General features: G+C 40.3%; 1 protein-coding gene and 1 long non-coding RNA gene across 3 annotated transcripts; one reads left to right on the top strand and one right to left on the bottom strand.

Moving 5' to 3' along the window:
- Positions 1 to 46,030: 46,030 nt before the first annotated feature.
- NOL4 (nucleolar protein 4) lies at positions 46,031 to 265,341 on the bottom strand. 2 transcript variants are annotated; one of them, XM_067553820.1, is made up of 11 exons: positions 265,075 to 265,341; positions 222,678 to 222,827; positions 208,287 to 208,398; positions 207,662 to 207,774; positions 200,641 to 200,773; positions 131,074 to 131,357; positions 101,762 to 101,941; positions 100,875 to 101,066; positions 87,639 to 87,752; positions 61,007 to 61,187; positions 46,031 to 47,978 (listed from the first exon to the last, which is right to left on the bottom strand). In XM_067553820.1, the coding sequence occupies exons 1-11, from the start codon at positions 265,339 to 265,341 to the stop codon at positions 47,785 to 47,787; spliced, it is 1,920 nt and encodes a 639-aa protein (XP_067409921.1). In that variant the 3' UTR covers positions 46,031 to 47,784. The 2 variants fall into 2 exon arrangements, with proteins under 2 accessions (XP_067409921.1, XP_067409920.1); XM_067553819.1 differs by lacking the exons at positions 200,641 to 200,773; positions 207,662 to 207,774; positions 208,287 to 208,398; positions 222,678 to 222,827; positions 265,075 to 265,341 and adding an exon at positions 197,203 to 197,289.
- Positions 244,963 to 249,255, top strand: LOC137156778 (uncharacterized). Its single transcript, XR_010920882.1, has 3 exons — positions 244,963 to 245,011; positions 247,011 to 247,123; positions 248,856 to 249,255. It is a non-coding gene; the product is annotated as an uncharacterized lncRNA (long non-coding RNA).
- Positions 265,342 to 269,707: the final 4,366 nt, after the last annotated feature.

Below are 269,707 nucleotides of genomic sequence, written 5' to 3'. Positions count from 1 at the left end.
GACGCCTGCTGAAAGAAATGCACCCGCCCCGGGCCCGAGTTCGGGGTGAAGATATTGACTAGATTCAATGCTAGCCCCTCCATACGGACCGGAGATGTAGCAGGTGGCCCAGCACAACCTCAGCAACCCCCAGAACCTCAGGCTGTAGGTCGGGGGAGAACAGGGTGGCCCCTCCACCTGCATGGGCAGAGAGATGACTAAAAAACATCCTGTCCCCCAACTCCCGCCACCAGCTGGCCCCGGTGGCTGGATCCATATGGGTCTCCTGCAGGAACACCACAGAGTACCCTCCTTCCAGAAGGAAGGAGAGCACCTGCGGAGACCCATCCTACAGCCCCGGGCATTTAACACAGCAAAGATGGTTGGGCCATAATGAGGGCTGGGGAGGATCTTCATTGGCAGGAGTGCCGGCAGCTCCTGTCGGGCCCCACAGCAATCCATGACCAACCCCAAAGGTCATCAGGGAGTCACAGAAGCCACGGGCCCGCTGGTAGACTATGGCAGCCTGCCTCCCAGTTCTTTTGCCCTCCCTTAGTATAGCCCACATGGTCCAGAGAAGGAGGTGGAAGTCCCCCCAGTGCTTCAGGGCAAGCTGCACCCTGTCCCTGGCCCCTTGGGAGTCCGCCAGGAAAACGTGCAGCTCGCCCTGCAGCGCAAGAAGGTGCGGGGTCAAAGAATCCTGGCCATCGTCTGGCCAGGTCTCTGGGGTGGCCCCTCAGCCAGCCGAGATGGGGAGACAGGGCCGACGTTGTGTGCGTTGCGCTGCCTGGCTCGGCCCCCAGCATGAGGTATGGTGGAAGAGGGAAAACAGCAGCCTCGGATGGAAGGGGGAACATGACTACTGCCTCCCAGGAGTTGTCAGATGGAAGGGGGAATGACTCAATCCTGGGGGGGGTGGCAGCATTACGAGGGGTGGACAGAGAAGGGACGGGGGTGGTATCAAGGATGGGATTGGGGTCAGGGGCATTGGCAGGGACAGAGGCAGGGCTGGGATCAGTGGCCCGGTGGCCGAGCCACCGGTGTGCGGCTCCACTTGACCCGGCACGGGGATCAGGAGCATGGGTTCAGGGGGAGATCCCTCACTAATGCTAGGCCCAGGCACCATGGTGGACTCGGCGCCCGTAGCCACAATGGCAGGCAGGGTGTGACTCGGGCCAGGGCCTTCGGAAGGAGGGGGCAGCGGTCCTGCCGCAGATGTGGGCCCAAGGTCCAGCTGCTCGGCGCCAGCTATCACCTTCGCAGCCTCGGCAGCTGCAGGTGGAGTGCTATTGTCAGCCGGGCAGATGGAAGGGTCTGGGATGACCTGGAGGCGAGGGCAGGAACAGTGGTCTGGGGGAGAAAGGAAGAGGAGGAGGCGATGCGAGGAGGTCGCCGCCTAGATCAAGGCCCGCTGGCAGGGGGTCATCCTCCCCCTGGGTGACTGGGGTCAGACCCAGGTACTCGATATCCTCGAAGATGGCAGCAACCACCTCAGCGCCGATGGGGGAGCAGATGACAAAGGGGCAGGGGCAGCTTCCTCTGAGGCCTCCCTAGGGAGGGAATATAGAAGGGCCTCCAGGAGCGGGGCTGTGCTGACCCTCTTCACTGCTGCGACTTCCTCCTTGACCGGCACCACCCGCTGGACCTCGTCAGGGGGCGCAGCAGAGAGCTCACTGGTGGCAACCCTCCACAGAGATTTTAACGGGGCTTCCTCCCTGTCCAAGGTGGCGGGGAGGTCTTGTTCCTTTTTTCACTTACCGCTTCCCCTTGACGAGCACCCAGCCCTCCAAGGTGTTAGCAAGGGCGATGGCGTTGAGAGGGTAGGGGGGGCGTGACAAGGCGACAGGAAACCTCCCCATGGGGTGAACCCTCTCCCAGGCCCGGAGCCAACCCAGCCACCCTCTCCTCTGTGGGCCCTGCCCTAGGACATGCGGGGGCAGCAATGGGGCCTGGCCGCTTGTCTGAGCATTATGCAGGGGCTGCCCCTGTGTCCTGAGCGGAGAAGGAGACAGGCACAGGAGGAGTAGGAGGGTTGGCTATGGGGGCTGGGCGGTCAGGGTCACCAAGTTGCAGGGTCAGCATCTGTTGGGACCTCAGTGGGGCCTAGGCACTCCTCTGTGCTGGGCCACGGGGCAGTCCCTCCAGATGAGCAGGGGCACAACAAAAAATGGGGGATTACGGGGGCTCACAGGTACTGAAAAAGGCTTGGGTGCATTGAGGAAGTAGGTCAGGGTGGGGTATGGCAAGCAGCTAAAGGTGGGGGGCAATGGGTCTGGCTCATGCCAAAGGCAGGATAGGGAAGAACAGAGGACTCCCAGGCACTGGGGTGGGACAGGTAGAGCAACAAATGCTGAGGATCTGGGGTGGGGCAGGGGAACCAGACAAACCCTAAAGGAACCCCAGGGAAAAATAGGAGTGGGGAGACAAAGTGGGCAGCAAGGGGCAGGTGGGGCAGGCTACGAGGGGAAAGGGGGGGGTAAACTTCCTCAGAGAGGCTGGGGGATGAAGCGGGGGGGGGGCCTCCAGCCACACGTTACAGGGGAAGGGAGGGTATGTCCAAGAGGGGTGGGAAAGAAAGCACATTTGCCCATGTGCACTTGGGTGGTGGTAAAAAAAAGTCCTTGCTGCTGCAACAGTCCCAGATGGTGCAGGAGGCAAGCGGCTGAGCTGAGGGGTGAGGAGGTGATGCAGGTGGCAGAGGGTGGCTGGGATTGGTGGAGGGGGCAACAGTGATGGTGGGGTGGGGAGTAGATGTATCGGGAGGGAGGGCTCCACGCTGATCACCCCCTCTCCCCACAGCAACAACAGGATCTGCCCCCACCACCCCAAGAGCAGAAATGGCACAGTTACTCAGTCCAGCAATGAACAAACCCACTCCACAGTGTCCTGGAATGGTCTGAAGAGCTCCCTCAGCAGCGGTGGTCTTCCTCCTCCTCACAGACAGCAGCAGCAGGCTCCAGGTTGGTGGCAGCAGCAGAGACCAGTCAGCCAGGCCAGGCCCCACACAGGTGGTAGCAACAGTGGTGGGGCCACTTGTTCCCTTGTGGGAGGCAGGCCAGCAGAGCCCCCCCCCAATAGCGGCAGTGGCAGCAAGAGGTGCAGGGGGGCTGGCTCCTACAAGAGAGTGCTAGCCCAAGGGCTGATATATCAGCTCCAGGAGCAGCAAGTCCTTTTCCCTGGTAGGAGTTGTGAGAGTGAGGTGAGCTACGGAGAGTGTGTGAGCAGGCAAGATGCTGTCAGAAACCAGAGGGTTTAGGAGACGGAGCAGAATACTGGCAGGAGAGAACCCTGCAGGTACAAAGACTGCAGGAGGGAAAACCCTGCCCTCAATGGGCAAAGGACCTTTCCCAGGCCTGCAGACCTGAGGGAAACCCCCCTGCCAAAAGGGGACGATAGAACTGGACATCTGGTTTGGCACTACCATGCCCAGTGGGGCTGTCAGAGGTCAAGAGTCTCCCTTGGCAAGGAGGCCAGGAACGGCCTCTGTCTGAGCAGGGTACAGACATTAAGTCAAGGGGCATAGGGAAGTAACCCAGGGAAGCTAGTAGCTTTCCTGAAGCCACAGCATGAGGCTGCTACTTGTAGGTTCCCTGGGTTGGGGCCTGGAGTCAAGGGTGGGACCAGGTTCCCCTTACTGGCCATTCACTGGAGGGGCAAGAGCCCCAGCGAAAAGGCAAGGACCTGTGAGAACCAGAGACATGACTGGGACCCAGCAGGGAGCGGCCATCTTAGAAAGGTTGTATTATCCTCCCCCACCACTAGAGGGTGGAAGAACACTGAAGGGTGAAGCAGTTCCTTGACCTACTGCTAGAAGGAAGTGCTGGACCCACCGTGTTAGAGGACGAGCTTTGTCACACATGCTATTTTTCTTTTACAGGTGAGGAAACAGAGCAATGAGGTGGTGATTTTCTGAAACTCACACAGTAAGTGAGTAGCAGAACTGGGAATAAAATGTAGGAGTTCTTGTAATATTTTGACACCATGTAATATTTTTGATTGTGTGCATGCTTATGATGCTTATAATTTTCAGACTGGAAATAAAATGTAAATTTTTAATAGTAGTGAAAATTAACTATTAGAACATTTGCCAAGGATCATGGCTGATTATCCATTGCTGCCAATTTTTAAATCAAAGAATTATTTTGGGGGAAGATCACAATGTTATCTTCTGGCCTTGGAATATATGAACCTGTAAACAGCAGTTCTGCACCTAAGACATTATTCATTTAGCGAGACTAAGATAGTGAACCCTTTTACTGGTGATATGTTCAGCTTTTAAAAACATGAACTACACCACAACTAACAATCAGCATTTCACAACGATCTAACTTCTTTCAGTTAAACAGAACTTATTAGGCTATCTGTAATATTGCCACTTGGCAAATACCAGTAATGCTGCAGTTATTATTCCCTCTCCTCTGCTCTACCAACTAGACCACATTTCCTCCCATGAGGAAATGAGTTTAATGAAAGGATGCTAAAAAATTAATCGAGTGCATATTCATAGATGAACTTCAACTCTCTGTCTTGTTTTAAAGTTCTATCACAACTAATCCTCCCTGAAGGGTTTCTTATTTTTCTAATTTTCTATTCTGCTTCTCAATAGTGAAATAGTCCCTTTACTTACTGGAATTGAAGCTACAGCCTCCTCCAGTTGGAGGAAGAACAAGATATGGAAAATGTATTCTCACTCCATCATATGGAGCCGAATTAAAATATGTTACTGAGGGAGACCATTTGAATAATTAGGGGAAAGGTAATGCTGCCATAGTGAATGTTTGTTTGTTTGTTTGTTTATATGTTTAACCACTTGAATGAAGGATTCTGTAGGGAAGATTTGTAATGTATTTCAGTGCAGAGAGACTTGCAGTGTTGCAAATTGGCTTGTACGTATGTTGCTGGAAGAGAAACTTATTTTGTTCATTAAGTGGATTCATGCGAAGTTGTCTAAGTGGGAGATTTCTTAGTTTGCTATTTTTCCGGCTCTCTTTGTCTCTTTCCCTGTTTCATTTTAAAGATGCATCCTGCTGGCAGGGATTATGTTGTAGGTCGAGGGCTTTTACTAGAACTGGGACTATATTTGCTCAAGCACAACACCATTAGCCACAGAAGTATTGTAGTACACTGCTATACTAAATTGACTGTAAATGTCTTTAGTTCTAATTGATAACAGCACATGCAGGGCATCAGATTATTATATTATTATTTAGTGAGAATAGTGTTAAGGTAATTCTGGTAATGGAATACAGGGTGCTGAATTATTGGGGTGTGTTAACATTCCCCATAAAAGTATAAAGCTTATGAGGGCCTGGGCAAAACTACTTCAGAGGATCTGATTCATGCATAGTATTAAAGGTGGTAAATGAGTAGGTAAGAATATCCTTTTGTCTGGAGAGAGAAAACACTTCACAGATCAGGGGAAGTCCTGGCTGAACTGTACCTTTGTGTTGTGGAGCATGATAAGAACAAGAAAGTCTGTGCTGTAGGGAAAGATGGCGTTTTGAACAAGGAAGGTGGAGGAAGCTAAGGCCAGAACTTAAGGGCTAGAATGCTGGAAGCAGGCAGGATTGGGGTAAAGTGCTGGAATACTGGTGTTACAGTTCTGTAAAGCCTTGGTGTAATGTGTGTGTCACTTTTGTGTCAGGTCTAAAGGGTCTGCGTATATATTATGAATAGAATTGTCCAAGCAGTAATAGTCACACACTCTATCGGCCAGATCCACAGCCCCTTGATGTCAATGGAAAGACTTCAGTGGGCTTGGGCTCAGGCTCCTGCGTCACCAATTTGTCTCCCAATGAGGAACCTGCCATCTCTAAAGTACTAAAATCTACATAGCCGGACAGATGGGATGACATGATTATTATGAACTTAGTCAATATGAAGCATCATTCCCAGTGGTTTGGGAATCTCAACTATACAATCAATCTGTCAAATACATTTTATATTATATCTTGTTTTGGGGACCAAAATACTTCCAGAATACTGTTGATCACGATCTAACAGCTTAGCCTAGGTTGGCATGCTTAGAATTTGCCAGATTGAAACAACTGATATGTGTATGTTATGAAGCTCTCCTGATCAGCCAAATGCTAAATGGAATGGTGGTGTCTTTCTTATCAAAGGAGCCAAATACTGAATAAAAATAGAATTGTAAAGCTAATATAAAATATATTCACCCACAGAAAAGTCTGGGAGTTTCAAATAGTGGTTTAATTTCCAACTTTAAATAAAGATCAGATACTGATCTTTCAGGGGAGTCAGTTTTATGCGTCAACTTACCAAATCATTAATGAATAATTTAAAATTCATATTAGATTTAGAGAAGTGGAACTGTTATTAGCTAGGAAGAAAATTAAGAAAAAAATAGTAACTAGTAAATCATGAGACACTGCTAGATTTTATTTCTGCACTTTCAGTGCAGCAATTCTCGACTGATGGGTTGGTTTCCTTTAATCAGAACGGAGAAATAGATGGATCAGTTATGGCTAGAGAAATGTTGGGTCATTCTTTAGTCCTCCGGTGACAGCTTCCTTCTTTTTTTCCCCTCCATCTCTTAAGAAGTCAGTTGCAATAGGTGCTACTCTGTTATATTTTTTGTTTCTAATCATTAGGATTCTTTGTTGTTGTTTTTTTTTGGCGGGGGGTCTTTAAAAACACTAGATGCTAAGGTCTAAATGGTTAAGAAGTGTGGAGTACACGGATCCCACTGCAACTGCCTACCTGTCGACCAGTCTGCAGTTTTCGTACATCATGGCTTTTCACATCATTAATGAGAGAGCTGTAAATCAAGTTCTGGCCCCAAACGGTTCACCCATCCACAGTATTGGAAGACTGTCAGGTATGGAGCTGGGGAAGCAAGTGGACTGTAGGATGGCTTTTTCTCAATTCCAAACACTACTTCACACTCTTCAGTGTGGATTTAGCCCCAATGTTTCTGTTCTTAGACATTTTGAATGCTGCCATTACTATAGTGTGAGTATGTAAACGTAAGTCCTGTTTCTTGAAATCTGTAGCAGGAAACCAACCAAGTGAGCAATTGGGGAGGATTCTTGTCAAAAGCTCTGCAGTGAAACACAGAGAGAGGCAGAGTAGCTTTAGAGATAATACTATTTTTCCTTATTCTGATTAAGTTAGCCATTCAGTGTTAGAAGAATGTGATTCTTTCTCTGATTCTCTGTCACCTGACTCATGATATCTACATGTCAAATCAGCTTTGGTGACCCCTGCTGGAAAGCATTTAATTTTTATCCTAGATTTCTTTGCAGAAACTAAAGTTGTGGTGTTTTGGGCGTTTTTTTGTCTCTCTCCCTTTATCCATAACAGAATTGTTAGAAGGAAGGAAAGAAGGAAAAAGGTCCAAAATCTTTTATGTCCAGACAGGCATTGAACCACAATGCAGGTTACTATGAAACAAAATTCCTCATTTTCTGAGCCACCTGCTGAATATAGTGAGGGAAGAAATCAATCCAATGGCCAGAACAAGCATCTCCTTAAAGACTGCCATTAAGTGGAGTCCAGGAAGGCTAGCTCTAAACTGCTTGCTGTTAGCCAAGAGGATAGACTAACTGGAGTCAGACTTCCAGGATGAAAAAAGCATCTGGCTATTGAGTCTCGAAACAGAGGTATCAGAATCTCAGATGGGATATAGATCCCTGATTCTCTCAGCAGATCTCAGAATGAGTGGCAGGATGGCATTCACCATTTTGGAAATGGTTCAGGTGGACCATAGAGCCCAGTTCATGAAGGGAAAAATTTTTTAGCAGTCTGAGATGTAAGAGATTTCTGCCAGAACTTTCTACTGTGCAGAAGAATAATTTTGCTATGGTCAAAGGCAGTATGGCCTCTACTATCTCAGCCAATTTTATTCCAGGAAAGATTCCCAGAGCTTCATCTACAGCACAGACAGACGCCTCCCCTTAATGGGCCAGTTTCCCAGGAGACAGATGCCTCCATCTGTGAAGGCAGTCTGAGAAAGCTGTTCATCCAAGTAAAGAGGAAGCTAAAATTGTTGGAGTGAAAAGAACATTTCTGCAACCATGTTAGTAATCAAATATAATCTACTCATGTATCAAATCTAATTTCAATAGGTAAAGGGGTAGACTGTATTTTTGACTCTCTCAGGAAGCTTTTCTGTTCTGTATTTGATTTCTTCACTCTTGTATCCTCTGCCTTGGCCACTCAGTACGTGTCATTTGTGTGTAGTAATGCATGTGTTGGTTGGTTAGTTGGAGAGTGTTCAGAAGTCATCTGTATTGGAAGGATAGGATCATTCAGGGACTCCTTTTCCAATACATTTTGATAACCCAATTCACTAGTATCATATTATGTATCATACTACAGGTTCCCCCATTTATTCCACAAACCTTGGCCTCTCTATGTAGCCATTCCCCACCCCTCTGGGCTTGCTGTAGCACTGCTCTCTGGTCTACCATTAGAGCTAAGTCCCTATGGGGAGCTCTGGATACACCAGTTCCTTAGTGTTACTACCTCAGCTGTCCTGTGTTTGCATGTGACTGGGAGAAACTGAACTGTGATTAGAATTGAAAGGGTGTGTGTTGTGGAGGCAAGGAATCTCAATGTATATTGGGGTACTATGTTGGTCCAATGGTGAGGACAATAGCCTAGAATTTGGGAGATGTTGGTTCATGTCCCTGCTCCACCACAGACTTTTACTGTATAACCTTGGATGAATCACTTAGTCTCTCCATGCCTCAGGTCCCCATGTGTAAAATGAGGATAGCAGCACTTTGCTTTCTAACAAGGGTACTGTTTAGATAAATACGTTAAAGATTATTGGATACTCAAATGCTATGGAAGGGGAGGGGTCTAAACAAATACCTAAGACAGATGTTGTTTGAGTGGTAAGGTACTTTAATCATAGTTGATGTGGATGTGAATGTTGGCTTCATTTGAGATTTCCTGGATTGTTAGTGACACTGTTGCAAGGGAATACAGCTGAGCAACCATAACCGTAAATTGAATGTGTTTTGTGGGGGATATACACACAGAATGACAGGCAATCCTATCTTTAACTTGAGAAAAGAAATATTACACCACACTGCAAGCAGCACTAAAATCCAATTTCAAAAAGCAGTCATATAAATGTTTATAAAACATAATGTATGTGATTCTTTGTTTTTTAGTCGGTTTCCCAGTCAGTGAGAATGTCAGGAGATATGGGAGTGTTTGTTTCTCTAGAGCAGTGAGGAGCATTGCATGCCACTACAGGAAAGGATATGACTATTGTTTTGCAGCCGTCAATGGCATTTGTAGCCTGTAGTAAATATGGACAGTAAATTACACCTTACATTCTATTGACTAATTCCATCTAATATACCAGCTTTGTACAACAGTATGTCCCCTGGGCTATTCTGCATGGTAATAATAGCATGTGCTCTATCTTGTACATATTAATTTTAAATTATATTTACATAATGTGTGAATGTAAATCAATTGGAGCTTGACATTCCTATTTCAGAGTAGGAATAGCTAGTCAATATGAGCTCCTATTATTGACTGGGCTATTTGCGTGTCTGATATGCAAACTGTACAGCCAATGAATATCAATATACAAGAGCCTTCTCAAACATCTTACAGTCAAAAGTATGAAGAATTCACTCAATGTAAAAGCCAGCCTTTCATGTTGAAAGGCAGCTGCCAATGTTTTGGTGTAATAAATTCCTCTGTCAGGTAAAGTATATTAAAAAATGCAAAATACTCAGTGTTCAAGGGAAGACAGAATGTATGATTTACAGTACACTTCTGAACTGCAGTGTCTCATAGCCCAGCATTCCTTTGTTTTGAACACATGCATGTTATGTGGAGGGAATTTGTGAGAGAACATCACTGGGGTCGGAACCCAGAATACAAGCTTAATTTACTAGGAAAAGAATTGGATAATATGCCCAAGAATTGGATAATATGTCATCATTCTAAGTCATGCTTAGAGTTCACTTTAGTTACAGTGTGCACAAAAGAACAGGCCAAATCTGTTACTGATAGATAAATATTAAGACTCTTACTATGGGCTCAATTGTTGACACTGTCACAAACCCTGAGTAAGATGCAGTGTATAGCTGCACTGCCCCCCGGAGCAGACCAGAAACCAGATTGTGACTTTGAGGATCAGTCTGGTTCCTTGTTCCATCTCAATTTCTAGGCAAAGAAATATGTGCCAGTCCTATACTGGTGCTGATGCCTTCCCCTGTCCTTTTAATATTTTCACTCAAAGGATTCGTTTGAAAACCAAATGATTTGCTAAAGCTACCCTCCCTGTAAAAAATGGAGTTCCTAGGATTTGATTTATTTTCCATCTTATGACTCCTCATGCTGCGTCTATCAGCCTTATGTTGCCACTCATTACTTTTTAACCCAAACTTACATTTTACATTCTTTGACATGGATATCACAGTCACAAAGGCAGATTTCTTCCCGATGGTACTAGAAGATGAATGACTGTGGGATTTTGTGTTCGTGTACACATTAATATGCATGCTGGGAAAAGCCCTGTGGACAGAGAAGTGCAATATTGCCTACGTAGGAACCAAATACTCCTGTTTCTTTCCAAGAGAAGAGGAGAGCCTGTGACTGAGGGATATGTCTGGGGAGCACAGAAGCAGGGAACACCAGTGCTCCAGAAATCCTGTCTCCCTCACCCTAATCCTGCATAAACGACCCAGGAATGGGAAGAGGACAGCCAGCCAGATGGTAGATCTCCACCAGATTCTTCCCCACACCCAATGTCAGAAGCTAAGCTATGACAGTGAATATGGGAGGTTTCCAGGGGCAAATGCAATTGTAGCTGGTCCAGAAGCCACAAGGAGCTAGGATAAGGGCACAGGGAGCAGCATGGTGGCAAGGGGGCTTCTGTGGGGATCCCTTTTGTCTCTGGAACCCCTGAGAGCTGCACAGTTAGAGGGCGGTATCACCCATTGGTTGATCACCCACACCCACCCTAACAGCATAATTATCAGGTAGTGACAAGTTTAAAATTTGGAATATATTTCTGAGCTTTTCCCAAATGCACTCCCTATTGACAACAAATTGATCTGTGGTACAGGTACTATGCCAGCATGCCACCAGGAACAAAACACAACTTTGAAGAAACTGTGTGGCTCTGACTTGTCTCAAGCTGGCCTCAAGCTTTGCATGATTATTTGAAGTGCAAAGGAGTGGAATACTAGGCCTTGCATTTTTATGTGCTCTATCACAAAATAGACTGCAAGCTTAATTTAAAAATAGACCACAAAGCTGCAGATGAATGCCTTACACCGTCAGCAATAATGCTAATATGGTTCCATGTTGCCTGGTGTGGCCATTTATCTTTCTGAAGCACTAGAAGATTAAGGAACAAGCATTTTTATTTTTAATTTGTGTGCTATAGCCAGCATAAATACCGACGCATTTTGGATCCTCCTGTACCTACTGAGTTTAGCTGCTATGCAGAATTGCAGCCTCTTTATATTCTTGCAGACAGAAATCTAGAATACAGATGAAAATAATGCAGGTATTCCAGAAAGAAAATCAATATCTCTAAAGGAGAGAATAACATGGTAAATAAATACAACATCAGAGTCCCAACTTTTTTTATAGTTCAAAATATAATTTAAGTTTTAATTGCTCTTTTGTGCTGGTCCATTTGATCACATTATTTTGCTTGGCTCTGTGTGTGAGTCACTGGGCCAAGCTCTGTAAAATTTTGGTGGAAACATATTACATAAATAAGTAGATTAAACATTATAATTGGCAGGAATCTTGTACCTTATTATCCAGCCTAGGAAAATATTGGAGAAAAAGTTTATTCTGTGGCTTTTTTTGAAAGTAAAACAGGATTTCATGGAGGAGGGGTTTAGTAGTTGCTGGTGTTTCCAAAGTTAGTGGGTTTTTTTATGTACAGTGATATTCCAATTGAGTGATTGATTACTAAGGCTTGGTCTACTTAAAATTTAGGTTTACATAGCTGTCAGTCAGGGATTTGAAAAATCCACACCTCTAGTACCACAGCTAACCCACCTTAACGCCCCATGTACACAAAGTTAGGTCAATGGAAAAATGCTTCTGTCAATCTAGCTAGCATCGCTTGGGGAGGTGGAGTTCCTACAGCAATGGAAAACTTCCTTCCATCTGTGTAGGTCATGTTCACACTACAGGTTGTGCTGGCGTAGCTACAGCGCTATAGTCGCCATAGCACAGACATGGACTAAGTCCATCCCAAGTGCATTCCCCATATTTTCCACAGCCTAGTTTAATTTGGTCTGAGTGATAACAGGGTTTCTCTGATAGGGACCAATCCTGCAAGGTGCTAGCAACTCTTGCAAAATACCTAGTAACATCTGCTGCCATTAACTTCAGTAGACGTTGATGGTACTCAGTAGCTTTCAGGAGGTTCTCATTAACAGGCCCATTGGATCGTATTAGTCTGGAATATTTTCTCTTTGTTAGGTATTTCCCTTCTCCTGCGCACATTCAGGAAGCATTTGATTAAAATGGCATATTAACTTTTCAGCCCCATCTATGTCAGGGAATGGAAGCTGAATTGAAGTTGCCAGCAACATTTTGTAGCCCCTGTGTTGTCTTTCAGTGGCCTCCACTTCCAATTAACAGTTTTGTGACATGTAAATCATATTAGATGTACCATGTTTAAAAGAATCCATCCGTTCACCAATCTTTACATTTATGTAGTACTGTGCCTCCCAGCTGCTCAGCATGCCAAGAGAAGTGCAGAAATCTGGCAATGATTTGGACGAATGTAATCCACGTCTCACTGCAAATCCAAGAACATTTCCAGCAGTTAACACAGTGCAGTAATTAGGAAATGCAAGATAAGTAATTTAGTGTGATTGTAGCATTTTTGGAGCAGGGATCATCTTTTGGGGGGAGGTGTGTGTGTGCGTGCGTGCGTGCGTGCACGCGCGCACAGAACCTAGCACAATGGGGGGCCTAGCTTTTAGGCACCATACCAAAAAAAAATTATTATAAAGGATGTGGTATTTGGATTATTTTAAAATATTGTATCATTGATAATGATCCTCTGCTGTGTTTTATTGTTTAGAAATGCTACATATACTTCAGTTGCAGATGCTATCTATCCATATATACACACACAGCATGAGAATGCATAATTGCAATAATAAAATGAATATATAAATGACTTACATGAGAGTTTTGGCTGTGCAAGGAATGCAGGATTTAGCCCCAAGTATTTCTCTATTTACAGTATATTGCACCAGTCACTGTAAGATGGCACCAAATACAGGAATTTTAAACTTGAGTATTCTTTCCCAGCCATGAGGGGTAGGGGAAGATATATTCATGGTGAGGGTTGGAGTGTTTTGTGTGTCATCAACTCTGACACAGACTGACAAATCTTGCCTTGTTCCCTAAGAGTGGATAGTTATTTTCATTTTTCTCTCCTGATGCAGAATTCCACAGCTGAGCATCCTTCGTTGAGAATTCCTTGACCCAGCTCTGGGTGTCAACAACTGTATTATACCTGGTGATCACAGCATTTTAGAGTGAAGTGAAGATTGAGGTGGTCTTTCAAAGTAACTGGATATTAGTCTATTCAGGACTTAAAAGATGAGGACCAAGACCTTGAACTGAAGTCATTGTGGAATGGGGAACCAGTGTTCCATGTTGGAACAAGGTTCCTCTGTCCAGAGAAGGTATGCAACCCACTAGTCAATCTGTGTTATGTGGACCCCTCCGTACCCAAGCTACTTAGCAAGGGAGTGAATTACAGCCCCCAGCTACAGAACCAGTATTTTAGCTCAAACTGTAGAGACTCATGCTTTTAGATCCTATTGCCCTGTTTCCAAAGATGACATGAGCCCTTTTGTCCACAGTGTTGCACTGGGAGTTCATGTTCAGTTGATTATCCACCATTCTCCTAAGTTTTTTTTTTGTTTTGTTTTTTTCCAGAATCACTGTTTCCCAGGATAAGAATCCGCATCCTGTAAGTATGGCCTGCATTCTTTTCTTCCTTGCTGTTGGACTCTATTTGGCCATATTGAAATATACATTGCTTGCTTGTGCCCAGTTTACAAAGTGATCCAGATTGCTTTCAATCTGGTAACCTGTTCATTATTTACCCCTCCCTCAGTCTTCCTGTCACCTGTAAACTTTAAGTCATTTCATGTTTTCTTCCAGGTCATTGATAAAAATGGCAAATAGTGTAGGGCCAAGAACCAATCCCTGTGGGACTCCTTTAAAAACATACCCACTCCATGAGGATTTCCAATTACATTTTGAGCCATGTCAGTTAGCTTATTCCTATAAGCATTTAATGTGTGCTACATTAGTTTTGTATCAGTCTAGTTTCTTAATCAAAATGTCATGCAATGCCAAGTCAAATGCCTTACAGAAATCTAAGTATGTTATACGAACACTATTTTCTTTATCAAGCAGATGTGTAATTTCATCAAAAAATGTTATCAAGTTAGTTTGACAAGATATATTTTCCATAATCTCATATTGATTTGCATTAATTATATTACCTTCCTTTAATTCTTTATTAATGAAGCCCTGAATCAATCAAACTATTATTTTGCCTGGGATCGATGTCAGACTGACAGACCTATAATTACTTGGGTGACAATTGCTGGCAATTAAGCCTATTGCATCTCACAAAGTCTCCTGAAGGCTCTGTGTAATTGTGCTTTGGTGAAGGGGAGATTCTACCCACCATGACCCTCTGAGATCTGTCTCAGAGAAATGAGCAGTCCACTTGATTCCTGCTAGGCACTACAGATAGGCTAGGAGTACCTGGGAAATATCATGTTCGAGGAGCCAGAAAGGTCCATTAAATACACTGTGAATCTCCTACCACTGTCCATGGCTATAAGGAGACCATTCACTAATGCAAATGGATTCAAAACTGGACTGTAGCTAGCAAGATAATTAGCATCCATCAAATGTTGAGAATCATAAAATAATGCAAAATATGTTTTCAAATATTTTAAAAAGAATGAATGACAATTCTTAAAACTGCAGCGAGGGTCCATTTCCATAGGTCAGAGAAACTCAGTACTGAAGAACTCTTCTTGTTTCTACTATAGTGATAATTTGGTTATATGCTGAGATCATTTATCCACCTTTTCTGTTACTAGATTTCCCTCGCTCTCCCTCAAGGGGTTTACAGTCTCTCACTGATCTCTTGCTCCTTTTAGTCTGTAAAGTTGTAAAATATTTTATTGTCTATCTTGACATCTCTTGCAATTATCTTTTTATTTTTCTTATCCTATTTTCCTATTTCCTATCCTAATTTAACAGGCCTTTTAAATTTCTCTTACCATCATATTTTCTTCCCCCATCTGAACTGTTGATCTAATCTGTATTCCTATAATTTTTCTTCTAGAGCAGCTTCTAATTTACAGCCATAATTCTGTTTCCTCTGCTTTGAATGTTGTCAACCTCTACTTTTCCCCAGTCTTTCTTTGACCTATAAAACTACCTATCTTCCCAATCTGTCTCTTTTAAATAGCCTGTAATCCCTCAGTGTTAACTTCCTGCATCATGTTTCACAGATATAGCTTAGTCAACATTTTCTGCAGATATTTGCATATAAACAGTTCAGGACTCCCCTTGCAGAGTACTTTTGTTTATTTCCTATGCTAGGGGCCTCTTTTTTTTATATATATATTATACAGAAGGTCAGTTTATCATAATAGTTCCTTCTGGCCTTAAAATCCATGAATCTGTATTTCTTCTTCTACTTTTCCCTCTCCCTGTCTTTCTCCACAATCACTGATTTACTATTCACCCCGCTCATCTTTACTCTTCAACAGTACATTGGGTTCTCTCTCATTCAGATGAAGGCCCTCCTGCTTGTGAGTCCCATCTGTTGTGAAGTATGCCTCAATGTTCCAGTAAGCAAACCTCTTCCAGAAGCTACTCTCCATTTCTGTTCTGTCTCATTTTATTCAATGGGTGTTGTGTGGTGAATATTTTTGAGAAATCTCATCTCTAATTCCTTCCAATAAGACCTCAATTTTCCCTCTGCTTATATCATCAATATCAACATTAATGACCACCACTAATTTCACCACTACCCCACATAAAGTCTGTTCATCCATGCTGTGCTCCAGTTGGCCAAATTCATCTTTGGTATAAAGCAGATGCAACTCCGATAGGCTTAAAAAAACAAACCGTCTCCCACTCAAACAACAACTCTTCTCCCATTCTTAAACTTTAGAATTTGAAAGTGTACGTTAAAGATCCCCATGTCCATCCTAGAAGACAGATTCAGGACTAAATTCTGCCATCAACTTGACAGGTACTTGGAAACTACAATGATACAGGCCATAGAAGGACCGAGATAATAGACTATCCAGCCCTTTCACTGCTCTACTTTTCTTTGTTTCATCTGTCTTCATTTATCTTCCTTTTTTACTCTATTTTCCCTCTCCATGCTCATATGCTAGGAGAAACAAATGTCTGCAGTGTGTTAGGTCAGCACTATGCGGGAGGAGCAGCTTTACTTCATATTCCATTTTTGGCCAGAAACTGGATGGTCATAAGTGTCCTGCATGATGTCTGCTACATGTCCCTCTGTAATGGTTGGTCCTTGTAACAGGATAAGAAACTAGTAGTGTTACCAGCTAATGTCATCATTCTTTAGCTCAAATTCTTTTAGTCCTGGAGGTTTGTTTCATTCTGTATTGATGATCCATGTTGCAGGGGGAAGAAGGGCGGGGCGGCACCATTGTACTTGCATAACTGATGAACTTCCATTGTTCCTGCTTTTACAAGTCATTCTGGGGATCTAAAAATATAATGAAAATTTGTCCTAGAGGGCACTTAAAATAAGCAGTCATATGAGACAAAAAGGAGAAAGAGGGACAGTTACAGTCTATCCCATACCCAATAGTTTGCAGAGCACTGTTCTTATTTGGCCAACAGTAGCACTCCGAGTTAAAAATCCATCATGACATCTCTATACAGTGACATACACTAACCTTGGAGTACTGTTCCATGTTGTAAGAAATTCTCTGTGTTGCTTTGACTATGGGGCCAGCCACTAGAAGGCAATGTGATCACACAAACTAAGCCAAAGTATCGCACAAGGCTCCTACTGAAGTAATTAACCTGAAACCGACACTTCTCTCTCAGTAGAACCACTTCTGTCACCTGTATGTGTGATGGGGAGGGTACCATTAAAAACTCAATGTTTGTGTTTCTGCAGTGATTCCAGTTTTGTGATATTTCCAAGTCTAAGTATAGAAAAATACTGTGACTATTGCAGATAAACTGGGCATTTCAGTGCTGAGTTTTTAACAGTGTCTAGTGTGTTTCATTTAAATACTGTTCAGTATTATGTTTGCAAACTGACTAGCTTAGGGCAATTTACTGAAAAATAGTTAACTGCAAATAATAATTCTCAAGAAATGTTACTTGTTTCTCAGAAGTGCAGTTCTGAGAAAAAATAGTTGGTTCTGGAGAGTTGCTTCCTAGAATCATTAGTAATAAATAAATAACTTTCCCCATCAGGAACTTAATGCAGCCTGAGACCCAGTTCAGACTTTTCTATTGGACCAAAATAATATAAACAGGTTAAAAAACGCTGTTTTTGACCCAAAGCAGAATTTGGATCAGTTACTATCAAAGTTAATACATCCATGCAGCTTGGATTTTTGAGTTAGAAAATATGCACTATGCTCCTGTGGCACTCTTTTTTCATAATCTTGCATATATAGTCAAGAGTCCTACCAGATGGTCCTGTTGAAATTGTTGTATGAAGGCTATTTCTAAGTATTTTCTTCCTTTTAAGTTTCAATAAAACATCTAAATAGGGGAAAGTGGAGGAAATCTTGCTCCATAGATCAAAAGAATGCAGCCCAATTACCATGATTCTCTCTTATGAAGAAACTGAGTGTGTTGCCTGAGTGTAGGTTGTATGTGGTTAGTCTTGATATTTGTCAACTGCTTTTCTGACCGGCACTTGGAATTCCTCTCTGTTTGCCTTACCAAAAGTTCTTCGCGCGCAATTTGTCTTTTGTCTCACGTGTGCATAATGAGGATCTTTGCATTCATTTTCCTCGTTGTTTGTGGTTCCTGTGCAATCCCAATAGGCACCTGTCACTGGCTAAAATCTGAAATACATGCTGCTGTGTAGCTCAGAATGTTTCATTTCAGAGTGAAGAGGGGGGAGGGAGGAATCTCCCTTCAGCTGTTAAATAAGCTTTCCTTGGCTCTCTACAGCTCCATTCCTAGTAATCGTATTGGTTCCATTTATCCAAACACTTTTGTTTGTTCTAAAAACTCATTCACCAAGCACTGAGATTTCATTTAACTGGCCCTGATTGCAAGTGGAATTATAAAAGAGTCTCGTCATAGCTTTTGAGACCACTCCTTCTTTAGTATAAATCAGCATCTGTAGCTCCATTGACTTCAGGGCCAGTTTACACCAACTGATGGTCTGGTCCTTCTCCCCCTTTGTCCTTGGAGAATAAAGACTCTACCATGCGCCAAACCGATGGCTGTTCAGAAACACCTTGTAGCCATTCTTTGTTCTACCAGGCTCTACAAAGGCTTAAGCAATTGGATAGTGTATCAGTCATTTTTTCTCACTACCATTCTGCCTTTATGGCTGGGAATTTGTGTGTGTTGAAGAAGAATTGGCCATAAAACAGAAATCTAACTAGCAAGATTTTTCATGTTTCTTGCCTGAATAGCATACACGCAGGACAAAGGTAGGGCAAATCATAGCAGAGGAAGGACAAATCACTCCTGATAGACTCCTACTAATCCCCAAGGCCATTCTGTATGAGGGCAGGTGAGCAGAGTTACCTGAGTATCTCCTGATTGGTCGAGAGTGAGGTCAGGGTTTTGTTCAAGCAGGTGCAGAACCTGTTGTTTATTTAACAAGGCTGGCAGCTGTTGCTGCTGCTTCAGAGCAATTAAAGAATGTGTTATTCAGTAGGAGGTTGCCAGGTGCTGGCTGTCCTATATGCTATGACAAGTGGGGCAAAATTTCATGTAAACACCTGCCAGCATCCCAGGCAAACCTATACTAACGGGTTATTATGTACCTGCCATTAAACCATTTGTGGGTTTAGCTGACAGCACAGTGTGCACACTAGCTATCACAGTAAGGATTTGAAAAGATAAGAGATGCAAGTGCTTTCTTACTTTTGACAGATGCCAGACCAGGATGCTTTGAAACCTAATGATAGTTTCAGATGTAACCCTTTTATACAATGAGAACTAGCTTCTTGGCTGTTGTAAACTGGCGTGACTTCATTAACAGTGGTGAAGCTCCACTGATTTATATCCACTGATGATCTAGCCCTGACTGTGCACTGCAACTAGAGCCCAAGGATCAGCCCTGGTCTCCATTTTTGTGGGAGGATGTTTGTGCTCAAAATTGCTTGTAGTCCTCAATACTAACAGACATCTCACTGATTTGCAGATGCAAATATTTGTCACTATTTAACTGAAATGTAGGCACAGGTAAGTATTTGTGGGCACAAGTTCATGACTGGAAAAATAGAGGTCTTTGTTGCAATTGTGGCCTTTCACATACCTAAAGATATGAGATGAGGGTGATGCTAAGCTGATCCACATCAAAGCCTGAACCGCTTTTTATATAGTATATGAAGGGCTTGTATACCTGATTCTTGACAGTGAGGTGATTAGCATTCTGAACTGTATTCTTCATTACAAAAACAAGTGCTACTCAGAACTTGGGGGAAGGGGGAGAGAAGAGGAGGAATTTAAGCAGCTATCATTTACATAACTAAGATTTATTTTTTATCAAAAGTGCTAAAGTTAAACCAACAAAATCTGCTCCTCCTTGTGCAATGGTGTGATTCCACACACAAGGCACAGTTGCCTGGTTCCCAGCTACATGTACAGGAGTGTGTTTTGTATGTGCTAGCCAGCTTACATGGCTGTTTGTGTATTTTGGGGGCTACAATTGAACTGCATAGATTTGGCAAAAAAAAAATTATATGAAAATTACTTGTTTTGCAGCAAAAATATCCCAGAACTGCTATGTATATACACCATGAACATTTTAGCCATATTTCTTGATGGGAAATGAAAAACGTGGGGAAGGGAAGTGATTTTTTTGGGGGGGGGGGGGGGCTCCATTTTCTGTGACCAATGTAAGGTTTGCAATGAATTCAGAACCAGCAATTATGTGTACACACTTTTCTTTCTTGCTTCTTTAGTGAATGTAAATGACTTATACAATGCAAGGCATTTTTCACAAGAGGGATATATCTCATCTTGATTTTTTTCCCCCCCTTTCCAGAAACATAATTCAGCCATTTGACTCAATTTTCTCAAATCACAGCTAGTTTTATTAAGATCATTGAGTTCATGTGCCCTTCACCACTCTGGTGGAGGACCTTCATTAATATGCACCATTTGAGATTAAGGTAGCATTTAAAGGACTATCAGAGTAATGCAGAAGTTATTACACTTCAGAGGAATCACTCTACCACTTGCCCATGAAGTCCAGATTTCTGCTGTGACCTGCATTGCTTTTACTGAAACTGCTTTTAAAAGTGTTAATTTCTTTTCCATCAAGAAAAGTGTTATGATACAAATGTACCTTTTTATAGATGACCTCCTGTAGTTCCTGAGCATGTCGGGGGAGGGGGGAAGAGCCAAGGGGAGAAGTTTTCACATGAAGATAGGGATGGCATGTGAATTTGAAATGGAACAAAACAAAAAAAAAAAAGACTCGAATGTTAAAATTCATTTACTCAGTAGTAATGGAATTATTTCCCTCTCAAACTTAGAGTATAACTGCATTATCATAGTTATTCCTGTGTGGAACCTGTGAGTAAATGCTGACTCCTTTAATGGTATTGGCTGTACATTGCAATTTGAAAATAAAGCCCAAAATGGTATTTTGAACATACATTCTTTTGGCAAAATTATGTTCCAATAACAAGCAAACAATAAAAGAAAGAAGCAAGTATGTATCAGAAAAAAACGATTGAAGTAGGTAATTAATCAAAAAGGAGAATGAAAAGGGTCAGTTAGGAAAGACTATAGTGGGATAAAAAAGCCAATCAGAGGAGGTCTAAATGGAGGACATAACAGGTAGACTCCGTATTGCCACGAGGAGAAAGGGAGGTCTGGGCAACAGTGAATAGAGCAAAAGATTCAGTATAAATCCCCTGAGGGCCAAAACTGCACCCACTAAAGTCAATGGGAAAATTGCTGTAGGTTTCAACAGGTGCAAGATTAGCCCATAAACCGTCTACACAGCAGCAGCACTGCTGTACTAATTTACGGCAGTCCTAGATAAAGGTGATCCCTTTGATCTATTTTCTGATTGCTACTATATAAGGACCAAGTTCGTGGGAAACCACTTACCTGTACAAATAGGGATGCACTCCGTGTGAGCTCCATTGTGCTTTTAGTTCTCAGCTAACAACGTTTTCTTTAACTTCATTCTGTTTCTGTTACTAGCATGGTTCACAGGATGCTTTCTTGTGAGTGTGCTGCCAGCTGGCTTGAAGCCAAGCCTAACTATTGCAACCCATCTGGGGCAATGAGTCGGTGAAGGGGCAGCTGAAGTCTGTCACCTTGAATGCTTTGGCACATGACTGGGAATCTGGATGACAGAGAGCGGCATCACATGGAGTGGCAAATATTGCTGAGAAAAGGTTGGGAGGTCTGTGATCCAACATAACGTGGCCTGAGACAAATACTAGGTCTGGCTCAGGGTAGGAAATATGTTAATTCTATGACGAGTTGGACCAAATGCTCAGAACTAACCCTTTCATGCACCCCAAGGTACTACTGTTTTAGCTTGGAGCTATCTAACAGTACAGTGGTGAGGAGAACACGGAGCAGTGAGGATCCAGGCTGGGAGATGATGAGACAGGGCTGGGTTCTCAGAACCTAGTTGCAGTGACCTGAGATTTAGTGACTGCAACAGAGATGGCATTTGGCAGGAGGATGAAAATGAGAGCTCTTCAATATCTATGTAGGGCGTGGGTCTGTCCCTCTGGGTCAGTTGCAGAGGGAGGCCACCACTGACTACCCTGCTCCGGCAGGTATTGTCCTCTGGTGGGGCTGGAACACAGTTCAAGGCCCCCGGCAGGGCCAGGACCCAGTTCAGGGAAGGGAGAAGCAGGACGCAGGCCCACCCAACTCCACTGTGTCTCAGCCCAGGTCCCTAGCCATGGGTGTGCCTCGGAAACAGCAGAGTCCCAACTGCAACACGCTGACTCACTTTCCAGTCCCACAGTCCCTGGACCGGGTTCCCCACCCCTGGGCTACTTCCTGCCCCCTTTCCCTCAGGTACCTGGTGGGCCACGGCCCAGTCGGCCTCGTCAGGGTAGTCACCCAGGGTAGGCTGCAGAGCTCCTCAATATAAGTGGGGGGGGCGGTAGGTCGGGCATCTTGTCGGGGAAGTCAGCGTAGGGCAGTTCCTCCAGGCCCAGGCCCGTGAGGGGCCCCTCATCATCTTCTGCATCCAGCAACTCCTCCAGATCCTGGCCCATCTGGATCACCAGGTCCTCCGGGGTTACTTCTGGCCCCCAGGCCGCCAGCCACTCACTCACTGGTGCCCGATCCCAGGCCTTGGTTCGCTCACCCAGGTACCAGCTGCAGGTAGCTTTGGAGAGCAGGAAGAGACATCCTTCCCTTCTGGAAGCTTGCCACGGAGTGAGCTCCTGGGCCTTCCTTTTATATGTCCTGTCCCGCCCCCGCTCTTCATCCTCCTCCCGCCCCACTTCTGGGCAGGCTGGCGGACAGGCAGTCTCTGGCTCCACCCCAACAGGCTCGGTCTCTTCCTCCCTGTCAGTTTCAGAGGGAGGCCACACCCACTCACTACAACCACCTGTGCAGCTGATGATCATTAAATGGGGTGATTTTGCAGGCTTGGGAAAGAGTGTTCTTGTGAATGCTGCCATTAGTGTCACTAAAAAGGTAGACCTAGCCTCAGACAAGGGCAGACGTATCCACTGACCAACAGGAGCTGAAGTTTTCGATGAGCAGGCTCTGGCAGCAAGATAGAGAAAGTGCCAGGGGCAAGAGGGGAGCAAGATCCAGAAGGCTGAGCAGAAGACAGGGATAAGAAAGGAGCCAGGGAAGGGGTAGAGGCAGATGCAGATAATGGCCTAAGGGAGGAGAAAACAGATAAATGGAGGGAGAGTAGACAAAGTACAGGAAGAGAGTGAGGACCAAGGTGGAAGAAAAGGAAGTGAAAAATCCCTAATGAGCTGTAGGAAGATAAAGTGAACCAAGGAGAAGAAGACATAAGAGAGAAGCTAGGGTTGCTACTCTTCCTCCCAGACCCTACTCTATTGGGATACCATCTTCACTTGAAAATCTGAGGGGCTGCATGGAGAAACAAATTATCCTTGGCATGGAATTGCTTTCCCTTTCCTCAACACAGATTTATTTGTTTTGTGTAAAGCATCAGCATGCAATTCATTCATTTTTATAAAGAGGGAGCTAATCTGCATACATATTTGCATAACTTTACATATTTGCACACTGGACCCAGCCACCATCTCCCCCTACAATGCAAAATTCTAGATACAGTCAGAAGCCAGTAGATGAGTGCTATTCAGCCATGGGTTCCATGAGCTTCAGCTGTTTTTTTTATCGTTAGCATATTAGAAAATAGTTGAAAGGCCTAGCTAGAGAGAACAGTAGTGGCTGAAGGCCAGAATAACTGAGGGGCTACATGCAGCAATCTGCTCCCCTTTTCCCCTGCAGGTTGTCTATGTTTTCAAAGTGAAAACTGGACTGTTGTGCTGAGGGTTTCCCAGGGAAATGACAGGGTGATGGTGGTGGGGGGGATAATAGGTATTAGTAAGGAAGAAAAAGTGTTGCTCTCTTCCTGTACCCTTTTCAGAATGGAAAATTAGAACTCTTTATTATAAAGGGGGTGGGGGGACCAGTATTAATCCTGGACATTCCTTCATTGTTCTCACCGAGGACCAACTTCTTCTTTTCTGATCTAGGTACCACTCTGCCCTTGCTCACCCTACCCCTACACACTATCAAATCACTATAACCTCCTTACCAATGGACTCATTTTCCCATGCACTCCTACCCTGCCTGTCCTCCTCTCAGCTCAGAACCTAGAAGACCAGGGTTTTTGAGGAAGAAGAAATTAATTCCCTTTTCACATAATACAGGTCAGAGAAAAATGCTATAAAAGTTGCTTTGCCATGTTGTTCACTTTAGAAAGTGTGGCACTCAAATTCAATTAAATGAACTGTACATTCTGATAATTAAATCCTCTTTTCTTCAAGTTACATCAATTAGCATATAACAGAGTTGAAGAGAAAAAGCATTTGTTAGGATTTTGCCTTCAGCAGCAGGCAATGCAATATGTTAAGCCATCAAATCTTGCGTGTACTGCCGATCTTTTTTTTTTGCAGAGCACTCAGAAGAAATGCAACAGAGCCCATGATTAAACCTCTAGCAAAGAAAAGCAAGCCAGAACTTTAAGGCACAGGGACAGTGCTTCGGCTGTACATTCTATCCTGATAAAGAGATCCATAGCACTGTGACCAAAATCCCATTAAATGGAGTAGTTTCTATTTAAATCTTCCCATGACCTTTTCTGATATTACCTTACAAGAGAGGCGCATAACTGTCAGGCTTAAAGACTACTCCTCCTCTTTTCTTCCGTGAGCGGTTCTGCAGATTCAGACTGTCATTTCAGTTCAGATACTCAGGCTGAGTGCTAAACTTTTAGGCTGAACAAGGCTATGCTTCGGACTGTGGCTGAAACTCGAGCTAGTGTATCTTACCTGGAGAGAAAATATATGCTTAATTCTAGGGTAAGAAAAATTAGGCCTTTCAACTCCAGGAGAAGGCAGAGACAAAAAGAGAGCCAAGGTCTGTGCTCCAGAGGCTGGGAGAATGCAGGCATCATATAAGGGGTAGCTTGTTGAGAGGGAAACTGTCAGCTTCAATGGATGACCTACAGAAATACTCATATAGTCAGGTACATAGCCTGGCCTCAGCTGGAGGAAAGGCTTCTGGCACCATTGACCTGGCCTAAACCGAGGGACCAGAAATGATTCAAAGGAAAGGCTAGTGGTTGCTGATGTTACAATCATGTCCCCTTCAGGCATTTGAGGCATGCTGTAGTTTCTGAAGTGCACAACATTAGCTTCTTGTATGTTAAGCAATCGTATAGTCTATAGAGTAAACTGTAGTGGTTGCTAATAAAGTCACTCTTCATCCACCATTTGGAAATAGCTGTATTAGAGATACCCCATTCTAAATGCGAGGCAGATTGCAGCATCTCAGACATCACCATGTGGTAACTGTTGCTAAATGCTGATTGTTAATTGCAAATGCTGTGTCCCCACAAGGCCTCAGGGTCCTTCAAAAGGTTCAGGATTTGATTTGGAGAAACATGCAAACGGTCAAATGCCTTATTGTCCCTTTTTAAGCCTTGTCTCCCAAACCTGCACAATTACTGACACAATAACATTCCTATTTTTAAGTATTCCTTCTTAATTCATCTTAACTTCACCTACTAGTTGCTACTTTGTCTTCTAGAAGAGTTAAAACAATATTCCTTATAGGCAGGCAAAAATTCTCACTTGTTTTTTTCAATTCGTATGATGTAGAGTAGGTGTGATGGTAGACAATTTTAGCACCCTTTTCATATTTACTTGGACTGTGAAGTATATGGAAAAGTAAATTATCTTTGGTGCTTTCTTTGTAGAAATTATTTATTTATATCAATATCCATATATATAGTATCAGTAGCTCAGCTGTGTTTATTGTATTAATTGGGAATATTTTGCAGTTTCCTATATTGTCCTGATTTTTAGATGTCTTGTACTGAAAATTGTACCACCAATTTTGTCATATGCTCACAGGATCTTATATACAACTGGTAATGGTAGCATATGAAGCATATCACCTCTCTGTTCTTGTTTCAGTCCAAGTCAATAATGCCTGAACAATGTTACCGTCTCTGGTAGACATCCAGTGGTTGGTCTAAAATTATTTGATTGTCTCAGCCCAATTCCCCATGGACAGTGTCCACATCACAAAAACTACAAGTAGGATTGGCATCCTTATTGGCACTTACAACAGAGACACCAAGGATGGAGTAGTTATAGAAAATGAAATGCTCCCTGACTCCCAGAGGTGGTGTATCCAGGTCAGGGTTCAGCCACATTGACTGGAAAGTGCAGAGAAGCTTGTACTGCTGACCTGTTCTGACTAAATCACACTCCAGAGTTGTCCACTGGGCACTTACCCAAGAAGTAAATTCAGTAAAGAAAAAAAAAAATACATTGAATGGAGGTGTAAGAGGGTATGTGGGCCATACCGCATTTCTTCCATGACCACAGACTGCTCTGAGACCTTTTGGCTTGCAAACACCAGTATAGTTTTAGAGGTTTAATCCCTCCACCAACAAAAAGCAGTGCCTCCACACCTTTACACACTGTCTCTCAACTTTCTAACTCCTTCTCCAAAAGGGGGAAGTAAGGGGTGTTGACTCAAAGGACCCTCTTTTTTCAGGCTCTCAGACTTCTATTTCTCTCCTTCTCTTTCCTCCCTGTGCCCTTCTATGCAGCTTCCCTGTTAAGGGGGAATAGCCCCAATCTGGCCTGGTAATCAGGTATACCTCTGATCCGTTTAGACCTTCTCCAGGGGAACCAAATACATACTAATAGCGACCACAGTGCTGGTTCAGGTGCTAGCCCTCAGCACTCTGTCACAGGGAGGAAAACCTTTGAAATGTGATCTTTTTCAGGTATCTGGGCCCGTAGTTGGTTTCAAGGGTTTCCAATAACTTTCCTTGCCCCTGTTACTATTAAATCAAATCTCTTTGTTTAAATATGGCCTTGCTTCCTGTCTGCAGTGAAGTTGTTATGCTGGATTTAAGACACAATACTAATTACTACACCAAACATACCCAACTGGTGCCAGAAACACAAAGTTGTGACTAACAAAAAGCAGCAAGAGATGCTAGGTGTAAAGGGGGAGGAGGGGAAGCCACCTTATTCAAACAAGAGTAGCTGGGTAACACTGAAAAAACCACTGCCAGAGTAAGATTCTATAAGAATCTCTTCCAAGTTTGCTCCATTATAAGAGTTCCTCTCAATGTACAATATTGCTATGCTATAAAGCACACGGAGAACCAAATGCTTAGTTGTAACAAACAAAAACATCTCCTGCTGGGGCTTAATACTGTAACTTTTATTAGCAGCAAGTGACTGCAGTTTAGCCTTTTTCTAGATGATTACATTCTTAAGCCGATTGACTGTATTGACTAAAGGCAGCTGTGGAGCCACCCTTCCCTCGTACACACACAATGGCACGTGAAGAAAAGAAATGCTGGATTTGGTATGTGCAGGATAAGCTTAAGATTTTGATTGCCTGAGTGGAGGTGAGAAATTGGTTGCTGCCTCTCAGGAGCTTGGGATCTGTAAGGGCACAATTTCTACATACTTGCAAAACAAAGTGAGGCTGTCATGTGTTTGAGATTTGCTCTTCTGGTATCGTTCCCCAGACCACTGCTCTCAGCTGTGTAGGGGAGGCATGTACCACCTTACACATGGTGATGCACCATGTATCAGAGAACATAAGCACATAAGAATGGCCATATTGGGTCAGACCAATGGTGCATCTAGCCCAGTATCCTGTCTTCCAACAGTGGCCAATGCCAGGTGCTTCAGAGAGAATGAACAGAACAGGTAATTATCAAGTGATCTATCCCATTGCCCATTCCCAGCTTCTGGCAAACAGCAATCCCTGCCCATCTGGCTAATAGCCATTGATGGACCTATAATATAATTCTTTTTGAACCCCATTATACTTTTCTTTCACAACATCCTCTGGCAAGTAATTTCACAGGTTAACTGTTTCTTTGTGTGAAAAAATACTTCCTTTTGTTTGTTTCAACCTGCTGTATATTAATTTCATTTGGTGACCCCTAAGTCTTGTGTTATGAGAAGCAGTAAATAACACTTCCTTATTTACTTGCTCTACACCAGTCATGATTTTATAGATCTCTATTATATCCCCCCCTTAGTCATCTATTTTCCAAGCTGAAAAGTCCCAATCTTATTAATCTGTCCTCATATGGATGGTTTTCCATACCCCTAATCATTTTTCTGTGATGATGATGGTGATTACTTGCAAATGAGTAAGACTGTCTTCCAGGGATCTCAGTAATGGGTCCGCAGGTGGCTCCATAGTCAAATCCTAGACCCACATGTCTTGTCACAATAAGGACAGGTGTTTCCAGGAAGGATAGGTACAGTGTTGCTGCGTTCAATATTCTGATGTTCTTTCCACCTGTTCCTCTTTTCCTCTTCTACCTGTCGACAAGCTGTTTCAAAGTGTTGAGATCCCTATGACAAAACCTTCCTCCATTTTGGACAGTCCTGAGCGAGGGTCTCCCAAGTATTAATGTCAATGTTGTACCTCTTCATGTTTGCCTTTGAGGTGTCTTTGAAGCACTTTCTTTCCCTCCACGACTTCACTGACCTTCTTTCAGCTGTGAGAAAAGGATTCTCTTAGGGAGGAAGGAGTCAGGCATGTGAACAACATGACCTATCCAGCGAAGTTGGCTTTAGTTAATCATGGCCTCAATGCTAGTAGAATTTGTTTCAGCCAAGACGCTGATGTTTGTACATCTATCTCCGAGTAACCTGAAGGATCTTGTGAAGGCACCGTTGATGGTACTTTTCCAAGTTCTTGAGATGTCTTCTGTATGTGGTCCAGGTTTCCGAGCTGTACAGCAGAGTTGGGATAACAATGGCACAGTAGACCAGGAGCTTCACTTCAGCAAGGATGGCATGATTTAAGAAGACTCTCTTACTCAGATGTCCAAAGGCTGCACTCACATATTTCAAGTGGTTTTGTATTTCCACGTCAATGTTTTCCTTTGATGAAAGATAGCTTCCAAGATAGGCGAAATGATCCACATTCTCAAGTATTTGTCCATTGATTTGAATGGAAGGAGGGTTATTTCTCCATTTGGAGCAGGTTGATAAAGAACTTGCATTTTCCTGATGTTTAAAGTTAAGCCAAATCTCTCGTAGGCTTCTGAAAATGCCTTGAGAATGTTTGGAGATCCATTTCAGATTGAGCAACAATTGCATTGTCATCCACATACTGGAGCTCCATTAGGGATGTTATTGTAGACTTCATTTTGGACTTGAGTCTGTTGAGGTTAAAGAGTTTTCCGTCCATCCTATACATAATTTCAATTCCAGGAGGGCGCTTTCTGTCAACGAGGTGCATTATGGTGGAGATGAAGATGGAAAACAGTGTTGGAGCACTGACACAGTCTTGCTTCACTCCAGTTTTCACCTCAAATGGTTCTGTTTAGTTTCCATTGCTAACAACCATTGCTGACATGTTGTCGTAGAGAAGACTCAGAACACTGATGAACTTGTTTCAGCCAAGACGCTGATGTTTGTACATCTATCTCCGAGTAACCTGAAGGATCTTGTGAAGGCACCGTTGATGGTACTTTGTTTGGGCAGCCAATTCTGGACAGGATTTTCCATAGGGCTTCACGGTGATGATCCCCAGAGAGGTGCCCTTTTCTGTACCTTTTCCAATTCCAATATATCTTTTTTGAGATGCAAGCGACCAGATATGCACGCAGTATTCAAGATGTGGGTGTACCATGGATTTATAAAGAGGTAATGTAATATTTTCTGTCTTATGTAATGTAAAGAGGTAATGTAATAATTCCTGACATTCCGTTAGTTTTTTTTTTTGTTTTTTTTTTGAATGGTGTTGCACATTGGCTGGATGTTTTCAGAGAATTATCCACAATGACTCCAAGATCTCTTTCTTGAGTGCTGACAGCTAATTTAGACCCCATCATTTTATATGTGTAGTTGGGATTATTTTCCAGTGTGCATTACTTTGCATTTATCAACACTGAATTTCATCTGCCAGTTTGTTGCCCAGTCACCCATTTTGTAAGATCACTTTAACTCTTTGCAGTCTACTTTGGAGTTAACAATCTTGAGTAGTTTTGTATCATCTGCAAATTTTGCCAACTCACTGTTTACCCCTTTTTCCAGATAATTTATGAATATGTTGAACAGTACTGGTCCCACTACAGACTCCTGGGGGACACTACTGTGTCCCATTGATATCCTCCTTCCACGAAGTTTCTGTGATACCAATTATATCAATATCCTCATTTAATACAAGGCGCTCTAGTTCACCCATCTTAGTATTTAGACTTTTAGCATTTGTATACAAGCACTTTAAAAATTATCACTTTTTAGCAGTCTGCCATTATGTGATGTAATTGAATGGGACACTTGTTCATTTAACTGTTTCTCATCAGATCCTACTCACATTTTATCTTCTTCCATCCTCTCCTCCTTACTAGAATATACAGAATCTCCATTAATAGATCCTCCACTAATGGATGTCTCTGTCTGAACCACGTGCTCCTCTGTATCTGTTGGCTTTCCCCTAACCCTTAGTTTAAAAACTGCTCTACAACCTTTTTAATTTTATGTGCCAGCAAGCTGGTTCCATTTTGGTTTAGGTAGAGCCCATCCTTCCTGTATAGGCTCCCCCTTTCCCAAAAGGTTTCCCAGTTCCTAGTAAATCTAAACCCCTCCTGCCTACACCATTGCCTCATCCACGCATTGAGACCCTGCAGTTCTGCCTGTCTAACTGGCCCTGCGCATGGAACTGGAAGAATTTCAGAGAATGCCACCACGGAGTTCCTGGATTTCAGTCTCTTACCTAGCAGCCTAAATTTGGCCTTCAGGACCTCTCTCCTACCCTCACTTATGTCATTGGTACCTACATGTACCACAACCACCAGGTCCTCCCCAGCACTACACATAAGTCTGTCTAAATGTCTAGAGCGATCTGCAACCTTTGCACCCGGCAGGCAAGTCATCATGCGGTTCTCCCAGTCATCACAAACCCAGCTATCTATATTTTTAATGATCGAGTTCCCCATTACTGTCTTTTCCTAATAACTGCAGTTCCCTCCCCCAGAGAGGTATCCTCCGTACGATAGGATAGCATGACATCATCTGGAAGGAGGTTCCCAACTATGGGATTGTTTCCCTCTGCTCCAGTTTGATGTTCTCCTTCCCTGAGACTCCTCCTCTACAGTTCGGAAGCTGTCATACCAGGGATGGGACCATTCTACTGTGGCCCAAAAAGTCTCATCTATGTATCTCTCGGTCTCCCTTAGCTTCTCCAGTTCAGCCACCTTGGTCTCCAAAGCCCATATTCCATCTCTGAGGGCCAAGAGCTTCTTGCACCAAATGCACTCATATGCCATCAGCCCACAGGGCAGATAATCATATGTGCCATATTCAGTGCAATACACTGGACAGACCCCACTTTGTTGCTGGACTTCTGCCTGCATTCTCTTTTTAATCCTGCAGCACTTTCCTTTATTGTTTGGTTTACTGTCTTTAGTTTAAAGAATGTTAATGAAGTGTATCTAGGCCCCTCTCCTGCTGCCCCTGTAAACTCCCTCGCAAAACTCCCCTGTTCACTAGCTCCTCTGGTCACTTAGGAGCAGGCTTTTTAAACCTCTGGTTTTCCCTGAATAGCCGGTCCCCTGGTTAAGGGTTGAGGGTGCTAAAGAGCAGGGATCACAAGGTCATCAGCCTCCTGAAAGAAAAAGACAAAGGTTGGTGAATCAAATATAAACAGCTTGTAACATTTCTAAAGTGTCTAATACCGCGTAGAAACACACATGTAAAACTGACTAGATTTTCACAAGTGAATTAGTTACCTCTTCTGCAGCTGCTGCCATTCAGATCTTTTTCCCCCTTTATCAAAGCAAACACTTTGTTCTGTATTCAGTAGCCATCAGCAAGTGCCCTGGCACTTCTTCAGTAGCCATCTTGTCTGCTTCAATGTGAGGGTGCCGCATTAATGTATAGGACAAGGCTCTTCATATGAAATTGAAACAGTTCATGGATGAATTTATTAAGCCTGTGAATAATCTTTGAGCACCTAATCTGGAATAAATAGCACTGCTACAGTATATGGTGTCTAGATAAATTGCACTTTTCTATTCCACACACAAGGAATATTTGGTTGAGGAAATTACCTGTTAAAAAGACACCAATCCCTGTAGAATGAGCAGACTTTTAAGTAACCTGACTTGCATCTGAACGTGTACACACATGAGCCCAGAAGGAAGGTCTCCAGTAGAAGGGATTGTGTCAGGCAGATTACAGCTAAGACTGTACTATTTACATTTGGTTTGAAGAACAATGTGCCTCAGATATCTCCTTTACCTTATCTGCTATCATCTTAATGGAGAAAGCAGTCTCCTTCAACAAGGATTTAAAAGGGGGAGTTTTCTGTTCAGCATCTGTTGGTTGGCTGTAGCACAAGGTAAATAAGCATGGGTTGTGTTAATTAAAAATCTCTGATGGAGGGGGGGTCTAGTGAGTAAGTATTCTGCAGCTTTTATATCTCAGGTGGAGAGCAATTTGATTCTGGAAAAGTGTGCACCAAAGCAAGTTCTCCAATGATGAGACCCATCTTAGTCTGTGATCTTACACTCGCAGCAAGAAGCAAGTGAGGAATGATGGGACAATTGTTATACAAGCACAATAATTCCCATAGCTTTAAGCAGAGATGGGTCCAATCTACAAAAATTCAGAGAGAAATTTCTACATTTCCCTCCTTGACAAAGGTGTGGGGACATTTGGATGTAACTACTGGTTTAGGTCATCTCTAGTTCACACTAAAGCATCTGGCAAGCACAAGACCTGTTCACAGTAAACTGAGAAATTCCACAGTGCATGGCATATGATACATACAAACCAAACAATGCTTCCGAGCTGTGATCACAGCTTTTAAGTGATAGTTCCATGAGGAAATTAAAATTATTTTGTCATTTCAAACTGCCGTTTGTAAACATGGCTTACACAAAGAGGTATAGTTGCTGTTAGAGAAATGTCCAACCTCCTATTACTGCCTCTGAACTTGTAATAAGAGATGGTTCCTTTGTCAGGCTTTAATATAAGCAAAATTCAAACTCTGGATGTTGGCACCCTCTCTAATTTAAGAAATGAAGCAGGAAAAAATACCAAGTGAAATTATGACATAAGATGGTTTATGCAATTGCAGCTGTTTGGAAAGAATTGCCTAGCCCTCCTCTCAGTAATCTGCTGGAGAAGAATGGTTGATTTGGCTTTGTATAATGTAGAAATGGATTTATGCAAGTTGTAAGGACCCAGCCATGACGACAGTGGGTGCCTTACAGTATTACAGCACTTTAGTAAGATAAGAGGTCAAAACCTAGAATAAAGCTTGAGCAGACATAGATAATAGCTCACTGATAACGTCAGCCCCCAGATTATGGTTTGTCACCAATGTATAACAGATATCTATCCAATAATGAAATAAGGAGATACACCAGCTAAGCAGGTGACTTTCAACTTGATTGCAGTCTTATGATTGTGGGTCAGAGTAGAATCAAATGGACACATTTGAAACATTCTGAGGCTGGTAAGGGTTGGTACTGAGGTGCCTGAATTTAGAAGGGGCAAGAGATTAGAAACACTCCCCACAAAATTTCATAGAACTCTCTAAAGCATGGTTCCCAACCTGTGGCCTGCGAGCCACTTTTGGCCTATGGGGTCTTTCAAAGTGGCCCACGGCTCCCCTCTCACTGACTGCGGAAGGGAGCTGCTGCCTAAGTACCCAGGTGGAGCGCATTGCCAGTGCAGGCTCCTTGCTGCTGCCAAGGGGACGGGAGCTCAGCACTCCCCTCTCCTTGGCTGTAGCAGGGAGCACAGCAAAGCGCTTCTCCTGGGTCCCTAGGCGCTGGGTCCCTGCGTGAGCCAGAGGAAGGGAGCCACTGCCTAGAGACCCAGGTGGAGCTCATGGTTTCCTTGCTGCAGCCAGGGGGATGGGAGATCCTCCTCGCTGAACTCCTTCCCTCTGGCTTCAGTGGGGGGGGAAGGCGGTTGCTGGTGGAGACCGGTGGTCCTTCCGGGTTGTAAAAATTGTATTTGTGGCCCTCAAACCAAAATGGTTGGGAATCACTGCTCTAAAATGCATGTGAAATGGTGTGTCTGTAAAATTGAACACATACAAAATAAATGGTGCAGTGCTGTTGTACAATGTGGCCATCTCAAATGGAGGCCAATAAAGCTTTCCTACCACACAGTCATGTTTTCTCTATATGTGTGTGTGTAGTTCTGCACCAAGGAAGAACAGAAGAGAGATAAAGGGAATGGGTTAATACAGGTAAAATAGTTGTAAGAGACCAATTCTGCCACCCCCATCGAGTGGTTTCTTAATTATTTTCTTACACTGTTTATTTTTAAATTAACTTTAAACACATCATCCTTCACAGAATAAGCCTCTAAACCCCTTACTCAATCACAAAAGAAGGTTGTGGAAAACAATAGTTTTAGAGGTCAAATTTCTATCATTTTCTTTTTTCCTCTTTTCAGGTTGGAACTGTATCTTTCTCCTCCTGTTAAAAGAAAAAAAAGTGCAAATGTAGTTTGCAGGAAGGGAAAAAAAACAACCAAATTAATAAAATGTTTCTTGATCAAGACTGAAGGGTGTATCCTCATTTAAAAACATATCTATTGTTGATTGTCTCTGCCAGTAGGTGTCATGATACAGCAACCTGTGAAACTGTTCAGTAGTCTCAAGGGTTAAATTAAGACTAATAATTACCAAGCGCTCCCTAAATTATTAGCTGGTGCCGATTAAAATAGTGGTTTATTTTGTTAAGCGCCCCAGCAAGGGATTCTATTGTCTGGCTGATGCTGTGTTACAAATAAAAACAGCTGTCACTACTGAACAATTTTCTTTTTAATGCCTGTGTAATACAGTTATTTCCTCTTGCTCTAGGCATCCTACCTGTCATGGAACAATAATAATAAGGGGGTGAGTTTAAAAAAAAAAAAAGAGAGAGGCAACATCCTAAATCCTTTGTATTAAATTCTTCTATTTAACAAGAGGTTAGAAAGGAAATACACTGGGCTGGATTCACAAAAGGACTGTGGTGACTGACACGTTAGGTGCCTAACTCCCAGAATCAGGCCCTGCTGGGACTCACAAAACAAGCACTTGATGGCCCCAATCCCAATAGGTGCCTAAAATCAGTTGGCACCTAAATGTTTGCAGTAAACATTCCATTTCCATAGTGTCTGCTTCTGCGCATGCCCACGGTAGCCCTACGCTAGGCGTCTAGGTGCTAAGCCCCAGAACAATGCACAAGCTGGAAGAATGTTCCTAACTCACCTGTGAGTTCCGATCTGGTAAGTGTGCTCCCAGCTCACCTACCCCTATAGATGAGTTGACACACAAGGGCTTGGCGGCGGAAGGGGGTAAAGGAGGCAGGTTACTCACCTGGGGTGAGGGAGACCCCCCACTTCAATGATTCTTTTATTATTTGGCAACAGCTTCAATATTGGTCAGAGAGAGCAAGGAAGTATGAGAATAACACCATAGCCTGATGGTTAGCGCACTCACCTGGGAGTTGGGAGACCTAGGATCCCGCCCATTGCTCTGATGTCTTTTAAAATTATTTTGCCACAGTGGGACAGCTTTAACAGGAGAAACTGAGGGCCCCTCACCTCAGAATATCCCAGTGGTTGGGACACTCACCTGAGAGGTGGCAGATCACAGTTCAAATCCCTTTTTGTCCTCAAGTGGAGGGGAGGACTTGAATGAGGGATCTCCAACATCCCATGTGGGTTCCTTAACCAATGAGCTAAAAATTACGAGGGAGTTTCTGCTTCCCCCTCCCCTTAGTGGCTGCTTTCAAAAATGGTGCAGGCCTTCCCACCAAGAGAGGTTTTGCAGCGGAGAATTCCAGGCAGAGAGAGATGCCCTTCTGCAATCTGGACTTATGTGCCTATCTCAAAGAGGAGGGCAGGGCCTCTCTCTCATGCATGCACGCAGGGCTTGACACCTCCCATTGGCTGCCTTGTGAAGAGCTGCCCAGCATGCTGGCTTTTGTGAATCCCATTCTCAAGCACCACTCTCCCCCCTCTCATTATAAAGGGAGAGCAGGCACCTAACTCAGGCTTTGTGAAGTCCAGTGATTTTTCTACATGCCTAAAAGTTAGTTGTGATGACACTGAGAAACTTCATTCATTTGACTGAAAGCAGTGAGGTTGTAGGTGTAACTCAGAACATTGTGGCTATCTACACAGCTGCATGTCATGTTTCTCCCTGCCTCCCAGAAAGGATGGGGAAGATGATAAAGTTACATGGATGCAAGCGTTCGGAGAATTTCACAGTTTGCTGCCTGCGTTCAAGAATGAAACAGATGAACGAAGTGTGGGGACATTTTATAGACTCGTACACCCCTGCAGTTAGAGAGATGAATTACTATCAGTTTCAAAATAACACTGGGCACTTAGTCGTCACATTGTCAATGTATGGCACACACACACTGCAAAATGCCGAGCATCTTCAGCTGTCACTAAAATCACTGGGCACTGAGGTTGTTAGCATTGTACAGGATCAGGCCTCCAGTTATTCGGATGCGTACAGCCCTAAAACTCACATGTATATACACATATTAAAATTACTATTAGACCACTTGGAACAAACTAAAGTTGCTTTTAAAGTAGGTCAAATTGTTTCCCTCCTGATTTTAACACTGCCTCTTTAACATGCATCCTGTCCAAGAAATGTTACTATGCCAGGAGCATTGCAAGGCCCCGGAGGACCTTGGTGTAAGAATAGATGGAATTCCAAAATCTGACTTTTGCTTACTTTTCCCATCAGAGATCAGCTCATATCCCTCTTATTCATAAATGCACAGAGACAATCTGCAGACAATGTCCATACATTTTTGCAGGCTAGTTACACACAGGGGGCATTCTAATTACACAATGATACAAAATGCTCACCGGCAGTGACGTAATGCTAACTTTTATAGAGCAGGAGTCCTGTGGAAATCGCAAGTTGATAATTCTGTCACACAAGAGATTGTCTCCAAAATCTATCTTGTGTGTGACGTCATCATAAAAGCAAGCATCCATAGTCAAAACTTATTCACATTTTACCAGTAAATTTTATTTAATTTAAAATCTTTGCAATGGCAATTATGAGACTTTGAACATTAGTAATGAGTACATCTATTGTATCAACATAAAACCCAGCTAACTCAGCTTTTACATGCCAACCTAAGTTGCAAAGCATATTCAAAGCACACATGAATCTGGTCAAAAAGCCCAAAGTCTTGAGTCACCATTGTGTTACTCCAGTTTCAAGTTGATACAACTGTACTGAAACTAAATGAATGGTGTTACATTGCTGTGAAAGGGGAGTAGTGCAATAAGGAATCAAGCCCCAACTCTTTATACCTGAATCCATAATTTTGCCCATAGAAAACTTGCAATTTGAGCACAAACAGCATTTGTTTTGAATACACCTATCCCGTGGCCGTGCACCAAATGCAAACACGTGTTGTCACAAATACACCATTCTTGAAACTGTGGTCTCTGGGGCACAGAAACCAAAACCAAACTGTCATGCAATTAAAACAAAAACAAACAAACAAAAAGCCCCCTTCTAAAACAATTACATCCTTGGTACTTTTCAAGCTCATGATACCTAGTCCATTTTTCATTACTATCTAAGTCAGGAATTCATGGTATAGCTGCTTCCATATCATAGAAATGTTACCTGACTTAGATAAAACGCCAGCCCTCACCAACAGTTGTAATATCTTCTACCTGTACGATACACACACTATTTTTATAGGGCTTGATCCTATCCCACATAGGGCAAGATACACTGGTAACCCTCCCCCAGGCTCCTCAACTGCACAGAGCTGGGCACCCAACTCCACATCCATCCCTCACAACCCTGCCTCAGCTGCCTCATCCTTCACCCCCTGAGGCCAGGACTCCCTACAACCCTTCCCCCTGGAGCTGGTCAGCTCAACCCCATTGGGACCCAGGCATGCCCTGCACTTCACACCCCCTGCTTATCTCAGCCCACTGCCCCTGCCTAGCCTCCAGTAACCCACACATCCCCGGTCCACCACATGCACATTTCTGGATGAACTCCTTGCTGATAAAGCGGTGGCCATAGTGCAAGTCCAGGGGGATGGTGGTGGCTGGGTACGACAGAGCTGAGTAGGGTGACCAGATGCCCTGCTTTTATAAAAACAGTCCCCATATTCAAGGATTTTTCTTACCTATTATCCCCAGGGAGCAGCTGGGGAAGGGGGTGGAGTGCTTCCTTGGCAGCCTGGCTCGTGGCTGCTTCCTGCTCCCTGGAGCTCTGATTGCCTAGGTAGATGGTGTAAATATAATGGTGCCTAAGGTAGAGTGGGCTCTGCTGGTTGGGCCCCCACAAGCTTATGGACCCTGCCGCAATTGCACTATTTGCATCATTGTAGCAACGCTCCTGTACAACACCATTTCTTTATCGTGCCTAGCACGCAAATATTGCAGTTGGGAAAAGAAACTTACATGAAATGATCTGTTACTCTTCAGTGAGAGAAGCAACATCAGAGCAAAACATTGTATTGGCGATGTGTAAATCTTCCATTATCTGACCTGGCTTCATAGTCTCTGGATAGTTCTTGCTTTAAGGTTGGCGTATAGTTTAAGTCCACGCCCAGCATTATTAATGCATTCAGAACAAGCATTTTGTAGCTGTTACTGTGACACCCAAATGCAATTGCATTTATGGCAGAATCTCTGGACTCTCAGGCGTCAAAGGGTTAATATGACAAAAGAAATTAAGTCCTATTAAATAAAACCGACCCCCCCAGGATTAATGTAAGCAGAATAATTTAAGAAAATATTTGACTTTGTTAAATAATCCTAGACGATTCTTGTGCTGAAAGTGTGATGCTAAAAACAAGCACGCTTCATATAAAACTAAAGAACAAACACATCCAAAAGGCTCAACAGATCAAGCAACAGAGTGAAAACAAAAGACCATAGGGTTAATAAGACACAGCACATGTAATATTAATTGTTAGAAGCCTCCTCGGGGATGTCTATGCTTCAGCTGGGAATGAGTCTCAAAGACCAGTAGGCAGACATAGTAGAAGAGCTTACACTAGCATGCTAAACATAGTGTGGCTGTTTTGGCATCAGCAAAGACTCGGGCTAGGCACCTGATCTTGGAACAAAGGGGTAGAATGAGTTCAAGCTTGGATGGCTAGTCTGAGCCTCCATCAGTGCCAGAACAGCCACACAGCTATTTTTAGCATGCTAGCACTATGTGCCTACCCAGGGTGAGTGTGTACTTCATCCTTCCACCCCCTGTAGCGTTCTCTGCACAAATGACTGTTATTGTGGCTTTGTGTAGACAGAATGAATTCAGCCTTGTCTTTCTTTGCTTGTGGGGCAGAGGAGGTGATGACACAGGAGCCAAGGTTTGGAACTTTTTGCTTAAACAATATTCTTTGTTTCCATTTCTTTTTCCAGTGTGGAAAGAGAGACGAGTTATTCTCTCCCTAAGCCCTGGATTGCTCAGATTCTGAGGGCCTCATTTTCAAAGCTGCGGTGCACACACAGCTCTGACTGAAGTTGGCAGGAGCTGAAGTTTCTCAAGACCACTGCAAACCAGGCCCTTAGTTTATAGTCCCAATGGTGCTGTAGGATTTACAATATTTTTACTTCACTCTAAAGCCTCCCGGATTGCAGGGCAATCTTTGTAATCAGAGATTAGTTCCATGTCTGTGACAAGAAGTCGGCATCGTGTGCATATTTAATTGTCACAAGCGGTGCTCACTTCAACTTGGTGTACTCTATGTATGTTTTACCCTTTCTTATTCCTTACACCTCTGTCTCCTACCCTTTGACTAGAATCTCCAAGTGACCACGTAACTCCAAACAGCATGTTTATCCTGGATCTTTGCCTCCAAATACAGATGCTTTTACATCTTGAACTAAAGGAGAATCTGCATTACTTGGCAGCAGTAGTAAGGCTTTTATCTTTAGAGTCCAACCAACCCCCTTGAAAGCAAAATACAGTAAGTACTTATCAGCTCGGTACGACTGCCAGGGGAACCAGTCTTGCAGTTTGAAAAAAGCACAATAAAATATGCATGATCTTCAGGGATATAAACAAAACAATTCTTTAATTTTTACAAACGTCTATACAATTCTGATTCTGCCCCTTCACAGGAGGCTCTGGAAACTTTCCTTGCTAGAATAGAAATATCCCCCCTCTATGCGGTACAATGACAAAGCTTGAGTGTTCCATTAACAGCAACGGAGCTTCCAGACACCCTGAAATCCAGGAAATTGGGTAAGGCTGCTGACTCAGCCAGCTTCTCTGTTGATCTTTGTAAACATTTCTCTGAACCTCTTGCAGGAAAACTGTTTACCCTGTTCAATGAGTCTCTGGAGAAGGATCTTTTCTCCTATACTTTGAGGGGGGCTTGATTTCAGTGATTCCCAAACCAGTCAGGAGTTCACGTGCTAATCTCCCTAATTAATAGCGATGTGGAAAATATTGGTCAAACTTTTGGCAGCTAAGCTGGAGAAAGAGGGGATCTAGCAAAGGCAGCAATGGCTTGTATAACATAAGACAGTTAGTAGATACAATAGTGGCGTAGCTTAATAAGCCCAACCCTCCAGGTACTTCTAGGTTGGGACACAAAATGTGCAGCAGCAGTCAAAAAAAGCTAACAGAATGTTAGGAACCATTAGGAAAGGGAGAGATAAAAAGACAGAAAATATCATAATACCACTATATAATGGCTATTAGCCAAGTTGGTCGGCGATGCAACCCCATGCTCTGGGTGTCCCTAGCCTCTGATTCCCAGAAGCTGGGAGTGGATAACAGGGGATGGATCACTGGATTGCCTGTTCTGTTCATTCCCTCTGAAGCACCTGGCATTAAACACTGTTGGAAGCCAGGATATTGGGCTAGATGGGCCATTGGTCTCACTCAGTATGACCAATCTTATGATGCAGAAAAGGCCTTTGATCAAGTGAACTGGGAATAGATTCTATTTTCCCTCCAGAGATTTGGTTTGGGGCCTGTTTTTAGAACATGGGCTCAACTTGTATATAAGGTCCCCACATTTCATATCTTAACCATTGGTATAATTTCAGTCTCACTGAGCTTTCTCAAAAGCTCTAGACAGGACTGATCATGTTCCTGCTCCTATTTGATATGGGCCAAGAACCCATGGCAATCGCCAAAGGCTCTCACCCAAATATTTGCGATACTGGATTGGCCCATTGGAGTACCATTTGATGATGGTGCTGATGATGCTGTTTTGTTTCTAATAAATCCCAAAACCACAATCCTTGACATAGCATTACTCCAAGATTTTGGCTCACTTTCAGGCTACAGAATTATTTGGGAAAATCTCTCAACTGTCTTGTAGCAGGGCTTTCTCCCAGTGGAACTTTCATTGGTAGCGAAACAAGGTGGGCGAGATAATATCTTTTATAGGACCAGTGTCTGTTGGTGAGAGAGACAAGTTTTCAAGCTTATACAGACCTGAAGAAGAGCTCACCCACCTTGTCTCTCTGAAATATCCTGGGCCTAACATGGCTACAACAACACTGCATACAATATAGGTAGTCAGAGACAATTAAATACCAAGAAATCCTGGAAAACTTATAAGAATAAAGTTAGCACCCACCTTTCTAGATCTAACAGAAGACTCCAGTTCCTGGCAAGAGCTTTCTCTGAGCCTCTGTGGGAAAATGAACACAGTGAAGATGAACTTCTCACCTAGATTTTTGTACATTTTGAGTAGATTACCAGTCACCATCTCACCACCCTATTTTAAAGGATTTAGTAGGATTATCAACACCTTCATATGGGGCCCAGGGCAATGCCCCACACTATCTTGGTGGATGCTTCAGCTCCCCATTGATAGAGGGCAGGAGAGCCAGGAGTCTGACACCAGCTCTATCACGTCCCAGGATTCTCAGGTTTCAAAACATAAGCACCTTGTGGGTGGATATTGGAAGAGTATTAAACCAATCCCCCTGTTAGGGTTCTTGGGATTCTCATTCCACAGAGAAAAAGAGGATGCCTTCCATTTCTACCCGAGTTTACACGCTTCCCTTCCCTGTCTTGCCTCTGTTTTCCTCCCATTCATTGTAAAGTATTGATGTATTTGATTTTAGGGTTTAAAATTAAGACTGTAAAAAAATGTGTTTTGCATATATATGTTCAGGCTATGCTGTACGTTATAGATGCTGACTGTGACTTGATAATTTTAATTTGTGTGATTTTTGTATCGTGATGTTCCTACTGAGAAGTAAAAATGAATAAAAAAACGTAATAAAAAACCCACACACAAACCAAACCTCTACGCTGATTGTACTTACCGTATTGCAATTGAGCCATGAACTCAGACCCTTGTAGTTTGCACAATGCAGGTAGCAGAGCCAGCAAATGAACTAAAGTAAAGCTGCCTGCTGGCTAAGCCAGTAGGAGCTTTTCTCAGCTGGAAGCTGCTCTTCCATACTTCAAATCCTACCATTCCTTTTATGGAAGAGGAGAGGAAATAAGTAGGTCAGGATCATAGTTCTACATTTCTCAGATTTTGTGATGAAAAGTAAATAAATAAAGTTGATGGATCAGAAATCTCACCTTCGCTTTTCTCCTTCTACATTTTGAATCTGTTTTCCCCTAAAACAAATGCTTCAGTGCTCTTGCTTCTAATGGTAAAGAAATGCTAGCATCTGAGATCTCACGAGCAACCCTACAATAATAAACCAGCAGGCATGTGGGATGGAGGGAAAAAAAATAAGTTTTAAGCTTCCATGGAGATGTTGTACAGAACTTCAAGTAAAAATAATTTTTCAAACCCTGGAAGCACTTTGACAGCATCCTTTTAATTAACCTCTTTAATCCATATCCTGCTGCATCTGTGGTTGTCTGGAGTCTCAGAAAAAGAGATTTAAGTGACACACCTATAAGCAGTTGATATATTGTAACCTTTCCTCAATTTTCTTTTCAGTCATCATTTTAATAAGATAGATAAATAGGGTATCAAAACAAAGATGTAATTACGAGATGAATTACATACATTCATAATTATTAGGAGTCTTTTCAAGTTTGTTTCCAGACATTCATTACTGGGAAAAGAGATTAAAAATGCTGACATAAAGATTTCTCTCCACACTGAAGGAAATTAACTAAATTACGCACTACAAGCTAAACCTTTTACTCACAGACTAGGGGACCAATTCTCCATTCTTTCCAGGCTCTTTTGGCTGCTCCAGTGGGGTTAAAGGCCATTCAAGAAAATTCTTGGGCAGCAGAGAGCTCAAAATCACCTCTTCATCGTCCTCCCCCAATATTTATTCCTGCCCTAAGGAAACCCGCTCAATAAATCCCGCTGCATCAATCGTTGCGGAGCCCACAGTGCTAGACATACCCTCAGAGGAGCAATTGCTCCTTCTTTTCAATGGAGCTCTGACACTGAAACCTAACAACAATGTTTTGCTTAAACAGTCATCAACAATTTCACTGATCCTTATAGCAAAACCATATGGCTTCTCTGGGACTGTGGTGGTGGTTTGGATTGTGGGAACACCCTAAGGACAGCTCGACCAGCATTTTCCCCCATTTTGTGGGCTGAAAGGCAATTTTCCTTTTATAAGTGTGAGCAAGTAGATCCTAGTCTACCAGTTCTCATTCAGAAAGTTCTACAAACATGGTGGGCAGGCAGCTACAGTTTCAGCCTTTGAACCGCTGGCAAAGAGTCTAAACACAATAGACACATTTTCTTACCTGCTAAGTGATTTTCTCTGGATTATCAGGTGCTCACAAACAAAGCCCATGAAGCATTAAAAGCCAAAGCTTAGACTTGCAGAACCCACCCAGAAGAATCTCCAGGATATCTGGAAAGGGGGTCTTCTTAGCCTAGATCTGGTGGGACCCCCTCCAGGTAGAGCAGTCAGCCCACATTCTTTATTTACCTGGAACCAAGTGGATGGTGTAAGAGCATGGTGGAGTCTGGTGGAAATACCTGGATTTTGGGGAGGACGCTCAGAGAGATGGCTGGAGGATGGGGTTTTGATGAAAGGGATCAGATCTATCAGGGAGCAGGCTGGATCTTCTCTCAGAGCTGCAGAAGATCAACAAACCAGACTCTTCTCAGCAGGCTGGAGTAATTCAGATTATCTGGCACCCATTGCTCTGTGCTTTTACAACCTTTCAGATCTGTGGGAAGAGTGCAAATGTGTTTGACAAATTCCTTTGTCCTGAGGACTGGGAAGGCATGCTGAGCACAGGGCTTCAGGTCAGGGTACCTACTGCAATATCTGAACATGGGGTGGTGAGACTGGGATTCAAAAAGGTCCAGGGAAATAAGGAAACAAAATTCTGAATGACTTTCCTGTGAAGTGGCCAATAACCCAGGTGAAGAGAGATCTACTAGCCTGGAGGTTCGGTTTCCTCAGGAAGTGCAAGGCTTTCAGGGACAAGATGTGTCTTAGAGTGTTACTGAGTCAAGGGAACCAGATTCTAGCAAGATATTTGTATACGTATTATTCACATGCAGAAGTGGATAGTGAATTATGATTTGGTTAGAACTCCCTGATGGTGGTTTCTAGTTTCAGGATTCTTTTCTGAAAGAGGAAAGCTAAACTTGTAGGTGAGTCTACGACTGTTCCAAGATGCATAAGTTATTGTAAAAGAATAGGTGAGCTTTTCTCTAGGCTCACTTCAAGGTGCAGGGGCTGAAGCTGCTGTAGGAGAATGAGAGACCACCCAGAGTGAATCCTGCTCGGACTTAGCCCAGATGAGCTAGTTTCCAGGTAAGGAATTATTAAAATGTCCGCTTTTCAGAAGGCCACTGCTATTGCTGGTATGATTGTAGCAAAAATTCAGGGGGAACAATTCTGAGTTTAGGACATATGGGAGACAAGTTGTCCCTTAAAAGACATGGGTGTAAGTCTGGAGACATTTGAAAAGACATGAGCTCTAAGTAATTGAAGGGTTTGATTCCAATATGTAATGAGTCTGAAAAAGGTCCCTAGGGATTCCTGAGGAGGGAGTCCAGAGAAGGGGATCTGAGGTGGAGGGACTAGTTTGATGAACATCTATTGGGGAGGTGGGGGAGGGGTGCGGGGAAAGAGGCCTACGTCCTTCAAATGGGAGCGTGCAGGAAGGCCTTGAAGGCTCCATTGATCCACACAAAACCCCCAGATTTTCTGCTTCTCCCTCAATAAAATAAAATAAATGGCTGGGGAAGGGGGTTATGAAGTAAATCCCTTACCTCTTCTTCCTCTCAGCTACCCCTGGCATCCAGTTGAGATCCAGCTATAGTATAGTTAGCCCCATTTCATTTCATTCCAGCCGGCAGGCAGCTGGGTGGACAAATTGCTCAGTTGCTGCTTAGCTGAACATTTGAAGCACACCAGCCCTGCAAGAGAAGACTAGGGAAACCGTGCAGTCCTGGCACCATTACCACCTCCTTCTACCTGGAGGGTGAAAGCCTGCTTTAGCTGTGCTCTCTTCCATGGCTCTTGTGGTTGAGAACTAAAGATGTTACCTCAGCAAAAGTCACTTGCTATCTCCCTCACTTCAAAGCAGGAAGATGCAGAGGAGTTTGGAGATACTGTCTGAAAATGTAGAAGGCTAGCATCAAATATCTTGTTCCTGATTGGCCCTTCAATGCCTGACTGACACCAGAGGAGAGGAGCAACACATTATCTCCACTGAGAAGCAGAGCCACAGAACATCTTTTAAGACAGTGTCGAGAGCACAGTGTTAATTACTCTAGGAGGAAATACATCTATTAAATGATGGGCAGCAATTAACAAGAACTTGCTACAATATTCACATAGTCAACGGCAAGTGCTTTTAAAGGACACTTGATAGATTTTTTAGGAATAAATTTTACTAGCTAGATTGTGTTGCCCCAAGCCAGGTTTAAATTGTGAAGCATTAGTGACTTGGACCTCATGATTTATGCACCACCTGTTACTGCTCTGACTGAAGAAATTCTTCATTAGAAGAAAGCTCTAGCTAGATCACTCAAATGGCTTTACTCAATATTTTTGAGAAATGAACTGTGGTGGCTGCAACAGTTGGATTGGAAGTCCCCTTTTTCTGTTTAAAGAGGACAATGTTGATAACTGATTAGACGCTGTGTTTGTTTAAATGTTATAATGTTTCACAATCGTGTATTTAAACACAGAAATCTGTTTATTTACCCAAACAAAACAGAGGAAATAATTCCAGCCCTCAGTTTTTGAATTTTCATTTAAATTTGTGAACATTAGTTCACAACTTAGATAGATGTTTGTGTATCTATGTACCTCCAAAATACTCATATTTCATAGGCTTTTTCACATTAATATTCACCAACAGTATCACAAAAGTTCTTCTTTTTTTCTTTTTCTTTTTCTTTACATAACTGTAAGCAACAGTAATTCTAGAAACACTAGAGGGAAAAAAGCATAGCAATGTCCACAGTTACAAGAAAAAGTGCACATTACTGGGTCACAATCACAGTCATTACTTGAAAAACTATATGTAACAAGTAGATATAAAATATCACTGATGCCTTAAACTCATCGTCAAAAACTGAATTACATAAAATTTTGTACATGAAATAAGGCAAATTCAGGAATGCACAAGGAACTTGTTATTCAACGAAAGCTAAACAGAACAAATAGTACAGTAAGCATGAACTAAAGTACTTGTCTCTATATATTCAAAAATAAGCTTGCCTTAGTGCACAAAAAAACACCATTAATGTGTATTCAACTTCTTAAAATAAGAAATAGAGGGTGGGAGAAGTCGGGGAGAGGAGAGAAGAATTTAATTAAATTTGCAGCTGCATCCATTTATCGTTTTTGTGCTGTTTTCAGCTAGGTGTGGGCATTACACAAATCAGACCAGAAATGTCAATGACCTTTTTTCTGTACGTATTTTGCTTAAATGTATAAATAAATAAATAAATAAACACAAGAGTGCAAATTTTCAGATTGTCACTTGCAACCGCTTAACATTCAGTCATGTACATCCAATCGCTACTAAAGGGACTTGTACAAGACAGCAGCAGCGATCATGGAGTTAAACGAGATAGCTGTAAGAAACCAATTTTTTTAAATGATATGTCTTTTTTTTTTTTTTAAACAAAAAACCTCATCTCTATTAATTGCTAATAAAGCTGCAATATATTACAGGATGGAGGTGAGAATGGCATGAATGTAAGGAAATGCATGCTTCCTTTCGAAATGATTCCAGAGATGATAATTCACAGTATACAAGGGAAGGGTTATCCAGCATCAAGAGTTACTTCTTGTAGAAAGAATATGAAGTTGGGGAAAAGGGCAGGGTGAGGGGTTCTGGAGAAGAAGACGGGGACTTACAATATCTCCTCAAAACATTTTTAGGACCAGTGAAAAAGTTTACCAAAGTAAAAATGAAAAATTTTGAATGAAAACAAAAGATTTTTTCTGTTTTGTTTTTATAAAAATTACATTTTTTAAAATACAAGATCCTTTCAATTGCAATTGCGTCCTGTGGCAACAGGACTTTTGGCAACGTTTTGCCATATACTGCAGCTTTAAGTCCAACGAGTCAGTAGCACATTCCACTAATATTGCACTTGGATCTTGAATCAATTTTTACCACCACAGCATCTTCTCTTTCCTCCACTTGTTAGAATGAGTTAACAATCTCTAGCCACTTTTTTGATATTTATGCTGATACACTAAAACAAAAAGCAATAGGCTGGACACATTAAAGTACCTCAGAACTATCAGAGGTCAAAGTTCACTTGAAGCACCTTAACACATCACTTTATGGATCAAGAACAGTGTGGCATTATGGTAATTAACTCTCCTAAAGAGACTGTGCAGTAACTGAAGCGTCTGCTCTGGGAAATCAAAATGTCATTAGTGGAAATTCCAAGATAAGACCAGGCCAGCATGAAGGTCATGTGACTCAGTTCTGCTGCAAAATAAGGTTTTCCAGTTCATCTGCAGAACGCAATAAAAATGCAGCTGATTCTCGATACCCTGCAACAAGTTGCCGGACTGCATTTATTTCAGTTGGACTCAGCTGGGGTCTAGAGCTTGTACTACTGGAGGATCCGGAGCTGGTTGCTAACTGCCTCTTCATACTGAGATCTGTTGGACCTGGAAACAACAAATGGAAAGAACGGAAGTATTAAGTTTTCCTGCCAGAAAAGTTTCACGATGATAGATTTGTAGACACAATTTAAGAGCAACAGCAAACTGCTCACAGCTGTATGTCAGTAAATGGTGAAGACTAGTAGATTTTTGTAGCTAGGACATGCTGCGGTTCATTTTTATATGCAACAGGTTTCATTCACTCTTTGGCTTCTGCTAACATAACTGAGGGTAAAGGCTCACTGGTGTGGAAAATCTGCCTCCATGAGCATTTCAGCAGTTTAAGCCACTCACAACCCCTGTCTATTGGGGAGTTCTAGAGCTGGGGGTCAAGGAAGAAAGGGGCATGGCCAATGTACTTAGGAATGCATGTCCTGGCCACCTTCAGTAAATTATACTATTACTCACCCATCCCCCAGTTGTGGTTCTCCCTTGGGCACATTAGCCTTCATGATCATAGGTTTGTATAAATTGTCTTCTTGCATTAAGCTAGTGAATCAAGCCATGGGCTACAGAGACTCACATCTGTTAATGCAGCAGTTGTCAAGAGGCCAGAATGTGAACTCCTTGCTCCCACTGATGAGCAGTTACTCTCAAAGTCTCCCTGACTTTCTAAAACCACACAGGTAAGCAGCTGCTCATGTTTGCAATCTGGCCCTAATATTGGGGTCTATGCAATTGTGAAATAAACACAATTCTGTGGGATTTGTATATTAGAAGTATTTATTTATTAGAAGTATATTCTAAAAGTCTGTATGTTTATATACACAGAATCTGCAACAGTCGCCCATTGCACAGGCAGCTTATACCAATAACTTTTCAGTGTATTTAATTAGTGATCATTTTATCAAGAAAGTATTGTCAAGACTGTTTAATGCCTGCATGCAGAAGTACAGTTCTCTAGCAGCCGTACTGTATATCCTAGCAATCCACTAGTTTTCATGAAACCCAGAGTTGGGTGAAATGCCATTGAAAAACTGTTGTATCATGACATCTCTATTTCTATTACTCACGTAAAATTTGATCAGATGATTTACCTTTTTCCTCTATAATGGACTTGTGATGCGGCAAGCCAGTAAAAGCCTGTTTCTTTTTGTCATGGAAGGATGCAAGTAAGTAGGCAAACCCTAGTCTATTGTTTGCAAGTCTGGTAATATATTGTTCATTTCTTTTGCTGTTGGTGCAAATTTACATTTTTTGCAAGCCAGTGGACTAACCTAGCATGGTCCTCATCTTTAAAACCCTCCACTCTCACTTTACCTGAGAGACAGCTTCACACTAAGCAATCAAGATCTCCCATAAGAGCTATGTTCTAAGAGAAAAAGGAAGCGTCAATCTCAAGAGTAAATCTTGTATGTGCAGGGGGCTGAGCTTTCTCAGCAACTGGCCCACATATGGAACTTGCTTCCAGAAGAGATTGGGATAAACACGAAACTCCAGAATGAAACACAAAACCAACTTATTTCCAGCCTTCCCTCTGTAATGCCAACAGAATCACAGTTTAAGGATGGGGATGTGGGGAACCAGCAACTCCCTACTCAATGGAGGAATGGAAGGGCGGGCGAGAGAAACTTTCTTGATTAAAACAATAATATATTTGCAAGGCCCTGGTGATGGTAAGCAGTAGATAAAGAGATGTTAGGAGAAGCACTAAGGCTAAAAGCGATACCAATTTATATCAGCTGAAGAACTGACCCCAAATGTTACTTAATTCTATTTCCTTCTTGACAACCCTGAGATAAAGCTAAGACTAGATAATGCTGATAATGCCATATTCCTGCAGTCACTGAAGCCAATGGCAACCTCAGGGAGCTCAGGCAGAGTCAGGAACAGAAAAGGAAAGTGGCCACCAGAACCTGTACAATTAAACATTCTCACATTGAGATCTGGCATTGGTAGCACAGATAAAGAGAGTCTTGCCCTCCATTCACATTGGGTTTTACATTGGTACAACTGCTTTATTTTAATGGACTTACTCCAGTATTCATGGGATAAATGAGAGAAGTAGGCCAGTGAATCTACCGAACTGTCATCATACACTATAGGACAGGGTCCCCAAACTTTCAGCTGTGAAGACCACACCATTCAGTCTTGCTCTTATGGTGGGCCAGAGCAGCTGGACCCATGTCACGTGGGAGAGGGGCGGGGGAAGGGGCGGGGCTTGGAGGGGGGAGCAGCTGCTCTAGTCAGGGCGCCACTGGGCCCACATGGGAGAGGGGTGGGGCCGGGAGGGAGAGTGGGCCGCACAAAATGTGTCAGCAGGCCAGATGCGGCCCATGGGCCGTAGTTTGGGGACCCCTGTTATAGAGCAATGATGAAGTTCAAAAGGAAAACTAAGGAAAAAAATCTCACTACAGCATACTGAACAAGAGAATACAAATCATAATGTCAGCTAAGCCATTAAATGTAAGAAGCCATTAAAGACTTCTATATTTATTGTGTCTATACTGAAAAAAATCAATCATTGAAATATTGAGGGCACCATGCTCCAGATGAACCTATTTTAATTTTTATGTTCTTCCCTGGACTCTCATTCACATCATAGCCAAAAACACACAGAAAACAAAGTTTCTGTAGCAGAACAAATCTTTTTCTGAAATGAGAATGAATGGTTTTCCTCCTCAGGAATCCAGATTTTTAAATGGTTGAATAGAATATTAAATTCATTTCATTAGTAAGTACAAAATTTTGTAATGTGCTCCTTACACTTCTGGGCTTTTCCTTACAATATTTCAGCACATGCAGCTCTCTCTCAACATCTCTCTCTCAGAGGAAAGCTAGAAGTAGGCCCAATGCTCAATTGGCATAAATTGGTGCAGCTCCATCAAATCAATAGATCGCGGAAAGTGATTATTCCCCTCTATTTGGCATTGGTGAGGCCGCATTTGGAGTATTGTGTCCAGTTTTGGGCCCCCCACTTCAAAAAGGATGTGGCGAAGTTGGAGAGAGTCCAGCGGAGGGCAACAAAAATGATTAGGTGTATGAGGAGAGGCTGAGGGAACTAGGCTTGTTTAGCCTGCAGAAGAGAAGAATGAGGGGGGATTTCATAGCAGCTTTTAACTACCTGAAAGGGGGTTCCAGGGAGGATGGAGCTAGGTTGTTCTCAGTGGTGGCAGACGACAGAACAAGGAGCAACGGTCTCAAGTTGCAGAGGGGGAGGTCTAGGTTGGACAATAGGAAAAAGTTTTTCACTAGGAGGGTGGTGAAGCACTGGAATGGGTTACCTAGGGAGGTGGTGGAATCTCCATCTTTAGAGGTTTTTAAGCTGCGGCTTGACAAAACCCTCACTGGGATTATTTAACTGAGGTTAGTCCTACTTTGAGCAGGGGGTTGGACTAGATGAGCTCCTGAGGTCCCTTCCAACTCTATGATTCTATGATTTACAGAAGCTAAGGATCTTGCCCAGTATTTTTAAATGTGCTGATTAACTCCCACGGGAGATTTAATTCCACTGAATATATTTTTCCAAAACCTTAAAGGAATCCGGTAGGAAAATTCTATGCCAACTACAACTCAAAAGCTAATTAAAATAAATCCACAAACTGCATATGCAAAGGATCATTAAAACTCCGTCAGAATTCACTTGAGTCTGACAAATTAACATGGTAAATTGAATGCTGGTACAGTGGATTACTAAAGATGTGGGAGCTCACTCCATACCCACATCTATACCCAATCGTCTGTTTGCAGCACCTCCGTCAATTGGCACTGCAGATCTCTCTGAGCCCTTTTGATGATCTTGGACACAAGTGGGACAGTTACCCCACCTGTTAAGAGAGGAAAAGATGCCAAGGGAAACAGCAGGATGAGCTGCAGGCTTTCAATCCCACATGCAGAGAGGAGATTGAGCAAGAACTGGTGATCCAGGTTACATCCCAGGAATTGTTTGAAAAATAAAGATGAAATCTGGAAGAGTTTTAATGCCCAAAAGAAATCAGACACACTCCTCTCTTTTCTTTTGCCTTTATTTTAAAATTTCCCACCCCTTCCCTGATGGTTGAATCGTCTCTTCTTAAAAGGCAGTGCTGAGCCCTTGTCTCACTGAATACATACCCTGTGTCACTGGAAACTATAAGCACCAGGCACATAATGTTTTCTAGTCATGGAAAACTTTATGCACCCAATCAGGATGGAGCCACATTGTGCTATGCTCTGTATAATCACATACAAAGACTTGGCTCTACCCTGAAAAATGTACAATCTAAGACGGAAGTGACATGGGAAGGATAGAAGGAGAAGGAGATACAATCAAACATACACTGTCACGTGTTTTTCTTTTTGGATGACTATAGCTCAGTTAAGTGCCAGCCTGTCCCATTTGTCCTCAGCGTGTCATGGCAGAGGTGGCAGTGTTAAAGGAGAGAGTAATGGCCTTACAGATCAGTGCAGGGAGCATATTCCATGCGTAAGGGGCAGCACGGAAGAAGGCACAGAGCCATTTGATGTGAGCAAACAAGGCTGTCATTGGTGGCAGACAAGAGTGGGCATAAGGCAGTGTTCTTCATTGTAAGGCCCGGGAGCCAGTGGTGGCTCCAATCAACCCCAAGTGTGGCTCCCTGACTAATTCTTTATATTCCAATTGATTTTATTTTTTAACATTAGAATATGTACTGAGCCCATCAAAGTCCACCTTCTTTACACGTCACATTGACCACATGGTATGATGTGTGCCTGTAAGTACATGTAAGTATATCCGTTGTATAATAACCATAATATTACCATAGCAACCAACGTAGAATTCGAAGTGTTCATTTGTGTCGTATATTATTTTTTGGCCCCAGTGAGTTACTGGAAAGAATGGCTAGATTATTAATTCCGTTGAAGAGAAAATTGGAAAGTGAAACAGAAGAAAAAGCAGATAAGAACATAACTGTGGATATTAATGAAACAAACAAACAAAAGTTTTAGTTACACAAGTCGTTCTGTAACATTACATCATTAAGGCGTAGCAAGCAATGTGTTAATTTAGTAGTTGATGTGGCTCTCTCACATTGAAGGTTTTTTGCCAAAGTGGCCCCCACTTGAAAAATAGTGAAGATCACTGGCATAAGGCAATGTGATAGGAGATAAGAATGGACAAGTCAGGACGGGCAGATATGTGAGGGCCCCTTGAAGATGAGGAAAAGAAGCATGACCTTGACGTGACAAAACAGGGGGAGCTGGTGAAGGAATTCAACATAGGGGAAGATGAGATTGGAGTGTCAGGCAACCAAGATAGCCTTAGCAGATGCGTTGTGTGTGGACTCAGAGGAAAGCTGGTAAAAAGTCATTAAACACTGAACCCATTGCACCGCTCAAGTGCAAAGCGTGATTCCCCCAACTCAGACAAAGCCACACAGATTTCTATCAGGACAGTGAAAGAGTTGAGTTATTTCTGTGCCAGATTACAACTTTCTGTCCCCAGCCATTTTGAAAATAAGTTGCAAGAATTTCTTTTATAAAAGGGAGAAGTATTTTTCTTTCACTCTCCTTGTACTCAGAAGCAGCTGAACCCTTCTTTTTCTAACTTTCCAAAGGGATTCATTGTGCCTTTCAGAGCAGCCTACCACTTACGGCAATACAGTGCCACACTGGCCCGGGGCAGCCACAAGAAAAGTGCTCGCAGCTACACCCTTTTGTGGGGTGCAGCATACTCTCCTCTCCCACCCACGCTGTGGGACAGCGAGGAGTGAGAAAACAGTCCATGCATTCCCTTGAATACAGGGACTGCAGCTGTGCCTAATCCTTACACAGGTTATGAAACGGGGCTCATGCACGTTGCCTCCATAGCACACCTGGGTAAGGGCCAGGCACAACTTTACTTATAAGAATTTACCCTGTGCCAGAAACCAGCCCTAGGCAATTTCATCCTGAAAGATTCAAGTTTTAGAACATTCTGAATGACTGAAAATAAAAAGGTTAGAATGGGATCGTGTACACAGCCTCATCTATAGTTGTCACTAGCACATCCTGGATAATAAATATAGAGCAGTGATGCTTCCATTTGTGCAAAATCACTGTGCACTTCACCAGCACCCCAATTTTAAAAGAAATGAAATGGGCATGACACACGGTGGCAACGTTGTGTTACCCACATGCAGTAGTACATGATAGGAACATCGTAACTCATTTGTAACTTCATCAGTCATACTTGTTTCTTCATGAAACAAGGCATAAATGTACCACACACTTCACTGTCCGTATTTTTCTGACCATCCATATGCAATATCAAATACGCAAAGAGAGCAACCTGAAACTCAATTAATAAGAATTACCGACACAGATTTATACAAACAGTTGACAAATTATATAAACATAATACATTATACACACACACATAAACACACACCCCCACACACACATATATAGAGCTAGGATTTAGGCACCTAAAGTGGCAGTTGGCACCTGAGTTCTTTTGTGAATCTAGTCCTTGGTGTACTCCAGTACTAAGCAGCCCCTATAGCCACTGGGCTATAAAATAGGCTCATCTGAGGCTCCCTCAATTTGTCATGTTGAAGCTGTTCCAGTGCAGATAAAGAAATAAAAAATGCATTGGGGCAACGAGACTGGATCTTGGGTCTCCCAGTTTCCCCTTGAGGGCTCTAACCACCCAGCTACAGAATCATTCTCATGTTTACTCTTTCTGGCCTACTGTTACTGCACTGTGGATAAAGAATGACAGAATCACAGCTCTGCACCCAGCTTCTCAGGAGCTTCAGAGTTGCCATGCAGGCTTTGCTTCCCCGAAAAGAACCTGGCCACTTCTTGATTCAGGACCTTTCCCCTTGCCTGGCCGGGAAGAAGGGTGCGGGGAACAGACTGATGGGAATTGTAGTCCCTTCTCTAACAAAATCTATCAATTATTTTTATGCACACACGAGTAGGTATTTTAAAAGAATTGAAAATAACTCGTTAATACACTTCCTTAATGGACCTTTATCTCCTGAAGCTACCAGTAAAACTGGGCAACATAGAGAGTGTTTCTTATACTATTTGCTCCTTCCCTTATGTGGGAATTAATTTCTTAATAACCTTAATTTTCCTATTTACTGGGCACTCAGCAGCAAATGTACCTCCTTACATAAAAAAGGAAATCATAATCTGAATATTTGGCAATATGCCTTTAAGTGTAAATTTCTCCTCAAATATATAGTGCCTGCAGATTTGATATATCTTGGCCCATCACAGAATGTCCATGACAATGAAAAGCTCTTAATATGCAAGGTGACCAGGTTGCACAGTAACTTTGGTCTGTGGCAGAGTGAAAACAAAGAGTAAGTATGTTCTGGACACTTGAAAACTGATATTTTTAATTTATTTTTTTATTGCTTAGTACTCGCTTTTATAAATCAAGACGGCTCCCTATCATTTTCACTATAGCACAGTTTCTTAAACAGTGGATTGAACAAATTGCTCAGACAGATCTTCTGCCTTATATTATTTCTGAAGTCCACAGTAGATTGATGGACTTACATTTTAACTTTACATTTAGGGAGTCATTCCAATTACATTTACCTCATTTCTTTTGCAAAGCTTAATGGTTCTTCTTGAACTAAATCATTCAAAACATACAAACCCTAGGAATCCTCTCTTCATGCACTTAACTATCATTTATCAGATTAGGTGCTGAGTAAATCTGACATTAAATACACTGCTGGACAAATTACTTTACTATAAACTGCAAGGTCTAAAAGTGAGATTTTTTTTGCCTCATACACTACTCATTGGGAAGGTCAATTATTTAAAATTCCAGGGTCAGATGTATCATATGGCTGTTTATTCTACCAGTGGTAATACAAACACTGATAGCTCCTGAGTAGCAACACCATATGTGAGCTGTTTTAGCAATAATCTCTTCAGAATTGCTCGCTACCAGTGGGTAACAACCAAATAATACTGTAATAAATTTATCACAGATCCTCAAATTGATTGTTGTTATTGTAGAAAATAATTATAACAGCAATACATTAAAAAAAGACTTATGTGTTTAAACATGTATTAAGATGTCAAATTACTTTGCCCTGTGACAATTAACCAAAATTTTTCATCAATCAAGATGCAAAAGGCAATGGTACTTAGCTATAACAAAAGGCACACTTCCCAGAGGTAGGGTGACTGCCCATACTTTGAAATCTATTATGCATATTCTTTTTACTGTGTAATTTTTATTCAGATATTTTTCTCTGAGTGCCACTGCGAGTGGCTAACATGCAGTCAGACTGTTTCACATCCCACTCCAATCAAATTAGACTTTGAAAGTTGTTTTCTATTTATTTTTTCCAAACGAGCATTATTTATTATTATCAGAAGTACAATTTATTATTTTATTTTGCATCTACAATGTTTCTCCTCTTCCTCTCTTCCAAAAGACAGCAGTTGTGTGTGAAGCTATAACTCCGTGCTTGGACATCTCAGGCTAGAGTAACAGAGACTAATGAATCAGACTAACTCTTTTTTCCTCTATTCCTCTTCTATTATTTCAGTTGCATGAGAAACAAAAAACTCAGCTACTGGAAACACAGCTTTGTAGCTTGTGGACAGAAATGTTAGAACAGAAAGATGTCTGTAACTATTCACCGTCATGCATTTTCAAATGACGAGCACAAGATACTTGCTTGGGGATGATGATTGAGGTCCACCAGTGTCTGCCTCTGTCATCACCGGGAATCATCATGTGAAATATACTTATCTCATCCTAATAGATGATCCCCTGCAAAATGTACTTTCTGATATACCCTGTCAGAGAAATTTCTTCCTGATTGCCAATGTGGGGGCTAGTTTAATTTTGGGAATCACCATAGGTAAGCATGCTGGGGTCAACACGATTTAGAAAAGAAAAATTTTATAGGAAACTGGTTCCATCGCTCTCAGTAACAGGAAGGAAGGATGATCTTAAGACTGAATCCTGTCAATAATATATATCTAATAATAATAATTTGCTACAGAGCTGGCCTAGTCACTTAACTTCTCTGAACTTTATTTTTCTCTTTTGTAAAATAGAGCGAATAATACTTGTCCGAGCTCCTGCCCCTGTCCTACCACCCTGCACCTCTTCCCTATCCCCTCACACCTCATAATCCTTACCTCATGCATCTAAGTCAGACTGCTTCCTCCTTCCCCTCCTCACTGTCTGGATGCCAGCAGGGAGAGCACTGAAAGCACAGGAAAGACAGTCTTCCTGCGCTCAGTTCTTGGGCCTGGCAACACAACAGACTCCACCAGCCGGGAGAAGCAAATATATGCAAAGCCCTGCTCAGCACTAGCAGCCTTACTCTGGAGAAAGCTCAGTCAAACTGGGTGGATGGCACTTGCAGAGTCCAATCGGCATATGAGAGATTTGAGGGGAAGGAGCCTGCTCAGTGTAGACAAAATCAATGGAAAATTTAGCTGCCAAACGCTAACAAGTCTCTCCCAAGGATGTGTGAACTGAAATTTTTCAGAGGCTAATAACATGGCCAAATCGGAGTGAATTTTCATGAGGATTGCAAGAGGCACTTGGCCAGATTTCAAGCCCCTGCTCCAAAGCATGGAGAGCTTCTCAGTGAAACAGCTTGAGAGTTTTTTTTAAGTTTTTTTTTTAAACAATGAATAAACATTGTTTTTTTTTTTTAAACAATGAATTTTTCCCCTGACCTTCTTCTCAGCAATGGCTGACCTGTTTTAATTGAAAATTTCCCCAAAAATTCAGGCCTTGCCCATTCTTGTCTTTCATGCTGAGCAGTTTCATGGCTCACCCCATACATTTGTATAAGGAGCTAATTACAATTCTATCATTAGACATGTGGAAGGACAAGCTTAGGAGGCAAGCACTGCACATCAGGGTATAGAGGGGTCCCTAATGAGCTGTGGGGCATGAATAATTGGGCCAAAGGATGCCTAAGATTTGAAGAATGGGATCAGAGAAGTGAAGGAAATTTACAGGGCAGGAGGCAACCAAATTAAATGAGTTACATCATATAAAATACACATGTCGATTTGACTATTAGATAAGAGAGCTAATTGGAGGCAGTAATTATATTACTGTAGGGAAATGTCCAGAAATAGATATTCAAGCCATGAGTTTTTAATCCAGCTTTTGCAAAAGGCTCTATTTTGTAGCAGATACAGATGACAGTATGTGTCTATACACACCCAGACTAAAGTGTGGGCTGGTGTTTACGCTGTCAGAAAATTTGTAAATAGGCAAGAATGTTTGATGGAGATTATTGCATTCAGAAGAAAATGCTTTCTTAAAATGAAGATTTCTTTAGTAAAGAAAACAATTAACAAGCAAAAATTCCACCCAGACAGAGGGCACTCTCTGACCCTTCCCAGTTGCCTCCTGTATACATTAAGGTGAGCATTGCAGCTTCCTGCAGGAAAGAGTCATTGGAGCAGAGGAACAATTGCCCACAACTACTCTTTGGGCTATCTTGTCAAGAGAAGAATAGCACCACTCCAGAGCAGCCCCATACATACCATTAGTAGCAACCAACAAGCCAACAAAATCTCATAGTCAAGTTGTATCAAAGGCTGGTGACAGATGTAAACGAATCAGTATAGCACTCCATCTTCTTCCATTGCCAGGAGGAGACCATCTAATAAAGCAGTTGGTGCAGTTTTTACACCACATAAATGCCTATAATCAGACTGATTGCAGTGAAGGAAATCTAAGGAATTAAGGAAGTGCCAGCGTTGCCTTGCCAGGACTGCACAATTACCTTTCCTAAAGGTTTGAAGAGGAGCTCTGTATGGCTTGAAAGCTTGTCTCTCTCACCAACAGAAATTGATCCAATAACAAATATGATCCCACCCACCTTGTCTCTCTAATTTCCTAAAAGTGGCAGATGGGACTCAGGCCAATAGTTAGCCAGATTGTCAGCATCAAGAGTTGATTTCTGAACTATGGTGGAACATTTTTATTGATAAGAGGAATTCAGAAAAGGAGCTGGATTAAGCAACTTTTCTCACCAGCTGATTCATGCTACGGCTCGTGAGATAAGTAATATACTGAGAACAAATTCTAATTATTTTCAGCAGAAGGGGTGGGCACACTGGTTCAGTCTTCTGATTACATAACGGTCTAGGCCCATTTGCTAGTCATCCAGGGCAGAGGGGCAAATGGGTGACCAGATTCTAGTGCAAGATACACAGTGGTAGTGGGGCCATGTATGGTGATGACTCAGTGGGCAGATGTTAAGACTCCACGTGGGACTGCAGAACCCTCCCCCCAGGTAACACAGGAATACACCACAATGAGGCTGCAGTGCCCCGGTAATTTACTAATGATTGGTTTCTTAGGTCTATTAATTGCACAGAGTCAGGAAAGCTCCAACCACTGTTTCTCCTACGTGGCCCATCATGGTATCTAATTGTGGCATATCATTCAGCACTCAAAAATGAAGGATACAAAGAAATTAAAAAGAAAGGGTAGTTTGCAATCACAATTGCTAGCCAACGGAACAAATTTTAGGATATTGACAATAGTATCTAATTTATTAATTGCATACTGAAATGAAATCAAATACTTCTGACAAATCTATGAAAATTCAATGAAATACGGAAACGACAAGAATGTATTCTATTATAAACAGTGTGAAGAAAAAGATCCTGGTTAAAAAAACTGTTGTAGTTAACTGTTGTAAGATATGGATAACTGTTCAGAGGCCCAATTCTGCTCCTATTTAAGTAAATGACAAAACACCCACTGACTTCAGTGGAAGCTGGATCAGTCCTTATGTGCTCACAATTTAAATATATAATGTGCAAGTGAACAGCATTTTCTCAAGAAACCTGGTTTCCAGGGGATTCTTATTCTTATGAAAATATTTTCTCAGAGTCATTTTCAGCATCTTAAACACATCTTTTGTACATATGGAAACAATTACAACTGTAATTTTTCCAGCTTTGAGTTAAAAGAGTTTTGACAGCTAAAATACTGTCCTTTTAAAGCCTTTCAAAAACCTCAATTTAAGTCACTCTCCAACTTTAGAGACAGAGAAATATTTGCTTTTTGGTCTCTCTTCTGGCCCCAGGCACATCACATTCAGGCTCAACCCTGCTGTAGCCCTGATAACAGTGGTAACAGTTTGAAAACGGTCAAGAACACTAATTAGCATAGAGAAAATTGAGGACAAGAATGAATAGTTAATTTCTTGCAAAACTAGGCTTACTGATTTACCCTATGCACCACTTTCCACAACAAGGCTCACCCAGGACAAAAGAACAGTAATCCCAGCCCTCTGAGACATTCTTTAAACCCTCCTCATGGATACCAGAGACCCATGCCCATTCAATGTAATGATTTTTGAATGCCAGATAAGAGCATACTCCTGTTATCACAAGGGGCAATTCATTTCCTGTAGTCTATATCCATATGAAATCAATATTTTTTTAGTATTCCAAACAAATGATACAATTCCTGTTCATTTGTTTGTCATTGTTGTTTGCTACTGTAATGAGCAAGAAACTGTGGCGAAACAAAAAGGCCTCACTCATTTTTTTTCAGAGGGTCACGTCACCTCATGGTGACACAAAATTACCTACATTATTTTCAGCTCCAGATAAATAAGAACTCAACATGTCTATTTAACCCTTGTCATGTCAGATCATCAGCCTGGAGTAAATCAGTGCAGACAGTGAAACTTTGCTAGAAGTTCGTGAAGCTATGCAGACTGAGGAACTGGTCCAAATTCATTTAATTCTGAAAGGTGAAATATAGTATTTTCAATCTCTGATTAGAAAAATGCAAGATAATAGCCACATTTTGTGCTCTGCTTAGAATTAGATGCAACAATAGACCAGATCCTCAGGAAGCTGTGCCTATTTACACCAGTGGAGGATCTGACCCACTATCTGTATTCAGCTTTGTTGCTTCATCTGACACTATTGTGAATACCCCCCATTTCAGCCACCAGGGGACTACACACAGTAGAAAACAGTATGCCCAGCAGTTAGCAAGATTGGGCCCCCAGTCACGTAACTGATACAAGCCTATACACACGGTACCCTTTAGATTAGTTTTCAGTGTTGTGGGAGGGAAATGCACCCACGAACACACTGGTAAGGAAACTCACCACTGCTAGAAGCATCGCTGAGATTTAGCAGCCCACTTCCTAACCCTCTGTAGCTATGGTAACTGTAGGTCCCATTTCCATTGATGTACAACACCTCCTGTGTGCTGGAAACAGCTGATGTTGAGTAAGTGACCTGGGCTGGCTCTTGTTTATATTGTTTGTCAGCTGGAGCAGCTTCATCCTGCAAAAAAAAGGTTTCATTATAAGGTATCAAATCATTGTTACATTTCACCTTGAATCAGAGGGGCTATTTTACTGTTATTTAAAGCTCCCCAACTGTTACTTTCACAACAGCATAACAAACAAGAAACAAGCACATACATATTTTCAACAGGCAGTTTATCAACTGAAAAGAAATCCTGAGAATTACCATGCACACAGATTTCCTACAACCACTACTATTATTTATTCATTTGCATTTTGCAAGCAAACCACAATGTGCTGAGCACTGTCCAAACACACAGGAAAACACAGTCCCTGCCTGGATGAGCTTACCATTTCCTGAAAAACTCAATTTTAATCAAAATAAAATGAAAGGAACTGAAAGCAAATGAGTACTCTCTCTGGCACTTAAAGTAACTCTCTTGGTGCAGAGAATCAGTTTTTTCTTGTTATGACGAACCAGTATAAAATGCATTGGCATGTTCTCTAGATGGATCAGCATCAAGGATGCTAGCAAATAGCAGGGAAAGAGAGAATGAAATGATGTTTTCCATGTCTGTGGAATGCTGTGGCATTCTGACACATGGGACCAACTACTGACCATACACAAAAAGGCCATATGGAATGGGCAGCCTCTGCAAAAACCGGCATTCAGACTGATGTGGTCTGCTCACAAACACACCTATTTCTTGCAGGGTAGGCTATCATTTTCAGTTCAATGTGGGGTGCTGCTGCTGCTGCTGCTGCTCTCATCAGGTGATGATTAAAGTATGCTCTGGATGGTAACATGTGAGTTGGCCAGCTTATGTAGACGGCACCTCTTCTCTGCAAGACTCTACACCTTGTGCATGTCCCTTCACAGAAGCAGTGCAGGGCTTCTTCATCATTCTAGTGTGCTATGCCAGAATCCCATCTGGGTCCTCTCAATGCGTGCACTGCAGATTGTGCACCTTATGATCCATTCATACGACCTGTCTACTTCTGAGGGTACATCTACACTGCAGCTGGAAGTGAGCAATCTGGCCTCGGTAGATAGGTTTGCATTAGCAGGGCTCGTGCTAGCAAGCTAAAATAGCTGTGGGTTGTTGCAACACTGGTGGAGGCTTGAGCTCAGGTGGTTAGCCTGAACCTTTGCCAGTGCTGCAACACCCACGCAGCTACTTTTAGCATGCTAGGGCAAGCCTGGACACTTCCACTCTTATTCGTGTTGAGTAACACCTTACTCCTTGCGTAGCCTGACAGATTTCTGTTCTATATTTTGGGAAAAACCAGATGATGCAGTCTCTTTATAAGGTGATAACACCTTTTTCATTCCACTGGGTATCGCTGGAGGATGTTAAATAAAAGCTACTAACGTCAGACACTTTTAAATCAGCAGGTCCAAATAATTTGCATCCAAGAGTTTTCAAATATAGAAAATTTCAAAGAGTTTCATGTAGCTTAAAAAAGAGAAGGCTTAGAGGTGATTTGATTTCAATCTATAAGTGCCTCCATGGGGAACAAATATTTAATAATGGGCTCTTCAATCTAACAGAGAAAGGGATAGCATGATCCAATGGCCGGAAGCTGAAGCTAGACAAATTCAAACTGGAAATAAGGCCTAACTTTTTAATGATGAGAGTAATTAATCATTGGAACAACCAATTTTCCATCACTGACCATTTTTAAATCAAGATTGACTGCTTTTCTAAAAGCTATGCTCTAGGAATTATTTTGGGGAAGTACTACGGCCTGACCTATACAGGAGAACAGAAGAGATGATCACAGTGGACCCTTCTGGCCTTAGAATCTCTGAATTGGAGTGATCTGTAGTGTAAAGTTTTATTCGGTGGGAGTAAGTGTTCCTGAATTTGGCCCTCTGACAATATACATCTACAGTACACTTTTAGCAAATTCTGTTGAGATTTTCACAAAAAAAGTAGCTCTATTTCATTGTGCAGAAGATGGGATTTGGGGAAAATATTGAATAGGTAGCACTCGTTTCTTATTTTACAGTTGGATTGTAAACTATTTGAGAAAAGGATTATGGTTTCATTATATGTGTACACAATGCCCATCACAATGGGGTCCTCATCCCTGTGTCACTCTACGCACTATTGCAGTTCTAATAAATGAATAAAAACACTACTGATACTAATTGTCTGAAATAGAGTCAGTGAAGTATATTTCAATTACTCTAAAAACAATGGACACATGGAATACCAAATCTGTCACAAAACCATGTCAGGTCTCTCTACAAGCCTTTTCAGAGTTGTTAACTTGGATGAATTGTCATCTGATAGCATAAACTTCCCTATGTGCAATCCTTTATTCATCATCTGCTGTTTACCTCCTCTGTTATGGTTGCTAAATAAGTTGAATTTACTATGAATTTTTAAAAATGTTTTATTGACAATGCTCATTTTTTAAAAATATCATGTATTATCTACCAGCAAAATGTATTCATGGGATCTTTAAATCATTATGACGGTGACCTAATTGGCCTTTTTCTATTTCCAGTTAAGAGAAATCTAATATGCCTTTTCCTTTTACAGTAAGACAAAACACTCTTGCAACAGAACACAAACCTTTCTGAGGTGGAAACTTGTGTTTGTTTATTTTGCATGAGTTTCAAGAGTTAGCACAACCCATATTATTCAAGAGAAAAAACCTGTATTATTGAGAGAAGTTTTTAAAATATGTTGCAGCAGAATACAGAGCAGTCAGATAATTAATATAATTATTTAATAACTATTAATTAATAACCAAAATGTGCATTAATTTATATTGAGGCAAAGATTTGCATTGTTAAGATACTTGGCTATACTGAAGTCCACTATATGTTCCCTTCAATAACATACAAGAATCCAAATAAAGGGTAAAAACAGCAAGGTATTTTTGCCAAGAGTTTAATGTAATTTGCTTTTTATTTTCAAAGGTCATGATGTCTGTTATAAAACAGAATGCATTTTTCCTGTGAGAAAATATTCAGTAAGCTATACAGTAAAGTTTTAGCTTGGCCAGAAAGCTTAAAATATCATCCATTCCCTAAAATTCCAAAAGCTGCTGCTTCATTTTCTGATTTTACATGAAGACTTTTTCCAAAAGTAGGTAATATTTCCATTCACAGACTCACTCAGGGCCTGATACTGTTCCCAGCAAGGTTGATGGAAAGACTTCCATTGATTTAAAAGGGATCTGGATCTGGCTCTGAATCCTTTTTCACAGGGCTCTCTAGAGTTTCAAAAAGTATCCATTTCCTCCTCCTTCATCCTTGCAATTGGACTTTGGATAAAGATCCTCTCTCTGTCCACCTAGGTATTTATACCATGCTCTACAACAGATTTATTCTTTTCTTCAAGTATCTTTGCTTTTTAAGTGTAAAAAATGAAAAACTATAGTCCCATAACTCTGAAATTTTTGATGTTCTGAACTGAGTGACTAATATTTTCTTGGTAGGTACAAACAGAATAACTGGCCATCTTTGCTTGAGATTTTGCAGCACAGGCCTGTACTGAATGAAGCCTATAACCCACACTGTGGAATTGTTTAGATTATTCATTGTGGAATATTCAGTATTATGAACAAGACATTGAATGGAAAAACTCTATTAATGTGTCTGAAAACAAAAGAAGGCTATTTTCCAAGAACCTACAAGTACTCACTACTAAATCCAAGTGACTAGTCTGTTTCCTAACAATACTGGGAACATAACTGAAAGGAGGAATGGTCAGATTATCACTTGCATTTGCCACTTATTGAAATTCTGTAACCCTAAGTGATTAGTTAATTAATGCACCAGTCTTTGGATGTTTATGCAAACATATGGTGGTTACAACTTCCTTTTACATGGGCATTTTCAAAAACAGAGGAATAGAACTGTATGCAATTTTCCTATAAGACAAAAGGATATTTTGGTATTTATTTGACCAAAAAAAAAAATTAAAATAAAAAATGCCAGAACAGATTAAAACTAACAATTAATACAAAAAAGATACTAAAAGGGCTCATGTTTCTGTCTGCTATGACATCTAAAACCAAACTTTTTATGTTTTTGGAAACAGTAGGAAGTTTTCTCTTTTTGAATTTGGATCTGTTGAACACACTATGAAGGGAAACAAGAAAATTGAATTAAGCCTGTAAAACGACAAATTTCATTCCGTAATGAAGCCACTTCAATAGCCATTGCTGCATGAGTGAAATGTGCGGTTATAGGATATTACCAGCTCCTTTTAATTTAAAAAAAAAAATCGATTTCAAAATTATGGATTGACAGAACTGGAAACTGTTTTATCCACAGAACAAGTATAGCATGAGCCAAAGTACAGCATGAACACTGACTTGGATTTACTGCTATAAAAATTGGCATTGTTCCCTTAATTTTTGAGTGTGCTCCAATCTTTATATGCATTCCATACTTGGCTTCTTCACTGAGACTGCCAACAAGAGTGTCAACTATTGCCAACTGTGGTTGTGTTTTTCATGATGTGCCCAGAAATCATGATGGACCCATTAAAATGCTGACATGGGTCACACTTTACATTAAGGACACATTTATAAATAGTTTAGAAAAGGTTAATAAAGGGTTAATAGATGTTTTAATCAATGGATAGTCAATTGTTTATTAGAGAGTCCAACAGATCAATAGGTTGCATACAACCATCTACGACGCACTACTCGTATTTGTAACATGCTTTTAAAACCTATCAAACATTAATTAACCCTTTCTAAACTATTTATAAAGGTACCTGTAATATCAAGTATGATCCACTTATGGCTAGACACCTGTTCCCATAGCATTTGACTAAGGTCAGCATCATTTTGAAAATAAATGAGATCACATCCTTCTAAAAGTGTTTCTCTTTCCATTTGGTAAAGCAGGTACTTAGGAGCTGAGGACATTGTCCAAGTGCTGTTCGAACACACAGGTTAGATCAGAGAAGAGCATAAATACCTTTCTGGCACAATTCATGCTAGAAATAAAGTGACAAAATAGGAGCCTAAGCTTGCTAAGATCATTACCATGGCATTTATTACAAAAAATACATTTTATTTATTAGCCTAAGTGTGCAACGGAAAAAGAAATTTTTCTTAAGACAGCAGTCATAGTTATATTTTCTAACCACAGAAGTGATTTAGTAACTATTAAAGAGTAGTACATTATTTGAAAAATGTGTATGTTTTCTGTAAAATGAATATTAAACAAAAACTGCACTTTAAATCCCAGGCAGCTGAAGAATAGTTTAAAAGAAAAACAACATATACAGCAATATGGGCCAAACATCATCTCCGCCAACCACTTGAGAGTACATAAGGGCTGAGGCACAGCAGAATGGGTGTGGTTCTGCTGTATGAGGTTCGTGGGGAGATAGGCTGCAGAGAAACTCTGCAATTTGTATGTCACAGGCAAGGTATGTCAACACTACAGCTGGGAGTGTGTTTCCCAGGGCAAATTTGGGTAGACAGACATTTGCGGGCTCTGCTTGAGCTAGTGCACAAAAAATAGCAGCGTACCCAGGAGTAGCACAGGTGGCAGGTTAAGTTAGCTGCCTGACTACATACCGAGGGGGTCCAGGTGGGTTTGTACTGCTATCTTTAGTCCACAAGCTCAAGCAGAGCAAATGTGAGTCTGTCTACCTAAGCTGAGAGGCACATTCCCTGCTGCAGTGTAGATGTACCGACAGAGCATTGTTCCACTGCAGCTTGTTCCACAGGCCAGAGAAGAGACAATATGCAGATTTCTCCTTGTTGCTACACTGGTACCTCCTTCTGCTCCATAACTGCTAACAACAACAACAACAGGAAATTATTGAATTCTTAAAACAAAATCCTTAACAATCCTACCCCAAAACTGAGTTTGACCCCAAAAAGAGAGAAGAGACAGAGACTCTATAAAGTCTTATAGGGACTTCATTGCTGCTATTGATTTTATATGAAAGGTGTTCAGATACGGCAGTGATAGGCAGCAGTATAAAACCCTCAAATGGACAGACAGCCAGATTGCATTGCGGCTGACCAAAAAATTTTCATGGGGGCACACTAGAGGTGTGGCTGCTACTACAGTTCATCTGTTGTAACTGTGGTTATACAATGCATGTCCCATGGCCTGCCACCATGTTTTAGGAGATTTTCTCCTTCCTTCCCCTGTGTAGCTCTCCTGCACAAGAGCCATATAGCCCCACATTGTGCAGTGGATCAGCACAGGACCGATATTCCTTAAGGGATTCAATTAATACACACCGTTTAGTCCGGGTGTTTGTAATCATCCTTTATATCCCCTTACACATTTATTCTCTCTCCACTCACCCAAAACATGATGCTGACTTGTGAAAAGTTAGTAAATTTTTCAATCAAAATCTACAAATGCTAATACAAAAGGAAAATGAAGATGGCAAAATGTGTTTAATTTGCTGCTTTTATACAATGAATGGCCTAGTGGGCTAATAAATGTATAATTTCTAGACTTCCAGCTTTTTAAGGACCATGAGGTCAAAGTGAATTTTTTTTCCAGACAATTGGAAAAGGGGAAAAAAACAAATATAATTTCTGTCTCAGATTGCTTGATGCTTTCTATTTGAATATGTTAAATCTTTATATGTGGATAGCTTGTTCTTTTCAATAAACACTTCTTTTAAAACATCACTTTGAGATTACAAGTATCTAAATGAAGATTAGTGTTCAAACAGAGAAACAAGCTGCAGATCTTACATTTGCATATGGTCTCATTTTTTCTTTCAGCTGAAGAAAACAAATTGTTCAAACCAAAAAAAGTACACAAGCTTTCATGTGTATTAACTTTTTTTTTTACCTCAACTGACGGTAATTAGACTTGAGAAGTGTAGAGATAACATTTCTTTCCATACATCATTTATTATTTTTCCCATTTGCAAAGTATTGATTTATTTCCCTGAATTTTGAATAAAAGTAAAATAAAAATAAATCACATTATTTAGTTAATAATCTTCACAACTCTCCTGTTAGATAGGTATGCAACCTTAATTCAGCTCCCTTGAATATGCATCATAATACAGTCTAATTACATGATCACATACTATTTTTCCAAATGACCCCTGCCTCATTCAGCCCACAGAATGAGCGGTGTCCAGTCAATATTCAATATTTTGTTTCTCCTCATTGTTCAGTGTTTGGCTGTTTGTCTTATTTATTGCACACTATTCAAAGCCTGCTCTGAAGATAGAATTATTAATTTTCTCAGTGGTTTTTCTATGGAGCTCTATGGACTACAGTATCTGAATACTACACAAATATTAATGAATTTATTTTCACAACTTTCCTGTGAGATGAGAGGCTATCATCTCCATTTTACAGTTGGGGAACTGAGGCACAGAGAGATTAAGGTCAAAAGTATCTAATAAATTTGGGTGCCCAGCTTGAAATATTTAGGACTTGATTTTTCAGAATACTTAGCATTACAGGGCACTTTATATGTTCAAGGCAGAGCTCCCATGGACTTCATTTGCAGCTGTGTGCGCTCAGCTTTTTATTCTTTTTTCAAACCCCAGGATTTCAAGTCAGACAGCAGGAAAATAAGGAACACACAATTAGTGACCACCTGCGAAAGGTTTGGATTAGGTGATTAGTCCAGCATCACATTGGAACTCAATGGCAAAAGGAAGGGGTAGAATTCAGTTTTCCAGGGCAGCATCCAACTGTCTTAACAATGAAACCATCTTTTCTCTTCCTGCAATCCTCTGCCTCACTCATTACACACCTTTCACTTATGCACACCCCATCCGTGGCCCCACAAAGTTGTGAGACCTCCTTGTCAACCTTCACTCCAGGAGGAGGAAGTTGGATGGGGGGTGCTCTGTGATTCTGGGGCCTACTTCCAATCCTCAGTGAAGTCACACCTCTGAGCAGACTTACTCGGGGCAGTATCCATTGAGGAGCAGTGGGCACTGTCACGGGTCCTCTGCTTCATGTCCCTTTCCAGTTTCTTGATTTTCACTGTATGTCCTTCACTGCTTTCTCTGTTTTTTCATTTGTTTTCCCCAGTATTCATTTGTGGTCTAGGTTTACTGGCCCCTCCCCCTCAGTTAAGGAGGAGGACCTTTAGCTATAGGCAGGCTTAGGCCCACTGTTTCCCACCAATATGTTCCAACTTCTGCAACAAATGAGTCAGAGGATAGTTCCCACTCCTCCTTCCCCAAGCTCCTTGTCCTAGTCTCTGACCAGCCAGTCCCAATTCTTCCTCAGCATCCTGGCTTCTCATCATATGTTTACCCTACCCCATCACCTCCTTTTCCTGCTACCCCATTGGTGTTCAGTCCCAGTCTCCTCCCAACCCCAACTCCTAGTTCCAGTTTCTCTCTCCCTCCCACTGCCAACTTTCAGTCTCAATCTCTCCCCCCACAGGCTACTTGTCCCAATCTACTCCCCACCCTTCATGGCTACTGCTTTTGTTCCCTCTGCATTAGAATCAGTCAGCTTCTTCCTCCATCCTGCCTAGGTCTAGCAAGGGTGGTGGTGGTGGTGTCACCGAGAGCATAGGAGAGACTGACTCTCTTCCCTCAGTTCAGGTGCCTAGACCTTGATGCAGCATGGCATGGCCCACAGAGGCCCAGAACTGCAATTGTAGATGAAGCATTGCTCAGCCCCCAGCTGCATCATGCCCTGTGCAGATGGATTTTTTGAGAAATTTAGCTTCTAAAATATAAGTCTTTACTGAGCGCATCTACTGTCATTTTTTAAAATTTACAACTTGGCCAAATTTGGGTGGATTTTTATGGGGACAGCAAAAATCTCATCCCTGACACACAAGCCATCTGCTGCCAAATCTGAAGCATGGAAGTGCTAGGGTTTTTCAAAGAAAAGGTCACCAGAATTTTTTCATATGGGCAAAACAGTATATTTTTCCTTAGCCTGATTCTTGAAAACAGTTGAATCATTTGGGGTGAAATTAAAAAACAGGCATGAAAACATTCAGCCCAAAATTATTAAAGTTTGGCAAATTTATAAGCAACTGAAAACAAAGGGACACATCGGGCAACTTCAATAAAAGGCATTGCTAACAGCCCTGTCAATAGTATATATTGTCCTAACACAGTGCTGTGCTTTTCATTAAGTTTATTGCATTAGATTAATTCTCTGGGGTTTGACCCAGGTTTGAATTTTATGAACAATAAAACTGGAAGCCCAGACAGCAGAATAGTACTTTGGCATATCATAAGGGACAAAATTTTTCTTTAATTTTAATTTGAATGAAGCTGTTGACTCAGTGTGATCAGCAGTAATGGAAATTTTATTTCTGAAGAGGATAGATGTGATTTTGTTTGGATCTAGTTTTTGTTCCTATTTCATTAAACCCTATTAACAATGTTTTTTCTGGGATCACTATCCACTGAACAAGACAAAGATGCATTTACCCCCCCGGCAGGCCTGAACCAAATGAATAGAGGCATACAATGCATACACAGAGTGCAGTTCAGCATAGGCCTTGTGTGGACTCTCTGCCTGGGCTACATTTAATCAGTAAAAGTGTTAATTTTTTGTATTTCTTTAAGGTGAAATTTTTTTAAGGCTGGGGGCCAGATCCTCATCTGGTTTAAGTTAGCATTAGTTCCACTGAAGTCAAAATTTAGTAATTCCAGCTGAGGATCTGTGCCAGAGTGCATAGAGCACTACATACTCAGAAAGGTCCATTTGTATGGCCTATTTTCAGTACTACACAATGTTTCATGCCTCTATAGGAAGGTCTCACAAAAATTTCCATTCCCTGTGTTCAGGGGTTAATAACTCCACCACAAAGTTTACTTCTGGTTGAAACTTGTTGTACAGAATTTCCATCTGGAAGCTGAACCTTTGGCATCTTCACAGTCTATCTAGTAAATCTGATCTTTTAAAACTCTCAGAAAGGAGGCTACTAACTCTGCGCAGTAACTCTGGTTCTTCGAGATGTGTGTCCCTATGGGTGATCTACTCTTGGTGCATGTGCACCCCATGTGTGCTCGATAGGAGATTTTCATTAGTGGCATCTGCTCAGCCTGTGCATGAGTGGTTGGCATCCTCAGGTTCTGCACCGAGGCAATATCAGGCTGGGTTGGTGAACTGCCCCCTCAGATCCTTCTGCACCGCTGAGTCTCAGAAGAAAGTCCGAAGCAGAGGAGGAGGACGGAGAGTGGAGCACCAAAGGGACAGACATCTGGAAGAACCACAGTTATTGCACAGGGAGAGTAACCCTTCTTTTTTGAGTAACCTCTTCTTCTCCTAACAGTATCCCCAGTAGGAGAAGTGGATTCTGTGGGTCTCTGGACTCCAGAGAACTATATAGGGCAGGATCCTGAGTCATTTGTGATCTGCTGAACTTCCATTTGTTTGCAGGAGTATAGATGCCTATGAAGCATAATGTGGCCTTGGAATCTTTAATTATATGTAATGACTCATCAGTATTCTTTGCAAACACCTTCTGTCCATCAAATGGGATTTCCCAGCACCCTATTTAGTCTTAGAGCCATGGCATTTTCTCACGTCCCTTGTACCGAAGGAGCCTTTCCTGTCTATGGTATTGAGCCTTGACGAAGACCTCTCATTGGCCATAGATCTGGCTGGAGATCTTTTTGAGGGGGAATCCCATGCGCCATTATGAGGAGTTGAAATTTGACTTCACAGTTCTTCCGAGACATAGATTTCAGGGTTAGGAGACAGAAGTTGCACTTTTGCAGAAAATGTGATTGGCTCAGGCAGCAAACACACATCGAATATTCATCACTGACTGGAATGGCCTATTTACATGACAGGCAGCATTTGAACCCTGGTGAACTAAGCTTGTCCCTCACAGGGAGATTTTCCCTGTGCAAGTCTCTATAGCCAGGAAAGTTTTTTTTAAACAAATACTAAACTAGCTAACTAACAAACAATAAGCTCCAAAACTACCATGGGAGGCAAGAAGCAGACACCTAGCTCTGTCTCGGGCCAAAGCAGTGGTTCTCCCCATCTTTGGCTAGGTCATGAGGATGCTTTACAATTTTCATTCCACTTAAAGCCCCATGAGACATCTAACATTCTCTGGGCAGGTCTGGTGATCAGGGCTGATTCTTACTTAGAAGAGACGGGCCATTGTTCAGAAATGCAAAGGCTCCGTTCCTTAAAGGCTGGTTGTGCTACAAACCCAGTCTACATAGTCCCTGCCAGAGAGTGAGATGCTAAGGCTTAGAACAGAGTACTATCACAAGCCAACAGAAGGACTCTGTTTTTTCCCCAGCAATTGATGAGTTAAGTATAAAACAATCAACTTGAATTGTTTCTCAAAACTCAAACCAGGCATTTTTGTTGTTTGGAATTGTTTTGATAACTTTATCCCCATTGTTTTTCTCACTTTTACATGCCTTGGTCAGGATGGAAACACCAAAGTAGCAGAACAAAAGCTGTAATTGTAGTATATCTAGACTGAACATAAGTGGGGCATAAGAGAAATCTCATTAGAAAGCCTTATTCTTGTAAGATAGGCAGCCCCATTTTGCAGACCGGAGATTTGGATAGTCTACTCAGGACAAACATTCAAACTTTCAGGTTCCTGTTTGAACCAAACGGAACCTTTAAATTTGACCATCACTATAAGGAAAGCACATAAACTTAGCTTTGACTGTTCTGGCATGATCATTACATTATACAGAGAAATACAGATATCTTTGCAAATACTACAGTATCTGATGTATCTCAAAAAGTCTGTATGTTTAGTTTTGGTGCCTCTCTGAAGTTCAGTATTTGAAACTCTTTGGACTATTTATATTTTAGGGATAAAAATAGCAAATATAATTTTACATGAGGAGTCTTTATGATACAGCCCGGAGAACAAAGATCAGAATACTTTGCACCACAGTTTCAGTTTAGAAGAGCAGCAGATTCCTTCTTCATTAAGGCTATAAATACTAAAATGAACTGCCAGCATCACTATGGTCCCCATCCACCATCAAACTAGAGATGTCAACATTTGACAAGAAATGAAAGCAAGGATTGCCATGGAAAACAAGATCAAAATAAAAGTTGCCATTGTGTAGGAGAGGGGGAAATGGATCTCATTCTTTTGCATTTCTAACAGAACTCAGTCCATAGACTGAAATGGTTAAGTTAACATTAAATAAAAGGTGAACGTTGCCACATCACAGTGTTTCAGTCTAGTTCTTTGGTCACTGCTACTTCACCTGCACAATGGAAAATCTTTTCAGAAGAGGCACTGGGTTATCAAATCAAACAGATCAGAGCAGCAAGTGTTGATGAAATTCAGCAAAGGGATCATCTTTCATGCCAGCATCAGTTTTAACTAGTTCATTTTCCACTCTGATCGCTGGAGAGTAACAAACTTTTTCGACTTTTGGCATTTTAGTTTCGGAAATCAACCCCAGAGGTCATCAGCGTGTGGACAACTCCAGGAGTAAGTTACTGGAGAAGGGGAAATTTGCTTGTTTTAAAGAGCAGAGCCTCCAGCTCTTCAAACAAAAAATGACAAATCTTTATCAGTATCTATAGTGTCTGGGAGAACTCTGCCATTGTTTAGTGAGGGTCTAGAAAGCAGATTAGTGTAGTTGCTTTGCCCATGGCTTGATCTTTTTCCACCGATGGAAAAAAAGAGACATTTTAAATTGAAAGACTTTTGTATGGTTGATGCTTGAGCCAGGTAAAATGGGGGCAGGTGCTTTGCTAGTTAATCCACTTAATGCTGCCAGTCCCTGCTACTGTGTTTTAGTATTGAGCTGAGATGACCAGCCTTGCCAAATTGTTTTTGGGGTTTTGTGTTATGCAAAGAAGGGAGACTATGTGCAAGGACATGACCGAGGTCGGTGTGTTCCTTAAAACATTGAGCATATGGTTGAAATGGCTAACTTAACTAACTAATGATTTCAGCACCGATGTCTTTGGCAGAAATTGCAAATGGGTATCAGCAGGGCACATTGAGTAGAATGAAGAACAATGCCTCCCTGATGTTATTTTAAATGATGTGTCCAAAGACCACTATTTTCTGATTAAGAATCTCTTCAGCCAAGCCATAGGTAGAATTCCATCTGGTTTGCATATTTGGAATGAACCACTGACTCAGAGGTCTTTGAATTTGGCTAAGGTCTCATAGGGTTTTTTGTGGAGTGATTAAAATAGGCACAGCCCTTTAGTATGGTACCTATTTTGGCCATTGCTTCAATATTCACTGTGAAGAAACTCATGCATTCAAACTAAGTCAGCAGCTGAAGGGCTGCAGTGCTGGGAGGAGAGCAATCTCCACAGCTATGTCTCTGTGCACAGGTGGGCAGAAGGGGACAGGCAGCAAGTGGCACCGTGGCTCCACCCCCAGTGCACTAATTAGTATAGCTGGTGTGTTAGGGAGGTATGCTGCTCTGGGTATAGGCCTGGTGCAGGAGACTTCCTCTGAAGAGCAGTGAGGAGACAGGGAGGCAGCCTGTGACTGAGTCACAATCACTTTCTTCGGGAGCTCCAGATGCAGTGCAACAATGAACGGGGCCTTGCTCAGGGCTCTCACTAAAGCCAGGATTTAGTCCTTGGTGTGGTAGGAGGGTCCTTCCAGGATCTTCATATATTTTCACCATTTTAACTTCACATTGTGACCAACGTTCCTTGTGCAAAGGAAGGCTAGATGCATTTTTCTCCAGAGACAAGCACTTATTTCTTCAGCTTGCCAGAGGCGAGCAGCTGGAGAGGATGTGAAATGCTCTTTTCCCTGTGCTACCTCCACAGAGCTCAAAGTCCAAGGTGGATTGGGAGCAAAGGAATATGGGAGCAGGTTTATGATGTTAGCAGTAGACCACCAGACTAGCCCTAATAGCAGAGCCATTAAATGATACCTATCATAAAAATGAGTCACTGGATAAACAATTCTAGCTTCCAGGACAACTCTTATTAGAATAAAAGTAAATGAAAATCGGAGAGAATAAACAAATTCAAGGCAAAATGTTTATGGAGAAAGAATAAGAGTTCTGCTAAGGAGAGAATTGTGTGGTTTGGTGTATTCTCCAAGGGCCTTTGGAAGCCAATGTCACCTGCAACAGTCAACTGCTTGCAGAACAAGGATGATGATCATTTTTGCTACTTTCCAATTTATGGGCAGTGCAACTAGATGAGTCTTTAAAGATCTGACCTTTCTTCAAAACAAAAACAAACTGAAACCCATGGAAACTATATGTCATGTTTTCCCAACCCGTGAACAGTTTTGCCTTCAGGTGGTGGGTTAGATGAATCAATGTACCACTGATACTGATGCATGATGACAATGACATAGTATTTATTGATAAACTGTGATGATGCAAAGCAGAAGGAATTCCTCATTTCCTAGTCCATTGTTCTCATTCAGCACGAGTTTTGCCATGCAGCACTTAGTTCTTTGAGCATTTGAAGGACACAAAGTGAAATACTGATGTTTGATTAAAATGAAGATGTCTCATCCTAGCAACCCTGGTTAGAAGATTAACCTCTTTAATTTAACAGATCTACGTTTTGCAGTAAACATGATGGGCTAGATTTTCAGCTGCGGTAAATCAGCATAGCTCGATTGAAGTCAATGGTATTATGTTAGTAGCAGTGCCAAAAAAGAGAAATTTTAAAAGTGTGAATCAGATTATTAGGGATTTTTTGGGGAAGTGTGTGGGAGTGGTGCTTGTGCCAGTTTGGCAGATTTTATAGTTGCAATATTATCAGGGTCACCACAGTTAAACCTCTTACTGCAGGTCTCCTTCACTGAGAGAATTGCAACCAATATCACTCCCACCACTGATAGCACTTTTTCTTGACACCAGACAGCTTGTGCTACACCTACTAGATCTGGGGCTTGGAGAAATAACTATACAAAAGACGTGTTGAAAAACTGTGGGATAACATTACATGTTGTAACAAGTCGAGCCTTTTCCTGTTCTATTGTGCCTGCTGCTTTCTTCTAACCGGATGCTATTTCTAACCTTTGTGTTACATATGTTGGAACATGTAGATTACACTATTAAAGTCAGATTTTGAATGAAATTCTTCTTTATTTAGAACCAGAAGATGACAACTTTGACATGAAGAGTGAGACCGATGCTTGTTGAATTTTGTTTCAACAAAATAAAAATATTTATATGTTAGAGAGTTCTTTCTTTAGAAGAAAAATAAGGAGTTTGAGTATTGAAAAGTTTATATAAATTGTCTCCCTCCTGGGTGAATTCTGGTACCAAGTGATTGATAGATTCTTTACAAACCTGCTTCTCCTGAACAGAAGAAAATAAAAAGTGGGATGCATTTGATCCTACTGCCTCTCTTCAAACAGAGGGTCAAGTATTTATTGTATGGATTTACACGTTATAAAGACTAAACAAAAAAATAGGGATGCTTTGCGACTTGCATAGTGTGCGCATATACTGTTTTCATTTAGCAATTTGAAATTATTCTGCTATAAAGTTAAACAGAACAAAATTCTCTGCAGAGCGAGAAGAGCTTTTGATAGCTAATGTTTAAAAATTATTTGTATGAATATAGTGAATCATAGATACTCAAGTGTTTTGCCTTTTATTTCATTATGGTTGTTGATATGTAGTTACTGTATTTCAAGTCTGCCTTGCTAAATTTGAACTGTAAATTTGTGAAAAACTAAAATTCGTTACATGCATTTGATGTGTGCTGTCTGCTTTCATATACTGCCTCTGGTGACTTTTATAGTTCAAAGAAAAAAAATCTTACAAGCAAATGCATACATTCTGGACACTTTTTTTAAAAACACATTTACTGGAAGAGGGAAATACAGCCCTAAGAGAAGGCAAATTTCTCCTATTATGAATTTCAACTTAACCTGCTACTGTGGAGCATGTGAGCCAAGCCCCAAATCATTAACTTAGATAAAGTAGGATCTCTACTTTTTAAAATGAGAGTCAGTAGATGAACAGGAGGATATGACACTATCATTCCCTTATGGAGAGTCAGTGAATCTTCAAGCTAGAATACATAAACAGGAATAACAAAGAAGCAACCTTTTACCAGCCTTAGGAAGGGGCAGTTTCTGATTTGTTTAATTAAAGGAGTCAGTAAATAAGAAGGTTAATAAGAAATATCACAAACAACAAGCACTGACTTTGTGCACTGCATTAAAGATCAGTACCCCAACTTTCCAGAAGGATTCTTCTGGCTTGTTGTCTGGGCTGCCTGGCTGCCTTGCCCCACACTTGGCCTCTAGCAGCTGGTGCTGCTCGCGGGCAGGGTATTTGGTTCTTGCGCCCACAGAATATTACATTTGTATTATTTTTACTTTGAAAGATATTTTAGTTTGGGGATTCTGGCCAATGTTTGGAATACAAATATCTCCCCTGCTGCTATACAAGTAACTTGGTGATGCTGGGCTTGTCTACATGGAGTGTTGCACAGATCTCACTAAACATGTGACTTTTAAGAGATCTAGTTAAACACCATGTGGATATTTATTTTGATTTATGAGTGCTTTATTTCATTTTCACTTAAGTTGGTTAGGGACAGGTTCCAGCTAAACTGAAATATACTATGTCCACGCAGGGAGTTTTGTACTGGGGGCTTAACTAAACCAATTTAAGTAAACTGGTGCAAGTTTGTGTGCAGACAAGGCTTTACTCTCAAAAACATAATTTCCCCTCTGTGCTACAGGCAGCAGGACTCCCATTGCAATACTTAGGCCCTACTTAATTTGTGATATTGTGAATCTGGGTAGCAGAGACCCCTGCGTCCATGCTTCCTTCTTAACTGGCAGGTGGGGAAAGAAGAATCCATGATCCTTACGCAGGTTTCAGGTGAAAAGATTAATGCTGCTGCTTGCTCACACTACCCCGGCCTCCAAAGAAGGGTAGAGAAGAACAGCTAGGGCTGAACACATATAAATATTGCCTATGCCACTTTCACCTGCCCATTCAGCCCTCGTCCTTCTGCTCCAAAGGCTTCAGATAAGTTTTAACCCACTTCAAATATTTTATTACTCCTCTGGACCTTCAGTGCCTGCACTGAAACCACCAACTTCTATTTCAGCCATATGGGCTCAGATTCTGCTGCGTATGGATCCTTCTGGAGAACCCTAGACAGAAATGACCACATAGAAAAAATGAATCCATAATCATTCTAATCTACTAAAAGCCATGTTTAAATAAAAAATTAGGTGTTCACCCTTAGTGCTCACCGTGTGTCCAAGACATGAAATAGTTTGCAACTGCACAACTGGTGCATTATTTTTGTCAAATATATGTATCAAATTTAATACAATTTGGGCTGAGGAATATTTTTGTCTGCAATATCCAGCATTCCATTCTAACTCATGTATTAATAACAGAGAGCCCAATCCTGCACCAGTGAAATCACTAGGAGTTTTGCCTTTAACTTGAAAGACCACAGGATTTAAATTACGATGCTGACTGCTTTTATTCCTCCGCTTGATAATATGGCCATTGCATTGTGGCTAGGAAGCTAAATTTCTCAATTATTGCACATAATTTGATCTCTCGACAATAATCTCTAACCAGCAAAATTGTGCCTGTATAACATTTTGTGCCTCAGTGGAAGATATATCATTTGGAAGAACAAAAGGAAATTGTACTCCAACTCAGAAGTGAAATAATCATTGAGTGGCGATATGGAAGGAGAGGAAAAAGGCCTAACCCCAAAAGAAACCTGTGTGCATGTGTGTATCTATTTATGCCAGCATGCCAAATTATTCTCAGAGATGCTTTTTTAATCTATGCTCAAAACTATCCGACTGGTCTGCCTGAAATTAGATACCTGAATCCCTATTCAGACATCGAAATACTTATTTGCATTAATATCAGGTATTCTGATTCTTTCAGAGGTGCTAAGCATTCTGCCGTTTCTATTGAGATGCACAGACTAAAGTTTGAAAACTCTGGCCTATTATGTATCTGTTAGCATTCCGGCTTTCAATGCTTTTAATTCCCTCAAATAGAAAATATTTTTCTAATTGCTCTTTTATATTCTAAAAGACTCAACAAACCTCCCCTTCTCAAAAATGCAAAACATTTTGAGCCTGATTCTGCCAGGTTCTTATGCAGACGTTCAGCAGAGTGATGGCTGAAGTGTCTTTTCTCTCTCCTGTTCCACACTGGCCTGCTGAGGGAGTGGAGGAAAAGCTGCACCCTAAAAAAGGCTGTTGTAGCACTTATGTTCCCCTTGTGTAAGCAGTGTCTGGACGGGCTCTTCCCGGCCGAGCTGGCTGAGGGGAGTGGGAACAGGCTTCAGGGCCAGACTGTATTTGCATGAGCACACCCATCCAGCTTAGGTGTTCAGCATGATGGGACTGCTTTGCCCAAATGATTCCTTTGGCTGGTGCTGGGTTACAAATCACTTTAGCGTTAAATGTAGGGGTAATGAAATGTTGTTCCCCTTATTGTGTGAGCAAAGGGCAGCAGACTTGCACTTAGCCTGTTCTGATTGAAGGGTCACTCTCATCTAAACTGAACTGGCCAAGCAAGAGGCTTGGATGCCAGAGCCTGTGACCGTTGATAGGGGATGGGTACAGATGTTCCTGCCTGGAAGTGTGGGTTCTACCAAAGAGCCCCAGGCATAGTTTAACCTATCCTTCTCACTGTTCAAAACAGAGCTAATTAAGATTCCATTAGGAGCATTTTGTTTTGTTAAGTGCTTGCTAGAGCTGAAATCATGTACTGTGGGACAGCGCTCCTATGTGGCTTCACCCACTGAGAGCTGAAATCATTAAGAGCTGACACTCAGAGAGCTGGGTGGAACCTCAAGAGACCGACCTGCAGAGGTCATAGGGGAGAAGCAGCTGATAGCAGAAGGTGAGGCGAGCAGTGGAGTGGCTGGTGAGTGACTGGTGGTGCTGCCTTCGGAGCAATGACTGGCAGAGTGGGCAGCAGAGTGGTGGGCAGTAGCAGGGAGTGAGTAAGGTGCCTTCTTTCTCCCTGCCTTCCAGCCAGGGTGGGAAGTGAACTCCGCAGCTGCACGTCTAGTCTGAGTCTGCCCTGACTAAGGACAACACCTATGAGTGGGGTGCTGTGAAGGGAAGGGCAAATTAAAGGAACTTCTTGTTGCTGGACTTAAGAATGTGAGGCAAAAGGAAACTGCCCAACCAGGCTGGGTGGGAGGGGGGGGTGAGGCCACCGCTCATCTGAGCCAGTGCCAGGCTGCTGGAGTGGTGGGTAAGTGCGGGGGGCAGGCGGGCCGGGCCGGGCCGCCCTTCACAATAGGTGGGGGGTGGGGGCACAGGAGGTTCTGAGAGGTGCCCCTCAGTGCCACCACCCCCGCGTGTCATGAAGGGCTGGCCCAGCTCCCCTCCCCAGGCTGGGGAGGTGAAGCCGCCCCCGTCTGAGCTGGTGCCAAGCTGCAGTGGGAGAGGCGGGCACCAGGTAAGTGCAGGGAGTGGGGGGTATCAGAGCCAAGCCTGCATTTGCGCCCCTCCACCTCGCAGGTAGAGACCCCCCCCTCCCCAGGCCAGTTGAGGGGCAGCACCAGGACCACTCCTGCCCTATGAGGGGGGGAGGCGCAAATGTAGGCTTGGCCCCCAGGTGCTGGAGACCCTCCATATGCCACTGTATTTGAAGAGTGTTCCCCCAGCATCAATCCCCTTGTTACCTCGGAGTCTCCTAGAGAGAACGGCATCACAAATTGGCTGGAGGTAGATCATTAACATAACCTTGCAAACCTGAATTTCTTTAAAAGTGAACATTTAGGAATTAGACAAATGGAATGAAACACTATAGCAGTGGCTTCAACTAAGTGGCAGTATGTGTGCACTTTTAGTAACATTCAGCTGTATTGCATTAGTGCAGAACTTTTATCCACTCTGCAGCATGCATTCGTATCAAGCTGATCTATTCAGGCTGCTGCTATGACAACTATCCAGAGGCAAATGTCAGGTCAGCTCCCAGCATATGTGTCTAGGCCATAATTGCTTTATCAGAAACCTAATAGTCATCCACTTCTACTTCTCTAGCAGCTAGAAGAAATACTTGTAAAATTACCAAATGATGCAAAATTCTTTACCCCTCCACCCTTCTCTATAGCATTTGAATCTGTAGGTTTGCTTCTATTTTGCCAAAAATTGGAATGGAGGCAGGGGAAAGGTTGTTTTTTAAAATCTCCACATCTTTGCCAATTTACCTTTCATTTATGTTACTGTGTACAGTGTAGACCTGGGATCTTCAAACATTTACCTCCTCTGGGTGCGGGATATTATATTTTAGAGCCCCAGGACATTACTAGTGGGTAATCTGTGTGGCTACAAATCACATTATGGAAAGTCATAGGTTTCTTTCTGATAGAAAGGTGGTTTCCTTTTTAAAAAATGTGTGTAATATTCTGCTTTACTGTACTATACTTCTGCTATACTATACAAGTACTATAACTTGTCATACTCAAGAGTCAATGAAAAGGATAAATAATTAACAGATATTTTTTTTTAATTTAATCTGATGATTTCCACGGGGTTCAAAAATGTAACGTGAAAGTCCATCCTAATGTTGTGACTAAATCAGAACAAGATTTAACACTTAGATAAATAGATCCTTCTCTAGACACTTGGTAGTTGAAGAAATAATGAAACTGGAGACAGATAAGAGATTAAACATTGAGCTGTCTTTAAGCTATCTCAAGTTTATGATCCCATATAAAGAATTAAAGAAAATCTGAATATAACTGGTTTCTTCACTGGAAGAGAAATTGTCTTCCATGCACATATGGAGACATACACGTATTCTGACAGCTTCATCGTACTACCTCACATTTGCCTTTTAGGCAATAATAAATAATAGTTGAATTCAATCAAACTAAACTAATTTGGACTTCTGGCTTTTGCATGACAAGTATTATTCTGATGTTTCTGTGCAGGGAATATATGATGACATCCGCTGTGGCTGGCTAGGAAGCTGGCTGATTTTTATTACTCAGAACTGGTCTCTGGAATCAAAAGGAAGCTGTATCCTTTATATTAATTTTTTTTAAAAGAGGAAATCTATAGAAGCCTACTTTTTAATTTGTACATTCTGTACAATATTCACAGCTCAGCACTCTCTGAAGAGTCTGTTAATTTAAAAATCATAGCTCTTTAGTTATAATGAAACTAAATTGACTAAATTATTTCTCATGAAATAATGAATGCTTGCTCTTCTAATATTGGGTTGAAAATTAAAAAGTTGTGAATATACAGTAGGCTAAATCCTTGGACGTGGCCAAGAAGCACACAGTGTAGTTGGGAAAGAATGGGGTGCGAAGGTGGATTTAAAACACCTTTGTAAAACACCTGAGCCTGGGCTGGCTATGTGCTGGACCTCTCTCAAACATCTGAGGTTATCCTGTCTTCACACACTTTCCCCTGGCCATAGAGTGGGAAACTGAGTACAAGACATTGTGCTGGTTCTACACCCATACAGGATCTCCCTTGTGCTAAGGTGATCCTTCCCATGGCAGGGTACATTGACTTGAAGGTCACTTTGCATGAGCGGCACACAGCAGCCTGAATCTAGGGGAGAATCTGGTCTACTATCTTCAGAGATATGTATGACTATTATTCACGCATATATTGTGTGTGTAATGGGACAGATCCTTAGCTGGTATAAACCAGTGTAGCTCCACCGCGGTCAGTGGGGCTTCGTCAATTTACACCAGCTGAAGATCTTGCCAAATATGTATATTTGTATAGAAAGTGACTCATACAGATACAAACATTACAAGCTGGACTAGAAATCACACACTGAATGAACTGTTTTAATCTGCTGGCAGCTACCAGAAACCTGGTTATGCCTCTCTGCTATGGATGGAGGGGAAAGCCCTCTCCACTTTGGCTGGAGGGGATCTTGCTGGCAGCTGCCAGAAATCTGGTTAGCCCTCTCTGGGTAGTTACCAGAGATCTGGTTAGGGGATCTTGTGGCCAATCCCTAGGTCTCTTTTCTCACTGGGAACCATATGCCAAATTTGCTCATGGGCCACCTTTATGGGTTTGGTATGGTAAAGACCACACCATACCTCTATTATGAGCCCAATCCTTGAAGTGCTAAAATGATGAAAAGTCAGAAATTGCTAAGATTTAAGATCACACAGCAGCGCTACGAGGGGCGCGGCTGAACTCCAACACAGCTGCATTCCACACCAGGCACCTTTCCTCAAAAACCCCTTAGGGGATTCCGGTGGTGCACTCAAAAGCTGATGCTGCCATAGTCATCACAACTTCGTTGCAGAATGCCTATGTGGTAACTGAGGAGACCATTTGTTCCATGGTTTATTACGCGTATATCCATTCCGCATCAGTCTAATCAACCTAGTCATAACTAAGTTCCTAATATGAAAAATACAATAAGAGAAGCCACAGCCACGTATCTATTCACCACATGCAATGTATGTACACCAATGTGTTTTTATTCTGTCTGTGCTAAGTTTCATTCAAAACTGCCAATTTCACAGCAGGCTGGACCTATGACTCAGTGTAACTACTTTGCATTGCTTCTCACCACAGGTTCAATATGGCCCTTTAGACAGTTTAATACTGACTCAGGGAAGATCACCCCATTGGTAAGCATGATCCTTTGGTGCCATAGAGGATCTCACGATGCCATATTCCCTCCCTGCTGCAAAAGACGAAGGTAAAAAGGGCCACACTAACTTTCAGCTGTAGTTTTGGCCCCTTATGGCCATTTGAAGTCAACATAAATTAGAGAAGCCCTCAGAACACAGGCTGGAAGCAACTCCATCCAGATTCCAGGCCAGTAGTCTAATCCTGAATGGAGATGAGGCAGGATCAGGGTAGTGTAAAGGCGAGATCTGTACCACTTTTGCAACCACCTCCTGACCTGGGCACTGGGCAGATCAGCTAGGCCTCATCTTCTTGTCCAAAATCATTTCTTCTTGGATCAGTTATTAGCATATGTTGGGACAAATCCATGTAATTACAAAATATAAACACTAACTGCTGGGCGACTAACACAATGATAATACTCTGAAGTCAGATAATATTCCTCTTATATGTAAATCCTCAGCACTTGGCCTCATGTTTCAGGCCAACCACCTGAACTCGACCTCAGGATAATTTAGATACATTCAAGCTAAAAAGAGCAGTTGGGTAACATCTAACACAGTCAGACAGCTAAGCATTATAGCCTAAGCTACCATGACCTAGTAAACATGTTTTTATTACTTGCAGGGGACAAAAAAACTCCACCATTGACAATGCTTTAGTATTATGCATTCAAACATTATGGAAAGATGCTGGTCTCACCATAGTTAGGATTGAAGCTAGTTTCCCATTACGAGCCTGATTTTAATAACTCACATATTTTGAAAATAGATTACTTCACTGAGGCCAGTTTTTCCAACCTTATTTTACAAAATTGGATTTTTGCATGGAGGGGATTAGAGCCTCGATTTAGCAATTCACGTAGGTAGTCCCAATGGTTTCTCCCATGTTTCATGTTAAGCACAGGCTTGAGCCCTCTTCTGGATCAGGGCCACATTTATCATTGTATTTGTCAGAAATACAGCAAGGAAGTTGCTCATAAATGCAGTGTTTGTCACTGTCACACATAAGAAGTACACAAAGAGAGCTTGCATCTTTACGGTGCCTTTTAGATCCTATTGGGGATTTTTTTCTTCCTAGTGGATAAAACATTACATGTGGATAATATAATAAAGCACTTAACCTCAAATGCTATATCTTTTGTATTTATTGCCTTCTCTTTTAATATCTGGGATTGAAAGCATTTAGTACAGTCAACAATTCTGTTTGTCTTTAACAAAAATTAAATAACTAAAAACCATTTGGGCATTAGATCGTTTTGTTGACGTACATAAGTGTTGGGCTGATTTTTCATCAAAACTGCTAAAATTAACACCGTTTAGCAACTCATTTTTTAAACACTTGTTTTGGAAGGTAAAATATTTTAAAACTTCAAACTCCTATTTGAGATCTGTATAGAACAGGGGTGGCCAAACCGTGGCTCGGGAGCCGCATGTGGTTCTTTTACAGTTAAAGTGCGGCTCACGGAGCCCTCTGTGCCCTCCCGTCCCCATTCTCCACCTACCGGGCTGTGGTGGGGAGCTCAGAACTTCTGCCCTGAGGCAGGGTGGTGAGACTAGAGGTTTCTGCTTAGCAGGGAGAGGAATTTTTGGGGGGTCAGTATGTTTGGCCACTCCTGGTATATAACATACTCACAACGCCCTGTTAAGGGACAAGTGCCTGAATGAACAGCAGTGTCAGAGAGAAGACACCACCACACACATTCACTATAGGAGCCAGGCACAATGCTCAGGGAGTGCAAGGACTGTGTAATTCTAGCATCAACAATGGTAGACTCCCTGAAGTATCTAGGGAGAGGCCAGGAAGGGTACCACCACCCTCCACATCTGCTAATGGGAAATGAATGCTGCAAAACTTCAAAGGGTGTATCAACAACCGCACAACGCTTTCACTCAGAGGCAATATACCCACCTCGGCGCCTCAAGCTTTTCAGCATCGATGCATACAAGCTTTCTGCATAGCTGGATTTACATATTGTAACTATAGCTAGGATTTTCTTAAGAGCCTAAATCAGTTAAGTACCAAACTCCCATAGGTTTACAATGGGATACACACACACACACACACACATGCTATTTACAGGCCATATTCTAAAAAGCTGGCAACCAGGCATGCACATTACACCTTGCTTCCCAGGACGGACTGATTCCTTTGCAAGATCAGTGATAGTAACTTCATAGGATTTTGTACAAGTGGAGGGCAGTTTTAATTCAAGGCCCCTAAGGCTTGAGACGCTAAGGGAGCTGTTGAATGAACATGCTCACCAGACACTCTTGGCTTTCTACCTTCCAGCCAGAACTACTCAATTTCTGTGCTGCCCGGTGCTAGGGTCCACCTGGTATAACTGATGATATAGTTGTTTTTCACCACCGCAACCTCCCTTCTCCCTCCTCCCCCCATAGGTTTCACTTCTGGGATCTCTGCCAGAGCCTATACTTGTGTAAACAGGCATAAGACTCAACTGAATCTGCCCACGTACTTCAAAAACACACAGTGAAACTTTAGAATGGAAAATTATAGTTATGACTTTGCTGTATTACTTACAATTGTCTCCATAATGCCCCAAGCCCTTACTGCCCAAGAAGAATGGGAAAGCTGCAAGGATCAAGAATCCAACATATCGCCTGTGCAGCCAGCTTTGTGACCTTAACATGAACTTTTAATTAAAATGATTAATTGGAAATTTTCACTGCTCCAGATTATCCATTTTAGAAGTAAAAGTTAAAAGAAGTTACTATTAGTGCTTCTAAAACCTGCAGGTGAAAGGAATTATCCAAACCCAGAAAATGCCTTAAGGGTACTTAGCTAGGATACCGCCTACAGTTTTAACAGTGTTTCTATTTCAGTCAATCTTTCACATTCTGGAGAGAAATCCTGAAGGTTCTGTTTTTTCTTCAGTGTCAATCTCTTTGTCCCCAGGATCAGGGCTGACACCATCTTTGTGATCACAGAGGACTGGTCAGGACAACTCTCCTTTTGGAGACTATCAATGCAACCAAAGTGCTGTTAATACAACACTTTCCCTCTTCTCTATGGGCTAAGCATGTTGATTTATAGACATTTATAGACACTTCCAGAATCTCAGCTATCAGCATTCTAAGGATAATCCTAAACATTCACTGTTCCAAGAAAGGCTGTGAAGGAAGGCTACAGAAAGTAGATAAGGGCAAAATGTCCATCCCTTTGGAAAAGAGGATACAAAAAAAAAGTTTATCAGCCATGAGCTGGTCAAGTTTTAATACAGTTGTGGTATCTTTAGGCTTTTACTTTACAATATAATCAGATAAAATAAAATAAACCTTTTTTAAAAATAAAAAGGTCAGACATTCATCATGATCTTGGAGCAGTTAAATAAGCAAAATCTAAGACTGACTGCCACTTTGATTTTAAGAAGTTGGAAAGGAAGCATGAAGTTTCCAGCAAATAAAATGCAAACAGTTAAAACTCTAACATACACTATACTAGATACTGAATAACATAAGAATAAAATAAAATAAGTATTTATATGAATTTTAAGACTGATTTACAAGAGAACTGACAGTACACTAGTTTGGGAAATATCCCAGTAACTTTTCTACCTAAAAACAAATAGGTATTTTCACGCTACATTATATTTATAAATTCACACACGGAGGAAGATTATACAGCTATAAATAAAGTATATTTTATACACATATATTTAACACACTTACTGTACATTATGTGTGTATATATAATTATATATAAAATATACATGCTGTACATAACTATTACACACAGATGTACAATAATCTCATTATCCATGCATTCACACTAGATATACTACTCAACACATTTCTACACACCTACACAATATAGTTACAAGGCATTTTCATGTATTTATTTAAAACAAAATCCATAGACATTTAATTATTTTTTGCTAACAGTAAACATATAAAAGAAGTACCACCCCTTTGTGTGATACCCTGTTTAAATTACCCTCACTCTGTTAATTATAAGTATGGATGTGGTAGACCCCACATAACACAGTACCTGCTGTCTATCCAACCGCATTCTTTTTGCAGCATTTCTGCTTTCACTCTCACAGGCTGAAGCCAGGATACTCTCTGCTACTGCTGAAGTAAGGTGTGAGGGAATAGGTCGTGACTAAGAAAGAGGAAAAAAAAAAATTATTACTAGGATAATAACCAGACCTGCTGTTTCCTTATCGGAGCACACAAAACTGTCACATAGGCAGGAGGGTCCATTCATTGAAATGTAATTTATACCAACAAAAAGGGGAAATGGAAATTGTAAAGATGAAAAATGAAAACTAGTTAGAGGTTAAAGCGGCAGTTGATCCACAGATCCATCAAAAGCACTTTTTTCCCCACAGCTCTATTGTCCATTGTACTTAGTCTGGCTCATTAGGCTGCATTTTGAACAGACAGCAGCATATTCTCTGTGTTCCAGCAGCACCCTGGTTGTCTGATGCTTGCTAAGAAAACCGAAAAGCCTTTTATCCTTTACAGCATATGACAGAGATGAGCAGTGTTTTTAAACTCGTTAAAAAACACACACACAAAAAACCAAATGACAGGGTTGAAACATCACTCAGATGTAACAGATTGCCAGAACATTTCAGAGCAGTCCATATGTAATGTCATGAACATTTACATTTCTTGCTGCAATATGACTGATGTTATTAAAATGATTTTTTTAAAATCTATATGTATTTTGACACTGTAACATATGTCAGGCCTCTATCAATTTAGGTCTAAGTAGCATATAAGCTAAATGTAAATCAAGGGAATCCTAAAGTTTTATTTGCTCTACAATTGACTGTGAATGCAATGTGACTTTCTATATAGCAATCAAATAAGGACAATCACAGACTATTTGCATCCCATTCTCTGTAATTATATGCAAAAATCATTTCACTGAAAAATGAAGCTCATAATGAATATCTCAACCTGTTTTCTTAATTAAAACACATACAAAGATAGATCAGAAATATCAAGAAAATAAGCCAAATGAGGATGCTGCCATACACATTGGTAGGGATACAAGCACATTTTAGAGGGCTAAAACATATTGGACAAGATTCTTGGCTTTCATAAGTTAGCATCACTCCATTTCCTGATGGGTAAATGTCCCACCATTTATTCTCTATAAAATTTCATCAAATTTCAGTCAACAGAATAAATATGTATGTGCTATGACATGTCACCAAGTATCAGAAACATAAACTCAGAACAGTTTCTTTGAATGGGCACACTTGATTTTACATTTTGAATAATATACCAAAATTATGAGCAACGTGTTACCAATACTTCATTTTTAACCAATAAATCACAACACACAATTTCTTTCAGCGTTGGCCAATTGTACTTTAACATGTGTTATCAATTTACTATCTGACATTGTACTATCCCTAATGGGTGGAATATATCCTATCCTTGCAGAAAGATGGAATGAGTGAACATATAGGTCTTTTCCATCTCCAAATATAACAGGCTTCATTCTCCTCACACATTTACCAGTGTAAATCAAGAGTAAAATCCATGGAAATCAATGGTGCTCCTCTGGTGTAAAACAAGTGTAAATAAGAGACAAATTAGGTGTTGTGATCCTATAATAGAACATACATTCTGCCCGGGCAATCCAAAAGTCAAGTTCAAGATCTTTTTTTCAGCATAAATGAGCTCTCATGTATGTATGAAGAAAATCAAATTTGTTTAAGTTGAGACTTGAGTCTCAGGTGCTAAATCCTGGTGTCATGAACTATCAAACATTTTGAATATTACAGCACAAGCAGATGCGTTCATCAGAGTTCTAAAGCAAGGCAGTAAGCTGTATTAGAAAGGGATGTTTTAAACTGATGTAGAGCTTGCACTACTTTACTCTCCTAGGGCTGTTGAGTTATTCAGAGCGCATCACTGCTTCACTTGGCTATGCTACTTTCATGCTGTGTCCCCCTATGCATTAGGTGGCTGGGTCTCACTATTAATACCATTGTTTTATGAACTCCTCAAGGTACGCTGACTAAGGAGTCTGCCAGACAATGTGAAAACAGCCACACAGTGGCAAAGCTGATTTTTAGAGTACCAGAAGCCAGAAGCAAATATCTAGCAAATTCCTCTGAGTCAAATCTTTAGTTAGAGCCCAAACAAAGATACTTTCATGTGGAGTCCCATGGGCAGATACATGGGCCAGAAAATGTCATGTCCAACCAGATATTGAAATGAACCAAATCCTTCCAGATTACATTCCCATAGAGAAAACATAGGTTCACTGAAACATTTATAAAACAATGTTTCGGTCATCATTGAAATCAAGCGGTCAAATGCGCTTCACAGACAGAAAAGGTGATGATAATGTCTACCATCAAAAATACAGAACCTGATATTTAACATCTGGTGAGTCAGAGGAGGCCACTTAATCAGAAAACAGGGTCCTGTGGGAGTAGAAAAGGAACAGCTACTTCTTGCAAGATGTGCTATTAATCTCCTGTCTTTTATCCTGGTCATTATGGCTGACTCTTGGTATACTAGTGTAAAGGATAAACTGGAGGAAATTTATCGGGAGAATTCAGTGCAAGCCTGAATCATGTCAGAAACAAAAATATTATAAAAATAGCACCATTCAGGAGGCTGTTCAGGAGCCTAATTTAGGTTCAGATTCTGCTGATTTTACTCAGTTGAGTAGTATCTTATTTTGGTATTGATTCAATGGCAGAATCAAGCTTTTTGTTACTGGTAGAATGTACCTAGCATTGCTGTTTCATATATAACAACTCTTTCCTGACTCTCTGCCAGGGCTTGGTTCTCTTTACACTTAACTCTGGTGTAAATCAGTCCGGGCTGGATTTAGGGGCAGGTGACCCAGGTGACTGCCTGGGATGCCGGGATTGGGGGGCACCGGGCTTGGGGGCTGTTTTTGTTGTTAGCAACAAAATACAAATGTACAGATCCTACCATGCATAATTTATCATCTTATATTACAGGAATAAGTCATGCATGCAAATCGCGCATCAAAGTCGTGAAATGGGCTATAAATGCAATAAAAAATAAGGTATTCAAAAGTTTAAAAAATGGGGGAGGGAGGATGAAGATGCTCCTCACCTGGTGCGCTATTTGGTCTACGGTCAGCCCTGAAATCAAGAAGAACTCCACTGGAGTTACACAAGTATAAAACAAAGGAAAATCAGGCCTCCAATCCTTTCTACATCAATACAGTGGACTCGAAGGGCTATTTTGATTCCCGTGGTATCAAGATAGACAAATTGTTTTAAAATGACAAAGAAAATAGAAGCTTTAGAACATGGAAGAGAGGTAAGTGGCAATGTCTGTATCATCTTATTTATGTTTTAGTAAATTTAAGGTAAAGAGAGAACATTGATGGATAAAACTTGAGGATGATCTTAAGAGCAGTTGGGTAGACAGACCCTGGAAAACTATCATATACCTCTGTCCCTCATATGACAGCTGTATTGGAATTTGTTCACTTGGAAAATATAACTAGGCATTCACATACGTAAAACAGTAGTATTTTGCACATAAAAAAATTTATTTCATTTACACACCACTGAAGATGACAGCCAACCTGTGCTTAGCATGTAACACAACAGAGGAGGTAAGGAAACTTTGACCAAGGACAAAAAGGACTACCTCCCTATTCTCATGCAAAAGACCATAGGTTTGGGTCTTTGCCATCTACATAGATGAGACCTTGGTTTTTAAGGTCTTCTTCAAATGACTCACATATAGTAAGCTTACTGGAATTCCATTTACCCATCTCAGAGAGATGAATAGCCAAGTCCACCCCTGCAGGATTTGAACCTATGATTCCAGAGAATTCACATCTGATGCTTGTACCACTAAGGAATATTAAACAGAGAAAGTCAACAAAATGATTTCATCTTCTTTCTGTAGGTTATTCAATTGCAGGAAAGTCCCCAAATACATCTTGCTGAAGGAAAGAGAGTAGGGATGACACCTAGAAATGTGTTGTTGATGGAACACTTGTGACCCCTTTCTGTTGGTAGGGTAGCAGGAAAATGCTCCCTACTCCTGACAAATTAAATTGCCATTATGTTGTGTCATTTTCAGGCCACACCCTGGGATAGTCGGAGGTGGCTTCCATACTGCTTCTGTCTAGGCAATTACCTGTATTTAAAGAAATGATGATTCACTATGTGAATACAAAACCATCCTATTTAGCACGACTTTATATAAGGTTTAAAGTGATGGCTATTTTGTCCCAATCAGAAGTAGAGGTTGGCACCAGCATGAAGATGCTCATCTCTATCCATTCATAGTCATGCACCACCTTTCTCCCTTTTGTAGAAAGCTTACAAAATGCTGGAAGCTATATTTGCAGATTTCATTGTACAAAATTAAGTTAGCTGGTGGCATTGCTCTGTAATATGGAAGGTCAAAAAACTATAGGCCTGATTTAAAACAATTTGAAGTCAGTGGAATATCTGCCTGAATATCTGACTGTAGTACGATTTGGATCAGGCATTCAAAGATGGTAAATCAATAATCAATAGCCCAGTTAATTAATGAGGCATACTTTACCAGTGGAGAAGTAGCGCAAAGAGGCTGATTCTTTTAGTAAATTAAAACTTGAATAGCTTGGTCCTGAATCACAAAAAGAAGTTGACTTACCTGTGTATGCTATCTGCTTGCTTAATATAACAGAAATTGTCATATTTCATATCAGGCATATAATATAAATGTATTGTGCAAGTCACCCAAATATGATATAGCCATATTCTCAGTTTAAAGTGATGTACATAAACAGTATCTTCACGGAAAACGTAAGAATTCTTTTCGCCATATAAATACAAACCCCATATATGAAATATAAACAGGCCATCATGTTTTGGGCTTATGCATATTTACTGCTGAAAGTCTGACAAAACTTAGATAATGATTTACTGGAAGACATTTGTTTAAACTGAAAAGGTCCAGATATTCTGTGTGGAGAAGTGTGCAACACAACTGCACGTACTCTACACAGAGAGCTGTAGTCTGTAGGATTATTATTTTGGCACATTTCATGCGGGCTAATATTGACTTAAACACAAATACAGGCCTGAGTTTTCATATAGAAATTTGGTTGAAGCACTCCAAGATGTATGTTTCACGCAGGTCTGAGCCAATTCATAAAAAAGCATAGAGCTAACAGTAAGGAGTGGATGATGCACGAGTGCACACTCCCCACCCTTTGCCCCACACATTCACTTCTAAAAAACTGATCTTTACATCTGCATATTTGTACAGAAATACTCCCCCATATTTTAGGCCAATTAATGTTGAAAACTAGAATCTCCACATACGAGATGACATTTCTTGCAAACACAGACATATGCACACTACTTTCTCCTTTGCTTACAGACGCCAGTACAAATATATGAATGGGAACGAACCTTAAATGCTACCTTAATACAAAAAGCATATGGGCTCAGTTTTTCAAAGGTACGTAGGTGCCTAAAGATGTAGAAAGGTACCTAATGGGATTTTCAAAAAGGCCTAGGTGCTTAACTCCCAATGATTTCCCACTAGGTACTGTCTGCATCTTTAGGTACCTAAATACTTTTGAAAATTTGGTCCATTGTGCACTAATTGTACTTCAGCTCTTGTATTACACATTTTTAAGACTGGTTTAATACTAACACAAATGTTATTTTGTTACAACTTTTTAACCGTAATATACAAAATCCTCCATGTTTATATTAATATTTAGCACTTATACAACACTGTTCCTATAACAACCTTGAAGTGATTTACAAGACAGAATAATAATAATCATCTTCAAATTACAGATTTTTCTACTACAGAACTGGACTATATTTACATTTGGTCTCATCTCACACTTTTTTCAGCCTACACAATACTGTGATGTCAATTAAATAGAAAAATCTCAAACATAAGAGTACCACATAACTTATACTCACCGACATCTTGTTAACGAATTAAGGTTGCAAAGGAATCTTGAGAAATGTGTTGGGATTTTTTCCAAAGCACTCTAATGCACTAAGAAGCATGCAATTCAAATCTAACACAATAGGTTTGTTTGAGCTTTATCTTGTTTACAGATTGAAGTACAGGACTGCACTCTGTTGGATGTACTGATATAATTTTTATTTAGTACACACACTAGCTCCTCGTAAAATATGAAGAATTTGACTGTCATTTTAATGCTTGCAGCACTGTATTTTTCCTTGAGTTTTGACATATTTTACTTATTCTTTCAGTCTACACAGAAGCTATAAATATCCAATTCCAGCATCTATTAGTGAAATAGAAGAAACAACTAGAAAAAGTAAAAACTGAGGAGACTTTTTTGCATGTTTTGTGGAGGTCAGGTTGTTTTCCCACAGTTTTCAGAAGTACGTTTAATTGAAATATCATATATTGCAATTTGATTATGATTGTGAATAAACTACTATGCCATATTCCTGTCTGCACATTATACTTTTGATATGTACTAGAAAAAGGCTCACCATGTGCTCTTTGCTACTCAGAACCCAGTTTGGTACCAATATGCAGCAGTATGTGCTGTCGCTCAGATATGCAGTACTTCCAGAGCAAAAAGAAGCAAAGTCCACCCCACATTTCATAAGGGCCTACAAGGCCTACACTCCCTGCTCCAAGTCAGAGGCTCAAGCTGCAGTAACAAGCACTTTGCAATGTGTGTACAGAAAACCGTGAGGGAAAAAAGGCAATCAAGTGACACGTGTCAGCCAGTCACAAGCTTCCTCTCTTCAGTTGTACATACACAAAGGGCCAAATCCTGCTCCAGTTACTCAAGAGTAGTATCAGTGAGTTCAGTGGGACTACTTGCGTAAGCAAGGTGAGCAGGATTCAGTCACTTCTCAGTGGAAATGACAGCAGGGAGTAAAGTTTGTTGGATGTCAGAGACCACGGACACATGCAATTATATACCTATGAGTATATCTACACTACGAGCTAGGGGTGTGACTCCCAGCTCATGTATGTTGCCCTAGCTTCTTTCTGAACTAGCATATTAAAAACAGTAGTGTAGTCGTGGTAGTGTGAGCAGCAGCACTGGTGGCATTGCCTTGCCATGTAGCCAGAGTACATACAAAAGGGGTTCAGGAGGGTTCGTGCTCAATATGGCTAACCTGTGCCTGCAGTTGCCACTGCCCACACTACCATGCCTTTGCTACTATTGTTAGCACGCTCGCTCAATGAGAGCTAGTGCAAGTATGTGCACATGACCTTGCTCATAGTATAGACATAGCCTGAGTCTTTGTACCACTCACAGCTGTCGTCTTTGGCTACCATCCATTTCTAGGTATAAAAGAAGCTTTGATGACACCACAATTTGGGTGGGCAAGGCCTGGCTATTCTGCCAATTCACCTCTTTGGATCAGTGCTTTGGGCTTCCATATTACCTCCCTACGATCTTATAGTAGGCAGATGTATGAACAATACTGGTAGTTGGCAAGGGTGGGGGAGGGGACCAAAGGGTTTGGCCAAGAGCCATCACCTAGACAGGAACAGATCATTAGTGCAGAGAGTACAACATGCAGGGGATCAGCTCCCCCAACTTGACTAGCCCCTCATCTGGCTAGGATTCACACCACCCTCCCGGTCTGATCCAACTCATTGATTTAAATGGATTGGGCTAGCAGGCAGTAAACAGCTGTGCATCAACACTTTAAAGAGCAGGAAAGAATGAGTTTGCCTGACTTTAATTTCCTCCTTATCTTAAGCAAATGTACTCAACTGGGCCCCCTATGTTATGCTACATACATATGTCCTAGTAGGACAATACAGCTAATAAAATGTTATTTTAGCAAAGAACCTGACATAAAACCAGACCAACTATCTAGGGAAAACTGGAAATATTTATATTTAATGTCATTTTGAGCTTTTCAGTACAGCCCAATGAAACTTTTAATTCCAATCTTTTTTCTGATGAAAAATGGCCTTTTTCAAAACCAAAACCCTGTTGCAAAACGCTTTTGTTTTTTGCTTAAAAAACCCCCCTAGATCTTCATTGAAATTGACAATTTTTGAATTTTGGGTTTCCCTCTCCTTTCTTCCCCCTTTTTGCAACTGAATACAATAGAATAAATGCTGTCTAGGTGTTGGGGTTTTTATTTTTCCATATGTGATTCTAATTCTCAAAACTTCAACTTTTGCAGGGTTACTGAAGAAAAATAAAACTAACTCCATTACTCAGGAGCTTTTCAAAAGTTGGAGAAGTTTTGAAAGGTTAAAGTAGAAAAAGGAAAATAAGAAAATTAAAAAAACAATTCTGATCATATCATCATCAGTTTTATTGCACTGTGGGAAAAAAGAAAAAAGAGAGAGAGAGAAAAGGAGAAAATGTGCAAATTCAAGAATTGAAATATTTTAAATTTTTTTCAAATATACTCAAACTTTTGTTTCAAATCCTGGAAAAAAATTCAAAATGTCAAAATTTTTCCCAAAACTCTTTTTCCATTTTTCAACCAGCTGTATTTAACAGGCTTGTTTGGACTAGTCAGAGTTGCCCTTTTACCACCTTAATCCTCTCATTCTCTGAGACCAGAATTGTGTGCGTTGGAAAAGCAAATGATATAGCATTGGATAAAGGATCGAGTATGGTATCGATCAGGAAGTCTAAAGCCATTCGTAGAAGATTTGTATATAACTGTATTTGTGGTAATTTTCTAAAAGTTTCCCATCTTATTTATCAGGATTAGCTATACATGGCACGTTCTAATCTGACTGAAAATATCTATGACCTCTACAGACACAAAAGCCCTGGCAGGTTGTGAATCCCAGCAACTACAAGAGTAGCTGACCTATTCAGTACTAAGGTCAATACATTGGTGAAAGCTCCTCTCCTTACCTCCAAAACCCTAACTTTGAGGTGACTAATCATTTCAGGTGTCCACCTTGAGACACATTAAAGGGCTTCACTTTCAGAAAATCCTTTGAAAAATCAGGCCCCTTTATAGTGTCTCAGGTTGGGCACCCAAAAATCAAGATGTTCCAAATTACTAGCTACTTTTGAAAATCTTGGACCACATGTAATCTCCACAGCTACAAATCCTCATTTTTCACTCCCTTCAATCCCCTTCCCAATCCTGTCTATGCACACACAGCAGACAAGTGCAACTAAAATGGGAGTATGAAAAAGATGGAAGTGGCAGGGGGAAGGAAGCTGTCCATTGTTTGTTGTTGTGCTGGGATGGGGCGTGCAGGGGCGGTCGCTGTTAAGGTCCTAACTGGCAGAACGTGTTCAGGCATTGCATCTCTCCTTCCTTCCTCGTCCCTGCTGTCAAACCCATTCTTGAGCTCACATGGGGAAAGCCATTTATGATTAGCCTGTACTTGCCAGTTTGTAATAAATAAATAAATAATGTGCCCTTTGATATTATTTATTTGGCCTCAGTCAGGATCAGGGCCTCACTGGACTGGGAGCTGCTTTTTCCTGTATGCATTTCACAAATTCTGCCTCAAAGAGTTTGCAGCCTGAAGCCTTGATCTTGCACTGCAATGGATGTGCGTGGAAAGGTCCATCACCCCACACATCACACTGCAGAACCAGGCCCAAGTTAAGACTGGACACAGCAAGTGAGAGTAATAATAAGTGAAAAGGGGAGAAAGGAGAAGGGTAACAGTAATAAGACCACATGGTTACTTAGGCTATTAGGTGCATAACTTGTTGATTTCAGATCATCTACAAGTTTGTTTCTATTCAACCTAGCCTTTCTCAGGAGCCAGTTTCCCAGATACGTGTAGGCAGAGGTGAATCTTGAGAAAGGATTTGAAGGAGAAGAGTGTAATAGCCATATAGATCAGTTTGGAGAGGCCATTCCACTTATAGAGCACTTCCATCTGAGGCCTTCAAGCAACTTTACATATATTAAAGAACTAAGCCTTACGTGACCCCCATGAAGTAGGTATGTATTATTAGCCCCATTGTACAGACTACAGTCCAGATCTCCCAATTTCCATTCCCACTAAACAACTTGCTTCTTCATTCAACAGTAAGATTAAGAAAACACATTATCTATTTTTACTTTTCCAATGGATTATTATAAACCACAGAGTAGGAGGAGAAACATGATTTTACAATTGATAAGAACTATTTTGACAATGTTCTTTTAATGGGTATGTTTATGTCAGAACAAAAACGGTGGTGCATGTTTAAGAGCTAAATAATCAAAGGGTGAAAGGATTCTGGACACGGAAAGCTCTCTTTCAGCTGAATATTTTTAACAAGAAACTAAGCAAACTGATTTGGGGTCCATGCAATGGTCAGCTGTCACAAGTATAAATAGGGTAGCTGTAAGCAATCCTCTGAAAACATGATATTAATACTGAGAAGAACATTAGCTAGCAACATGAACACTCATGAGACTAAACCTTTCCTAGTGCCTCAGAGCTACAACTGGCCTGTTATGCAGTAAGAGGTGTCGTTTGGATTACAGATGGCAAATAAGTGACAGAAGAAGCCTCAGGAATGCTTTATCTTCTTTGCCACACAGTGTCTTCCACTAATTAAACTTAGTGTTTACATTTTCTCTTAAACAACACAGCACCATGATATAGATAGCTGTGCTATTCCACAAGTATTGCTGAACTGTCATATGTCACACACATGATCAAATATTCTATTTCCTCTTGAAAGTAGGTGCTTTTGCCCTGAACAAAATGAAAGAGAAGTTTTATTAAATACAACTAGGGTAAAAAGGTATCTCCTGTGGAGATCATTATCTGACATCCTATTTAATACAACAACAGTAGCGCTATAGCTCCAGAGGATATCATTATCCTGTTTTGCTGTATTTCAGCATAACACCTGATTCAAATCAGCACCGACGCGTCTTTTTCATGATAGTCCTGTACAAATGTTATCCAGACAAAATGATTCTTTTCCCCGGTGAAATGATAAATACATTAAAAATAATCAGCTAGTCAAATGTCTCTGTCCAATGTAGTATTTTTCAAAACTGCTTTCTGATATGAGTTACAGACAAGCTAATTTAAAAATTAGAATGTTTTTAATAACATCTTTTATATAGGTGCTACCTTTCAGAATGATCCAAAATCAAGCCATGAAGGCCACATGGCACTAATGCTCCAGTGACCAGATCTATTGCCCACAGAAATCAATGGGAATCTTTCCACTTTCTAGTAGCTTTTGGTTTACGCTTCAATTTGAGAGAGTTAAGGAAAGGGAAGTGTTAGCATATTTCCTTCTTCCACCAGGGCTGTCATACTGGCACAGACTGCAATGCCCTGCCCATCCTATTGATGTGTGATTAGCCCATCTTTTCAAAAGCAATTGAAACCACCACAAGATCTGACTAAACTTAACATTTCCAAAATGGGGAAATTTTTGTGCCATAAAAATTGCCTACTTTATAAAATTCTCATTTTTTTAAAAGAGCAGGAATATAAACCTGATCCTGCAAACAGTACACATGATTAATCATTATAATCATGAGTAGTCCACTGAAGTCAGATCAACCTAATTGTTATGGACCAGACTGTAAACCCCGTATTTACACTGGTGAGCAATGACTCACACACGTTACTCCGGTGACATAAAAGGGACTCTACTCATGTGAGTTACTCTCCCTGGCAAGCAGTAAGGGGTTCACAACCTGGCCATATATCAGAACAATAGGGCCATTTACTAGTATTAGCTAGTTGTATAATAAGTACTTTGGTGCTATTGTAACTAAGTAATAATATTCAACACAGTGCTATCTCAAGCTCTCGCTCCTGAGTTATGTTCAGCCAAAGAAAATGGATGTGAAAAGATGCTACTTACTGTATTATAAGAAAATATTTTTTTTTTTTGTCCATCTCCTATCCTGGATGGCTATACAACCTGACACAATGTCATTCTTTAGCACTTATATTTGTACAGCTGTCCTTTATTTTGTCTGTTTCTTTCCGTCTAAATTTCCATTGATTGAAAGTCACATTAACCCAGTATCTCAAATAATAAAACTGTATGGTAAATTAGAATTGTGAAAGTTTACAAAGGAGTAAAGATTCTGCCTCCACATTTTATATCTCATACTATACCGGTCTCGCCCTACAATCAAATGTGGTACTTTGTTTTTAAGCTTGTCAACTAGCATTTTAAAACCATCATATGAACTTCACAAGTACTATATTTAGGCTGCTATGAAAAGAGAGAGAGAGAGAAATAAAATTAAAGTTTTACCCGGTTTCTTAATATATGGATGGGTTTTCAAATGATTTATTTTTTTAAAATGATACACTTAATTGATAAATGATGTTGGTAATGATGAAGTGACTATCTTATCTAAAGGAGAGAGAGAAAGAGAAATAAATCAAATGTAGCATGTTATGATTTCATTTCCTTGGGTCTCTTCTGGGTTGTGAAAACATTAAAGTTCTCTGATGATTCTGAAGTTGACAAACTGATAAGCTGTGAGGAGAGTTATTCCTTACCATTTTTGTGCAATGGAAGAGGCCAAGGGTGTGTCTTGTCTAAAAATACTGCCAGTTTTTATTGCCTAACATAGTATTCATAGTATGTGAATAAATATTGAGGTATAAACCATGGGAAATAAATGACAGAACTGTAAAATCTGCCAGGGATGTTTTAATAATATTGAATGCCATCTGTACACTTGAATGTCAACTTAAAGAATATAGTGAAAGGTCTACTTTCACTGACTGCTAAGTAAATCCAAAAGTACAAACAAATCATCTAAAACGTAAAGCCATTGTCAACGCATTTATCATAAAAACCAGTATTTTGCTAAAGATTTAAAAAAATTCTTTCATCTTTCCAGTCTCTAAGCTTTCGTGGCCTGCCCTTCGCTGCCCATTACTATGGATACTGTAGTGTTCTGATGGATCCTATTTTCTGATTTCAAGGATCTCCCAGAAAACCGGTTAGCAGAAGAATTCCAAAGAAATTGCACATTAATGCAAGACTTCACTAACTTAATAGCTCCTCTAAGGGTGTCGGAAAGGAAAAAAAATAGATAAGTGAGATACTCTTCCCATTGGTTTTTCTCCTCACATCTCGTTTGAGTCCTCACTTTCTATGGATTCATACAGACCTGTGAACTATATCCTCCCAAGGTGTTTTTTAAATCAGTGAACAAAGGGAATAAATTCAGGAAAGATGGAAAGGGGAAGGGGGAAAAACCTCTGACCTGACATTACCAAATAAAAAGACACTAAGATGAAAACAAAATAGTGCCATGGATTTACATATGGGGTTTTGATGGAAACTAGGGCTGGGTTTTAAATCAAAACTCACCATCTCAAAACCACTTCTTTTCATCCGCCTGCAGGACTTGAGGTAAGTACGTATGCGTTTTCTGGCACGCTCTTGATACTCAGGGAATTGTCGCCTGCATGAGTCAATGATAGCCTGGATCTTTTCTTTGGGCTGCTTAGAGATTGGGACCATTCGGTCCAAGTTTTCATCTACAAACAGCCTGACAAACATCTGTTGGCAAGAGGGAGACAGAGGAAAAGGGTTTGGAGGGCTTCTCTCTTTCTCTTCCTAGTCTTGATTACTGATAGGAAGATACTTTTTCTGTGTGCTGAAGAGCTACGTAACGGGAAGCCAGAAATGTTAAGCAAACAACTCTTTAAAAGGTCTTTTTTTTTTTAGGGCTGATAAAAAAGACAAGAAAAGAATAGTCTATAGTGTATAGAAATTGTGAGATAAGCCACAATGGGTTGTGAAAATAAGCAGCACTTAACTTTTGTTATTAATAATAAGTTATGATTCTCCCTGATTTTATTCAACTGCATATTTACTATTCTCCTGGTTTGAACAATTGCTCGTGTTATCATGCATAATTACATACAGTGGGAAAGCAAGAGAAAATAGCTGACCACTGGAATGCTGTTCCGATAAACTAGCTGCAGCCCCCTCTATCCACTAGGTGAACATGCACATAAACACAAAACACAAAACACAGCTTAGTTTTTCTCACTGATAAAGAGGGCACTTTGCCTTAAAGTTCTAAATAAAACACAGTAAATCTGGTGTCTGTTGGTGAGAGTTTAATGTGCTTTAAAAAAGGATCCTTTCGTAAATTAACGTGCCTCTAACATTGTCAAACTTACCCATAAATAACAGCACAAAAGGAAACTAATATAGTTAACCATGGCAGTTAATGTTGTGGGACTTACGTTAAAAGCCTTCAGTCGCTCAGCTTCTACACCATCGGATTCATTCACCTTCTCAGCATCTTCGTGTTCATCATGGTCATCCTCATCCTCATCTCCTCGGTTCAGAGACAGATCTTCAGCGCCTCTGCCTATGCTCTCGTTCTTACCAGAGTCGTAGCTGGAGTAGCTATGAGCAGGGGACTGATAATAGAGAAAAGATTTTAAAAGAAATGCACCAGATGAACAAGTTTACTCCTCCCTCCTCAAAACATTGGTGTTTAAACTAGCACAGATGATGTTTAAATAATTTTTTTCTTTTATATACACAAATTACCTTCTCCAGCCCAACATAAATCCTCACAATCACTGTAACAGAGAACTTTTCCCTCTCATATTGCCTGCTGAATTACATTAAAGCAAGAATCTGAGGAAAAGTCAAGTAAATCCAATCTATAAACGACTGTGCTGTGATAATTAAATTCTGGATGAGATATTTTCACAAAGACTTGTTTTGAACTCCAGTTTCTTCCTGATTACATTAGCAAAGTTTCTTCCACATTACATTAACTTGCTGCAGATTTATACAAAACTCCATGGAATGAAAATGACAAATTTCAAGGTAAGGCTGAATAAAGGGAGAAGAGGTGATGGTCATTCATTGGTAGGAATCATTATCTAGAGCAGTAATAAGTCATTCATAAATATAGAACTAATAATGCCTTAGTGTATCACTTTCTAAAATTCAAGCAGAATTTAAATAATAAAGCTGTTATAGTTCTCACAGAAGCATTAATAATGGTAACACACATGCACATACAAACACACGCTTTCTCCTTGAAGCCTTTCTTTACACATATCAGTATTCAGAATTTCTCCCTGAGCAGAATTAGTGGCTTTTTGGATAAATAACAGAGGACTATTTCATTAAAAAATTATCCACTGACAATGTCAAAAACATGGCAGAAGCAAGTCAGAGTATCTCTATCCCACCAGATTTGAATGAATACAATAGCAGAGCAGGCTTAATGGAGGGAGCTTGCATACTCCCTAAAGTTTTTTTATTTGTTTTATTGATCATCTATAGAGCTCCTGTCATTGATGCAAATGCACTTATAAACTACCTGTAACTGATCCCATTGCAAAATCAATGTTGCTACCTACAGAAATTTTAAGCAAAAATATTGTCATTTCTCAGACTAAAAAAGCCAAAGCCAAAAAACCCAAAACAGAAGTTAAGCTGAATTAAATTCTTGCATTGTGCTCTGAAGTTCAGGAGACTTTGGTAGGCTCTGGCGGAGCCCCAAGGGGAGTGAAATTTCAGAGGCAGGGACCCTCAACTGAGAAAGTTCTATCACCTTCTCAGACACCTTTATCCCAGGAACTGACAGAAAATGCTAAATGATCTTACCTACCATAAGAATATATAAAGTTAGAGGCAGTCTTTCTGACAAGAGATCCCCGTTTAAGGCTTTAAATATTTATTGAAAAGTCTAGCCTTGGGCTGAAAAAGGCCTACATGTATAGCTGGACAATATTTTTCTGTCAAAGCTGGTTTTTGATGGGAAATTGGGTTTTTAGGTACTTTTTTTCTTTGTTTTGCTAAAGAGTATCTTTCATCAGAAAACTAAAACTTTCCAGTTTCTGTCTGAACACCAAAAATTTTCATTTCTCAGGTGAAAAATTTTATTTTTCAACAAAAAGTCAAAATTTTCCATAGAAAAAACCCCATTTTCTGACCAGCTCTACCTGGATGACCAAAGTGAGTTCTACTTTTTGGAGGGCTAATAGCAGCGTCTTTGGCCTGCTGAAGATCATAAAACATACTTGTTAACCTCTGCTGGAACTTCATAATCCAGGCTACAAACGCCTCAAGAGAAGATGCAAAAACTAGCTCTGGATATTTATCCAAGTGCTTCCTTCTGCCAACAAGCAACCCTTCTGTCTTATTGGGATTGAGCTAGACAGTTTGTTTTTATCCAGAACTCTACCCTTGTCAAACACACTTGGGAGAATAATTAGGCTGGAGAAAAGGGACATAGAATTAAGCATCATAAGGACTAGTCTCTCACTTTGTCCTTCTAGCCTCTTGTGGCCAATGCATAGGAAGAGTGATAAGATATAACCTAGCAGGACCCATGCCTTTGGAAAGTAAATGGAATTGCCCAGCACTACACTCTTCGACCTCTCTGCTAAGCAGCAGCAAAACAATTGAAGAGCCACTATCCACTCTGCAAGATCTCAGAAACAGATCAATATTGTATCTCATGGTCAATGATATCTAAAAGCTGCTGATCGTTTAAAAAAACAAAACAAAACCAAAAAAAAACCCCTCAGCATGGACACCTTAACCTTGCTCACTGCTAGAAGGAGCGCCTAACATTGCTGTCAATATGTCTCTGTCTAGTTTGAAGCCACGGATGTTGGTCACAGGATGGAAGCTGGGGAACAGGAGGAAAGTAACTTGATCTGACCTTTTAGTTTGCCCAGTAATTGTAAGTAACTGTATACATGGCAATGAAGAGCAACCATGAACAGAGAGGAACATTACTGTGTGGAAAGACAGGAATAATTTGGCATTTTCTTTCTGCTGGGCAGGGCAGCTCTGCTCCATTCCAGTCTTGAATGCATTGCTTGTCCTATACGGTATTGGGGACAATGACTCTTCATTCACTATTATAAATCAAACAGAGCTTGTTACAGTATGTGGAAAACTTACAATAAAGTAGAAAGATGGCACATCCCTTTGTTCTTCTTTTCCCCTCCATTTTTACTCCTTCTGTTTGTGGTCTTTTTTCCAGATATTTAAGTTTATTTTTGCCCAGGCTATTTTTGTAGAACCTTTAAGCCTCTTCTCTCTGCTTTGATCTCATTAACACCTTTTGTCCTTGCTCCCCCAGTTTTTACCTTTAGTTTTTCTCTTCTTACCACCTTCATTGTTTCCCTCACCTCTCCTTTGTTTTCTCTCTGTTCCCGTCCCGCTCATTTACTGGGTGACTCAGACAATTCAACTAACTAATTTTCTCCTTAAATTCCAAACGTGGAACATCAGGCTTAGTAGCATTTGTTCTCCCATAGTCCTGCACCATGAATCTATTTTGGGAAATCATGTGCTTATTTGTGAGGCCCATCCATTGAGGTTGTCATCCATGAGTTAGTCCTGGTTTAGGGACTACAAGTCCTAGGGAAACAAGATTTCCTCACTCCTATTCTCTTGCTTCTCCTTTTTCCGCATTCTTTTCTGTTCCAAGTCCCTTGCCCACAGTAACTGCTCTAGAACATGTAAGCTCTTCATATCTGTAGCATAATGCTACTGATGAACAGACTTGTTACCAGGTAAATAGTTCAGGCTCTATCAGTAACTCTGAAGGTGAGTTTTTTGGCTTTAGCTGCTCACCTTTGTCCTACCTTGGTGGCTCTAGCAGTCTGTGTGTATCCCAGGAAGGCTGCATTTGAAGTGCCTTCAAACAGTAGGGCTACAGATAGTCTCAACATGAGACCAAGAAGGAAGCTTCAGAGACAGAAGCGTGGTAACTGTAGCCCAGCACTGCAGATACCAGATGCACTGTTCCTGGGCTTCAAGTATCACAACAGTGTGAGAGTGGAGCACCTGTTTTTGCTGGGTACAGAGAGTAACAAAACAGTACAGATGATCCTGTCCTCCTTCCAAGGCCTGTCCTGCACAAGCTGTCCTGCCTGGCACAAGGTTTCCTATTTCAGTCTGGAGAACTAAGCTGCTCCATGTTCAAAAGCCTGCCACACACCACACAGTAAGATAAATGATGAATGTATTCAATGCAAACAGCTACTGGCTGGTTGTGGCAAGTCCAGGATCTGGTCAGTTCCCTCATGTGGAGAATACATTTTATAGGTAGGTGGGCTAAAGCCCCCTGAAGATCCTATTTAGCATCACCACCATGGAGCATAATACTCAAAGCAAGTAGGAGGTAAACTGTTATATTTTCTTCCCCCCAAAAGGAGTATTGGTATTCCTGAATTCATTCTTATTCTTACTGATTCATATGAGTAAGAGGCACATGGTGCAGAGCATCAAAGTATGAAATATAGGTACCTTTCAAATTTTGGTAAAGAAAATTGAAGAGAACAACTTATCTAGGATTCTGAGAAGATCTTTCTAGGTGTGCTTCTTCCTAATTTATCACAGACTTTTCACTATCCTGCACCCACTCCAAATTCAGGCCTACAAAACAACATTAGAAAAGTTTTCTCCTCCTTTTTCCTTCCCACTTCTGTACTGTGGGAGTGCAAAAATACAGCAGGGTAGGAAAATTAAACAACGTTTGGTGGAAGCAGCAAAGGGGAGAACTCCAACTAACCTATCTTCATCCTTTGAGACAAATGTAGGCTTTACTTCTTCCAGTTTGTTTTGCTCAATCATTAGAGTCATCTGCCAGAACAGGTGAGAGGAGACAGTCCTATCACTCCTGCTTTTCTGAGCATGTCAGAGTCTGACAGATCATTTACATCTTGAGAAATATACATTGGAGGACAAAAGACAGCAATGGTAGTATATTGAGACACAGACTCATTCAAAAAGAAAGCCAACTGGTTAATGACATGTACATTATCCATAATTAACTGAACAGTCATTTTACAAATTGGTGCTAGTTGTCAGAAGAGATGCTGGCAATCAATTCTTTCCAAGAAAGCTGTACAATAGCCCTGCCAGAAACCAGCCACGTTTAAACATGGTTGTGACTCCGGTGTGAGATGAGCCAGAGGAATCATCCATTTACCAGATATATTTTTCCCTCTACATCCCTACTAACAACATGAAATCCGTCTAGCACATTACTCATTGTGCCTCTCATGATATGGTCCTGATGCTAATAGAAACTCTCACTGAAGACCACCATTTGCCTGCATCAGGATCAGCCTCTGAATTTTTAACAAACATGGAGTGGTAGGGATTTGGATATAAAAGTGACTCCGATCTTTTGGGCACTCTCAAGAGATATCATCATGATTTTACATACAACATCTTAATCTTAGTGCTGCTGGACCCGTCCACTTCCTTTTGGTAGCCAAGCACATGGGTCTGCCACTTCAGAAGATAAGTTGTGTGAATTTCTTGCCAACCAGAGTTGTAGAAATCACCTCGGAATTTGACATTTGACTGCATTTTTCTCTGTGCTTTCTCCTAGTTATCTAAGCTTTCTTGTCTGAGAATTTTTTTTGTCACAGGGTATTTTTCAGCTCACTTAGAGGAAATTGCACAATTATCGAGAAGCATAGACGTTTTCAAGATAGTCTAGCATTCATATTATATAGAAGTCATTACGGGATAAGTTTATATTGCAATATTGCTTAGGACAAAGAATAAGACCAAAACTATCTTCATTACTGTTATTAGAGATGGGCTTGAGTTGTGGCATCTGGGGACCAGATTCTGTGTTAAACACTAGCCTTTTTGTACTACTCAGTCAGTGCAAAAAGATGGAATCTGGCTGCACCTGGCCAGTGGAGAAATCCTGTAGTGGAGAAGGAACTCCTTGTTGGCATAAAGCCAGCTCCAGACCAGCCACCCCATCTCACCTAATTGTAGGGAAAGAACTGCGGGAAGGATGACGTGGCAGGAGCGGTGTAGGGACAAGTAGCATAAGTCAGAACAGCCTCTGGACTTCTCTATTTAATGCCAGGACTGGGTTAGTGCAGAATTAGGGACCTGCATGCAGCTCTCTGAAGACATCTACACACCCTATACCAATCAGAGCCCTATATCTGAATCTGAACTTTCACAAAGCTTGAAAGAAAGAGTTTTGATCCAGGGCTCAAATTCAGTCTATTATGGAAAGAGGGTTAACTGAAAAGTTCAGATCTGGATCCAGAACAGAATTTGAACATGAGCAAACTTTTGAGGTTGTTTGTACCAGGCCTGTGTAGTTCCTATCCTATATTGCAATTTTGCATTATCTGGTCATTATATGAAGTCCCCTTCATTTTTAACTTCAATGAATGAAGTTTTAAAAAAAACAGAGATTGGAGAATGGCACAAATGTTTCTTGTATGAGAAAGAAACACCCATTTCATGCCCAGACTAGGGGTCTTAATGCACACTCACATCACCTTCATTAACAAGAAGTGATGGGTCTGGCTTATTGTGTTGTTGGTCCACAAGCTAAACAATCTCTATGGAGGAGTTGATATAAGATTGTGAGGGCTTCATCATGATGTTCAGTAAGATACACACATTAAAGCCTTGATACTGTACACTTCTCTGGCTCCTTAATATACTGTACCAATAAGTATGCACACTAAGTGTCAGATCATAACATGAGTTCTGTGACCCGAATTGCAGCATATTTTAAAAAGTATTTCTGTGCTTTGCTTACTCTTGCACATATAGCAACAGATTTTTCTGAGATCCCCTGCACTGCAGCTGAGATTAGAATGCATCTCAGGTACTTGTTAAATTAGGATCTAGACGTAGAAGTTAAGGTTCCCTAAATTTGAGAGTCCTCAACTAGACTGTGATTCTAGACCATAAGTAATTTGAAGAGGATCTAACAAGATTACAGTCTACTTTTGTGGTTAGGAAATTATAAAAATACAAGCAATATTATTTACAACATTAATCAGATAAATCACACATCTCAAAAAATGTTCCCCAGGTAGCAGGTATCTCTCAAACATTTGTGCACCAGTACAAACTTCATTAATGTAGAGAGTCAAGCTTTACCAAATTAGAATTTCTGAAACGGTCACATTTACTTGTCTGTAAAGTAATAGTAGCCATAATACTCTTTACATTATGTTACATGTTCTAATCCTGTTAATCTATCCTAATTTCCATGTAACAAAGAATATTAGGAGTTAAAATTATAGTCTCTGATCCTGCAACTTGTTATATGCAGTCAGAGCCCTTCAAAGGGGCTCTGTACAGACATCGGGAACCATCTGCATACACTACGGGTGTTGGAGGACTGAGCAACAAACTGGCAGATGAAATTCAATATTGATAAATGCAAAGTAATGCACATTGGAAAACATAATCCCAATTATACATATAAAATGATGGGGTCTAAATTAGCTGTTATCGCTCAAGAAAGAGATCTTGGAGTCATTGTGGATATTTCTCTGAAAACATCCACACGGTGTGCAGTGTTGGGAATCATTAAGAAAGGGATAGATAATAAAACAGAAAATATCATATTGCCTCTTTAAAAATCCATGGTACACCCACATCTTGAATCCTGTGTGCAGATCTGGTTGTCCCATCTCAAAAAAGATATATCGGAATTGGACAAGGTACAAAAAAAGGGCAACAAAAACAATTAGGGTTATGGAACAGTTCCGTGTGAAGAGAAATTAATAAGACTGGGACTTTTCAGCTTGGAAAAGCGACAACTAAGAGGGGATATGATAGAGTGGAAAAATAGGATAGGTGTGGAAAAAGTAAATAAGGGAGTGTTATTTACTCCTTCTCATAACACAAGAACTAGGGGTCACCAAATGAAATTAATAGGCAGCAGGTTTAAAATGAACAAAAGGCAGTGTTTCCTCATACAACACATCGTCAACCTGTGGAACTCATTGCCAGAGGATGTTGTGAAGGCCAAGACTATCATAAGATTCAAAAAAGAACTAGATAAGTTCATAGAGGATATGTCCATCAATGGCTATTAGCTAGGATGGTCAGGGACACAAAACCATGCTCTGGAGCATCTCTAGACTGTTTGACAGGTGAACGACAGGTGATGGATCATTTGATGATTACCTGTTACATTCATTCCCTCTGAAGCATCTGGCATTTGCCACTGTCAGAAGACAGGATACAGGGCTAGATGGACCATTGCTCTGACCCAGTATGGCCGTTCTTATGTTCTAATACAAAGTAGCACAGAGCCCTCAAGTTTATAAAATGATTTTGTTTTCCATAATCATTTCTGGGATAGTGACAGTAGCAGCATGCTAACATAAAAATAGAAAAGATTGTTTTTTTCTGGCAAATATGGTTTTAACTGTTGTTCAGAAAGTCTTAGATATCACTTTTTTATTTTTTATGAATAATCCATTTAGCAAAATATCAAGAATCTGAGTTATTCAGGTTTACTATATGGCAAAATTATTCATCAAAGTAAAAAGGTAAACAAAACATGTGACTCAATCTTATCAAATGTGGACTATCTTCTAGAACATCTATGATCTGTAAGATAAATACAACTGACTTCTCTGGGTCCCCTACAGCAATGGTTCTCAACCTTTTTGGGCTCAGGACTCATTTGTAAATGTTTATGGCCTGTCATGACCCAGTAAATAGTCTGGCGGTGGAGGACCTGGGGCGATTTTGGTTGGATCCTGCCCCTGGGAGCAGAGTTGGGTCCTGCCCAGCACTCACCCCATAGTGGTGGCTCCTGTGGCTCCTGTGCTGTGGGGCTGGCTGGGCTTGGCTCTCCACTCCAGGCGTTGCAACCTTTAGGGTTGCAGCACTGCTCAGGTTTGGCCCTGCCCTCCTGACTGGACCAAATTTGTGAGTTGAGTTGTGACCTGGCTCATGGAGTTGTAGTGCCACTCACTCAAATTTGGCCTACCCGGACTTCTGTCATCATAGAATCCTAGGGCTGGAATGAACCTCGAGAGGTCATCTAGTCCAGTCCCCTGCACTTATGGCAGGACTAAGTAATATCAAGACCATCCCTGACAGATGTTTGTCTAACCTGCTCTTCAAAATCTCCAATGATGGAGATTCTACAACCTCCTTAGGCAATTTATTCCAGTGATTAACCACCCTGACAGTTAGGAAGTTTTTCCTAATGTCCAACCTAAACCTCCCTTGCTGCAGTTTAAGCCCATTGCTTCTTGTCCTGTCCTCAGAGGCCAAGAACAATTTTTCTCCCTCCTCCTTGTAACAAACTTTTATGTACTTGAAAGTTATCATGTCCCCTCTCAGTCTTCTCTTCTCCAGGCTAAACAAACCCAGTTCTTTCAGTCTTGCCTCATAGGTCATGTTTTCTAGACCTTTAATCATTTTTGTTGCTCTTCTCTGGACTTTCTCCAATTTGTCCACATCTTTCCTGAAATGTGGTGCCCAGAACTGGACACAATACTCCAGCTGAGGCCTAATCAGCAGGGAGTAGAGCAGAAGAATTTCTACTCGTGTCTTACTTACAACACTCCTGCTAATACATCCCAGAATCATGTTAGCTTTTTTTGCAACAGCATTACACTGTTGACTGATATTTAGCTTGTGATTCACTATGACCCTCAGATCCCTTTCCGCAGTACTCCTTCCTAGGCAGTCATTTCCCATTTTGTACATGTGCAACTGATTGTTCCTTCCTACGTGGAGTACCTTGCATTTGTCCTTATTGAATTTCATCCTACTTACTTCAGACCAATTCTCAGTTTGTCTAGATCATTCTGAATTATAATCCTCTCCTCAAAGCACTTGCAACCTCTCCCAGCTTGGTATCATCCACAAACTTACTAAGTGTACTCTCTATGGAGTCTATGCCATTATCTAAATCATTGATGAAAATATTGAACAGAACTGGATCCAGAACTGATCCCTGAGGAACCCCACTCATTATGCCCTTCCAGCATGACTATGAACCATTGATAACTACTCTCTGGGAACTGTTTTCCAACCAATTTTGCACCCACCTTATAGTAGCTCCATCTAGGTTGTATTTCCCTAGTTTGTTTACGAGAAGGTCAGGCGGGACAGCATCAGAAACCTTACTAAAGTCAAGATATACCACATCTACTGCCTCCCCTCTATCCACAAGGCTTGTTATTCTGTCAAAGAAAGCTATCAGGTTGGTTTGACATGATTTGTTCTTGACAAATCCATGCTGATTGTTACTTATTACCTTATTATCTTCTAGATGTTTGCAAATTAATTGCTTAATTATTTGCTCCATTATCTTCCCGGGTACAGAAGTTAAGCTGACTGGTCTGTAATTCCCTGGGTTGTCCTTATTTTCCTTTTGGTAGATGGGCACTATATTTACCCTTTTCCAGTCTTCTGGAATCTCTCCTGTCTTCCAAGACTATTCAAAGATAATCACTAATGGCTCAGATATCTCCTCAGTCAGCTCCTTGAGTATTTTAGGATGCATTTCTTCAGACCCTGGTGACTTGAAGACATCTAACTTGCCTAAGTAATTTTTAACTTGTTCTTTCCCTATTTTAGCTTCTGATCCTGCTTCATTTTCACTGGCATTCACTATGTTAGATGTCCAATTGCCACCAACCTTCTTTGTGAAAACCGAAACAAAGAAGTCATTTAGCACCCCTGCCATTTCCACATTTTCTGTTATTGTTTTTCCCCCCTTATTGAGTCACAGGCCTACCTTGTCCTTGGTCTTCCTCTTGCTTCTAATGTATTTGTAGAATGTTTTCTTGTTACCCTTTATGTCTCTAGCTAGTTTAATCTCGTTTTGTGCCTTGGCCTTTCTATTTTGTCCCTGCAATACTTGTCTTATTTGTTTATATTCTTCCTTCATAATTTGGCCTAGTTTCCACTTTTTGTAGGACTCTTTTTTGACTTTTATACCACTTAAGATCTCCTGGTTGAGCCAGGATGGTCTCTTGCCATACTTCCTATCTTTCTTACGCAATGGGATAGTTTGCACTTGTGCCCTTAATAATGTCTCTTTGAAAAACTGCCAACTGTCTTCAATTATTTTTCCTTTTAGACTTGCTTCCCATGGGATCTTACCTACCAACTCCCTGAGTTTGCTAAAGTCTGCCTTCTTGAAATCCATTATCTTTATTTTGCTGTTCTCCCTCCTACCATTCCTTAGAATCATGAACTTTATTATTTCATGATCGCTTTCAACCAAGCTGTCTTGCACTTTCAAATTCTTAACCAGTTCCTCCCCGTTTGTCAAAATCAAATCTAGAACAGCTTCTCCCCTAGTAGCTTTCTCCACCTTCTGAAATAAAAAATTGTCTCCAATATATTCCAAGAACTTGTTGGATAGTCTGTGCCCTGCTGTGTTATTTTCCCAACAGATATCTCAGTAGTTGAAGACTCACATCACCACCAAGTCCTGTGCTTTGGATGATTTTGTTAGTTGTTTAAAAAAAAAAAAAAAAAAAATCATCTACCTCTTCTTACTGGTTTGGTGGTCTGTAGTAGACTCCTACCGTGACATCACCCTCATTTTTTATCTCTTTTATCCTTACCCATGATGGCTGGGCCAAATCTGAGTGGTGCTGGGACCCCAGAGGTTGCAGTGTCTGGATCAGGGAGGCGAGCCCACCCAGCCCTGTGGGTCAGAAGCCACAGGAGCTGCCATATGACCCTTTGAAATATTCTGGTGACCCAAGTTTGGGTCCCAAACCACAGACTGAGAAACCCTGCTCGATAGGATTAGCCTTTGCATCCATTTAGTGATTCCCATGCAGAAATATCTAATGTTAAACCCAGACTAATATATAACAGTTCTATTACTGATGACAGAATGAAGAGTAAAGTATTGGCAACAAAGCCCCATCATTTCTGTTATATGCTCTTCAGTAGGTGCAACTCTAACAAAATTCACATGTCCAAGATTTCAAAACACATTTCATACCTAGATATCTCTGGGGTTCTTATGCCATAGGCCTTCTAGGCCCTGGGCCAGGCCCCAGCACTCACCCAGGAATCTTCTCTGCAATGTCAGCTGTTTCAGCACATCAGTCCGGTCGTAAGAGGCTAAGTCCTCTGGCTGAGCCCTGGATAGTCCTTCCCTTTGGGGGTTTGTCAGTAAACATAAATGAAGTAACCACAAATGAAACGTCTCATGGAGGAGAGAGTCCTCTTCTCTCAGAGAGCTTCTGTAAAGCTGTGGGCCTCCAGCTAGGCTCACAGACTAAAGTCCAAGGACAGTCCCATCATAAGTGGATCTACAACACATCTTCCCTTTCTTCAGGAATGGGTTGCCTGGTAGCAATTGGCTGAGGAGTCCTTGCCTTTAGCTAGGCATTGCTCCATAAGCTAAGGACTGGAGATTGCCTGACCTTACTGGTTTGCCCTCAACTGACATTTTAAACTCCTCCCACCAATTCTGAACACACATTCATTAACCCTCTATTGCCCAGTGCAGGGTTTGTATACCCCCATCACACTAAAGTATGCCTCAAATATCATATAAAGTCTCTAGAGGAGATCTAAAGTTTCTGTTTTTACAAAAAGTCATGCAATGAAAAGATCTAGCATGTGCTTTGCTCTACAGGGGGTAAATATCAAAGTATTGTGTGGAAGTTACTCATGCAGAGAAGAATCATGTATTTATTAATCACCTCTATATTGCTTTGAAAATGTACCCCTTATTTTCTTGAAATGTGTTGAGGTCTAAATTTTTGTCATGATGTTATTATGCAGAGCACAATATAGAGTGAGACTGAGAGGTAATCTTTCTATATTTATTTAATATAATTTCACTTTAGGTTTTCTGGCCTTCGATCAAGCTGCAAAGTGATGGTTGTAGAAAATCTGTTGATGGAATGAGAATTCTTTCATTAAAATGGTCTGATAGAACTTTTTTAAAAAAATTTATCCTACTTGCCAGTAGTCACTTTTATTTAATAAATGTATGGTAGGTTAACTGATATAAAGCAATATATCTGTGAAGGACTGTATTTCCATAAACATATTTCCTACCTAGGGCCCAATCTTAGGACATTCTGTGTGATAAATGGAGCATCAAGTAGTTTTTAATTGCAGATAAATTGTTTGTGTGCTTGCTTAATCAGAGTTCCACATGATCCTAGGGTGACCCTAGTGTGTCCCTGAGACTAATAATATCCTGGTTTATATACTGAAACCAGAACTGAGCGAGCAGACTTAAACCATGTGTGTACGCACACACATACTCAGAAATATTTATGAAATAGAGTTACAAATGGAAGAAGTCTGGAACTGTGGGTTTGAGAGAGTCCTACACTCTTTCTCCATCCATTACTGCTCCAGACAGATTCTCCTTACAAACTTTCCCTCAGGAACTGCCCACTTGGTGAAAAGCGAGCTGTTTTTATGCTAAACTTTCAGCTATGTTTTCCCACCATGCCTTGCCACAAGTTGGTCTCCAAAAATTGGCCAGCTATTTAAACTTTACCTTACTGAGGAAAGAGTAACAGAAGCCCATCCTAATCCAGAATAGCTAGAACTTGGGACAACTCCATTCTTATCACCATACTGCATCCCAAAATCACTTCCATCCCTTCAGTGACTGTGCACCTTGACCACATACATAAATTAGAGGCAAGTTTGTCCTCTCTCTTCAGAATTAAGCACCAGTTCTTACTTCTATATCTTAAAAAATGTGTTAATATCTTAAAATGAACACATAATTGCCTTTCTGTATCAAGGAAAAATCACAAAGGATAAATTTAAAAAATAGTCACACATACTATATAAAACTAGTCACTAAAAGCAAAAAATAGCCTAGGAATACTACTACTATTTGATTGGCTAAATGGACAGTGATCTTTACTATTGTAAGCATTAATATTCCAAGATGCAATTTGTAGAGACAAAACTTTGAGGGCATTTTCTGCCTATGACTTTTGTTCTCTGAATTTATGTAGATAAATCAGACAGTAACAACTGATAGTGAATAATACTGAAAAAATGACAGTATGTTCAATAATAGTTGATTCTAAAACATGTAGCATAAATAACTGATCACCATGTGCAAATTGGGTGCAAAAAGAGGCATACAAAATATGCAAAAAGGGCATGGGCTCTGAATTGCATATTTCCGAAATCCACAGCTTACAGAGGAACCATGGAGCCAAACTTTTGTGACCTGCTCATTTCCACTTTGCAGAGCTCACAGTCTACAAATTCTAAAGAGCTGGAACTGTGGAAAGACAGTCTTCACTACACAAAAAGGTGTTTTCTTAGGTCCCCCGGTCTTTAACTCTACCTGTTAACTGATGTGAAAACGACAAACTGCCTCTCTTATCTAGGATGTTAACTGAAGTTACCTAACTAGAGTTAAGAACACATTTTTAAGTAAATGCCCTAAGGTGGATCAATGGTGTGATCCATGCACTTTAGTAATTAGACCCCTTACATGGCTATACCATGTCTTTCACAAATTCCTGCCAGAGGCTAAGCAAACATCAGCCTGGGGTGAGGGAGCTGGGTCAAATCTCAATACAGTTCCCTGGAATCTCTCCTCTTTACAGAATTAATGTGAGCCCCTCTCTTGCTAGATTTTATTAGGGACGGAATTTGGTCCCTTATCTTAATATTGATGGTAGTAAACTCAAAGTTACACTTTCCTGGCATTAATTAAAACCTTGAGTCTTCATATCCATTGCAAGCTCTGAAATCCAATTTGAAGAATCACTTGCCCCCCCCAGTGATTTCCCTTGATTTCCCTAAACATGTGAATTGTTATACATAGGAACATTCCCTTACTTGTTTCTATATTTTAGGGAATAACTCCTGATTCTTCACCATAAAGTTATTACTTGGCCGAGTCCTGATTTCAATGAAATCCATGGCAATTTTTCCCCATGGACTTCATTGGGAGCAAGAGAAGTCCTATTGGCTTTATCTGACATGTATGGAGATTATGATTTAGTAAACTACATCCTTCTCTCATTTTTTATCTTCCTCATTTTCATATATTTTCTCTGTTCTGAGTGGCTGTGCTGTACTAAACTTGTGACACATTCTCACAGCTAAAGCAGTGACCTGAAATGTGTGACCCAAGGGTCATGAAGGGGGAATACAAAAGATGTACTATAGTAAAAATCATTTCCAAACTGATGACTTCTTCCCCACCAAAAAAAGGGATTGTCCAAGGGAGCAATTCACTCCTTTCACCTGAGTTAGATTTGCAGGCTATCTATTCTGGGCTCACCTCTTCCAAAATACCAAGTAAGGGGACAAGGCTGCACTTCACTTGCAAGACTTCTTACTGAAGATTATAGAATCATAGAAGATTAGGGTTGGAAGGGATTTTAGGAGGTCATCTAGTCCAACCCCCTGCTCAAAGCAGGGCCAATCCCAATTAAATCATCCCAGCCTGGGCTTTGTCAAGCCAGACCCTAAAAACCTCTAAGGATGGAGATTCCACCACCTTCCTAGGTAACCCATTCCAGGGCTTCACCATCCTCCTTGTGAAAAACGTTTTCCTAATATCCAACCTAGGCCTCTCCTACTACCACCTGCCACCACTGAGAACAACCTCGTTCCATCCTCTTTGGAACCTCCCTTCAGGTAGTTGAACGCTGCTATCAAATCCCCCCTCACTCTTCTGCAGCCTAAACAAACCTAGTTCCCTTAGCCTCTCCTCATAAGTTTGTGTCCCAGCCCCCTAATCATTTTTGTTGCCCTCTCCTGGGTTCTCTCCAATTTGTCCACATCCTTTCTGTAGTGGGGGGCCCAAAAAGGGACACAATACTCCATATGTGGCCTCAAAAGTGCCAAATAGAGGAGAATAATCACTTCCCTTGATCTTCTGGCAATGCTCGTACTAATGCAGCCCAATATGCCATTAGCCTTCTTGGCAACCAGGGCACACTGCTGACTCATATCCAGCTTCTTGTCCACCGTAAACCCCAGGTTATTTTTGCAGAACTGCTGCTTAGCCAGTCCGTCCCCAATCTGTAGCAGTGCATGGGATTCTTCCATCCTTGTTGAATCTCATCAGTTTTCTTTTGGCCCAATTCTCCAATTTGTCTAGGTCACTCTGTAACCCATCCCTGCCTGCCAGTGTATCTACCACTCTTCCCCAGCTTAGTGTCATCCGCAAACTTGCTGAGGGTGCAATCTCACCCCATCCTCCAGATCATTAATAAAGATGTTGAAAAAACTAGTGCCAGGACCAACCCCTGGGGCACTCTGCTTTATACTGGCTGCCAACGAGACATCGAGTCATTGATCACTACCCACTGAGCCCCAGAGAACATTCAACCCTACATTTCTTTATACACTTTGGTATTCCTGAATTTTCAACCCCAGTGATTTCTATGAATGGTGATGGTGTTGGAGAAGCCAGAGCCTCTGGGGCCTTATAAGTACTGTGCTGCCAGCCCACCTAGTCATGCTTTCTTAAAAGTTCTGAATGAACATTATTCAGTCTTGCTGTGGGTAGGAACCGGGGAGCAATATGTCCATAGCAAGCACAGTGGGTATGAAGGAGTGTCAAACTGGCAGCAAATTATTTGACTGCTTTTGCTCAAGAAAATCCAATCAATGTTTAAAAAGAGAGATGCAGTAAAATTGTCAGTAATAAACTATTATTTATTTATAAACACCTAAAATATTATTTTAAAACAAACTTACAAACATTTAATCATAAAAATGAAAAGCAGAAGCAATGGTTTCTTTCCTCCATCCACGGCTAGCTCTTTGTACTAAACACCTTTCCATGATCGATGGCTCCTTAAATAAAAAACACAATTTTGGAGGACTATAGTGTGTAGGAAGTAGCCCGTTACCAAGCTATTCATCAGAGAGTAGATTGAAGGCCAGCTCTTCAACCTCTGACATCTGAAAAGTAAAAGATGACAGTTCATTAGCTGCAAATAACATTAAGACTAAATACAGTTACCAGGAATAGTAATTATTGTTAAATCTTTCTTAATTTACCATCAAATAATATTCAATCTTCCAAAACCAGGACTCCCACCCCCTGTGTCTTTCTAGCTGGTAGAAGAGCACAAACGTGGTAGCAAAGATAGGGAGATAGCTGCTCTGAACCATCTGATCTGGTTAAACTTTGGCACATGCCCTGCAGAAATCTATCTTCTAAGGGGGAAAAAAACCCAGAAATATAAAAGAATTAGGGGATGAGGACTCTAATACAAATTCAAGGCCAATCCTGAAGTCTCTCCTCAGGAACAACTCCCATTGGAATCAATGGGAACTGCCTGGAGGATACAGACTTGGTTCCCCAAGATACACAGTTTAATGACACTATGGACTACACAGATAGAATCAGCAAGGAGTTTCAGAATTTCCTTACCTCTGTTACTGCTGCTGCCTTCAATATCTTTCACCCTGGTCCAAGCTGATGCCCAGCTGCTAAATCCAGATGTAGTTAGAGTCCAGGCCCCCCCTGCAGTTACCATTGTTTCTGCTTCAGCGTAAGGGAGTAGTGACTCTTAAGGTGAATGCGAATGAGTTCATAGAACAAATAGTGGATCTGTGAGCAATGCACAAGCAATTTGAAATCAATAGCACCACTAAATGGTGTCTCACTGAAATGTACTTTTTTAAAATCAGAGATATTTAATTTGAGAAAGCTCAATCTAAAAGACACTCTCTACCACCTAAGCAGTATATTAGGAGGGCAAGACTTTAGAATTTGACCCAATTTGTGTATACTTTCTGTTACACTGGTATAAATCTCGAATGACTTCACTCATTTAATAGGATTGACTGTGGATTTACCTCACTGTAACGAATGCCATACAAACAAATTATCTCATTGTCAAGAGTTTTCACTGAATTTGAGTTCCAGGTACTAAGTGTACCTCTTTGTAGGAGGAATTAGACATTCAGTTGATGTCATCACAGACAAAGGGGTTTGATGCACATAACTGTTTTTGGTAGAGGATCTACATATGTCTGATAAACCCTGCACTAGCTGTTTAGCACCTATATGTAAAGTTACTTAATTTCTTTTAGTAACCCTTTTCTACCCAGTCATTTAGTTCCAGGAAGCCCCTGAAACTAAAAATCTGACACTCTCTCTCTCTCTCTCTCTCTCTCTCACACACACACGTTTCTGAGAAGCTTTGTGCTTAGAGCTATACAACCTTCTCCAAAAAATGAATAATAGTAAAGCTAACAGTGGGTTGATAAATGATACATAAATATATAAAGGAGTAAGTCTTCATTATATGAGGGCCTTAGAGAAGCTACTACAAATGAAACAAGAACTGATAGGGAAAGAGATGAAGGGCTAGATCAGTGGTTCCCAAACTCTACCACATTGTGTACCAATTTTCTGGGGATGGGGCCGGCACTAGAGCAACTCCTGGCCAGCCAGCGTGTGTCCGGAGGGGTAGCGGGCAGAACGGCTGAGCCGCTGTGCTGCTTGGGGGTGGAGCCAGCGCTGGAGTGGCTCCTGGCCAGCCAGTATGTGTCCCGGGGCGGGGGGGGGGGGGAGAGAAGAGGGAGAGAACAGCTGGGCCACCCTGGGTGCTGGGGGGCTGCTGCACTCTTCCCCCGCACAGCTGAGCATCACTGGAGGCACCACAGTCGGCCCCCCAGCAGCAGGTGGTGGGGAGATGGCCTGCATACCACCAGTGGTACATGTACCACAGTTTGGGAACTGCTGGGCTAGATTGTCCCTGGGTTTTATGTGGGCAAGCTGGAGGAAGATGCAAGGAACCTTCCCTCTCCTTGCCTGTTCACCTTGCTCAAGAGCCAGGAAATGCAGAGAGAGGCTTCCCCCAAATTCAATTCACCTCCAAAGAAGCTGTCAGGAAGCAAAGCCACACCCACTAACCTTGCCCCAGATTGCCATTCTGGCCAGGGATATTGGGGACGACAGGATACACCATCCTAAAAGATGTTTAAGCCTTTATGTTCCCCACCCCCACATGCCAAAGATTTGGGGATGCTCCCCTTGGCATACTTCTGCTTTCACCCACGACTGTGTGCAGTGTATGCATTCTGCCCCAAGAAATGAATTCCTCTTTTATGTCACTTATCCTAACATTCATATCTTAGAATCTCAACACAAAATATGTCTATTAATTTAAGCAAAGAAAATGCATGTGGAATTAATCTGATTGCAATTAGTGGGCATCTGGAGAAATTCACCACACTTCCCCTGTGCTGGGGGGAGGAGGCTGCACCATCCAGAAGGATGTTTAAGGCTGATGCAGTCCCAGCATGACCCTTTTATGTCCTATGGCATTAGAAGGTGTGTGTCACGCTGGGACAGCACCATGCATCACCATAACCTTTTTTGCATGTTGAAAAGTCCAAAATTTCACTGACCATTACCTTTTACCATACTTCTGTTTTCTCCCTAGCAGTTTAAAGCCAATAGTGTACCTCAGCAGAATTTCATTCTGAACATCCTACTAGCCTTATATTTAAGTGATAAAACAGGGATATCAACCCCCCAGCCCACAGGCTCTTGAGGTATTTACAATTGTATCAGCAAAAACAACATTCAACAGACATGAACATAATTCTGAGAGTCATTTCCTAGCAGCCTGCAGAGCTGAGGTCAAAGGAACACTTCAAGGTAAAAAATCCCCAGCTTCCTGTCATGACCTATCTAGATAGTGCAAGACAGACACTCAGAGTAACATGTTTTTCAGAAGAGGGGCCCAAGCTGAAACTCATGTCTGAAAAGCTTGGGCCCCTGAAAGCAAATTTGCAATTCGTACCTTGGCACATCTCTACTCTCCAGCTTTATCTGGTCAGGTTGCTGCATAAACAAACAACAAAAGACAGAAAAGTACTTTCTTTGCACAAAAACAGCCAACTGCATACAAGTTCTAAAGGTCTTCCGAAAGGAGCAGGAGCCTTTGATATTACCCTTGCCCATACAATGGTGCCCCAATCTTAGTTGGTGCCTGTGTGTGCTACTGTAATTCAAACAATAGATGATGAAGAAGAAAAGAAAAGGAAACAGAAAAAGAAAAAAAAAAGACTTTCAGCAGCTCGACAAAAGAGAGAAATATATTCACACTGATTTACCCTCAGAGCTACCACACTTACACAGTCTACCTTCTAAACCGGAAGATATCAGATGATCATATCCATGTCTCTCACTCTTTTGAAAGAGTTCCCTTTTCCAGATGTCATTTCACGTAATTGTTTACAAGGCAATTCCATGAAGGACTACAGCCTATATGTAAAGAACACTATCATCTCCTAAAGAGACCATTTGCTGTGGAAATGGCCATAAGCCCCACATTCCCAACATTTCACCAAGCAAGCATAGAAACAAAAAATACAGGTGGAGGCAACTAGTTCAACAGTGTCTCCACGTACTCAGAGACATAACATCAGCTGTGATGAGGTTCCCTACTGGACATTAAGTCTGATTTTTGATATTGAGCTAGGATGTTATCCTAACTTCAAAAAAACAGGCTGATACTATAACCTCTCTGCTACTAGTAATGTCTGCCCTCCAGTGATCAAGGTGTGTTCAGTGTGGGAGTCCTACTAGACTCATGAACCATTATATTTCAACAGTAGCTAAGATATTCATTCTTTCACTTGAAGCAGTCTGAATGGGTGCACCCATTCCTCTTGGACACAGCCCTAGCTCCAGCAATCCAGGTGTTCCTACATACTTTAACTGGGACTAACCATGAAGGACACTTCGAAGTTTTAACTGGAGCAGTACACAGAAACTCACCTCTTCAGTGAAGAAAAATGTGAATATTTCACTCCATAGTTCTGCCTACTGCTCTAGCTCTATATACAATTGCAGACCCAGCTCAAGGTCGCACTCCTAGTCTTTTGGACCCTACAAGGAGTAGGATCCATGTAGCTTAGTAACTGCCTCTCTTTTTATACCCCACTATGATAGTTGTGCTCAGTGGAGATGCTAATGCCAACAGAATCCAAGTTTGAACCTGAAAGGGCTGGGGGTCAGACAATTCTGGTAGAGGGCCCATGACTGTGGAACCAGCTACCACTGTATTGTAGATCAAGCTGAGCATGAGTCTGATCATGTGTAGGGCCTGATCCAGCACCCATAGGGTCAATGGGAGCCCTTCCAATGGCTTCAATGGGCATAGGGTCCTGAGCATGATGCAGCACCCATTTATTCGCTAGGCAGTTCTCAGTTAATAATATGAATCACCCTTACAATGGATACTGGAAAGCCAGCTGCCAAGATATGACCACTATAAGACAGCAGCTTTAAAGATGTAATTGGAGACAAGTTCTTTCTTTTAGAGACATTATGATAAAGCTCCATAATTTTGTATTGCAAGCAGAAACAATGATGTGTACGTTAGAAAGAAATTAAAATGAAAAGTCATAGGATGCAGTGTTCCATGTTTATTGCTCTGCCCCCTAAAACTGCACTGCTTCACATTTTTTATGTAAGGGAAAAAAAGTCTTATGTACTTGTCCACCAAGTTCAACTGTCTAAACGTATGAACTAATTATGATGCATTTCACAATATTGGCCAGATCTAATCTACAATAAATACAATTAATCATCTTTAACTCCTTTGACAAAGAATGACAAACTATAGAACTGTGATTTCTGATATTCTAAATCAAAGAAATATTTTTCCATATAGTGTCAATCTAATCTCATCATCATAGTACAGATGAGAAAAAACCATAATAAAAAAAGAGAAATGATTTACTATATCTCAGTAAATGATGTGGTAGAGATAAAGACCCTTTTTATTCTTCCAAAAAGGAGCTTACAATCTAACAGAAGACAATGACACAACATTCATCATGATGAACAGAAATCTAGGTGCTTCAAAATAAAACCTCAATCCTGCAAGGATTTACACATGGCTTTAACTGCATAACTATTTTATGCACATGTTTAACTGTTTCAATTCAGTATGACTACACACAGCATATCAAGCAAGGAATTTGTGTAAATCTTTGCAGGATTGGTGTTCAAGGCCCTGGTCCTGCCAAGGTAACCACATAAGCAGATGCCTGTACCCATATAAATCCCCTATTGACTTCAGTGAGGTTGTGTGTGGCTAGGGGGCCAGGAGTTATTCTCTTTGCAGGATCAGGCCTTAATACCAATTAAAACTGTTGAAAAAGGCACAGAAGAAAATTCTCAAAGGTTATGAAAAATCCCATCTTCTCTCATATTCCTTTTCTCTGTGAATAGTGGAACAATTTGGGCCAAATTGTCTCAGATAATTACAATTCATGGCACCCACAAAAGGCACATGCACCCATTAAGTTGGCAAACCCTTGCATTTCCACATGCTAAATATTTCATAAGAATAGATGGTCACCGTAGATGTGTAATTTCCCAAATTATAAATGTACTCAGGGGTTGTGTGCACAAAACATAGATATTGGGTGTACAACTTGTGCTGATACCTGAAACTAACCCTTTAAGGGACACAGTCAACATGTTTGTTTTTAAATAGACTATTTTCAAAAGCTACTTGATAAAGCATTCTTTAAATAGCATGTCCTGATGTTTTGTTGAAAAATTGTTTTTAATTGTGTTTACAAAAGTTTATCTACTCCCCTGTTGCTGTTCATAAGGGTCTTTTCAGCCAGGGAAACACGAAAGGTATAAACAAAAGGCCAGGATTTCTAAAAGTGACTAGTGATTTGGGGTGCCCAACTTGAAACACTTTAAAGGCATCTGATTTTCAGAAAGTGCTGGGCACTCAATCTCTGAAAATCAAGGCCCTTTAAGGTATCTCAGTTAGAGCAGCCCAAGTCACTAGCCACTTCTGGAAGTCCTGGACCAAGGGCTGTCAAATGCATATTGTATACAAAAGAAAATAAAACACAGAAAAATATTTTTCTTTAGCCTCTTTCAGTAAGGTATTACTTATTGCTGTGCTTGTACAAAATTATCAAGCAGAAGTGTGATTTTAAAGATGATGGCATATTATAAACACACTCATTTTTTAAAATGGGATAAGGTTGAAACACCTAAATATTCAAAATAGGTTTTGTGTAAAAACTGCTCACTTGCAGTAAAAGTTAATATCTGCAGATATTAAAAAAACGTAACAGTTATGGGATGCAACAGCTGTTGATAACTTCCCACAAAAAATATCACCCTTTGGCTTCTCCTGCTTATCATTCCAAAGAAATTTAAAACACATTGTAGCAGATTCAGGCTCCAATGTATGCCAGTTTAACCCATTGTTAAACTAGACACAAATCTCAGTGGATGTAAGTTGACCAACGGTTGATTTTGCAGCCAAATAATGGATGGAGTGGCCAGGAAGATGATCAAGCCAAGCAACTAAGGGAATGCCACAGCCAGCTGATCCTCTAAGAAGTGTTTGCCAGTTGCACTGCTCTGAAGCCTTCTTCATACCTAATTGTATCTCCTGAAAGGTGAATCCTCCTGGCCCATAGAGGGAAGTGTGATTAACTAGTGTAGGGAGGTGTAATTTACTGTTTCCTACAACATCTGGCCCTGTAATTTCAACTATGTCCTCATCACTATTTATTAAGTTTGAAACCAGGTATTTTCCCATTGTCTTTTAATATAAAACTTTTCTCAACTCTCGTCTCCCAATTGTCTCTTAAATGTATTAAGGGAACATTATTAAAATGTATCAGAAATGTATATAAATGTGATACTTGGTGAACATTCAATCTGATTTTTTCTCATACATAGCTAGGAAAAAGTGCACGGGGGTTCTGAATGGAATGACATTTTGTCATACATAATCACAGCAGTAAATGATGCCATTTCTCAGGTCTGATTAAAGCTGATATTTTTATAAGTTGGGAAGGATCAGGTCAGAGTCTTGGCTGCAATCTAGTACTTTTGTGCCATTCTTTCTACATGGGGATTGCACGAGCATGGGGAAACCCCCAGATTATTTCTATTCCATCCCCACGTGCAGTGAACATTTTGGCACTAGGAGGATGGCCAGGGCATTATTGTACTCTGGCTATTTTTTGTTAGTAGATGGTCCATGTGATGGGATAGCCAGCCACAAATATTAGAGCAACCCCAAGGAAGAAAAGGACATTGCAGAAAAGCTAAATAAATTATTTGCATTGGTTTTCACTGCGGAGGATATGAGGTAGATTCCCACATCTGAGCCATTCTTTTTAGGTGACAAATCTGAGGAACTGAGGTGTCAGTAGAGGTGGTTTTGGAGAAAATTGATATATTAAACAATAAATCACCAGGAATGGATGGTATTCACCCAAGAGTTCTGAAGAGACTCAAATATATTGCAGAATTACTAACTACTGTACATAACCTATCACTTAAATCAACCTCTGTACCAAGAAACAGGATGGTATCTCATGTAATGCCAATTCTAAAAAAAAGGAAATTATGCGCCAGTAAGCCTAACTTCAGTACCCCGCAAACTGGTTGAAACTATAGTAAAAAAATAGAACTATCAGACACATAGATTAACACAATATGTTGGGGAAGAGTCAACATGGGTTTTGTAAAGGGAAATCATACCTCACCAATCTATTAGAATTCTTTGAGGGTGTCAACAAACATGTGGACAAAGGTGTTAGAGTGTGCTTAGACTTTCAGAAAGCCTTTGACAAGGTCTTCACCTAAGGCTCTTAAGAGCCATGGGATAAAAGAGAAGGTTGTCTCATGGATCAGTAACTGGTTAAAATATAAGAAATAAAGGGTAGGAATAAATGGCTGGTTTTCACAATTGCAGGAACTACCTGATACGAGAGATTTTTTTTCAGAAGGACTATTCTGTGTAAGGAATGCAGCACCAAGGACAGCGCCTTATCCCCTGAAACAGAAGCAGCAGAGGAAAAGATTTAGATTTTAACTTACTCCATTCGATAAGATTAGAGTGCTAACAGTGTATTATAATGTTAAGATGTTCATAAATATGTAATTGTTTATAGTTTTAAGCAATTTTTAATATTTTAAAAAGATAATTTTAAGTGACTATGGCTAGGAAAAGCTCTGCGGTTGCAGAGAATTACAGATGATAAAACCAAAAGGGAGGCCTTAAAACAATTTGACAATAGCAAGCATAAAAATGGACCAATCAGAAAGACTTGAAGCTGATTGGTAGATGGATATGCTAATGACTAGGATTGAAAAAACAACCAATCAGAAATAGTCAAAATTGGTATATAAGGCAGAGAGCTGACAGGTTTAGTCAGTGTAAGTGGAAGGTACCAAAGAGAGTGGGAGCATGTGTGAAGCCACTAGAAGTAGTACAGACCATCAAGAATAAGAGCGTAAAAGCAATGGCAGCATTTAACTGCAGTCATGGACCTGAGAAAGAGGAGAAGAACCATGACTGATAAGAGGAAAGAAGACTACTGAAAAGTAAGCATGACAACTACAATCTAGTGAAAAAATAGGCCAAATGAATATGTATGTCTGAGATATTAAAGCTGGATGTTTGTGTATGTGTGTTTAATGTTATGTGTATAGTTTAACATGTAAGTACGAACCTGCTGTCAGCATCCTACATGGGATGGATCACCTCATGTAGAATGTAATTACTTAAAGCTGTTATTCCTATTGTATGCTATTACAGTATTGGTTACTTTAATGCATATATTTGTGCTGAGGAGGATTTATGTTATATTGTGTTATCTTAATATGTGATTTTGCAATCTATTTTATTAAAGATTGGTACATTCAATACATTTTATTTTTGTTTTTCAATAATTACTTCCCGAGTGTCAATCCTTCAAGTGGAAGGCTGTATCCCAAGGGTCAACAGAGTTAGTTTGTTCTGGGGAGTTTCCCAAAGGTCAGAGGGAAACCCCTGGTAAAACCCTGGCAATTCCCCTATGGTGGTCCACTGCCTTTCACCTACCAAAATAGACCAATTGACTATTGAATTACTGATATAAGCAGGCCATTGTTGAGGAGACTTAGGTCTTCTTTTGAAGGTAACACACCAAGCTTCTGTACAGAGACCACTGATGTTCAACATATCATATGTGACCTGGAAAAGGGAGTGAACAGTGATGTGGAACAATGTGCAGACAATACAAAATGATTCAAGATAGTTAAGACCAAAGCTGATTGTGAAACGTTACCAAGGGATTTCACAAAACTGGGTAACTGGATGACAAAATGGCAGATAAAATTCAATGCTGATAAGTGTAAAGTAATGAATACTGGCAAAACATAACCCCAACTAACATATAAGATGATGGAGTCTAAACTATCTGTTGCCACTCATGAAAGAGATCTTTGCGTCATCATGGACAGTTCTCTGAAAACATCCTTTCAATGTGCAGTGGCAATCAAAAAGCTAACAGAATGTTAGGCACTATTAGGAAAGGGATAGATAAACAGAAAGAAAATATCATAATGACACTTTATAAAACGATGGTGCACCCACATCTTGAATACTGCATACAGTTCTGGTCACCCTATCTTAAAAAAAGATATATTAGAATTGGAAAAAGTACAGAGAAGGGCAACAAAAATAATTAAGTGTGTACAATAACTTCCATATTAGGAGAGATTAAAAAGACTGGGACTGTTCAGCTTAGAAAAGAGACAACTAAAGGGGGATATGATAGAGGTCAATAAAAATCATGAGAGATGTTGAGAAAGTGAATAAGGAAGTATTATTTATTCCTTCACGTACTATAAGAACCAGGGGTCAGCCCTGAAGTTAATAGTGAACAGAGATTTAAAAGAATAGAGATTTAAAAGAAGCATAAGGAAGTACCTCTTCATATAATTCACAGTCAACCTGTGGAACTCATTGCCAGGGGCTGTTGTGAAGGCCAAAACTATAACTGGGTTAAAAACAATTAGATAAGTTCATGGAGGATACATCCGTGGCTATTAGCCAAGATGCTCAGGAATTCAATCCCATGCTCTGTGTCCCCCTAAACCTCTGACTGCCAGAAGCTGGGACTGGATCACAGGGGATAGATCACTCAATAATTGCCCTGTTCTGTTCATTCCCTCTGAAGCATTGGCTCTGGCCACTGTTGGAGACAGGATACTGGACTAGATGGACCATTGGTTTGTCCTAGTATGACCATTCTTATGTTCGTATGCTGTAAAGTACACCAGGTCCAGGAAGAACTGGCTGCAGAATCAAGGAATCATAGAATCATAGAATATTAGAGTTGGAAGGGACCTCAGGAGGTCATCTAATCCAACCCCCTGCTCAAAGCAGGGCTAACCTCAACTATAACATCCAGCAGCTAGCTCCTTCGTGGCAACCTCTCTCAATGGATTTAGCCATTGTGCAGTTGACAATCTGACCCTATATATTTATCAACTTTAAACTGCTCAGCAATGTGTGGAATCTTCTTTTGGAGCAGAATCCTCAGAGATGCTGAGCATCCTGAGTTCTCATTGGGAGTTGAATGTTCAGGACCATTTTAATCAATGCAAAACATTCTGACATTCTTCAGCATAAGAGGTGCCATGTAAAGGTAAAATACTATTAATCACTTGTATGTGAGAGTAAGTGAATGTGTGTATGATAGTGTTAACAACAGATGTCAAGTTTTACAGCAGTACAATTGCATTACAATACCTCAAGTTTGTTATAGCTTTTAATCATATTTTTAAATACATTTAATTTTTCAATAATAATTAAGACTAGAATTCATCCATAAAAATACTCTTCTACTCCACCACCAACATACCACACTGTGCAAAAACTCTGATGCAACTTAATCTACCCTGGAACTATATTCCTTTTGAAATCTGCACTACACATGTAGTGAACAATATATACAAATTAACAGTGAACATCTAACTTTTTCCATTCCAGGATAAAACAAGGGGGGGAAATTTATGTTGGGAAATGGGGTCGGATGATAGTGAGTGATATGAAAAATTATATGGCTGTGGGCAACTGACTGAATCTCTTAACGTGTTTAAGGTTTAGAACTGCAGTAAAGAAAGTGTAATGCTGGTTTGTGTGTTAGCGGGAATTCACTGACACACACATACAATATTAACCCTTTTTAGCAACTTTTTTTGTTTGGGAATATATTATAATGCTATGGCTTTGATTGCATTTGGGGACAAAGTCAGGCCATATTCTTGCCATAGCTGTAAATTAGTTCCACCTTAAAGACCTTTCTCCTTCCCTCCTTCCCTTCCTCCCTCACCAAGCTAATTTGTGTATTTGCAAAAGCACTGGCAGTAGCAGCAGTGTACCTCAGGCAAAAGAGCCTATGTGTCTATCAGTATCTGGGTGACTGCCTTGTAAAGGGATCATTGGAACAATATGCCCTGGAGCAAGTGGAGACACTGCTTACATTTAGCCAATTTAGGATTCACTGTGCATTGGGAGGAGTCTTGAGTAAATGCTGCACTAGAATATATATAACACTAGGACAGAGTTAGTCAGAAGATTTTTGATAAAATAAAATTAATTGAAGTGGAAACTTTTTTCAGAGACATCAATTTCTACTAAGTTTTCATCAGGAAGGCTTTTTAGGTCCAGGGCTCACTGGTTTGAAAAAGTGAGCAGAGACACTCATGCTCTGCTTGTGCATAGGACACTGGTCTGGGATGTGGGAAATCCAGATTCAAATCCCTGCTCCTTTGCCTGATTCATAATAGAATTTTTTAACCCAGATCTCTCTGGGTCAGGCAGACCTGGGACTTGAACCTAGACATTCCACATCTCCGCTCAACACCCTAACCAGCAGGCTATAGATCATGCAGCACACAGGCCCTCTCCCCCACCTGCTTCCAGAATCAAAAAGCACAGATTCCAATTCCATCACAATTTGGTTTTCATGAAACATTCAAAAGGTTTTGTTTTCATTCCAATGTAGAACAAATTTCAAAACCTTAAAGTTTACAGTGAAATGGAATTGTTGTCCTCTGGATAGCGCAAACTATGGCCCATCTCTGAACACATCTAGAAAAAGATTTTTCCACACCACTCCCATTACAAAGCCCTGAAAGAAAATATAGAGGAATTCAAAGTATACCTATATTGCCAAGCTAATTTATAACATTTTACTGAAGACTAGTGACCAGCATTAATACTATTTGGATCCAGTACTAAAATTCAATTATTGCTATTGTAAAGGTGGCAGTTCAATTAGGGGTGTCAGATAAAAAGCAGAACTTGTCCTCGGAGCAAATCAATGGAAAATTTCTTTTAAATAGACCATCTCCTCATCAGCCTTAGAATGCACATTCATAACAAATACCTTCCTATCAGGTTAGCTATCTAACCTGTAGGACCTGACTTTATCCACAACGTAACCACCTTATTTTTCCCATAAATGAAGACTACAGAGAAAAGATCTCAGGGAATTCCAGCTCCATAGAGCAAACTTGTCTGTTTTAATTCAAGTTGGGTGGCTGCATAATACAGAAACAATCAGGAATGAACAAAATCCAGTGCTTTTCAAATGATGATTTCCATGTGATAATCCTCAAGGGCATATAACATTGTATATTTAAACTGATTCATTCTATGGGCATACAGTACATGCGATAGGATGGCCTTCTAAAAATATTTCAAATGGATAGCTCAGACAGTTTATAAAAAGCACCTTATAACATCTGTGCTTGAAAGGGAACTACACTGATTTTTGTCAGTGTATAAATACGGCATATGTATATACTGTATACATACACTAGTACATGCAAGTCTGTATACAGTATCTAAGTAACAGTGAGACACATATTGCACAAATTTCATTAAATGCTCAACTGGCAAACTTTGGGCCTCTCTTGCAAATCTTTTCCTTTTCTAATCTATACATTTTATATCTGGAGAATGTGGAAGCATCTTACCTTGCTTCCATTTTCTCTTGCCTCTCTTTCCATCTTGAGATCAGAAATTAGGAGGTTCTTGTATTTGTTCTTTCCATTACTGTTGTGATCATCTAGTCTGTATTCTGAAGTCAGCTGAGCAGAGAGGGGACTGTCACTCAGGTTCAAAGGCTGCTCATCCTGCTCCAGATTTGTTTTCCCATTATTGTTGGTTTCTGCCATCTCCCTGCAGTGTATTCCACCTGAAGCATTGGAACTGTGTCCCACGGTCTCATTGCCATTAAAACTCTCTGCAGCTGAATCATCTATTAAAAAATATATATTTTCAGTAACATGCCAGCATTGTTATCTCTGTACCAGATCAAACAGAATCTATAGCTTCACAGTGTTTTGCATAGCAAAATTAAAACTATTTGAATGATGATTAGCACCTAATACATGTTTGCAACAAACAATTTTCAAGTAAAATTAAGCTTGGGAAATAAATACATGGACTAATAGTCAAAGTTAAGGAAAAAGATCTGGGAAGACATCCTAGTGCAACTGTGCACACAAAAACTAATGTCACACTGGCTTTTTAGGAACAAATTCTGCCCTCATCCAGCTATCCATCCATTTAGGCTCTCATAACTAAGGCTACAACTGTAGCATCACATTTTGAAGTCAGTGTAATTGCAGGTGGTGTGGGGGCAAAATCTGGCTGTCAGTTTGGAACGGGGTGAAAAATATTGTGCTACAGACTGGATGTTTAAAAAGCAGCATAAGTGGCCATTAAAAAGAATTCTGTCATAAGTAGTGTAACATAAAAATTCCTTAGTTCCCTGGCTTCAGTTGTTCTGGTGCATTCATTGCTGGCATTTATGTTGGGAAAGTTGACTTTGGATACAAAGACTGTGTCTCAGTTATTCTCAAACTATATCAAAATCATAATTCAAATAATACAAATTACTGATTAATAAAACTCAGATTTTCATCTGAAATGTTTGTATGATTATTGTTACAAGTAACTCCTAAGATTGATATAACTGAAAATAAAAATATTTTTCTCTCTAACCTTTCAGGGCCAGATTTTGTCTCCTGTGCTCTGAATGAGCAATGCCTTACTCTATGAACAGTCCCACTGAAAAATCAACAGGGTTCCTTGAACAGCTATGTACTATGCAATGCAGGAAAAGGTGGCAGAATCTGCCTTAATTTGCTTATTGGATGCATTCAATAGCATTTTTGTATAGTTACTTTCTCTGTTTTGCTAATGGTGCACACTCTTTCCAGGCTTCACAAGACTATTTATCAATAACAGCACCACTAATGCTGAAACTGATGAAGAGGCAGCAGCCAAGAGCATGCACAGAGAGAAACTGGAGGTTTGAATTGGAATGGACCTGAGCGTGTTTCACATAATTATTCTCACACCTTCCTAAACATCAACAAGGGAGCAGAACGCGAGAGAGAGAGTGCGAGAGTATACATAAGTCAAATGGATTTATTGTTCTTAAATTATTAAAAAAAAAAAAAAAAAAAAAACCCACAAATTTGACTGTGTACTTTTATCATGGACATAATAATTACCCAATTCCCACTCACCTCAGACCACAGGTAAAATATTGGCTAAAAGAATAGTAATCAGATGCAATTAAGTTAGCTAATACACTGCAAATAATATGAAATAATCTTTCACAATCATATTTGCGAGTCCATAATACGCCTACATCCAGCTTGCTGTACTCACCCAATAAAAGGTCTTGCTTGAGTAAAGCAAGAAGGATTTGTCCCATATTTTACATATGGAAATTTGTTTTATAATACCTGAAATAAATGTAATGTAATGAAAACATGTAATAATGATAGTATTTTTGGAACACTTTAGTTTAAGGAAACATCTTCCCACCTAATAGAATACTTTACAAGCAACAGCTGTTTTACAAATCCTGTACCAGGTGTTTATTTATAAAACAAACACAGGAAACATAAAAGCCCCACGTACAAAACTATTAAATGGACACATCACATCTTCTAGTCACCAGTTCAATTCAATATATGTATACTGGAACCAACTCTAAATTAATACTTGGGCTAAATCCAAGGCTTCAGCGACCACAGGAATAAGTAAGGCAAACAGGAATTGACCCCTAATAAAGGTCTAAACCTATAAAAGAAATGTACTATATGTGATAGCTTTTGGACTAGACACATCCCTACTGTGAATAATAAAATAAAATGTTGGAAACTCTACTTGCAACCGTAGAAACAGACAAGCTGCTTTATCACACTGTTGAAACAGGAATCCATATATCTTCTAGTACAGTGCTTAATCCAAGATACACATTATTTTAGGTAAAGAACAATTTTTACAGTTCTTCTCAAATGGTTTTATGCTAAAAAATAGACAGAAATACAGAATTATAACTTTATGGAAAGTCCAAATAAAGTAAGATTAAGGAACTCCTTGGTCAACACACGTATATTAGGATAACAGGTAACAGAGGAAAGAATATATTAAATATAAACAGCTCTTTATTACTTAACTGAAAAATCCCTGAGAATTAACAAATTTACTCAAAACACTCTAATGTTAAAACAATGATACAAATATTATCAACATAACTTTGGTGGCACCTAAAAATGACTCAATTACTGTATAGTAAACCCTTGTCTCTAGTATAAAATCAAACACCTACAGTAAATTATAGAGTTATAAACTTTTTACCTTTCTCATTAGGAATAAAAATCTATGTCCAGGAGGACAATGTTCAAAGGTCTGGCTATAAACACACTTTTGCCATGTAAATATAAATATGTATTACCATAAAAGAACCAAGAAAAAAAAAAAAAAAGCATTTTAGCACTAATAGCTTCTTACAGATGTTACCAAGGTAACTAAATTACACAGTTTAGCACATTTCATTTCTGGGCAGTTGAGCTATTTTTGCAAAGAATACACCGACATTAAAATAACAGCTATTCTGTGATTGAGATCAAGGGCCTGATCCTCTAGACCCTTACTCATGTGAATAGAATTTACTCTTAAAAATAGTCTCATTGACTTCAGAGGAAGGTCAGTGAGTCTGACACAAAAGGTGAAGCATACGTTCCTCACCCCACCCTATGCCTGGTCAGCTCTGCTGCCATGGTCCTAGCAACTTCCCATCCCCTTTTGTCTGCTTTGCTGAGTCTTGTATCATAGGGATGCAGTCCCTGCATTCAGGGTGAATAGGGATTGTGGTTATACCTGGGTCTTTGCATAAGCGTGAAAGAGGGGCAACTTCTTGCATCCTCCCAGCACCTTGTGCATCATTGGAGCATCCAGGCACAATCTGGCCCTCAGATTATAGACTCTCCAGATCTAAGGATTTATCTTGTTATTTTATCTATGAAGCATCCTGCACACTGTTGCTTCCATATAAATTACAGACAAGGTATTTTTGTCATGTTATTAGCATATTTTTCTAATGTCTATCAATAAACTGTTGAAGCTGAAAATCTGTTTCCTTACCAAACATTTTTTCCTCCATCATGCAGCGACAGCCACTGGTTTGTACCTGGAGAGTTGCTGGCAGGTTCAGGAATATATGCTGAGTCCTAATAGTCACATGTGTGGGTATGATATATCTTGCATGAATGGACAATTAGGTTTCAAACACTGTCAATGTAACCTGTGCATATTCCTATTGGACAGCTTACATCAGTTTATTTTTAGAAAAACACACCATTGAAGTATTTCTTGGGGGAGCAAGCGGGGAAAAAATTGATCACCCAGGACCTGTAGCAACAGAGAGAATGTGGGTTGTTGTAGCAACAGAGAGAGAGAGAAAGCGAGCGCACAGCCACTCAGAATACGTTGAGAGCAGCGTATGGAATCTGATGACATCAGGATGGCAGTTGGATTTTTGTTTTGTGCTGTGATTGGTTACAACTTCTTCTTTGAGTATCTCTCCATATGAAGCCCACTCTTGGTGCACATGTGCCCCCATATGTGAGAGACCAGAATCGTTAACCAGCTGTATCCATTGGCACAATGCATGTGCACTGTATGTCTTTGCTCCCCCACCCTCATAGCATATGGGGTGGAAAGGCCTCGAAGCGTTCCTTCTGACAATGAGATGAAACATCAGTATCCCTGTAAGTTACTTCTTGCATCGTTACTTAGTTTTTAAACTTTGTTAGCTGTAGTTAGCCCATTGACAAAAAGAAAACATATACACACACCAGGAGTATAATTTGTTTAATTTCTGGGTGGTCCAGTACCAAACCACCACCTGAATGGCTGACTTGAAGTCCTCAGGTAATCTGTCCATCAAGTGATGTGGCCACCATTCAGCTGTGTAGCCACACCCAAAGACTTTGTTTGCTTGTTTGTTTTGTTTAGGGGAAGGACATTCTCCAGGAAGTGCATAGTTTTCAAGTCCTTTTCCCAAAGAACTTCAGAGGCATGTTTACAATTGTTTTTATGGGGGAAGTCTATGAAGAGAGCCTCTTACTCAAACTCTTCCCACTTCGGAGTCTACTATTCACTCTTTGAAAACACAGTCAGCAAGTGCCTGAGCTACGAGAGAGGTTACCTCAGGATCTTTGGGACCAACAAAACTACAGAAAAAGGTCTATAAAACCATGGTGCAGATTCCCTTGGATCAGTCAGCAAATTCTGCTGTCCATGTGAGGAAATAGCACCCTTTAATGTCCGGAGCTCAGCACCTATCTTCCTTCAGGGCATTGTCAAAGAACAAGCTATTAACTTTTAAAGCTTTGGGTGCCGACATGCTTACTGCATCCAAGTCAGCACCCCATGCCACTTCTGCCACAGTAAGGGTTTTGCCCCAGCCATCAGCTACTGGTTTACACCCTGTGATTCCATCAGTCCCACTACCTTTTTACCTCATTGGAGGATCTCTCCTGACCCAGAGTTTCCTTTACTGGAGTTTTCACCCCTTTCTGCAGTTTCTAAATCCAGTACAATAGTAGCACTTAGAATATCATCATAATTGGTGTCATCACACCACTCTTCATTGGTACTGACTTCTTCTCATTGAGTACTTTTGAATCATCCTAACTTCCTATCACTCCATGGTGAAAAGGACCTCCTATAGAGGAGTTTTATTTTTCATCATCATCATCATCATCACGTATGTCTAACAGAAATCTTTCTCTAGGAGGAGCTGCTTTATCACCTGAGCCAACTAAGGAGGAGGTTCAAGAAAAAGGAGTGACATCCCCTTCTGTCTCTCATCAAACAAGACAAGTCAGATAGATCTCAAATGCTCCTTGGCATCACATGTCTTAATACAGGATGTAATTCTGGCCATACTGGCCAGCTTGGACATCTCATTCTCATTTATTGGATTGATATGGTGCGGGTCTTTCTAGGAGCAAATCTTTTGCATAAATGGAACCTCACACAAAACAGTTCAACTGCCACAACCTGAGATTGCTTGCACAGAGGATCATGAAATGCAGAGTGAGAACACAGGTCATTTTGAACAAGACAATCCATTGACACATATGGCTTTTTCTTCATCATTAGCTGAAACTGTTGTTTCATCAAATCCATCTGTGATGGACAATTTCAAAGATTTCCAAGACTTCCTAAAGAGGATGGCCAATAATCTGGAGATTCCACCATAGGTAGTACAAGAAAAATCATAAAATGCTCATTAATAAGGGTATTCTAGACCCCATCAAGGAACTTGACAGACTCCCGCTTCCATTGCTGCAACATCTAAGTTGATAGACTGCAGATATCAAGCACCCTTCTAGGCATTTTGACTATTTTTATACTCATCCATCTCTAGGCTCTTTAGTTGTATTGGCAGCCAATAAAAGTCCAGACAAGCTACTCCACCAAAATGGACACCAAATGACAAAGAACAGAAAAGATTGAATCTCTTTGGGAGAAAAATGTATTTTTTAGCTACTTTACCAGTCAGAATTGCCAATTAACAAGCTTTACCAGCCAATGGACTATCTCTACTGAGATAATTTTCACAGTTTTTAGAATCTAAAGAGGAACTTAATTTCAAAGACAGCACCAAAGTTCACTTCATGCAGCAGATACAGCTTTCAAGGTCAATGGCTTTGTGGATTATGATGAGAAGAACATTTTGGTTGACTGCATCTAGTTTGAACCAACAGAGGTTCAAATCAACAAGACCTACCTTTTGAAGGATATGACATGGTTAGTTCAAAAGCTGATGAAAAATTACACATTAAAGAATTCAAGAGCAACTCTCTGATCTCTAAGTCTTTATATCCCAGCATATAGGAGAAAACAAATTCAAACTGCAGGTGACCTCAAGGCAGAAATAATCCTCTTCCTCTTCTATCTTCAGAGACTGGCTGAATCCTTTAGTAAAAGGCCCTGATATCATAAGAGGAAATGTTCTGCTTCCTCATTGGTGACATCCCATCCTGGACCTAACCAAGAGCAGCAAGTTTCACTTTGTGGTCAAGAGTCTTGGCTAATCTGTAAGGATCTTTACTGCTCCCTCTCCCCTTTCCAGCACTTGGAACCCCCATCTTTCTTTTCCCAAGGATGCATGGACTGAAATTACAATTGATGGATGGGTCCTGGAGGTCATCTGAGAAGGCTATGTCATCTGACTTCAATCACTGCCTCCATCCCATTCCCATTCCACCCTTAATCAGGGATCAATTTTACAAGAGTCTTCAACAAATGGATCTGCTTCAGCTAGGTATGATAAAGTGCATGCCTCCTGCCTTTTGGGGCAAAGGATTCTAGTCTCCATATTTCCTGATTCCAAAGAAAAAGGGAGGTTGGCATCCTATTCTGGACCTAAAGAAACAACAAATTGATCAGAGACATCAAGTTTTGAATGGTTACCCGCACTTCTATAATTTCATCCCTATATCTCACTGACCGGTTTATAACTCAGTTGACAGGATACTTAATTCCCATGTGTTCATCCATCTCAGAGAAAACACCTATGTAGTTCATAGTAGCAGGAGAGCATTACCAATTCAGAGTACTGCCTTTCGGTCTCTCCTCCACCCCAAGTCTATTCACAAAATGTCTCTCTGCGGTGGCTGTTCATCTAAGTAGACAAGGTCTTCACATTTACCCTTATCTCAGTGATAGTTTATTTCGAGAAAATCTTCTCACTAGGTCACTGAGGCTATGTACTTGGTTCTTCAATTCTTTTCCTTTCTGGGTCTCAAGATCTATCACAGAGTCACAGTCCTGGTGCTCTGGAACTGTTCTGAATGAAGACAGGCAGGAGGGTAGTGCAGTGTCTCGCCTCAGGGCACACTCTGACCAGGATAAACAAGTCTCCTTGGCTTCAGCGTTTCCTGGGTCTGATCTTTGAGCATTCAGCACCCCTCTTCACACCACGAGATCCCCACAAGGAGTCCACCTGGAGACGACACCTGGGGAAGCCTTACACACCACTCCCCTCCCCCACTTCAATAGTCAGAAATGACTCTCAGCCAGCTTGGAAAACAGAAGGTTTATCAGCTGTCAGGAACAGAGCATAGAACGGATCTTGTTAGCACAGAAAGCAGGAAGTTACAGCAAAATTCATCTTGGGAGGAAATCCAGAGCTCAACCCCCCTTGAGACTAGAGACCCAACCAGGAGATTGACTAGCTTCCAGCTGCCCAGCCTCAGTCACACCCTGCTGCCCCTCCCCCATCCTTTGCTTCTTTCCCGGGCAAACAGGTCACCTGACTTCCCCCCCCCTTGCTTTGTTCTCCAATGCCTCCAATTGGCTCCTTGCAAAGGATGGGCCCCAGCAATCAGTTGACAGGATACAGCGCATCAGCCATTGTCTTTGCCCAGGCAGCCAGATGGCAGTCACACCTGCCCTCTAGGGATCTCTGCAATGATCATATATTCTTGTCCCATCACCTAGATGAGTGCTTCCCAACCTTACTGAGTGAAAGCCCCTCTAGTTAACACTAGGTAAAACACACGCCCCCCTCTAACCCCCTCGCCAGCCATAAACACATATAACCCTATAAACAAACACTAAATTACATCATAATAATACATTATTCTTACCTGAGTAAGAAGTTCAGCCTTCCCTGACGCAGCCGCCCCCGTATGCCCCGTGTGGCCCCACCTTGTCCCATCCCTCTTGGACTGAAGGTAACAGAGGCAGGCTCTGGTGGATTGGCCAGAGCTGCTCCAGGCCCCCACCAGAGTGGAGCTTCTCCTCTCCAGCTGGGTGCTTGGCCATTATGGGGCTGCTCCTCCGCTCTGGCTGGCATGGAGCTCGAGGGGCTAAATGACCACAATATTACTGAAGCCTCATGCACACCAAGGAATCTTTGGCACCCAGTCCCACCTCCCCAGGTTGGGAACCACTGACCTACATCCTTGAGTGACACATAGGGGAAACTGAGGCACGCACACGCTATTCAGATAAAAACATTAAGAACATTACCACTTCGTCACAAGGTCAAACACAAGTCAGTTCTCATTCCCATTCAGTCAGTGGAGTTCATAATAGCAATCCCTGGCTCAAGAGCTTTCTTCCCTCAATACAAAGTTTTACCTGATTCATCACGTCAGATCAGATCTTCAGTTTGATCCAATAACTTTGGTAGGATCTGTCTCAAATTACTAGAAAACATGGCCTCGTGCACTTTCATGAACCTGAATGCCAGACTTCACCTCACACTATTCCAGGGATGGCTGAATTCAACCAAGCAGACAGTATGAACTTAACAGATGATCAAGCATGCTTGTTCAAGCTTGAACAGTTCCAGCATGAGTCCTGTTATCTCTCCTCTGGTGGAAGGATATACACAAAGTTTGTCAAGGGGTGTCATTCATTTCCCCATCTCCCAGCAAGACTTTGATTACAAACACCTCCAAAAAAGGTTGGGGAATATACCTAGCCCTTTTTCAGCCTCACTGACTGTGGTCCTATGTGTGGACTTCCAATCTCACATTGATGTTTTGGAACTCAGAATGATAAGACCATGGTGCAAATTGTTTCTGCCTCTGCTAAAAGGAGCAACCACCCAAGTCCTGATAGACTACATTACAGTGATTAATTACATCAACAGGTAAGTAGGAGCAATTGTTCCGTGGGAGTGGCGTATTCAGAATCACATCAAGCTTGTAGCTCTACGTCCACCAGGAGCACAAAGCAATCGAGTGGAAGACCACAATGCACAAATGGACTCTAAAGGATGTAATTCTTACTCAAGTGTTTCAGGAGTGGACGGTTTACCTCAAAGATCTTTTTGCTGCCAACCAGAACACAAAAAGTCACATTCTGCTCTTGAAGAGGCATGAGGCCAGGCTTCAGCTCAGATGGTCTCACCTGATTCTCTGGAGTAACTACTGAAGACTACTTCCTACCATTTCCAATAATTCCCATAGTCTTTCAGAAGGTCAGACAAGACAAGACCTAACTGGTACTTACAGCACCAGCTTGGCTGTGCGTGTTTTGGTTCTCAAAACTATTGCATCTCTCAGTTCAACCATCCAATATACTAGCACGTCTTTAAAATATAGTTTCACAAAATCTTGGTCTAGTCTTTCCCCCAAACCCACGATCTCTTCATTTAACAGCTTGGATGCTGGCTGGTGGATATCTACGAATAGAAGACGCTCAGCAGAGGTTCAGGTCATTCTGATTCAGGGCAGGAAAGTGTCCACTAGGTTACCAGATAAGGTAAAATGGAAACATTTATCACAGTGTGCTATTCAACTTCACCTTCATCCATTGGAGGCTTCCATTCCTGACATACTGGACTATTCTGTTGTCTCTAAAGCAGTTTGGACTATAAATTAGTGCAGTGAAAGTCCATGTGGCTGCCATCTCAGCCTGTCAGCCATCCTTATAAGACTGCACAATATTTTCTCACCCAATGGTATCTAGATTTCTGAAAGAGCTAATTAATGTATTCCCTCCAATTAAACAGATTTCTTCTGTATGGGACTTGAACATGATTTTTGCATTCTGATGGTTTCACCCTTGGATACAGTGATGTCAAATTATCTGCATCTGTACCTATTAAAACTGCACTCATAGTAGCAATTACTTCTGCTCAGAGGGTGAGCATGATTCAGGCCATAATGGCTGGTGTCTTATACTCTATTTTTCATAAGAGTGACTAAGACCTCACCTGACGTTTACACCAAAGGTAGTTTCAGACTTTCAATATATATATTTACCAGTGTTATTCCAAAGCCTCAATCATCTCTCAGGGAGGCAAAACTCCATGCTTTGGGCTTGCTGAGGGCTCTCTCCTATTATCCTCATAGAACAAAACAATTTTAAAAATTGACCTCACTTTTTGTAGCCTTTTTGAAAGTCCAGAACACAAGCCATCTCCACTCAAAGAGGATCTCAGATGGTATTAGGTCTCATATGATTTAACCAGTTGGCTCCCTCCTCCATATTACATTTTATTTAACCAGAGTTCAAGCAACTTTTCAGCCATGCTTAAATAAAGTTCCTATAACTGACATTTTTAGAGCTGCTACCTGCAGCTAAGTGCATTAACAGTCATTACTTCATAGTATTCACCTCTACATCTGAGGCCCAGTTTTGCAGGGTAGTCCTACAGTCATTAGTTAAGTAGGACTCCTACCTCCCACTTCCTTGGCAGATTAACTGCTCACTAATCACCAAAAGTGGGATCGATGTGGATGGATACTTTAAGAAAGAGCAGTTACATTCCTCATAGTGACTCTGGTTCCTGGAGGTGTTCTGTCCAGGTGAATCCCATAACCCATCCTCCTTCCCCATCACCATGAAGTCCTATTAGCTGAGATTCTGTGTAGTGAAGAAAAAAAGTGACAGTTGGGGTCACTCCACCTTTATTCCCCTGGAATGGATGAACAGAAAGAAGGGGAAGGTTGTGCAGGGCTCAGATGCAAGCCCCAACAGACAAAGTTTCCAATCTTGTGTGCATAAAGCCCATTATGCACACTGTTGTATTAATTTAGATGGAATAAATGGGCCAAAAGTGTTAACATAATCCAGTCATTGGTCAATATTAAACAGTGTTAAACAAGGTCCAGGATTTGGTATACAGAGATCTTAACCTGCTTAGTACCATGGCAAGAAACACCATTAAAAAATCCTTTTAACCTTTTATTAAAGATAAAAAAAGGAAGGAAAGACAGTTAAAGCATTTGAAATGTAAAGTATTAAATCAGGCTTTTATTTTAACCGCACCCTATTTTTCCCTTTCCCTTTAGCCGGAAAGAGTTTTAGAACAGAAAAAACCCTGGATTTGTCAGTCTTAAATGGTGTCAAGGATTGAATAACTGTCCTTTTGGGTAAAAGAGAAGGCATTAATTGAGAGGAGCTGGAGCTGTTGTTGCTGTTACTGTTAAAGTCTGATCCCATTTAATCCCAGGTGGTGTTTGGCATTCAGCTGGAGTTGGCAGAGGGGACAATGTTATTTGCATCCCTCTCTTTAGCCTGGTCTGGTCAAGACATCTCTCAATATTAGAACGAGGGCCTGGAGTCTCAAGAGATGGTGGGGGGTGGCAGCTGCTGACGGTGAAGCTTGCTCCACTAGCCTCCATCTGTTTTTCTCTATTCTAACCCCAATTTCTTTTTTTTTTAAAAGGACGCAAAGAGGGAGTGATGGGTGGAATAGCCCAACCAGTCATTATTTTGTCCAACAATTAGGCCTAATATTCGACAACAATTTTGGTTTATTGATCTCCGGTTCCACTTCTTCTGGTTTTACCAAACATTTTAATACAGTCCTTAAAGCATATTAGTAGGCCTTTTCATGTAGGCTAATTCAGTTTGTTACCCTTTCCCATCAACATTTGTTATTGTAGGCTGTTGTAACATCTTCTGAACTTTCACATACTTTTTACAGTTAAGCTCAAAGTACATCTGTAGACCCAGTTATTACAATAGCACCAAGAATGGGATCCCTGCAGACAGAACCTCTAGAAAAACATATTTGCTGTAATATAAGTAACAATTCTTTCTGAAAGCAGGAGTTGGGCATGAGTGGAGTGGGAAGAGTGAAATTTGAGAGACTGAAGCTGCTGTTTGTGCAAATGCAGAGTTGTCTGCCATAAAACCTACTCTTTCAGACTGTGGACACAAATCCTGTATGAGAAAGGGAGTTTTAAACCTTTAGTTCCAGATTCTACCACCCCTATTCTTGCTGAGTGGTACCCTATAACATGAGTTGTCTGACCGATTCCAGTAGGGACCGCTTGCCGTGTACAGTACTGTAAGTGAGTAAATGTGGCACAGTCTGGCCCTGAGCTATTTTATGTTCTTTACCATCTATTGCCTGTATATTGCAAGTATATTTTATCCTCTTTACCTTCTATTGCCTGTTTTGCATTTCCTGTTTAAACATTATTTTTTAATGAAAACCACATGCTATGTAAATAAATATTTTAAACTTTAAATTGCTAGTTAAACTCTTGTAACCTTCTGGATTCCATAAATCAAAGGGGCATTAGCCAGCCCTAACAAACTGGATGATTAAAAAGACTACTGTACTGCAAGCAATTGAATGTGAGGCTTTGGAAGAGGAGAATGGTGACAGACAAAATAGCACAGCATGCTGAGTAAGTGGATTTTACATGCTCTTTGCTAAGAGATATAATAAAAAGACTAGGTCAAATTTCACTCCTACCAACTTTGACATTTAAAATCAATTTGTCAAAAATCATGTAGTCAGGTATATTTCATGTTGATCACAAAATATGTTGTTATGCACAAGTTTAGGGCACATCTTTAAGGGTACATCTACACTGCATGCTTCTTCCAGTGGCATGTAGAGAATATGCCTGCATAGCCCTTTCGCATGGGTATAAACAGCAGTATAGCATGTGAGATGTGGTTTAGGCAAGTAGAATAAAGCCACACATGAATGGTGTGAATAGGTTTCTGAGTATATATTGTTTATGTCCTCTACTCACCCAAGCCTGCCATCTATCTACCTGCTATTTTTAATAGTGAAGTGTTCCACTGCCTCCCTGTTTCTGAAGTCTTTTCCGTCTGCAGGAAAAGACTCCGGCAGTGGGGGAAGGCTCTGGCAGGGAGAAGGCAGTGAGGGCACTTAGGCAGCTCCCCACTGTGGAACCTTTCTCTGTGGCAGGGAAAGATTCTGGTGGGGGGAAATAGGGGAAAGGGAACAGGTTCTGCCAGCTCCCCACTCCTGGAGCATTTCCCCTCCATGGGGAAAGATCCTGGCAGAAGGGAAAGACTCTGGCAGCTACTGGAGCCCTTTCCCCACCACACGTATAGAATCCAGCAGCAGGGAAAGGCTCTGCCAGCTCCGGTTGCTGGATCCTTTTCCTGCAGCAGGGCCTTTCCCCCTTGCCAAGCCTTTCCTCACCACAGTGAAAGGCTCCAGCAGCAGGGAGCTGCTGAAGCCCTTCCCAACTGCCTTCCCTCCACCAGAGCCTTTCATTGACACATGTACCTACACACCACAATGTGGATGCAGCCTGCTTTTCACTGCAGCATGTAGCTACATGTATCCTACATGCCGCACCGGTGGTGTGTAATGTAGACATAGCCTAAGACAACCAGAAGCAACTATAACTCAATCAACAATGTATTCCATTCTTGTTCACATTAGGAGAAAGATGAATATGTATAATGTGTCCTGTTTAGCTAATATTAGCAAGTTCTTTTCCCCTTTTCAATGCAGATAATTTTTCTCACTTCCCTGGCAAATTATCCCGTTTGTGAACTAAACTAAGCAGATTCTGCATTAAAAGCCTGATCCTGCACAATTCATATCAATTAATGATTTGCCAATGGCTTCAGTAACATGGGATTCATCCCTAAGTTATTTCATTGATGAAGTCCTGCTCATTTGCAATACATAAAAAGCAAGAAAGAACAAAACAGCATTTAGGGCTGATCCAACTCCCTGTGAAGTCAGTGGAAAGACTCCCACCATATTCAACAGGAGTAGGATCTGGTCCTTAAACACTAGTTTAATATATACACACACACACACATAATAATGTTATCCAAAATGGAATCGGCAATCAAATTGCCATATCTTTCATTAAACAAAATTGCAAGTTTTTCAGAAAAAAAAACAGGTTTGAGAAAGCTGCATTTTTTTATGGATAAACTATCTTATTCATAGAAGCACAAAACAGGCGGATCATTTTATTCATTTACAGTGTACTTAATAATAGTACAGTGAAAAACTGTCACTCTACAGCACCATCAGGCAAAGTAAGACAGCCACCTCAGTCATAGTGTAAGCAGTGTCACAGGAAAAGTACAAATTTATAAAGTCTCTGCAGAATTGTGCATCTACTTTGCACACACAATTACCATAATTGCACATGATAAATTGAGTGATACAGAGTAATAGGAAAAGAAGGCTATTCAGTTAGATGTAAAGTTGAGTTTCATATGCATAGACGCGTCAGCCAAGGTTGCCGACATAAATGAGATATGAACCAAAGGGGGAAGACATTTAGAAAACAGAAAAGTTTAGATGGAAGCACTTCAAAAAGGGACAGAGAGAAGGTATGAAGCCTGTTCCAGAAATACAAAGGATAATATGAAAGATAGGATTCAAACCAGGGGGATAGAGAGCTGGAGACATTGGCTTTTTACTGAAGGAGCTCAATTAAAATAAAGTAATCAATAGTACTGAAATATGCACAAAGAGCCAGTACCAACATGTTAAAAAGCAAGAGCTCAGATTAGATATCCCACATAGTTAGGGGTAATAAATAAGTGACAAGATTTTCAAGAATACTCAGCATGACACAGCTCCATTGACCTCCTTTTCCTCTTCCTTGCCCAGGATTGTAGAAGCACATGAGCTGCTAGCAAAGTTCAACTCTGGAGAATAACAGCTGCTGCTCTCAGCAGCAGCAAGGAACTGGCACGTTGCCAGCTCAAAACAGAATGGAAATAAGAGGGTCATGTCTGATTCCTAATTTTGAACCTAGGATGTTTGAGTAGAGTCAAGGTTTAGCAAAACTCATTTACCCATCCCTACTTTTGCCCCTTTGTACAAGCTGGCATACATTCATACTGTCATATTCCACTCCAGGGTCAAGACAAACAAAGACCTGCCAGGAGACAAAGAGGGAGAAAAAAGATCAAGTCTATAGCTCGAGTCAGTGGAGGAAATACTCTACCAAGCAGATGCCTTAAACACTGGTATTTCTAGCAGGGTACTTTTAAAGTCAGTGCAAAGACCTAGAATTAGACCTACCAGTTTTATTATGGTTTGTAGGTGCCCACAAATAAATTTCTCTGTAATTCCATTCTTCTCAAGGCAAGTCTTACATTCAAGCAAAACAAATGACTCCTTGGGGGCCTGCATACCCTCATCAACCTGCAGACTGCTCCTCCTTTAGGGCAGCAGGATTGGAGGGAGGAAAAGGCTATGGCATGATACTCTCCTCCCCCCCCGACCCATCGCCAGCAATAAGACTGAAGAGGAAAGTCTTAAGAACAAAGATAACAAGAAGCAAACGCTTTGGGCCCCCACATATTCTAAGCAACTTTCATCACAAGTTCTTGCTTGAGGCCCCAAACTTTACAAGGCCCTGGTTCTACTTGCCTTCTCCATTCCTGGAAAGGAACTGGAACAGAAGATTTCTCTTAACAGAAAGCAGGATTCTTATATATTACAGTACTCTGCCTGCTCACTGAAAAGGATCAGACAAGCAGGAACGAGAGTGAGTCTCATACACCTTTGATCACAAAGAAATCCAAATCTGTAGTTTTGCTGGTGGCAGCAAACTTTTCTGGCCAATCTTAATGCCCTAATTTCAGGGAACAGGTAGTTTTTCCAGAGTTCTAGAGAGCAGTGTGACTATATTTTAAGTCTTTTTAAGGTCCTGATACTGGCAAAAGCTTTCACATATTTAACTTAATGCTCATGAGTGGTCCGAGTGACCTCAATGTTGTTATTTTATGTGCACAAAGGAAAGCATGGGTGTAAGTCTCTGATGGATCATTTCTAGCATCACCATCTTGACAATATCTTTTTAAATAGTTCACAGCATAATTTTTTATTATAACACTGTTATTCATTTTTGAAAGTACACTGAATACAAAGAGGTCAGTCCTGGAAAACCTAAACAGTTTTATTCATGTGAGTACCCTGTGACTTCAAATGGGACAAGTCATTAGAGCTGTGCCCAGAACAGTTCTGTTTTGTGAAGGATTTCAAGATTTGACCTTGTTCCAAATCATAACAAAAAGTGAAAATGTTGAAATTGTCAGTGAAGGAAAATTTGGGGGAGGTGATATGTTTTAAATCAATCAAAACAAATCTTTTCTTTCTTTTTTTTATTTTATTGTGTATTTTATATTTTAATATTTATATTATAAAAATTAAAAACTAAAAGTAATTTCAAAATGAAAAATTGAGTAATTTTGTTCCAAGAATGTTGAAATGCAATGTTTTAACATTATCAGAACTTTTTTCCCCAGTTCTCTTTGAAAATGAAATTCCAGTTAAATCAGCTCGATTATCAGAGTGTTTTGATTTTGACAAAATATGGTTCCATTAAGATTTATCTGATCAGCTGTTCTCCTTATGTTTGTAAAAGTTTGCAGGCTCAAGCCCTAACATAGAGAGATATTGTCTTTAATACTGAAAATCAAGTATAAATCTTGGACCAGTAGCTTACACCCAGAGGAGCTGGAGGAAGCGTACGTTGATGTAGAGAGGTAGCTTCTTTAAAATACAGTTTCTGGAACCCTACTCCTCAGTGTATCAGCCACACCAATTTAGGCTCCCTCAGATCTATTTACATCCACTCTATTGATGGGAGAGCCAAAGTGTAAGAATCCAAATATGGAACACCAGTGGTGGCTTTGTGGGGGATTTATTGTTACACTATTATATAATTCATGTTACTGCCAGGACAGAGTTTGTCTGTGTGTCAATTTTTAGGAGTCTGTTATGGATACATTGTATTTTTAAAAGTTTGCCCAGAGTGCTCAGAGCCTGGAATGGGGGCTCTTTTAAGGAGTTAATTCAAATTTCCATAAAATAAATTACTAAGAGGTCCAAATTACACACTCCTGCTGAAGTTAGCTCTTTATTTTAATTGTCCTGCTAAATGTTTGTGTGTATCTGTAGCAGTATGTGTATTACTGTATCTCTGTACTCATCTAGGGTAAACACTGAAAGGAGTTACTCTGTGGCTAGGCAAAGCAAGACCCTACATTCAACTAAATGGCAGTTCTCTATCTCGCTGTAACATGATAACTTTTGAACATTGCATCTGTTACATTTTAGAATTTTACTGTATAGTAAATATATCATGTCAAAACCAAAAAACAAACAGAAAACAGTACACATTTCAAAGGCTACAGCATGAAAATAGACTGCAGTCACAGAAAGCATATTAGTTAAATGATTGCACCATGGACATCTCACCAGAGCATTGATTACGATTGCAAGCAGACAGACAGCATCATAGACATAATGTTGATGATACTGATTGATGCTGATCAGAGAGAGACCAAAAACCTCTCACATGGAACAAATACCTCAACTATTGCAAGAGATACATAGGGATGGTCAAAAGTGATGGTGTTTATCATCAATGGAGAAAGTAAAGTAATATTTTTTCCCTGCTGAAAATACCATAGATCCCAGAGCACAGCCTCCTGAACAAAGTAATCTAACTTTGGTTGAAGAACTGCTGATTGCCAGAGTGCACCCCAGTAGTATTGGTGTACAGTTATTGAGAATAGAGTTGGAATTACAAGCACTTGCTTTCAGAGTGGCGGGGGGAGGAGGAGGTCCCGGTCCTGCAGGAAAGAGTGCAATCAGAGTCAGTCTGGCAAGAGCCAGCTTAGATCAGTGACTTCCATGTTAATTGGCAGAGTAAAAAAAAAAAGGCTCCTTTGTATTTAGAGAAATGATATTTTTGACAGAGATATAGAACCCAAAGAGAACAGTTTGTTGCCACTCCTGAAAGATAGTGATGCATTTGATCATCTACCTAGTTGTATGTATCAGAATTAGAAGCATGGAGGAGCGATTACATTGGATGCTCTGCTGGTAAATAGAACAAATAAATAACGAGCAGGTACTAGGCCAGAAGCTTCTATAGAGCCCGTCAGTGAGTTTTAAGATACTTTGCTATGGCATTTCTCATGCTATTTCTACCAAAGCATTTACGTTCACCCAGTGTTAAGATTGTCTGTTTTAAAGATATTAAAACAGACTTCAGCAGGGAACAGTGTGAGTAAAAAGGACTGAATTAAATGGTGTAAACATCCATAAGCTAAAGAAAAGACTGAAAGCGGAGCCCACAGGTGGAAAAAAACAAATGTTTTACAATTGCTGTCCCAGGGGTACTAACACCTACTGGCAACACACTTTGCAGTGAGCTCTTGCACTTGGTGCAGATTTTCAGGACATTTGACACTGTTCTTCACGTTAAGTGCAGTTGACCTGCACTGGCCTGAACTATATTTACTGGTAGACCCCGAAACAGTTTATTTAACAATGCAATGTATCAAACAGAAGGATTGCAAAACTCCTTTACAAAAATCCATTAATTATTTCATAGTTCTCCCAAGATCAGGCTGATTTCTTTACAAATAAAGTAATTTGGCTGCATTCCAATGTTAAGGAATCTGGCAGCACACCAATTTTCAAGACTGCAGAAGTCCATATATTTTTGACGTTTTGTGGCTCTGTGTTTCTATGCTTGATAGTGCTGACTAGGAACAGTGATCAATGATAGTAGAATATTTCAGCAACACCGTGATGACAATGAATCCTCATGTTGACATTCCAGCAGCTGTCAAATATGCATGCAAGTGATACTATTCAGAAATAAACTCTCATGAAGATTACATACAGCTTATAATTGTTGCTAATGGCATACCCATCTATAAGAAAGAAAAGAAACAAGAAAACTTGTAATGAAGAGTTCCACTTTGTGTTCCCCTGTCACCTACAAGATACCATGGTACTGGTTAAGAGTGAAGATAAGTGGCAATGTAAAACTGCAAGAAATGATTCTGTGATGAATTGGCACAATAGATGTGTATATGAACATTGGGGACCAACACTGATACACAGTGCATCCTGTCCATTGATGCTGAATTTAATTACATAGCTAAATATATGAGTAAAAGGGGAGCCCAGGTCAAGAGCCCTCAAGAAATTGTTTGGGAATGTTCTAAGTAATGATTTAAAAACTACAGTACATTTTTCCTCTAAAAACTTACTATGAATGAGATTACTTAGCACAAGAAACATTTCATATTTTGATGGGATGGGCATTATATCATTGCAGCAGGACGTCTGAATCAGTCAATGTTCAATCAGAACAGTGACTTGCAATCCACACAAAGCAGAGAAGCAGATCATATTTCTAGAAATTTATTCACAGAATCCAAAATATTTGGAAGATAATCCAATAAAATGCTAGAAAATTGTTCTCAAAATATTAAAAAAGGACAAAATTGGGTTAAATGAAGGAACACCTGATGATGATAGTCTTTTTGTGCATTAAACCAAGTGCAAATACAGATCAGAATGATTATTGGCAACAACAAGGTATGGTCCAACAAGTATTTAGTATATCTACAGATATCTGCCTCTGTGGATGCAGATATCTGCGGACCATTTTTGTGGATGGTCGATCAGATGCGGATCTCAAAGGCGAGGAAGCAGCTGTCTGCAGCTCATAATCTTTGAGGCTGCTTCCCCACCTTTGAGATCCAGGGGTGGGTACTTGCAACCCAATAGCTGTTCAGTGTGTCCCCCCCTCCCCACCCACAGGTTGCTAATGAGCTGTTTGGTGCCCCCTCTTCCCCGGGATGCCAATCAGCTGTTCAGCAACTGCCTAGAAGGGCTGGCCCCTGAATAGCTGATCAGTGGTGGCCACTGCAGTGGGACCGACCTCCAAACAGCTGATTGGGGGACCCAGAGCTGCAAGTGCCATGCAGGTGCTGATGCCATAGAAGAGAGAGACTATGGATGGCGGGTCGGATGTAAATTGATTCTTGCTCATGGATCCACAGTTTTGTATCTGCTCAGGGCTCTAGCCATGAGAAGACATGGCCCATGGTGGTTTGTGTAGCATTTGATAAGTACCCAGAACAGACTTTACAAAATATAGTACTCATACCACCAATCACCTGGTACTGGAAGACCAGAAATGTAGCTTCCTTTACCAGCCAACTTCCTTTGATTTTGGCGTGGGCTGTGACTATTCGTAAGTTGCAGCATCTCACATTATCAAAAGTTGTTGTTGAGGTATACCAGTACAAACTTGCAGCCAGTTGTACATACATAGTCCTTTCAAATGCCAAATATTTCTGGGAGTTATACTGGACCCTACCTTCAATTATTAATGGATAAAAAATATAAAATAATATGAAACTGATAAAACAACAAAGCAAAGCAAAGAATAATCAAATTTAGATTTAATGGCACTATCCTGCAAAATTACTAGAGGTTATAGTCTATGTATAACATTTCAAATTTCCAAATTATATGTTGGGTTTTGGGGGTTTTTTAAATCTGAAAAGCCATTTTCACTTGAAGAATTAGATAACATGCAAGTTGACCTACGTATCAATATACATGTGACTGTCTAGTGAGAAAAACAAACAATAATTTACATAAAATGCCAGTGCTGGCTTTCATCCATATCCCATGCAGGTGACACAATATACATTAACCCACAATGACTAGATAAATAACAAATTAGTGAACTACTGAGTCTGCACCTAAGGACAGACCAGCTAACTGTGACCAGATGCTAATGTGCTGCATGGGAAAAAGAATGAGTAATTAAAACCCTGTGCATGTAAACAGTGACTACCAGTTCAAAATGATGAACCTACATTTCTTCTCTTGACACGTGTCAAGCCCAAGGTGGACTCTTTTGGGAAGGGAGGAAGAGGAACCACCATATTCCAAGTGGGCTCATTCCTACCAAGGACAAATCTTTGACTGTGATGGATTAATAGAAATGGAAAGCTTATTATTGCAAGCCAAGAAGCAGCACCCTACCTCCATTACAGCTAACAGTCTTCTATGGCCTCAGGAGTTTGAAATGCTTCAGTTCTCTAAAATACCACAACACAAAAGTCTGACAACTAATGTAGCCATAAGTCAGAAGAACCATCCCAGCCCTTTTCTCATAGGCCTGCTACACAAGAGAAAGGGCTTGGGATCTTCAATACCTTTTGAAAGGGACATCCAAATATGTGCCCAGGAAAACCCTCTGAGTTTTCCTTCTTTGTGTCTTTTGCAGTGCTGAAAATTAACATAGCTCTTTTGTTTAACAATAACCATAACAAATGTCCCTCATATAGAAATTTAGCATGCAAAAACATGAGGTCAGCAACTCAGCTTTGAGAATAGTGGTTTTTAATTAACTGCTGCAAAGCCAGTCAGAAGAAAACATGGGGCCAAAATGTGCCTTCAGATATTTTTTCATAATCCCACTGCAATCAATGGGAACTGCAGGCTGCTGGGGAAAGAATTTTGCCTACTATATTTCATATAATGCACACAGAGTTAGAGACTTGAATTTTATGGTTTTTGTTGGTTTTTGGTTTTTTTGGGGGGAGGGGGGAGGATGGGGAAAGAGGACAATAGATAAGCAGATTTCAAATAATAAAGGATTATCAGCATTTCCTGGTTTGACTATCACTATCATTTTAAATTAGGGGAAATTTTGAACCTAAAATTTTGAAAAAATATTCTTTAAAATTACACATTGACATGTTTAAATGACAGGAACAATAGAGACATCATTAAAGAGACTTTGAGCTTATGTCTCAAAAACTAATAAAACAAAACTCTGCTTCAACTGTAAAATACACGAATTCTTAGATCATGGGCCCCTTTTACTTGTGAACTTTCTCCTCAGCTCTGGCCATCTCAGATTCCTTTGAGTATACCTTGCATGAGCACATTTTAGAAGATTTCAAAAGATGTACAAACAACAAGAGATATAGTGCCTCACAACTGTGAAACAAGATCCCCACTAATGTTGAGGTAATTGCTTATTAACAACATGCAAATTATAAATATTTGATTATGGGTATGGTCTATATTGACAGCAACTAAGAGTATGTCTATACTGACGGCGGCAAAGTCGCCGCCGTCAGATCGATCTTTCTGGATCAATTGAGCGGTCATTGTAGACCTGCTCAATCGATCAGGAAGTCAAGGCAGTAAAGCCACCCCCTCAAGTGGCATAGCGCTGCATTGATGGGAACCACGCAGTGCAGTGAAGACGGCGTGCAGAAGGGAAGCACAGCAGTCAACGGGAGTTATGCAATCTACTCTGCATAGCTTATGTAACTCCCGTCAACTGCTGCCGAATCTCCAGGTAAGTGTAGATCAGGGCTAAGAGAACCAACTGAAATGTGGCACAAGGATAGTAAAAGCTATGAACTGTGATATTTTGTGACTTGTGCTATCACTGCAATGAGATTCCTACTAGGACACAGCAAGATTTATGATTGTGTTATATTTATGGATGCTAAGATAGTCAAGTCATGTGAGGTGCAGAGTGCCACCTGGGAGATGCACAGGCCTGTTGAGAGAAATTTGGGGCCTCGGTTCCTCCCCATCCCATTTCACTTTATTTACATAGACATTACAGACATTTTGGGGGCAGGGACTGAGCTCAGAGCTCCAGTACAATTATCCCCTTTCTTCCCTGCCATTGTCAATCCTGGAGGCGCAAAACATCTTATGTATGTTTCCCCGCAAGGGTCCATATAAAACAGAGGCAAAGCATCCATTGACTCCAATGAGAGTATGATCAAGATGGAAGTGCAGGCTATGCTATGTGAGGTTTTTAAATAAAGTAGATAAATTTCAAGAAAAGAGAATAAAAAATATCAGTGCAGAGGAACACTAATAATAATTGCTATTCATTAGTTCTATAATCTCTTGACCTTATAACTCCCATGAGGCACTGCAACAACTCAAGCGAGTAGAGATTAAGGTCTAACTGACCTGAAACATTTTGGTTTGGGTCAACTTGACCAAAAAACGAAACATTCCATGTTGATTTTCTGACAGAAATTTGAAAGATTTCAGGAAAAGTTAAACTTTTCTCATGACAAATTTTAATTTTTGTGGAAACAGCATTTTCCCTTGAAAAAACACTCATGGAAAATTCCTGACCAATCTTAGTCATAATACAACCTAGCTTTCTTTTGCATCTTCTCAGGGAAAACTGGACAACAATTTACACAATTCTAAATTTCTAAAACATATATATCTTGAATATACTTCCCTAAGCAAAAGCCAGATCATCTACTTATGTTAAAAACCCTGGGACAGGGCTTTGAGAGAAGAAATCTGTGTGAAAATTCCCTTTCAGATATTCCACACATGCTACATATGTACTAGTTTTGGATACACACTTTGGGCCTTATTTGGCCACCCATATTTATTTTTAATTAGTACCTTACTCATGCAAGTAGCTCCATTTATGCAGTTATTAAAATGTGTGTAGAAATATAAATTAGCCCAACTCCCTTAGTGCAACTGCAAGAACATCAGACAAATTCAGCACCCAAGATATCAATCCTGAAAAATAGTGAAGCCAACTTTCTGAAATGGATACAGAGAGAATCAGAAGACCTTAAGTCAATATAAAGCTCATCTTTCATGAAAGAGAAGAGAAATCAGTTGTCTTTAAAAGCTCTCAAATACCAATCCAACAAAAATTCACTCAGGCATCCCAGAGAGAGGTTAAGGACTGAAAAAAGCAAATCACATGATCTCAGCATGAAAGAAATTCCAACAAATTGCTTACCTGTATTAACAAAGAGATATACGAATCTGCTACATTCACACCATTAATTATCTACAATGCTTGTAAATCTACAGACAGCTATGTTAAGTGGCAAATATTTCAATATGTTGTTTGCAGTGTTGTTGTAGCCATATTGGTCCCAGGATATGAGAAAGACAAGATAAGTGGGACAATATCTTTTATTGGATCAACTTCTGTTTGTGGAAGATACAAGCTTTCAAGCTACACAGAACTCTTCTTGAGCTCTTTGCAGAGCTTCAGGTCCAAAGAAGAGCTCTGTGTAGCTCGAAAACTTGTACCTTCCGCAAACGGAAGTTGGTCCAATAAAAGATATTACCTCATCTTCTTTGTCTTTCTCAATATTTCAATACACAGTTGAGTAGAGAGGACTGAAAGCATGAAATAAGTTCTCTGATAAATACGTCCTGTATTTCTTAATTCTGTATGATTTTTTAAAAATAAATACATCTATTTTAAATTGAGTTGACTTAGCAGTAATTTCTGTGATCTTTTTCTAATTAAAACTTATTCATTAGACTTCCTGTAATCCTCTCCTTCAATATCCCATTTGTGTGGGTTCCCTATCACCATGCCTGGCTCTGACTCAAAGATCAGTGTGGATAGTGGACTAATGCTTTAATACCTTTCCTTGTTTATTCCTAAATTCTTCTCTTTGTAGTAGATATCTATTATTGCTGCACTTATCTGAAAAAAACAACAAATGTCCTCCTGGAGTAGCAGTGTTACTACTGTTCTGTAAAATAGCCAACAGAAGGTGTTCGTAGAAAGAAAAACTGTTTCATTAACCAAATCAGCCTCAAGTATTGGCACCTTCTGAGTCCCACTGGCATAGGGTATAAAATTTCTGACTCCCTTCTCCTCCTCTCTGGGTCTCTCTCTTAAGGACTCAGGTCTCTGGCATGGCAACACACTGAGGTCTACATTTTTTACATGGTAAGAAGTGGAAAACAGGCTATTTCATTAAGTGAACTGTTTTTGCAAAAAATAAATAAAATTCTTTAGATATATGGCAATATTTTTTCTTTTTAGAGAGCAGAAAACAGTTCTTCCATATCACAGAGTAATTTTAAATAAATGTTAAGACAATTTCTCAAAACTGTGCTATATTACTATTATTAATTAGCATTAAGTCCTATCACTAATAAGACAAGAGGAGAAATGAGGGAGAAAAAATAGTATATGTATTTGTTTTGAATTTTTAAAAGTTTTTGTGCATTTCAAATAAGAACTTTTCAAGTCAAAAGTCAACATGAAATTGTATTATATAGAAACAATATGAACAATTCATATGTTGAATTTTTGGCACAGTCAATTCTGCATATTTGCTCATGAATGTCTAAATTCTGCCCACAAAAATCAACTTTTAGAGAAAACTGACAGCAAAATTAAATGTCAGCACAAGACATTTCAGAAGTTATTGTAACCTTCATAACTTAAAAACTAGAAGAATTAAGCATATGCTAAAAATGGAAGGCAGGACCATATGAAAGAAAAGCTAGAACACCAAAAAAATTAGATCATGGAACAACTAAAATATACTCTCTTTCCAGCAAGAGACTCAGACACATTTCCCATGCTATACTATGTCAAGTCATAACAGCATCACATATAGTAAACTAAATAAAAAATTAGTTTTAACTCTTCCTCAAAGAACAGCTAGTATTACAATGTGATTATCCATTTAATAAACTTTTATTTTCTCTGTGCAAGTTTTAAATTTGCACAGAGAATTTAAAATCACTTTGAAACATTATTTCTACATTTTCATGCTTAAAATGCATAGTTCAGCATTTTTGCAATCAGGGACTGTAGCAGCACAAATAGGTTTCCTTACACTTTCCCACTTATTTTTCAGCACACAGAAAATCTTAAGAGTGCAGTATATTGCATTCACAACTGCACACTCACTAAAATTTGTAAGGCATGCTTTTTATCACTTCTCCAGCTTTGTGGACCAAATGAGACATGCTTAACAATTTTAGGTGTGACTCTCAAGGTGGGGTTTTAAAAATTTACCCCCTAGTTTTCTAAAGAACTAAAGCTTTGCATCAGTATTTGAAATACCACCTCATCTAGCGAAATATATTGGTATTCCAGACACAGCCTCCTACTGTCATTCCACTGTTGGCACGGGACAGTCTTCAACAAGACTTAGAAAACCTCATTCAATATTCCACTCTGGAGGAGCTGACACTTACTGTGAATTCTGCTCTTCAACTTAAATACCAGTGTCTGTGGCAGGCCAATTCTATCATTGCAGATACAGCATCCCTCAGGCGAGGTCCAACCTTTCTCTCACAGTGCACCCAGGGATTAGCTTGACTTCCCCTAAATTCTCTCCACTGCACAGCAAGAGCTAATCTTTCCTGTATGAAGCAGGAGATGGTGTTGCTATGACAACTGAGCACATTCTAGCAGTGGGACTACTGAGATGAGCCGAAAAGACGACAGTGAAACATGCACTCAGCCTTCCTCCAGGGCTACGGGCTTCAACAAGTTTACTGACAGGCTGGGATGTTGATTATCTATGTATTTTGCTACAGGGAGATTACTAGTTAAGAACATGGCTGGAAGATCACGGCATTATTTAATGAAGCTGCCATTCCTGGTTATGTTAAATTGCTGATTTTAAATGCAATGTAGCTGTTTTTAAACCACTACATTTTTATAAATGTTAGCCTGCACTTAGTCTGAACTAACATCTCACTGCAAAAAAGAAAAATCAAGTCACAAGCCACGTCCAGTCCTTCAACTTTTGTTTCCCTATTTATTATCCATACACTGTTTCTTTTAAGGTTAGACACACACTCTCACTCATGCTAGGCTGTGTGTGTATGTATATCAGTGTTTGAAGCTCTAAGGTTTCCGGAGGTGGGGGAGGGGATGCTGACAAAAGCGAATCCAAGCAGCCACATTTCTGATATAAATCACCACCACATAAGCTTAGGGAGCCCTGTTCATCAAGGAAAGAGGAAATTGACTAACCTGTATTGTAAGTATCAGATATTTACTGCTGCAGACTGGCTGACTACATTTCAAACACTTTTTCCTCAATGAAAATACAAAAGATTTCAGAATCTGTATATTTTTATTATTTACATATTTTTAAACATTCATTCTTAAATTTTCACGCGAATTTTTTATATTAATTTAATTGCCTTCATAAAAAAAACTCTAACCATTTATTATTGTATAGCCCCTGGTGATCTGAGCACGATGATGTCTTCTTTTGTTATCTCAACCAAGGTCATATGCCAAGGAGCCTTCACCTCCAAAAGTCAGCAATTTAGGATATTATACCACAATGAATGGAATTTTCACCCATCCATTTTTATGGAACTGATTTCACTTCTCCTTTAGGTTTCCATTATCACGCTCATTCCCCTCTGTGATGTGTCATGTGCACTACTATAAATGTGTTGCAGCAGCAGCACCAATGATCTGCCACATTCCCTCATAATATGCACTGACTATCTATAACAAAGTACTTAAAAAGCTGCAGAAGAATGGAGTTCACATCATCCTAAACCACCTTATCCTCTGTGGAAACTGGGGGGGGGGGGGGGGACACGACAGGACTCAAAAGTTCTTGTCATCCAGAGGTGCAAAAATCCAGAGGTTAGATTTGATCCCAGTCTCCACTGGGCTGCCAGCAAAGCTGTATAACCACCTTCCCTGCACATCAAGTTATATATGATTTGTAATGTATCAAACTACCTTGTATCACAGTATTGCACTGAACGTATTTATACCGAGAAACTCACAAACAAGAAATTACTTGCAGTATATTTTTCCAAGGCCACATAATACTGCATTTGTTGGCCCCTTGTCACCTTGACACAGCATCTGTAGAATTATACAACCCATTTAGATTTGCCTTAATTTGAGTCTTGGCATGCCTCTGCAATACACATGTACACAGTACTAAAAATACCTAAACAAACAAAAAACCTATTGGCCCGGACTATTCCCACAGCTTGCTATGAAGACATTTTAGTGTAATCTACTAAACAGTTATAGCACCTGTATTCATTATCATCTAATTAGGGTGAGGTTTGGTTTTGGGGTTTCTTTTTTTTTTTTTTTTTTTTGTATTTGCCTACTCATGTTCTATAAAATTGGAGAAAGGCTAAGTCAGGTAAACAACATATGGTTTTGCTTTTAAAACCAACCAACCAGAATTCTTGAACACTGAAGAATCTTGTGGTTAAATAATTTTCAACTCAAGAGGTAATATTTAAACCTGTATTCCACCAGGAAACTTGGATATTTGTAGGTATGCAAATTGGTTTGCGGGAAAAAGGGCATATAAGCAAATGTTGGATGATGTTACAGATTTCTCCTGTCATATCTTTCTTACAGACTGTGCATACAGGACATCATTATAGATCAGGGGTGGCCAAACTGTAACTCGTGAGTCGCACATGGTTCTTTCACAGCTAAAGTTTGGTTCGCGGAGCCCGCTATACCCCCCCACATTCTCCGCCTACCAGATTGGGATGGGGAGCTCAGAGCTTCTGTCCTGCGGCAGGGTGGTGGGGCTAGAGGATTCTGCCCAGCGGCAGTCTCAGTGGATCAGTAAATTTGGCCACCCCTGTTATAGATTGTGAATAGGACTCCCACTTGATAATACAGCATGGTATTAGAGGACACTATTGCTGGAGATGCCACATTTTACATCTGTTTTGAAGATAAATCCTGACTCCTTTTAGTCATTAAATATCCTGTGGCTTTTTTGTTTTCTCCAGCACCTTAGCCAAACACCAGTTAGTTAACCACTGCCATGGTTATTCCCACAGAGTTGGAAGCTTCCTGACTCGGTTCTCAATTGTTCTGCCTGATCATTTTATCAGGAGAATTGCCTCCACTCTCTACTCATCCCAGTAGAACCAGGAGTTTCAGTTTCCAAAGCTCACAAAACTGAGAATATTCAGGAGGCCAGAACCATCCCCACCGCATATGGAACCCAAAGACACTATGGAAAGGCAGCTCCTTCTAGTGAATTCAATGGGAGTTTGCCTGAGCAAGGAATGAGCTAAAACTAAGGCGTGAAAACAATTTGCATTGAGTAAGGGGAAGAACATAGTTGTACCACCCCAGGAGCAGTGCAGAGAAGCGTAAATTCTTCCTATTCTGTTTTTGCTCCTTACCAGAATCATATTACCACCTCTCACATCCCCCGTGCCAGCTCAGCTGGCCTAGCTGGCATCCAGGGTAGAATCCAAATTTTGTCCATTTTCTACACATCTATTTTGTGGGGTACCACAAGCACAGCATCTACTTTTCATGTGGTCACAGACGTAAGGTCCAGGTAGACCATGCAGGGTCTTGGAGGGGATGTTTCCTCTTATGTCTGTCAACAACTACACAGCCTGGACTATAATCTGGCCATAAATAAGGACCTGAAGATTTGGCCCATTTTGAAGAACAAAGAAAAAACAAAAAATACTATGTGGGTCCAACATAAACCAGGTAATTTCAGCACAGGGACTTTTGGACTTGTATTCCCTGACATTTTTTATTTTTAACTGGGAAACCTTAGCATTGAATTAACATCATATCTTGCATATCATATCTCAATGTGCATCCAGTCTTTTGAGATCTTTATATGAAAGGCTCTATGTGTTGCAAGTGTAGATCTTTTTGTTTGAACTATTCGTTGATCCTGCAAAGCATTCAGCCCTCAACAAAAACCTTAAGCACACACGTGCCTTGTTGAATCAGGGCCACAGTGCCCAACACTTTGCAGAATCATACTCTTGCTCCAGATTTTTAACACCTCACTTGTTTTTTTCATACTTCTTGCTAATTCAGGATCTCATTCAGTTAGGTAATGAGTGCCTCATATGAAGTGCTGAGTGTTCTCAACTACTTTGGCAATTAAAAAAAAAAATCAATGGGAAGGCAATAATAGCTGAGGGTGTTCAGCACCTTCCAGAATCAAATCCTCAGTTTTAAACATTCAAAACACAAGAACTGATGATGCTGAATTAATACAGAGAATACATTTAAACAAGTAAATGGAAATCTCTCGCTTTGCACTGAAATGCGAGAACCACAAATCTGCACTTTAGCACACAAAGCACCACCTTATTTTACCTTTGGAAATGGATAATTTTGTTTAACTTTTTTTCCATCCTGCAATTTCATCCTCTGTGTCATTTAAGTAATCAGGATCTGATTCTGCGCTCTCTCATACTGTATTTCTCCACTTGCAATTCCACTGACTTCAGTGGAGTTAGTCCAGATTTACACCAGACTAAGAGATAGCATAATCAGGCCTTCATGAATCAGAAGAGCTGGGTCATCCCTTCTGAAAAGAAGAAATTATATTTTTTTTTTCAAAAGATACAAATTAATGCAATTTCATCCTAATAGCCAAGATATTTTTATACATGAAAACTAGAAAGGTCTGCACCTATATAATATTAATATCAGTTTGTCTTCCCACATAAGTGGTTTGTATTTTGGATTTGTACTGCTAAATGCAGAGGCGTAAATAGTTACTTGCAGAATAAACAAACTATCAGACTCAGACACAAGCTTTTCAACATTAAACACCATTTCTACATGAAAATCATCAATGCAAGTTCAGGTCAAAAATTAAGATATAATAGGATGTTATATTTCCCAGATCTGGAAGATTGGTTTGTTTGCTTGGATGGGGTTTAGAGCACAGCAATGATGAAACTGCTCTTGTTAATATGTGTTATTTACACATCTTCAAAAAATTGAATTTCATTACTGTTTAAAGCAGGTCATTACATCAGGCTACTCTGTGTCAGTGCAGTCTCTGATGACCAAGACTGACAATAAAAATTACACTGTATACTTAGCTGATAGGCATGCTTATTCAGAAAGGATGTACTGAAAATAATAGGAACACAGGGGGGAAAAAATTGCTGCCTTAGTCTCTAGGCACAGTTTAAAAGTTTCCAACTCAAGTGCCTGAAGTTAGACACCTTAGATCATATTTGGCATCTAAATAAAAGTGCTTTCATTTTCCAAGATGCTGAGAACCCATAACTTCCTTTTACGACAATGGAATGTGTGTGTGCTAACCATCTCTCAAAATCAGGCCATTTAAGTACCCAGTTTGGAAAATTTGAGGCATAGACATTAAATAAAAGATTAGTTATCTTATTTAGCATACAAAAATAGTGTTTGAATTTTTTCTTAAGAAACACATTTAAATTAGGATAGCTGAAAAATGTTTAATAAAGACATTTTTCCTAATACGAATGTATTTCTCTCATTAAAGTTTTTAAGATAGCCAAACTCCAGAATAATAGAGTTGGTTTCCAAAAATATTTTTTCCAGGTTCACTTCTGAAAATAACTACACTGTTATGCAGAAAACTGTTTAAAAATATTTTATTTCAGGTTCTGTAACTTACAAGGTCAGTTACAGTTAACTATTAAAACAACTCATTGATTTCTGTTTCATTTTACTCATGTACATTGTGTTTGTAGAAAACATAATGAGTCTTTGTCTAGCGTATATCTAAATAGTGACAGGCCTAGTTAGACAGGCTAAAGGGCAATTGAGAGAAAAAGATGGCCAGCTTATTCATGGCTCTCTCCTCCTCTGTAAAATATCCCCCATGCTCCAGCTTGTCCCTTCTTGCCCTCTAGTTGAGTAGATCTAAGGCAACACATATCTTTTGAGAAAAATATTTTGATTAATGGTATTTTTGCCATAATCTTAATAACTAAGTTTGCCAGCAGAAGCTGTGGATAAAAAGCCTTCTTCAGAGAAACCAATGGTCTTTCAAAATGGCTGCCATCTTCCATTGTTCTCAATGAAACTAAGGCCATACCAGCCTTTCATTAAAGTATCCTCTTTCAATGACCACTGCTTCCCACTGTTTCCAGTGACAGTGAAGCCAGCAGCCATCTTAATTAAGCACAGTCTGTGGTCTCAAACCTATTGAATACAATGGGAGGTGGCAGCCATTTTAAAAGAGCACAGTTGTATGTGGAATTCTCTATAATAGAACTTTATTTGTCAGTCTCTGCTAAAGAAACGTGCATTTATACACAATATTTGGGGAAACATACTATACATCCTTTTTAAAGTTTTAAAATAGCCTTTGCATAAAGTTTTAATAATAAAAGAAGTTTGGCATGTCCCTGTTATTCTATTAAAATCATTCTGGAGAAACAATCAGATACTAGCGTTAAATTCTTAACAGAACCATTTTTTGTTATTTTAACTCAAACTAATTAACTAACTTGTAAATTATCAGAACATGCATTCCATACTCCATGAGTAAGTGCTATAATTTTGGAGAGAATACACTGTATTCTTCATACGTAGGGCAGAGATTCAACCACCTTGTTAAGTGGAAAACTCAGCCTTACCAATGGAACCACAAGCAATGCTTCCACCATACATCTACTATATATGTCATTATTGTCACAAATGGGTGTTTTGGGAAACATGCATGAGGCAAAGTTTGTAGGCTATGGGAGTTTTGAACCAACCAAGTATTTTCCTGGGTATGATTATCAATGATTATATTATTATTAATTGCTGTTATGGTAATGCCTTAGGGTCTCAACCAAGATTAATGCCCCATTGCATTAGGCATTGTACAAATACAGTGAGATTGTTAATTCTTTGGAGGCAGAGACTATCTAAATAGGCAAGGCAGAAAGGTGGAAGAATGGAAGTATTATTAACCTCACTTTACAAATGGATAACTGAGGTTCAGCTTAAGTGACTTGCCCAAGGTCATGTAGGAAGTCTGTAGCACAACTGGGAACTGAACCCAGATCTCCCAAATCCAACTCCAATGCCTGACCCCAAAAGCCAAACAACTCCTTGTTCTTGCTCCCACCTATATGTAGGTACAGAGCCAGATTATGCTCTCAGTTACACTATGTAATCCAGAGACCTCCCCTGAAATCTCTCCACTATGTCCTGAAACCAGACTCTGGCCCAGAGACTGTAATATACTAACTAGTGTGTGTAAGAAACTCCACCTTCTGTCGAACCGAATGCAATTGCTCAAACGTTAGTTACTATCTCAACCGCTATTGGCTGCCATGCAAAGAATATATACCGTAAACCCTAACAGAAAGTTTTTCTTTGCACACTAAAAGAACCTAGACAGGTTAGATTAGGTAGATAAGAGACCTTTATTTTGGAAATGAAGATTGTAAATTCTAGTCCCCCCGACACATACATATATCCATGTGTATATACAAGTCCATGCAGTAATGGACTGGTACAAGATAAGGCAATCAGATAAACCTCAAACATGGGAGGCTTCTGCTCCCAGTGTAAACCTTCCATCATTTGAGCTCAAGAATATATCTATCCATTGTCACTAGTGTTAGGGTTTATCGGGCCCTTCATAACCCAGTCAGGATTGTGTGAAATACTCAAAATATTTAAGCGGCTCTGATTCCATCTGTTAAAATACTCCACAGGCAAAGTTCTGAGTAGGGATTTATAATGTGAAATTATTGCCCATTTGTAAATTAAACATGAATCCTCATTGGCACTGGAATCCTTGGAAGCGATTGTGGAAGGTTTTAAGCTCCACTGATCAGATTGATAAAAAGGAGTAGTAGTTGTATCTGCATACACAGTCACTCCTTCTTTATGGGAGATGTTATTCCCAAGGGTGAAGCAATTGATGAATAATACTCAGCAATGAGTGGAGGGGATTTGCTGGTCAAGTCACTTTTTTTCTATATACAGTGCTAAAGGCTGATATGGAAGCTTGCATTACTGCTTTGTCCGTCCTGAATTTGTTGTGGATAAACTAGAGGACTTCAAGGCTGCCTTTTCAACTCCTTACCCCAGTCACTCACTTAATTTAAATACCCCTCCTGTTTAAACATTTGATAGAAAAGTTCTGATATTAAAGGAAATTGGAAATGGGTTTCACCCTCTAAGTCAGATCCCACAGTGCAAGGGTGACCTTATTATAAGATCTCTGCATGCCAGCAGCTCTGAAAGGTCAACCAAATTCAACCAAAAGCACATCTTTTCAGCTGATATGGAGTGAAAATTTGAAGTCCCTTTGCTTCATAGCACCCTATGACTGCTGAGCTGAAGGAAAGGATTTGGAGGTGTGAGAAAGACAGGAAATCTCATGTTGGTTGACACTGTTTCTTCGCCAGCTGCCATTTTAGGGCAGACTTAGCATGTAGATCTAGGACAGAGAAAGACATGGGAAATGTATTTGTGTTAATGGTTCAGCTAAGTGGCAGGATACATATGACCATGCTATGTGAACCTTAAAAACTAATTTGGATGAATATTTGCTATAAGATGCAAGTTTTTCTGTAGCATCAACAGGTGGAATTACAATGAAGCCCCAAAACAAAAAATCTGTTGGCTTTTTTTTTTTTTTTAAAGAATTAAATGAGAGTATCAGGTAAACCTGACTGAGCAAAACTGCAGAAACTAAGGTACTCAGAATAGAAGAAGAAAGTTACTCAATGCTCAGATTTCTGTCCTGTTACAGGATAAGCAAGAAGCTTTGCAACAAATTCCTCAGTTTATTTTGAAAGGCCCTTTTAGTGAGAAAGCAGGAAAATGGGGAGAATCCTAGGAAAAAGAATGAGGCACAGCAGAAGAAAGTACGAGCCATTAAGTCAGCTGCTTTCCTATCACCCAGTTATGCAGTATGGGCTACTTGGACCACACCAAGCCTTTGTATCATATATAGATGCATCTTTATAAGGGAGAGGTGCCGGTCTAGCAGCGGCAAGAATTAGTAATAAGTGGGCATGAGTTTTGCAAAAAAACAGAAATACTAGGAAAACATGAATGCCTCACAGTGAAGTGGGCAGCTTGTAGCTGGCTCCAAGTTTCACTGTGTACATAGAGAATAACCCTTTGACCTATGTTCAAACAACAACTAAACTGACTCTTCTGCAATTACATGGATTTTGGAACTGTTAGATTTTAATTTTACTCATAAATACTGACCAGAAGAGAGAGCAGCTGATTGATACACTGTCTCATAGAATCATAGAAAATTAGGGATGGAAGGGACCTCAGGATGTCATCTAGTCCAACCCACTAAATCTTCCCAGCCATGGCTTTGTCAAGATGGCCTTAAACTTCTAAGGATGCAGATTCCATCACCTCCTTAGGTAATCCATAGCAGTGCTTCACCACCATCCTAGTGAAAACATTTTTCCTAAAATCCAAACTCGACCTCCACCACTGCAACTTGAAACCATTGCTCCTTGTTCTGTCATCTGCCATCACTGAGAACAACCTAGCTCCATCCTCCCTGGAATCCCCCTTCAGGTAGCTGAAGGCCACTATCAAATCCCCCTTCACTCTTCTCTTCTGCAGACTAAACAAGCCCAGTTCCCTCAGCCTCTCCTCATAAGTCATGTGCTCCATCCCCCTAATCATTATCATTGCCCTCTGCTGGACTCTCTCCAATTTGTTCACATCCTTCCTGTAGCGGGGACATCAACAAGCATCAGAGCCAGAGGATTATATGAGGAAAATGTCCCAAGGACAACTCCCTAGAGGTAATCTGTTCTGTACTGCAGATAACAATCAGGACAGTATGGTATTATGACGTGATAACCTTGATGACTTACTCCATCTGCCTTCATTTCTCAAAGACAGACAATACTCCATTGGTGGAACTTCTCACAAGGACAGAATTAAGATAGGTCCCCACAAAAATTATCCAGTTATATACAAGATCATTCCTTGTAAAGGAGAAGCATGAGACAAAGAATATCACAACCACATGACATCACAACGCTGAAAATTAAGTACACTGGTACTAGTGGCGTAGATGAATATGGGACCCACAGGCAAAAAAGTTAAGGCAGCAGGTGGCATCTCTCAGTGGACTGGCAGCAGCTTGCTCAATGGCCAGTCAATCAATGAAAAGTCTTTCATACATTGTCTTCAGTAATCTAAAAATCCCAGCAATCAACAAAGTTTGCTCTTGCTCCTGGTTACCTCAGCAACTTTAAAAATATCGTGTAGACAAACAATACAGTAGGTTGGTCAATAAAGCACATTAGAAGAGAAACTCTGCACTAAGTACCAAGAATATCTGAAATAGTGCAAGAAGTTAACTTAGGGAACTCAATGGGATGCATTTTGTTCTCCCACTTACCAGTCTGAACCACAAGAGTCTTGAGAGTCACTATAGCATAAGGAGTTTTGATCAAAAATATGACTAATAGTAAAGACAAATTCCCCTCTGCAATTTTTTTTTAAACACAAACCATTAGTATAACATATTGTATCACTATAATTGAACTCTTTGGTCAGTGGAGAGGGAAGAATATTCTAAAAGTGGGGGAGAGAGCAAAATTTTTATTTATATATTTGAAACAAAGTTTGTTTAGAAGAGATAACAATGGAAGTGTCACAAATTGTTAAGTATCTGAATACATCCACTAGTGGCTGCTGTACAGAATTCAGGAGGCAAATTTGTGTGAAAAAGTCTAAGGACATACTACGAAACCAGGAAGAGACACACAAAACTAGAAGGTTAGAAATGAGATAGCTACATCAGCTTGATATTTCCCAAAACAAGGGTTGTTTCACAAAAAAGCCTGTTGGTGGGAGGGAGAAGCCATCAGCAGATGAGTGGAAATCAACTTGTCATTGCTTGAATTACATGGGAAAGCTACAGTAGCCAATGAACTACCATGGAAGATCGTTTCAATCATAATTGAAGCCTGGGCATAACAGATATCAAATGGAAGGGAGTAAGATTCTTATTCCTAGCCTAAGTGAAAACATTTTCTACAGAGATAAAATTATTTTACTTATAGACTAGAGAGCAAAATATTACCAATTTGAGCAGGTATTCACTACATTCACATGGTCTGACCTAAAGCCCATTGAAGTCAACTGGAGTATTTGGATTGACTTCAGAGGGCTTTGGATCAGGTCTATAATACAGAACTGTTGCTAGAACTGGTAACATCTGACCTACCAATATGAACATAAAAGTTTTTTAATTGCACATTGTACACAGAAGATGTAGTGTTCCCAGACTAACTTGATTCATCTCATTGCTTATTGAGGGCCTGCTCCAATTCTCATTGAATTCAGTGGAAAGACTTTAATGGGCTTTGTTTCGGAACTCAATGCTTCAAAAGATAACAGCCTCCCACTGTAGGAAGAGGGTGATTTGGTATCTCTTGTAAGAGATGTTTAGGTTGAGATTTTTAAACTTGACTTGGAGACTTAGCTACATGCCACAATGGGCCTGATCAAAACATCATTGGTGAATGACAAAACTGTGGTTAACCTCATTAGTGCAAAACGGGGATTTGAGTGAGAAGCATATGTTTGGAACAAGGGCTTGGAATCCCAGTCATTAGAAAAGGCTCATGTTGATCCTGCATGATCTAACTATGTATTTCCTACTTGTAACTTTGGTGCCACAATGAACTTCTAATTTTAAAAAGGAAGAATTAGCCTTGCTATATCAGACACAGTGTAGATTACAGTAGAGTTACAGGCCAAAATCAAAATGAGTATGTTGAAATATTTTTTTCTGCATACATATTAATCTCATGTTTAAAACTGAAACGTTCACAAACCCTTTCTATTGTCTAATTCCGCAAACCAAAACCTCTCAGAGCACAGGGAGTGATACAGTGCTAATTCCTAGGGAAAATGTGTGGTAGGGTATGTCTACACTGCAGTCAGGCCAGCCGCAATTGTGTAACTTCATTGTAGACACAACTGTAGAGGCCACCAGTTCCCCAGCGAGGAAGATGGGTTTTTGTTTCCTGTAATGCTTCTCCATTGTTGCCATTGGGCACATCTTGCAGTGCTGCCCATGACAACTGCATTCTATCATCTCTGCCTGTGGGATACATGAGGGACTTTTTCCAGAGAGAAAAGATAGCAGCACTGGTGAGTCCAGCTTCAGCATGAAAGAAACGTTAAGCAGCATTCTGAAGTACCATAGTGAGTATTTGGGGGAGACAGGTGAACTTCACTGCAGTGCATGCAATATTTCTCTAAAAGCAGACTTTTTTTCTTGCAAACAATTCTATCATAGGAAGCCAAGCATTTGCTTATTGCTTTCAAATAATTTTCTTGCTGTTCGATGAAGATTCAGGAGAGGAACAGAGAGCGAGGTTTGGAGTGCAAAAAGAGAAGGAGACAGAGGGAGAAATAGGAAGACAGGATGAAGAATGAGAGAGAGGAAGAAGAGAACCTTTGGACAGAGTAAGGGAACTGGGGCTCTAAATATTCTATGGGCCCAGATTTAAATATATATTTATTACAGTAACACGTAGATATCCCAATTTAGATCAAGGCCCCACTGTGCTAGGTGCTGTACATATGCATATTAAAGGAAAGTCCCTGCCCTGAAGAACTTAGGGGGTATGTCCACACTGCAATCAGGAAGTGAGACTGCAGCACATGCAGACACACCCAACCTAGCTTTGATCCATCTAGATCAAAGCTATCTTGAACAACAATAGCAGTTAAGACATGGCAGCACAGGCCGTGGCATATGCTAGCTCCACCTGCCCAGGACCCCATGTATGTACTCGAGGAGCCTCTGTCCATGATGCTGCGGCATCATAAGAATGGCCATACTGGATCAGACCAATGGTCTATCTACCCCAGTATCCTGTCTTCTAACAGTAGCCAGTGCCAGGTGCTTCCGAGGGAATGAACAGAACAGGTAGTCATCAAGTAATCCATCCCATCACCCATTTCCAGCTTCTGGCAAACAGCAATCCCTGCCCATATGGTTAATAGCTATTGATGGACCTATCCTCCAGGAATGTATCTAGTTTTTTTTTAATCCTGTAATGGTCTTGGCCTTCACAACATCCTTGGGCAAGGAATTCCACAGGTTGACTTTGGGTTGTGTGAAGAAATACTTTTTTTGTTGACTTTAAACCTGCTGCCTATTTATTTCATTTGGTGACCCCTAGTTCTTGTGTTACAAGAAGGAATAAACAACACTTTCTGCACACCAGTCATGATCTTATAGATCTCTATCATATCTCCCCACCCCTTAGTTGTCTCTTTTCCAAGCTGAAAAGTCCCAGTCTTATTAATCTCTCCTCATATGGAAGCTTTTCCATTCCTCTAATCATTTTTGTTGCCCTTTTATGTACTTTGTCCAATTCTGATACATCTTTTTTTGTGATGGGGTGACCAGATCTGCACACAGTATTTAAGATGAGGGCATACCATGGATTTATAAGGAGACAATATGATATTTTCTGTCTTATTATCTATTCCTTTCCAAATGATTCCCAACATTCGGTTAGCTTTTTTTACTGCTGCTGCACACTGAGTGGATGTTTTCAGAGAACTATCCACAATGACTCCAAGATCTCTTTCTTGAACGGTAACAACTAATTTAGACCCAATCATTTTATATGTATAGTTGGGATTATGTTTTCCAATGTGCAATACTTTGCATTTATCGACATTGAATTTCATCTGCCATTTTGTTACCCAGTCACTCAGTTGGTGGAGATCCTCTGTAACTCTTCATAGTCTGCTTTAGACTTAACTATCTTGAGTTGTTTTATATCATCTGCAAATTTTGCTACTTCACTGTTTACCACTTTTACCAGGTAATTTATGAATATGTTGAACAGTACTGACCCCGATAGAGATCCCTTGTAGACTCCACTGTGTAACTCTCTCCATTCTGAAAACTGACCATTTATCCCTACTCTTTGTTTCCTATCTTGTAACCAGGTACTAATCCATGAGAGAAAGTTTCCTCTTATTCCATGACAGCTTACTTTGCTTAAGAGCCTTTGGTGAGAGACCTTGTCAAAGGCTTTCTGAAAATCTAATATCACAATATCTACTGAATCACCCCCGTCCACATGCTTGTTGACCCCCCCCAAAGCATTCTAGTAAATAGGTGAGGCATGATTTCCCTTTACAAAAACTATGTTGACTCTTCCCCAACAAACTGTTCATCTCTGTGTCTGATAATTCTGTTCTTTCCTATAGTTTTCAACCAATTTGCCTAGTACTAAAGTTAGGTTTACCAGCCTGTAATTGGCAGGATCGCCTCTGGAGCCTTTTTAAAAATTTGGTGTCACATTAGCTATCCTCCAGTCATCTGGTACAGAAACTGATTTAAATGATAGGTTACATACCACGGTTCTCCAATTTCACATTTAAGTTCCTTCAGAACTCTTGGGTGAATACCATCTGGTTTTGGTGACGTTTAGTGTTTAACGTATCAATTTGTTCCAAAACGTCCTCTAATGGCACCTCAATCTGGGACAATTCCTCAGATTTGTCACCTAAAAAAAATGGCTCCAGTTTGGGAATCTCCCTGACATCCTCTGCCATGAAGACTGATGCAAAGAATTCATTTAGTTTCTCCACAATAGCCTTATTTTTCTTGAGTGCTCCTTTAGCATCTCTATCATCCAGTGGCCCTATTGGTTCTTTAGCAGGCTTCCTGCTTCTAATGTACTTAAAATAAATTTTGCTGTTACTTTTTGAGTCTTTGGCTAGCTGTTCTTCAAATTCTTTTTTGGCCTTCCTAATTATATTTTTACACTTCACAGCCACTCTCTTGCTACCCTTTGTGCTGATTCATCTTCTGCACCCCACTCAAAAAAAAAAGTTAATTTTCCAGGCATAAATTTGGAATCCTTTGTTTTCAGGAACAACTCAATTGGTTTTGTGTGCAATGAGTTGATACACCCATTAAATTTATTTTTAAAAAGATCAAGGAAATAAGGAATAATTCTTAGTAGTAAACATAACGTAGTAAAAAACTGCTAAGGATGGATGTGTCAAGCACTTTTATACAAATCTATCAGATACTTCATAGCGAAGAATTCCTTCCCTCCTGCTGTTCACCATGTATATGAGACCATTGGGGGAAATAAGACAAAAATATGGGTAGCAGTTAGCCATTATGATGGTGCATAACGATAATTAGCATGCCATATATGCAAGTTCAAACAGCATGCTGAAGATACAGCATGCAACTCTATTACTACTTTTTATCTGAATCATTATGGGCTGCCTCTTAGGTACTGTATCAGGGTGGGTGAATCTAGTAAACATTTCTATTTGGATGAGAGATTTTATTGTTTTGTGTTGTACAGTACATGCCACATAGAACGCACATACCCTGCAACATTGTGGTAGTGCTTAGATAACTAAATACATCTTTGCTGTTACCTAACCTCAATATTCTAGGTACAGTATTTCCTATAGCAAGTACAGAGAAGCACAAGGGGATGGTGCCCACACTGAGGTAACCATATTTATCTATCCTAGGTGAAGTTAGGAAAGTTTTCATTACACTGTAAAAAATCATTTTACAGAGTGCAGATACAAACTACTTGTATATGAATTAAATAAGCAGCTACTGATTTTAGCTAACATTTCAGTTTAGACTGACCACAGGCTAAATACATGTATGCATAAAAGAGTAGGGAGACATCGTATAACAGCAGCAATAGATTCTTATGCTCATCCAACACAAGATGCTGCTTTTAATAATGTATCAATTTTTTTTATTAGTTGATTTTTTTTTTTTAATATGCACCCATTGCTATGACTTTTGAGTGCATGACAATTTAAATATCTCATGCGTTCAACTAAACCCACAACAAGCAAGGCACTCATCCTACCATACCAACAATTCAATAAGAGTCCATTGTCAAGCAGACACTTGAACAAAACATTTTGCATCATGCTCTGGAGGTCTGCAAGTACCAGTTCTGGCAGAATGCCAGTAGGAGCAAATTTCAGCGCTTTCCATTGAAAACATCCTCCACCTCTAGTCTCCAAGCATGCACATCTAAGAACTGTCAGCAAACACAGGTCAATGGATTTCAGCCATGAAGATGGATCTTAACTGAAACGCTATAGTATGAAAATATATGGCTAATAATATAATGACTACTGACCTAAAGGATCCTCATGACAATGCATTTATTCATGTAAGATATTGCTCTCTGGGGTAGCCTCATAAGAGATTCAGTATCTCTCGTCTTCCTGAGCTTCCCATCAGGACAGCAGTCTGACAATCTTACTTCAGCACCCATCAGCATAACACAAACAATATGATGCAGTACACATAGTCTAGAAGAGCAGACAACACCACTGAATGCTTCATTAGGCTGTCATGGTAAATATAAGTTTTAAATACAGGGATGTTAATATGCCCAATACTGAGGCTACAGTACATATCATATAATTCTCTGTACACACATACAAATGTCTATTACTTAGTACCAGAGGGAATCCCCTTCAAAGCCTCATGTCACCCAACTGACACACACAAACCAGGGCCTTGTCTATAAATCACAAGGGTTTGAGGGTATTCTATTTATAGATACCCTAGCCTTAAGTAAAATGTACAGTACATTGATTCAGTTAATAAAAACCAGCACCAAAGTTGCCTTTCTCCAGAATTTTATCAATATTCAGTTCACTGAGTCCATGAGATTTATTAATGTTCTTATCATGAACACAATACCTAAATAGTTTAGCTATGTAGCCAGGGTTTCTGGTCTTATACATAAAGTGACAAGAAATATAGGAAGTGGGTTGCAAATGCATAGGAACTACCCCAAAATAGGAACCCAAATTCCCAAACAGGTTCCTCTCTGCACTGCAGGTAGTTTGACAGATTGATTTTGTCTAATCAGACAGATTTGGGGTGGGAAGGTGTTCAGACTTTGCGTGGGGCCATTGGGGCTTAAACCCTTCAGCTCTCCCCAAAACTGACCCCATTTATGACCCCTTCATTTTTTGGAGAATTTAACCTTAAAAAAAAAAAAAAGTTGCTCATTCCAAAGAGAAGTTTGCAAATGTTAACCTTTGTTACCATGTTGGATGTATGGGCAGGTGCAAGGCTGGGGTTGGAGACTTACAATGACCACCTTTCCGCTCATTGACTCTTGGTGCCTTTCCAGCTGAGGTTCCTGGAAAAGGGTGGGAGCAGATGGAGCCTCTTGACTTTTCACCCTTTGCCCAAGAAGTGGGTAAGGAAGGGAGAAATACATTCTATTGCTCAACTTTCCCACACCCTGCCTGGAAGAAGAAGAGTAATAAATTGGGCTTCCCTACTCCAGAAGCAACTCTCCCATTCCTCTAAACCAAAACTGAAGAGGGGAAAAGAAGAGAATCTACTGCCAAAAATCTCTGTGGAAATTTCTCTCTGTAGCCTGCACCAATGTTTCCTACCCACAGAAGTGTTGTGAGGCTATATATGTGTGTGAGGTGCTCAGATAGCATGGAGATGGATCGCTTTAGAGAATGAACCACTGAAAAGGGAAATCACAAGTTGAGGGGCAAGGGTAAGAAGGAGTTCAATATCTGGGAAACAATTTTAATGCTGGCTCCACACCTGCTTCCATACAATTCCTTTTAAACACTATTTTGGAGTTAAAAATATAATGTTTCCATTTGTTTTGCCACACTAATCTCTCTAAGAGATACTCCATTAGCCTCACACAGCTTACATCTGTTTTTATTTAAATATAACAAACATAACAGCTCATATGATAATCTATCTTGCACATTTATTCCACCAGTCACTTTCAGACTTAACTGAGGCTCAATAACAAAATGCTCAGAAAGTTAATCAGTTCCATTATTGTGCTTCTCCCCCTACACCCAAGCACAGATTACTTGAGGGGTGATAGATACTGGCAGAGGTTCCTAGGTGGCAGAAGGTCTGCTGGGGCATGAGAGGCAGGTTGTGAAAGATGAGTAACTTCCTTTTCCAAGGGTCCCAACACTGGGCCAGCATGGATCAGAAAGTTGGTGGGTGCTGTCCAAGGATGTGCTTCTATATCAGAGTGGTAAGTGCATTATCACAACCTGAATAGAATTGACATAGGCAGAGTGGCTAGAGGATGCACTAATTTAATACATCCCCTAAGCAGCTTCACTGTCAAGACTCCTGTGGAGCTTTGACTGCAACTTAAAGTTACCTTTTTCCAGCAGAAATCCTGAGGGAGTGCAAGCAGTGGCTATAACCACCTGCTTGGGTACAGGGAGATATAATTACACCTCACAGCACCAGCTTGAATGAATCTAGACATTTGCCTTTTTGCACAAAGGACTAAGATGGGAATGAGGTCATTAAAAAACTGATTCTGTGGGTGATTCTGAAAGGAGGAAAAGATGGTGCCATCTCCATGTGATAATTTCTGTCTAAAAGGAAAAAACTGAACATTTCCAGGAAGGACAATCAGTTAGATGTGCCTTGGGCATCATTAATGTGCGCTCTGGCCATTTACACACATGATTTTACCAAATTATTTAATGAAAATATTGACCTGAAGTTGTTCCAGTACCATGCTAATGATGCTACCTCTCTGATGCACCGAGCTCTGTGCCTGTGAGAGGAAAACACTCCAGCCAATATTGTAGTGGGCACACAGGGGATGTTTTACAATATTGAGATTGACAGATGTGACTTCCAGAATGTTAGTCATGTAGTCATAAATGCACAGAAAATGAACTGATAGATTTTAGAGAGATATATTTTCCCAAGTGCCATTCATCCACTACCACCTCCACAGACACACTGAATTGAAGCTGTCATTGCCATTATGGTACTCACACTCCACCCAGGAAGACTACGAACTCACCGTTAATGCTGCTCTAATAATAGATGGATTCATGAACTCATACAACAGTGCAGCTAGCATTCCTACCAAGAAGCCTTCATTACCTACGGCCCTGATTCAGGAAAGCACTTATAGCACATACTTAAGCCTATTCTTGTTCAGCAAATTTCCTTAGATGCACTGAATCAGGGTTTATTTGGATCTCCAGCCTGACAGCTCCAAGATTTACTAGATTTTGAAAAACAACATTCAAATCTACTCTTCTTTTGGTGTTGTTTTTAAAAACAAATCATGATTTTTGGAGTGGAAGAGAAGAAAATACTTTTTTGGGGAGGAAAAGGAAAAAAATAAAGGATTAATCCAGTCTGCAGGATACAGAATTGCAAGAACCATGTAAAGGACAACTGAAAAGTGTTTAATTGTGTGACAATTGAAGAATATACTTCTGTGGTACCATTTTGTGGTTGGTCTGGGGTAATGGAAAAAACAGTACATAACCTTTTACTGAACAAGAAAGGACCAATTCACATTCAACTGTGATTGCCAATCCTTATATGGGACTTGCTAAGATGCATGTGCAAACCTGCAAACTCTCTGAAGGAACACTCAAAAGTCTCTATTCAAATGTGTAACTCGTGCAATAATTTATTGTTTTAAAGTCAGTAGCAATACTGTTATCTTGACTGCTGGGTAAAGCCACAAAGGAAAAGTCACAGATCTAACATGCAGTGCTTTTCACTAATTAATACATTCTTACTATCATGATGAAAAACTAACTATGCCTACAACAAATGCAATCATCTGATTCACAGTTTTCCTTGGAAATTTAACAGCATTGTTGTAAAAAAATCAACATAAAAAAAAATATTGAAAATTTTTATTCTGTTTTGAAAATACCTGGAAAATAAAAGGGAGCCTCAAACACAGAAACGATTAAATATCATAAAATTATTTAAAGCATTTTAAAGCCAGAACTTGCTACAAGGTTAACAGCTAAAAGGAAAAGATACAGTCTTTGAATGACATTATGATGTAGTTCTTACTTGGATGTACTTGAGAATCTGTTTTGTCATTTTTCCATTCAACTATAATTTTTGTGTTGTAATTCTTCTGTACTTCATTAGTACAGTATTAATTAAAAAATACTAAGTTAAAAAATGAGAACTAAAAAGATACATACCACAAAGTAAACAATATTTAATGAAAGGCACTTCAGTTTGGAAGAAACAGTACATTTTTAATACTTGCAGAGATTAATGTTGGCCGAATTTTGATATCAGTAGACCTCTAGTGGCTACTACAGTAATTGATGATTACATTACTTTTCTTTGTCTTTTTTCCTCTAGAAATAAAAATACTGTTTAGGAACAAAACTGCCATGTGATTAGTGGTACACAAAAGTAGTACTAAGCACCTGGTCTCTACATTGTAACCAAAGGTACACCTCTGAACCCTGAGATTATGCTGCATCTTTTAATATTTGCTTTTGAATGATCTGTAATAAATGCATCTATATAAAACATATTTACCAGTTTTATTGGGATTAATATTTTTCACACTGGCATACGATAAAGAAGAAAGTAGTTTTTGACAAAAGGAATCTACAATAAAATGAAAAACTAGTTCCTACAAAAAGGATATTTAATATCCTGTGATTTAAGTTAATCAAATTACACATTAGTATTTGCTAGAAATTAAGGTTTAGTCCTGAGAAGTAAAATAAATTCTGATGGTGAAAACTCCAAACTCCATGAAAGTGGAGGAAAGTAGGGAAGTATGTTTCCTCACAGAAAGGGAGACAATCAATATTACATCTCACTTTAGATCAAGTGAAGTTTGAAATGTAATGAATGTGGATCCCATAGACCAGTGGCCAAAACACAGTCTGTCAGTATTGGCCATGCCATTCAAATCTCCATGTGGAGACTATAAAGGAAGATAGTTTAGGAAAAAAATTATATCTGTCATTTCTAACAACATTACATCAGTGTCGCCAGTGCCACTGTGGGTAAGACTGTGTCAGCATTCTTGTTACAAAGCCCACTTTAAAGAGCCCTAAATCTCAGTCAGAAATACATTCCAAAGTCTAGCACTGCCCAATTTGGACAAATAGTTTGTTTCAACAGAGCAACTCTTATACTCTACATAATATATTCCATAGCTGCATTTTATAAGACATACCAGTGTGCATTTAAAATACAGTATAAACACACATTTTCACACTAAATTTTGACTGGCCCAGAAGCAGTTACTATATTAAGTCTATACAAAATAGTCCTCAACTCGCTAAAAGAGCATTATAATAAATAATGCACATTTTGTAATGCAAGAACCACCATACTGGGTCAGACCAATGGTCCATCTAACTCAGTACCCTATCTTCCAACAGTGGCCAATGCCAGGTGCTTCAGAAGGAATGAACAGAACAGGTAATCATCAAGTGATCCATCCTCTGTCGCCCATTCCCAGTTTCTGGCAAACTGGAGCTAGAAACACTTCAGAGCATGGTTTTGCATCCCTGCCCATCCTGGCTAATAGCATGAACTTATCTAGTTCTCTTTTGAACCCTGTTATAGTCTTGGCCTTCACAACATCCTCTGGCAAAGAGTTCCACAGGTTGATTGTGCACTGCGTGAAGAAACACTTCCTTTTGTTTGTTTTAAACTTGCTGCCTATTAATTTCATTATGAAAAAGGAGTAAATACACTTCCTTATATACTTTCTCTACATCAGTCATGATTTTATAGACCTCTATCATAACTCCCCCTTAGTCGCCTCTTTTCCATGCTGAAAAATTCCAGCCTTATTAATCTTTCCTCATATGGAAGCTTTTCCATACCCCTAATAATTTTTATTGCCTTTTTTCTGTACCTTTTCCAATTCCAATATATATTTTTGAGATGGGGTGACCAGATCTGCAAGTAGTATTCAAGATGTGAGCATACCATGGATTATTAAGAGGCAATATGCTAGTTTCTGTCTTAATATCTATCCCTTTGCTAATGATTCCCAACATTCTGTTAGCTTTTTTGTCTGCCACAGCACATTGAGTGAATGTTTTCATTGAACTATCCACAATGACTCCAAGATCCCTTTCTTGAGTGGTAACAACTAACTTAGACCCCATCATTTTATGTGTATAATTGGGACTATGTTTTCCGATATGCATTACTTTGCATTTATCAACATTGAATTTCATCTGCCATTTTGTTGCCCAGTCACCCAGTTGTGTGAGATCCCTTTGTAACTCTTTACAGTCTGCTTTGGATTTAACTATCTTGAGTAGTTTTGTATCATCTTCAAATTTTGCCACCTCACTGTTTACCCCTTTTCCCAGGTCATTTATGAATATGTTGAACAGTACTGGTCCCAATACAGACCCCTTTGGGATACCACTATTTACCTCTCTCCATTCTGAAAACTGACCATTTATTCCTACCCTTTCCTATCTTTTAACCCATTTCTGATCCAGGAGAGGATCTTCCCTCTTATCTCATCACTGCTTACTTTGCTTAAGAGCCTTTGGTGAGGGACCTTGTCAAAGGCTTTCTGAAACTCTAAGTACATTTCCATTTTAGGGCCACTTGTACCTTATTCACTTTGGCTAAAAATTTCAAACTTGGGTACCTAAAGGCAAGCACCTAAATCTATACTTAAGTGCTTAATGTTAAGGCTACATTGCCATCATGGAATGGGAGTGCAGCTTTTATAGAAGTACATGAATTAGTTTTGATCTAGGCTGAGATACTGGAGCAGTGAAAACAAGCACACTGTGCATGCTAGCTGTCCGGGTAATTACACAGGGAGCCAGATGGGCTCACACAGCCCATGCTGAAACCTGTGCTGCCATAGCTTCACTGCTATCAGTACCTGGCCTAGCTAAATTAAAGTTAGGTCATGTATTTCTACTGAAGCTGCACTCAAGCCCAATGATTGCAGCATAGGCATACTCTAAGTGGCCTGATACTCAGAAGTGCTGGGAGCCTGCAATGGCCATTGAAGTAAGTGGTAACTACAGGTGCTGAACACCTCTGAAAATCAGACTATTTTTACATATGTGTATAAATATGGATTGGGTGCCTATAGCCAGGCAACTATAGTTTGGAAATTTGAGCCTATATGTACGTATACACTATGCCACTGTTTTTCTTGCGGCTCTCTCCAGGGATCACTGTTTATGTACTCTGCCGGGTGTGCTGTCATTTGATTTGGAAGAGTACGCATTTTACCAAGTCCTCCCATTATAGTCACAGAGAATATGTGGTTGTTCAGCAGAGGTTATATTTAATGTATGTAATGCACATAGAGCTCAGAAGGGGTGTGAATGTAAAAACATTTTACAAAACAAATGCTTTTCTTGTTTTCCTAATTAGCCATCCTGGATGCCAGTTTTACACGGTTACTTTTCAAAACCTGCACAGACCATGTTAAAGGACTCAAATTGGGCCTAAAATGTCTAAAGGCCACCTAGCATACCTTGAGCACTATACAAAGGCAGCACATTTCATGAACATATAAAATAAAGATATCGACGTTACTTATAAAAATAGCAAAAACACCCAATGTATTGGCCAAATGGCTCTTTCCCAGGGTTACTATGGTTGTAATTTAGAGTATATTGTGTGGACTACATGGGATGGCTATTTAAGCTTCTGTGGCATTCTGAATTAGTCATAATAATGTAAGTGATTGGTTAATAGATATTGGACTTGTGAGGGCAGAAAAAAAGGTAAAATATTCAAAAGCCCACACACCAGCTTCCTAAAAGAAAAGGGATTTATTTTACAACCACAAAATATAGAAAAGCATACCCAGGAAGGGGACAGCTCACCATAGAGCACATGGCTGAAGGCAACTTAATGTGTATACATAACAATAAATACAAACCCACTGCTGGAAGGAGGAACCCTCATGCAGTCAGAGGATGTGTGTGTGCAAGACAAGATATTTTCATTGAAGCAACATTGCAGAAGTGAATTTTAAGAGAGAATTTTAATATGGAGAGGGAAGTATGGTGCTGAAAAGTGCATGTCTTCACTGGCCATTGTAAGAATCTTTCCTTTGAGAAAGAACATCCAGTACCAGGCCATGGAAATAATTTTTTTTTAAGTAATCGCATTTATAGGGGATTACTATGGCCTGAGAAGTGCAAGAAAAACAGTTTTTTAAGTTTCAGTTGACGAATCATGCCTCCATCATATATTACAGTAATTGATCTCTTAGCTGCCTATCAATCTATCAAGTCAGAACAATGGCTGCTCATGAGCCAATCGCATCCTTGCCCAATGGCATTACCAATGATAAGTTTGGCTGGGCAGCCTCTATAACATTAGAAGTAACATCAACTCTGTGTATGACAGCAGTGCCACACTGGTGCGGCAAGTCTTCTTATTTGTGACTGCAGCTGGGTGACTGATGCTAGAAATTATTTACAAATATTTCTGCTCATAAAGACAGAAAGCTTGGTTCACTTATTTGTGAGTTTATATTTTCATTGTTTGTGAACAGTCAAATAGTCACTGGATTTGGTATTTTTAAAAGCATATGTGAATCCAATATTCCAATAATTGTAGCATCTGAAAATTTCTACTGGAACTGCATTATTTATTACCCCTCATTCATTTATTATCCTGTTTCAAATGTATCAGTCATTCGGAGAGTAGAAACAGTATCATGTGACTTAAATGACCAAGCACACACTACAAATTACTCTTGATTTGCCTTGTTCAAACTTTCAATCAACAAATATTATAAGTGGGGTGTGCATGAGAAGATGCTCCAACATTTGGTTTGGAATACTATGAGGATCACCTCTTTATAAGAATAATTATCATGTTAAAAGTATGGGAATGACTATTAATGGGATGATGTAATGCAAGCATCAGTGTGACTGGGCTAATACTTGAGTTAAGGCTCCTAGTTTTTTCCTTGTGAACTAGATGTTTTCTGTAAGCCTGAGTAGTCTCACTCGGAGTTTGCTCAGCGCTTTTAGTAATTATTTGAGCAGCTTTCTCTCCAACCAACCTGACTCCTCTCCTAAACATTACACTCCAGTGATGGCAAAACATATGCAAGTGAAGAGTACTACTGGTAGTTCCACATAGCATCTAGTAATACCAAGGAGAAAACCTTTTAATTAATGAGTGAATATTTTTATATACAGCTTATCTATTTGCTCCTAAGAGTTAGCAACATGCCAAAGAGTAATGTCACATGGAGCAAGAACCTACTGTTATGAAATTATCCTTACTGGTAATAATACATTTACAACAGAAAAGTGAATCAATTAGTACATAAATAGACCCAGTTTCATTGGGGAACTGTAAAAGAATTCTGGGATTAAATGTAGGCTTTGGACGTGCAAGCATTTTTAAAATATCAAGACCACTAGTTATTAGCAAAGACTTTTAAAAGGTTCAGTGATAAGTGGAGTTAAAAAAGCTGTGAAAGGTAGTATTTGTACTAATGACTGCATAATCTCTGCATAGGCTCCATGGCTGAAAAACAAATCTTGTTCGGAACAGGGCTCAACATCATTAGCTAAAAATCAGGAAACCAAGCAAGCCACTGACCCTAAGGACACATCATCAGTGCTTAACAGATCCTGCATGTCTTTATATGCTAATGGCACATAGCAAGTGGTGATAAAGCCAGGAAAAAGTTCCTGATGTGTCTTCATATTCACTTTCTTCTTCTTTGTCTGAACATATCAGTCAGTTGCCCTCCTATCGCCAATGGCTTTGGGGCACAGTATTATAAGCATGAGAACTGACTTTTCTCTTACTGGGCAAGTCTAAAGAATCTTTTAAAAAGATTTCTGATATGCCAGCACTCTCATTCATAATGGTAAATACAACTTCTCTGATAAACGTGGATATTAAAATGTTACCCAGAATTACAGCAAATCATGAAAGCCAGTTCCCTTTAATATCAGAAGTCATACACTAGCTTTGTAAAGAGGAGGAAACCCATGTCTAATGTGCAATGGGTGTTGAATTAGTGTGGGCTGCCAGAAAGAGCAACTCCAGATCAAATCCAGTGTTTCAGGGTCAAGAAACAGCCTCTTCTTGCACATGCTGGTCATCTCTAATTAAAGCATTCCACAGATTTAGCTTGGGGTGGAATTTTATCCACTGACTCTACAGTTCCCCACCCGTACTTGTGATACCCATCACCTCCTTTCACTCTCAAGAGAGAAACAACACAACAGTAATATATCCTCTAGTTTTTGGTTTTTATCCTCTCAGGAGAGTCCCTGGATGTGCTACTTAGAGCTCAGTAAACTCCAATGTCTCCAAATAGATAATTCAGTTCTTAAAGCCCTCTCTTGTAGATTTAGGCTGTGAAATAAAGAAACCATAAACCTCTGTTCTGACCCTCATGTTACTGGAAAATTCTGGAATTTCAGGGCTCTGCATAAGCTATTAGAGTTGAGGCCTGGACATTTTTCCTTTTGACACAGACTCCTCCTTGCCTCATATTTCCAATCCCACTGGCCTTCTAATTTAAATAGGAAGATATGAAAGTAATCTTTCTAAGATTTGCCATTAGCAGGGAACGTTACGGATTAGCCATGCTCTAACTCACTGAAAATTGCTGTCACTCTTGTTGTATGGATAGGTTCATTTGACAAAGATTGGATTAGTCCGCCAGCTGCTCCAATTGAAAATGCTTTCTTTAGCATTACTACTTAGAAAGATAAAACTACTGAATCAGGCCTTTGATTTAAATGCACAGGCAAACACATTGCCTTGAAAAGATTAGGCCTTCCACAGAAGTGGGGTGGGTGGAACAGGTGTTCCAGAATTTAGACAACATCTAACCCTGAATACATTTTGCTGTAGTGAAATTAAGCCTGAGTTTAGCACAAGCATGCATTGGATCAGTTTACTAGATAGAGATCAGAATGGATTACAGATGGACCTTACAAGGAGCCCTTTATTTACTGATCCTTTAACACACTTGTAAGCATGCCCACAAATTGATTAGGAATAAGAGTAACCTTTCATCCTTATGTGATGACACCATGATTTCTTACCAGCTATCACATAAATTAAATTTGGAGTGCGTGGAAGAGAGAAGGAGGAAGATTTGTTTTTTAAAAATAGGGCCAGATCTTCAATTGGGTGTAAATCAGCATAGCTCCACTAAAGATCGGGCCCTTGCTGTCTCGTTAAGCCTCTGACACTATCCTATCGTACACTGGTAAGCAAAAAAACCTCTTAAAACATCTTTTTCCTGGGGTGAATTTAAGAGACCTTGGGTCTCTTACCACTAGGGGGGAGATTTTCAAAGGCAACCAATGGCAGTTAGGTGCCCTATCTTCCTATCAGGTGCCTTTGAAAATTTTTGGGCCTTTGAAAATCTCCCTGCTTGTGTTTAGCCTCCTGTTTCTAAGGCAACTGTTTGAAAACTGGATTTTAGTTAGAGTCTCAAACCACCTGTTAGTTCCTAGTATTCTGGAACCCTCTTAGTCAGGCTCCAGGCCAGAACACAGTACAAAGTGACCACTTGTTAGAACATAAGAATACCCATATTGGGTCAGAACACTGGTCCATCTAGCCCAGCATCTGCCAGTGCCAGATGCTTCAGAGAAAAAGAACAGAACAAGGCAATTATCAAGTGATCCATCTCCTGTCATCCAGTCCCAGCTTCTAGCAGTCAGAGGTTGAGGGACACCCTGAGAATAGGGCTGCATCCATGACCATCTTTGCTAATAGCCACTGATGGACCTATCCTCCAAGAATTTATCTAATTCTTTTTTTTTAACCTAGTCATGTTTTTGACCTTCACAATATCCCCTTGCAACGAGTTCCACGGGTTGACCATGTGTTGTGTGAAGTACTTCCTTACATTTGTTTTAAGCCTGCGGCCTATTAATTTCAATTAACCCCTGGTTCGTGTGTCACACATAGAGGTAAACAACACTTTCTCTATTCACTTTCTCCACATCAGTCAGGATTTTATAGACCTCTATCATATCCCCCTTCAGTCGTCTCTTTTCCAAACTGAATAGTCCCAGTCTTTTTAATCTCTCCTCATGGTTGCTGTAGTCGCTGTCTAGTCCAGTGGATGTCCTTTTATTTTCTAGAGACCGGGGACATTCCACCACACTCATCTGGCTAGATCACTCTGCAGCATTTGACAGTGTTAATTGCCAAATATCCCTGTCCTTCCCCCAACAGGCAGCATTAATGAATACAAATGCTCTGAAATAGTTCACACCTTTCACCTCAGACTGGAATCTGAGTATTATTACAGGCAAACTGTTTCTTCACCTCCAAAGTCCTCACCTTCAGAGACCTACAATAATCAATCCTCTCCACGCAGTAACTATATGAAGCTGTTGCAAGAGCCAGCTCTAAATCTCCTTTACATCAAATGTAAAAAGCCTGATCTCCCAGCTTTCTCAAAGGTGAGACAAAAGCAGCACCTGTAGAAAGAGCAGCCATGCCATCTAATGCTGAAAGAAGACCAAGGTGATGCTGATAGGAAGAGAGAAGTAACTTAAAGAACTTGCCTCCTCTGTACCATCTCCCACTACTGAGAACATCTGGCCTCAGATTATTCAATGAATCAGCAATTCTGAGAACCTTTTGGGATGCAGCATTACTGGTTGCCCAGATAGCCATGGTGGTGGTGGTGGTGGGGGGGGGGGGGGGGGGGGGGGGGGGGGGAACAAACCCCACTCACTCTTCCACCTGCAAGAAGCCAGAAGATCATATCCCTTCCTACGTGGCACAGACCTAGCCATGGAGATCCATGCTTTTGTGACCTCCAGGCTTGATTGGTGCAATTGTTACACTCAACAATGAAGCCACATTCCCTGAAAAAGCTCTAGCTAGTACAAAATACAGCAGCTCATTTGCCTAGCAATACAGGTTGCCATGACCACATCATCCAAGTGCTTTCTACGCTAATTCTGTCCTGCATCTAAAGCCCTCCATGAGATTGGCTTTAGCTACTCAAGAGAATGCCTCTTCCTTTGTAACCATCACCTCCCCCGACAGCTTCATCCCACTGAACAATGAAATACTGACCAACAGGAGGATACTTGCGAGCATGGGAGGAGCTAGATCTAGGTTACAGAACTCACTCAGAAACCAAACATGTTTTGATATAGATTTCCCTTAATAAAGTCTTCTCTCTCTCTCTCTCACTCTCTTTAAAACTATAAAGTAATCAGTCTGTTTCTGCCACAGGCTGGGAAGGGAATGTGTGAGGGATTTCTATTTTTAAATACTTGCTCAAAAATGATGTTATTAGTGACCATATAAATACGACAAAACAAAAATGAGGCTGGCAAAATGATTTGTGGTACTCAGCTATCATTTTCTTATTCAAGATAAACTCTGTATTCTTGGTTCCTTATACAATTCTGGATGCTCTTTCTGTACTTGGTAGGACTAGCTGAGAATGATGTGGAAGAGAGATATAGCTCAGATGATGGACTAGTTCCCAGCCTTTATGGAAAGTGGACCAGTTTACCAGATTCAAACCTCAGCTGTCCCAGCTAATACTTACTGCCCTCGATCTAATTGTGCATGCTGTAAATTTCATTGGGGTTTTAACTGTTCCAAACAGTTTTTTCATGAGCCTGAGACCTGGAGCTGTCCAAATTCGATTCAGATAAGAGCATGCACAGACAAATGAAAGTGAGGCCCAGCCCAGAGGGTCATAGACTAACAGTCACAAATGCCTTACATACCAGAAAAAGGTACCAGGGCTTGGCAGGCACTGCCAGAACAAGTCTTGATGTAGCAGAATTGTGTTTCTGTCAAATCAAGTGTATTTCAATATCCACCCACTGCCAAGAAACACAATAAGTAATTCTCTAAGACCAATACCCCTATCAATAACCTCAGCATGTTTTAAAAAAAAAAAACATCTGTCCCACATGTAAGACATCCCCATGTAAAGGTGAGCAAGGGTTGCTGTTTCCTTGTTTAAGACTCTAAGACTACGGCTGACTTTCCAGGTGTGTCTACGCTGCAACAGAAAAGGTGTGGCAGCAAGTCTCAGAACCCAGGTCAACTGAGTTGGGCTTGCACTACAGGACTAAAATAGCAGTGCATCATTTGGACTCAGGCTGGGGTCCAGACTCTGAAACCTGGTTACAGTGGAGGGTCTCAGAGCCCAGACTCCAGCCTACATCCAAACAGCGACATGGCTAGTTCAGCTCTGTCCCACGTGTCCCAGGCAATTGACCCAGGCTCTGAAACTGGCTGCTGCAGGTTTTTTATTACCTTCTCCCTCAGATACAAATGTGTGATTTTATTACAGGCGTTACAAATCTTGATATCCAGCCCTCCACGTAGCCACTTCTACTGGTAGAGGCGGCAAGAGACTCATGAGATGGCTCCTATCCAATGCCTTCGCCGTGGGCAGGAAATTCATTTTATTGAACTAGACTGAAATTTCCCCACCAACATAAAAGCTTTAGACCATGTTCTCTTTTGGTCCTTAGAATATGTATATGAAATACCATAGGAAGGTATTTGTTTGATGGGATTTGGACCAGTCCTAAGTCTTATGACTCTAAACACCTAGGACAATTATATACCAGGGCATTCTGAGAAGATCTGTATATTTTACTAAGAAACATCACCTGCTGCTGAGTGAATTCATATGGCCCATGTTAATCATATACATCTTTTTAGTAATCTTGTTTTTCTTTATTTCTTGGTACTTTGGAACATTTTTATTTGCTTTATTCACTAGGATTATTTTCCTGTTTGTATGATACCTTTTTATATGTTTGAGTATCTTTGTGCATGTTCCATATGGATATCTTTGTTCCATTCTAGCATATATAGTTATGTAACTCAGTGCTTGTTTTAACTTCATAAATATCAGGAAAAAAGAGACACAAGGTTTGCCTGAAATTCAAGTAATCTGCAACTATATTTCCAATGTTAATCATTCAATACTAGTCACTAGAACAAGCTTCTATTTTAGATCAGGGCTCAACAAATTTGTTTTGCAGCTAGGAGCCAGCCCAAAAATTAAAGAGCTAGACAACATAGGCTCAACGGCGGGGCGTCTGGCCAGAGCACAGCAGCTTCTGTCCCCTCCCGGCCCTGCCCCCCTCCCACAATGTGGGCCTAGCGGGGGGACGCTCTGGCCGGAGCGCAGCAGCCACAGCGCTCCCCTCTCCCAGCCCTGCCACACGGGCGCAGTGGCACCCTGGCCGGAGTGTGGCAGCCGCTCCCCCCCAGAGAAATACTAGGCGCCAGACTTAAATATCTAGGCACCATGGCCACCTGGCGCCCAAGGTTTGTCGAGCCCTGTTTTAGATTCATCTTACAGTAGAACATCACTGCAGTTTTTCTCAGTTATTGTTGGAAAAAATGAACTGAAGTTATTGTAAAAAAACCAAAAAGCCACAACTTTCTGCCAAAAGTAAATACAGCCAAATTCTGTTATATACACTGAAATATAAAATTTTTTACTAGAGATACTACATAGGTACATGATTTTAACTAAATACAGAATTTTATGCCATTATAATTTTGAGTGCCTCCCCTGTATTTAAAAATAGAAATAACCTCTGTCTTCCTTCCCAGCCTGAAAAAAATGTGTGCACGCGCGCGCATTGGAATAGGTGAGTGCGTGAAGAAATTAAGAGAAAAATCCAGTCAAAGCACTGAGTTTTGCATTTAGTTCTGAAAGTGGTGAGGCCCCTCATCATCTATCATTTGCAGAAATGAGCTCCATAGTTGAGGTCCAGCGTCTGTGAAAGGTTTATTTCTCATATTTATAGGCTTCACTCTATTGGTTAAAAGTTTTATTATTCCAGGAGAATGTAGATGTCAGCTTTCTCACAATCACAGAGAAAGGGATGACTCCTCAAGGTTAGGCCAGTCCCATGGAGGGCTTTGAATGCCTGACATTCATATACTATAGTTATGCAGGCCCTACCCACACAACAGTGTAAATTCTTAGGGTAGGTAAGTTCTTAGGGTTGTTAGACTCAGGCTATTAGAGAGACAAGGCAGGTGAGGTAATATCTTGCATTGGACCAACTTCTGTTAGTGAGAGAGACAAGCCTTCGAGCTTTCAGAGAGCTCTTCTTCAGGTCTGGGAAATATACTCAGCATGTCACAGCTACATACAAGGTGGAACAGAATGTTTAGCAGAATAATTAACCCATATTTCAAAGACCATTCAAGGCAAAGCGACCCATTAAAAACACTCCAGTCATAGGGAGGAGAAAAAAATCTGGGGGGAGGGATTTAGTGGCTTACAGATTGTTGTAAAGAAGCAATAAAGCCTGTCTTTCTATTCAGTCCAGGATTTTTAGCGTCTTGAAAAGTTATGAATTTAAGCTCCCAGAAACGAAACATGAAACAAGACTCACTGAGCTCTCATATGAACTCTCACAGAAAAATTATAAAAAGACAAAAACACCATATCACCTGTGGGTGGACACTTTTCAAAATGACCTCTGACCTCTCAGTCCTCATCCTCAAAGGAAACCTTCAAAAGACGAGCGTGGGAGCTTAAATTCATGATTTTTAGTGTCTAGCAAAGTTATGGACTGAATAGATACACTGGATTTATGGCTTATTACAACAATCTATCTCCCCACAAAACACCCCCCAAGCCTTTGTTTCCTCCCTCCATGACTGGAAAGGTGTTAACAGGCCACTTCACCTTGAATGATCCCTTGAAATGTTTTAACTACTTATGCTTAACTATCTGTTCCTCCTTGTATTTAGCTGTCGCACCAGGTATGTCTACACAGCGAAGAAAAACAAGGCTTGGGCTGGTGCCCAGGCTCTATGACCCTGTGGGGTGGGAGGGTCCCAGAACCCAGGCTCCAGCCCAAGCCTGGAAGTCTACACAGCAGTCAAATGGCCCTACAGCCCAATCACCACAAACCCAAGTTGAGGGGCATGGGCCAGACACTGGTCTTTGCTGTGTAGACATAGCCTCCAAGTACATTTCCCAGACCTGAAGAAGAGCTCTGTGTAATCTCATAGAATCATAGAGTTGGAAGGGACCTCAGGAGGTCATCTAGTCCAACCCCCTGCTCAGAGCAGGACTAACCTCAGTTAAATAATCCCAGCGAGGGTTTTGTCAAGCCGCATCTTAAAAACCTCTAAAGATGGAGATTCCACCACCTCCCTAGGTAATTTCAAAATCTTGTCTCTCTCACCAGCAGAAATTGGTCCAATAAAAGATACTACCCCACCCCACCCAGTCTCTCTAATACAAAAAATGGACACCCTGAGTGAAATCCTGGCCCATTGACTTCAATGGACCAGGATTTCACTCTGAGCACTACGAGAGCTGATGCAGAGAATGGAGCACTCGGGTGATGTGTCTTGCTGAATAGCCAAACTGAAGTAAATGACAAGATGCTCAGCACATTTGTATTTAGAAAAACAAAGACAGTAAAGCATACCCTGTACTAAAGCACTTAAGAGGGAATATTCTTTAGTTTGGGAGAAATGGTGTGGGGGAGGTTAGGACTGTAGGCCAATCCTTGTTTTTCAATTAGGTTCAATGGGTTTCAGTGTTCTTGAGGGACAGAGACACACAGTGCTGGAGACTAAAAATCCCTCTCCCACCTAAAGGAGGAGAATGTCTAAGGAACATACCTTGATTCAGAGGAATTCACTTTGCAGGGCAGGAGATTTTAGGCTCCACAACCGCAAAACCACAAAACAAACAGTGTCTCCATTCCCTTTGTATTACTTAATGGAGTATGGTGATTTGGCTACTAAAACTTGATCCTATGTAACCCATGCCTGCTTAGTGTGGTGCTCTGTCCTCCCTCTAGTGGCACCTACCCCAGCTAGCATGGTTCTTAGCTAATGCAGTAGAGGCTCACACACTAAGTTTCAGAGGGCCCAGGTTTGATCCCACCTGCTGATGACTAGGGTCTGTCAGCATTACACCTACACATGTTGAAGCACATGCACAGAAGGAAAAGGTGTTCAGCAATACATCCAGCTTGGCTGTGTGCATTGGACACACAAAACATACTACAGAGATTCTGACATCCTATTCAGCTAGGCACCTTCAGCCCTCTCTTCACTACAGATCTGCCAGGCCATGAAGTTGGAGGAAAATAGGAGCAGAGACCAGGCAGGGCAGTTGCACAAGAGTTAGGTAGGCACCTCTAAGTGATTTAGCCAGGAATGCACGCAGCTTACTGGGGAGCAATTAACTCCTCCTTGGAAAGAATTCACTCTATCTGCACATGCCCTTTTCAGGGCTGAGTTTCAGGAAATTAGTGTTCTCTGATGCCAAGCAGGAGACCTGGGTTCAAGACTGAACTCGAGACTCTGATTCCTCAGTTATAGAGGAGTACATGGCAAACTTGCCATCTTTAGTCATAGACTCATACCAACAGTACACCTCTTCTAAACATTTATGCTGTCACCATCTCCCCATTTCACTAGCCAAATGACCCTATTAGGCACATTCTTACAGGGAGAGAAGGAAAGGATGCCACCTAGCAGCTGGATTCAGAAAGCAGAAAAATAGTCTCTTGCCTTGTTAACAGACTTCATAACATCCCAATTTTCAATTAAAAATGGGGCAAATTTGCAAAGAATGCAACAATATTTGCCATTTAAAATCTGTGATTAGAGAACAAGAAGAGTCGGGGATTATACTCTCAGCCAGGAATCTAAGCATCTGCACAGTTCATGGAAAGCACATACAGATTAAGACCCATTAAAGAATTGTGGAAACCTAGCAGAAAGAAATATGGAGTAAGGGAGTATAGGAACATAGCCAGACATATGCTAAATCACTGAATTAAAACTATTATCTGTAAATAAACTCCACTGTTTAATAATTGAGTAAACAAAATTACAGCCGCCAGAATCAACCTCACCAGAATCAATTCAAATCACCCACCACCTGCTCTGAAAATGTGAACAGTGAAGTCCTGGCTCCATTGAAATCAGTGGGGCTTTTGCCATTGACTACAATAGGGTTGGAATTTCACAGACTATTTTGTGTCTGGTGACACTGAGTAAAATTTTAAACACACCTGTGCAAGTTTTGGTTTTTTTTTAAACAGGACTTTGTTACTTATATGCTCCCGAAAATGTTACCTCTTGTCCTTAAGCAGACAAAACTCCCAGAATGTTTTCTATGTCTGTGATGTATGTCCCCATACAACATGAATAGTGGATGCACTGAACACAGAAAGCTATGCCAGCTTGCCTTTCTTGATATGCAGTTCACCTTTGTATTCCTCTTACTGTATGAATAATTGTCTTATTTGGAAATACTGGTGTGTAAGCACAATTATTGCACTTCCAAAGAGAAGATAGACTCTCTCTCTCTCATGGCCAAAATATCAGGAAGTACATGTGCCTGACCAGCCTTCTGTGTACTTAAAGTTGTGATCCACGCAGATATGATTTTATTTGAATGGTTCTTTTTATGACATTAAAATTAGATAACTATAGTTCAGTCCTGGCCCCCTTGAAATCTCTGGTAAAATCTCCATCAATGACAATGAGACAGAATCAGGAGGCTCTTAGTGTGTGTCTTCATCACAAATGAAGGTGTGATTGCAATGCAGGCAGGCATATGTGCACTAGCTTTAATCTAATTGGCACAGTGATAGTGAGCATGTGGTGGTGTGAGTTAATCACCCCAGTACAAGCCTGCTGGGAACCCTGGGTATACACTTGGCTTGCTGGCCCATGCCAGCGTCCATGCTGCCATGCCTTCATTGCTATTGTTATCCACACTAACTAGATTACAGCTAGCATGGGTCTCCCTACCCATGCTGCAATCACACTTTCATTTTCAGCATAGACTTACTCTTAATGCCACATCCAGAGTCCCTTGCAGTCAATGGAAAGAATCCTGCCAACTTCAGTGGGCCTTGGATCAGGCTCTCACTGAATTTCTCCTTATAACAAAGCAGAAAGGTCAGAATACTAAGAAAACTCAACAATTAGAATTCCCTGCATTTAACAGGAACATATTTCCAAATTATGCACTTGCTTTCCTTTACTTACAAGGTGCCTGCTAGTTCTGCAAATTATTATTTGCAGATCAACTGCGATGGAGAAGAGTCGTCTTTCTAAAAAGAGACTAGTCAGCATTCACTGCCTTAGCACACAATAATGAATACAACAATTGTCATTTTTCCAACATCAAGTAAGTTCTGTTTGAAAATATTGCTTCTCACATCTCAAGTAAAAAACCCAACCACTTATGTTCTAACGTAGCAAACAACACAAAACACTTTAATGCTGAAAAGAATCACTCTTCTTTTTATAGGCAAAGTACTTGCTTATGGTTAGCAAATAACACTACATTTTAAACTATTCAGCATCACAGACCATTCTATCAAATGAAAGTCACTTTAAACTACCATAACAAACAGAACAAAGTCTTTCACAAGGCATCCTCGTGTCACTAGGGACTTTGGTGTTCAGGAAAAAAAAAATGTTTTAATAGCTTCCTTAATTAAAAACCGTAACAGTAAAGAAGTGGTAAATTTCATTTTCTATTAGGCATATTGTTTTACATCCTTTTTATTAAAGTAAAAATGAGTTTAGATGTTTTCACTAAATTAGTCTGCTACATTTCACATTTATGTAAAATGATAGTCTATGCTAGCTTACATTTTAACAGTAGTTACGTGAGAAAGCAACCTATACTGTACAACTGTACTGGACAAGGAAGTCAAACTTAGTCAACGTGTATGTAGAGCTCCCTCTGAAGTCTACTGGTGCATATTCAAAAGACAAAATGAGTAACACTGGAAAGTAAAGCTATATCCAAGACCAGCACACCTCCATAATATTGAGACTAAAAAAAAAAACCCCAACACCCCAGAATCTGAAGAATTGAAATACAACATTCTAAAAAAAGGTGGAGTAAATGTTTTAGGACTTGCTCTACTGAAATCAACAGAAAATTGGCTCAGTTGAATAACAGAGTAGGGAAGAGGGGAAACATCCCCTTGGACAGTTACTGGTTATTTCCACTGGCTGAAATTCATCTTTTAGCAGAGGATCAGTGCAAACCAGTGCACCATTTAAGTCCTTAAAATAGGGACTAAGCAGATATATAGGCATGGTGTTGGCCCTCTACACGGGGGTAAATTTCACTTTTGTGACTGCATGGCTCATACAAAAATGATGCATGTAACTAGAATGGAGTGTCAGCAAGTATTTTAATGTTTTTGTGTAAAGATAATTTTCATGTTTGAACTATTATTGGCTGAAAGTATTCTTATGTAATTATGCAACAGCAGCTAAGAACTTGTTTGTAACCAACAGTTAATAGTTGGTTGCTAACAAGTCAAACATGGCAAACAATTTTGAGGCAATTATTGTCATTACAAGGCTTCCTCACTTATTTAAGGCAAAAGTAATAGAAAGTGACAGTTGTGCTGGGAGGGTGGTGTGGAAAATGCAATTATTCCCTGGTCGCGATGAACCAGTCAGAATGCAGCACACAGTCTGCTAAATGCATCATTCATGGTTAGTAATATTTTCATCTCTAAAGCAAATTACAGTGTAAACAAAGGCACTTTTAAAAAAAAAAAAAAAACAGAAGTTAAAAAAGAAAAAGGATTAGAGAATATATGTAGTTAGTAAATAAAACAGAAAAGATAGTAGATATATTCTTTAGCACAGTGCACCCGTAAGGTGCTTGTAAACCTGCATCACATAAATGAGAAGGAGGATGTTCTGTGTGTTCAGAAGGTGGAGCTCTGAACTCTGGATATGGGTAGCACTTAATGACACTAATATAGGAGGAAGAAGCAGTGTCCTTGATGAAAGGATGCTGGTATTTTATCTCATCACACGTTGGATGTAATATCAAAAGCAGATTACCTACTACCACCCAAAAAAAGTACATCAGATACTTGCCTAGCTATGGAGTCATTCTGATGACAATGCAAAAAATCAGTTGCCATATCAGTGGAAGGTGGTGTTTTAAAATGTTTGACATTGAAAATTCCACTCAAACCACCTAAGAATCCATAGTGATGTTAAATACAGCTGCATTAACATTTAGAGCTATTACACATTCTCAATATAGTACATCATCACTGACATCATATCAGTGCCAAAGAGTCATTACAGTGCCATTGGCAGTATCTCATGCACTTGCACTAGTAACACATCAGCTCCAAAGAAGTCATCAACATTTCAATGGAACTTGATTTCTACAATTGTATTGGTATTGGATTATTTTAGTGTATTTTTTGCAGTTCATATATTTATTTGTACACACTAAAGTACCGTACACCTAAGCCAACCCAATGGGCCAAATTCACCAGAGTGTAACTCCATTGAAGTGAAATAATACTATTACAGTACATCAAGCTCCCAAGTTCACTTAAACTCTGCTTAGGTGAACAAGGTATTAATTTTTTCAGATGGAGCGATATATTATAACCTTACTTCCTGGCTGAACAATCTTGTGTGATGTTGAAATGTTATCTTATGCATGTCAATTTCTCGTCAATTCAGCTCATGGCTTCTTCAGAACTGTATACAAGTGAACATTATAGTCCTTCTCTTTATTGAAAAGTGAATTTAGTGGTTGCAAAAAGTGGCAGATTGACAGCCCTGCAGATAGGAGACCTCTGTTTTGCCCCAGAACAGATACCACACGGCAGAAGCAGAGAACTCCCTCATGATGCCCTGCCTATTTGCCTCATCCTTCATCTTTGAGATAATCTTTCAGGCAAGGGTCCTTTGCGTTTCCATGACTATTCAGACCTTACTTCTTCATCTCAGACTTCCAAAAGATGCCAATTTTGATGCTGGCTTTCTGTGATATGCCAGATGTCTAATAGGAACTGGACCAAGATCACTAAAAACTCAACTCACAAGAAGGGCTTTTTTTTATTAATATTCTTATGTTACTGATTTTTTTTTTTTGGGGGGGGGGGGGGGGGGGGAGGACACTGCCATGAAACGAGTATGTTGGATTAGACATCACCTAGAAAGACTGGCATTTATCATACTGGAATTTTTTGCCATGCAAAATGAGAATCTGCTCCCAAGCATCTCTACTCCCATCACATCACAGGAGTCAAGTACATTATAGTTTACAATTTGCAATAGTCTTCATGAAATCTTAGAATGGTGTATTCTGCGTACTTGTTCTTTCTACATCCATAGGGCCACATCCTGCAGCCCCTATTCAGTCAATACTCCCTACATTAAATAGAAGCTGAGACTAATTTGCTCAAAACATTTGTTTTTAGATTGAAAATGAATTAGGTTTTAAAACATCGGATACACTAGGCATAAAGGACATTCACAATTCCAAAGCTGTACTCACTGTAGTATGCAGATTTCAAAATAGAACTAATCACGTAGTAGTAAATCCGAACACGAATCTAAAAAAATCAGATTCTGGAAGGTACAAAATGGAAGTTTTTTTACATAGCAAATGTAGTACAACAACTGACAAGAAGATAAAAGGGACATGCTGACAGGCTACTTTCTTTTCAGTGTGTTATAACTTTATGACTTACTAAATTCCCAGTATTTTTTGCACATTAAAAATGCCATTTCCATAGTTCACTGATTTTTTTTTAAATCTAAAAACCTCAGATTCACACATCAAGAGTAACTCTAAAATATTTGGGCCTTTAAGGTTCTGAGCACTTCACTGAAGACCAGTGGCACTGAGAGTCTTTCACCCCTGGCCAAAGGTGTTCAGCCCCTCTCAGACCTTGCTCATCATAAACTGCTCTGTACAAACTGTGTCTCTGAACTAAAAATAAAGCTGTGTCATCAGCTAATATGAATACAAGATAATTCTGTTCCTGATCTGCACTGTATGTTGAACTCATGGGGAGTTACGTATCTGGTTCACTTACAGCAAAAAGCTCATGATAGGCCTAGTGCTGAAATTTTGCTTCATCGTAACGCCCAGTGCTCAACAATGTCAGGGTCAGGCCTGAAACGTATGCAACTACAATGAGAAAAGTCTTGTAGCACACCCATTCACCCATTTGTTCTAGACTCATCTTCGGCCCGGCCTTTGCCCCTATCATGCTTTGCTTGATGTTACTCTGAGGAGGGCGGGGGGATGTAAAGACAATTTTGAAGCTGATTTTTAGAAATCAAAAGGTCTTTCAGGCTTCATCAGTATGAGGAGAAGAGCTCACCTCTATAGCTCACCTGTTATTGCATGGGAAGATAGATTAGAAGTTTGGCTTGGACTAATTTCAGAGTATAAAACATAGGAAAGGGTATGTATAACAGACTGTGTTAGATAAAGCTATGCATTACTGCGAGTGTTACAACCGAATTAGCCAACGCTCTTTGTTTCACAGGAAGTTGTTGAGTAAATGTCACAACATTTGAAACACAAAGGGGGAGCAATACTTGGGTCTTTTGGTCTTTAAATGACAAACAACGTGAAGGAACCACAGGGGAAGGGTGGGAAGCAAATAGCCAGAATTAGTAAATATACACAATGTGTGAGGCCTAGCAACTTGTTGCTACAGACAAAGAACAAAGTGAGCACCACTAGAGGACTCTCAAGCTTTTTAAGGAAATACTACCCAATTCCTATACACTACAAATACTCTAATACAAAAATAAAATTAAAAAAAAAAAAATCAAAGTATTAGATACAAAGATATTAATAAGGATCTAACAACGTTTCTGGCTAAAGTTTAAAGTTAAGTCATGACATTTTTAATTTTAACTGTAAACAGCTCTACAGGTTTCATGTAATAATAATGACGGCTGTCTGTAGGGAGAAGTTATATACTTCTTAAAGATAATTTTTAAACTACCACTATTTTTTTTAAAAAGTTCATAAAGGTGCAGACAAAGCAAATAAAGCACAGAAATCAAAACAGGTCTTAACTCACTTTGATACTCCTTAGTATAGTAAGCAGTATTGTGAACAGGTATAACTTCCATCTTTTTCCAATTAAGACAAAGTCATCCATTTTATCCTGCTCTTGATGATTGCCTTTATTGCTATCTCAAATAATAGAAACAAAATACAAACCTCAACATTAAGTTCAGACCAAACCTGGCTGCTTCTAGGGTCCTACTCCTACAAGCCCTTACTTTCCTCTAATCCAAGCTCCCACCCACGTCTCTTATTCTGGGAGAGGTAACAAATTGCTACAATGAACCTGCAGAATTTACTCAGCAGTTTTGCACAAGGTTCTAACTCCTGCTACTAGAGTGGGTCAACAAAAGAACCCTGTCTCTCTATGCCATTCTGTAGATCTTGTAACCCTCCTACAGAGGCATTTAAAGGACAGTTTTCAAACACAAAACCCACTTTAAAAGTTTTGACACAATGGGTCTAGTAACCCCCAATTAAATGCACTTAGATGCCTAGTTTTAGAAAACTAAAGATGTCTACAAACCCTGCCTTCAATCTATGATCTGAGGCAAGGGCTGATGGGTCAGGTCTGGTAATACTAGAGTCCCAAGAGCCACATCAAGGGCCAAACAAACAGAGCCCAGCTGTTTGGCTGGAGTTCTGCCTGCAGATAAGCTATAAATAGGACCTCTCACAAAGAATTAGCTTAGGGCCAGGGTTAGAAAGCTTAAAAAGAGAACAGAAACATAGAACTAGATTTACAGAAGGAGAAATGAGTTAGATAATTTATAATCTTGTTAAGACCAGCCACTGTGACAATCTTCTATACACTCCACTCCACTGGGAGACCAGCTAGCAAGTGCTGCCCCAGAAGGGGATATGGCCGGTGCAGCGGGGAATAATTTGATTACAAACTAGAGCTGCTTTTCCTTGCAGAAACCCCACTGGGTAGGGCAACAGCTCTTTCCCAGCTCCTCCCCAAAGGCTGCAGGTGCAGGTGTTTGTGGTGCTATTCTCATCCCTCTCACCAGCCAATGTGAATCAAGTCCCTATTGTTCAAAAATGTATGAAGCCTACTTTGCAGTGAGAACTGCCCTTAATGAGATAGCATGGGTAAAATTCACCTCTCCTCCCACTCCCCTTCACAAGGCCTGAGTAAGAGAACTTTGTGTGGAAAACAGCATGCAGGTAGGGGAATGGGGTTTATCCTCAACCCCTAGGCACGGCACAGTACTGGAAGGCAATCACAGTGTAACTACTTGGTGAAAAAGTTGCAGTTAACCTTATGGGAGGGTTTGTATGTATGAATTGTGACCCGTTGTGAAAACCTCCTTTAGCACCAACCTATTATGAACTGGCACAGATTCCTGCGTGCCTTTCAGAAGCCACTGGGTGTAGCTGATCTGCCTATGCCCTTTCCTGTTCTGTGCATAGGTACCAGAAAGCTTCTAAATGCAAAATAGCATGATTTTTATCCTGAATATGCTTCTGATATTAATCCTTGCTGTGGCTAAGTTCAAACAACAGGATCATGGAAGGTGCAGTGAATGCACTAGAAGACAATGTGTGTTCTTAAATCAATTCTTCCATCATGCTTTCTGCAGTTCACAACATTGGGTCCCAAACTGAAGGCTGTGTTAATGAATAGGTGGAACTATATTTACAATCATGGAACCATGGTCTAATATACTAAACTAGTAGGACTTACAGTGCAATTGTCTTTCACCCTATGCTTCACATTTAGTGCTCGGGCCTGCTTCATCATTCCACTGTACACTGGTATAATGCCATGATTTCAACTGAATGACCCCAGCATATAACTGGAGTAACACAGTGGTGACTCAGGACTTGTGTCTCCCAAGGAAGGGAATGTGTAAGCATATCAATAGAACAGATTACACAGATACACTAGACCCAGGCTTGATTGACCCAATGGTTACAGGTTTGCAAAGGGTTCCCAATGCTAGAAAGTCTTTCCAAAGAGGAGACTGTGGTGGCATAAAACAGCCCACAGAGCCCCAGCTAATTTTTAATTATGATCAGTAGGCCAGGGTATAAATGTATGATCCATTCTCCCCTCAATGTAAAGCAGACCTTCCACCAAAGTCAATGACAGGTTTGTGCAGAGATGCAGGATAGAATTCTGGCTTTATGCAGTACCTAATTTTAATGACTAAAGATTTACCTTTACACCACCACTACTTTTACCCTTTGTTTCTCTTCCTTCACCATCCTCCTTTCTTTGTTTCTCTCCTTCTTCCCTGTCTTTGTATGTCTCCTCCATTCTTCCTTCTGCCTTTCCTTCCCTGCAGCAACTTCCAGTTCTTAACCCATTATGTTTTATTCCCATTCCATCCACTAAAATGATCAGTGATTAAATAGTTAATATTGACACCCACATGTCTTCAGTGGGCTTGAGATAACACTCTAATGAGATAAATACGGAACAGGGGAATTCACACTCTGAGCCATTGTCTAAAGCTGTTTTGCAGACACAGAAAGATGTTGCTTTATTTGTTTATACTCTCTTCTCACGTGGAACATTTTCTTCACAATCACAAAGGCTAAAAACTGACTTTTTATTTTTTAACAAAAGCTTAGTTTCTGGATCATAAGACTACTTCTCTTGGGCCAAATAAATGCACCAAGTAAGCTAGATCCAGCCCACAGGCCATACTTGACATCACTTCTTTAAGCAGCAGTCCTGAAATCTGAACTGTTTCATCGAGTTAATTTCATACATATCTGCAAAGCTAAAGACATATCGTTGGTCTGGCTTACACTAATTCTTTAGTTCTGTGTTTAGATTTTCTATATAATAAGGAATTAATTGTATTTTCATAGTGGATTTTGTTGTGGTCTTGGGGGGAAAAGCACAAAAGCAGGCAGCATAGAAATAAGATATAACCTGTGATTGGATATAAAGAGAGTATCTTCCTTAACTATGGGTTAGATTGTGTCCCCAGGACACAGATCAGTCCATTGCTGCACCAGCCCAGGATCAGCTCAGGGAAGGATTTGTGGCACAGGCAGCCCCAATTCCTTCTGCTTCCCCCTTGCTTCTGGAGGATCATAGATTTGTGCTAAGAACCAAGACTCCAGGTAAGGGAAGAGCAGGCTGCCATTGCAGCACCTCTTGACACTCTATTCCTGGACCCAATGTCTAGATAGTCATACAGAGGTGAAGGGTTGCAGGGATTTTACTTCCCCTTATACCATATGGGCACACTATGTATTTAATAATATAAAAAACCCAGCATGCAGTGGGTAAGTCCTCACCTGTAAGCAACAGTTAGCCTGCAAAAAAAAAAAAACCAACCCTGTCATCCATGTATTGAGACAAAGTGAATCTATGTCTTAAGTTGCCTGCTAAAATAGATTCTCAAGGAAAGAACATGGCAGGTTGCTGAATGAAGGTAATGCATAAAAGATGGACAACCTTTTTTTTAAATTTTGTTAAAAGGCTTACCATCTTGTTGACTCTGAAGATTCTGAGGACTTTGCATTCTTTCTTCAAGATTAGAACTGAGGTCAGAGTTCACAGCCGACATCCTGGTGGAGTCACTCATATCAAACTCATCGCTTTCTATGGAACTTTCATCCTGAAAATTTAAAATTTCATGTTTCAGGTGCATTAGAAAATGTCATGATAATTTTCAAATATGATCTTGCTAATTCATACTAATGACTGGGGCACCTTTGTGAATTAGCAAGTAAGGAAACAAACGTAGTAAGAAGATCAAGGATAATATATCACATAATGAACTATGATCATTTATTTGGCAAGTCTAGTTCAGGTTTAATTAATTATGATAATACTCCATAAGATACTAGTAAGTGTTCTCTAGAACGTTTCGAACAAGCAAAGTGTTAGTCTGAGAACTCAAGACAGCTTTCTGCTATAAAATCTCAGTGGAAAACAAAAGTTCTCCATTTTTGTTGCTTGAATTGCTCTCCTTATCTGAATGAGTGGTGCCATTGACAATATGAGATATTATGGTGACATTCTGGCCCCACTAAAGTCAATAGCAAAACTCTGTTTGACTTCAAAGGGGCAAGATTTCACACTCAAGCTGTAATTGCAGTAAGAAAAGTGACTGCAAAAGTGGAATCTTCTCACTCACCCCATGCCCAGTCTTGCTCACATTGAAATCAAAGGCAAAACCAGCTAATATAATTGTGGGAGAGTGAACTGGATTTTATTCTGGCTCACACATCTTCAATGTAATTCTTAACTATTAACTCTGATTACAAATTCTTTATTATTGATGATGTGTGAGCCAGAAGAGACACAGCTTGAATTTTAGATCATTGTAGAGGGAACAGGTTGGAGCCCCAGTCCAGCTAATGTTGTCCCTCCTGCTTACCTCTTCTCACGTTAATAGTCCCACTAAAGTCAATGGCTCCACACCTGTGCTTAAAGTTAAGCAAGTTCATAAGTTTTTTCAGGATTTGGAACTTGAACTGGACAAACATGGAAAGCTTCAATGACGTTTTTGTAGTCACTTTAAGAGTTTAACAACATTTTCCAAAGGCTTGTCTGTTAATAACAAGAAGGTTTTAGAGAAAATGCAAAAAAGCAATAAGGCTGATGAAGTTGTATCCACTGAAAAAGTTTTAAATGCTTTCTTAAGAATATGAGGCATATTCATTTGTTCTTTCATAAAGACTGAACTTTAACTAGCAGGCAATGGACTATGTTTTAATTTGTTCTTTGTTAGTAACCATGAATGAACTAGAAATGTTCAGCTAATGCTAGAATTGGATGTAAATATGTTAATGAGCTGGTCTGGATGGACAGAAGTAAATTTCCCAGGGCTGCTGGGAGCTCCTATTGGGCCAGGATGGTTCTGCACCACCCTTTTCAAGGGCTGTATCTTAAAACTATAGTTTAGCTTAATGTGTTTGGAGTGACAGTTTATTATTCGTGAGGGACTGGATTGCTATGCTGGCTAGCTGTAGTAGATAAATTAGCTTTCACCTCAGATTCTTCCTTCCAACAGCGATACAAAGATGATTAGTGAAATCAAGGAAACAGAACCTTAGTATAAATCAAAGGATGGATTTTTAAAGTCCACCATATTGTATGCAATTCTTAGGAGCATTTCTGATACATGTCTCCAACTTCATACTGTTACATTTTCGTTGCCATTTTGTTCTTGGTTCCAGAATATAATATCTAGGCACTGAAAGTATCAGAATCGTAGAATCATAGAAGTGTAGGACTGGAAGGGATTTTGAGAGGTCATCTAGGTCAGTCCCCTGCACTTATGGCTGGACTAAGTATTATCTAGACCACCCCTGACAGGTGTTTGTCTAACCTGTACTTAAAAATCTCCAATGATAGAGATTCCACAACCTCCCCAGGCAATTTATTCCAGTGCTTAACTATCCTGACAGTTAGGAATTTTTTCCTAATGTCCAACCTAAACCATCCTTGCTGTAATTTAAGCCCATTGCTTCTTCTCCTATCCTCAGAGATTGAGAACAATTTTTCTCCATCTTCCTTGTAACAATGTTTATATACTTGAAAACTGGTGCGAAAGGGTGGAGGAGTTGCGTTGTATGTAAGAGAGCACTATGATTGCTCTGATCTCCAGTATGAAACTGGAGATAAGCCAGTTGAGTTAAGCTTAGAAGCAAGAACAATAAGGGTGATGTCATGGTGGGTGTCTGTTATAGACCACCAGACCAGGAGGATGAGGTAGATGAGGCTTTCTTCAGTCAACTAGGGAAAGTTTCCAGTTCACAGGACCTGGTTCTCATGGGGGACTTCAATCACCCTGACATCTGCTGGAAGATCAATACAGCAGAGCACAAACAATCCAGGAAGCTTTTGGAGAGTGTTGAGGACATCTTCCTGCTGCAAGTGCTGGAGCAACCAACTATGGGGCCGTGCTCCTCTTGACCTGCTGCTCTCAAACAGGGAAGATTTGGTAGGGGAAGTAGAAGTGGGTGGCAACCTAGGCAGCAGTGACCATGAGATAGTCAAGTTCAGGATCCTGACAAAAGGAAGAAAGGAGAACAACAGGATATGGACCACGGACTTCAGAAAAGCAAGCTTTGACTCCCTCAGGGAACTGATGGGCAGGATCCCCTGGAAGCTAATATGAGGGGGAAAGGAATCCAAGAGAGCTGGCTATATTTTAAAGAAACCTAATTGAGGGCACAGGAACAAACCATCACGATGTGCAGAAAGAATAGCAAATATGGTAGGCGCCCAGCTTGGCTTAACAAAGAAGTCTTTGGTGAGCTTAAACACAAAAAAGAAGCTTACAACAAGTGGAAGCTTGGTCAGATGACTAGGGAGGATAATAAAAGTACTGCTCAAACATTCAGGAATGAAATCAGGAAGGCCAAAGTGCAATTGGAGTTGCAGCTAACAAGGGATGTGAAAGGGAACACGAAGGGTTTCTACAGGTATGTTACCAACAAGAGGAAGATTAGGGAAAGTGTGGGCCCCTTACAGAATGGGGAGGCAACATAGTGACAGAGGATGTAGAGAAACCTGAGGTACTCAATGCCTTTTTTGCCTCTGTCTTCATAAACAAGGTCAGCTCCCACACTACTGCACTGAGCAGCACAGAATGGGAAGGAGGTGAACATCCCGCAGTGCTGAAGGAACAGGTTCAGGATATTTGGAAAGATTGGACTTACACAAGTCCATGAGGCCAGATGCAATGCATCCGAGGGTGCTGAGGGAGTTCGCTGATGTGATTTCAGAGCCATTGGCTATTATCTTTATCTTTGAAAGCTCATGGCAATTGGGGGAGGTCCCTGATGATTGGAAAAAGGCAAACATAGTGCCCATCTTCAAGAAAGGGAAGAAAGAGGATCCAGGGAACTACAGACTGGTCAGCCTCACCTGGAAAAATCATGGAGCAGGTCCTCAAGGAATCCATTTTAAGGCCCTTGAAAGAGAGGAAGGTGACCAGGACCAGTCAACATGGATTCACCAAGGGCAAGTCATTCCTGACCAATCTAATTACCTTCTATGAAGAGTGACTGGCTCTGTGGATGTGGGGAAAGCGGTGGACATGATATACCTTGGATTTATCAAAGCTTTTGATACAGTCTCCCACAGTATTCTTATCAGCAAGTTAAAGAAATATGGGTTGGATAAATGGATAGAGAGCTGGCTAGATCGGGCTCAACGGGTAGTGATCAATGGCTTGATGTCTAGCTGGCAGCCGGTAACAAGCAGAGTGCCCCAAGGGTTGGTCCTGAGTCCGGTTTTGTTCAACATCTTCATTAATGATTTGGAGGATGGGGTAGACTGCACACTCAGCAAGTTTGCAGAGGACACTAAGATAGGGGGAGTGGTAGATATTCTGGAAGGTAGGGATAGGATACGGAGTGACCTAGACAAATTGGAGGATTGGGCCAAAAGAAATCTAATGAGGTTCCACAAGAACTAGTGCAGAGTCCTCCACTTAGGATGGAAGAATCCCATGCACTGCTACAGGCTGGGGACTGACAAGCTAGGCAGCAGCTCTGCAGAAAAGGACCTGGGAGTTATAGTGGATAAGAAGCTGGATATGAGTCAGTAGTGTGCTCTGGTTGCCAAGAAGGCTATTAGCATATTGGGCTGCATTAGTAGGAGCATTGCCAGCAGATCAAGGGAAGTGATTATTCCTCTCTATTCAGCATTGGTGAGGCCGCATTTGGAGTATTGTGTCCAGTTTTGGGTCCCCCACTACAAAAAGGATGTGGACAAATTGGAGAGAGTCCAGTGGAGGGCAACAAAAATTATTAGGGGGTTGGAGCACAAGACTTATGAGGAGAAACTGAGGAACTAGGCTTGTTTAGTCTGCAAAAGAGAAGAATGAGGGGGGATTTGATAGCAGGCTTTAACTACCTGAAAGGGGGTTCCAGGAAGGATGGAGCTAGGCTGTTCTCAATGGTAGTAGATGACAGAACAAGGAGCAATGGTCTCAAGTTGCAGTGGGGGGGGGGTCTAGGTTGGATATGAGGGGAAAAATTTTCACTAGGAGGGTGGTGAAGCACTGGAATGGGTTACCTAGGGAGGTGGTGGAATCTCCATCTTTAGAGATTTTTAAGCTGCAGCTTGACAAAGCCCTGGCTGGGATGATTTAGCTGAGGTTAGTCCTGCTTTGAGCAGGGAGTTGCATAGATGACCTCCTGAGGTCCCTTCCAACTCTAATGTTCTATGATTCTATGATCATGTCCCCTCTCAGTCTTCTCTTCTCCAGACTAAACAAACCCATTTTTTAATCTTTCTTCATAAGTCATGTTTTCTAGACCTTTAATCATTTTTGTTGCTCTTCTCTGGACTTTCTCCAATTTGTCCACATCTTTCCAGAAATGTGGCACCCAGAATTGGACACAATATTCCAGTTGAGGCCTAATAAGCACAGAGTTAGAGCAGAAGAATTACTTTTAAGTCTTGTTGACAATACGCCTTCTAATACATCCCAGAATGATGTCTGGTTTTTTTGCAACAGTGTTACACTCAGTGACTCATATTTAGCTTGTGAACCACTATGACCCTCAGATCCCTTTCTCCAGTACACTTTTCTAGGGAGTCATTTCCCATTTTGTATTTGTGCAACTGATTGTTCTTTGCTAAGTGGAGTACTTTTGTATTTGTCCTTATTGAATTTCACCCTATTTACTTCAGACCATTTCTTCAGTTTGTCCAGATCATTTTTAATTTTAATCCTGTCCTCAAAAGCACTTGCAACCCCTCTCAGCTTGTACTTATCCGTTGGAAAAAAAAGTTTAAAAATGATTATGAGAACTTCACTTGTGACGATGCTACTCACTAGTGAATGTTCCTTGTGCAAATGAAATACATTAAAAATTGCAACACCATTCATTGCACAATGTGGCAAAGATTTAATACACAAGAAGATTAGGTTTGCACGATCAAAGAGGCAATGCTGTCAGCTACAGTGAGAATGGGGGAGGAAGGGAGTGCCTCCTGCTACCATTATATCACTCCTGGTGGCTGATCTGGGTGGACAACTGGTATTCTGAAAGGGACCTGATTCCTGTCATCAGGCCAGAAAGGAAAATACTGAAATGCTCAGACTGTGACAGAGGAAAATATACTGTAGTGGATGGCCCTGCGCCAGCATTAGTGCTCTGCCTTGTATGGCAAGAGTGATTCTTAGTGGGAGGAAGGGGAAAAGTGAAAGAAGAATAATGTAGCTTTAAGCAGCATGCAAGGATCAAGCCTCCTATCTACTGCTGTTGGCGATCCTGGAATCGGTTTCCCAACCAGAGGTAGCCAACTCAGGGGATCCTGGCTGTGGGGAGATGAGGCAGCAGTTTTGTGGAGTTCTCATAGGGAATTGCAGAAAACCCCCAAGAAGAAGAGAGATCCCTGATATGTTTAGAGAAGTACTGACAATCCCTATTTTTGTGGAGATTTGAATAGTTCATGAATCTCCATTAATAGTCCGTATCTACTTATTATGAAAGAGAATCTGGCTGGCTTTACAGAATTCAAGAATCGGTCAGGGTCTTTGCCATAATCCAGCTGTTATGGTTGTTTTTAAAGGTTTTTCTTTTTTAAAAGAAAAAACAAATTCAGTTTATTTCTTGCAGGCAAGCAGAAGGACACAGCATGCAAGACTGTTTTTGGCTGGCACAGAGCCGGGCTTCTAACTATTTGGCAGCTCACATGGTAAATGAACACATTTCTATCAAAGTGAGTTTATTACAAATAATTTGCCAGTTCCCATCCAATTCATGAAGCACTTTCCAAAATCCGAAAAAGCACCACATGAATCACGAAAAAGCAAATAAATCATCAAAAAAGCAGTTTAGTCCCAATTCCCTTGGATGAAGCTCAGTTCTTAGCCAGGTTCCCTTTTTAGTCATTCTGATAGAAACCCCAATTCAGCAAAGCACTTAAGCACATGCTTAACTCTAAGCATGTACTTAAGTGCTTTGCTGAATTAGGGAGAGAGATTCTAAGAAGGATGGATTAATTCCCCATAAACTTCACTAGTGAGGTCCATCATCCTAATGATCCCAATCAATTTTGTTATTGCTTCCATTTGCACTCCTATAATGTGTTGCATATTGGCTTGAGAACTGGATGGCATTCACTTCGGGGCTTGGTAATAATGTTCCTTCTGAAAGTGGAGTTAGCTGTCACGGCTGAGCACAGGACTAATCCAGGATTGGACATACTGCCTCCATAGTCTTTGCAGCCCCCACTGGTCCAGTCACTTGAAAAGCAATGTCTAACACTTGAACTTATATCTCTAGTACAGCCGCAGAGAGTGCTTCATCAGAGCCACTGGGTAGGAAGAGACCACCAGTACATTCTGGAATACCTATATATGTCATTTAAAAAAAAAATACCTTGCTATATTCAAAACTGTATTACAAATATAGGGTCAAATTTGGCTCTATGGCCATCCTTGGTTTAACAGATTGATTCCAGTGAAATTATACTAGGGAAGAATCTGGCCCAAAAGGAACGGTGAACAAACTTTGAATATTTGAATTTTTACCTCATCTTGCTGTGAATTTAGTAGCTGCAGTTTCATGTGCTTCATATAAGCCATAGTAATTGGCATATTGTAATCAATCATACTGGTCACCAAAGTTGGAGGTTTTCCATTATCTGTAATATAAATATATTTATTATACATGATATATTGGAGGCCACCTCTGTCTAACGTACAGTCAAATGTCAGACAGTTTCTGTCATTTGGCTCCAACTTTGGCATTTTCAATTGCTCTTTGGTTGTACAGATAGAAGTTTCCATGAAGAAAATCTATGAATCAAGCACAAGCCCAGGAAAAATTATGAGCTCTTCTATCCTACATTACTACAGTGCTTGCACTCCATCTATTCCCTACTTTTAAATGGATGTATAAACATTTCCACAGAAAAATAAATGATTTCCTCCAGTTAAAATGATCTGTCTATTGAAGATGAGCATGGCATTTTACTCCGTCCCTTAAGTGAATGCAGAAGATTCACTACTTTCTAACTTAAGTAAATGAGATCATCTGACTTGTTGAACTGTTCCAGTCTACCAAATTTTTATGAACCTTCACTTAAACTAGGAAAATATAAATGGGTATTAGGAATAAAATTACTTTACATCCCACCGTTTGACACTAAACTACCTTTATGATCTGCTCCATCTGGGTTTAAATGCATTCTTTTCTGGCACTCTGAGCAACTCATTAGAAATCGTGTCACCGCTTCTCTCGGCAGGAAGGCATAGGTCTCTGAAATCTGAAATGAATAACGAAATATAGATGTTATTATATAAGCTGACTGAACATGATTTAAACAGAGCTGATCATTTTATTTCTGTATAAGGCATATTATTCCATAATGCCAGGGTGCACAATGAAAGCATGTACTACATACTATGCAGCATTTCAAGAAACATCTACCTAATCTGGCTACTCAACATTTAATGGCTAATAATAGTTGATTCTATAAAAATGCAATCATTTAAAAAATGCTTCAGTTTCTTATTTGTAGTTTTGGCAATTTCTTTTCAGCAAAAATATTCGTATGACAGGCACCCAAGTGAGGGGTTTATTTTAAACACACTTGAAAAGCTCCCATCTATTTTTCTTACAGCTTCTACCACAAAAACTTCCTGAGTTTATGGGTGTTATTTATTTTAATTTTAACAGTATGTCAATAAATAGGTACCAGACCCAATAGATTAGAATGTTGACAATCTCCTTCCTCACTATTCTTTTCTTGTCTTTACTATACCTTTTGTTGAAAATCTTCACAGAGAGTCAATGATTAATACTCTGATTTAAATAAATCCTTTCTGCTAACCCATCTAGAATTTAGCAATCAATCAACCTCAACAGTTCCTTTGGCACATCTTGAAATAATACATTTTGGCCATCCAGTCCAGAATAATCATATTTTCATATTTTATGTTCACACACAACCATCAAGTCTGACATCTGAGGGTGGGTGCATCTGGTCTCCTGCAGATCAGCAAACACAGCTAGTGCCACAATGAATTTCTAGGCCTCAATTTGCCAATTGAGAAGACTGCTTTGCAAAGCAGATATCTCCTGAAGAGAGAGTCAGACTCAGGAGCAGAAATTAAAAGAGGAGTAGATAAACACCCTCTTGTACTCTGCTGCTGGGACACCTGCAGCAGGATCCCACTTAGCTACTGAAGGGTGGAAATACTGATGCAAGTCTACTTAGGGGACCAAGGTGACAAGATGGAGGCCTAAATTCAGAGGAGGTATGTGTAAAGTGGTGTAAGTTACATTTCAGTAAATGGGTGTAAGAGCGGTTAAATATATGCAAGTAGGAATAACTGAGCTTAAAGGAGCTGGACTGGCTTATTTTAACCATCTTATCCCCTTCTTTTGGCTAATCTGTCTTCTGACTGCTCAATGCTGTAAGTTACACTCCCTTAAACACTTCAGTGGAGCAGATTCAGAAGTGAACATGTCACTAAATTGGTGTGAGTTTAAATTGGTGTAATTTATATGCTGATGTGCCCTTAGACTCACCCATCAATTTGGTCTGAAGGGAGGAAATAAGGAGCAAACTATGCATTAAAAATTATTAAGAATGTGAATTATACCATTATGTCTATGTTACTTATGTTAAGGCAGTTTGATTGTTTCCATTATAAACCTCTGTTTCAGGGGTGTTATAACATGATTGCATTTCTTTCTGAGCTGAAACTTGGCACAAATTGTCTTAGCCCCAGAAGAAGTTTGTTTGAAAACAACCTGAAAACATTAAACTAAACCACCTTTTGAATTAGAAATTCTGCAAATAAAAAAAAAAAATCATATTTCAGATCAATTTTGCCCACTTTTATACATCAAAAAGAACTGATTTTTTTTAAAAGCATGGAAACATGAGTTGGACTGAGTTTTTACAGCATCTAAAAAAGAAAAACTGAAAAATCAGCTAGAAATTAGCATTTAGAAATTAGTAAGTGCACATATCCAGCTCTTTCATAGCATTTTAACACATTTGGAATTTGACTGTATTGAAATTAATGGAGCTTACCCATGGATTCATTAGTAGTCTGGGTTTGATAAGAATGCTCCATTTATTCTAATCAAGCATTTCTGTCGAATTCTGATTCCACTTAAATAGGATTGAAATCCACTGTGGGGAACAACTGAGTTAAGTCCCCGATTTAATAGGTGAGGTCCTCTGACTACAGGGGAACATCAACTTCCCACAATTAAATTTGTTCACATGGCAGATCCTTCTGTCTCCAACCTCCCACTATAATATGTATTCAGGGACACCCATCCCTAAATCATATTAACCTTGGCCAACTTCCCCTTTCTTTTACCTAGTAAATTGGCTCAGATTACTTAACTTTTATGGGCCAAATATTCAACTGGTGTAATCAAGTACAGCTCAATGAGCACCAAGTCACTGGAGCTCTGCCAGTTTCTGCCAACTGAAGATCTGGCCCATGTTTCTTTATGTATTTATTTTTAAATGATAAATTGTGCTTCCTCATAGTTTGCCACAGAACTACTTGCATGTGTGCAGCAAACTGCTCTCCTAGGGTAGCAAATGGAAAAAGTGGTTCATTTTGCTTCCACCACCAGAAAAATAAAAATTGTGGGGCTAAATCCTCCTTGCCTTTCTCACAGAAGGAGTTCTATTGAGTTAATTAGGGCTTTTCATGTCCGTGAGGACAGCAAGATTTGGTCATTTGTCTTATTTTATAAGAAAACATTATTTGTGTCTGTAATGGAGCACAGTCACCTCTCATGAGTAGCCCCTGGCTGAGTGCATGTGCCTGCACTCACTCACTTCATGGTGACCTCTGTCAGTGATTTGTCAAGGTTTTCCAATGACTCAGCCCTGCAGCCAAGTCACACAGAGTTTTTATGTAAAACAAAACAGACCCCTTCTAGGGTATAAAATCCTAGTACCCCTCTGTTGGTGTCTCTCTAGCTCTCTCTCTGGGCTCAGTCTCAAATAGTCCCAGCCCTGTATGGGGCCATACCCCCTAGGGTTTTCTCCCTTGAGACACTGTCTTCCTGAAGTCCTCCTTGGGCTCAGTCCTTAATCATTCCCAGCAGCCAACAAGAGTTCCCTCTTGCTCCCCAGTCCCTGCCAGTAACTGATCTGTCCATGGGCCTGCTACTCTCTCAGCCAGCCAGGAGCACAAATTTACTGCTCCAGGCAGCAACTGACTGGCTCTACCACTGCAGCTCCTTTTATATGGCTCTCCTGGGCCCTGATTGGCTGCTCCCTGCAGTCTCTCTCATTGGTTGCTTCCCCTGCAGCCACTCTAGGCAGCCTTCTCTTCTGTTCTTTTCTGGGCCAGGGTATGGTAGGTCCCTGAGGCCTCCAGCAGGGGCCTCTGGGCCTAGTCCACCCCATGACATGTCTTTCCATTTCTTCCGAAAGAAGGCAGTAATGGCCCAGTTCTTCAACCCTTGCTCATGTGAGCATTCCCAAGGATGTCAGTGGCAATGCACAGTGAGTAAAGACTACAGTTAAGGGTTGTAAGAGAGAAGGACTTGTAACTTCCCAATGTGTTCAGCATCAGCTTCTCTCACGCAAGAATGGAAGAGTAGGGGGAGACTTAGAAAGACCATTAGAAAGTTCCATAAGTACAAGCATAACTATAGAACTGTGGCAGGTGGGGCATGGTGCTGCAAGTGCTCCTTGTCTCAGTCCACCAGTTGTGGCCATAAGCTTGGCATCAGTCTATACATAGCTCAATAAATAAAACAAACTCAAACTTTGGCAATCTGCATCTTTAAACTACCAAACAAAAGAAAACTCCAAGGCAAACACCTATCTCCAGCGCTTGAGGGCAAGGCCCTGGTTTGAATCCAGGATTCTGGTCTGTTATTGAGGAACTCCTCCTGCAACCCAGCCTCATCCTGCAGTACCCTTTCAGGAGTTCTCAAATTTTTTTGCTGCGACCCCTTTGAAAATGTTTCTGGCTGTGATGACCTCCCACTCCCCCATGCCATGTCATCCCAACCTTACCAGCATGCACGGGGGCTGACAGCTCGCGAACCCCCCCATAATAATCTCATGACCCCCTGAGGGGTCATGACCCCCAGTTTGAGAACTCCTGTGGAAGCAGGCAAGCCTTCTTAACAGGCCTGCTAGCTCTTGATTGGTCAGCATTTCCTCCTGACACTTCTAGGCCTTGGAAGGAGTGTCTTGTTGTTAACCTGGTCTGAGCAGATTCTCCTTGAGCAGAGGGTGTCAATGCCTCCAGCAGGGGCAGAGAAGGCTGAATAGACCCTATCAAAAGGACCTTCTTAATTGTGTTGAGCTTTGCTGCTACATAAGTTACCTTGGCTTAATGTGGTAGGTATGAAAGCTAAGTAGAACAATGCTCTTCCATGTGATGCAGTCCCATTTTTTTCAGTCCTATTTCTTCAACTCACCCTCTACACAAGGTTTTTTAATGGTGAAAATACAGCAGGATCCACTGGTCTGTCCCCTGGTCTGTCCTCAAATTCCATCTCCACTCAGCTATGGAGAGAGCTATCACAGCTCAGTACGCCATGAACTGCAGGGTTGCAAGTCCCCTCTGTACAGCCTCACTCTATCCTGCCCTGCTTTCACTCTGTGAAATCACACCAGATCAGGACCAGATTGTGCCCTGTCCTAGCACAGAGCTGCACAGAGGATAGGGCAAAAGGAACATTTCCCGACTTCTTTGTATCTCCACACAGGGACAAGATACATTTGCAGGCCTTACAGTCAATAGAGCACAAGGCCTGTATGGGCTAGTTTGGCTAGCAGTGCCAGTGTCCACAAAGTGCAAGGGACAGACAGAGAGTGAAAGGGCCATAATTCCACCCCGTTCTTCCACATGTGCCAGTATGCAACAGAGGGGTACGCATACAGGACCCTCTTGAGGCATGGTGCGATTTTCTCTCCTACAGCATAACACTTCTGAAAGCACATGCTGGAATCCATACCTCCTATATGTTCAGTGTCTGGAAGAAAACCCTCAGCTGTAGTTCAGGCCTTGCCCATCTGCAGGTGATTCATTTGGACCCTGAAGAGCTGATAAAAAATTGCTTTTGGTATATTTCCAAGAAAACTCTGACTGGAAAATGGGTTGAGGTGAGTGGGACTGCATTATTTGTATCCTTGCACTCATGAGGCAGACACAAAGAGGGGTACATTTTTACCATGAGGTACAGAGAATTATTCACATAAGTGCCCCTATAATGAATAGGCAATGAACAGTAATTACCTTTTCATTGTGTAGAAAGTGTGTGTCCTACTGCCACAACAAAGGGAAGGCTACCTTGGACTGCTTTACAAACCACTTGTAAAACACAGTACTTTACATCAACTGTGATGCTTTAAAAATGCTTCCTTATCATCCTTAATTATGTATTTATTGTACATAAGTAAATCTCCTATTTCCAATGGAAACTCCACACCTTACATGTAGCCTGTATTTAGTGTTTCACACAGCAAATATACATAGGCATGTGCTAACAAGTAAATGGGGTTTAATATAATGTGCACTATGCATGGGTACAAGGAAATGGATACGAGGAAATATCTGTTTTTAATACTATAAATGTGTGCAAATAGCAAGGAGAAATTTTTATCCTTCCTTATACAACCCACAAAAAATAGATATCTGGAGCAGAAAATGAGTATTACCAACACAATACAATGTCTGTTTTATCCCCCAGAAGTTTCAGGATAAGAGACAAAATATTTCAGAAGAAGTACAAATACTCAAACACTTTGCATATACATTGTCTTAGCACCTGATCCAAAGCCCACTGAGGTCAATGACTTCCACTGATTTCAGTGGGTTTAGGATTAGATCCTTAATGATCTCATTCTGATGGTCACACAGTTCTGCATTATTTTCAGGTATTGCAGCAATCCATCTAAACCACCTTAAAATTAGGATTCTCTGAACCTCCATAATGAACTAAATGCTAATTACTAGCTCCCAGGGTGTGTGAGACTATTCCAAGGCAGGGAGTTTTAGGATCTCATGCTTGATCCAACTCCCACTGTTGCCAGCTGAAAAAATCCCCTGGACTTCAATGGGAGTTGAATCAGGCTCTTACAGAGGCCTTTTAGCCTCATCTGTTCTGTTGTAGTTTTAATATGTGGGGATAATTTCCTGTGTGTTCTGCCTTCAGTGTTTAGATTATATTAATGCATTATGTGTTATTTATCATGGAACCATTTTTAAATACATGATTATTTGGAAAACTAACAAGCACTAAACTAAAAGGTAGATTTTAGAACACGTGGCAAATGTGAGGAACAGAAGTGAGATTTTGCAAGTGAATTTAATAACCCTTAAGACAGAGAACACGTGAGAATACAACAGAGAATATATATGTGTATAGTATGGAAAAGATGGTGTGTCAGAAAAGCATATAGTTTAATTTCTTTTTTTTTTTTAAATCAGAGAGGAACCAGAGTAAAAAAATAGATGGTGGTATGTAGTCCCAGGCCAAGGGCCATCAAACCAGGCAGTTGAACCACATCCTTTGATGACAGGAGCATAGATAACGGAGACAGTGGTGGAAGTCAAGGGATGCCCTCTTCCTGCCTGATATCAGATTAACAAATGAAGATAGACTTATTTCATTATTATTGTTTTATTACACAGATCTATAGGGAGCTCTTCACACTAAAATCGGGGTGCACTGTATACAGTTTAGATCAAGACCAAACAGTATTGCATCCAAAACAGGGAGCTTATGCTGTGCAATCTTCATTCCCTCCTTCCAGTAATATAACTAACTTCCTGAATGGATTAGATGGGGAATAGCAGTTCGTTGACAATATGCCAGGAGATTCCAAAACTACAGTATGTAGAAAGCCGAAACAAATATGCAGATAAAAAATACATAGGGCTTGATTGTGCTCAGCCTGTGTGGTTGTGTGAAGGAACAGAAAGGGTACAAGAAATTTTTCTCACACTTTGAGTTCTGTGCACATGACAGAGGACTGAGGCACAGTTGCAGTCTTTATGCTTCCCTGAGAAAAAGGTCTGCTCCAGGAAAGTGACGCTATTGGAGGGAAAGTGCTGGCCCACGGTCCTGCTCTGCCTCTGTGCTGGTTAGTGAAGCTGGTCTTGCATGTGGGAATGTAGGAGCACATACTGCACCCTGTCAAAGAGTGGCACTTCCCCTGGAAGCAATAGTGATAATGTTTAGAGGGCAATGGACAAGGTGTTTGTATGATCTGATTTTTCAAACTATCATGTGTATTTCACTGTTTGAAACACTTGTTTTAGAAGGCAGGAAAGAGGAAGAAAGAGGAGGTAAGCTACTCAAACTTGAAAAGCCCTGTTGTTGAACCACCTGGGTGAACTGTTGGACCCTGGCATACTGTCCCAGCCAACATTGGCTCATCTGAGTCTCACATTCACCACCCACTACGTTTGTACGTGCCACCTACATGATCAGAGACTTTCCTCCAAATTGCTTTCCCTTGACATGGCAGCAACATTAACATCTCATATCTTACACTACATATATATGCCGTAGACCTATCCCCCTCCCATCTCATCTTCCTATTACACTTTCCTCCTCCAAATGCTGGAAAATTATTAATTGTTTTCTATCTAAAATTTAAGACTTGATCCTTAAGCCTGGCCCACCTGTGCTCAGAACCGGACCTGAGAGGAGCCAAAGGTGCCCCTGATGCTGGCGCCTACCAGAGGCCATTTTGGTACAACTTAGATCAGGCTAAATTGTCCCTGTTTGCAATGACCCACAGAGTGTAGTTCCAATAATTGAGGATTATTGGATTGCAGTCACACTCCAGGCACACCTTTTCCTCTATCCATACCTCTGACATGCCCTCTGTGCCTGGGCAACAGTGCATGGCCCAGCCAGAGATTCTCTTTACATAACAGAAATCACTAAGTAGCTGGTTACACTGGCTTTCCAGCATCTTTGTACTACCAGATAGGAGAACCCAGGGTCTGGCCCTTAGGATATGAACTTGAAGAGTTCCCAATGAATTCTCTCTTCAGAGGAAAAGGAGATGCATCCATGCAGAAGAGGTGGGAGACCTGGAGATGGAGCTTTGCAACAGTGAACAGGGTCCTCAGGGATTACAGGACTGAAAAACCGTAAATCCTAAATCCTCCCTGTAGAGTCCATGTCTTTCCATGCTGTAGTACGTCCTCTCCTTCCATTGGCAGCATAATTCATTCAGGAGCTGTGCTGATGCTGACTCCACCATTACAACTACACTATTACTTACCGAAGGTAATTAGATAATGTAACATGAAACAGAACAATGACCTGGGTAACCTAGAAGAAGCTCTCATACTTAAAGTCATACTAAAGTCTGGATGCAGCTGAACAGTGCAAATCAAGTATTGTGCCTCTGTAAAAGCTCATAAAGGCTAGCTGTCTATTTGTTGTGTTTTATTCTAAGAGAGACAATCACTGGACTCCTTGTTCCTAGAGAGTGGCAAAATATATTAAAAAATGCAAAATAAAGATGTTAACATTTTTTCAAGATGCAATCTGAGACCCTAATTTACCACTGCCTTACTCCATCTTATGCTGGTATAATGGAGTGTAAAACTGGAGTAATATGGTGGTGAATCAGGGCCTGAATATACTCCTGAGCCCTGCTCCAACTTGTTACTCAATCAGCAAGAGAACTAAGGTAGAACTGTTTTGTTGTTGCCATTTATTTGTAAGGCAAGTAGTAACGAAGGAAGAGAAAACAAACTAAGGTAGTCATGGATGTTTATGGATGCTGAAATACTGAAAACTAAAAAGACTCTTTTAGTCTAACAAGTCCATGTATAATTCAGGCCTCTGTAATGCGATTTCTGCACTGCAGTGATCAGTCATTTCCATCAATTCTCCCTGTATAGGGCTGATTGCAACTCAGGTTCAATGGGTGAATATTCACCCATGGTTTAAGCCTACTAAGTTCAGTGCAGTTAGGGTTACCAACCATCTATAAATTTACAGACAGCCAGTAAAAAAATGTACAATTTTAACACTGTCCGTAAACCCATAAATAAATGAAAATGTCCGTGAAATTGGGTAGAAATAAAATATATTGTAATTTGACATTGATTGTCATCGTTCAGAATCACTTCTTGTATCATAAAACTACACTGACCATGACTTTATCAATTTCTTTTTTTCTATTATTGCACATGCCCAAAGAACCTGATTGATCAATTAACTGCAGCTAAAACAATTGCATAATTCCAAATTCCTGTGTATAGAATATTGTAAGTGAGTACACACTTTTGGGACTTTATTGTATTGTTTATGGTAGTTTTAGTGATGTCAGTAAAAAGTTTACCATGTCAGTAAAAAACATCAACTTCAGATGTTCATGTCAGTAAAAGCTAATATGCAAGGTTGGCAACCCTGAGTTACACCAGAGATGAATTTGGAGCCTGTATCTGAATAAAACAGACAGGAAACAGTTAAAGGCTACCTGCCTGCCACATGATCCATCAGGGGATTTAAAGATGAGTATGTCCTGTTTCTTGGGGTTGGGCCTGTGAGCAAGGCAAAGGAAAAGCCTTAGGGAACTGCCTGCATTTGGTATGGGGAATTATTTTGTTTTTGTGTTTGAACAATGAATAGTGTCCTGAGGAAGGAGCTGAAAGAGACTTGAGTGTGGCATCAGTTCTTTCCTGGGCTGATGAGATAGCCCACCTGCTTACTGGCCCAATAACTGAGCAGTCCAAAGCCTATGCAAAAAGTGCCCCATTCCCACCACTAGCAAAACATGGAAGAGTTTTCCCACAAGCATTAGACTGAGAACATCACATGCATTTTGCTCAGACTTATTTCCCAGAAAAAAACTAGAATCCTAGTGTTTTTCCCACTATGTCACGCAGGCTTCCAGGCAGGGAGATGTTAGTGAATTTTAGTGCTCAGGAGTAACTGTGTCAGAATGCAGAATTAAACAAACTTTAAAAACAAATCAATTTCCCTCCCCCCCACACACACACACCAAAAAAAGGTTACATTTGTTCTCTCAATAGCATTTCTCTCCCACCCATCTCTCATTTCCCCCATTTTGCCACCGCAATATTCCTCCCATGGTTTGATGTCTATACTCATAGTGGGTCCAGTTGTGCCTTTAAGCCATAACATTATAAAAGGGCGGTCCAGGTGGAATCCTGTCTCAAGGAAAGAGAATTCTTCCTGGAGCTCCCAGCTGCACAGGAGGACTGTGCTGACTGATAGATCCCTTCAGAGAGCACAGCATACTTTTCCCTGCTTGCTCAACCAGCTGTGTTAGCCAGTGTGCCCCACCTCTGCCCTGCCCCAAACAGGCATTGTGGAGTCTAGCACCCCATAGGGTGCAGATCATGCATTCCAAGGAATAGGCTCCTTTAACCCGCCTCCCTTCCCCTAGCCACCTGTGCACCTGTGGAATAGCAGGGCATAACCTGGCCTTGTGTTAACTACACTGTGTATATGATAATGTTATCTCCTCAGGAAAAGGACCTGTTTTTTAATGTCTGGAAACATCACAGGCCATTCTGGAACTAACTAAATAATAAACACTATATACATTGTTTCTCTAGTCTAATACAATATAGTACTTGCAAAAATGTGTATTAAAAATTGTAGCTGTGATTTAAAACCCCAAAAGCACGAAAATTCTTGTTACGCTGCAACACAGATAGGGCTGGATTTTCTGCTTGTGCAACTCCACTGACATCAATGGAGTTACGTCAGCAGAGAATTTGGTTCATAGACATATAATAGTGTGAACTAGTAGTGTCAGCCTCTAGGTGGTCTTACATACCATATGAGTTAGGACACCTACATGTAACAGGGTGAGTCAGAAAAGAAGAAGAAAAAATGTACTTGCTTTTATTAGCTAAATTAGAAACTTACTATCATTTTTCCACTGTTAAGGTTAACATACTGAACCATAAGGGAAAAAGTCTTGGCATTGCACAGTACAGTTTGTATGATCCCTGCAGGGTACTTGGAGTGGAAGTAGAAGGAGAGAATGTGAGCTTACTATATAACTACATTACATACCCTAACACAGGTAGGTTCCTAAGCAATTAATGGACTCTGTGTTGAGGAATCCTGCAGTTTGAGTTTGACACACTTTTCAGCTGATGAAAATGTACAGCAGCTCCCTCCAAAATATGTTATCACAGAACCACCGTATAGCATAGTTATCTTCCTGTGCAGCATCATTATGTAAAGTCCCATTAAAACTGTACAAGTGCCCTTCATTTCCACAAAGCCTTGCAATTTAAAATTAAGTACCTGTGGTGAAGACTAAGGATGGTCCGTTCACAAATTGAGCCTACATATGCCAGTATGTTATGCTGGGCAAGTCTTCCAGCACTTCAGCAGGATGGGAGGGGAATCCTCTTTCAAAACGGAAAAAAATCTTTTAACTTTGTTCAGAACAGAGACTGTGTAAAGATTCCGGCCTTTTCTTACATTTTTCAAACTTGTTTATCAATATAAATACAAACTATAGTTAATTTAAGTTACAATACCTTTGCCAGTTTCTTTGCCTTACTAATCATACCTGGGCATCATTCAAAGTTTTGGCTAAAGCTGGCAGAATTATGAAAAAACAGATTCACGACTAATCTATTTGTATTTAATTTGCTGCTGTTTGTGGGGTCACACTATTCATTATTCATGAGGATTCAGGAAGCTGCTGATATTCATGAAAATATTTGTGAATCCCAAAAGTTCCATGAATTTGTGCCACAAGCGTGGCAGGGGTGGCATTCAGAATGTTCTCTTTATCATTCCCCTGTTAAAAAGATTCAGGCGTCCCATCAGGAAGCAAAAGTGATACCATGTGACCAGTCACACACCAGGAATTGTGAACATCAAATACCAAATAATTGTAGCAAATAGTTCATGAACCACCTATACTCTGGAAATCGTTCATCCAAACTATTTGGTGAATAGTCATGACGAACACATTCCCAGAAATCAGGTCTGATTCAATGATGATATGTGAGACTAAAAATGACCATGGTTTTGGTTCAGATAATACTGTTGGAGTAGCTGCAGTACTGACTTTGATTTATAAAGCTCTAGGACCTAAATAGTTTGGGAAATAATTATTTGAGAGACTTTCTCTCCCAGTGAGGCACCACAGCAGAAGTCAGCTGGGTTGCTTGAGCTAACAGATCCTAGATTTAATCCTCTATGGCAGTGGTTCTTAACCTTTCCAAACTACTGTACCCCTGAAGCCTGAGTCCCACCCCCACGGGGCTGAGGCATGTAACTTAGTTTCATGGCACCCCTGTGGCTCCAGGCAATTGCCTTTCTTGCCACCCCCAATACCAGCTCTGCACTTGCGACCCCTCTAAAACCCCAGGTTAAGAAACACTGCTCTATGGGCACAAGAGAGTCCAGGACACTGGAATTTGCTTTCCCAGCTAATCCAGCAGAGTCTAAGGTTCTTCTGTTCAATTAAGGCCTCACTTAAGAGTGGGCAAAAACTGATGTTAGTTTGTTTTGGAGGGTTTTTTTTTTCATAGAAATATTGAATTTTTAAAAATTATATACATGCAGCTTGTCCCTGGGACATGTAATTGGATGCACTTTATAAACCAACAAATACCACTAATGCACACACATTGATAATTACATAGTAACTTGCACTTGGGTTGCGGCATCATTATCTGATAACTATGTAATAAAACTTAGGTCACCACTGGAATGAAAATTAACAGCATATAAAACTACTGTACAAGTTGCTTAATCTACACAAATTGCTTCAAAGGCACATTACCTGCCTTTGCACATTATTCATGATATATAAAGGCCTGATCAAATTGAAATCAATGGGACTACTCATAGTAGTAAGTATTATATCTGGTACATATTTGCAGTGTTGTGCCCTAAAGAACTTTATTTATAGTCCATAACATTCAGGATAATTACTATATGAAGTCCCTTTGAAATTAAGGGTGCAAGTGACCTATTCATTACAATAGCACTGTAGCAAAACTAATGCATAGCTAGAGGCCAATGCAGATATGGTAATTCTACTTTTATTAGTGCCCTGAAGACTAACCTTCAAAACTGGCTATGGTGACAGATAAAAGTTATTTAGACAGTTACTGTTTGTCCACATTGCAAGATTACTGCATAAAAATAATTTGTCATGATGACTGCAAGTATCATCCCTTATATATATATATCTATATATATATATATCTTATGGGTCAATAAGGCTGAAGACAAGTTGTGACAAATCTTACACAGACTTGGCTCACACCATACACTATGAAATAGCCTTGAAATAAAATATTTTAAAAAAAGAGTAGATGTGCCACATAGTAAAGATTACTATGCATCTACAAAGTTTTCATATTGCCTGAAAAAAACAGTAATGAAAAATTAACTGTTTTTATACTCAGTAACTAAATTTCAACTGTAAGTATCTGACGTTTTGCGCTTTTACACATTTTGCTGCTCTTTATATTAAGAATGGCTCAAATGATTTACATTTTTTATTTTTTTATTTTGTTTTAGTTTGTAAAGATTGCATCCAGGCTGACATGCAAAGTTTCAACTTACTGTAGCTGGAAACTGCTGGAGTAATAGTCCCAGAAAAGAAGAAAAGTGATAAATCCTTAACTATGGAGACACTAGTGAATGCTGCTATAATAAAGTGTGTGCATGTGTGTGTGTGCGTGCATGCGCACATACATAAAGTTTGGTTGCTTTTGTCACATGAGTAGCTCCATCAAAAGCAATGGGATTACTCAAAGGAGTAAGGTCACTGATTTACAGACAGGGATGTACGTTTTACTCACCTCGGGAAATAACAGTAAACATTTTATTAGTTCTCTTTAGGAAGCAAAAATGTCATATTTGCAGAAAGATACTGCTCCGTTAAACATCAGTTTACAATTATTTTAAGATTGAGATTGAACAGAAGTGTCTAGTTCAAACTATAAAACACAGTTCAGAAATTTAAAAAGAATTTTCTGTCTAGTCAGCCAGTTTATATTGGTTTAATATCTGACCAGTCAACAAATATGCCATTGAATCTACTTGCTTTTCAACTTTTTGTTTGCAGGAAAAGTATTACAAGTCTTCAGACCATTAAAAATCCCATATTAACTCTATAATAACAAAGTATAATGTAGATTTCAATCTGAAACTGAAACTGAAGTACAGCAGTTCATTTAACAAACCTTAATGGTTGTATCTTGACAGTCTTCATAAACTGGAAAAACATCTGCATTTCAATTTAATAATAATTTTTAAAAATGCTATTAGCATGGAGCTTCATTTTGATAAATAACAAATCGTACTAGGATGCAGTATAGTTTTAGCCATATCAGTCCCAGGATATTAGAGAGACAAGGTGGGTGAGGTAATATCTCTGATTGGGCCAACTTCTATTGGTGAGAGAGACAAGCTTTTGAGATTAAAAAGACAAGCTAGAAAACTTGTCTCTCTCACTAATCCAAACAATTCACAATCTAAAAAAGCACTAAACAAATATACAATTATGTTAAAACATTTTAACTTACACATGGTCTTTTTTTTTTTTTGTTTACTTACTGCTTTATAAGTTCTCTTTTGTCCAGCATGCTTTCGGATTTGTTCTCCATTAGGCCCTGTTTCCACATGCATGGAATAGATAATGTCAAAGAAATCTTCAACCACAGCTACCCGCCTTAAAGACAGCTTCTCATCTACACCTACTCCATCCTGAAAAAAAGATAAGGAGTGCAGGATGAATAGATGACTTATGATAATCATGGAATGCATCCGCGTTTAGTGAGATCTGATTAAATAAAGACTCTTGCATAGAGATCTGAAGTTCACTATCCTAGAGCAATACTTAACAATTCAATGCATTACAGTAACATCGTTATACAATAAATATAGGATCATAAGAATAATGAAAAAGGCTTCTTTTAAAAACAGGATATTTGATTGAAATGCTATATTATGTAGACAATACTTTTTATTATACTTTGCTATTTTTAAAAAATTTCTTTACACTTCTTTCTGCAGCGCCAAAAACAGTATTTTATAAAATTATTTAATAAAATATTTTAATTCATAGGTAACTTAGTAGACAGTAACTATTAATGCAAAAGTAGTTCTTACCATAAAGAGTTCATCCCTTGGAAACCTATTTGAAAATTCCTTTTGTGAAAACTCAACACACCATGGATAAGAAAAAGTATTATTTTAAAATATTAAGATTTTGCACACTGATGTCTGAATGGAACAAGTGATAGCAAATTGTGGTCATAGGTAGGCTGATTTTAAAAGGTGATGTGAGCTGTGGGTGATCAGCACCTCTAAAAAGTCAGATTCATATGGCTTACGAATTAATCAGCACAGTTCAATTGTTGTCATTCAAATAGGTTCATGCACACAAGATTTTTTAATATCTGTGTGTGAATTCATACTGATGAAAGGGTCTATAGTGCAGGCAGAGCTTGTGCAAGTTTCTCCATAGAACCCTGCCAATGAGCATCAGTCTTGAGCGGCACTATTTCTGGTTTTCCAGGCCAGCAATCTCAAGAGCAGGCTGGGTTTGGTGATACGACAGAATCATGCGTGGACTAAGATGAGAACAACTAACTCATTTTCACTCCTGAGCCAAGACAGAATTTGAATTTAGGCCTCCAGAGGCAACAGTGACTCCTGACCCGCGATGTGTATTTAATGTAAAAATGCTTTTAAAACCTAACATGTTAACAACAATAAACTGTTATTACTACTATGTTTAATGCTACTGTGGAACAGGTTAATGTCAGGCCATTTGTAAAAAAATGCTTGCAGTTCTGGTACTGTCACCAAATAAAAGCCAAAGATGAAAAGTGAATAGACAATTGCTGCACTATCACTTCAAACTGCAATCCACCACTAATAAATTCTTGCTAATCTATTCTTGAAAACCTGCTAGATCTGAATAAACACATTATAATGTTTCATTTCTTCTTTTTTATTCTATCCCATTTATCTTATTATTTTATTTTCAACAAAGTTCATGAATGGACTCATCTCACAGCGTACATGAATGCTTCACATTTCTATAGCACTTTCTTCTCAAGGATCATAAAGCACTTACATTGGTACCAATGGGTTTCTCAGTACTACACAATGTACTTAAAATCCTGACTAGAGATGAGCCCAACCCAAACCCCACATTGGAACAACCCTAAACTTTGGGGAAGTTTGCATCTGCAGCTATGCAGTTTAGGCCAACACCTAATCATTACCTTTTCACCAGCCAAAAAGCTCTGTGGATTCCCTAATGTTTTCAAGCACTCTTATTATGGTGACAGTGTTATTTCATGCAGTTTTCAGAACACTTAGAAGTTTATGATGTTGATTAACTGGTAAGGACTTAATCTGTTTATTCCTAATGAAAATTGTATTAGGAAATATCCTAGAGGGGTGTTCTCTTGTAATTAAAGAGAAATGCATTACGACAATATTAATTTGAAAACAGATGCCACATCACTACAGCTGACAGCATCAGAAAGGTGTTCCTAGAATAAGCTTGCAGAAGAAATTGTTGTGAGAAAATGTATTTTGGGGCTTTTGGTGTCTGCAGTGTGCAGTGGTCTTTTTATAAGTTGCCCACACACTCCTTTCATAAAAACAAGAAAGGAAAGCCTCCTCACCACTTTCAACCATGTATTATATTACTTCTTATTCAGACACCGGAGAATCAGGGCAAACTTTCAAAATCAGGGCAGTCAGTGTAAATGGTATACACTATTTAATATGAAGACAGTACTATTAATTAACATTTATAGTGTGGCAATGCCTACAGACCAGCCAGATCTGGGGCTCATTCTGCTCGCTGCTGTACAAACATACGAGTGACAAACCTTTCTCCAAAGAGCTTGCAATCTAAAAGACAAGTCATAACAGGTAGATAAGGCAAACAAGGAAGCCAGTCTGGACGGTTGGAGTTGGGGTTAGAAGTAATAGAAATAATAGAATGTGAGCAATACTTAGCCAATCAGGAGTGGTACACATAACTCTCCACCTGCCTAGCCATTATCAAACTGCAATTTCCTGTATTCATTACAGTAGAAGTGAGTTTTGATAAGTAATGTGAAGGATGATAAGGTGGCTTTAAATATTTTGACAGTACAGTGCAAAATAGAGACCATGATCTCCCAATTCTCCAAACCCAACAAGAAAAAGCACAAGGGATGATAAGGCCCAAAATTTCCATCCAGAACATAAGTTTTGAAGCTATCCCAAGTTCTTTGCTGCTCCATGCCATCCCATCATGTTTTCCTTTCAATATTACTATCTAATAAAAACATGAAAGTCCAGTTCTACTTTGAAAGTTGATTTCAGGTAAATTTTCCAAAACTGCCTAAGTGACTTGGGAGCCTAAATCCTATTTCGAAAGTGACTTAGACACTTAGGAACCTAAATCTCATTGAAAGTCAATGGGACTTAGGCTCCTAAGCCACTTAGGAGCTTTTGAAAATATTACCCATTAAAAATTGCATTGGTATCCATGTTTATTATGTCACAGTGATTTCCCAAACAAAGGTTCTCGGGCTACAAGTAAATAGATGTTTTTTCTAACTACCAAACTCTGACAGTCAGCTTGGGTTTTTTCTTTCTTACATATCATCACCAGTAATAAAGGTTCTGTTGGCTAAACTAATGATTTGGAGACACCTGTTTTACCCATATTTTCTTCAGTTAGCTGATTGGAACTTTGTGAACAATTTGGTTGATCATGCACAAGGAGAAAGAGAACTTAGCTCAATCTCCTGAACCTATAGGGGCTCTGCCAGGCTAACAGGAGTAAAGATCAGTAAAAAAAAAAAAAAACAATTGTCACTAAAGTGGACAGCTGTGATGCTGAAAGTAGACGGGGAAAAGATCTATTCAGTAAAAAGGTGCCATTTTAACACAATCACTTTTCAGAGAAGAACTGCTCTTTAATAAATGTCTTTAAAATCAAAGCTATTGAAAAAAAAATGCATGTAGCTCCTTGCTTGAGAACAGTGTAATCTCTTTCTGACACAGCCATGCCCAGATATACTCAGGCATGCCCTGGGAGGTATATTACATCCTTTTTTGACCATCTTCTTAATATTTCACCAAAAGGAGTTGTGCATGGTCTCTGCCAAAAGTTAAACATGTAGCTTGTTATCATGGTTATTATGGGATGTTTGTAAAGGAAACATTTTTAGAGTTCTGTAACATGTAGAATATTGGATTCCAAAACTGGTGGAATGAAACTTGTAACTTGAGGCAGGATGGGTTTCAGAACGGGCTCGATCAATACTGAGAACAATTTACATCTATGGACTCACTGTTTACACTCTGGGATAGATGCAGACTTGAGCCTGACAAAGACAATGGTTTGGGACTGTATAAGAGAAGGAAAGAGGGAACAGATATTATCCTGAGGAAGGCAACATTCTTCCAGTCGGAGTGTCCTGTGAAAAGTGGATCCCTGGACTGGACAAGCACTGTAAGGACTGATCCTTAGGTGAGAAAATCCTTATCAGACAGGAAATTAACCTGTTAATAAGTATAGGCTATAAATTGCATTTTAAATTTTTCTTTTACCTGTAACCCTATGTTTCCAAATCCTTTTATTTGCTTTTATTTGAATCTGTAACTCATATTGTGTTAAGTAAATTTCAATTTGGCACAGACTCATCTAAGTGCCAGTGCTAAGAAGAGTTGTTAAACTGAGATGAAGCCAGTAAACTGGGGTGCACTGCTTCCATGAAGGCAGCCGATCAGTGTACACTCTGGGTGCTCAGGAGACAAGGGACTGGGCACTCACGTGTAATGAAATGGAGTGTATAAATTGCTAGCCTGCAGAGAAAAACAGCAGGGTTCATGGAGCCCAGAGCAGAACGTTTGTGCTTCCAGCAGCCAACAGAGTTGGAAAGATTTCCCTTGGTGGACACAGACAAGGCTCTCTCACTTGCAGGTGGCAGTGATTCACTCTGGGCACCTCCAGTAACCCTGAAAAGTGTCACACTCTTGTTTAAATTTCTTGGGGGGAAATTAGCTCAGTTAAACATTCTCTTCAGGCTTGAATATGACTATGAGAATCTTTACAGTGTTTGAAAAACATTCCTATAAAACAAAACATATGATGGATCTAAATAAAGGGGGAAAATAGACACTTGACTGATTGTTCTATAAAAACTTACATAGGTCCACAAAAACCTCTGCTGTAAAACACCAAAAACAATAGCATCTAGAAAACATTATGAGTATATAACAACAGTAATTGACATAAATATTTCTATTACAAAATATAAATTACACATAAACACAGTTTTACTGTGAATGCAGCAGAAACTATATATAAAATTATTTTGGCCTCATCTTGTTTATGAGAGCAGCAAAGTTAAGCCAAGCAGAGTACTGCTGCCCCTCTGCCCAAGTGGTAGCAGATTTTGCGGCCTTGCAGATTGGGTTTCCAGTTGAGGAGAAATCAGTGGCATGGAATCTAGTTGTATTCTTGGTGCAACTTGTTTTATTTACACTATATATACCAGACCTTGAACAGATGTAGTCACAAGTGGCAAGCAGCAAAACACCTCTTTCAGAAATATCAGTCCAAGACTAGTGACACATGTTCAGTTGAGGCAGAGAGCAAACTCTCTTGTTGTTTGCAATAGCTCATTCAAAAAGAATAGCATCACCAATCTAACAACAATACAGCATTTCTTCAAAAGACTGAACACTGCTTGCATACTAAGAAAAAGAACTTGTTAAATTATGTGTAACAGCACAACCTGGTAACACCTGCCACAGTCGTAGGCAAATGTTTTAATTAGTTTTATCATTTCCTGTACTTAATATTGTAAATATATTGTAATTATTAGTAGAAAGTAATTATAGTGTATGTACACCAGGAGCATTGTACACCAGCCTTCAGAAAAACCTTTAAAATGCTGAATAAGTTGAAAACCCTGACATATGATTCTGTATTCATCTACTCTTATCAGTAAATGTAAACAAACAAAAATGACTCATATGTATAAGGACTGACAACCATTCAGAAGGATCTCTTTCACCATCCTAAATTAACAAATCTCCAGTTTGCATCAGCACTCAATCTGAAGTATCAGGAATCTTAACCATAACCCTTTCAGCATAGTTCAAAATACCATATTCTCTGAAGAACAGATATCTCAGGGAATTAGTAATGGGATACATAGTATTGAACATCTAAGTTATTCCTTTCCATTCAGTCCAGATCTGTAAGTGATCTAAAGTTATTTCCATTGGATAGCATTTAGTGGCCTAAGTGAAATAAACTGATGGTCTCCAACCAGTTCCTAATAGAAAATATACATAGCATTCAAAAGAATATGTACCTACTCTAATTTATAGTTTCTGCTATTCCCTATCGGTTCAATCTGAATGGATAATACTGTATCTCCTCCAACCAGCAGGTAGAGACAGAAAAATCAGACATTTACTCTGCCAGGCCTATATAAGAGGGTCAATTTCATCTGAGAAATCTAGTTTCTGAAACTTCCTGAGCCATAAAATCCACACAGAATAAACTGATAAGTGAACAAATCAAACAAATTGTGAAAACAAGTAATGAAAATAAGGAGAAATCAAGGGAGATAAAATGGGAAACCTTTGTTGCTAATTCACATACCATAGAGATAAGAGATTGAATATAAACAACACATGTTTAATTACTTTAAAATTTAATGTTTTGTTGGGTTTGTATATATTTGTATATAGGATGTATATAAAAGCCTCAAATGAAAGAATGTTTTCTGGCTCTGTATGGGGATTAATGGACCCAACAGGAACTAGGAGAAAGCAAATCAGTATTAACTAAAACTTTCTTCCTCCTATGTCTCTTGGGTCAGTCCAGAAGAAGGGGAACTCCGAAAGCAACACTCCTACACAAGAACAATAGGGTGAATGCTGAAAGCCACCTGAGATAAGTCTGAGATTTTATTTGGCTAGTGTATACAGACCCATCTCACCAGGCAGTGACCACGGACACCTGAACATTTTGCATGAAGTTCTCATCTGATGGGAATCAGTGTAATTTTTTTATTCTGTAGCTGTGAGAGAAAATATGATACCCAGGTTCCAGTACTGCAGCGATCCCATGAAAAGAATAGTATTCTGGTAAAATGATCTTCTGGTTGAACAGGGGAGGAGCTTTGCCTCTAGCAACATAGGCCCTACTGATGCAGTATCACACTTACTTCATAGTATCCTTGCAGTCTTCTGCAGCCCTCTTGGCTTCCATACTGAATGGCCTGATACATTGGCCTCCATGGTTCAGTTTAAGTAGATATTCAAGCTATATTTATACATTCTATGTGCAGAAACGTTTTCTTTTTCATTTCTAGGATTGGGGATGAAGGACAGAACAATCATATTGTCAATCAAGTTGATTTAGAAAGGGGTCTTAGACAGAAAATGAGGTACCTGTCCCATCACCCTCATGTCCAGTCACCCCTTTTGACAAGCTACAAAAAATAAAAAATAATAATATGGAAGAAAGGGAAAGTGGATAGTAATGAAAATAAATCAAAAGATAGGAACTGTAGAAAATGCATAAGGGAAGCAAAGGGACACATGGAACCATCTATGGCCAACAGATTTAAGTTCAGTAAGGTGTTTTTTAAGTACATTAGAAACAAAAAAAATCCTAATAATTGTATGGGTCAATTACTAGATGTAAATGGTAAACTTATCAATAATAATGCAGAGAGGGAGGGCAAAAGTGTTCAATACATATTTCTGTTCTTTATTTGGGAAAAAGAGGTGATATGATAATACTCTTTCCATTCCACTACATTCTCAGGAGGATGTTAAACTTTAGTTAGGCATTTTTAATTCTGCAGGTATGTATAACTTGCATCCAAGAGTTTTCAGAGTGCTGAATGAGGAACTCACTGAACCATTAATGTTGATCTTCAAGTGTTGGAACACTTAGGAAGTTCCAGAAGACTGGAAGAAAGCTAATATTATGCTAATATTTTAAAAGGGTAAATGGGATGATCCAGGTATTTATAGGCCTGTCAGTTTGACATCGATCCCAGGGAGTGGCTGATATGGGATTTAATGAATAAAGAACTAAAGCAGAGTAATATAATTAATGGCAATCAACATGGATTTATGGAAAACAGATCCTATAAAATTAACTTGATATCTTTTTTTGATGAGATTAGAAGTTTGGTTGATAAAGGTAATGTTGATGTAATATACTTAGATTTCTGTAAGGCATTTGACTTGGTACCACACGACATTTTGATTATAAAATTAATATGGTATACTTTAAATGGATTAAAATTTGGCTAAGTGAAAGGTCTCAAAATGTAATTGTAAATGAGGGATCTTCATCAAACAGGTGTGTTTCTAGTGGAGTCCCACAGAGATCAGTTCATGGCCCTATGCTATTTAACATTTGTGACCTGGAACATTTTTTACATTAATGACCTGGAAGAAAACAAAATCATCTCTGCTAAAGTTTGCAGATGACACAAAAATTGGGGGAGTGGTAAATAGTGAAGAGGACAGGTCACTGATACAGACCATCTGGATTGCTTGCTAAACTGATGCAAGCAAACAATATGTGTTTTAATATGGCTAAATGTCAATGTATACATGTAGGAACAAAGAACATAGGCCATACTTACATGATGGGGGGGCTCTATGCTGGGAAGCAGTGAGTCTGAAAAAGATGTGGGGTTTGTAGTGGATAATTATCTGAACATGACGCTGTGGCCAAAGGAGCTAATGTCATACTTGGATGCATAAACAAGTGAATATCAAATAGGAATTTTTGCACTGTTTTTGGCACTGGTGCAACCACTGCTGGAATACTGTGTCCAGTTCTGGAGTTCACAATTCAAGAAATATGCTGATAAATTGAAGAGGGTTCAGTGAAGACCCATGATAATAACTAAAGGATTAGACAACATGATTTATCAGGAGCTCAATCTATTTAGCTTAATTTAGAGAAGGTTAAGTTGTGACTTGCATGCAGTCTACAAATATCTACATGGAGAACAAATATTTGATAATGGGTTCCTCAATCTAGCAGAGAAAGGTGTAACATGATCTAATATCTGGAAGCTGAAATTAGGCAAATTCAAACTGAAAATAAAGAGACTAATTAAGCATTGGAACAATTTACCAAGTGTTGTGGTGGGTTTTCCATCACCTGATAATTTTTAAATCAAGATTGGATGTTTTTCAGAAAAGATATGCTCTTAACTGGACATAGTGTTGAGTATCAGGCTACCTATAAAACACAAGCTCCTACTAACAGGAAGGCATCAAAAAGGTGAAGAACATTCAAACAAATATGAGGGTAATGGTAACCTCTTCATGCACATGTTATCTTCAAACAAGAAAAAACAATGAAGGTGCCATCTGTCTAGCCCAGGAGGTGGGAAGACAATAAATCAGAAATACTGGAGGTCCCTATGAATGGGTAGAAATATTGCCATCAAAACACTCTAAACTTATTTTTCACAGAACAGACAAGCTTTCCTCTCTTCAAGTTGCTTTATATGGTAATTAGCATCACTTAAGCTGCAAATTTCATGAGAAACACTTCAGTGGACAGGCCAAGAACTGATTAAGCTTGGAGAGCAAACTACATTTTCAGTTCTAGAAATAGTCTGGCTGGGTCAGTTCCTGCTGCCACTACTAGTGTTTTATATATTCTGAGTACACAGAACTTAAGTTCTCAGTGTTGGCAACACCTTTCATTGCATTAAATTCACTTATGTTTTATTCTAAAACTATCAAAAATCCAAATATATGTAAAATATGCTTTTAATGTAATACTTTTCCTTACCTTGAAACTGCCAGTTCTCTATATCTGTAGTATATGTAATGATAGTGGGGAGTGGAGGGGGAGAGGGGATTCAAAAGAAGGCTATTCTCTGATCCTGTGATCTTGCTATTAATTATTTACTCCAGGTTAGTGAAAAGTAATAGGAAACCTACTAATAACATTTTTACTTATAACATTTTTTTATTGTCTCAACAAAATGTAACAGCTAACCTCTTCGATTTTAAAGCATGTTGTACATTACAGGTAATCATGCACTGGCAGAAAGCAATGTAGATCTATAATGCCACCTTTTTTCAGACAAATGAAGTGCAACTACTGTATGACAAAAGTACCCTAACACTGAACTGAAGTTTAAATGATAAGAACTCATTACTCCAAAGTGCTGCTAGTGAAATTAAATATGTGTTTTTAATTATTTTCCAAATACTCATAACCTCAGATGTGAGGATGTTCCCAGAGGGACCATTTTTAATAAATAATGTGGTATGACTACAACAAGATCCACACATTATAATTGGGTTCCAGGAGAATTCCATGGCCATAGCTCAACACAGCTCAGTAACAAAACTAAAAAACCAAAATTAAATTACTTAAAAATAATCCTGGCTAAATTATAGAAAACTTCAAAAAGTCAGGATGGATCTGCTAACAGGATATAGCGTCCTTTCCTCTAGATCACTGGTTTGAATGTTGTCTAGGTTTATTGTTTCTGCAAGTTGTTACTACCTGACATGGTGTAGGGACATCCTGTGCTGGCAGGTGGGGTGGACTGGATGACCTAATCTCTTCCATCTCTGATTCTGAACAGCCTTTCAATGGCCTGTAAGAAATGGGTTCATGATCTCAGCACAGTTTCCAGGGGACATCTGTCTCCATCACCAAAACAACTGCTGCAACAGACCATTAAATGCCATTAATTGGCACCCTTGTAATAGCAATCTCAACAGAGAGACCAAGAGCCAGATCTTAAGATGAACTTCTGCTGTTCCTGGTGCAGCTAATGGTAGAGTCAGGTGAGGAGACATAAGTGGTTTTTGTCACCCTTGATTCTCAGGCTAACTAGAGCTTGGTTTGGCCCTAATGCAGCTCAGAGCATATTGCAGTAAATCACACCAAGTTGCAATGGCAGATGGGGCCAGGAATCGCCAGAGCACAGTGGCACTCCATCCCTGCCCATCCTCTTAACAATACCGCCAATATGCACCCTGCTCTAGAGTAGAACTGACTAGACTTACTTAGCCCCCAGGAGAGAGCTGAGACACATGAGCAGAGTGCTAGATGGGGGCTTGAGCTGGCACCCCACGTGCTGTTATCTCTTGTGTGGATAGAAGACTTTGGTCTCCTGGGCTGTTGGGCTGATGCTTTTCACAAACACTAACCTTGCTGACTGATTTTTGTTTTAAAAGGCAGATTCTGCACTAAATTTTGTTTGTGGGAAGATCAATTTTTGAGAAATAAAGTGCTCTAAAGTAAACTTGTTTGGTGGTTTTTAAAAAGTTACTTCGGTCCTTTTTGTCTGACTAAATTATATTTCCATAATTCAGAGGACAAACCTCTTTTATTTTTATTTCTCTTACAACAGCTGTTCATTTTGCAAGGGCAGAAGCAATCAAATCTATTCCTCCCAAATGGATGAAATACACAACAAGGCAATGTAGAATACAAAGCCTGTGTTTCTCTGATGAAGGGACAGTTGGGACTGTTCAGACCATTTATTCCAACTCTCACTCCCCCTCACTTCTTTCCCCTCCCCCACTGTAAACAAAGTCCACAGCACTAACAGGTCCTGCCAGGAGAACCAAGATTAGAAAAACACTGCTCAACCATATGTTCAGTCCTGACCCGCATGATCGTTAGGAGCCTGACATCTGCAGATGGAGAGCACCTTTCACCATTCAGCTGAAACATGCTGCTACTGCACACTAAAATCAGTGTTAGCAGGGCTTTGCTCAGGAGAAATTTTCAGCCATGGCACATAGCCTCATTTTTCCAATTAATTTTCACTACAGCCATTGATGTGAAGAACCAAATATCTAAAGAAGATCTAAGAGAAAATGCATTATGAGGCAGTGACTGAAAAAGTGAACCCTTACAAACCATTTTGGCAACCTCCTTTAAAGGGAAAAATCTCTTATAGCAAATGTTTAGTCAAAAGTAACCCTAGAGCTGTTCACGCTGTAGGTATCCTTGCCAGTATTAGATGTGATGAACCCTTAAGAAAACCCATGCAGCATACCAGCTTTATTTGGCCTTTATGGTAAGAAAGCAGAATGAGTTACAACAGTTATTTTAACTATTTTGAAGACCCAGCGGACCCATTTTTAAAAAAAATAAAACCTGTCTGCCTTCTTTTTAATCTGTGCAGTAAGGACAAAAATCTTTCCTGCCATACTCATAGGTAGTCATAGTGAAAGGAAATACTTCCATAGTGAAATCAATGAGACTACTATACTTGCATGAGTAAGGGAACAGAATTGGGCACCGCTTCTATAAGCAATAAGATAAAATGTACTTTTCCCACTACTTTCCTTCCAGTTACTCCTCCCTCCCCTCAGTCTATCTGCTACTTTTCCGGTAATCCAAGCACATGGCTTCCTTCAGAGCTTTTACAGATTCACCATTTGCACCTTCCACAGGGGCTATATGCATCTTCTCAAGCATGTTCGGGCACCGCTCAGCTGAGGGCTGGGAATCAAAATCTGTATCTAAACCACAATTAGCAATGTGAAATTTCACGAACTCATGCTTGCCATTCCGCTTTTCAGATCTGTGATCTACACTGGTTCCCACATTTATCAAATTGAGAGAGATACTTCTGTATAAACTTTTCTATGAATTTACAGTATTTGATTGCAGATCTGATATCTAAAATGAATAGATGTCAATGATCACAAAAGCAGGTCTCTGAATGGACTTATTTCCCTGAAGAATGTTGTTTTGATGTTGAAATGAGAAAGAAAGAAAGAAAGAAAGAAAGAAAGAAAGAAAGAAAGATCAGGGCACTTCCTAGAAAAATGATCCCTATTACTAATCACACTTTTGCAAACTCTCCTGCCCTAGTCTATTTATTCCCTTGTTTTTACTAATGCGTGGAATGGGTTTATACCAATATAGTTAAGGCATAGTCAATTAATCCAACAAAAAGATTTAGATGAAATAGCCTGCTCCTGTACAATTAAGATTAATGAGTATTCTTTTATTTCTGCAACAGTTAACTTGCACATGGTAAGAATTTTCATAATTGTTATTAGCAGTATTCTGTGCTCTAACTGAGCATGAACCAAGTACTATATTCACATTTTTTACCTGCAGCAGGGAACCTTAGTTGCAATTTTTTATCTCTTCATGTAAAAAGGAAGAAAGTTTTTTATTCTTTAACTGTTCATTAGAACATGAATCAAACTGAAACAAAGAGTTAGGATTAAAGGATGTACTAAAAACAACATAGTAACTTATTGGAGGGTTCACTGGAACATGTTTTGCTGCCTCCTAATAAACCACAATGCATCACATCCACAGTGGAGCCCTACACTACAGCATTCAGTGACTTACCCACTTTTTCATTCCTCTGTGTACGCTGGCTCTATTAAGATATTGGAATACAGCACTCAGATTTGTTCAATAGTAAAAATGATAAGGTCTCTCCTTTTCCTCATTATTGTACAGCATGCTGTGTGCAGGCTGACTGTTGACTATAGCCATCTGCCCAGAGGTGGTTGCATTTTCTACTTTATAGTTTGTGATATACTATGGGATCCCTTGAAATAAAGGTGCATTATAATCAGAGATATTAGAGATTTTAAAAAAAAACCTATCAGGTCATCAAGTCCATCCCCTACTAGTGAAATATTTTTCCTAGTGTATATTATTTTGTGCTTTGTCCAATCTTGTTTTAAATTACTTACATGATGCGGCTTTCTCTTCTTCCCTTGGGAGACTACTCCATGATCCAGTAAATATAAATGCAAAATATTAAGCTGAGTCTATGGTAACAGCCTACTGCAAAATATTTGTAGACAGCCATGTTACCAGCCCTGAATGCTGTTAACTTTGAAGCTAGAGACTGCACCAATACCCTCTAGGGCACATGCAGATAATACTGCCTCTCTGCCACTCCAGATCACATCCACTGGAGGAACAGTTAGCAAGGGCATCTGTGATGCTGGAGAAGACTAATTGCAGGAATAGAGGATCAACCCCCTAGCTCCAACAAATCTTTTCCCCTTCAATATCAGTTTTGCTTGTACGGGAGCCCCCTTCCTCTAGTTAGCTCCTCCAGCTGCCAAAACTATCTCTTTGTTGGGGAGGTCAGGATCTGGAGACCCTTGACCCCACTTCTTTGAGAACAAGGGCATGATTCAAAGCCCATTGAAGACATCCATTGATTTTAATAAACTGTGGTTTTGACTCCAGTCTCCTCCAATTCTCTCTAAAAACTGGTTCCGCTTCCAGAAAAGCAGGGACAGACTATTGGTTAGTTCTAGCCCTCCTTCATATCTGATGCAGAGGAAGAGAGAGATGCCATAGTATGTGCGCATACACTAAAGTAATGTGGGGATTCACTCACAAACTTTAATCTTAAAGGGATAGTCACTTTAAATGTCATCTCTTTTAAACACACATATGTGTATATTTATCCCACTAATAATAACTTAGATTACTCAAAATGGAAAAAAATTAAAAATCCAGTTTATTTTCTCACTTTTTATGCTCTTTATTGACATATAAATGCTTTGGGTCAGAAACTAACTCTTATTCTGTGTTTGTGCAGTGCCTAGCACAATGGGGCCTTGATCCTGACAGCGGCCTTTGGGTGCTACAGAAGTACAAACTAGGGCTGCCACCTCTGAGATACAAAAAAACAGGAAATCCAGGATCATCCTGAGCTGATAAAACTGGACAGCTGGCAGTGTGTACTGAGCACCCTTACAGATTTCCCAGGAAAGCTACCATAAAAAAGGGATGATCCTGGGAAAACCTGGGTAGGTAGCAACCCTAATACGAATACAAATAATAGTAAAAATTATTTTGCATTTCTCTCATCTTGGACAGTGGCAAAGCATTAAGTTAGTTTCAGTTTTGTTTATAAGTTACTTTCCCTACCACATTATTAGTGATACTGTGTTGTGGAATTTAAAAAACAAACAAAAACAATCCCCAACTGTGGACATGTTTCTATATGTCTTAGGTTTGATAAAACCTTGCATTTTACGAAGTTTAATTTCAGGCCAAATTTCAGCTGATAGGTTCTCTTTGGTAGAGTCAGGGCTGGTAACACAAGAGTCTGTGGAGAATGTACTGTAAGACCATGGTGCTAGTGCTAAGGGCTAGTATCATGGCTGTCCATGAACATAGCTGCTGTCAAAATATTATCTAAATATTTAGATTTACTTTCACCTTCATCACAAGTGATAGCTGAGGAAAAACAAGAATTTCAGTCCTGTGGGAAATTCTGATGTTTGGACATTTGTTTTCATCCTGAATTGGGACAAAAAGTCAAAATAGCTACATTTTTCATGGAGTGAAACGTTCTAAAATGTTTCATTTTTACATTTTTGATGTAACTGAAACGTCCCAACATTCCTGAATCAAAATGTTTCAATGTACAGGTGTATCAGCCTTCTGTGCTGAGGAGCAGTTCGGATACCTCGTGCCCTCCTTCTTCCTTATGGGTCGGGCTCCCTGGTCAGACTACATCTGCCATGATGCACCACAGTCTGAGGGGACACCAAGGTGCATCATTGGGCTGTAGTCCTGCCAAAGAGCCCGGACCCTCCAGAGAGAATGGGGGCATGATGCATATCCCGTATTATATACCTCAGATCTTAAATAAATCATACATAGTTGTTTTTCTGCCTTTTCTAACAACCACAATACTCACTCATCCAGAAATGTTCAGCAGCACTAGCCTTCTCGGATGGAGTTAGCTATGTGAATGGAGTGTGTCCAACACCTACCAAACTTAAGTCTCTGAATGGCTAAGTATCTAATGAAAATAGGTTATATTTCTAATGAACCACACTTCCAACCCAAACTCTATATAAGACCAGGTTGCACTGACCAGGAAAATCATAAATGTCAAGCTCTCTCTACACTGGTTAGGGAAGTGTGGTTCACTAGAAAAATGCTAGCAGATTTTCACTGGTCAGCATAGACTAGTCCTTTTTTACTTTGTCCTCCTGTGATGGATTATTGCAATATTGTTGTTTGGGCTCCAGCGCGGTGTCTTCAAGAAAGGAAAAGATATGGTTATTTCTCATCAAACAGAAACAACTTATATGGCTGCCTTAAGTGGGGGATGGGGCTCATCCTAGAGGCTTGTTTGCTAGGGAGACAGCAGGAGCAGCTGCAGCTCAGTTATTATTAGGGTGTGTGTATATGTGCCCGTCTGTACGTGTTCATGTTAGTGTGTATGTCTGTGAAATCAAATTCAGTTTGATTCAATAATACTTTACTGGCTTGACAAGCTGTACAAATATTCCCAGGGCAAAAGAAATAGACCCCTTAGTTATCTGTCAATGGCAGGTACAAACTGCCCAGAATGAGGTTTCATTCTATGTCTAGGGTTTTATCCTATGTACCCATTTGTCAGTAGAGCTCTTTCCTTATCCTGGTTTTGTAGTTTTTAATGGTGACTTCAAGTGATCTGCTGGCAGGTTACTACACCGCAAAGTTCCATCTCTGCAATCTTTCTCTCTGGGTCAGGGTTTGTTTGTTTGTTTGTTTGTTTTCCATTTTATTTATTTGTTTGTTTTGTTTTCTCCTCAATTCATTTTGATAAGGATCTTTTTTCATTCCTGATAATTTGGTGAAATATCTTTCTCAAATTCACTCAGATTTTGGACATTGAAGTAGAAAGCATCACTCCATTTCTATTACACTGGTTGTTCAGACCCTCCTTTTTCAATTTGGATTGTGGTTTGTGTCTTCCTTTTCTACTTCTAGTTTATGGTCACTGATTCTGTATTTGGTGAGAGTTTGCCTGAACTTTGCACATTTCGCTGCAGTGAGGTAGTCTGCTACTGTAATAGAGTGAGAAGTCTAGCCTGTTGTTGTTTATATCTGTTTTTCACATGCTTTGTTACATGGTTTGAGTATTGTTCTAGCATCCTGAACATTTTTCAGTTTTCAGTTTTGGATGGTGTTGTTTCCTTCACAGGACAGGACATGAGAATTATGCAACCCAAAGAGTGGAAGTATATGGAGTGAATCATACTTTCATTTAAGTTTAGTATTTGATCCTCTGAATCTTTGCAGTGGAGGGAGTGTTTGCTGCTTTGGTTGAGATGGCATCAGAATGGAATGTTCTTTAGCAGTAGCTGTATTGGAGTGCTGTGTCTATCTAGTGGTTTCTTTATGTAATAGAAGGCCCACAGAATTTTTTCTTGCAATGCTTTTATAACCAATCTGAAGTTCACTGACCTGTCTAATATGGGGCCCAAATATGTGTAATTTAAGGAGTGTTCAATTTTCACATCTCTGTTATAAAATTTCATTCCGTTTTGTTTAGAGCTTTTTCTATTTTTTTCAAGGTTGACCCTGGAGGGCCCATGTATTGCAGTAGATTTCTAGCAGATGTAAGCTTCTCAGTAGACTTGTGTAGGACATAGTGTTTCATGGCATCAACCTGCAGTAAGCTTTCTATTTTTGAGTTATTTAGCTGGAATCCAAAGTTTGGGGAGTTTTGCAAAGAAATTATTAGATCTTATATTGGAAAATGTTACACTGATATGATATCCCTGTTTCACTCCTCCTTGCTTATATCTCTGTTTCCATGTTAGTTATTTTTTATCCTATATTTGATAGATTCTTACATGAATTGAATTAAGTCATTTATTTTCCCATAATTTCTATTTTGTACCAATTTACAGCTCAGTCCTCGGTGCCAAAATGAGTCAAAAGCTCTGCACTGTCAACTCCAAGCCTTCAAATATTATGAGTCAGGCTCAGGCCCCAAAAAATCATGTGATTTTAACAACAATACATTTTGGTTTCCTTTTATTGCCTTCTGGTTTCTGAGCCTTTAGGGTACAGCCAAATCACATTTTCAAGCTTTCCTTTGCAACCATAAGGGCCACAAACCCTTTTTTCTCCATGAAAGCTGAGATTTTCACATAATCATCTGTCTACACGAGCTGGGGTTTTAAGGAAAACAGCATATACCATGAGACTTGCAATAAGATCACAAGAGTTGGCAACAATCTATTTGAAAGCTATATTAAAGTCTGTAAAGAAAGCAGATATCTTCCGGCTATATTTTTCTGGGTGTCTTTAGAGTAAAGATGTTGTTGGTTGTTTTTTTCTTCACAGAGGAAACCAATTTGATTTTCATAGATTGTGGTGTTATTGGTCTGGTATTGTATTATCATTTGGGGTCTCAGTCCTGCACTATTGAAGACAATGGTACTTTTCCAGCCATCTTCAATAGCATAGAATCAGGTTTAGGCCCTTACTGAGGAAGCTACAGAACAGTTCGCTGATATTGCACCTAAAACAAAAACCTCTATAGCTGTTTGAGTTAAGGACATCTGTGCTTCCCCCACCCCATCTTCTGGTCTGCCCCAGACAGCTGTGTGAGAGAAGAGAGACAACTATGTGCTCACCTAGGCTCATGCAGAGCCAATCAAACTCCCACAGCCCGCAGAAAAGCAAACAATAGAGCAGCCTGAGCCGTTCTTTCCTTCCTTCCCCTGCAATAAAACAGGCAGCCAGCAGGGGAGCAACTGAACAGTTGAAGCAGAGAAGTTGAAGCAGCTGTCCAGAGTGCTCTTTGCTCAAGCTAGAGCTTGTTTTAGGGATACAGTTGGGGAGACAACATCCTGCCTCATCACACACTGACAGAACTGATTCAAACTCATCAAATTAAAAATCACAGGGCTCAGGGATCATATTTGCAAATCATAATCAAATACAAGTTTTCTTTTTTGCCCTTGAGAGCCACAATTTAGTGCCTTTAAGGATACTAGTTGGACACCACAACTTTACAGCATGTACTCGCTGTTCCTTATAGCCACTGTGGCAGTGGGCAGGGCTACTTTTGCCTAGCCATGGCTCATGTGGTATGGTCATGTCATGGTATTGTGAGTTAAATCAGAGATGTGGGTCTTGTGTCCAGAGATCAAGGGCAGATTTGTATCTTCTAGCTATTTATAGCATGAGATCATTTTCCTAATTTTGTGAATAATGAATTATGCTAAAATTGTGAAGAGCATCCAGAATATGCAAATGAGAGTTTACTGCATTGTATAAATATATAATAGCTTTTATTTCTATCATATTATTAAACGTCTTCTTATAGTATGCAGGTTTGGTTATGCATGTTTCTACTACTGTGGGCCTATTGCTAGTGATGGGGCTAGGGCTGTGTCTTGGATTGATGCCATGGAGCTTTTCTGTGTAGGTGGAAATGCAGGGGAAGTGGCTGAAGCCTTCTGCTGTCCAGCTCTTAAGTGCGTGGTCTTATTGGACCTAGGTTCAGGGCTACATCTTTAATTAGACTAGCAATTATTCCTATTCTGATCCCTGCTTTGCTCAATAGTACTTTGTCACATAGGTGATCTTTTTGTTGTCTGTGTCACTGTGCATCAGTGTCAGTATATGCATGTGAGTGTTAATGTATGTGTGTCAGTTTTGCTGTACAGCAGCATGTATGTCTGTCACTGCATGTCCGTGTTGATGTGTGTATGTAAGTGTGTGCAGCAGTGTGAATGCCAGTGTCACTGCCTGTCAGTACGGGAGGTGTCATTGTTACAGTGCATGTCAGTTTTGGTGTATGTTTGTGTGCGCAGCACTGTGTGTGTATGTATGTCAGTGTCACTGCATGTCAGTATTGGTGTGTGTGTATGTGTCACTGTCTGTGTAAGTACTGGCAGTGTCAGTGTCACTGGGTAGCTGTAACTGTTGGTGTGTGGGTGTGTGTTGGTATCAATGCATGTGTTAAGCTCTAATGATGCTGCGCTTGGCTGCTGACAGAGCCTCAACATTAAGCTGAAGAATTCAAGGCACTGGTCCAATGGCTTGAAAGTCAAAGCATGGCGATATATTGAGGTCGCAGTCAGATGGTACATGACCAAAATTTGTCACCAAATTTGGTCCACTGGCTGGATCATTAGCTTCCTCAGCATGGGTACTGATGGAAAGTGTGATGTGAACGCTGATCCATTGCCCAAAGCTATGTGCATTGTTAGCGGGACTTTACTTGCAACTCTGTTGCCATGGCTGCCAATATTTAGTAAAATAGCATCGCCCCATATTCACCATGAGGGGGCCTCCATCATGCTCCTGGCCAAGATCCGTGAGAACAGTGACTTGCCTTTGTACTCAGACCTCTTCAACACCCGCCAGTTTGGCTGTCTTCTAGACACCTTTTATGGCCACTTATGCCACCCCACTTGATATGACAGTGGAATCTGCTTGCTGTAACAAGTAATCAGTGATGAAAGTTATTAATCACTCTCGTCACCAACCCAACTATCTGCCCATCAGGTTTTGACCTTCCAAGGCGCCTGTGGTCATCCCTGAACTGGTTTCAAATAGGATAGGGCAATTGTGCAGCCAACCTCTTTAAATTGGGATTTTCTAACGACCAGCGATATCCATGCAGTCAACATCAGACTATGTCACATATCCATGACAAGTACCCGCTGACATAGTTCAACTTCGGCTCTTCACCTGGCTGATGAGGATGTATCAAATGGCTTGGCACACTACACAGACATTGAGAGAATGTGTGTGTCAGTATTGGGAGCATAATTGTCACTGTGTATGTCAGTGGTGGGGGTGTCAATGTCATTGAGTAGCAGTATGAGTTGGTGTATGTGTCATTATAACTGTGTCTGTGTGTCAGCACTGGTATGTGTGTTTGTCAGTGTCATTGAGTGTCAGAATTAAGGTTGTCTGTGTCACTGGGTAGCCATATGTGTTGAGATGTGTGTCATTATGACTGTGTGTGTCAGTACCGGTGTGAGTGTGTGTGCACAGTAATGCATGTGTGTCAGTTTCTCTGCTTGCCAGTGTTGGGGGTGTCAGTGTCACTGGGTAGCAGTATGTTAGTGTGTATCATTATGACTGTGTGACAGTATTGATGTGTGTGGATCAGTGGGTGTGCAGTGTGTGTGTCAGTGTTGGGAGATGTCAGTGTCATTGGGTGTCAATAAGTGTTGGTATGTGCGTTATGACTGTGTCAGTACTGTGATGTGTGTGCACGCAGCAGTGTATGACGGTGTCATTGCGTCAATATGGGGGTGTCAGTGTTACTGGGTAGCAGAATGTGTTAGGGTGTACGTATCACTGGGTAGCAGCATGTGTTGGGATGTCAGTACTAGTGTGTGTCAGTGTTGGGGTGTCAGTGTCACTGGTTTGCAATACGTGTTGGGGTGTGAGTGTCATTGTGTCAATGTCCATGTCACTGGTTAGCAGTACACATTGGGGTGTCTGTGTCACTGGATAGTGGTGAATGTGTTGGTGTATCAGTGTGTATCACTGCTAATGTGTTAGTGTCACTGGGTAGCAGCATGTGTTAGGGTATCAGTGTCACTGTGTGTCAGTGTTGGGGTGTCCGTGTCACTGGGTAGCAGTGTATATGTTGGGGGGTCAGTGTCAGTGTGCGTCAGTGTTGGGAAGTTTCGGTATCACTGGATAGCATGTATTGGGGTGCCTGTGTCAGAGTGTGTCAGTGTGTGGGTCTCCCTGTCACTGGGTAGCAGCACATGTTGGGGTGTCAGTGTCACTGGGTAGTAGTGTCCATGTTGAGGCATCAGTGTGTGTGTCAGTGTTGGGGCATCCATGTCACTGGGTAGCAGCACGTGTTGGGGTGTCAGTCAGTAGTAGTGTCTATGTTGGGGTGTCCGTGTCACTGGGTAGCAGCACTTAGTGGGGTGACAGTGTCAGTGTCAGTCAGTAGCAGTGTCTATGTTGGGGTGTCACTGTCCGTGTTGGGGTGTCCGTGTCACTGGGGTGAGGTGTCAGCGTGTGCCCGTGTCCCGGGGAGCAGCACGCCTTGGGGTGTCAGCGTGGGCGGGTGCCTTGCTGTGGCGAGGGATCTCGGCAGGTGTGGGCAGCACGGGCGGCTGCGGCGCACACGGTCGCCAAGGGAACTCGTGCGGCCGCGGCTCGGTGGGGGCGGGGAGGAGGACGCGCTCTGCCTTGGGCTGCGGCCGGGCCTGCCCCAGCTCCGCTCCCCCTCTCTCCCCCCCTCCCATCCGGAGACTCCACCAATCCGGAGAGGCGGCTGCGAGCCCTGCCGGCTGGAGGTAGTTCGGTGTTACTATAGGAACGGGAGGGATGGGGGAGGCAGGGAGAGCCTCCGCTCCCCTCCCCTCCCCTCCCCCGCCCCCACAGGGCCCCGCGGGCCAGTCCGGGCCCTGAATCAATTAACAAGCAGCAGCCGGCGCCGCGGCGGGGCCGGGAGGCGGAGGAGGAGGAGGCGGCAGCGGCGCAGCAGACGCAGGCTGAGCCGCCGGAGGAGACTGGCCCCCGCCCCATCCCGTCCCATCCCATCCGGTCCTCGCCGCCTCGCTCGGGCCCAGAGCGCTGCCTCCGCCGCGGGACGACAGGGGCCGGCGGGACGAGGGGCGGGCTGGGGGCGAGGAGAGCGGGGCCTGCGGCAGCGAGGCTGGGACGAGAAGCTCTCGTGTCCCTCGGAGCGCTTGGGGCGGACTCTGCACGCCCTGCCCTGCCCTCCGTGTGCCGCAGTGCCCGAGGCAGGCCCCCCCCCCCCCCCTTCCTCCGCTTTACAATCCGCCCTCTCCTGGGGAGCCTTGGTCAGCCCCACACAAAGGCTCAGGCTGGCGGCGTTACCCTGCTGCCCCTGACGTTACAGGGAGGGTCCCATTCCCACTCCCCCGCCTTTGTCTGATTGAGTCCCCTGGGGGGACGAGTGGGTCAGACCAACCTAGAGAAAACCACCCCAGCAGCCAGGCAGGGCATATGGCCCCCTTCTAAGCTACCAGCCCTAAGCGGTTTGATTCACCCTGCTCTCTCTTTCTCTCTCTCTCCCAAGGTGTCTGCTAAACACAGGGTGTGAGATCAGTTTCTAGGTTATTATCCGGCTGTTGGAAGGCACAGGCAGGAAAAGGTGCTTATAGGGGACAAACATTGTGCACTATGTAACAGTCATAATACAGGAACTGTATTTTCAACAAGAAATCTGGAGTGTACCTAGTTTAGGAAAACCTATAGCGCTTATTTACTGTACCATATGGCTATAGGGGGAGGGGAAGAAGAAATGTCTGGCAGTTGCTAAACCAGTGGCAGATATATATATATCTCAGTTCACTCAAATCTATGAGATTCATAGTCATCCATAGTGAATGTTTCACAGGTAAGAAAAATCAAAACATTCCCATTAATTTCACCTGATATTTTAGCCACCACAGATGTTTGTCTATGGGACTTTCAAGGTTTTTTCACGGATTAGGATTGAGATGTTTTCCTCTTACTACATGACCTGAACAGAATGTAAATGGCTCTAGCAAACACATCAATATAACAAGCAAAGGTTTGGTTCTCGATACCACACTCACAATAGTCCTCACTATCACTCCCATTTTTTATTTTATACACACAAAATTAACCGGATTGAAATTTGGTAGTTGTTCCTGAATCATGTTCCTACTTCTGTTAATATCTGTGCAGATCTTATCTTCATTTAAAGACTATATAGGATTTAGATTTAATTTAAATGACAAAATATTTATGCTTGTAAAGAAAAAAGCATGCAGCATATAACCTTGGAGAATACTAACAAACTAAATGCAAAAGGCTATGTTAGTGCAAAACTGAACACACACAAAGTTAGAAAATTCAGTTAAGGTTCCCACAGCAACTATAACTTGGCCACAGCGCACACATGACAGATGTAATATATTTGGGACTGTCTTGTTAAATATATGCTTTAATATGACTAAGTTAATGTTGCTGTGGTAATCTTAACCTTTGAATTTCCTGCAGAACTTCAATCTAACTTCCTTAATCTTCTCTGGGTTCAGCATTAGCCGTCCAGGTGTAAATATTGAGAATGCTGGGAGATGGTGCTGTTTACCTTTGACATAAAGAGATAGTGTTGCATCTATACTGTGGATACATTAGCCCATGTTGTTTCACCAGCTCTCCCAGTGGGTAAAAAAATAGATGTTGAATAATAGGAAGAGATAATTGATCCTTACTGAATAATATGGGGGTGAAGAATAGTTGCCCATAATCACCCTCTGGTTCAATTTGAGAAAAAAGAACCTAAACCATTTAAGTACATTCATCTTTGAGGTTTCTTGTCAAGATAGGCATATTTGGTATCCAATGTCAGAGAGAGGTACAGCACGAGATAGGAAGAGATCTTCTCCCTACATTAGAGAAGCTCCGTGGTTTTCAAACTTTTTGAGCTGAGCCCCCCCTTTGAGTTACAATTTTTGGTCATGTCCCCCCCAACCCAGACAAAAATAGACACATGCAAAAGTATGTGTGATAGCCTACTCATAAATCTAAAAGAGACCTTAATAGAACTTTAATTTGCCTACACCTGTAAATTTCAAATACACCAATATGTAATATAAAAGGGTGTGCCTGTTTCTCTGCAGACAGTTTATCAATTCATAGGGAGATTTTTGAAACCGACACTCTGAGGTTGTCCTCCACTTCCAGTCTTGAACGATACTCTGTCTTTAGTATAGCCCGCACAGAGAATCTGATCGCACACAAATAAGATGAAGCAGCCAGTAAAGGAGCTTTGATCGCACATTTTGACAAAACGATATTCCGAGCCAACTTGGAACCAAAAATTCCCAAAGACTGTTTTTTAAATTGAATTTCCTGTGTCCTATCACTCTGAAGTTCAATCAGCTTCTGAGTGTCATTTGAGAGATGGGACAAGGTCACTGCCTCAGCTACAAAAGGTTGGATAAGACAGTCATTCAGGGGTGCATAGCCTTCAGGAAAATATTTATCCAAATTGGCTCTGAGAAGTCAAGTGATTCTTGATTGGCTCCAGGACACTCAATAGTTCAGATTCTGTTTCCTCGATAGCATCAGTTAACAATAAGAATGGAATGTTTAAACCTGTTTCAATCTTTGTTTTCCAGAGATCTAGCTTTCTCTTGAATGCTGATGTCTTGCTGTGCAGGTCAAAAATAGTACTTTCCGCTCCTGGCAATGAGACATTTAGAGAATTCAGTTTGTCAAAAATATCAGCAAGGTAAGCCAAAAGCACAAGCCAGCAGGGATCACACAATGTATCTGTGTTACTGAAATTCAAATCCAATAGAAAAAGTGAAACTTCATTTCTCAGTTCATAAATGCGTTGCAATACTTTCCTCCTGGATAGCCACCTGACTTCCATATGAAACAACAAAGCATCATGCTCCACTTCCATTTCTGCACAAAGCATTGAAAAGAGACATGCCTTTGTGAGCTGCGTCTTGATAAAGTTCTCGATTTTTATAGCAGAACTCAGAACATCTGTAAATTTCTGATCCATGTTTCAATTTGCAAGGGCTTCATGGTGTATCATACAATGAGTCCACAATATATGTGGAGCAATTTCAAGCACTTCGGCTTTCAAGCCTGCCCTACCTCCAGACATAAAAGAGGCTCCATCTGTGCAGATTCCGACACAGGCTTCCCACTTCAACTCGTGAGAAATTAGGAAGTAGTTTAAAACATTAAACAGTTCAGATCCAGTTGCAAGCATCTTAATTGGCTTTCAGAACAAAAAATCTTCCAATATTGATGTTTTGTGATAGTACAGAAGGTAAGCAATTAAATGAGCTTCTTTTGATATATCTGTTGTTTCATCCAACTGGATTGCAAATAAACTAGATTGCAGTCGAGAGATCAGCTGTGCTTTGATATTTTCTGACATGTCAGAGATTCAGCAACTGACTGTGTTGTCTGACACTGGGATCATTTTAAACTTCTCTGCTGCATTGTCACCAACTATCGTCCTCCAAATATCAACTGCAGCTGGAAGAGTCAATTTTTCCCCAGTTGTGTAAGGCTTTTCATTCTTGGCAATGTGGTATGCAACTTGATATGATGCTTTTAAAGTACTTCCAGGGGTGGATACTACATTTTTCATTGTTTTTTTGTTAGTTTGTTTATTAATTTCTTGTAGCTTTCATGTGAAAAAACTCCGTTCTTTCCTACCAGATCGCCATGTTTTGTGTCTAAATGGCATCTTAATTTTGTTGGATTCAGGCTATCATTTGCTAAAGTTCCTGCACACTCTACACATTGAGGCCTAATTTCTCCATTAATTGCAATGAAAGTGAAACCAAAATCCAAACATGCTTCATCTTATTTTCTCGTTTTTGCAGATTTTTTCTCTGTATTAATTTTAGCCATTTCAGCTTCTTGCTTTTGTTTTGGAATACTACTATCTTTTGGCAATAAGTACCGATTCATTTTTCACCACACAAAAAAAGACATGAAGAAATGTCAAACTCACCAGCAGAATAAGCACTGCACAACTGCTTGTTGTAAAGACAACACATGATACTAAACAGGAAGGCAGGAAAGGTAGTTGTTGATATAGAAATGATGGGCTGGTGATGGCATTCCTTCTTTTAGTCCCAGGCAGATAAAGCTAACTGTGGGGCTCCTGCTGAGAACCCAGGATGGTGGGGACTCCCAGTCTCATCCCCGAGCAGTGGGAACTCCAGCTGTGAGCCCTGCAGTGGTTGGGGCTCCTGCTCTCAGCACTGGGGTGGTGGCGATTCCCACTGTGAGCCCCAGGGGCTCCCTCTCTTAGGCCCTGGGTGGTGGGAGTTCCCACTGTGAGCCCCAAGGCAGCGGGGACTCCAGCTGTGAGCCCTAGAGCCCCGGTGGTTCCTTCTATGAGCCCCGGGATAACGGGGGCTCTGACTCTTAGCTCCGATGTGGTGGGGGTTCCCGCTCCCCTCATAATGTTTCTCCATACTTCCTCCTAGCGGGGCGCACTGCACACTTTGAAGACCTCTGCCTTAGCACATGACCAGGGAGCCACGACTGACTGAGTTGCAGCCATCAAAAGCCTACTCTGCTTCCAAAGAGTTCTGAGCATGAATAGAAACACTGTAAAATGTCTCAAGCCCTCTGTGATGTGGAAGCTGGGTGCTCCTGAAAATCTGACCCTTTGTATTCTTTAAAATGTAATGAAAGTGCTAACAGACAAATGCTATTATGGTAATGTGTAGTATTATGGGCAAATTTACTGCCATTTGCATTACCATCTAGAATTTTTAGAAGTATCTTTATGCCCAATCCTGCTTCTATTGAAATCAGTGGGATTTTGATATTGATTTCAGTGGGAACAGGATTGGGTCATAGAACAGTAAATTTCAGATTACAGTGTCATTCAGTAATTCCTAAATTCAGTCATTCTAGTCTTGGAAATTTGATAAGATGAACATGCAAATGATTTCAACAAAACTCAACATATTTCCATATTTCCACTCTCATCATGTCCAAAGTTTTGTTTAGATAAATAAATAAGACAGATAAGTTATTGTTCCAGATGGTTGTGGGTGGATTGGACCTAATAGAGTCTCCAGTTAAATGATTTTTTTTATTTTATTTTACAGTAGCCTAAATTTAGAAGCCCATTTGTAGATCTCCTCTCTTGTGCACTTTATGCTGCATCTGGTTACTCACCAAAATAATATGCTTTCCAAGCAAAGGTTAAAAAATAAAAATGCAGTCAACATAATGGTTCAAATAACTAATGTTACACAAGTGAATTGATCCCACCATTGGATGATATACATTTGAATCTTAGCTCCTGGAGTTGGGCTGGAATGCAAAATTAGAAGCAGCAGGCCTAAAGGTTTGGAAGTACAGACAGTGTAAAGAAACAAAAATCTATGGATATTAATAAATGACAGTTTTGCAATTGCAAAGGCAGAAATGACAAGAATTGAAGAAGAAAATGTGTAACACAATACATATCATGTGGACCTTAATGCTATTATCATCGATGTCTGAACATATTCCTATATCACAAAATGGCATGTAACCTACTAAATATGATATGTAACCTATCATTTAAATCAACATCTGTACCAGATGACTGGAGGATAGGTAATGTGACGCCAATTTTTAAAAAGGCTCTAGAGGTGATCCTGGCAATTGCAGGCTGGTAAGCCCAACTTTAGTATCAGGCAAATTTGTTGAAACTATATTAAAGAACAGAATTATTAGACACGTAGATGAACACATTTCATTAGGGGAAGAGTCAACGCAGCTTTTGTAAAGGGAAATCATGCCTCACCATTCTGTTAGAATTCTTTTAAGAGGTCAGCAGACGTGGAAAAGGGTGATCCAGTGAATATAGTAGAATACTTGGACTTTCAGAAAAGATTTTAAGCCAAGAAAGCAGTTATGGGATAAGAGGAAAGGTCCTCTTTTGGATCAGTAACTGGTTAAAACACAGGAAACAAAGGGTAGGAATAAATGGTCAGTTTTCAGAATGGAGTGAAGTAAATAATGGTGTCCCCCAGAGAGCTGCACAGTGCTGTTCAACATATTCATAAATGATCTGGGAAAAGGGGTGAAAATGAGGTGGCAAAATTTGAAGATGATACAAAATTATTTAAGATAGTTAAGTCCAAAGCAGACTGTGAAGAGTTATAAAGGGATTCATGAAAGTGAGTGACTGGGCAACAAAATGGCAGATGAAATTCAGTGTTGATAAAGGCGTGATGCACATTAGAAAACATAATCCCAATTATAGATACAAAATTATGGGGTCTAAATTAGCTGTTACCACTCAAGAAAGATCTTGGAGTCATTGCAGATTGTTCTCTGAAAATATCCACTCAGTGTGCAGTGACAGTCAAAAAAGCTAGGAGAATGATAGAAACTGTTAGGAAAAGGATAGATCTGACAGAAATATCGTATTGCCTCTTTATAAATCCATGGTATACCCCCATCTTGATTACTGTGTGTAGTTCTGGTCATGCCATCTCAAAAAGATGGAAATGGAAAAGGTACAAAAATGAATAAAGGTACAGAACTGGTTCCATATTAGGAGAGATTAAAAATACTGGGACTGTTCAACTTGGAAAAGAAGACTAAGGGTGGATATGAGAGAGGACTATGAAATCATGAGTGGTCTGCAGAAAGTGAATACGGAAGTGTTATTTACCCCTTCATATAACACAAGAACCAGGGTCAACTAATGAAATTAATAGACAGCAGGTTTAAAACAAATAATAGGAAATACTTCATATAACGCACAGTCAACATGTGGAACTCATTGCCAGGGGATGTTGTGAAGGGCAAAACTATAACTGGATTTATAAAAGAATGAGATAAGTTAATGGAGGATATGTCCATCAATAGCTATTGGCCAAGATGGTCAGGGATGCAACACCATGCTCTGGATGTCCTTAGGCCTCTGACTGCCAGATGCTGGTACTGGATGACAGCAGATGGATCACTTGATAATTGCCTTGTTCTGTTCATTCCCTTTGAAGCATCTGGCATTGGCTGCTGTTGGAAAACAGGATACTTGACTAGATGGACCATTGGTCAGACTCAATATGGTCATTCTTATGTTCTTACATTCTTAGAGTATACTTGAACTTTGTAGTCAGGTTTACACATGTGTGTATTAGCAGCAAATGCATCCAGTTAGCTTCCAGTTCCCTATGGCCTGGTCTACACTGGCTGCGGATTTCAGCGGCAGTCAAAGGGAGATACGCAAGCTACGTACAGTAACTTGCATATCTCCCATCAACTTCCTACCGTCTACTTACCACAGTGTCACCACTGCACTGCACCAATGGGAAATGCCCTCCCATCGAGGCAGCACTACATTTCTCGCTGGGGTGGATTAACACAGTTGACTTCTGGGTTCAATTGAGCGAGTCTTCACTGCTGCTCAATCAAACCCGCAAAATAGATCCTGCACTGCCAGCACTGCCGCTGACAGTGTAGACATACCCTATGATGATGGGTATTACATTAGTCTTTAAAATAAATAATATGGCATGTTAAGTATAAACTGTACTTAAAAATAAGATGTGGCAGTATTCATAGTTAGTAGGGCAAATTTCTGCTGAAATGAAACAGTAAAAAATGGAAAACATATCATGATTTTCCCCCCATTTTCCAAATATCACTAATGGTTAGGTAATTGATGATTTGTGATTGCACCCTGTTTGCAGGTAGCATTGTCTGCTGAGTTTCATATACTCTGAGGCTAAAGACCAATAGCCCAGGATATGGAAAACTATTTATCTCATTTGCTTCATAACTCATTATCTTTATTACTATTACTCTGAATTTTGTACTGTTTGCCATTGGAGCTGCTGTTGCAAAAGCTGTGGAAGAGGGAGAGTAGAAAGTTTTTAAAATAAACATAGAAAACGTGTCTGAGGAGGAGAATGTTTAGCTGAGAAGGTGATGTAACTGTTTCATGTGCTTATATATATGTAGAGTTCAAAAGTCCACAACCAATGAAACACATTCTTCAACTCAGTCTCTGTTGCCCAATCAGTGTGAGGAATTTCATAAATGAGAAATACATATACACTTTATTGTGAATGGCTGAGACACTTACATCTCAGTAGAGTATGTTATAAGCAAAGAGTAAAGGCCATATTCAAGAGTGGTGTGAGCTAGTGCAACTCAGTGAGGTCATCTGAGGATTATATCAAAGCTAAATTTGCCTGTAAGTGTGCACTAGAATGAATGACATAAAATCAAACCCAGTTATCCAAGAAGTACATACATTTATTAGACAATAGCCCCTCGCATTGGAATATTTTATGGCAAGGTAGGTAGGGTAATTATAGTTAAATTAATCTTTAAAAATATATAATAATTAACTTTATTTTAATAGATCATGTTGACACCTTCAGAACCCAATCTGCCACCATTGCTCATTGATATGAAAGGCCCTATGCATGGAGTAAGTGGGCAGAGGATCAGTACAAGGCCTGTTCATCACTAAAGACCTACATAAACCCTCAAAGTAGGGTGCATAATCCTTGTGCTATGAAGTTATTTATATGCCTTGTGATGCCCTTTCCCAGTAATGAATTTCACCCCATGCAAATAAGGGTGGCAGAACTGGGCCCTTAGTAACAGCTTACTCAAATTCATCTTCCCCAACTTCTTATGGTTACAGTTCTTTAATTATTCCATATGTCCTCCTCTGGCTCACTCACCAGTCCTACTGAGTTCCATTAAAAGATTAATGAGTTATTTTTATCTAAACAAATACATTCCACTTTGTTTATTACTTATTTTCAAATGGCAATGGTTGGTGATAGTTAATTTGTTAAATGCTTATATAAAAAAAAAACATGTAGCTAATACCACATCTCAATATTTATGAAAAAACAGTTTTCTATAAATATAGAAAATTAAGCAATTACCAATATAATTATTCAGAAAAAATTCAAAGGTAGATAAATAATGATAAGGAAAACCTTAATCTATTAGAATTCTAGAATTTTTTTTAAAAAATCTACCTAATGTTCTTAACATGAAGCTAGCTCACTATCCCTGTTTAAGAGCACATTTTCCCACTCTTTTTTGAAAATAGTCTCCTTGATTCAAGTAAACAGAGATGCAGGTAAAGTGGTCTTTGCAGTTGCACTACAGCATCACACTCCTAGCCTTAAGTTCAGGTGTATTCTTTGCAAAATTAGGATGGTCTGAAGAGAGCAATATTAGGATTTGCTACACAGAAGAGTAGCTAGGGAAGAAAAATGTTATATTTTATTCAGAGGTGGAAGTCTTTGGTCTATATTTTTAAAATGAACATTTAATTCCTTGAATGCCCATTGTGAGCCAAAGTAACTTCTCAGTTACACTAATTCAAACTGTCTGTAGCCAATAGGGTTGCCCAGGTAAAAGCAACAGGAGAATTTGTCTCTGTATATTTACTACAAGAACAAAAGGGCAGAGCTTTAGTCCAATTAATTTGTATTTTGCATCTTGCTGAAACTCAGATGATTTTGGAAATGAGCATAGCCTCTTGGTGCTGTGTGTCCCTACAGAGTTCATTTTGTATTAGAACCTTGTTGGGAAATCCTAAATCCAAGCAAAAGGGGTAAAAATATTTTGTGGAGTTCTGTCTGTCTGTCTCAGGGTTTTGTATTGGCACCTATCACCATAGTATCTGAATGTAGGATCCGTTGATAGAAAGAAAATAAGAACAGCCATACTGGGTCAGACCAATGGTCCATCTAGTCCAGTATCCTGTCTTCCAACAGTGGTCAATGCCAGGTGTTTCAGAGAGAATAAATAGAACAAGTAATCATCAAATGATCTATCCCATCAGCCATTTCCAGCCTCTGGCAAACAGCAATCCCTGCCTATCCTGGCTAATAGCCATTGATGGACCTATCCTCCAGGAACTTATCTAGTTCTTTTTTGAACTCCATTATAGTCTTGGCCTTCAAAACATCCACTGGGCAAGGAGTTCCACAGGTTGACTGTGCCTTGTGTGAAGAAATACTTCCTTTTGTTTATTTTAAACCTGCTACATATTAATTTCATTTGGTGACCCCTAGTTTTTGTGTTATGAGGAGTAAATAAGATTTCTTTATCTTCTCCACACCAGTCATGATTTTATAGACCTCTATCACATCCCCTCTTAGTCATCCCTTTTCCAAGCTGAAAAGCCCCAGTCTTATTAATCTCTTCTCATATGGAAGCTTTTCCATACCCTTAAACATTTTAGTTGCCCTCTTCTGTAGCTTTTCCAATTCCAATGTATTTTTTTGAGATGGAGCGATCAGATCTGCATGCAGTATTCAAGATGTGGGTATCCCATGGATTTATAGAGGCAATATGATATTTTCTGTCTTATTATCTATCCCTTTCCTAATGGTTCTCAACATTCTGTTAGCTTTTTTGACTGTCACTGCATATTGAGTGGATGTTTTCAGAGAACTATCCACAATGACTCCAAGATCTCTTTCTTGAGAAAGTATGACAACGGAGGGGTTTGACTGTTTGTTGTGATTAGAATTCTTCTATGTTCTACATATGGGAACAATGGCTGAGGAATTTGTTGATTTACTTTTATAAAATGATAGAAAGCTATCAGAAGAGGATATGAAAAACTATCAGTTTGCCCAATGAAGAGAGAACAGCATGAGTTTTGTACTTACTTTTCCCCCATTGTATCTTGAAAACTGTAATGGATATTTCATATAGACACCTATAACTCATATTCCCTTCAGAGAGCTTGGTTATCAACCACCATGAAAAAGACCCCACACTGCCCTCTAAAAATCATCTTTCATTTGGATGAGGTAATTGTGTCTAGTGTTTGCCTTTCTTTTCACAAACAATCCTGATTTGGTTTCTAGTTCTTTTCTTGTCACTTTAGTAATAGTTAAACAGTATTTCAGCACTAAGCACCAACCAAACATACCAGCACAGCTGCTCTGCAGAAGAAAAGTTTAGGTGGAAACAACATATATCACCATTAAGCAGAGCTGGACGAACATCTGCTTTGAGGGGGTGGTTGATCATAAACTTTTTGTCCGAGTCATTGTCAATGTCATTCTATGGATTGACCCATATAGGTATTGCCAGAACATTACAGCTAACATCTCTGTTGTGCCTCTAGACTAATATCACTTCAGCAATAATAGGAACTGCCATACTGGAACTGACCAGTGATCCATCTAGTCCATGTTGCCATGGCAGCCTACACAGCATGTTTCCAGGGAAAATAGTAAAATAAATCCCAAAACAAAACATAATATACCTGGGCAATTACACAGTACTATACCATGGAATGACTTTATTCTCTAACCTCATCCAGTATCAGCATATGTACATGAAACCTCCTATCTGAGGATTAAACCTACTAATAGAGATAGATATGAAATGAGAGGGTGTAGGAGGGGGCCATCAGCATTCTGCAGTGAGAAACCCAGACCACAGGAGAGGGTAATGGAAGTGTGCTTGGAGTTTACAGGGAACCTAAAGGTTAGTCACAGATTTGTCTAAGAGTCCTTCCTTTTATTGATTCCACAGAACAGAGTGTGGCTGACCCTGGTGGAGCTCACTGGGAGAGGACACAGACACCTCCCTCTCTGCAATGTCAAGGACTGCTTCAAGTTAATGTCATCACTAATACTAGCAATCCTAAGGGAGGAGGGGAGGACCAGGGTGAAGGTGAGACCATGACCTTGTCCCTTGCTGTGCCCCAATCAGCAGAGCAGAACTGGCACAAAGGGGAGTGCATGTTGCATCTGTCCAAAGAGTAGTGGAGCAGCCACTCCACTGTATAATCCCCAATAGAAAGCTTCCTCCAAGAGCTGCAGTGCAGAATTTCTATCCAACTTCCAGGGATTTAAGTCTATACTCTAGTCCTGTATTTGCTACTTTTTAATGTCAGTTGTCACATATTCCTGTCTGGTGAGATAGGGTAAAAAATGGCGTCTGATTGGCCTTCTCTACACTGTTCATTACTTTATCTAATGTACCCCTATCATACCTTCTCTTAGCCTTTTCCTTTGTTCCTAAATAATCCTAACATTTTAATCTTTCCTCTTTTGAAAGTACCTGTGCCTTTAATTAGTTTTGTTGCCCTTCTCCAGACTTTTTTTTTAATCTCTGCTATATCTGTTTAGAGAAGAGGTGACCAAATTGAATACATTATTAAAAGCAAGGATATACCATTGAATTAATGAGCAGAATATAATTTCCATATTAGTCTCTATCCCTTTCTTAATACAGCCTAACAGCTTATTTTTTACTACTACCATGCATTAAGAAGATTGTTCCTAGATATTTTCCTTAGGAATTTATACCTAAGCCAACCTCAAATGTATCCCAAAATTTTAAATTATTCCTTTCACGTTAAAAGGCAATGATAAACAATGTGAATTACCTTCTAACTGGTCTACCATGAATTTCATCTCCCATATTTCTTATTTTTCTACTTTTCATGGTATTTCTTTTTTCCCCTCCCAGTCCTCCCTAAACGCAACTAACCTAAATAATTTGCATGTCCATGGCCCACCAAATGTTGACAACCCTTCAATTCACTGTCTTCCAAATCATTATTATATATATTGAACTCCATTCCTACTATTAGTATTCACTTCCCAGGCTGAATATTAGCCATTTATTCCAATTCTTTGCTTCCCATATTTTAACCAGTTTTTTGTTTTTGACAGGACTTTTGTCTCTTATGCCATCGTTACCAAAGATCTAATTCTTCCCCCATGAAAGTCAATATCAGACTCAATTTGAGTTCAGTAGAAGGAGACTCAAGCCCCAAGTTTCATCTTCTGAATTATTTTATAAAAATACTTTTGAAAGTCTAAAGTTACATTCACCAGATCTTTCTTGTGTTAACTCAAAGAATTCTAACAGGCTAGAGGAACATAATTAACCCTTGCAGAAGCCTTGTTGGTTTATATCAATCGAGTTATACTCATCTAAGGACTTTACAACTCTGTAATGATTTTCTTACTGGGGTTTTTTTTTCTGGTATTGAAATATGGTCCACAGGTCTATCATTTCTAAGAACATCCTTGCCACTTTTGTTTATAGATTTTTGGCCACTACCCTGTATCATACCTGTTTTAATGACAAATGCTACTAATATTTTAGTTACTTCATTCTTTAATTCTTCAGAACTCTTGGGTTTATACCAGTCCTGATGATTTACTGCAATCTATCATGAATTGTTACATTACCTCTTGTATTATACCTCTATTTCTGACAATGTCTCAGTTTTATTACCTGTAAAGTGTAATTGCAGAATAGGTACTTTCTCATCATCCACAGTGGAGAAGGTTTGAAAGGAAATAATTTATTTTCTATGAAACTTCTTATCCTCTTTGATTGCCCTTGCAGTCTGGCAAAACCAGTGGCCCTACCATAAGCTTGCTGCTCCCGATGTTTTTAAATAATTGTTTAATTGTTATTTCAGACCTAGAGAATACAAGACACTTCTAAAAGTTTGATTTTCCATATACCACTACAATTGCTGCCTTACAACAAAAGCAGCTCATAATTTAGCGTTAGCCTGTCTTGAGTATAGACCTTGCACAGTTCCATAGGCAACGTTGTGACAAGGCTATTGGCTAGCAGACATTGAGATTTACCACAAAGCGTATTTCACCCTCTTAGAAATTGTACTTCAGGCTGTAGTCAGAGAGATTCAAGTATAAGTGGCCACACTCCCTGAATTTATCATTTTTTTAAAAGGGAAGCCAAGGCAGAATAGCATTTTTAATCTGCTGCTAAATCAAAGAGTTTTGGCAATAACAATTTACAAAACTTTCAGACACAGTGAGTTTATTGGTAACATCTGGCCTGTCATTTTCCAGAGAGGCTCATTTACAGCCTTTCAGATGAAAATGGTTAAATGAGTTTCAGCCCAGTTTCAAGTAGGTCGTTAATAAAAATTACCACTCAAAGTCCATACAGGACATTTATGTCTGGAAGTTTTTGTTTAAAGTGAATTCTGCCATAGATCAGATTTATTAACTAAAATGTCCACTACAGATAGTCCTTTAAATCGATGTGTATTCACAGGTACAAGTTAGTGGTTCAAATCCTACATTAAATTTCGGGGACTATCTTTAGTCCTTTTGCCTATATATATATATCCAACTGACAAGTTACTCAGTTTACAAAACTTTGGATTAGGTGCTCAGAACCCTGTACTAATAACTATAAAACTCCCACTGAAATGAATGGTAAGAAGTTTCCATTCATTAGACAAAGAAATGGTGACATAGGTCCCATGTATGTACACGAATGCTCAAAATCATAACTTGTGGCAAGTATTTCTTGCCTATCTGGACATTTTACCTCTGTGTACCTGTTTAAAAGTGATCTTTAATGTACTGAGGCTCATCTACTTAAATAGGGTAAAAAGCATTAGGTGAAAAAGATGCAAGATCAGGTTCACTCTTTCCAGTGCAGGGTAGTGCACACTGCATCTACATGTACCAACCTGCTCCTTCTAGATTCAACAGTCATTTATTTTCTTCTGGCTGCTCTCTAGATGATATGCAGAATCAATATATCCTTCAGCCATACTAGTTGTTCAGTCAATGCTGCCCATTTTGGGACCTGTGTTGGCTAATGCAAGCTACTGAGGACCGAAGTTTGTGCCTTGTGCCACTGCATCCCCCTCCATGAAGACTTTCTGCTGCCAGGGGCTCTCCTCCGGATTAAATCTGAGTTGTAGAATCAGGAGTTTCAGGTGTTCCCTTGATGTTTCCTTCTTTCCTGTGTCCTAATCTTTCTCCACATGTACCTCCTCAAATTTCTGTTCACCATTTGTCCTGCCTCCTCTGCCAGCTAGCTCTTCTTTTTGTCTTCTGGCAGTGCTGATGCTCATCAGTCTCCTGCTCTTTGGTGTAGGCTTAGCACCCAAAGAACAGTGGGGAATCAAGTCCACTTTCTCCATTCTATTCCAAGCAAAGTTCCAATTTTTTGCATAAATTAAACTGGAAACTTTTATTTTTGGAACACTGCTTCTACAAATCATTTGCTGGAGAAAGATGGGGACCAAGAACTCTATTACAGACTTGAACTTTCAAGACAGATGTTGGCTCTTTATTGGGATGATTAATTTTGATAAGGTAGGTCAGTGGGTGTCTGACTGTGTTGTATGTATAAACATCTGTACAATGGAGATGTCAATAGTGACTTGTGTTCAGATAAAGTTACACATACAGGAAGACTAAAATTCCTGTTTCACACTTTAGTGATTTCATTTGGTTTCTAAATTTGGCACACTATTCAAAGAACAATGGTATTTTCCGTGTAATCTTAGAATAAAATAGTTTCTAATTTTACAGAGGAAACATTTAAAGATGCTTTCTTTTTGAAAATTTGCTCTATTTGTCCTCACACTTCTTTGTATAGCTCTAGCTAAACAAACATAATTGCCACAAACTCCAAAACATCACACAAATAAATACACACAGATAATATCTTAAATATATGCCATTTTTGAAATTTTAAGTTTAATGAACTTGACTTATTCTCTTTATTCATGAAAACCTAATTGAGCTACATCAGAAATAACCATCTGTACTGTCTAGTCCCATCAGCTATTTCCATTTTCTGACACTACTTGTACGCCTCCCTGATTCATCAGCTCCACTACTCACAAAGACCAGTGGGAGACCGGGAAGCAAGCTGGGCAGCAGAGGTATAGGGAGTGGGTATGAGGAATAGGAATATGAGGAATAGGAATAGATGTGAAGTGTTGAGCAAAGATGTGGTTGTGAGGGAAAGGCAAATGAACAAGACATTGCAGGATATGAGAGGTTGAGTGGAGCTTTCGAGAAATGAAGAAGCATTTAGCAGGATTATGAACCACTGCACAAGCTACTCTGGGATAAACTACAGCCAAGCTTCAACATCACTCTCTTAATTACGTTGTTTCACCTTTATGTGGTACTTACACCTGTTACATTTTGGTAGTTCATTAGGTATAGAGCTATCAACATATAGTTTCCAAACTCTTTTGTTCACCTTTAATACAATCTGCTACAAAAATAAAGAGAAAAGTATTGAAATGATGCTGTATACTTTTAGATTGCCACAAGATTAAAATAATTTAAAACACATGGTAACAATGTCACCCTCTCTTTTAACATATAAACATTTTTTTCTTTAATGTATTTCTTATATAGTGGTATTTATAACCAAAACTGCACCCATCAAATTATAAGGTCAGGAAAAGACTCCATGAATAGATAAATGGGGATACAGACTGGTCTATTGAACCTAATAAATCTTAATTTTTAAGCTCCCGATCCTGTAATCAGATCCATTAGTGCAGACCCTTAGCCTGTTTGGAGCTCTATTATTCCACTAATGCAGATCCGTTTGCTAGCAGATCTTCCTGGAGGATCAGGATCTAATTAAAGCTAACATATTTGTTTTTGAATGAAGGTTGGTTTTATGTTCCCAAGTGGGAAAAGTATAAAAGAAGATATAGAAAAATTCATACAGAAGGCTAGATTGTGATTTCAGTTATTCAAGAGTAACTCCATTGCAGTGAGTGCAGTTACTCCAGATTTACAATATCAGAATCTGGTTCTTGAGCTTCTGTTCCTGTAGAATTCTGTACAAGGAACATTCTGCACATTGGGGCATATCTTATAACTAATTTGTAGGCAGAATTTCTTACTTAAATGGGGAGTTCTGCTTAAAATCTGATGGTATTTCTTGGCCCATTATTTCTTAGGTTATTTTTTTAGCAATTTCTAAATCTGGGAAGATTTTAGGAAGCACATTTTTGCCCAGGAATAACACAAACCAAGAAAAATACTGATAATTATTCTTATTATTTTTTGTTCTCCAGTTTTTAATCAGGCAACAATTTCAGCAAAGCAGCTAGACAGAGGACGCAAGGAAACCAATCATAACATTCATTTACTCAGTTTTAAAAGATATTACGCTAGTAATATTAGTTCTACACATTCTTAAGTGATTATGTGTACCAACCATTAAAAGTTTATACTAATTATTGTCAGTCATTTGACATATTTCTCAGTTTAATGCTTTTATGTAATGCCGTTAGGTTAGGCATCATTTCACTGTTCTCATAAAGTGCAGCTTGGGCGTAATGAAAAAGAACATATGACAATAACAGTAACAATGTGAAAAGTAGCATAAGTAGGATGTTCTCTGGACTGTGTATTCAAATACTTCACTATGTGTTGCCCCACTCTGGACCTAAAATGGCTGTTTTGCAGTATGTTGTTGCTTGGTGACCAAGAGTGCATCTCCTAGCCCATAGAGAGATGTGAAGATTCAGAGATTGATTTGTTCCTCTTGCTCTTGAAGAGACCAGGCCAGTAAAATAGAAGAAGCCTACATGTAAGTATCTAAATATTCCCCTTTCCTGCATGTTTAAGTTGATATTTAAATCAGGCTTGTGATTTTGGGATGCTGACCAAATAAGCAATTGGAAAAATGGAACAAAACCCGGCATGTCACTGCCCATGAAATACAAAAAGTAGACCAAGTCTCAGCTACTGTAAGCTTGCAAGATACCCTTGCTTCAATTAAGTCTATGTTGTATGTCTAGTCTGTTCCGGTGCAACCTCCCAGTTGCTATCAGTCTCTCTTTCTTTCATTAGAATCAAGTAGTTAATTAGCCTCAGCCTGTCCTCTCCCCTTCTCTCTTTCCCTTTAACGCAGCAGTAATGATGTCTAATTACCAGCAGCAGTGGATTACAGCACCATCAGGAGCAAATCTCTGTGGCTGACAGCAAAGCTGAGCAACAAACCTTAGAGCTTCAAGGAGAAAATAATTTCTAACAATATAGCTGAATATTATTTGCTTATTTTGATCAGTTTATGACTCTGGAGTTAAAATTATAATTTCATCCATTTTATTCATGTAGAGAGAGTGCTTGTGCTAGCCAGAATTACCAATTGTGATTAATTGTACACTGAAATTACTTTTACCTATTGAAAGATCAAGTGATGGAGAAAGTTTTTACTCTTTTAGGCTTTGATACTGTTTGTGGCTATTTCTCTGGGCAGGAACAGTTCAAATTTCTGTGACAACAAGACACAGACAAAAATGGCATAAGTGGAAACCAAACAATAGGGTTAGTTCTGAATGATCATAAATGAATAAACTCTTCAATAGTTAGTGTGGATTTGCCCAAATAAATGAAAGGACGGGCTTTTGAGAGCTAAACAAAAATGACATTTTAGGGTGACATCTCAAAACATCATCTAGGCATAATCTAAAACATAATTTTGAGTTAGAGAGTGAAATCCGAGCACCATTTAAGTGAATGGGAGTTTTGTCATTAACTTTAATGAGGGCAGGATTTAACTCATAATATATAAAACAATTCCTTTTGGAGCATTCAGCATTTGGCACTTTCTGGCACATAGTAATATTTTAAACAAATAGGTGCCACTCTACAGCTCAGCTTAAACAATCCTACTTCCCTTTGTGACTGGAGTATGAAGTTGGTTGCATATGTTTAAGAGAGGGATGACATTTGTTTTTCGTAACTGATAAGTCATACCTGAATGTTTTGCATACTCTTTTCTTGTTTATACTGTGGAACAGATTTTGGAATCCAAACATCCAAGCAAATGGAAGTCAGTGGACGTTTTACCTGAGCAAAGACTGCAAGATCTGTTCCTTAATATTTTGTGTTAAATCATTCAATGTAATGCAGAAATAATTCAAATTTTATGGATGTATAATGGTAGCTTTCTTGTCCTGCTTTTTTATGGTGCCTGGTTGGTTGTTATAATATTTATCTTTCTGTTAAGAGAGACATACACAAATATTCATAAGATTCCAAATGCAAGCATAGGCAAGATTACCATTAAGATCAACATTTAAGTAAATTCTCTAACAGGTAAACATATCAAGAAAGGTTTTAGACACAGAGATCTGAAAACAATCAAGAACAAAAAAGAGAAGAGGGAAATCCAAACCCTCCTGGCCTAGTAATGATGGCAGACAACGTATAAGTTGGTAACATAAAGAAATGTTGCATGTGAAAGATCCAGAATAGCTCTATATTTTATTAAATCTTGTAAAAATAAAGTTAGCCTTTTTTATTCAGCTTATTTATTTTTTTAATTTTACCCCAAAATAAGGAATTTGCTTGCAGTTCTGAACTTGTGGTGGAAAGTAAACCCATAAGAAATAAAAGATCTTTCATGCAAGACTCTTTAAAAAAACACGGCTCCAGTTAATGGAAAAATAAAAAAAATCAGGCAGGAAGTATAATTCTATTTGAGATAATTTTTCCTTTGTTCTATGCTTGATTCTCAATTTCCATCCCAAAACATATTTGATCTACAGTAAATCTTAGGATCAAATATTAATAATCTGCTGTTTAACTTTAGAAAAGTAACGTGCTGTTCTCCATGTAAAACTTGGACCTATAGGCAGACCTAGAACCCTTTGTGAATAGAAGTGGTAAGAAGGGAACATAAACATTGCTTAGAACATTCTCTATTGCTTGCCTTTTAACTCCTTTGCAAAATTAATTGCACATCTACACTTCCTGACAACAGTTCGTTTGATTATTAGAAAGAGGGCAAATATAAACTAGCATCGTAAATGCCTTGATTTATTAATATTTTGAAGAAGATACCTGTACAGAATCTCCAGATTTTCCCCAGCAACATATTTTATAATTAAACCTAGAATACTTTTCAAGAAGCCTTCTGTATTATGCCATGCAGGGAACATTTTCATTAGACCAGGATGAGATTTCAGTGCAACAGAAAATATTGTTCATCAAACCCAAATGCCAAAGCAGAAATAAAATATTGCCTGTGTTTCCATCTTTAGATCCCCAGATAAGGAGCCTAGATTCCCTGAGGTATTTTAGAGAAAGAAAAAATGATATATTAAAGAGTTCAATATGCAGACCTACTTGTAGCCAATAGGTCCCATTTTCTTACATAGGAAATTCTGTAGCTCCTGTCACCACCAAGCATAATAGCTCTTCCGCTCTTAGAACTGCGTCTAGCTATTCAGATTCAGACCCTGGGAAGGCTCGTGCTACTACTGGATGGCATCAACTGAGTTTAAGCTTTATAGCTGTGAGACTTGAGCAATCCCAGAAAGAGAAACAAAATAGACCATTTGGTCATGTGGAAACCTCTCTCTCTCTCTTTGTTGATCATCCTCTCCTGGCTTCCTTTAATAAAATAGCAACGCTCCAGAGTCATCAAGGCATATCCCTGCTGCTCTGTGTCTCAGGAGCTGCGGTCTAACAATAAAAAAACCCGATATCCTGGGGAAGCCCCCAAATAAACGACCAGCGCCGCATTTGGCTTTGTGCCAGTAAGGCTACACCGTGCTCTATCGATCACAATAGTATATTATGAAAATGTGCAGCTGTAATCCTACGTGTGGCCTTTATACAATGGCAAGACACGCGACAGACACCACACCGCCAAGGGGACGGGACAATAGCCCACCCCAAAATAACAGCATCGACCAAAGGGGGGGAGGGGGAGGCGGGCCGGGGGATCGTTATCGCTTTAAATAAAAGGGCCACAAAGACCTCACCTGTGTATAATGTGACATGCAAATACAACATGGTGATGACTTAGAGGAAGAGAAAGAAACGAGCCAACTGTGGCTCCCCCTTTTCCTCTCTCCCACTATAGGCTGCATTTGTCGACATAGAACAAGGAAGACAATTCTCTACTAACCGTGGTTTTGACTGGCACGTACAGCACTTGCTTCCCTCCTCCACCAGCACCATTGACCCCGTCCGAATTGCCGAGCTGGAAGCCTTTAGATTTGACCCAGAATTTAAATTTGGCATTATCCGTGGAGCTCGATTCGGAGCCATTCAAGAGCTGGACGATCCGGTCGTATTTTTTGCGGGTCACCGTCTTGGTTTTCCCCGAGTCTCCGTAAGTCCTGAGACACCAGTCCTGAAACTGGCGGTACATGTCCCGGTCGCTGCTCTCCATGATCTTCTACGAGACAACACACACACTCCAAAACGGGCCGTGTCTGGATCTTCCAAATGTACTTTGCACCTGTTCACCTAGTGCTCATGAAAAATGCATCCACCACCAAGATGGAATGAGAGGAGGTCCCGGTGCGAGCAGATCCCAGCTGATTTTTTTGTGTGTTGTTGGTGGGGGGAGGGGAGAGGGGGTTAGCAATCAATTCAATAGTGTAGCCGTGTTCTTGTTCATTTTTAACTGTGCCGGATCACAGAAGGCAGAACGGATCTCGCAGAGGCTTCTCGTATCCTTCTACTGTACGTGATCGGTCTCTAATATTGTGCAAGGCAGGACTATCCCAGTGTCTCCAACAGCGACTACCCAGAGGGTTGTGATTTATAAATAATTAAAACCCTATCCCTTGGCTTAACAAAAAGAGAAAAGAGAAAATTGACTCGTATTCTTCTCTCTCACACATCAATCAGCTCCACCCGGCTGCACCCTGGATGGTGCAGGTGAAAAACACCCTCCACCCCAGCCAGCCCTCCCTGCTTCTTCAAAGGGTTTTCTGTGTCTGTCCTGGAGGACCGTGCCTCTCCTAAAGCAGCCTCTGTGCAGGATGGAGGAAACACTGAATGGCAAATTGGTCTCTGCGCCCCTTGGCTGTTTTTGCTTTAGATTTCCCTGCTTTGGGCGTTAAAGTACGGGAAAGAAAGAAAGTTCTTACCTGTTATTTTGTAAGCCTAACAAATCCCAGCCGCATTGGTTATATATTTTTTTTCTTTAAACGATCTGTGAAAATTTCACTTCCTCACATTGAGTCCCAATGAATTTCAGATGCCTTTATAGGAATTCTCATGTATTTATTTATTTATTTTAAATCCCAGCAGATGAAGGAAAAAATATATACACTATATGATCAGATATTAGACCAAAGGAGAGAGATCATTCCCAGGAGGATGTTGGTAAACGAAAGAAGGCGGCTGTCGGTTGGTCTGCCAGTTTAATAATGGTGCTCACACATGTAGGACTCCTCTGGTCTGGGGTTTCCTTTGGTGTCTGTGCTAAACTGGCTTACAAGGCATTCAAGGAAGTTTGCGAACGGATGTTTAATAGAAACACCCCCCTTTCTTTTTTTAAGCAATCGATTTTTTTTCTCCCTTTGGTTTTGCCACAGTTTCAAGTCACCCTGGCGATTTCTGATCTCTCTCTTTTCCCCTACCACGTAAGGAAGGACACCCCCTCCTCTGGTGAAAGTAGCCAAATTGTTAGCTTCTCTTGACGGTCCTCCAAAGCAAACGCAGACTGCAGCTCCTCCATTCAATACCTATTTCCAACCATTAACAGGAACCGGGAGAAGGGGAGTTCCCATCCTCCTCTCCCAGCGTCTGCAAGATCCCCTTTATTAGATACACACACACACTCCCACTCTCTTTCTCTCTCTCTGTGCGCTTCCACCCGTCCTGTTCAGCTCCTCTGCTAAATTGGCTGCCAGACAAGTGCACAGAAATTCCTGCTCCGTTTCACAGCCAGCACGTCCCCATTTTTATGTGTGTGTGTGTGTACGTATTGGGGGTTGTTGGGGGTTTTTTTTCCCCCCCCTCTCCTTTGGTCTCCAGAACGAAAGCAGAGTGAGGACTGGAACGCCTCGGCACCCTACGCACCGTGGAGCAGCCTTGTCCCAGGCAGGCACTTGCAAAATGGTCAGTCAGTCCCTCCTCCTTCTCCTCCTCCCAGGCGCGCTCTGTTTCAGTGGCTCTAGTGGAAGGTCTCGCGGCGGCTGGAGCCGGGACTGACAGCAGCAGCACAGTCTGAGCGAGAGCAAAGCTCCACACTAAACCGCTCTCGCCCCCCTCCAACCTCCCCCGTCGCCCGCGCTCTGATTGGCCAGCGGGACAAAAGTTTCTGTGGAGACGGCTGAGCAGCTACGTGACGGACAGAATTGTCCCATTTAGGGATCCCGGGCAGTGCGCATGCTGCAGGCGGCGGCAGGTTACAGAACGCGGGGCAGGCGGGGCGGCCAGGCAGCAAGGTGGCGCAGGGAAGCAGCAGAGGCGGCAGCAAAGCACATCCTCAGCCAGAGCCAGGTGGGGGGGATGCAAGGGGAGGGTTTCCATGGAGATTTCGCCGGGTTCCCCCTCCCCTCTACACACACAGCGGATCAGCTGACACATCATTAGCTTAGGACCTAATTATTGCTTATTGGAGCAACAAATGAGAGAGAGGGCCAGCTGCAGGAGGCAGCGAGATTTTCCTTTGCACCCGATGGACTAAGCAGCGCTCATCAGTCCCGGGTGGATTCTCATTAACTTGCAGGGTTCCTACAGCAGCGGGAACAGCAGACCTCAGGCTGGCTGCTCTGCCACCCACCCACACACATCCCTTCCTGTTACTTTTTTTGATTGTTGTTCAATGCAGATATGGTGGGGGTATATTTTGTCTCCCAAATAAACTGGCCTATGAACCTGGTGTTAGCCCACAAGCTTGAGTGGCAGCCACAGCTGGAAGATGGCACTACAGCTAGCACATCTGGAAAAGAGACAGCAAATCTCAGCGGTTACCATTTTAAAAAGGACTGGAGGCCTTTAGTGGATCAGTTTTTCCATATTGAAAAAAAGAAAAACGCTACTGGTTTTCTTTCCTTCTGTTTGAGGCTCTAGTTCACCCCCAGGAATCGGTGCAGGAGGATAGTTTCTGACAGTTTGGTTTGTATCATCTTTGGCCATGTAAGACCATCACCAAGAAAATCGTAATCAGTGGGCTTTTCCAGGCATTAGGACATTCTACACCACTCTCTTCCCAGATGCAAACTTCACAGAGGCTCAGGAACTCCAAATCCATGTCTACAATTTATATCCAGCATTAAATATTGTGCTAAAAGAAAAGTGGGTTCTGATTCATAGATTCCAAGGCCAGAAGGGACCACTGTGATAATCTCATCTGACCTCCTGTATAATACAGGCCATAGAACTTCCCCAAAATAATTCTTAGAGCAGATCTTTTAGAAAAAGAGATACATCACACTCTTCCAAGCCCAAATATAGTACAAACATCCATGGACAAAACAGAAGCTATTATAAAGGATGGGTGATAAATTATCACAACTAACTTTGTGAATAAGCTCAACTTTGTGCTTTCACATTTTTGATATTGCTAATTTCCAGAAATGAAAGTGAATTGGCACATGATTGATAGGGAACTAAACTGAGGAACAATGGAGGGATACACTTCTTCTTTCTACATCCAATTGATCTAAAATAATTATTACATTTTTATTTTCAAAGGTTTAATCTGTTGTTCATTTCTTAGCAGAAGGTGACAGGTGGTCTAGATTGTATTTGGGTTTTTAGCCGCCCCAGCCCTGGAAGGGACTAACTTATACAAAGGTAGCTGTTGAGTCTCCGGAGGTGAGGTACTGGCCTTTATTGCTCCCTATCTCTCCTTGTTCGAGACTTGTTGTGTAACATGAAGGTGAGGTCCCTTTGAACAGGAGCACTGATGTAGAGAATTCCCAGTATCCAGATATGTGGTAGAGAGCCCCACGCTGGCCAACCTATGATGAACTATTTTTAAATTCAAACGTTCACATGGCCTCCATGCACCACCTCTTCCATGTTGGCTCAATCTTGTGAAGCGCTGAGCATGCCCAGTTCTCAATAAAGTCATTAAGAGTTGAGGGCACAGCACCCCAGAAGATCAGGCCCAGATCATTTGCGGTTTAGGGAGCCCTGTTAATGCTACTCCTGTGCCCCGTGATGCCATGTTTGCTTTGGGCTTTTATGTAAAGAGTTACTATACTATATGCACAGGCAGAGCAAGGACAAAACTTTTGTTTGAAGGCAGCACTACTATCTAGCAGCAACAGAGAATAAGTTTAGTGTTCCCAACGCCATGGTTAGCATCAGTAGGATCTGGGAGAGGACAGTCAGACATAGGGTGCTACTACATTAAAAACATGCTTGACATAAGGGGAAAGGATCATGAGAAAGTAGACAGAGGTACACAGAGAAGAAGGAAGACAGGCTGGGAGAAGGAACAGAGAAAAGTAGGACATGAACATAGGTTAAGGAGGCCCATGACCTTTTATTGGCCACTGAGCCCATAAATTATCATGATAGCCCTGTTTTAATATGGGTTGAACACAGGACTCGTGTCCATCAAAGGAGCTGTGGGACAGGCACCACCATGGAATTGCTACCAAGAAGTGAAGAGCTGGAAATACAGAAAACCTTATTAGAACCTTGCTCAGCAGGTTTTAAGGGAACTAATGTTGTTTTAATGTGACAGTATATCCATATTTGGCAGAAGTGTCATAAGATAGTTATGACTGCTTTGATGAACTGTACTGTGACATGATTCTTCGCAAATCAATCTCCTGCTGGGTGCT

This window comes from Emydura macquarii, unplaced genomic scaffold, assembly GCF_026122565.2.
Source record: "Emydura macquarii macquarii isolate MOO-44397 ecotype Brisbane River unplaced genomic scaffold, CSIRO-AGI_Emac_v2 contig_1477, whole genome shotgun sequence".
NCBI lineage: Eukaryota > Metazoa > Chordata > Testudines > Chelidae > Emydura > Emydura macquarii.
The sequence above is the reverse complement of the archived record's forward strand: the minus strand, read 5'-3'. Positions and strand labels throughout refer to the sequence as shown.

What these genes read in the sequence shown, in the direction of transcription:
- NOL4 (XM_067553820.1), bottom strand. Translation starts at nt 265,341, where the DNA reads ATGGAGAGCAGCGACCGGGACATGTACCGCCAGTTTCAGGACTGGTGT. An exon ending in TCTTCAGAGTCAACAAGATG is followed by an intron (nt 131,358 to 200,640) that starts GTAAGCCTTTTA and finishes ATTTTTTAATAG; the next exon opens with ATGATTCAGCTGCAGAGAGT. An exon ending in AAAGAAGTGGTTTTGAGATG is followed by an intron (nt 87,753 to 100,874) that starts GTGAGTTTTGAT and finishes CCTCTTTCTTAG; the next exon opens with TCACGACCTATTCCCTCACA.